This window comes from Ranitomeya variabilis, chromosome 5 (genome assembly GCF_051348905.1).
Source record: "Ranitomeya variabilis isolate aRanVar5 chromosome 5, aRanVar5.hap1, whole genome shotgun sequence".
Classification (NCBI taxonomy): domain Eukaryota; kingdom Metazoa; phylum Chordata; class Amphibia; order Anura; family Dendrobatidae; genus Ranitomeya; species Ranitomeya variabilis.
Genome location: NC_135236.1, coordinates 28,785,018 through 29,073,375, shown reverse-complemented (window position 1 = coordinate 29,073,375; position 288,358 = coordinate 28,785,018). Strand labels below are relative to the sequence as shown.

General features: G+C 45.8%; 4 protein-coding genes across 4 annotated transcripts; all 4 read right to left on the bottom strand.

Moving 5' to 3' along the window:
* Nucleotides 1-14,031: 14,031 nt before the first annotated feature.
* Nucleotides 14,032-27,347, bottom strand: LOC143773256 (vitelline membrane outer layer protein 1-like). The gene is made up of 3 exons (XM_077260748.1): nucleotides 27,040-27,347; nucleotides 25,321-25,445; nucleotides 14,032-14,932 (listed from the first exon to the last, which is right to left on the bottom strand). Exons 1-3 carry the CDS (start codon nucleotides 27,316-27,318, stop codon nucleotides 14,638-14,640), a joined length of 699 nt encoding a protein of 232 aa, XP_077116863.1. The 5' UTR covers nucleotides 27,319-27,347; the 3' UTR covers nucleotides 14,032-14,637.
* A 27,096-nt stretch (nucleotides 27,348-54,443) lies between these two features.
* On the bottom strand, nucleotides 54,444-85,942 carry LOC143773255 (vitelline membrane outer layer protein 1 homolog). The gene is made up of 4 exons (XM_077260747.1): nucleotides 85,892-85,942; nucleotides 67,996-68,196; nucleotides 59,200-59,312; nucleotides 54,444-58,082 (listed from the first exon to the last, which is right to left on the bottom strand). The coding sequence occupies exons 2-4, from the start codon at nucleotides 68,146-68,148 to the stop codon at nucleotides 57,785-57,787; spliced, it is 564 nt and encodes a 187-aa protein (XP_077116862.1). The 5' UTR covers nucleotides 68,149-68,196; nucleotides 85,892-85,942; the 3' UTR covers nucleotides 54,444-57,784.
* Nucleotides 85,943-108,802: 22,860 nt separating this feature from the next.
* TM4SF5 (transmembrane 4 L six family member 5) lies at nucleotides 108,803-171,499 on the bottom strand. Its single transcript, XM_077261597.1, has 5 exons — nucleotides 171,110-171,499; nucleotides 170,761-170,841; nucleotides 150,450-150,610; nucleotides 149,748-149,934; nucleotides 108,803-109,026 (listed from the first exon to the last, which is right to left on the bottom strand). The coding sequence occupies exons 1-5, from the start codon at nucleotides 171,278-171,280 to the stop codon at nucleotides 109,015-109,017; spliced, it is 612 nt and encodes a 203-aa protein (XP_077117712.1). The 5' UTR covers nucleotides 171,281-171,499; the 3' UTR covers nucleotides 108,803-109,014.
* A 12,631-nt stretch (nucleotides 171,500-184,130) lies between these two features.
* LOC143774215 (dnaJ homolog subfamily C member 3-like) lies at nucleotides 184,131-201,659 on the bottom strand. The gene is made up of 12 exons (XM_077261596.1): nucleotides 201,380-201,659; nucleotides 200,324-200,434; nucleotides 199,653-199,777; nucleotides 199,439-199,513; nucleotides 198,769-198,912; nucleotides 198,506-198,687; nucleotides 191,868-191,987; nucleotides 191,634-191,739; nucleotides 191,406-191,526; nucleotides 190,981-191,113; nucleotides 190,754-190,902; nucleotides 184,131-184,605 (listed from the first exon to the last, which is right to left on the bottom strand). Exons 1-12 carry the CDS (start codon nucleotides 201,459-201,461, stop codon nucleotides 184,466-184,468), a joined length of 1,488 nt encoding a protein of 495 aa, XP_077117711.1. The 5' UTR covers nucleotides 201,462-201,659; the 3' UTR covers nucleotides 184,131-184,465.
* Between the last annotated feature and the right edge of the window lie 86,699 nt (nucleotides 201,660-288,358).

Sequence of the window (288,358 nt, the reverse complement as noted above, 5' to 3'; positions counted from 1 at the left end):
ACGTTGGCACTGTTAAACTGATTAAAATGATAGCTGGACTGAAGAAATCTGTCTTGTGGTTCTTGTGTAATCAGTTTTCAGTTAATGGGATGCCCATGCTCTGGGGCGGATCTGTAGGCAGAGCCTTATCTTCCTGCTTTAAGCCAGAGAAACCAAGGAAAGACCTGCCCACAGGCTGCCCCGAAGCACAAACATGTTCCTCATCATAGACAGACTGTTTCTGTAGGTAATTTGAATATCTATGTAGAAGGCTCAATTCTAGAATAGCAGAAACTACCAAAGGGGAGAGTAACTTAATATTACTATAGACTCTAAAAATTCTTGCTGAATGGAAAGATATAATTACAGAATACATCTGACCAACTGCAGTTTGGCTCATAAATCCCCCATGCCAGAAGCTTGAGACTTATTGCAGTAAATACATTGCCCCAATGTGGCGCGTTGTAATTGTTGCTGCCAAGGATATTGTCTGTGTGTCAGTGAAGACCCCAAAGTTTTGTGTCCAAGTGACTGTAACTCAAAAATGGTATGTCTCTGAATTGTAACCACGATGCTGCCTGACATTCTCCTTGCACGATTTCATTATTTATCGTCACTGATACCCTTTGGTTTTCTAAGCCCTGAGGTCATCTTACAGTACTATTGTAACGCTGGTTGTTGTGAATTCTGTTTGTGGGCTCCCCCGGTGGTGTTTTATGGTATTGCCACTTATTTGCCTTCTTCTATCCTTGATCACCTGTTGACACCCATTAGGGGAGTTTCCTATTTAAGGCTGCTTGGCTGCTGGTCCGATGCCGGCCAACAATGTATCAGTAGCATTCTGTTGCATTCTCCTGCCTCAAGTTCCAGTTCAGCTAAGTTGAATTTTGTTCCTAGTTAATGTTATTTTTTGTCCAGCTATCTGCAATGTGACTCTCTGCAGCTGGAAGCTCTCGTGGACTGAAATTGCCACTCCAGTGGCATGAGTTGTCACTGGAGTTTTAAAGTAATTTCAGGATGGTGTTTTTGAGTAGTGTTTTGAAGTTGACCGTGAAGTAACTCTTTCCTGTACTTCTGCTATCTAGTAAGCGGACCTCACTGTGCTAAATCTGCTGTTCATCCTACGTATGTCTTTTCCTCTTGACTCACCGTCAATATTTGTGGGGGCCTGCTATCTCCTTTTGGGGTTCATCTCTGGAGGTAAGGCAGGCCTGTATATTCCTCTGATAGGGGTAGTTAGATCTCCGGCTGGCGCGTGGTGTCTAGGGCATCGTAGGAAACACTCCCCGGCTACTTCCAGTGTTGTGTCGGGTTCAGGTCACGGTCACTTTAGTTTCCATCACCCGAGAGCTAGTCCGTTTGTTATTTTTGATTTCCCTGCCATTGGGAAAATCATAACAGTTTGGCCGGCCCGTGTGTTAAAACTATGCACTAAAGCAGGAAAGGATATGAAAAGGTTTTTTTTTTTCCTTCTGTGTTTGGAAAGTGCACCTTAGTGCTTATTTGTACTCCTTGCTTAAACTGCAGTCTTCAGCCTTTTTTTTTTTTTTCCTCTCCTCTTAATCTTTGAATGGCTTTGGTTACACCTGTTTGAATCATGGATCCACAGAGTTTGGTTGCAGGTCTGAATAACCTGGCTTCAAAGGTCCAGAACTTACAAGATTTTGTTATACGTGCTCCAATGTCTGAACCTGAGATCCCTATGCCTGAATTTTTTACCGGAGACAGATCCCGTTTTTTGAATTTCAGAGAGAATTGTAAATTGTTTTTGTCTCTGAAATCTCACTCTGCTGGTGATCCTGCGCAACAGGTTAAAATTGTTATTTCTCTGTTGCGGGGTGACCCACAAAGTTGGGCATTTGCATTGTCGCCAGGGGATCCTGCGTTATTAAATGTAGATGCGTTTTTTCTGGCTTTGGGGTTGCTTTATGAAGAACCTAATTTAGAGATTTTGGCTGAGAAAGCCTTGATAGCTCTTTCCCAAGGGCAAGATGAAGCTGAGATATACTGCCAGAAATTTCGTAAATGGTCGGTACTTACTAAATGGAATGAGTACGCTCTAGCAGCTAATTTCAGAGAAGGTCTCTCTGATGCCGTGAAGGATGTCATGGTGGGGTTCCCTGTGCCTACAGGTCTGAATGATGCCATGAAATTGGCTATCCAGATTGATCGGCGTTTACGGGAGCGCAAATCTGTGCACCATATGGCGGTATCTTCTGAGCAAAAATCTGTGCACCATATGGCGGTATCTTTTGAGCAAAAACCTGTGCACCATATGGCGGTATCTTCTGAGCAAAAACCTGTGCACCATATGGCGGTATCTTCTGAGCAAAAACCTGTGCATTATTTGGCGGTGACCTCTGAAAAGGCACCAGAGCATATGCAATGCGATAGTGTATTGTCTAGAGGCGAACGACAGAATTACAGGCGCAAAAATGGGTTGTGCTTCTATTGTGGAGATCCAGCTCATGTTATATCAGCATGCTCTAAACGCATAAAGAAGGTTGATAAAAAGGTTGATAAATCTTTTTCTATGGGTACCTTGCAGTCTAAATTTCTTTTGTCCGTGACATTGATTTGTACTTTATCATCTGTTACTGTGGATGCTTATGTGGATTCTGGCGCCGCTCTGAGTCTCATGGATTGGTCCTTTGCCAAGCGTTGTGGGTTTGATTTAGAGCCTCTGGAGGTTTCTATTCCCTTAAAGGGTATTGATTCTACACCTTTGGCTAGCAATAAACCACAATATTGGACACAAGTGACTATGCATCTTTCCCCAGACCATCAGGAGATTATTCGTTTCCTTGTGTTATATAATCTACATGACGTATTAGTACTTGGATTACCATGGTTACAAATTCATAATCCAGTCTTGGACTGGAGATCAATGTCTGTGCTGAGCTGGGGATGTCGGGGGATTCATGGGGATGCACCTTTGGTTCCCATTTCTTCATCTACTCCCTCTGAGATCCCAGCATTTCTGTCAGATTTTTATGATGTCTTTCAGGAGCCTAAAACTGATTCTCTCCCCCCTCACAGAGAGTGTGACTGCGCTATTGAGTTGATTCCCGGTAGTAAATTTCCTAAGGGTCGCTTGTTTAATTTGTCTGTACCTGAACATACTGCTATGCGGGAGTATATCAGAGAATCTTTAGAAAAGGGTCATATTCGCCCCTCTTTGTCTCCATTGGGGGCAGGGTTTTTCTTTGTGGGTAAAAAGGATGGTTCATTGAGACCTTGTATCGACTATCGACTTCTGAATAAGATTACTGTTAAATACCAGTACCCGTTACCTTTACTGACTGATCTTTTTGCTCGCATAAAGGGGGCGAAGTGGTTCACTAAGATCGATCTACGTGGTGCGTATAATTTGGTGCGGATTAAGCAGGGGGATGAGTGGAAGACCGCATTTAATACGCCTGAAGGCCATTTTGAGTATTTGGTAATGCCTTTCGGTCTCGCGAATGCCCCTTCCGTTTTTCAGTCCTTTATGCACGATATTTTCCGTGAATATCTGGATAAATTTATGATTGTGTATTTGGATGATATTTTGATTTTTTCGGAGGACTGGGAATCTCATGTTCAACAGGTCAGGAGAGTTTTTCAGGTTTTACGAGCTAATTCTCTATTTGTGAAGGGCTCAAAGTGTATTTTTGGGGTTCAGAGAATTTCCTTTCTGGGATATATTTTTTCCCCTTCATCTATGGAGATGGACCCTGTTAAGGTTCAGGCTATTTGTGATTGGATACAACCTACTTCTCTAAAGAGTCTTCAGAAATTCTTGGGATTTGCTAATTTCTATCGCCGATTCATAGCGGGTTTTTCTGCCATTGCTAAACCTTTGACTGATTTGACCAAGAAGGGTGCTGATGTTGCTAATTGGTCCTCTGCGGCTGTGGAGGCCTTTCGGGAGCTTAAGCGCCGCTTTTCTTCTGCTCCTGTGTTGCGCCAGCCTGATGTTTCGCTCCCGTTCCAGGTTGAAGTAGATGCTTCCGAGATCGGAGCAGGTGCAGTTTTGTCGCAGAAAGGTCCTGACTGCTCAGTGATGAGACCATGTGCGTTTTTCTCTCGAAAGTTTTCGCCCGCTGAGCGAAATTATGATGTTGGAAATCGGGAGCTCTTGGCCATGAAGTGGGCATTTGAGGAGTGGCGTCATTGGCTTGAGGGTGCTAGACACCAGGTGGTGGTCTTGACTGACCACAAAAATCTAATTTATCTTGAGTCAGCCAGGCGTCTGAATCCTAGACAGGCGCGCTGGTCGTTGTTTTTCTCTCGATTTAACTTTGTGGTCTCATATCTGCCTGGGTCTAAGAATGTGAGGGCGGATGCCCTCTCTAGGAGTTTTGAGCCTGACTCGCCTGGTGATTCCGAACCTACTGGCATCCTGAAGGATGGGGTGATATTGTCAGCTGTCTCCCCAGACCTGCGGCGCTCTTTGCAGGAGTTTCAGGTGGATAGGCCTGATCGCTGTCCGCCTGGTAGACTGTTTGTCCCTGATGACTGGACCAGTAGAGTTATTTCGGAGGTTCACTCTTCCGCGTTGGCAGGTCATCCTGGAATTTTTGGCACCAGGGATCTGGTGTCTAGGTCCTTCTGGTGGCCTTCCTTGTCTCGAGATGTACGTATTTTTGTGCAGTCTTGTGATGTTTGTGCTCGGGCTAAGCCCTGCTGTTCCCGGGCCAGCGGGTTGTTGTTGCCCTTGCCTATTCCTAAGAGGCCTTGGACGCACATCTCTATGGACTTTATTTCTGACCTTCCTGTTTCTCGTAGGATGTCCGTCATCTGGGTGGTGTGTGACCGTTTTTCCAAGATGGTTCACTTGGTACCTTTGCCCAAATTGCCCTCCTCCTCTGAGCTGGTCCCTCTATTTTTTCAGAATGTTGTGCGTTTGCATGGTATTCCTGAGAATATAGTGTCTGACAGGGGTACTCAGTTTGTGTCTAGATTTTGGCGGGCGTTCTGTGCCAGGATGGGCATCGACTTGTCTTTTTCGTCTGCATTCCATCCTCAGACTAATGGCCAGACTGAGCGTACTAATCAGACCTTGGAGACTTACTTGAGGTGTTTTGTGTCCGCTAATCAGGACGATTGGCTTGATTTTTTGCCATTGGCAGAGTTTGCCCTTAACAATCGGGCCAGTTCTGCCACTTTGGTTTCTCCATTTTTTTGTAATTCAGGGTTTCACCCTTGCTTTTCGTCCGGTCAATTGGAGTCTTCGGATTGTCCTGGAGTAGATGCTGTGGTTGATAGAATGCATCAGATTTGGGGACAGGTTGTGGACAATCTGAAGTTGTCCCAGGAGAAGACTCAACAGTTCACTAATCGTCATCGGCGTGTCGGTCCTCGTCTTTGTGTTGGGGACCTGGTTTGGTTGTCTTCTCGATTTGTTCCTATGAAGGTCTCGTCTCCTAAGTTTAAGCCTCGGTTTATCGGCCCTTATAGGATTCTGGAGGTTCTCAATCCTGTGTCCTTTCGTTTGGACCTCCCAGCATCTTTTACTATTCATAATGTTTTTCATCGGTCATTATTGCGGAGGTATGAGGTGCCGGTTGTTCCGTCTGCTGATCCTCCTGCTCCTGTGCTGGTTGAGGGTGAGTTGGAGTATGTGGTAGAAAAGATCTTGGACTCCCGTGTTTCCAGACGGAAACTTCAGTATCTGGTTAAGTGGAAAGGCTATGGTCAGGAGGATAATTCTTGGGTGACAGCATCTGATGTTCATGCTCCTGATTTGGTTCGTGCATTCCATAGTGCTCATCCAGATCGCCCTGGTGGTTCTGGTGAGGGTTCGGTGCCCCCTCCTTAAGGGGGGGGTACTGTTGTGAATTCTGTTTGTGGGCTCCCCCGGTGGTGTTTTATGGTATTGCCACTTATTTGCCTTCTTCTATCCTTGATCACCTGTTGACACCCATTAGGGGAGTTTCCTATTTAAGGCTGCTTGGCTGCTGGTCCGATGCCGGCCAACAATGTATCAGTAGCATTCTGTTGCATTCTCCTGCCTCAAGTTCCAGTTCAGCTAAGTTGAATTTTGTTCCTAGTTAATGTTATTTTTTGTCCAGCTATCTGCAATGTGACTCTCTGCAGCTGGAAGCTCTCGTGGACTGAAATTGCCACTCCAGTGGCATGAGTTGTCACTGGAGTTTTAAAGTAATTTCAGGATGGTGTTTTAGAGTAGTGTTTTGAAGTTGACCGTGAAGTAACTCTTTCCTGTACTTCTGCTATCTAGTAAGCGGACCTCACTGTGCTAAATCTGCTGTTCATCCTACGTATGTCTTTTCCTCTTGACTCACCGTCAATATTTGTGGGGGCCTGCTATCTCCTTTTGGGGTTCATCTCTGGAGGTAAGGCAGGCCTGTATATTCCTCTGATAGGGGTAGTTAGATCTCCGGCTGGCGCGTGGTGTCTAGGGCATCGTAGGAAACACTCCCCGGCTACTTCCAGTGTTGTGTCAGGTTCAGGTCACGGTCACTTTAGTTTCCATCACCCGAGAGCTAGTCCGTTTGTTATTTTTGATTTCCCTGCCATTGGGAAAATCATAACAGCTGGTGTCTCTGCACTGTCTTCCCCCGGCAGAGATGCCGATGCTCTCACCGCCACAGCCCTGCACCTCCCCGTCCTTCTCTGCTGTCCCTGTCATGTCTCTGGCGTTTCTACTCTCTGACTCCCCTCCCCAGCAGAAACGCCGACATACTCACCATCGCTGTCCCGCGCCCTGTCCTTGTCCTTCTGCAGCTGCGAAGGTTCTGCGCACTGCTCGCAGATCCTCGGGCACTGTTCTTAGGGCACGCTCATGGTCCCAGCATCTTAAAGGGACAGGGCACACCATCCTAAATGTACCCAGACCTATTATTTAAGGCACCTTCACCCTGTGGGAGGTGCCTGTGCAACATTGTAAGTTTGTTACTAACACTCTTGTTAGTTCTCAGGTCCCAGTGCTCATATTCCTGTATACCTCCTGTCTATTAGCCGTGCCCACATGCCTGTCTATCAGCCGTGTCCACTGTTGTGAATTCCGTTCTCGAACTCCCTCCTGTGGTCATGAATGGTACTTCGGCGAGTTCTGTCCGTAGACTCCCTCTGGTGGCTGTGAGTGGAACTGCTGGTTCTGAGGTTGCTTCCTCAGCTGCCCTCGTTTGCGGCTAGGCTGGCTTCTCTATTTAACTCCACTCAGATCGTTACTCCATGCCAGCTGTCAATGTATCAGTACTGGTTCAGATCTCTCTTGGATCTTTCTGATGACCTGTCTACTCCAGCAGAAGCTAAGTCCCTGCTAGTTCATTTGTTGTTAATTTTGTACTGAATATATTTGTTAGTACTTGCTAAGTTCTAGTCCAGCTAGCTTATATGATATTGCCTTGCTAGCTGGAAGCTCTGGGGTGCAGAGTGGCACCTCCGCACCGTGAGTCGGTGCGGGGGTCTTTTTGCACACTCTGCGTGGCTTTTTGTAGTTTTTTGTGCTGACCGCATAGATCCCTTTCCTATCCTCAGTCTATTTAGTAAGTCTGGCCTCCTTTGCCGAAACCTGTTTCATCCCTGTGTTTGTGACTTTCCTCTTAACTCACAGTTAATATATGTGGGGGGCTGCCTTTACCTTTGGGGGAATTTCTCTGAGGCAAGGTAAGGCTTTATTTCCTATCTTTAGGGGTAGTTAGCTCTTAGGCTGTGAAGAGGCGTCTAGGGAGAGTTAGGTACGCTCCACAGCTATTTCTAGTTTGTGTGTTATAGGATTAGGGTTTGCGGTCAGCAGAGTTCCCACTTCCCAGAGCTTGTGCTGTCATCTAGTTTAACCATCAGGTCATTCCAGGTGCACCTAACCACCAGGTCCATAACAGTACAGCTGGCCAACAAAGTGTTAATGCATCTCAATAGAGGGATAAGAGAAGTTCTGAGACCATTTTTTTTTCTCTGCAGTGTGTTTTGTCTTTCTTTTCCCCTTAACCTCTGGGTGGTTCAGGACTCAGGTGTAGATATGAACATTCAAGGTCTGTCCTCTTGTGTTGATCACCTCACTGCGAGGGTACAAAGCATTCAAGATTATGTAGTTCAGAATCCTATGTTAGAGCCTAGAATTCCAATTCCTGATTTGTTTTTTGGAGATAGATCTAAATTTCTGAATTTCAAAAATAATTGTAGACTGTTTCTTGCTTTGAAACCCCGCTCCTCTGGTGACCCCATTCAGCAAGTAAAAATCATTATTTCTTTGTTACGTGGCGACCCTCAAGACTGGGCATTCTCCCTTGCGCCAGGAGATCCTGCATTGCTTAATGTTGATGCGTTTTTTCTGGCGCTTGGATTGCTTTATGACGAACCTAACTCTGTGGATCAGGCAGAGAAAATCTTGCTGGCTTTGTGTCAGGGTCAGGATGAAGCGGAGGTATATTGCCAGAAGTTTAGAAAGTGGTCTGTGCTTACTCAATGGAATGAGTGTGCCCTTGCAGCAATTTTCAGAAAAGGTCTTTCTGATGCCCTTAAGGATGTTATGGTGGTCTGCTGGTCTGAATGAATCAATGTCCTTGGCCATTCAGATCGATCGGCGCTTGCGTGAGCGCAAGGTTGTGCATCATTTGGCGGTATCCTCTGAGCAGAGGCCTGAGCCTATGCAATGTGATAGGACTTTGACCAGAGCTGAACGGCAGGAACACAGACATCAGAATGGGCTGTGTTTTTACTGTGGTGACTCCACTCGTGCTATCTCTGATTGTCCTAAGCGCACTAAGCGGTTCGCTAGGTCTGTCCACCATTGGTACTGTACAGCCTAAATTTCTTTTGTCCGTTACTCTGATTTGCTCTTTGTCGTCCTACTCTGTTATGGCATTTGTGGACTCAGGCGCTGCCCTGAATTTAATGGACTTGGAGTTTGCCAGGCGCTGTGGTTTTTTCTTGGAGCCCTTGCAGTATCCTATTCCATTAAGGGGAATTGATGCTACGCCTTTGGCCAAGAATAAGCCTCAGTACTGGACTCAGTTGACCATGTGCATGGCTCCTGCACACCAGGAGGATATTCGCTTTTTGGTGTTGCATAATTTGCATGATGTGGTCGTGTTGGGTTTGCCATGGCTACAGGTCCATAATCCAGTATTGGATTGGAAATCAATATCTGTGTCCAGTTGGGGTTGTCAAGGGGTACATGGTGATGTTCCGTTGTTGTCAATTTCTCCTTCTACTCCTTCTGAAGTCCCTGAGTTTTTGTCAGATTACCGAGATGTATTTGATGAGCCCAAATCCAGTGCCCTACCTCCTCATAGGGATTGTGATTGTGCTATTAATTTGATTCCTGGTAGTAAATTTCCTAAGGGACGACTTTTTAATTTATCTGTGCCAGAACACGCCGCTATGCGGAGTTATATAAAAGAGTCCTTGGAGAAAGGGCATATTCGCCCGTCGTCGTCACCGTTGGAAGCAGGGTTCTTTTTTGTGGCCAAGAAGGATGGTTCTCTGAGACCTTGTATAGATTACCGCCTTCTCAATAAAATCACGGTCAAATTTATGTACCCTTTGGCTCTACTGTCTGATTTGTTTGCTCGGATTAAGGGGGCTAGTTTGTTCACCAAGATAGATCTTCGAGCGGCGTATAATCTTGTGCGTATTAAACAGGGTGATGAATGGAAAACAGCATTTAATACGCCCGAGGGCCATTTTGAGCACCTGGTGATGCCATTTGGGCTTTCTAATGCTCCATCTGTGTTTCAGTCCTTTATGCATGACATCTTCCGAAAGTATTTGGATAGATTCATGATTGTATATTTGGATGATATTTTGGTCTTTTCAGATGATTGGGAGTCTCATGTGAAGCAGGTCAGAATGGTGTTCCAGGTCCTTCGTGCTAATTCTTTGTTTGTGAAGGGGTCTAAATGTCTCTTCGGAGTTCAGAAGGTTTCCTGTTTGGGCTTCATTTTTTCCCCTTCTACTATCGAGATGGATCCTGTTAAAGTTCAGGCCATTTATGATTGGACTCAGCCTACATCTGTGAAGAGCCTTCAGAAATTCCTGGGCTTTGCTAATTTTTACCGTCGCTTCATCGCTAATTTTTCTAGTGTTGTTAAACCGTTGACTGATTTGACCAAGAAAGGTGCTGATGTGGTGAATTGGTCCTCTGCGGCCGTTGAGGCTTTTCGGGAGTTGAAACGTCGTTTCTCTTCGGCTCCTGTGTTGTGTCAGCCAGATGTTTCGCTCCCTTTTCAGGTCGAGGTTGATGCTTCTGAGATTGGAGCAGGGGCTGTTTTGTCTCAAAGAAGTTCTGATGGCTCTGTGATGAAGCCATGTGCTTTCTTTTCTAGAAAGTTTTCGCCTGCTGAGCGTAATTATGATGTTGGCAATCGGGAGTTGTTGGCTATGAAGTGGGCGTTCGAGGAGTGGCGACATTGGCTTGAGGGAGCCAAGCATCGCGTGGTGGTCTTAACGGATCACAAGAATCTGACTTATCTCGAGTCTGCCAAGCAGTTGAATCCTAGACAGGCTCGATGGTCGCTGTTTTTCTCCCGTTTCAATTTTGTGGTTTCTTACCTTCCGGGTTCTAAGAATGTGAAGGCTGATGCCCTTTCAAGGAGTTTTGTGCCTGATTCTCCGGGAGTTCCTGAGCCGGCTGGTATTCTCAAAGAGGGGGTAATTCTGTCTGCCATCTCACCTGATTTGCGGCGGGCGCTGCAGGAGTTTCAGGCTGATAGACCTGACCGTTGTCCAGCGGAGAAACTGTTTGTCCCTGATAGATGGACTAGTAGAGTTATCTCTGAGGTTCATTGTTCGGTATTGGCTGGTCATCCTGGGATTTTTGGTACCAGAGATTTGGTGGCTAGGTCCTTTTGGTGGCCTTCCTTGTCACGGGATGTGCGTTCTTTTGTGCAGTCCTGTGGGACTTGTGCTCGGGCCAAGCCCTGCTGTTCTCGTGCCAGTGGGTTACTTTTGCCCTTGCCAGTCCCGAAAAGGCCTTGGACGCATGTTTCCATGGATTTTATTTCAGATCTCCCTGTCTCTCAAAGGATGTCAGTCATCTGGGTGGTTTGTGATCGCTTCTCTAAGATGGTCCATTTGGTACCCTTGCCTAAATTACCTTCCTCCTCTGATTTGGTTCCATTATTTTTCCAGCATGTGGTTCGTTTGCATGGCATTCCGGAGAACATCGTGTCGGACAGAGGTTCCCAGTTTGTTTCAAGGTTTTGGCGGTCCTTTTTTGCTAAGATGGGCATTGATTTGTCTTTTTCTTCGGCTTTCCATCCTCAGACAAATGGCCAAACCGAACGAACTAATCAGACTTTGGAGACCTATCTGAGATGCTTTGTTTCTGCTGATCAGGATGATTGGGTGACCTTCTTGCCATTGGCTGAGTTCGCCCTTAATAATCGGGCCAGTTCGGCTACTTTGGTTTCGCCTTTTTTTTGTAATTCTGGTTTTCATCCTCGTTTTTCTTCAGGGCAGGTTGAGCCTTCGGACTGTCCTGGTGTAGATTCTGTGGTGGACAGGTTGCAGCAAATTTGGACTCATGTAGTGGACAATTTGACATTCTCCCAGGAGAAGGCTCAACGTTTCGCCAACCGCCGTCGCTGTGTGGGTCCCCGACTTCGTGTGGGGGATTTGGTTTGGTTGTCGTCTCGTCATGTCCCTATGAAGGTTTCTTCTCCTAAGTTTAAGCCTCGGTTCATTGGTCCTTATAAGATTTCTGAAATTCTTAATCCTGTGTCATTTCGTTTGGCCCTTCCAGCTTCTTTTGCCATCCATAATGTGTTCCATAGGTCGTTGTTGCGGAGATATGTGGCGCCTATGGTTCCCTCCGTTGACCCTCCTGCTCCGGTGTTGGTCGAGGGGGAGTTGGAGTATGTGGTGGAGAAGATTTTAGATTCTCGTATTTCGAGACGGAAACTTCAGTACCTGGTCAAATGGAAGGGCTATGGTCAGGAGGATAATTCCTGGGTTGTTGCCTCCGATGTCCATGCTGCCGATTTGGTTCGTGCCTTTCATTTGGCTCGTCCTGATCGGCCTGGGGGCTCTGGTGAGGGTTCGGTGACCCCTCCTCAAGGGGGGGGTACTGTTGTGAATTCCGTTCTCGAACTCCCTCCTGTGGTCATGAATGGTACTTCGGCGAGTTCTGTCCGTAGACTCCCTCTGGTGGCTGTGAGTGGAACTGCTGGTTCTGAGGTTGATTCCTCAGCTGCCCTCGTTTGCGGCTAGGCTGGCTTCTCTATTTAACTCCACTCGTTACTCCATGCCAGCTGTCAATGTATCAGTACTGGTTCAGATCTCTCTTGGATATTTCTGATGACCTGTCTACTCCAGCAGAAGCTAAGTCCCTGCTAGTTCATTTGTTGTTAATTTTGTACTGAATATATTTCTTAGTACTTGCTAAGTTCTAGTCCAGCTTGCTTATATGATATTGCCTTGCTAGCTGGAAGCTCTGGGGTGCAGAGTGGCACCTCCGCACCGTGAGTCGGTGCGGGGGTCTTTTTGCACACTCTGCGTGGCTTTTTGTAGTTTTTTGTGCTGACCGCATAGATCCCTTTTCTATCCTCAGTCTATTTAGTAAGTCTGGCCTCCTTTGCTGAAACCTGTTTCATCCTTGTGTTTGTGACTTTCCTCTTAACTCACAGTTAATATATGTGGGGGCTGCCTTTACCTTTGGGGGAATTTCTCTGAGGCAAGGTAAGGCTTTATTTCCTATCTTTAGGGGTAGTTAGCTCTTAGGCTGTGAAGAGGCGTCTAGGGAGAGTTAGGTACGCTCCACAGCTATTTCTAGTTTGTGTGTTATAGGATTAGGGTTTGCGGTCAGCAGAGTTCCCACTTCCCAGAGCTTGTGCTGTCATCTAGTTTAACCATCAGGTCATTCCAGGTGCACCTAACCACCAGGTCCATAACAGTCCACCTGCCTAACAGCCATGCCCACCAGCCTATCAGCCATGCCCACCTGCTTGTCTATCAACTGTTCCAGCCTGCCCCTGCCAGTACCCATCTTTACATCAGCCAGTACTGTCTGTACCCGTGGTTCCCGTGTTCTCACAGCACCTGCCTGCATCTACTGGACCTTCCTTCGGGCCACCCCAGCTACCCTTTCCTAGGGGGTCAGCCGCCATCTACCCAAGATCTGTCCTGGGGTAGCACATGCTCCACTTCCTTTGTCTCTCCTCGGATTGCGGTATCGTATGCTGCTGCATATCTGAGGTTGGTTTGGGTGAGGCCACTATTTATGCCCCTTCAGGCTTTCCTTGGGCCCCGAAACACAGTGGTTCCACCACCCAGCCCCTTACAACTATAATGAATGAGAAGGCCAAATGTGAGAGTTGTGAGGGTTTATATAAGTAACTAGATGGTGGCCCGATTCTAACGTATCGGGTATTCTAGAATATGCATGTCCACGTAGTATATTGCACAGCCCACGTAGTATATTGCCCAGTCCACGTAGTATATTGCCCAGTTACGTAGTATATTGCCCAGCGATGTAATATATTGCCCAGTGACTTAGTATATTGCCCAGTGACGTAGTATATTGCCCAGTGACGTAGTATATTGCCCAGTGACGTAGTAGATTGCCCAGCCACGTAGTATATTGCCCAGTGACGTAGTATATTGCCCAGCTAAGTAGTATATTGCCCAGTGACGTAGTATATTGCCCAGTGACGTAGTATATTGCCCAGTGACATAGTATATTGCACAGCGACGTAGTATACAGCACAGAGCCACGTAGTATATTGCCCAGCCACGTAGTATATTGGCCAGTCACGTAGTATATTGCCCAGCTACGTAGTATATTGCCCAGCCACATATGTGACAAGTTAAAAAATAAAAAATAAACATATACTCACCTTCCGAGGGTACCCTTGTAGTTCTGTCGCCTCCTTCTCGCGCAGGCGCGCAGGACCTGTGATGACGTCGCGGTCACATGACCGTGTCGCGGTCACATGACCGTGACGTCACGGCAGGTCCTTCTCGTGCAGGCGCGCAGGACCTGCGATGACGTCACGGTCACATGACCGTGTCGCGGTCACATAACCGTGACGTCATGGCAGGTCCTTTTCGCAGACCATCCTTCCTCCGGAAACCTGCCTGGAGCGTCACGAGGAGCGGGAAAGGTGAGTATATAATGATTTTTTATTTTTTTAAATTATTTTTACCATTAGATGTTTTTACAATTGATGCTGCATAGGCAGCATCAATAGTAAAAACTTGGTCACACAGGGTTAATAGCGGCGGTAACGGAGTGAGTTACCCGCGGCATAACGCAGTCCGTTACCGCCGGCATTAACCCTGTGTGAGCAGTGACTGCGGGGAGTATGGAACGGGCGCCGGCACTGACTGCAGGGGAGTAGGGAGGGACTAATCGGACTGTGGCCGTCGATGGATATCCGTGACAGACAGAAGGACAGACAGATGGAAGTAACCCTTAGACAATTATAAAGTAGATTCACTCTTTTAAAATTTGTTGCACCTATAAGTAATATTCACATAGATTTCCAGTGGCCGCCCATCAATCTAGAATCCAATGAGGTCCAGTTAATGCTGCATAAAAGTCATTTTACTTTGTCATCGTGGGCTACGATTGACTTATCTATTACAATTCAATCCTTAAACAAATAATTACAAGTAGAAACAGACTGAAGACTGTTGAAAAAATACTTGATTCCAAAAAATGTAGCACAAAATTTACTTCCACAGTTAGTCCTTGCTCTCTGGTGTCATCTATTTCTTACAGCAGATAAACTGGACGTCATTGAGAGCCGTGTCATCTCCACTGCCTTGTGGGCGCTCCACCTTGGCCTTCATGCCACAAATTCCATCCATGCATTTTCCGCTCCACCGGCCATAATCTCCCCAACTATGGCCAGCTCCCAACATGATCTCATAATCCGTGCACTGAAACATTACATTATTAGCTGCTGTATCATCGACGCCTCTTCTTGGTGGCTCCACTTGCATGCTGAAGCTAATTAGATGTCCTACCGGACACCATAAGGTGGGACTCCACTCACCCCAGCTGCGAATAAAAGCAGAAATGTTAAGACAAGATTTAATGGATATGTTTTGAAATAATACCACCTTTATGGACAAAAATAAAACAGGTATTACACTGAAGACTATGTACAAAAATATGACCACACTATCACTACACCTATGTATAAGACTTGTAGCTTGGCTAAAGGGTGTCTAATCGACGGGAGATATGTGTCGCATAGATGGCTTGCAGCTGTGATGTAACCATAGCTACCTATATGTCTGTCAGGACCTGTGGTGATGTCAGACCACATGGCTAATCATGTGATGGGTTACTGGGTGTGGTTAGCTCTATATAAGACAGGCTAATGCTTAACACAAGAGATATGTGTGGAGCTGCTAGCCTCCAGAGTGTGTTAAAGTTCCAGGTCTGAGCCTGGTGGACTGGACACTTTGTTTTTCCTATTTGGCTATTTGTTTGCTGTTATTTTGCCACGTGGTTTATGATGTAATAAACCTATGAACTTTTAAAGGAACGTGCCTCCTGAAGTGTCAGCCATCGCACCTGAGTGAGTGAAATCCCTACAATTGGTGGTAGAAGTGCGGACAGCGTTCCCAGCGGAGACGAAAAGTCTGTTATTGAATGTCCTGGGTCAAGTCTGTTGTAAGCTAGCCGGGGAAAATGGAGGAACTGCTGAAACACTTGGTCCAGTTGCAGTCACAGCAGCAAGAGACTAACAGGCTGTTGGTGCAGCAGATACAACAGAGCCAGCAGGAGCAACGGCAGCAGATGCAACAGAACCAGCAGGAGCAATGGCAGCAGATGCAGCTTCTGGCAACCGCCATCCAGGGCAAGATGAGTGCCCCAACCCCAGGTTTGGCTGATGACACCCACGTCCGGAAGACGGTAAGACGCGCATTGCAGAAAATTACCCCCGGGGATGATGTTGAGGCCTTCCTGACGGTGTTTGAGAGGGTCACTGAGAGGGAAAAACTCCCGCCAGAGCAGTGGGCAGAGGTACTGGCGCCATACCTGACGGGAGAACCCCAGAAGGCGTACTATGATTTGACCTTGCAGGATGCCAAAGAGTATCACAAATTGAAAGCCGAGGTTCTAGCACGTTTGGGGGTGACACTGACTGTTAGGGCACAGCGAGTTTACTCCTGGGCTTATCACCGGGACAAACCGCCTCGCTCCCAAATGTTTGACGTGTTGCACCTGGTCCAGAAATGGCTGCAGCCAGAGTCCTCTACGCCTGCACAGATGGTAGAATGAGTGATGATGGATCGGTTTGTGCATTCCCTCCCGAGGTCCATACAGACTTGGGTTGCCCAGGGTGATCCCCAGAATGCCGACGAACTGATCGGACTGGTCGAGAGATACCAAGGGTTGGAAGGCTCCTCCGGGAGACAACACATGCCGTACTGGGGGTCCCAGAAGGGAGCGGAGTCCCAAAAAGGGGTGGTGCGTCCAAGGTCACAAAGGGTGGGGGAGGTGGTGCCCAAGGTCCCTACGGGTGATATTATTTGTTGGAGGTGCCACAGGCCAGGACATATAGCTGCCCGTTGTTCCCAGACCACTGAGCAGATGGACTGCAGCATGGGACGCAGTTGTTCATACTATGCGTATCCAGCCTGCAATGTGAACTCTCCGCCCAACGAGGGACCTCAAGCGTGTCCCGTAAAGGTGAACGGTCGAGCAGTAACGGCACTGTTAGACTCGGGGAGCCTAGTGACCCTGGTGAGGACCACTTTTCCTCTCCACCTGCTCCCGGGAAAGAAGGTCGGAGTGCGGTGCATCCATGGTGATGCAAAGGATTCCCTGTGGCTAGGGTGGACATTGAAACGTCATGTGGCACTGAGTCCCACATAGTCGGCGTCGTGCAGGACTTGTTGCACCCTATAATTATTGGCCGGGATTTCTGTTTGTTTTGGGATTTGTGGGGAAAAGGTTCTGAGCTCCCTAGCAAGAGTAGGGAACCAGTGAACCCTGGAAGGGTGTCACCACACCCAGAGACAGACAGGTTTCCTTTTTGTGTGCTGGGTGGGAATGAGGAGGAAGTGTCCCCTGCATCTGACACTATGGAGTTAGAGGTAACCGGTGAAAATTTTGGGACTGCCCAACATAGGGACCCCACTCTGAGGGAAGCCTTTAAAGGGAACCTGTCACCACGTTTTTGGAAGATGGGATAAAAATAGCGTTAAATAGGGGCAGAGGTGGGCGTTACATTAGTGTGTGTGTTATGCGTTTATTACCCACCTAAGTTGCCGAAATAACTTTGCAAAGTCTCCGTTTTCGCCTGTCAATCAGGCTGGTCAGGTCGCATGGGCGTTGTCTTCCCCCAGATTTGGCGTAGTTTTCCGTTGGTGGCGTAGTGGTGTGCGCATGCCCAAAGTCCGGAATCCTCTTCCAGGGGATTTAAAATAGCGCGGTGTTCGTTATTGCATTGGTGATCGGTGGGCGCAGCCATCTTCCTTTGGCCGCGCGTGCGCAGAAGCGGCGCTCTGCTGGCCGCGGCTTCAGGAAAATGGCCGCCGCGATATCCATCTGCGCACGCGCGGCATCCCGCGGCCATTTTCCTGAAGCCGCGGCCAGCAGAGCGCCGCTTCTGCGCACGCGCGGCCAAAGGAAGATGGCCGCGCCCACCGATCACCAATGCAATAACGAACACCGCGCTATTTTAAATCCCCTGGAAGAGGATTCCGGACTTTGGGCATGCGCACACCACTACGCCACCAACGGAAAACTACGCCAAATCTGGGTGAAGACACCACGCCCATGTGACCTGACCAGCCTGATTGACAGGCGAAAACGGAGACTTTGCAAAGTTATTTCGGCAACTTAGGTGGGTAATAAACGCATAACACACACACTAATGTAACGCCCACCTCTGCCCCTATTTAACGCTATTTTTATCCCATCTTCCAAAAACATGGTGACAGGTTCCCTTTAATAATGTCACAGTTATTGACGGTGTGGTACAGGAGCCGGGGGCAGACACAAGGTTTCCCCATTTTCTGATGAGTGGGGAGTTGTTGTACTGTGTCACGAAAGTAAGGGAGGAGTTGGTAGAGCAGTTGGTAGTGCCGGGTCCATATAGACGGAAGGTGTTGGACATGGCCCATTCACACATCTTGGGTGGACACCTAGGGGTGGAAAAAACGCAGGAACGGGTTGTGCAGAGGTTCTATTGGCCTGGGTGTCACCGGGAAATAGTGAACTATTGCAGGTCCTGCCCTACATGTCAGCTAACTGCTCCCACTCCTCATTTCCGGAACCCCCTTGTGCCACTGCCCATTATTGAGGTACCGTTCGAGAGAATTGCCATGGACTTGGTTGGTCCCTTAGTTAAATCAGCCCGGGGCCATCAGTATATATTAGTCATCCTGGACTATGCCACACGCTATCCTGAGGCAATTCCCTTGAGAAATTCTTCCTCGAAGAGTATAGCCCGCGAGTTGGTCCATGTCTTTTCCCGGACAGGTCTGCCGAAGGAGATCCTGACTGACCAGGGAACACCTTTCATGAGCAAGGTGATGAGGGAGTTATGCAAAGCCCTGAAAATCTCCCAGTTGAGGACCTCGGTGTACCATCCCCAGTCAGATGGTCTTGTTGAGAGATTTAACAATACACTGAAGAGCATGCTGAGAAAAGCTATAGAGAAAGACGGTAGAGACTGGGATTGTCTCTTACCCTATCTGATGTTTTCCATTCGTGAAGTTCCACAGGCCTCCACAGGGTTCTCACCGTTTGAGCTTCTATATGGCCGACATCCGCGAGGACTCCTGGATGTAGCCAAGGAAACCTGGGAAGCCGAAGCCATGCCCCACAGAAGCGTCATTGAGCATGTGGCCCTGATGCAGCAGAGGATTGCAAAGGTGATGCCTATCGTGAAAGAACACCTCCTCCAGGCACAAGAAGCTAAGGCCAGAATCTATAACCGGTCTGCAAGAGTGAGGCAGTTCAATCCGGGAGACCGAGTTCTTGTGTTAGTTCTGACGGTGGAAAGCAAGTTCTTGGCCAAATGGCAAGGGCCATATGAGGTTGTCGAGAAACTTGGTGAAGTAAATTATAAAATTCACCAACCAGGAAGACGGAAACCATTCCAAGTATACCATGTCAACCTCATCAAGCCGTGGCAAGATAGAGAGCCGACAGTAACTCCATCGTTGTTAAGCAACCCAGAAGGTGAGGTTGGAGCGGTTACTATAGCGGAGACGCTATCGAAGACCCAGAAACAACAGTGCCGGGAGTTACTCCAGAAAAACAGGGACCTGTTTTCAGAGTTGCCAGGACACACGAAGGTCATAGCGCACGAGGTCCTAACAGAGCCACATGTGCGGGTGAACGTGAAGCCCTATCGTATTCCTGAGGCTCGTCGAGAAGTTATCTCCAAGGAAGTGGAGCGTATGCTGAAGCTTGGAGTCATTGAGGAATCCAAGAGCGGTTGGTCGAGCCCAATTGTCCTGGTCCCAAAACCTGATGGAGAGTAGAGGTTTTGCAATGACTATCGGAAGTTGAATGAGGTCTCCAAGTTTGATGCTTATCCCATGCCCCGCGTTGATGAGCTCATCAAAAGGCTTGGACCTGCCAGGCAGGGCCGGCGTTAGGGCCAGGCAGACTAGGCAGCTGCCTGGGGCCCCCACTCCCTTGGGGGCCCCCAGCATCTACAGCAGAAGCTTCACTGATAATAGCATTATCAGTGAAGCTTCCGAGTAGAGACTGGTTAAGGACCTGTAGTGACATCACGATCAGGTGACCTGCCATGTGACCGTGATGTCACCACAGGCCATGTACTCTGGGAATGTTTGTAGCAGTAAAATAGGAGCCTGCAGTGAAGCACAGGAGCAGCGGCCACTGAACCTCCCCCATCAGCGTGATAGAAGTGCTCATTGGCCAGCGCCCTGTCCTGCTGCACGGAGCCTCTGAGGGGAAGGGAGAGAGACCCAGCACCAGTAACAACCTGAGCCGGCAGATAAGTAAAGAGCACCCGTCCCACTGTGTGTGTGCTGCTCCTGGTGATGATGGCTCCTGTCCTGCTGTCAGCAACTCCTGCTCTTGTCGGCAGTCCCAGCAGAGGAGAGGGCAGGAAGGTGTCTGCTGAGAGCAGGAGGAGCTGCAGCTGATAGTGTGGAACATCTCATTCCCTCCAGCATAAAGGTGTGTGTGTGTGTGTGTGTGTGTGTGGTGTGTATAGCGTGTGTCATGTGTAGTGTGTGCTTATGTGAATCACATGTATCAAATGAGCATTTGTTGTGCTGCATGTGTGTGCCGTGTATGTGTGCATGTATAAGTGTGTCTTTGCTTGCCGTGTGTGTGTGTGTGTGTATGTGTATATATATATATATATATATATATATATATATATATATATTGTATGTGTGTATATATATGTGTGTGTATGTATGTGTGTATAAATGCGTGCCATGTATGTGTATAAATGCATGCCATGTATATATTTGTGTGTATAAGTGCATGCCATGTGTGTGTTTATGTGTGTGTAAAATATATATATATATATATATATATATATATATACGCTATGTATGTGTGTATGTATAAGAATGCTATGTATGTGTCTGTGTATAAGTGCATGCCATATATATGTGTGTGTATATAAGTGTGTGCCGTGTATGTGTGTATACGTGCGTGCCATGTACATGTATGAATGTGTGTATAAGTGTGTGTGTATAAGCATGTGTCATGTGCGTGTGTGTTTAATTGTGTGTATATATATATATATATATACTTTTTTGCATTATTCTATATAAACATACAGTGATAGTGTGTGTGTGTGTTCCATGCACATTTTAAAATAATGGTTGAACAGACTAGAGTGTATATATATATATATATATATATATATATATATATATATATATATATATATATATGACACACACACACACAGCCCTGCTGCTTATAGCATGATACTATATGGGGACAGATTGACCTACTAGTGTTCTGTCCCCATCATTCGATGTAAAGAGGCCGAGAAACAAGAGCCAAACGACTTCAATGTTGTCAATCGCACGCATCGAACGGTCTGAACTCAACGCATGTAAATGCAACCAAAATGTTTGAGCGTCATGGTGCAATATGTATGTGAGCATTGGGGGCCTCATTTTAAACTTTTGCCTAGGGCCCCACTTTGTCTAAAACCGGCCCTGCTGCCAGGTACATAACCACCTTAGATTTGACGAAGGGGTATTGGCAGATCCCCATGGCACAGGAAGCCAAGGAGAAGATGGCGTTTTCTACACCAGATGGATGTTTCCAGTATGTCCGGATGCCGTTTGGCCTACAGGGAGCTCCGGCGACCTTCCAGAGGGCTATGGATAGAATCCTTGCACCCCATAAGGCATACGCTGCTGCGTACCTGGATGATATCGTCATCTTTAGCCCGGACTGGGAGAGTCATCTGGAAAAGGTCCAAGCGGTGTTTGATGCTATAAGAGAGGCCGGATTTACAATAAACCCGAAGAAGTGTGCCTTGGGTAAAGAAGAAGCTAAGTACCTTGGATACATAGTGGGTCGTGGAGAAATAAAACCCCAAATCAGTAAAGTGGAGGCAATTCAAACATGGCCAAAACCAGTTTCCAAGAAGCAAGTTAAAGCCTTCCTGGGAATCGTGGGATATTACAGGAGGTTCATCCCAAACTTCGCCACGATGGCTGCGCCTCTGACTGAGCTGCTAAAAGGGACAAAATCAGTTAAGATAAGTGGTCCGAAGAAACAGAGTCAGCCTTCCAAGAAATGAAAGAGGCCTTGTGTAAGCAACCGGTTCTGATGGCCCCAAACTTCAAAAAAGAGTTTATTCTTCAGACGGCCTCAGATGTTGGGGTGGGAGCAGTCCTTTCCCAGGAGCTACATGGGGAGGAGCATCCTGTCCTCTATCTGAGTAGGAAGTTGTCCTCGTCTGAAAAGAACTACTCAGTCGTTGAGAAGGAGTGCTTGGCCATAAAATGGGCGGTGGACACATTACGGTACTATCTGCTGGGACGTAAATTTAGATTGATATCCGACCATGCCCCACTTAGGTGGATGAGGGAAACGAAGGGTAGAAATGCTAGGGTCACACGTTGGTTCTTAGCCCTGCAGGACTTCTGTTTCCATGTGGAACATAGGGCCGGAAAGCTGCATGGTAATGCTGATGCCCTGTCAAGAATCCCTTGTCTAGTGGGGGAAAGTGCCAAGCCCCACGGCTTTAGGCAGAGGGGGGAGGTATGTAGCGTGGCTAAAGGGTGTCTAATCGACGGGAGATATGTGTCGCATAGATGGCTTGCCGCTGTGATGTAACCATAGCTACCTATATGTCTGTCAGGACCTGTGGTGATGTCAGACCACATGTGATGGGTTACTGGGTGTGGTTAGTTCTGTATAAGACAGGCTAACGCTTAACACAGGAGATATGTGTGGAGCTGCTAGCCTCCAGAGTGTGTTAAAGTTCCAGGTATGAGCCTGAAAGACTGGACACTTTGTTTTTCCTTTTCCTGAACTAAAGGCTATTTGTTTGCTGTTATTTTGCCACGTGGTTTATGATGTAATAAACCTATGAACTTTTAAAGGAACGTGCCTCCTGAAGTGTCAGCCATCGCACCTGAGTGAGTGAAATCCCTACAGACTATAACTACAGTAATACTGCCCCTATATACAAGAATATAACTACTATAATACTGCCCCTATGTACAAGAATATAACTGCTATAATACTGCTCCTATGTACAAGAATATAACTACTATAATACTGCCGCTATGTACAAGAAAATAACTACTATAATACTGCTCCTATGTAGAAGAATATAACTACTATAATACTGCTCCTATGTACAAGAATATAACTACTATAATACTGCCCCTATGTACAAGAATATAACTACTATAATACAGCCCCTATGTACAAGAATGTAACTAATATAATACTGCCCCTATGTACAAGAATATGACTACTATTACACTGCCGCTATGTACAAGAAAATAACTACAATACTGCTCCTATGTATAAGAATATAATTACTATAATACTGCTCCTATGTACAAGAATATAACTACTATAATACTGCTCCTCATGTACAAGAATATAACTACCATAATACTGCTCCTATGTACAAGAATATAACTACTATGATACTACTCCTATGTACAAGAATATAACTACCATAATACTGCTCCAATGCATAATAATATAACTACTATAATACTGCTCCTATGTATAATAATATAACTACTATAATACTGCTCCTATGTAAAATAATATAACTACTATAATACTGCTCCTATATACAAGAATAGAACTACTATAATACTGCTCCCTATGTATAAGAATATAACTACTATAATACTGCTCCTATGTACAAGAATATAACTACTATAATACTGCTCCTATGAATACAAATATAATTAATGTAATACTGCTCCTGTGTACAAGAATATAACCACCATAATACTTCCCCTATGTACAAGAATATAACTACTATAATACTGCCCATATGTACAAGAATATAACTACTATACTACTGCCCCTATGTACAAGAATATAACTACTATAATAATGCCCTCTATGTACAATAATATAACTACCGGTACTATAATACTGCTCCAATGCATAATAATATAACTACTATAATACTGCTCCTATGTATAATAATATAACTACTATAATACTGCTCCTATGTGTAATAATATAACTACTATAATACTGCTCCTATATATATAAGAATATAACTACTATAATACTGCCTCTATATACAAGAATAGAACTACTATAATACTGCTCCCTATGTACAAGAATATAACTATTATAATATTGCTCCTCATCTACAAGAATTTAACTACCATAATACTGCCCCAATGCATAATAATATAACTACTATAATACTGCTCCTATGTACAGGAATATTACTACTATAATACTGCTCCTATGTACAAGACTATAACTACTATAATACTGCCCCTATGTACAAGAATATAACTACTATAATACTGCCCCCTATGTACAAGAATATAACTACCATAATACTGCTCCTATGTACAAGAATGTAACTACTATAATACTGCCCCTATGTACAAGACTATAACTACTATAATACTGCCCCTATGTACAAGAATATAACTACTATAATACTGCCCCTATGTACAAGAATATAACTACTATAATACTGCTCCTATGTACAGGAATATAAGTACTATAATACTGCTCCCTATGTACAAGAATATAACTACTATAATATTGCCCCCTATGTACAAGAATATAACTACTATAATACTGATCCTATGTACAAGAATATAACTACTATAATACTGCTCCTATGTACAAGAATATAACCACTATAATACTGCTCTTATGTATAATAATATAACTACTATAATACTGCCCCCTATGTACAAGAATATAACTACTATAATACTGCCCCTATGTACAAGAATATAACTACTATAATACTGCCCCCTATGTACAAGAACATAACTACTATAATACTTCTCCTATGTACAAGAATATAACTATTATACTGCTCCTATATACAAGAATATATCTACTATAATACTGCCCCTATGTACAATAATATAACTACTATAATACTGCCTCCTACGTACAAGAATATAACTACTATAATACTGCTCCTATGTACAAGAATATAACTATTATAATACTGCTCCTATATACAAGAATATAACTACTATAATACTGCTCCTATGTACAAGAATATAACTACTATAATACTGCCCCCTATGTACAAGAATATAACTACTATAATACTGCTCCTATGTACAAGAATATAGCTACTAAAATATTGCTCCTATGTACAAGAATATAACTACTATAATACTGCCCCTATGTACAAGAATATAACTACTATAATACTGCTCCTATGTACAGGAATATAAGTACTATAATACTGCTCCCTATGTACAAGAATATAACTACTATAATATTGCCCCCTATGTACAAGAATATAACTACTATAATACTGATCCTATGTACAAGAATATAACTACTATAATACTGCTCCTATGTACAAGAATATAACTACTATAATACTGATCCTATGTACAAGAATATAACTACTATAATACTGCCCCCTATGTACAAGAATATAACTACTATAATACTGCCCCTATGTACAAGAATATAAGTACTATAATACTGCTCCTATGTACAATAATATAACTACTATAATACTGCCTCCTACGTACAAGAATATAACTACTATAATACTGCTCCTATGTACAAGAATATAACTATTATAATACTGCTCCTATATACAAGAATATAACCACTATAATACTGCTCTTATGTATAATAATATAACTACTATAATACTGCCCCCTATGTACAAGAGTATCTGGACATGTCCTGTCAGCCAGCCTCTACATGTAGCTATTCTCTGGAGCCTCACTGGTCCGTGGGATAATTTTATTTTCTCTACTCACGGTCCTTCCGCTGACTTGATGATATATTCATCTTTTACGTTCGGGTGGATGTCCGTTTTGTTTAAGCAGTGGAGACGTATCCCGTTTAGCCCTGTATCATCATCAGCTTTCTGCTTTATTTCCACCTAGGTCAAAAGATTACCATGGGTAAAATAATTTCCTTTATAGCTTTATAGTAAAATTTACAACATTTGCCATTATTCAAATGTCTTGACCACGGGTCGAGCTTAGAAAATCTCATTTCATGTGGTTGTGAGGATTATTCTTGTAAAACAGGTCCTGATCTCAGATCCAACAAGAGGCTAAATCTGAGTAGAGTGTTACTGAAAACTTAAAAAATGTATATTGGGTGGTAATTGACCAGCTCTAGGTCCATGCAGAGTCCATTTTGTGAAAATTGTTAGCAAACCTGCAATAACATCCATTGTGGCCAATCGATTCACAATGGCTGTTCGGGTACTGGCCCACAGCTTTTTTCTCATGTAGGATCTACAGTGAAGTTCAGATTTTTACTGACCTCAGTACACATTAGAACAATAGTTGGCCGAATTCGACAACATTGTCCCACAATCTGATGTGTATGATGGCCTCCTGACTCTTCACTGACAGATTGTGTTGTGGAGAGAAGGGTCCAGCATGTTGGATTTCCAACTGCCGATACATTTCACCCTCAGGGTCTAATCAAATGCCTAAAGAGTCTGGCAATGGTTCTCTCATAGAGAACCCAGAAATGCTTAGTCGAGCCGAGCATTCTTGAGTGTGTTGGGGTGGAGGGAGATGCCTGTCATTTGGTTGATGGGGGTCTTCAGGCTTCAGAAACTTTACAAAGATGCTACATTTTGGTTATAGTCCTGAAAAGGGCAAATCTGTTTTTTACTCTTGGTTGAAGATACCCAGAGATGACCAGCTTTGGAATAATTTTTTTTTTGTTTCACTCTCTTGGACCTTGTTGATGTTACATGTGTCTACGTAAGAATGTTTCAGCTTATGGGTATGTTGTAAGGCGCCTTCATCAAATTTGACTAGAGGTAAGGGCAGACACATCTGTGTATTTTTTCCACACCAGGAGGGTTTTGGGTGAGTCAAAGTACACACCCGAGTGAGGCAAGTACATCCACTACGTGTCTTGCTAATGTCCTCCCTCCACAGTCTACGATACCCATGTAGGATGAAGGTGAAAACTGCTATCTATACTTTTTATTGTAAAACAAATAATGTTATATCTAGATTTGCACAGTAGAGCAATTTTAGGCCGATACCAAGAGATTTTTAGAAATGCTAAACAACCCAGTCCCTCAACCAGAAGAAAAGGGATTGGAACAATGGAGAGTGGAAAATGGTGGCACAGCAGTTGTGTCTACCAGAGTCCAGGATAGAGAAGTATTGAAGAAGTCAATGTGAAAATGATACACAAATGTCAATGGCTGAGTAGTTGGAAATCTTGATATGGCAAAGCATCAAAATATATAGGAAATGTGTTAGCAAATAAATGGTTAATAAAGGGTTTGGAACAAGAACATCAATTACGTAGTGCCTCCGTTGGCGCAGAAATGCTCAATATGACTCCTGTGATAAGTCAAAGCAATATTGGACATATTCCAAAAAGGCATGAGATTTTAAAGGGAAAGTGAAAAAAAAAAGTACCCAAAATTCCTTTCTAAAAAAAAATGCTAAACACTTTTCAGGGTCATTATCTATAAATACATCCTGGTCTCTTACCTTTAGAGAAAATCCTTTTGCATAAAAACCACAGGGACACCACTCCGCGGGCCCCCATTCACCCCAAGATCCCCCGTTAGGTATACCTATAACAACATAATCTCTTTCCCCAAATGCTCCTGAGATGACAGAGAGCAGCAGGAATGAGCAGAGGATGGAAGACATTCTTAACAGATGTGTCACGAGAGGCTCTTCTAGTTCTGGCTCCACCAGCAGCTCTAGATGAACCAAAGTACCAGAGTCCAGGGCGGGAACATCAGGTAAAAGTTCCTCCAGCATGTAGCAATTCTTTTAAATATTAAAACTCTGATCTCCAGCCAAGACCCCAGTAAAAGGCAAACAGGGACTGTTCCCTGGCACAGAATTAAAGTCATTACCCTCACACATCTAGAAAATCCATACCGCTGTACAAGCTGTCTGCGGTCATCTCGGGTGACATGGCATTTCTGTTTTGTTAGGAAAAAATAACATACTATAACAAAAAAGTAAGACCTTGGACAAATGTGACAATCCTGTCAGAGTTTTATCATGAGATGTAACCTCTGTGGGAAGATCAGACACCCTCACAGGAACCGACCAGACGCCTGCCCCAATATCTGCAAGGACTTTTCTGATGAGGATTTGGTGGCTGGGGAAAAGGTTGTGGAGGAGGCAACTTTAATATTAGCGCTACTACTGACCATGTCAGTGGTCCACCACTCATGTGCTTATTTATCACCAGAGCAGCATCATTCTGAGGCTGGAGGTTGTACTTCTGGACCAGCAGCCATACAGTGGGTACGGAGAGTATTCAGACCCCTTTAAATTGTTCACTCTATTTCATTGCAGCAATTTGGTAAATTCAAAAAAGTTCATTTTTTTCTCATTAATGTACACTCTGCACCCCATCTTGACGTAACAAAGCAGAAATGTAGAAAGTTTTGCAAATTTAATAAAAAAGAAAAACTGAAATATTACATGGTCATAAGTATTCAGACCCTTTGCTCAGACACTCATATTTAAGTCACATGCTGTCCATTTCCTTGTGATCCTCCTTGAGATGGTTCTACTCCTTCATTGGAGTCCAGCTGTGTTTAATTAAACTGATAGGACTTGATTTGGAAAGGCTCACACCTGTCTATATAAGACCTCACAGCTCACTGTGCATGTCAGACCAAATGAGAATCATGAGGTCAAAGGAACTGGCCAAGAAGCTCAGAGACAGAATTGTGGCAAATCACAGATCTGGCCATGGTTACAAAAGAATTTCTGCAGTAATCAAGGTTCCTAAGAGCACAGTGGCCTCCATAATCCTTAAATGGAAGAAGTTTGTGACCACCAGAAGTCTTCCTAGACCTGGCCGTCCAGCCAAACTGAGCAATCAAGGGAAAAGAGCCTTGGTGAGAGAGGTAAAGAAGAACCCCAAGATCACTGTGGCTGAGCTCCCGAGATGCATTAGGGAGATGGGAGAAAGTTCCACAAAGTCAACTATCACTGCAGCCCTCCACCAGTCAGGCCTCTCCTAGGCCCGACGGAAGCCTCTCCTTAGTGCAAGACGAAAACCAGGCACTGCTCATCACCTGCCCAATACAATCCCATCAGTGAAACTGTTACGGGGAGCCTAGAAGGCTAAGGCAAATTTCCCGGGCCCCTGCAATATCCCTCAGACTAGGGAAAAACCCTGTCTGTCCCTCTCCCAGAATTTACACTAATGGTGTGCTTGTCTGGGCCACCAGGCCTGGCCCTGACTCCTGTTTCAGCCCTATGCTGGAACAACCACCCGCCACCCAATGAAAAGACCTAACACCAAACTCCAGAGACAATACAGACAGGGAAAACTTAAAACGCACCACTGTTGTGAACTCTGTTTCCGGGCTCCCTCCTGTGGTCGTGAGTGGTACTGTGTGAGTTCTCTCTTTGGGCTCCCCCTGGTGGCTCTTTTTGTTATTTTGCAGGTTTCTGGCTGGGATCACCTGTCTCGTCATCTGCTAGTCAGGTTTCCTATTTAATCCACCTGGTCCTTCATTCCTTGCCTGTTGTCGTTGTATTCAGTGCTTATTCTGATTGCTCCTGTCTACATCCGTTATCAGTCTCTCAAGAGAAGCTAAGTTTTGTTTGCTTATTTTTGCTCATCTGTGTTCAAGATGTTTCCTAGTATATGATGAGTTTTGTCCAGCTTGCTAATATGTGATTTCCTTGCTTGCTGGTGCTCTGGGGTGCTGAGTTGCTCCCCCCACATCGTTAGTTGGTGTGGGGGTTCTCGCATTCTCTGCGTGGATATTTTTGCATAGGGTTTTTTACTGACCGCACAGATCCCTTGCTATTTTCTGCTATCTAGCGTTAGCGGGCCTCATTTGCTCAACCTGTTTCATCTCTGCGTTTGTCTTTTCCTCTTAACTCACCGTTATTATTTGTGGGGGGCTTCTATATCTCTGGGGTTATTTCTCTGAGGCAAGTGAGGTCTTTACTTTCTCTTTAGGGGTAGTCAGTTTCTCAGGCCGTGAAGAGACGTCTAGGATTTCAGGAAACGTTCCACGGCTGCCTATAGTGTTTGCGGTTAGGATCAGGTTTGCGGTCAGTCCAGTTACCACATCCCCAGAGCTCGTCCATATTATCTTCTACTTAGCTGGTTAGATTTGTGATCCTAAGCCACTGAGGATCATAACAGTACAACAGGCCAAAAAGTGTTTAATGCATCGCAGAAGTGGGATAAGAGAAGTCCTGAGTACAATTTTTTTTTTTTTCCTCTCCCTTTGCTGCAGTCTGTCCAGCTTCTCTCATCCCCTTAATCTCTGGGTGGCTTTGAGTTCAGCTGCAGACATGGATATTCAGAGTCTGACTTCTAGTGTGGATCATCTTGCTGAAAGGGTGCAAAGCATTCAGGATTTTATTGTTCACAGTCCTATGTTTGAGCCAAATGTACCTATTCCTGAGTTGTTTTCTGGAGATAGATCTAGGTTTCTGAATTTTAAGAATAATTGTAAATTATTTCTTTCTTTGAGACCTCGTTCCTCTGGTGATTCCGCTCAGCAAGTTAGAATTGTTATCTCCCTGTTACGTGGCGACCCTCAAGATTGGGCTTTCTCCCTGGCGCCAGGAGATCCTGCATTGCTGAATGTGGATGCGTTTTTTCTGGCGCTTGGATTGCTTTATGAGGAACCTAATCTTGAGAACCAGGCAGAAAAGGCCTTGCTGGCTCTCTCTCAGGGTCAGGAGGAAGCTGAGGTGTATTGTCAAAAATTTCGGAAATGGTCGGTGCTTACTCAATGGAATGAGTGTGCCCTGGCTGCAAATTTCAGAGAAGGTCTTTCTGAAGCCATTAAGAATGTTATGGTGGGGTTCCCCACGCCTGTGAGTCTGAATGAGTCAATGGCTTTGGCCATTCAGATTGATCGACGTTTGCGGGAGCGCAAACCTGCGCACCATCTGGCAGTGTTTTCTGAACAGAAACTTGAGTCTATGCAATGTGATAGGACTCTGACCAGAATTGAACGGCAAAATCATAGACGTCAGAATGGGTTGTGCTTTTACTGTGGTGATTCAGCTCATGTTATCTCAGCATGCTCTAAGCGTACAAAAAACTTCGCTAAATCTGTCACCATTGGTACTGTACAGCCTAAATTCATTTTGTCTGTTACTTTGATTTGCTCTCTGTCATCCTACTCAGTTATGGCTTTTGTAGATTCAGGTGCCGCGCTGAATCTGATGGATTTGTCATTTGCCAAGCGCTGTGGTTTTATTCTTGAGCCATTACAGTTCCCTATTCCATTGAAGGGAATTGATGCTACACCATTGGCCAAGAATAAACCTCAATATTGGACTCAGGTGACCATGTGTATGACTCCTGCACATCAGGAGGTGATTCGCTTTCTTGTGTTATATAATTTGCATGACGTTGTCGTGTTGGGTCTGCCATGGTTGCAGGCTCATAATCCAGTCCTGGATTGGAAAGCAATGTCTGTGTTGAGTTGGGGTTGCCAGGGAATTCATGGCGATGCTCCATTGGTATCAATTGCTTCCTCTACTCCTTCTGAAGTCCCTGAGTTTTTGTCGGACTACCAGGATGTATTTGATGAGCCCAAATCCAGTGCCCTACCTCCTCATAGGGATTGTGATTGTGCTATAAATTTGATTCCTGGTAGTAAGTTCCCTAAGGGACGACTGTTTAATTTGTCTGTACCAGAGCATGCCGCTATGCAGAGCTATGTAAAAGAGTCTTTGGAGAAGGGACATATTCGCCCCTCCTCGTCCCCTCTCGGTGCGGGATTCTTTTTTTGTGGCCAAGAAGGATGGTTCGTTGAAACCCTGTATAGATTATCGCCTTCTAAATAAAATCACGGTCAAATTCCAGTATCCCTTACCATTGTTGTCTGATCTGTTTGCTCGGATTAGGGGGTCTAGTTGGTTCACCAAGATAGATCTTCACGGTGCGTATAATCTTGTGCGTATAAAACAGGGCGATGAATGGAAAACAGCATTTAATACGCCCGAAGGCCATTTTGAGTACTTGGTGATGCCTTTTGGACTTTCTAATGCCCCTTCTGTGTTTCAGTCCTTCATGCACGATATCTTCCGAGAATATCTGGATAAATTTATGATTGTGTATCTGGATGATATTTTGGTATTTTCAGATGATTGGGAATCCCATGTGAAGCAGGTCAGGATGGTATTTCAGGTCCTGCGTGCCAATGCCTTATTTGTGAAGGGTTCCAAATGTCTCTTCGGAGTCCAGAAAGTTTCCTTTTTGGGCTTTATTTTTTCTCCTTCTTCTATTGAGATGGACCCAGTCAAGGTCCAGGCTATTCATGTTTGGACTCAACCTACATCGGTTAAAGTCTTCAGAAGTTGTTGGGTTTTGCTAATTTTTACCGTCGCTTTATTGCTAATTTTTCTGGTGTGGTTAAACCTTTGACGGATTTGACCAAGAAGGGTTCTGATGTGACTAACTGGTCTCCTGCGGCCGTTGAGGCCTTTCAGGAGCTGAAGCGCCGGTTTTCTTCGGCTCCAGTTTTATGTCAGCCAGATGTCTCTCTTCCCTTCCAGGTCGAGGTTGATGCTTCTGAAATTGGAGCAGGGGCTGTTTTGTCACAGAGAAGCTCTGATTGCTCTGTGATGAAGCCATGTGCCTTCTTTTCAAGAAAATTTTCGCCGGCTGAGCGAAATTATGATGTTGGTAATCGGGAGTTGTTGGCAATGAAGTGGGCATTTGAGGAGTGGCGACACTGGCTAGAGGGAGCTAAGCATCGTGTGGTGGTCTTGACTGATCATAAAAATTTGATTTATCTTGAGTCGGCCAAGCGGTTGAATCCTAGACAGGCTCGTTGGTCATTGTTTTTCTCACGTTTCGATTCCGTGGTCTCGTACCTTCCTGGTTCGAAGAACGTGAAGGCTGATGCTCTTTCTAGGAGTTTTGTGCCTGACTCCCCTGGAGTTTCTGAGCCGGCTGGTATCCTCAAAGAGGGGGTAATTTTGTCTGCCATTTCCCCAGATTTGCGACGGGTGTTACAGGAATTTCAGGCGGATAGACCTGACCGTTGTCCATCAGAGAGACTGTTTGTCCCAGATAGATGGACCAGCAGAGTTATTTCCGAGGTCCATTCTTCAGTGTTGGCGGGCCATCCTGGGATTTTTGGTACCAGAGATTTGGTGGCTAGATCCTTCTGGTGGCCTTCCTTGTCGCGGTATGTGCGTTCCTTTGTGCAGTCCTGTGGGATTTGTGCTCGGGCTAAGCCTTACTGTTCTCGTGCCAGTGGTTTGCTTTTGCCTTTGCCGGTTCCTAAGAGGCCTTGGACGCATATTTCCATGGATTTTATTTCGGATCTTCCGGTCTCTCAGAGAATGTCTGTCATCTGGGTGGTTTGTGATCGTTTTTCTAAAATGGTCCATTTGGTGCCCTTGCCTAAGTTGCCTTCTTCCTCCAATTTGGTTCCGTTATTTTTTCAGAATGTGGTTCGTCTGCACGGCATCCCTGAAAACATTGTGTCTGACAGAGGATCCCAGTTTGTGTCCAGATTTTGGCGGTCCTTTTGTGCTAAGATGGGCATTGATTTGTCTTTTTCGTCGGCCTTCCATCCTCAGACGAATGGCCAAACCGAGCGAACTAACCAGACCTTGGAAACTTATTTGAGATGTTTTGTTTCTGCTGACCAGGATGATTGGGTGACTTTTTTGCCATCGGCCGAGTTTGCCCTTAATAATCGGGCTAATTCGGCTACTTTGGTTTCGCCTTTTTTTTGTAATTCTGGTTTTCATCCTCGTTTTTCCTCGGGTCAGGTTGAGTCTTCTGACTGTCCTGGGGTGGATTCTGTGGTGGATAGGTTGCAGCAGATTTGGAACCATGTGGTGGACAATTTGACGTTGTCACAAGAGAAGGCTCAGCGCTTTGCTAACCGTCGTCGCTGTGTGGGTCCCCGACTTCGTGTTGGGGATTTGGTGTGGTTGTCTTCTCGTTATGTTCCTGTGAAGGTTTCTTCTCCTAAGTTTAAACCTCGTTTTATCGGTCCTTATAAAATTTTGGAAATCCTCAACCCTGTGTCATTTTGTTTGGACCTCCCGGCATCGTTTACCATCCATAATGTGTTCCATAGGTCTTTGTTGCGGAGGTATGTGGTGCCTGTGGTTCCTTCTGTTGAGCCTCCTGCTCCGGTGCTGGTTGAGGGAGAATTGGAATACGTGGTGGAGAAGATCTTGGATTCTCGTATTTCAGGACGGAGGCTTCAGTATTTGGTTAAGTGGAAGGGCTATGGTCAGGAGGATAATTCCTGGGTTGTCGCCTCTGATGTTCATGCGGCCGATTTGGTTCGTGCCTTCCATGTGGCTCACCCTGATTGCCCTGGGGGTTCTGGTGAGGGTTCGGTGACCCCTCCTCAAGGGGGGGTACTGTTGTGAACTCTGTTTCCGGGCTCCCTCCTGTGGTCGTGAGTGGTACTGTGTGAGTTCTCTCTTTGGGCTCCCCCTGGTGGCTCTTTTTGTTATTTTGCAGGTTTCTGGCTGGGATCAGCTGTCTCATCATCTGCTAGTCAGGTTTCCTATTTAATCCACCTGGTCCTTCATTCCTTGCCTGTTGTCGTTGTATTGAGTGCTATTCTGATTGCTCCTGTCAACATCCGTTATCAGTCTCTCAAGAGAAGCTTAGTTTTGTTTGCTTATTTTTGCTCATCTGTGTTCAAGATGTTTCCTAGTATATGATGAGTTTTGTCCAGCTTGCTAATATGTGATTTCCTTGCTTGCTGGTGCTCTGGGGTGCTGAGTTGCTCCACCCACATCATTAGTTGGTGTGGGGGTTCTCGCATTCTCTGCGTGGATATTTTTGCATTGGGTTTTTTACTGACCGCACAGATCCCTTGCTATTTTCTGCTATCTAGCGTTAGCGGGCCTCATTTGCTCAACCTGTTTCATCTCTGCATTTGTCTTTTCCTCTTATCTCACCGTTATTATTTGTGAGGGGCTTCTATATCTCTGGGGTTATTTCTCTGAGGCAAGTGAGGTCTTTACTTTCTCTTTAGGGGTAGTCAGTTTCTCAGGCCGTGAAGAGACGTCTAGGATTTCAGGAAACGTTCCACGGCTGCCTATAGTATTTGCGGTTAGGATCAGGTTTGCGGTCAGTCCAGTTACCACATCCCCAGAGCTCGTCCTATTATCTTCTACTTAGCTGGTTAGATTTGTGATCCTAAGCCACTGAGGATCATAACACACCACGCCGTGAACGCACAGGAAAACACAATAATGTGCGCAGGGCAAAACCAAAATACAAATATAAGAAGGAGAAATATAAACAAAGGATAATACACCACCAGATAATATTTCTTCTCCAAGATCACCACTCCAGACCGGATTCACTAGGCACGAGGCACAAGCTATAATCCACGGAACCCACCACCTTTTTTAGTAAAGATCTGTGGAACACATTGTGTATCTTATATACCGTAGGAAGCTCAATCGGTAGGCTACTGGGTTAATGATGGCAGCGACCCTAAACGGACCAATTGTTGTGAATTCCGCTCTTGGGCTCCCTCCGGTGGTTGTAAGTAGCACTTTTGTGAGTTCTGCTCTTGGGCTCCCTCCTGTGGTTTTGAGTGGTATAGCTGCTTCTTGGATTTAGCATCAGCAGCTGCTTCCACTGATCATCTTTCTGGCTCGGCTATTTTAGTCTGGCCTTATTCCTCAATCAATGCCAGTTGTTAATTGTTCCTGCTTGGAGTCACTGCTCTTTTGGATTTCCCTGACACTCTGTCCAGTTCAGCAAAGATAAGTCCTTGCTTGTCCTTTTGCAGTCCACTTGTTGTGGACTTTATTGTTCAGCACATTTTATGTTTTGCTCATTTGTCCAGCTTATCAGTATGGATCTTGTTGTGAATTTGGATTCTGGGCTCCCCCGGTGGCCGCTTGTGGAATTGGACTTGTCATCCTCTTTCCTGTTTCACCTGTTTCCATCAGTAGTGGGTGTCGCTATTTAAGCTCATTTCTCTGGTGGTTTCTTGCCGGTCAACAATGTTATCTGATGCCTCTCAGTGCTTGTTCCTGCTTCTGACAACTACTAGATAAGTTGGACTTTTGTCCATGTTTCGTTTTGCCTATTTGTTCCAGTTCACAGCTGAAGTTTTGTTACTGTGTCTGGAAAGCTCTCGTTGATCAGGGATTGCTACTCTGGTGTTATGAGTTAATGCCAGAGTTTAAGGTAATCTCTGGATGGTGTTTTGTTAGTGTTTTTCTGCTGACCATGAAAGTATACTATCTGTCTTCTGCTATCTAGTAAGCGGACCTCAAATTTGCTAAAGACTATTTTCCTGCTGCGTTTGTTGTTTCATCTGAACTCACCGTCATTATATGTGGGGGGCTACGGTCTTCTTTGGAATATTTCTCTAGAGGTGAGCCAGGTCTTATATTTCCCTCTGCTAGCTATTTAGGTCTTAGGCCAGAGCTGGGCATCTAGCAATAAATAGGAAATGCTACCTGGCTATTTCTAGTTGCGCGGCAGGCTTAGTTCATGGTCAGTATAGTTCCATCTTCCGAGAGCTTGTCCCTCTATAGGCTTGCTATGATCTCTGCCTGCAGAGATCATGACAGTTTGACCGGACAGTAAAGTGTTAAAGACCCAGGTTGAGAAAGGAGAGTTATAAGAAGTCTGCTGGAATTTTTTTTTTTTTTTTTTTTTTCCTCCAGTTTGCCTTGCTGCAGTCTTTTTTCTCTCTCTCCTCCTAATCTCTGTATGGCTCTGTGTGCACCTGACAATAATGGATCTTCAGAGTGTAACTGCGGGTTTGAATAATCTCATCACGAAAGTACAAAATTTACAAGATTTTGTGGTACATGCTCCAGTATCTGAGCCGAGAATTCCTTTGCCGGAGTTCTTCACAGGGAATAGAGCTAGCTTCCAGAATTTCCGAAATAATTGTAAGCTTTATTTGTCCCTGAAGTCTCGTTCAGCTGGAGACCCTGCTCAGCAGGTTAGGATTGTGATTTCCTTGCTCAGGGGTGACCCTCAAGATTGGGCCTTCTCATTGCCAGCAGGGGATCCTGCGTTGCGCGATGTGGATGCGTTTTTTCTGGCCTTGGGCTTGCTTTATGAGGAACCTCATTTGGAACTTCAGGCAGAAAAAACTTTGATGGCACTATCTCAGGGGCAAGACGAAGCTGAGGGTTACTGCCAAAAATTCCGTAAATGGTCTGTGCTTACTCAGTGGAATGAGTGCGCCTTGGCGGCAACTTTCAGAGAAGGTCTCTCTGATGCCGTTAAGGATGTTATGGTGGGGTTCCCTGTGCCTGCAGGTCTGAATGAGTCCATGACAATGGCTATTCAGATTGATAGGCGTCTGCGGGAGCGCAAACCGGTGCACCATCTGGCGGTGTCTATGGAAAAGACGCCAGAAAGTATGCAGTGTGATAGTATTCTGTCCAGGAGCGAGCGACAGAATTTTAGACGGAAGAATGGATTGTGCTTCTATTGTGGGGATTCTACTCATGTTATATCAGCATGCTCTAGGCGTACAAAGAAGCTTGATAATTCTGTTTCCATTGGCACCATTCAGTCTAAGTTTATTTTGTCTGTAACCCTGATTTGCTCTTTGTCATCCATTGCCACGGACGCCTATGTTGACTCTGGCGCCGCTCTGAGTCTTATGGATTGGTCCTTTGCCAATCGTTGTGGTTTTGATTTAGAGCCTTTGGAGACTCTTATTCCTCTGAAGGGGATTGACTCCACCCCATTGGCTAATAATAAACCACAATACTGGACACAAGTAACCATGCGTATCAATCCGGATCACCAGGAGATTATTCGTTTCCTGGTGCTGTATAATTTACATGACGATTTGGTACTGGGATTGCCATGGTTGCAGTCTCACAATCCAGTCTTGGACTGGAGAGCAATGTCTGTGTTGAGCTGGGGATGTAAGGGTATTCATGGGGACTTACCTTTGGTTTCTATTTCGTCGTCCATTCCCTCTGAAGTCCCTGAGTTCCTCTCTGATTATCAAGACGTCTTTGACGAACCCAAGCTTGGGTCGTTACCTCCGCACCGTGAGTGCGATTGTGCCATAGATTTGATACCGGGTTGCAAATATCCAAAGGGTCGTTTGTTTAATCTGTCTGTGCCGGAACATGCTGCTATGCGGGAATATATAAAGGAGTCTTTGGAAAAGGGACATATTCGTCCATCTTCTTCTCCCTTGGGAGCTGGGTTTTTCTTTGTCTCAAAAAAGGACGGCTCTTTGAGACCATGTATTGATTATCGGCTTCTGAATAAGATCACTGTTAAGTACCAATACCCATTGCCATTGCTTACTGATTTGTTTGCTCGTATAGAGGGTGCTAAGTGGTTCTCTAAAATTGATCTTCGTGGGGCGTATAATTTGGTGCGGATCAGGCAGGGGGATGAGTGGAAGACCGCATTTAATACGCCCGAGGGCCACTTTGAGTATTTGGTCATGCCTTTTGGTCTTTCTAATGCCCCTTCAGTTTTCCAGTCTTTTATGCATGATATTTTCCGCGATTTTCTGGATAAATTTATGATAATATATCTGGATGATATTCTGATTTTTTCTGATGACTGGGACTCTCATGTCCAGCAGGTCAGGAGAGTTTTTCAGGTTCTGCGGTCTAATTCTTTATGTGTGAAGGGGTCTAAGTGCGTTTTTGGGGTCCAGAAAATTTCCTTTTTGGGGTATATTTTTTCTCCCTCTTCCATTGAGATGGATCCCGTCAAGGTGCAAGCTATTTGTGACTGGACTCAGCCCTCCTCTCTTAAGGGTCTTCAGAGATTTTTGGGCTTTGCCAACTTTTACCGCCGATTTATTGCTGGTTTTTCGGATGTCGTTAAACCACTGACTGATTTGACCAGACATGGCGCTGATGTTGCTAATTGGTCCCCTCATGCTGTAGAGGCCTTTCAGGAGCTTAAGCACCGTTTTGCCTCTGCCCCTGTGTTACGTCAGCCTGATGTGAATCTGCCTTTTCAGGTTGAGGTTGACGCTTCGGAGATCGGAGCTGGGGCAGTGTTGTCGCAGAAAGGTTCCGACTGCTCCGTCATTAGGCCTTGTGCCTTCTTTTCTCGCAAATTTTCGCCCGCAGAGCGGAATTATGATGTTGGGAATAGGGAGCTTTTGGCCATGAAGTGGGCGTTTGAGGAGTGGCGCCATTGGCTAGAGGGGGCTAAGCATCAGGTGGTGGTATTGACTGACCACAAAAATTTGATTTATCTTGAGACTGCCAGGCGCCTGAATCCTAGACAGGCGCGCTGGTCTTTATTTTTTTCTCGCTTTAATTTTGTGGTGTCATACCTACCGGGTTCTAAGAATGTTAAGGCAGATGCCCTTTCTAGGAGTTTTGACCCGGACTCTCCTGGTAATGCTGAACCCACAGGTATCCTTAGGGAGGGAGTAATTTTGTCGGCCGTTTCTCCTGATCTGCGGCGGTCCTTGCAAGAGTTTCAGGCGGATAGACCGGATCGTTGTCCGCCTGATAGACTGTTTGTTCCGGATGATTGGACCAGTAGAGTCATCTCTGAGGTACATTCTTCTGCATTGGCAGGTCATCCCGGAATTTTTGGTACCAGGGATTTGGTGGCAAGATCCTTCTGGTGGCCTTCCCTGTCACGAGATGTGCGAGTCTTTGTGCAGTCATGTGACATTTGTGCTCGGGCCAAGTCTTGTAGTTCTCGGGCTAGCGGACTGCTGTTGCCCTTGCCTATTCCTAAGAGGCCTTGGACACACATCTCGATGGATTTTATTTCAGATCTGCCTGTTTCCCAGAAGATGTCTGTCATCTGGGTGGTCTGTGACCGTTTCTCTAAAATGGTCCATTTGGTTCCTCTGCCCAAGTTGCCTTCTTCTTCTGAGTTGGTTCCTCTGTTTTTTCAGAATGTTGTCCGATTGCACGGTATTCCTGAGAATATTGTTTCTGACAGAGGTACCCAATTTGTGTCTAGATTTTGGCGGGCATTCTGTGCTAGGATGGGCATAGATTTGTCTTTTTCATCTGCTTTTCACCCTCAGACTAATGGCCAGACCGAGCGGACTAATCAGACCCTGGAGACATATCTGAGGTGTTTTGTCTCTGCTGACCAGGATGATTGGGTTGCTTTTTTGCCATTGGCAGAGTTCGCCCTCAATAATCGGGCCAGCTCTTCCACCTTGGTGTCCCCGTTTTTCTGTAATTCGGGGTTTCACCCTCGATTTTCCTCCGGTCAGGTGGAATCCTCGGATTGTCCTGGAGTGGATGCGGTGGTGGAGAGATTGCATCACATCTGGGGGCAGGTTATGGACAATTTGAAGTTGTCCCAGGAGAAGACTCAGCGTTTTGCCAACCGTCATCGTCGTGTTGGTTCTCGGCTTTGTGTTGGAGATTTGGTGTGGTTGTCTTCTCGTTTTGTCCCTATGAGGGTCTCTTCTCCTAAGTTTAAACCTCGGTTCATCGGCCCTTATAGAATATTGGAGATTCTTAATCCAGTTTCTTTCCGTTTGGACCTCCCTGCGTCCTTTTCCATTCATAACGTTTTTCATCGGTCGTTATTGCGCAGGTATGAGGTACCTGTTGTACCTTCAGTTGAGCCTCCTGCTCCGGTGTTGGTGGAGGGTGAGTTGGAGTACGTTGTGGAGAAAATTTTGGACTCTCGTGTTTCCAGACGGAGACTCCAGTATCTGGTCAATTGGAAGGGTTACGGCCAGGAGGATAATTCTTGGGTCAATGCATCTGATGTTCATGCTTCAGATCTTGTTCGTGCCTTCCATAGGGCTCATCCTGGTCGCCCTGGTGGATCTGGTGAGGGTTCGGTGCCCCCTCCTTGAGGGGGGGGTACTGTTGTGAATTTGGATTCTGGGCTCCCCCGGTGGCCGCTTGTGGAATTGGACTTGTCATCCTCTTTCCTGTTTCACCTGTTTCCATCAGTAGTGGGTGTCGCTATTTAAGCTCATTTCTCTGGTGGTTTCTTGCCGGTCAACAATGTTATCTGATGCCTCTCAGTGCTTGTTCCTGCTTCTGACAACTACTAGATAAGTTGGACTTTTGTCCATGTTTCGTTTTGCCTATTTGTTCCAGTTCACAGCTGAAGTTTTGTTACTGTGTCTGGAAAGCTCTCGTTGATCAGGGATTGCTACTCTGGTGTTATGAGTTAATGCCAGAGTTTAAGGTAATCTCTGGATGGTGTTTTGTTAGTGTTTTTCTGCTGACCATGAAAGTATACTATCTGTCTTCTGCTATCTAGTAAGCGGACCTCAAATTTGCTAAAGACTATTTTCCTGCTGCGTTTGTTGTTTCATCTGAACTCACCGTCATTATATGTGGGGGGCTACGGTCTTCTTTGGAATATTTCTCTAGAGGTGAGCCAGGTCTTATATTTCCCTCTGCTAGCTATTTAGGTCTTAGGCCAGAGCTGGGCATCTAGCAATAAATAGGAAATGCTACCTGGCTATTTCTAGTTGCGCGGCAGGCTTAGTTCATGGTCAGTATAGTTCCATCTTCCGAGAGCTTGTCCCTCTATAGGCTTGCTATGATCTCTGCCTGCAGAGATCATGACAGGATCTATTCAGCTAAGCTGGAAGCTCTGGGCTGCAGATTTTGCCCTCCACACCTTTAGTCAGGTGTGGAGATTTTTGCATATCTCTGCGGTGGACTTTTTCTAGTTTTTATTACTGACCGCACAGTGTTCTTTCCTGTACTATCTATCTAGCTAGAAGTGGCCTCCTTTGCTAAATCTTGTTTCATACTACGTATGTAATTTCCTTCTCCTCTCACAGTCATTATTTGTGGGGGGCTGTCCTATCCTTTGGGGATTTTCTCTGAGGCAAGATAGCTTTGCTATTTCTACCTTTAGGGGTAGCTAGTTCTCCAGCTGTGACGAGGTGTCCAGGGAGTGACAGGAACAACCCACGGCTACTGCTAGTGTTGTGTTAAGATCAGGAACTGCGGTCTGTATAGTTACCACCTGCTCAGAGCTCCTAAATTACCAGTCCATAACAGTACAACTGGCCACAAATGAGTTGAATGCATCTCAAAAGAAGGAAAAGAAAGAGTTCTGAGCCATTTTTTTTTTCTTTAGTCTGTTTTGTCTTTTTCCTTCCTCTTAATCTCTGGGTGGATTTGGGCGCGGACATGGATGTTCAGGGTTTGTTTTCTCGTGTGGATCAACTTGCTGCAAGAGTTCAGAGTATCCAAGATTATGTTGTTCAGACTCCAGCCTTAGAGCCTAGAATTCCTATTCCAGATTTGTTTTACGGGGATAGATCTAAGTTTTTGAACTTTAAAAATAACTGCAAATTGTTTTTTGCTCTGAAACCCGTTCCTCTGGTGACCCCACTCAGCAAGTTAAAATAGTTATTTCTCTGCTGCGTGGTGACCCTCAGGACTGGGCATTCTCCCTTGAGTCAGGGGATCCGGCATTGCTTAATGTAGATGCATTTTTTCAATCGCTCGGATTATTGTATGACGAACCTAACTCTGTGGATCATGCGGAAAAAACCTTGTTGGCCTTGTGCCAGGGTCAGGAAGCGGCAGAATTATACTGCCAGAAATTTAGAAAATGGTCTGTGCTCACTAAATGGAATGAGGACGCTCTGGCAGCAGTTTTCAGAAAGGGTCTTTCTGAAGCCCTTAAAGATGTTATGGTGGGGTTCCCCACGCCTGTTGGTCTGAGCGAATCTATGTCTCTAGCCATTCAGATTGATCGGCGCCTGCGCGAGCGCAAAGTGGTGCACCATATGGCAGCATCCTCTGAGCGGAGTCCTGAGCCTATGCAATGTGATAGGATTCTGACTAGAGTGGAACAGAGGGGATACAGACGTCAGAATGGGCTGTGTTTTTACTGTGGTGATTCAGCTCATCTCTGATTGCCCTAAGCGTATTAAGAGGGTCGCTAGATCTGTTACCATTAGTACTGTACAGCCTAAGTTTCTCCTGTCTGTGACCCTGATTTGCTCATTGTCATCTTTCTCTGTCATGGCATTTGTGGATTCAGGTGCTGCCCTGAACTTAATGGACTTAGAATTCGCCAGGCACTGTGGTTTTTCTTTGCAGCCTTTGCAGAGCCCTATTCCATTGAGGGGTATTGATGCTACACCGTTGGCCAAGAATAAACCTCAGTATTGGACTCAGCTGACTATGTGCATGGCTCCAGTACATCAGGAAGATTGTCGTTTTCTGGTGTTGCATAATTTACATGATGTTGTTGTACTGGGTTTTCCATGGTTACAAGTACACAATCCAGTGTTGGATTGGAAATCGATGTCTGTGACTAGTTGGGGTTGTCAAGGGGTACATAGTGACGTTCCTTTAATGTCAATTTCCTCTTCCCCCTCTTCTGATGTTCCTGAATTTTTGTCAGATTTCCAGGATGTATTCGATGAGCCCAAGTCCAGTTCCCTTCCTCCACATAGGGACTGTGATTGTGCTATTGACTTAATTCCAGGCTCTAAGTTCCCTAAGGGCCGACTTTTCAACCTGTCTGTGCCAGAACATACCGCTATGCGGAGCTTTGTTAAGGAGTCCTTGGAGAAGGGGCATATTCGGCCGTCTTCGTCACCATTGGGAGCGGGATTCTTTTTTGTTGCCAAGAAGGATGGCTCCTTGAGACCCTGTATTGATTATCGCCTCCTTAATAAGATCACGGTCAAATTCCAATACCCTTTACCTTTGCTCTCTGATTTGTTTGCTCGGATTAAGGGGGCTAGTTGGTTTACCAAGATTGACCTTCGAGGGGCATATAATCTTGTTCGTATTAAACAGGGTGACGAATGGAAAACTGCATTTAATACGCCCGAAGGCCATTTTGAATACCTGGTGATGCCTTTCGGGCTTTATAATGCTCCTTCTGTATTTCAGTCCTTCATGCATGACATTTTCCGCAATTATCTTGATAAATTCTTGATTCTGTATTTGGATGATATTTTGATTTTTTCTCATGATTGGGAGTCTCATGTGAAGCAGGTCAGGATGGTATTCCAGATCCTTCGTGATAATGCTCTATTTGTGAAGGGGTCTAAGTGCCTATTTGGAGTTCAGAAGGTCTCTTTTTTGGGGTTTATTTTTTCTCCTTCGTCTATAGAAATGGATCCTGTTAAGGTCCAAGCCATTCATGACTGGATTCAACCCACATCTGTGAAGAGCCTTCAGAAATTTTTGGGCTTTGCTAATTTTTATCACCGTTTCATTGCCAACTTCTCTAGTGTGGTTAAGCCCCTGACCGATTTGACGAAGAAAGGCGCTGATGTGACAAATTGGTCCTCTGAGGCTATTGAGGCCTTTCAGGAACTTAAGCGCCGATTTACTTCTGCCCCTGTCTTGCGTCAGCCGGATGTGTCTCTTCCTTTTCAGGTTGAGGTTGACGCTTCTGAGATTGGGGCAGGGGCCGTTTTGTCACAGAGGAATTCTGATGGTTCCTTGATGAAACCATGTGCCTTCTTTTCCCGAAAGTTTTCGCCTGCGGAACGCAATTATGATGTCGGCAATCGGGAGTTGTTGGCTATGAAGTGGGCATTTGAGGAGTGGCGACATTGGCTTGAGGGTGCCAAGCACCGCGTTGTGGTCTTGACCGATCATAAGAATTTGATTTACCTCGAGTCGGCCAAGCGGCTGAACCCTAGACAGGCTCGATGGTCCCTGTTTTTCTCCCGTTTCGATTTTGTGGTTTCATATCTTCCGGGATCTAAGAATATTAAAGCGGATGCCCTCTCTAGGAGTTTTTTGCCTGATTCTCCTGGAGTTCTTGAGCCGGTTGGCATTCTTAGGGAAGGGGTGATTCTTTCTGCCATCTCCCCTGATTTACGGCGGGTGCTTCAGGAATTTCAGGCTGATAAACCTGACCGCTGTCCTGTGGGGAAGCTGATTGTTCCTGATAGATGGACAAGTAAGGTAATTTCTGAGGTCCATTGTTCGGTGTTGGCCGGTCATCCTGGGATTTTTGGTACCAGAGATTTGGTGGCTAGGTCCTTTTGGTGGCCTTCCTTGTCGCGGGATGTGCGTTCTTTTGTGCAGTCCTGTGGGACTTGTGCCCGGGCTAAGCCTTGCTGTTCCCGCGCTAGTGGGTTGCTTTTGCCTTTGCCTGTCCCTGAGAGGCCCTGGACGCATATTTCCATGGATTTTATTTCGGATCTTCCTGTGTCCCAGAGGATGTCTGTTATCTGGGTGGTTTGTGACCGGTTCTCTAAAATGGTCAATTTGGTACCTTTGCCTAAATTGCCTTCCTCTTCTGATTTGGTTCCATTGTTTTTTCAGTATGTGGTTCGTTTGCATGGCATTCCGGAAAATATTGTGTCTGACAGAGGTTCCCAGTTTGTTTCCAGGTTTTGGCGGGCCTTTTGTGCTAGGATGGGCATTAATTTGTCTTTTTCTTCGGCGTTCCATCCTCAGACAAATGGCCAATCTGAGCGATCTAATCAAACCTTGGAAACCTATTTGAGATGCTTTGTGTCTGCTGATCAGGATGATTGGGTGGCTTTCTTGCCGTTGGCCGAGTTTGCCCTTAATAATCGGGCCAGTTCGGCTACTTTGGTTTCGCCTTTTTTTTTTTATTTTGGTTTCCATCCTCGTTTTTCTTCAGGGCAGGTTGAGCCTTCTGATTGTCCTGGTGTAGATTCTGTGATGGACAGGTTACAGCAGATTTGGACTCATGTGGTAGACAATTTGATGTTGTCTCAGGAAAAGGCTCAGCGTTTTGCTAACCGTCGTCGGTGTGTTGGTCCTCGGCTTCGTGTGAGGGATTTAGTCTGGTTATCTTCTCTTCATGTTCCTATGAAGGTTTCTTCCCCTAAGTTCAAGCCTCGGTTTATTGGTCCTTATAAGATTTCTGAGATTATCAATCCAGTGTCTTTTCGTTTGGCCCTTCCAGCCTCTTTTGCCATCCACAATGTTTTCCATAGATCTTTGTTGTGGAGATATGTGGTACCTGTTGTTCCCTCTGTTGATCCTCCTGCCCCGGTGTTGGTTGAGGGGGAGTTGGAATATGTGGTTGAGAAAATTTTGGATTCTCGTTTTTCGAGGCGGAGGCTTCAGTATCTTGTCAAGTGGAAGGGTTATGGCCAGGAGGATAATTCTTGGGTGGTTGCCTCCGATGTCCATGCTGCCGATTTGGTTCGTGCTTTTCACTTGGCTCGTCCTGATCGGCCTGGGGGCTCTGGTGAGGGTTCGGTGACCCCTCCTCAAGGGGGGGGTACTGTTGTGAATTCCGCTCTTGGGCTCCCTCCGGTGGTTGTAAGTAGCACTTTTGTGAATTCTGCTCTTGGGCTCCCTCCTGTGGTTTTGAGTGGTATAGCTGCTTCTTGGATTTAGCATCAGCAGCTGCTTCCACTGATCGTCTTTCTAGCTCGGCTATTTTAGTCTGGCCTTATCCCTCAATCAATGCCAGTTGTCAATTGTTCCTGCTTGGAGTCACTGCTCTTTTGGATTTCTCTGACACTCTGTCCAGTTCAGCAAAGATAAGTCCTTGCTTGTCCTTTTGCAGTCCACTTGTTGTGGACTTTATTGTTCAGCACATTTTATGTTTTGCTCATTTGTCCAGCTTATCAGTATGGATCTATTCAGCTAAGCTGGAAGCTCTGGGCTGCAGATTTTGCCCTCCACACCTTTAGTCAGGTGTGGAGATTTTTGCATATCTCTGCGGTGGACTTTTTCTAGTTTTTACTACTGACCGCACAGTGTTCTTTCCTGTACTATCTATCTAGCTAGAAGTGGCCTCCTTTGCTAAATCTTGTTTCATACTACGTATGTCATTTCCTTCTCCTCTCACAGTCATTATTTGTGGGGGGCTGTCCTATCCTTTGGGGATTTTCTCTGAGGCAAGATAGCTTTCCTGTTTCTACCTTTAGGGGTAGCTAGTTCTCCGGCTGTGACGAGGTGTCCAGGGAGTGACAGGAACATCCCACGGCTACTGCTAGTGTTGTGTTAAGATCAGGAACTGCGGTCTGTATAGTTACCACCTGCTCAGAGCTAGTTGCATGTTGCTCCTAAATTACCAGTCCATAACACCAATAAATCTTGGACCCAATTTCAGGGATGGAATTTTGAGTCTTATGTTTTTAGTGGACAACCACACCCAATCACCTACACTCAGGTCCGGACCTGGCACACGTCTACTGTCAGCCACTCGTTTGTACCTTGCACCCACGCTCAAGAAGCTCTGTTTCACTCTCCTCCAGACGGATGACAGTTGTGCTCCTAGTTGGTCCTCCTCCGGGACTCCGGCAGATCCCCCCTGACGTAGAGTACAAAATTGAGGATGGAGCCCGTAAACACAAAAGAACGGGGACTCCCCAGACGATTCCTGGTGGTGATTATTTATAGCAAACTCAGCCAAAGGAAGGAACGTCGACCATTCCTCCTGGTTGTCAGAAACAAAGCAGCGTAAGTACTGCTCCAAATTCTGGTTCATACGCTCGGTCTGACCATTAGACTGAGGATGAAATGCTGATGAATGCGACAACTTAATCCCTAGCCGTGAGCAAAAAGCTTTCCAAAATTTAGCCACTAAGTACCCCTATCAGACACGATGTCAGACGGAACCCTGTGAAGTCTGACCACCTCCTGCACAAATACCTGAGCCAGAGTCTTCGCGTTAGGCAGCGAAGGCAAAGATACAAAATGTGACATCTTTGAGAACCGATTGACAACCACCAGAATGACCGTGTTCCCAGCTGAGGAAGGCAAGTCTATGATAAAATCCATGGAGATCTCCATCCATGGCCTACTGGGTACCCCGAGAGGATGCAGTGTGCCAGCAGGACGAGAGCGGGACGTCTTAGCCCTGGCGCACGTGGTGCATGCTGACACATATGAGAACACGTCCTGTCGAATTTTGGGCCACCAAAATCGACGCGACACCAACTCCAAGGTACCCCTGACCCCTGGGTGACCAGCCAGGACAGCATCATGATGCTCACCCAACACCTTTAGGCAAGATGGAGCGGTACAAACGATTTGTTAATGGGAAGCTCTGGTGGTACCTCCTCCTGTGCCTCGGCAATCTCAGCCTCAACCTCAGTCATGAGAGCCGAGACCACTACACCCTTTTAGGGGATGGGTACTGGATCTTCCCGAGGTTCTCCCCCCGGAAAACACCTAGACAAAGCGTCCGCCTTAGTATTCTTAGACCCAGGTCAGTAAGTAACAAAAAAGTTGAATCGCGTGAAAATCAATGCCCAGCGAGCCTGCCTAGGGGACAGACGCTTGGCTGACTCCAAATAAAGCAGATTCTTATGGTCAGTGATAACCGTTACCTGATGTACCGACCCCTCCAAAAAGTGTTGCCATTCCTCAAAAGCCAACTTGATAGCCAACAACTCCCTATTGCCAATATCGTAATTACGTTCGGCGGGCGACAGCTTCTTGGAGAAGAAGGTGCATGGACGCAACTCGCCCAAGGATGAGCCTTGTGACAGCACCGCCCCCACACCAACCTCAGACGCATCAACTTCCATAGTAAATGGTTTTGAAATGTCTGGTTGCACCAGAATGGGGGCCGAAGCAAAACTGTTCTTCAGGAACTCGAATGCGCGCACAGCAGCCTCAGGCCAGGCGGAAAAATTGATACCCTTTTTCGTCATGTCAGTAAGCGGTTTAGCAATGGTAGAAAAATCTTTGATAAACTTTCTATGATAGTTAGAAAACCCAAGGAACCGCTGGAGTGCTTTAAGGTTATCAGGCCGTTCCCAACGCAGCACTGCTTGCACCTTAGCGGCGTCCATTTTAAACCCTGAAGCGGACACAATATAACCCAAGAAAGGCAACTCCTGAACCATAAATACACATTTCTCCAGTTTTGCATACAGCTTATTTTCTCTGAGTAGCTGTAACACCTGCCTAAGATGCTCTAAATGAGAATCACGGTTGCATGAATAAATGAGAATGTCATCTAGGTACACAATAACGAATTTCCCCAGGACATGAGAGAATACATCATTTATGAAATGTTGAAATACAGCAGGCGTGTTTGCCAAACCAAATGGCATCACCAGATTTTCAAAATGACCCTCAGGAGTATTAAAAGCCGTCTTCCACTCATCCCCTTGACGGACTCTTATGAGGTTGTACGCCCCCCTGAGGTCAAGCTTAGAGAACCACTTAGCACCAGCCACCTGGTTCAACAAATCAGGTATCAGTGGCATCGGGTATGGATCACGAACGGTAATCTGGTTTAACTCCCTGAAATCCAGACACGGGCGTAATCCGCCATCTTTCTTCTTAATGAAGAAAAACCCCGCTGCCACCGGCGAGGACAAAGGCCTGATGTGCCCTTTGCTCAGACTCTCAGCAATGTAGTCTTTTAGGGCTTGCCTTTCAGTACCAGAAATGTTAAACATCCTAGCTTTCGGCAATTTGGCCCCTGGTTTCAACCTAATAGTACAGTCATAAGGTCAATGTGGTGGCAATTCTGAGCAACCTTTCTCAGAGAACACATCCGTGAAATCCAGCAGTGACTCCGTAATGCCGGGAGTAACAGCGGACACACAAGTGGCCAGGCAATTCTCCTGGCAGAATCCGCTCCACTGAATTATGTCCTGGGTTTTCCAATCAATCACCGGGTTGTGCATAGACAACCATGGAAAACCCAGAACCATTTGTGCAGGAAGGTTACTGAGCACCCTACACGTAACCAGTTCAAAATGTAGGACCCCAATGTGAAGTTTAACCTCAGCTACAAACTCAGTAATCTCCCCCTGTGGGAGAGGAGCAGCATTGATGGTGACCACCCGGATAGGATGAGGCAGTTTTTCAATCCTGAAACCGGCTGTGCGCGCAAACTCCTCATCAATGAGATTAGTGGCGGAACCACTATCCACAAAAACAGTGATTGGCAACTCTCTGCCAGTGACCATTACTTTGGCAGGAAGCATACATTGAGAGACCACCATGGAAGATATGCATAAGCTCAGATTGGCCTCCTCCAGATCCTCTGAGCTTAGTATTCCGCCGTTACGCTTTTCTTAGATAGCTGAGGACAAACGTTAACATAATGACCAACTTTACCACAGCAAAAACAGGCTCCCTGCTTTCTGAGCAAAGGAGCTCAACGCTTATCATGTGACACCCCTGCGATTTGCATAGGCTCTGTGGGGTCGCCTGCTGCAACCTCACGTGCACCTACGACCTCCCCCAAAAGCGGCATCTCTTGCGCCCCCTGACGCAAACGGCGATCAATACGGACAACAAGACTCATAGCAGACTCTAGAGAAGTAGGAGTCTCATACATCAGAAGCGCTTGTTTAACCCTTCCTGAAGCCCCATGAACGAACTAACCCCGCAACGCGGGGTCATTCCATTGTGTGTCCACTGCCCAGCGGCGAAATTCACAACAGTAATCCTCTGCCATTCGCTCTCCCTGGTGGAGAGCGCGTATTTTAGAGCCATTCTGTCAGGATCATCATAAATGAGGCCAAGAGCAGAAAAAAAAATCACTGAGTTAAATGCAGCTGAATCAGATGGTAATGAAAATGCCCATGCTTGGGGATTCCCGCTCAGTAATGACAACACCAGGCCCACACGCTGAGCCTCATTACCTGAGGAGATAGGACGCATACAAAAATATAACTTGCAAGCTTCCCGAAAAATAACAAATTTACTGCGTTCCCCAGCAAACTTTTCAGGTAAAGGGATCTTTGGCTCTGCAACTCTACCTGCAGTCTCAGTTTGCACATTAGATACTACTAGGCCCTGTTGCTGAACCACCCCCTTTAACTCAGTGACCTGTAAGGACAGCGCCTCCAACTGGCGGGTTATGGAAGTCATGGGGTCCATTGAAAAACAAGATTTGGGCCGATTATAATGTTACGGGGAGCCTAGAAGGCTAAGGCAAATTTCCCGGGCCCCTGCAATATCCCTCAGACTAGGGAAAACCTCTGTCTGTCCCTCTCCCAGAATTTACACTAATGGTGTGCTTGTCTGGGCCACCAGGCCTGGCCCTGACTCCTGTTTCAACCCTATGCTGAAACCACCACCCGCCACCCAATGAAAAGACCTAACACCAAACTCCAGAGACAACACAGACAGGGAAAGCTTAAAACGCACCTGCCGTGAATGCACAGGAAAACACAATAATGTGCGCAGGGCAAAACCAAAATACAAATATAAGAAGGAGAAATATAAACAAAGGATAATACACCACCAGATAATATTTCTTCTCCAAGATCACCACTCCAGACCGGATTCACTAGGCACGAGGCACAAGCTATAATCGTCGACGCCCAAAGTCCAGGACGACTATTTAAAGGCCGTGGGTGTGACCCAGCCTCCAACCCGAGTACCAGCTAGATTAACCCCGGACAACCTAAAACAAGTCTAGCCGACGCCACTGAGCATATAGTGGCGGTAAATGGAATTACCGCTGACTGTCGGACGCCCTGGTGTGAATATCGTCCGACATGACAGAAACATGGAGGTGGCAGCATCATGCTATGGGGGTGTTTTCCAGCTGCAGCGACAGGATGGCTGGATGAAGGAAACATGAATGCGGCCAAGTACAGAGATATCCTGGATGAAAACCTCTTCCAGAGTGCTCTGGACCTCAGACTTGGCCGAAGGTTCACCTTCCAACAAGACAATGACCCTAAGCACACAGCTAAAATATCAAAAGAGTGGTTTCAGAACAACTCTGTGACCATGGATACTAGGTCACACTGGCGCTCACCACTTAGTGACTGAATGGCCAGAAGTGTATAAGCGAAGACTGTCCCCCAGCTGCTGGAATCTAGAACAGAATATGTGCCAATTCTGTACAAATATACACAATGACCTAAAAATCTGATGCCGCACTTAGAAGGTATGGCCAGAAATGCCGAACACAAAGGTAATCAGCAGATAAAAACAGTCACCAAATATCTTAGGAAATGCAATTAGGCTAAATGTTATAATCTACATATTCCACAAAGTGCCAGATACATGCACAAACAATTGGGGGTACAACGTGGCTGAAAAGTACAATAATTATTGTAGAATCACTTAATAGCTAACACAGCACCCTAGCTGGGAGATTCCTATGGCCGCATGAATATAAACATGAATAGTACGGCACTTACCCTAGTACTGGTGGATTACCGACAGCTACGTGGTGCAGGTGCAGCGCCTCCTCTTGGAGGGTACTGTAGTGGCTGGTTCCATCTTCTGACGGCAGTGGTCGGTCTCCGGTACCTTCCACTGGGCCTAGTCCATATACTAATGTGGCTATTAAAGGCAGGGGCCACAGTCCGGTGCGAGCCCAACGTGGCTCATTAACTATCTCAAATGGGGGGTAGTCAGGTAACAGACGGTCAGGACAACTGTTCTCTCCTCACGTCAGGGTGCAAGTGTCAATCCCGTGTGTGATCTCTCTTGGGGCAGCGTGTGTGCGGTAATCACGCTCACGTCGTGTACAGCACCTGGTACTCTCTGGCTATCACTGGGCACACACCGCACGTCCTCGCTGTTGGCGGCAGGCAATGCCGGTCTCTTTGACGCTGGTGCTCCCGACCAGAGCACTCCTCTCTAAGTCTGCTGTGGCACCCGGCTCTGCTCTGCTCTGTGTGCATGGCTCTACACACCTCTGTTCTGCACGGCTCTGCTCCACTCTTCACGGCTCTGCAGCGGTCTCTCTCTCTTGCGTGCTGCTGTGCACACCTGTCTCTGCATGTGACGGGGCCCCCTTAATGCGGCCTGCTACAGCGCCAGTCCTCTCCAGCTTTTGTCTCTACAGATGCACATTGAATAAATAACTATCCACGCTACAGTATTTTTGAGTGCCAAGTTTCTCTATTGTCTGTATTGCTTTGGGCTGGATGCCCTACTTGAGCACCTAACTCACATGATAGTACGAGTGCTGTGTTGTACCACTATAAATGTGATCTTCTCAGGTAGAGTCTGACATGGAGACCGGTAGTAAACAAAGCAACTCTGATTCAGACTTATGATGACAGCCTTTACTTATCTGCTCCTCTTATACTGTACTGTGATTGTGGGTTATGCATTAAAAATGACATCTAGTAATGTGAACAGCATTAAGGTGAGGAGGATGAGATCACAGTAAGGCTCGGCGCACGTTTATCCTGTGCTCTGCGCTGAGCACTTACACCGTGGTTTCCATGTAAATCTCTGAAATACATAATTCAGACAGAACCCCCGGCGGAAGATAAGATTCCTAATAATGAGGCAGATGGTGTCTGTCTTTTTAGCCGTGCATAAAAGTGCCGTCGGCCACAGTTTTGTGCACTTCTGAAAAGAAGGACACCGCTGAACAGAGGCCAGACGGAGTCCAGAGGAACTCTGTTGCTTCATTATAGTGATTCTATCCCTCGGGGGTTTCATGTGAATCCCGTCATTCGGAGCCTGCCTATGTTCCTGAAAAGTATTTCCTGCTTCCATGTAGGGCATTGGCGCACTCATGATAAATGTTTACAGCTAACTGAAGTCTAGTTTTTCCTATTAGCCCTTAGATAAATTACAAACTTGGGGCTAAAACAACATTTTAGTGGTAAAAATGTAATTTATTCTTTCTCCATCGTCCAATGGAATAAAATTCTGTGAGGCACATGTGGTGTCAACATGCTCACAGCACCCCTAGGTGAATTCATTGGGGGTGTAGTTTGTAAAATTAGGTCAGTTATGGAGGGATTCTGCTTTTCTGGCACCTCAGGGGCTCTGCCAATGTGACATGGCACCCTCAAGCCATTCCACAAAAATCTGAACTCCAATTCGTGCTTATTCACTTATGAGCTTTCAATGTGCCTCAAAGTAATTTTCAACCACATATGGGGTATCGCAGAGGTGTAGCTAGGGTTTTGGTTCAGGGGGGGGCGAAACTTCTGAGTGGGCCCCTAAACAGGTAACCTTGATCACAACTGGGTGATGCATCAACCAACATTGATATTACCGCCATATGGTCAGTGGTAGAAACCAGTCCTATGGAACATATAAGAGATCATAGCACAGTTATGGATGGTGTCTTACAGAGGAAGTTCTTTCTGATGTAATTGTTCACTTTTCCCGCCTTTTCCATCTGGCCCAGACCGACATGACAACTTCTCCAACCAGGACTCGGCTGCAGAGATTGCAGCACAGATACATTTCACTTCTAATATTTCCAGCACTGTCCTCAATGGGACTATCCCCAACCTGCACATACTCTTCATCCTGCTGATATCGCAATACTGAGCCCATGCTGCCGTATGTGACCCTATACTGCACCTGCTGTGTGTTACTGTGCGCCTCTAGATGGTAAAACAAACCTCTAGAAAATAGTAATGCCGGGTGCAAGTGCCCTAGAAAACAGTGCCCATATTTTAAGAAAGTCAGATCACCATTGGTAGGAATACAGATGATGGAGCAAGGCAAAATCTTCAGCATTCAATATGTAAGGGATTGGAAATCCAGTGAGGCATATGTGGTAAAATTCACAAAAAACTTTATTATCAAAAATGAATAAAATTCAAAAACAGAAATGAAATCACCAGTGGCACACTGACCAATGTGTTTCAGCCTTATTCTCTGATTATTATCAAAAATGAATAAAATTCATAAAGTTTTTTCTGAATTTTACCGCATATGCCTCACTGGATTTCCAATCCCTTTCATATTGAATGCTAAAAAGTAATAATACCTTCTGTGTGGCCCTCTGACAGTCACAATATCCTACAGCTCCCCTATGCACAGTATGATATCCCCTCACTGTATAGTACAACCCACACAGTATTCTGACTCCTTAGAAGCCCCCAAACTGTTTAATGGATCCAATACTGTATGATGGCCCCCTCACTGTAATCTCCACACTGTATGATGGCCCCCTAGATAGCCTCCATATAGTATAATGCACTCTCCATAGGCCTCCATATAGCATAATGAACTCCTCATAGACCTTCATATAGTATACTGCACTCCTCAAAGGTATACTTTGTATAATATAATGTTTTCCCCATAGGCAGACTCTTGTGAATATAATAAAAAATAAGAAAAAAAACTTGGTACTCAAGAAAAATTTTGGTGTAAAGAAGATCCTTTAATGTGCATCCACAAAGATATAAGTTTGAACGTTTTCGGTTCAGATCCGGGCCTTCATCAGAAAAACATTACTGGTATAGTAGGTAAAGCATGTATAGGGTCTGTGTTGGTTCCATCTGGATTATTCAACAGGCCTGGATGCAACTGGAGATCCTGTGGATGTAAGCGCACGTGGAGTACGGCAGAAGCCGCTCAGAGAGCCGTGTTGCTTCTTTTTCATCTTGTGAATATAATGCTTTCCCCGTAGGCTGCTGTTATATAGTAAAATGCATTCCCCACAGGCAGACTCTACATAGTGTAATGCACTCCCCACAGTTAGACTCTATATAGTGTAATGCACTCCACACAGGCAGACTCTATATAGTATAATGCACTCCCCACATGCAGACTCTATATAGTGTAATGCACTCCCCACAGGCAGACTCTATAAAGAGTAATGCACTCCTCACATGCAGACGATATATAATGTAATGCACTACCCACATGCAGACTCTATATAATATAATGCATTCCACATAGACTCTATATAGTATAATGCATTCCTCATATGCAGACTCTATATAGTATAATGCATTTCCCATAGGCAGACTCTATATAGAATAATGCCCCCCACAAGCAGACTCTATATAGTATAATGAGCAACCCATATTCTGATTCTATATTGTATAATACACTCTCCATATGCAGACTCTATATAGTATAATGAACAACCTATATTCTGACTCTATATTGTATAATACACTCTCCATATGCAGACTCTATTTAGCATAATGCACCCCCATAGGTAGACTATATAATATAATGCATTCCCCATAGGCAGACTGTATATAGTATAATGCACCCCTCATAAGTATACGCTATAGTATAATGCACTCCTCTTAGGCAGACTCTATACTATATTGCACCCCATAAAATAAATAAATAAATGCAACACTCACTTCTTCTCCTCGTTACCCCGCTGCTCTCAGCGCTGCACATCTCCGGACAGCGGGGGCCAGGTAATGATGTCATCATGCCCACTGTCAGTGTCTGCTTCAGTGACATGCGATGTTGAGAGGGGGAATGATGGTCAATGTAGTCAACTGTATCGGCATGTAGCCTATACAGTTGAACTTGCAATGATGGGTGGGGGCCCACTGCTCTACTGCAGAGTGTAACTGTGCACGCCGATAAAGTTACAGTTTATAGCTCTGAGTGGGCGACCGGACCCTCTGCTCTCCAGTGGCTAATGGTGTATCGGTGTACTTGTCTTGTCACAGATTCTCAATTTACTATTTAGGCCTGGACTGTGACTGTGTCATTCACATACATGGATATACTCTGCTTTAAATCATCCATTGTAGCTCTGGCACGAGGTTTATGGTTGTTTTCCTGATGGAAGATTAACCTCCTCCCCAGTCTCAAGTCTTTTGTAATCTCTAACAGGTTTTCCTTCAGGATTACCCTGCATTTCGCTCCATCTATCTTCCCATCAACTCTGACCAGCTTCCCTGCCCCTGCTGAAGAAAAGCATCTCCACAGCATGATGCTGCCACCAACATGTGTGACTGTGAGGATGGTGTTTTCAGGGTGATATGCAGTGCTGGTTTTCCACCTCACCTAGCGTTTTGCATTTAGACCAAAGTTCTGCTTTGGTTTCATCTGTCCAGAGCACCTTCTTCCACATGGCAAGTAGGGGACACAACTAGCATGTGGAAGAAAGTTCTCTGGTCAGATGAGAGCATAGTAGAACTTTTTGGGCTAAATGCAAAGTGCTATGTGTGGTGGAAAACTAATACTAAGCTAGAGCTATTTTACAAAGAACAAAATGGGCAAAACTTTCAGCCTCTAGATGTGCACAGCTGGTAGAGACAGATCCCAAATGACTGAAGCAGTAATTGCAGTGAAACGTGGGCTTAATATAAATGCATGTCACAATTTTCAGATTTATATTTTTAAAATAATTAGAAACACGTATGGGGATTGCTTAACAAATAGGCAATCCCCAGAAGTGCTGTAGCTAACAGCTGCAAATCATGCAGCAGCAGGGACTCGAACATAATATACGAGCACGCCCAGATGCTCGGATGACACCCGAGCATGCTCGAATAAGACGTTATCCGAGCACGTTCACTCATCAGTCACTAGTCCAGATCTGTCCCTAGTAAGGCATATGATTTGAGGTAGTCTTCATAACCAAGCCTTTATTCCCCTGGTTTTGCAGCCATTTTTCAATTTGTAGTTTTTGTTATTTCATTCCTGCTATAACTTTTCTTATTTATCTATTGTCATAGCAGTTTGAGGGCTTGTTAATATTATTTTTTTTTATTTTTTACTGGGGGATAGATGTTTTTTTTAATGACACAAGTTAATTCACCAAATCATATACTGAAAAATGAAGGAAAAATTCTTGTACTGTGGAATGGGAGCCTTGTGACCCGCCTCCTCCCTGCCGGAATCGCCAGCGCCTCCTCTGGTTTGCAGACGTAACGCACATATGACGTAGCGTCAACATGACTTATCAAAGGAGAAGTCAGGCATTCTGGTTGGTACCAGGCGGTTTCCAAGGCTCCCGATGGTCCTGGCTCCTGCAGATTGATTTGCGCCTCTCCTGATGGAAGTCATACAGGACAAGATATTGGTGCAAATTTTGCCATAACAGATAAGAAAATCACCGGTCCAAGGTCAGGTCCTGGCCTGTCGTCTTCCACTTGACCAATGATTAAGCCACTGGAACTGGTAATGAGCATTATAAAAGGGCTCTGTCCCTTGTACAAAGCTGCTTGATGACTGTTTATTACAGTTCCCTTTAAATCAGTAACGAGACCACCCCTACCATGCGCCACTTATAACACCAATGTTTCTTTCGTGGCACCAGCGTCTTGCTGCATACGACTTCGCAAAAATAACTTTTATATTTTTTAATAACATTTTTTTTAGTATTTTGGCAAAATGAAGCCACTTTTTAAGAAAATGCTTCTTCTTTCTTTAATTATTTTTTTAGTCTTTATTTGACTTGATAATGTGCTCTGTAATGCTTTGTGTACTCAGTATGATACAGCATTATTTCCCTCCTATGGCAGATGGTCTCATTTTGGGCAAAAATGGGATGACTTCCGAAGAAGCCCCCTCATTATGTCTAACTGCCTAGATGCCGTGGTAGATACTGAGCGCAGCATCTAGGGGGTTGACTGATGTGAGATCTTCCCTGGGACTGATACAGTCTAGTAACAGTATAGACGTTCACCAACTAATGGACCTTTACGTGACATTTCATAGAAGCATTTTCAGTTACTCTGAAGTCATTTTATTGATTATTTTCAGACATCTCAGGTTTTCCGACTTAGCTACAGCACAAGAACTGGACATCGTTGAGAGCAGTATTATCTTTACAAGGAACTTTATCATTTCCCTGAACTTTAGTTTTGAGGCCGCAGATTCCATTTGTGCAGGTCTCGCTCCATCCTCCATAATCGCCCCAGTAGAGCCCTCTGCCTTCCAGTTGACCCTTGTCGGTGCATTGAAACTTGAGGTTGTTGACGGCCGTGTCATCTCCATCTTCCTGATTTGGCTCTACCCTCATAGAGAATTTTGCAAGGATCCCATAGTTACACCATTTAGTTTCCTTCCAATCTCCCCATCTGTAAAAGAAAAAACACAAAACCATGAATTTTGGAGACAATTTTGGTACCTTAATCTGCCAACCACTAACAAGACCCTCATTACACTTAGCACAAAAAGCCAAGATTTCTCCCGATGTAGGAAAATTAATAGTAAAGCATTTTTTTTAGCAAGGGGACAAATAAAATTAAGCTCTATTTTTTGCAGGGGGCTCCTTTTTAGCAAGGTTGAATCAACTGGTTTTTTTTTTATTATTCAGGGGTGGATGCATTTTGAGCAGGGGTGAATCTATATTCAGCATGGGAAGATCAATTAGGAGGGGTTGACTTTCAGAAGGGCAAAATCAGTTTCTTTTATTAGTGGTGGATGAATTTTCAGCAGGGGTGGTTCCATTTTTAGCAGTGGTGGATCAATTTGCAGTTAGGGATAATTTTAAGGTGGAGTGGAACAATAATTATTAGAAGGTGACGGTGTAAATCAATTTTTTTTTATCAGGGGAGGATATGTTTGGAAAGAGGGATTAATTATCAGTAAGTATAGATCTATATTCAGTAAGGGTTCATCCATTGTCATGGGAGGGTTCATTTTTATTAGGGCTGTTGAATTTATTTTTTTAGGAGTGGATGACATTTCTGCAGGGGTTGATCAATTTACAATTGGGGCTAAGCTTAAATAGAAATTGATCATTTTTTACCAAAAGTATATCTATTTTTAACACAAATATATCCATCTTTAACAGATGCTATTTCAGCAGGGGTGAGCCTATGTTCAGACGGGAAGGATCCATTTTCAGCAGGGGTGAGCCTATTGTCAGAAGGGGCAGATCCATTTTCAGCAGGGGTGAGCCTATATTCAGAAGTGGCGGATCCATTTTCAGCAGGGGTGAACCTATGTTCAGCAGGGGCGGATACATTTTTTCAGCAGGGGTGAGCCTATATTCAGAAGGAGAGTATCCATTTTAAGCAATGGTGAGCCTATTTTTCACAGGGGCGGATTCATTTTCAGCAAAAGTTCATCTACAAGTGGGCTACATCATAGTGAGGGCCAGCTTCTACTGTCAAACATTCCGATCATTCAGAACAGGATGAACATGAAGATCAATAGAGGATATGGTGATAGAGCGCTATTTAGACTCACGGTGCCACTTCTGAGGTAATTGTCTTCTCATCATGAGGAGGTTTACATTTAACACAATGTAATCTGATTCCGTTCACAGCTGTGTCATCTCCTCTTACATGCTGACTGTCCACCTAAAATGAATGATTAGAAATATTAGTTTTTAGTACTTGGGATAACTAGCAGGATTATAATTTATCCAATTTTATAAGCACCAGCAGAGCTAACTGGTAGCCTCTTATCTCTAGCTTTTACTTAATTTTTCTTAAAGTAACTATCTAAGATAGCGATATTAATGACTTATACTTAGGGCTGCCACCAGGTATATCAGGAACCAATACTGGCAAAATTTTCAGGCCCTCTTGAGACTCTGCCCAGGCTCCACCCCAGCTCCGCCTCCACCCCTCGAACCTTCCACAGTCGTATCGGCCACTCTTGGAAAAACTCCAGTTCTGCACCACATCCTTACCAATCACACATTATCAGTTCCCATCAAACACCAGATCACATGTATAGCCAGCAGCTTTTGTTTAGGCCAAAAGATTTTTTTAAGCCGCCACCACAACAAGGTAGACTCTACTATAACCTATTAAACATTATTTAAAATATCCTGTACTCTTTTTAGGTATATTTTTATTTATTTTTCTTTAAGGGAATGTATCACTTACTTTTTTTAAATGAACAGTAATACCATATACAAGGGAAAAATACCGTCATACCATGACCAGACCATACATTACCACCACATAGTGACCAAATAATACCACATACAAGGGAAAAATATAACATAAGAAGTTGAAAGAATTGGAGCACTCACATAGATCCTTATTCCTGTGCAATTTTATTCCATGGTGAAAAGTGACATCAAATCATATCAAAGTGCGTAATGCAGGTAGCTGTGGAGCTATGCAGATAAGAGAACCTGATGGACTACGGACGTTTCACGCTTGCTTATCACTTCTACGGGTCCAACTGGACCTGCAGAAGCACCAAGGAAGCACGAAACAGAATTGCAAAATGGCCGTAGTCTGTCAGGCTCTCTTATCTGCATAGCTCCCCTGCTTCCTGCACTTTGATATGATTTGATGTCACGTTTCACCATGGAAAAAAAAGGAACATCGAGAAGGATCTGGGTAAGTGCTCCAATTAATATCAATTTCTTATGTTTTACCTAGATGCATCACCCTACACAGATCCTAAGGAGGCGTATTGAGGTGTTGTGAAGGAAACTGGTTCCTCCCACATCACCAATCCGTGACGTCACTACACAGGTCCAGCTCTCCGGCGCCCCCTTTGTCTTTCAGGTCAATAAGGGAACTGCACCTAGAGCAAATGGCCACCGGGGAGACTGCCCTGTTACCCACGCTGGGTATTCTAAGATTTGCAATCAGAATAAAAGGATCAGCCCAAAATTAATTTATGGTTTAATTGCCTTAAAGGGCGCACTAGATAATTACAAGAAATATACAGTAAAAATATACCAATAGTTACAGTCAGAGTAAAATATAACAATAATAGTGCAAGGCTTAGTGGTATAAAGCTGGAGGTCAATTTACCAGGTTGAAGGTCACTTGTGGAAGCTAGGGAGCTCTGCGTTTCACAGGTACAAGACTTATAGTTGCCGGACAGCCCCCAAAAAGCATGTGCTTGCTCCCCTCTGGCTGGCATATGCCCTGTTCCTTATTTCATCATCATCATCATCATCTTCTTCTGTTGTGTCTGACTGTCCATATGTCCTCAGCTCTTAATCCTTCTGTGTCCCTCCCACCTGTACCTGGGTGGGCTAACAATCTCCAGCCTTCAGCTTCCCTGCAGAATCTATTCCCAATACCTAATAAATGGAATAACTTCTCTCAGGATGATCGGATCAGTACATGGGCGGTACCAGCGCATGAGGTTTGTTCTGCCAGTCGTACAGGGATCAAACCTGGACCCATTCGATTGCTGTGGGAGGCTGATCTCTATATCTCAGGTTCCAGAACTCTCACTGACCCGGGAGTTGCACTGTCAGATGCGCAATTTCTTCAGGGCTATGAGGATATTTTTTATGATCATGTACCTCGGACAAAATGGAGTCAGGTTAATCTCTGATAGGAGGCCAGCATTATGCCCCATATCCAAGATGGCGGCTGCTCCCTCATCACAGGTGTGAACCAGAGAACATTGCTTGATTCCAACAACTGGTGCCTAATTCTTTTTTTTTTCAAGAGACAAATATCGCCACACCATATATCACCACCACAGTGACCGAATTATACCACATACAAAAAATAAATACCGCCACACCATGACAGACCACATATCACCACCACATAGTGACAGAATAATACCACATATAAGAGAAAAAGCTGCTACACCATGGCAGGACCACATATTACCCCCACATAGTGACCGAATACTACAATACTGATGAATAATGAAAAAAAACCAATACGAATATTACCATCACTTCAAGTATACACAGGAGCTCTGTACGTAGTATACAGTATATAGTGTCCGCATACAGGTAAAAATGTGATCACCGGTGACATTATACACAGGTGTTCTATATATAGTGTACAGGTAATACTGTGATCACCGGTGACATTATACACAGGAGCTCTATATATAGTATCATTGTACAGGTAATACAGGGACCACCGGTCACATTATACACAGAAGCTCTGTACATAGTATACAGTGTATAGTGTCAGTGTACAGGTAATACAGTGATCACTAGTGACATACACAAGAGCTCTGTATATAGTGTCAGTGTACTGGTAATACAGTGATCACTGGTGACATACACAGGAGCTTTGTATATAGTGTATAGTGTACAGGTAATACAATCATCACCAGTGACATTATGCAGAGGAGCTCTGTAAATAGTGTATAGTGTACAGGTAATACAGGGATCACTAGTGACATTATACACAGGAGCTCTGTGTATAGTGTATAGCATACAGGCAATACAGGGATTACTGGTGACATTATGCACAGGAGCTCTGTATATAGTGTTAATGTAAGTATACACAGGAGCTCTGTACGTAGTATACAGTATATAGTGTCCGCATACAGGTAATAATGTGATCACCGGTGACATTATACACAGGTGTTCTATATATAGCATATAGTGTACAGGTAATACTGTGATCACTGGTGACATTATACATAGGAGCTCTATATATAGTGTCATTGTACAGGTAATACAGGGACCACAGGTCACATTATACAAAGAAGCTCTGTACATAGTATACAGTGTATATTGTCAGTGTACAGGTAATACAGTGATCACTAGTGACATACACAAGAGCTCTGTATATAGTGTCAGTGTACTGGTAATACAGTGATCACTGGTGACATACACAGGAGCTTTGTATATAGTGTATAGTGTACAGGTAATACAATCATCACCAGTGACATTATGCAGAGGAGCTCTGTAAATAGTGTATAGTGTACAGGTAATACAGGGATCACTAGTGACATTATACACAGGAGCTCTGTGTATAGTGTATAGCATACAGGCAATACAGGGATTACTGGTGACATTATGCACAGGAGCTCTGTATATAGTGTTAATGTAAGTATACACAGGAGCTCTGTACGTAGTATACAGTATATAGTGTCCGCATACAGGTAATAATGTGATCACCGGTGACATTATACACAGGTGTTCTATATATAGCATATAGTGTACAGGTAATACTGTGATCACTGGTGACATTATACATAGGAGCTCTATATATAGTGTCATTGTACAGGTAATACAGGGACCACAGGTCACATTATACAAAGAAGCTCTGTACATAGTATACAGTGTATATTGTCAGTGTACAGGTAATACAGTGATCACTAGTGACATACACAAGAGCTCTGTATATAGTGTCAGTGTACTGGTAATACAGTGATCACTGGTGACATACACAGGAGCTTTGTATATAGTGTATAGTGTACAGGTAATACAATCATCACCAGTGACATTATGCAGAGGAGCTCTGTAAATAGTGTATAGTGTACAGGTAATACAGGGATCACTAGTGACATTATACACAGGAGCTCTGTGTATAGTGTATAGCGTACAGGTAATACAGTGATCACTAGTGACATTATGCACAGGAGCTCTGTATATAGTGTTGATGTAAAGGTAATACAGTGATCACCGGTGACATTATACACAGGAGCTTTGTATATAGTGTATAGTGTACAGGTAATACAATCATCACCAGTGACATTATACAGAGGAGCTCTGTAAATAGTGTATAGTGTACAGGTAATACAGGGATCACTAGTGACATTATACACAGGAGCTCTGTGTATAGTGTATAGCATACAGGCAATACAGGGTTCACTAGTGACATTATGCACAGGAGCTCTGTATATAGTGTTAATGTAAAGGTAATACAGTAATCACGAGTGACATTATACACAGGAGCTTTGTACATAGTGGCAGTGTATAGATAATACAGTGACCACTGTTGACATTATACACAGGAGCTCTGTATATAGTATATAGTGTACAGGTAATACAGTGATCACCAGTGAAGTTATACACAAGAGCTCTGTATATAGTGTATAGTGTACAGGTAATACAGTGATCACCAGTGATATTATACACAGAAGCTCTGTATACAGTATATAGTGTTGAGGTAATACAGTGAGCACCAGTGACATTATACACAATAGCTCTGTATATAGTGTCAGTGTACAGATAATACAGTGATCACCATTGACATTATACACAAAAGCTCTGTATATAGTGTACAGGTAATACAGTGATCAGCAGTGACATTATACACAGGAGCTCTGTATATAGTGTCAGTGTACAGTTAATACAGGGATACCCAGTGTCATACACAGGATCTCTGTAAATAGTGTATAGTGTACAGGTAATACAGGGATCACTAGTGACATTATACACAGGAGCTCTGTGTATAGTGTATAGCATACAGGCAATACAGGGTTCACTAGTGACATTATGCACAGGAGCTCTGTATATAGTGTTAATGTAAAGGTAATACAGTAATCACGAGTGACATTATACACAGGAGCTTTGTACATAGTGGCAGTGTATAGATAATACAGTGACCACTGTTGACATTATACACAGGAGCTCTGTATATAGTATATAGTGTACAGGTAATACAGTGATCACCAGTGAAGTTATACACAAGAGCTCTGTATATAGTGTATAGTGTACAGGTAATACAGTGATCACCAGTGATATTATACACAGAAGCTCTGTATACAGTATATAGTGTTGAGGTAATACAGTGAGCACCAGTGACATTATACACAATAGCTCTGTATATAGTGTCAGTGTACAGATAATACAGTGATCACCATTGACATTATACACAAAAGCTCTGTATATAGTGTACAGGTAATACAGTGATCAGCAGTGACATTATACACAGGAGCTCTGTATATAGTGTCAGTGTACAGTTAATACAGGGATACCCAGTGTCATACACAGGATCTCTGTAAATAGTGTATAGTGTACAGGTAATACAGTGATGACCAGTGACATTATACACAAGAGCTCTGTATATAGTGCATAGGTAATAGAGTGACCACTGGTGACATTATACACAATAGCTCTGTATATAGTGTCAGTGTATAGATAATACAGTGATCACCAGTGATATACACAGGAGCTCTTTATATATTGTCAGTGTACAGGTAATACAGGGATCACCACTGACATACACGAGCTCTGTATATATTGTATAGTGTACAGGTAATACAGTGATCACTAGTGACATTATGCACAAGAGCTCTGTATATAGTGTACAGGTAATACAGTGATCACCAGTGACATTATACACAGGAACACTTTATATAGTGTCAGTGTACAGGTAATACAGGGATCACCACTGACATACACAAGAGCTCTGTATATATTGTATAGTGTACAGGTAATACAGTGATCACTGGTGACATTATGCACAAGAGCTCTGTATATAGTGTACAGGTAATACAGGGATCACCACTGACATTATACACAGGAACTCTGTATATAGTATATAGTGTACAGGTAATACAGTTATCACCAGTGACATTATACACAAGAGCTCTGTATATAGTGTACATGTAATACAGTGATCACTCATGACATTATACATAGGAGCTTTGTATACAGTGTCAGTGTACAGGTAATACAGGGATCACCGGTGACATTATACACAGGAGTTCTGTATATATTGTACAGGTAATAAAGGGATGACTGGTGACATTACACACAGGTGATCTGTATATAGTATACAGTGTATAGTGTCAGTGTACAAGTAATACAGGGATCACCAGTGACTTTACACACAGGAGCTCTGTATATAGTGTCAGTGTACCCAGGGCCTGCATTACTGCCCTTACTGTTGTATGGGGCCCAGTGAACAGAAGTAAAGAGCAGTTCTGGGTCCCCCTCTTGTGTTTCTGCTCACTGGACCCCAGGGTATCATGTGTCAGCCTGCTGTCACCAGCGATGTACGGTATATCTCGGCACTGGGAGGTTTGGAGCTCTTATGGCTCCCAGAACGTCCATTCAGCTTTAAGGGAGTCCCTCCGTCTCCTCTGTGATGTGCTGGTGATGGCGCGAATGCGATGACAGCATCGCGTATGCTCCATCAAGTAAGAGCGCCAGGATGCCAGTCCAGAAGTAGAGCTGCAGGGGATCGTATGAGAGGTAAGTATATAAAACTTTTTTTAATAGAATTATTTAAAAGGTCTTTGGGGACAGCAACTGACAAATTTGGAGTGGGGGGAGAGGAAATGATGAATTTGGAGTGTGGGAGGAGAGCAAATGACAAATTGGGGTTTGGGGGAGAGCAAATGATGAGTTAGTATTGAGGAGAAACAAATGATAAATTGAGAGTGAGGGGTGAGGAGAGCAAATGACGAATTGGGAGTGGGGGTGGAGAAAGCAAATGATGACTGGGGAGTGGGGAGATAACTGTTGCCATGCTGGAAGCCTCCCCGTACAACAATATAGATTTTTAGATTTTAACTGAACATGCGTCTAAGGACGCACGTTCAGTTACTGAACTGCCAAAATCCTACCGCTGTGAGCGGAAGAGATGGAGCCCTGGGCAGTAATACCCAGATGGTAGCCCTGTCTATATTAACAATATTTATGACCTAGACTTTGTATAAGTCATCTCATCAGTACTAGATTGGTGGAGGTCCAACAAGCAGTACCCCCATGATCGACTGTTACCAGTTTCCACTGTCACTATAAATAAATAGGTTCGGGGCCAGAACACCACAGCTCCGGACACTCTATAGTGGGCATTCCAGGGTACTGAAGCGCAAATGACATTCACTTCAAAAGAGGCAGAGCTGAAAGAGCCATAAATGGCCACTATACATTGTGCTGTGGTGTCCTGGCTCTGTAAGCCGTGTACCTCCAACAGCTATAAGCCCTGAAAACAGTGGATTGGTGGGGTTTGGGGAGTCAGACAGCCACCGATTTAATATTGATGAGATGGCCTATCCTGAGGATCAGTCATCAATATTATAGATAAGGACAACCCCTTTAAGTGACTACAAGCATCTGAGTTGTCAGGCCACTGAGATTAAGGCACCAAGACACATTAACCACATTTCTCTCCTCCATATATTATTCTATCAATTAAGTTTTGAAAAACTAATATGGTTTTTAGAAAATAAATGTTTCTACCCTTTTAATTAATCCATACTCTGCAATATAAATATTTAATGAGACATCAATCATACATGTAAATTAGTAAATAATATTGTTATGAGCTGAGAGGGGAAGTAACCTACTTCTTCACTCTCACATACATAACATAAGGTTAAGGAGATTAAAACCAAGACATCAGAAGAACATCAGTGTATTGAGTTTATGGCATTTGGTCAGAAAGGTTGCTGTCTTAAGGCGGTGGATGGATAGATTCTTATAATTGACTCCCCCATGGAGAAGTCTAATTAGGTAAGGCAGAAGATTACATAGGGTAAGGGCAGCTGCAGCAAAAAGTTGTCATACATAGAGAAGATGAAAGGATGTCCATAGAAGATCAGAGGTGGAACACATGGAAGCTTGAGGAGCCTTTGTGAATAGGGTCATGTTAGAAGGGACAGGCTCGTTAAGTTGAAGACAAATTACAAGGATCTGGTAGTAGATAAGATGTGTTTCTAGAGATTCATTTTTTCCAGAGAGAAAAAGTGGAGATGTTCTAAATGTGAGACATAAAGGAAGAAGAGATAGAATGTCACGTCACCACTAAACACCTCACTCTCCCATAAATAACGCAAGGTATGCTGACTGAAACCCATCTCTCAGAAGAACAATAGCTTATTGAGATCATGAGATTTGGTCAAAAAGGTTAAGATCTTAGGGGTGTAGATAGATGTAGTCTTATAACTGCCTCCCCCATAGAGAAATCTAATTAGGTAACGCAGAAGATGACAGAGAATAGGGCAGCTATAGAGAGGAGATGTCATGAATAAGGAAGAAGAAAGGACATCCATAAAAGATCAGAGGTGGAGCGTTTGGAAGCTTGAGAAGCATTTGTAGATAAGTAGAACAGACAGTCTCGTTAGTTGAAGGCAAACCAAGTGGACCTGGTAGTAGACAAGATGTGTTTTCAAGAGTTTTAGTTTTCACCTAAGAGAAGAATTTGGGATGTTCTAGATGTGAGGCACAAATGAAGAAGAGGAGACATGGTGTCATATACAACACCTCAAAACACCTAAGTAAACTGTGACTATTAAATAAAATGGGAGATTGCGAAATTGTATGCAAGTTTATTATCATCCCATAAATTTGTCACGAGTCTTAAGTTCAATGGGTTCCCTCATCTCTATTTATAATCTAAAACTTACCTTCAAACTGAAGCCTTTCGCCACCGACCCGTTGGGACATTTGGCCCATTCTCCCCATCTTCCCCACTGTGCCCCATTACTGACCGAGATGACATTAGATAAGACCTGACTGGTCTGCACGATCAGCAGAAGGACCAGGACCTTGGACAGCATCTTGCCTCGAGGACGATAGATGGAAGGTGACTGGTATTTATACACCCCCTATATTTATAGCGAAGGGAGAACCAAGAATTGTATTTAGTGAAGAGCCATCTCCTTGGTGATGGATAATAATTAGCTCGGGCTGAGCTGCGTGATTTACGATATTAAACAACATTATCAATGGGTCAGTCCGGCCCTGGGTCACAGTGACCAAAGGTTCTCAGTGGTAAAACATGTTGGATAATTATTCGGTTTAGATATATACAAAGGTGTATGAATTACTGCTTCAAGCAATAGATTGGAACATTATTATATGGATCCCAACAACTTTTTCTTTTAAACACAAAATCATAGTTGCAGCCTATGCCGCTGTTATGGGGCATCTGAAGGTGGGTACAGCAACTTTAGGTTGTTTTCACACAGCCAACATCCGTTTTGCCTCTGTTGGTTTCGAGTTAGGAGAATGATGGCCGATCCCAACATCGCTTTCTGTACTCAGGCTTTGAATGTCAGACATTGTTATTATTATTATTATTATTATTATTATTTATTTACAGTATATAGCACCATTAATTCCATGGTGCTGTACATGAGAAGGGGTTACATTAAAATACAAATATCACTTACAGTAAACAAGACTAACAATGACAGACTGATACAGAGGGGCGAGGACCCTGCCCTTGCGGGCTTACATTCTACAGGATTATGGGGAAGGAGACAGTAGGTCGGGGGTTGCGGTAGCTCCGATGGTGTTGAGGTGGCCGTGTGGTCATTACAGGCTGTAAGCTTCTTTGAAGAGATGGGTTTTCAGGTTTCTTTTGAAGGATCCAAATGTGGTGGATAACCGGATGTGTTGGGGCACAGAATTCCAGAGGATGGCGGATATTCGGGAAAAGTCTTGGAGGCGATTGGGTGAGGAGCGAACATGAGTGGAGGAGAGAAGGAGTTCTTGGGAGAACCGTAAAAGGACCAGGAGGACATGTAAAATCGGCCCTAGTTGTACCCAATGTACAGTATACCTGCCAACATTTTATTGCCACATATTTCCATCAAAGCCTTAATGCCTCTTTTTTTGGTGGTGCTTTCATTAATCCTTTATTGATTTGGTTCTCAGGTTTGTCTAACAAAATGCACATGGAGCAGTATTATAGTAGTTATATTCTTGTACATAGGGGCAGTATTAGAGTAGTTATATTCTTGTACATAGGAGCAGTATTATAGTAGTTATATTCTTGTACATAGGAGCAGTATTATAGCAGTTATATTCTTGTACATAGGAGCAGTATTATAGTAGTTATATTCTTGTACATAGGAGCAGTATTATAGCAGTTATATTCTTGTACATAGGAGCAGTTTTATAGTAGTTATATTCTTGTACATATTGGCAGTATTATAGTAGTTATATTCTTGTACAAAGGGGCCATATTATAGTAGTTATATTCTTGTACAAAGGGGCCATATTATAGTAGCTATATTCTTGTACTTAGAGGGCAGTATTATAGTAGTTATATTCTTGTACATAGGGGTAGTATTATAGTAGTTATATTCTTGTACATAGGAGGCAGTATTATAGTAGTTATATTCTTATACATGGGGGCTGTATTATAGTAGTTATATTCTTGTACATAGGAGCAGTATTATAGTAGTTATATTCTTGTACATAGGGGTAGTATTATAGTAGTTATATTCTTGTACATAGGAGGCAGTATTATAGTAGTTATATTCTTATACATGGGGGCTGTATTATAGTAGTTATATTCTTGTACATAGGAGCAGTATTATAGTAGTTATATTCTTGTACATAGGGGCAGTATTATAGTAGTTATATTCTTGTACATAGGAGCAGTATTATAGTAGTTATATTCTTGTACATAGGAGCAGTATTATAGCAGTTATATTCTTGTACATAGGAGCAGTTTTATAGTAGTTATATTCTTGTACATATTGGCAGTATTATAGTAGTTATATTCTTGTACAAAGGGGCCATATTATAGTAGTTATATTCTTGTACAAAGGGGCCATATTATAGTAGCTATATTCTTGTACTTAGAGGGCAGTATTATAGTAGTTATATTCTTGTACATAGGGGTAGTATTATAGTAGTTATATTCTTGTACATAGGAGGCAGTATTATAGTAGTTATATTCTTATACATGGGGGCTGTATTATAGTAGTTATATTCTTGTACATAGGAGCAGTATTATAGTAGTTATATTCTTGTACATAGAGGCAGTATTATAGTAGATACATTCTTGTACATAGAGGGCAGTATTATAGTAGTAATATTCTTGTACATAGGAGCAGTATTATAGTAGTTATATTCTTGTACATAGGGGCAGTATTATAGTAGTTATATTCTTGTACATAGGAGCAGTATTATAGTAGTTATATTCTTGTACATAGGAGCAGTATTATAGTTGTTATATTCTTGTACATAGGAGCAGTATTATAGCAGTTATATTCTTGTACATAGGAGCAGTATTATAGTAGTTATATTCTTGTACATATTGGCAGTATTATAGTAGTTATATTCTTGTACAAAGGGGCCATTGTTATGGTTCTCAATGGCAAGAGAACATAGCCCAGCATACATAGGAACTAGCTCTTGGAAGGATGGAAACTTAAACTGACCATGAACTAAACCTGCCGCACAACTAACAGTAGCCGGGTAGCGTAGCCTGCGTTTTATCCCTAGACGCCCAGCGCCGGCCGGAGGACTAACTAATCCTGGCAGAGGAAAATATAGTCCTGGCTCACCTCTAGAGAAATTTCCCCGAAAGGCAGACAGAGGCCCCCACATATATTGGCGGTGATTTAAGATGAAAATGACAAACGTAGTATGAAAATAGGTTTAGCAAAATCGAGGTCCGCTTACTAGATAGCAGGAAGACAGAAAGGGTACTTTCATGGTCAGCTGAAAACCCTATCAATACACCATCCTGAAATTACTTTAAGACTCCAGTATTAACTCATAACATCAGAGTGGCAATTTCAGATCACAAGAGCTTTCCAGACACAGAAACGAAACTGCAGCTGTGAACTGGAACAAAATGCAAAAAACAAACAAGGACAAAAGTCCGACTTAGCTGGAAGTTGTCTGGTAGCAGGAACATGCACAGAAAGGCTTCTGATTACAATGTTGACCGGCATGGAAGTGACAGAGGAGCAAGGTTAAATAGCGACTCCCACATCCTGATGGGAACAGGTGAACAGAGGGGATGATGCACACAAGTTCAATTCCACCAGTGGCCACCGGGGGAGCCCAAAATCCAATTTCACAACAGTACCCCCCCTCAAGGAGGGGGCACCGAACCCTCACCAGAACCACCAGGGCGATCAGGATGAGCCCTATGAAAGGCACGGACCAGATCGGAGGCATGAACATCAGAGGCAGTCACCCAAGAATTATCCTCCTGACCGTATCCCTTCCATTTGACCAGATACTGGAGTTTCCGTCTGGAAACACGGGAGTCCAAGATTTTTTCCACAACGTACTCCAACTCGCCCTCAACCAACACCGGAGCAGGAGGCTCAACGGAAGGCACAACCGGTACCTCATACCTGCGCAACAATGACCGATGAAAAACATTATGAATAGAAAAAGATGCAGGGAGGTCCAAACGGAAGGACACAGGGTTAAGAATCTCCAATATCTTGTACGGGCCGATGAACCGAGGCTTAAACTTAGGAGAAGAAACCCTCATAGGGACAAAACGAGAAGACAACCACACCAAGTCCCCGACACAAAGCCGAGGACCAACCCGACGCCGGCGGTTGGCAAAAAGCTGAGTCTTCTCCTGGGACAACTTCAAATTGTCCACCACCTGCCCCCAAATCTGATGCAACCTCTCCACCACAGCATCCACTCCAGGACAATCCGAAGATTCCACCTGACCGGAGGAAAATCGAGGATGAAACCCCGAATTACAGAAAAAAGGAGACACCAAGGTGGCAGAGCTGGCCCGATTATTGAGGGCAAACTCCGCTAAAGGCAAAAAAGCAACCCAATCATCCTGATCTGCAGACACAAAACACCTCAAATATGTCTCCAAAGTCTGATTCGTCCGCTCGGTCTGGCCATTAGTCTGAGGATGGAAAGCAGACGAGAAAGACAAATCTATGCCCATCCTAGCACAGAATGCCCGCCAAAATCTAGACACGAATTGGGTTCCTCTGTCAGAAACGATATTCTCCGGAATACCATGCAAACGAACCACATTTTGAAAAAACAGAGGAACCAACTCGGAAGAAGAAGGCAACTTAGGCAGGGGAACCAAATGGACCATCTTAGAGAAACGGTCACACACCACCCAGATGACAGACATCTTCTGAGAAACAGGAAGATCCGAAATAAAATCCATCGAGATGTGCGTCCAAGGCCTCTTCGGGATAGGCAAGGGCAACAACAATCCACTAGCCCGAGAACAACAAGGCTTGGCCCGAGCACAAACGTCACAAGACTGCACAAAGCCTCGTACATCTCGTGACAGGGAAGGCCACCAGAAGGACCTTGCCACCAAATCCCTGGTACCAAAGATTCCAGGATGACCTGCCAACGCAGAAGAATGAACCTCAGAAATGACTTTACTGGTCCAATCATCAGGAACAAACAGTCTACCAGGTGGGCAACGATCAGGTCTATCCGCCTGAAAATCCTGCAAGGCCCGCCGCAGGTCTGGAGAAACGGCAGACAATATCACTCCATCCTTAAGGATACCTGTAGGTTCAGAATTACCAGGGGAGTCAGGCTCAAAACTCCTAGAAAGGGCATCCGCCTTAACATTCTTAGAACCCGGTAGGTATGACACCACAAAATTAAACCGAGAGAAAAACAACGACCAGCGCGCCTGTCTAGGATTCAGGCGTCTGGCGGACTCAAGATAAATTAAATTTTTGTGGTCGGTCAATACCACCACCTGATGTCTAGCCCCCTCAAGCCAATGACGCCACTCCTCAAAAGCCCACTTCATGGCCAAAAGCTCTCGATTCCCAATATCATAATTCCGCTCGGCGGGCGAAAATTTACGAGAAAAAAAAGCACAAGGTTTCATCACGGAGCAGTCGGAACTTCTTTGCGACAAAACCGCCCCAGCTCCGATTTCAGAAGCATCGACCTCAACCTGAAAAGGAAGAGCAACATCAGGCTGACGCAACACAGGGGCGGAAGAAAAGCGGCGCTTAAGCTCCCGAAAGGCCTCCACAGCAGCAGGGGACCAATCAGCAACATCAGCACCCTTCTTAGTCAAATCAGTCAATGGTTTAACAACATCAGAAAAACCAGCAATAAATCGACGATAAAAGTTAGCAAAGCCCAAAAATTTCTGAAGACTCTTAAGAGAAGAGGGTTGCGTCCAATCACAAATAGCCCGAACCTTGACAGGATCCATCTCGATGGAAGAGGGGGAAAAAATGTATCCCAAGAAGGAAATCTTTTGAACCCCAAAAACGCACTTAGAACCCTTCACACACAAGGAATTAGACCGCAAAACCTGAAAAACCCTCCTGACCTGCTGGACATGAGAGTCCCAGTCATCCGAAAAAATCAGAATATCATCCAGATACACGATCATAAATTTATCCAAATAATCACGGAAAATGTCATGCATAAAGGACTGAAAGACTGAAGGGGCATTTGAAAGGCCAAAAGGCATCACCAAATACTCAAAGTGGCCCTCGGGCGTATTAAATGCGGTTTTCCACTCATCCCCCTGCTTAATTCGCACCAAATTATACGCCCCACGGAGATCTATCTTAGAGAACCACTTGGCCCCCTTTATGCGAGCAAACAAATCAGTCAGCAGTGGCAACGGATATTGATATTTAACCGTGATTTTATTCAAAAGCCGATAATCAATACACGGCCTCAAAGAGCCATCTTTCTTAGACACAAAGAAAAAACCGGCTCCTAAGGGAGATGACGAAGGACGAATATGTCCCTTTTCCAAGGACTCCTTTATATATTCTCACATAGCAGCATGTTCAGGCACAGACAGATTAAATAAACGACCCTTAGGGTATTTACTACCCGGAATCAAATCTATGGCACAATCGCACTCCCGGTGCGGAGGTAATGAACCAAGCTTAGGTTCTTCAAAAACGTCACGATAGTCAGACAAGAATTCAGGAATCTCAGAGGGAATAGATGACGAAATGGAAACCAAAGGTACGTCCCCATGCATCCCCCTACATCCCCAGCTTAACACAGACATAGCGTTCCAGTCGAGGACTGGGTTATGAGATTGCAGCCATGGCAATCCAAGCACCAACACATCATGTAGATTATACAGCACAAGAAAGCGAATAATCTCCTGATGATCCGGATTAATTCGCATAGTTACTTGTGTCCAGTATTGTGGTTTATTACTAGCCAATGGGGTGGAGTCTATCCCCTTCAGAGGTATAGGAGTTTCAAGAGGCTCTAAATCATACCCACAGCGTTTGGCAAAGGACCAATCCATAAGACTCAAAGCGGCGCCAGAGTCGACATAGGCATCCGCGGTAATAGATGATAAAGAACAAATCAGGGTCACAGATAGAATAAACTTAGACTGAAACGTGCCAATTGAAACTGACTTATCAAGCTTCTTAGTACGCTTAGAGCATGCTGATATAACATGAGTTGAATCACCACAATAAAAGCACAACCCATTTTTTCGTCTAAAATTCTGCCGTTCGCTTCTGGACAGAATTCTATTACATTGCATATTCTCTGGCGTCTTCTCAGTAGACACCGCCAAATGGTGCACAGGTTTGCGCTCCCGCAGACGTCTATCGATCTGGATAGCCATTGTCATGGACTCATTCAGACCCGCAGGCACAGGGAACCCCACCATAACATCCTTAACGGCATCAGAGAGACCCTCTCTGAAATTCGCCGCCAGGGCGCACTCATTCCACTGAGTAAGCACAGACCATTTACGGAATTTTTGGCAGTATATTTCAACTTCATCTTGCCCCTGAGATAGGGACATCAAGGCTTTTTCCGCCTGAAGCTCTAAATGAGGTTCCTCATAAAGCAACCCCAAGGCCAGAAAAAACGCATCCACATTGAGCAACGCAGGATCCCCTGGAGCCAATGCAAAAGCCCAATCTTGAGGGTCGCCCCGGAGCAAGGAAATCACAATCCTGACCTGCTGAGCAGGATCTCCAGCAGAGCGAGATTTCAGGGACAAAAACAACTTGCAATTATTTTTGAAATTTTGAAAGCAAGATCTATTCCCCGAGAAAAATTCAGGCAAAGGAATTCTAGGTTCAGATATAGGAACATGAACAACAAAATCTTGTAAATTTTGAACTTTCGTGGTGAGATTATTCAAACCTGCAGCTAAACTCTGAATATCCATTTTAAACAGGTGAACACAGAGCCATTCCAGGATTAGAAGGAGAGAGAGAGAGGAAGGCTGCAATATAGGCAGACTTGCAAGTGATTCAATTGAAAGCACACTCAGAACTGAAGGAAAAAAAAAAAAAAAAATTTTCTGCAGACTTCTTTTTTTTTCTCCTTTCTCTGCCAATTAATTTAACCCTTTGTGGGCCGGTCAAACTGTTATGGTTCTCGATGGCAAGAGAACATAGCCCAGCATACATAGGAACTAGCTCTTGGAAGGATGGAAACTTAAACTGACCATGAACTAAACCTGCCGCACAACTAACAGTAGCCGGGTAGCGTAGCCTGCGTTTTATCCCTAGACGCCCAGCGCCGGCCGGAGGACTAACTAATCCTGGCAGAGGAAAATATAGTCCTGGCTCACCTCTAGAGAAATTTCCCCGAAAGGCAGACAGAGGCCCCCACATATATTGGCGGTGATTTAAGATGAAAATGACAAACGTAGTATGAAAATAGGTTTAGCAAAATCGAGGTCCGCTTACTAGATAGCAGGAAGACAGAAAGGGTACTTTCATGGTCAGCTGAAAACCCTATCAATACACCATCCTGAAATTACTTTAAGACTCCAGTATTAACTCATAACATCAGAGTGGCAATTTCAGATCACAAGAGCTTTCCAGACACAGAAACGAAACTGCAGCTGTGAACTGGAACAAAATGCAAAAAACAAACAAGGACAAAAGTCCGACTTAGCTGGAAGTTGTCTGGTAGCAGGAACATGCACAGAAAGGCTTCTGATTACAATGTTGACCGGCATGGAAGTGACAGAGGAGCAAGGTTAAATAGCGACTCCCACATCCTGATGGGAACAGGTGAACAGAGGGGATGATGCACACAAGTTCAATTCCACCAGTGGCCACCGGGGGAGCCCAAAATCCAATTTCACAACAGGCCATATTGGGCCATATTATAGTAGTTATATTCTTGTATATAGGAGCAGTATTATAGTAGTTATATTCTTGTACATAGAAGCAGTATTATAGTAGTTATATTCTTGTTCATAGGAGCAGTATTATAGTAGTTATATTCTTGTACATAGGAGCAGTATTATAGTAGTTATATTCTTGTATATAGGGGGCAGTATTATAGTAGCTATATTCTTGTACATAGGATCAGTATTATAGTAGTTATATTCTTGTACATAGGAGCAGTATTATAGTAGTTATATTCTTGTACATAGAAGCAGTATTATAGTAGTTATATTCTTGTACATAGGAGCAGTATTATAGTAGTTATATTCTTGTACATAGGGGCAGTATTATAGTAGTTATATTCTTGTACATAGGGGCAGTATTATAGTAGTTATATTCTTGTACATAGGAGCAGTATTATAGTAGTTATATTCTTGTACATAGGGGCAGTATTATAGTAGTTATATTCTTGTTCATAGGAGCAGTATTATAGTAGTTATATTCTTGTACATAGGAGCAGTATTATAGTAGTTATATTCTTGTATATAGGGGGCAGTATTATAGTAGCTATATTCTTGTACTTAGAGGGCAGTATTATAGTAGTTATATTCTTGTACATAGGGGTAGTATTATAGTAGTTATATTCTTGTACATAGGAGGCAGTATTATAGTAGTTATATTCTTATACATGGGGGCTGCATTATAGTAGTTATATTCTTGTACATAGGAGCAGTATTATAGTAGTTATATTCTTGTACATAGGAGCAGTATTATAGTAGTTATATTCTTGTATATAGGGGGCAGTATTATAGTAGCTATATTCTTGTACTTAGAGGGCAGTATTATAGTAGTTATATTCTTGTACATAGGAGCAGTATTATAGTAGTTATATTCTTATGCATAGGGGCAGTATTATAGTAGTTATATTCCTGTACATAGGGGCGGTATTATAGTAGTTATATTCTTATACATGGGGGCTGTATTATAGTAGTTATATTCTTGGACATGGGAACAGTATTATAGTAGCTACATTCTTGTACACGGGGCAGTATTATAGTAGTTATATTCTTCCACATAGGGAAAGTATTATAGTAGTTATATTCTTGTACAAAGTGGGCAGTATTATAGTAGTTATATTCTTGTACATAGGGGGCAGTATTATAGTAGTTATATTCTTGTACCTAGGAACAGCATTATAGTAGTTATATTCGTTTATGTAGGAGCAGTATTATAGAAGTTATATTCTTGTACATAGGAGCAGTATTATAGTAGTTATATTCTTGTACATAAGGGGCAGTATTATAGTAGTTATATTCTTGTACATAGGGGGCAGTATTATAGTTGTTATATTCTTGTACCTAGGAACAGCATTATAGTAGTTATATTCTTTTATGTAGGAGCAGTATTATAGAAGTTATATTCTTGTACATAGGAGCAGTATTATAGTAGTTATATTCTTGTACATAGGGGCAGTATTATAGTAGTTATATTCTTGTACATAGGAGCAGTATTATAGTAGTTATAGTCTTGTACATAGGGGGCAGTATTATAGTAGTTATATTCTTGTACATAGGAGCAGTATTATAGTAGTTATATTCTTGTACATAGGGGCAGTATTATAGTAGTTATATTCTTGTACATAGGAGCAGTATTATAGTAGTTATATTCTTGTACATAAGAGCAGTATTATAGTAGTTATATTCTTATACATAGGGGGCAGTATTATAGTAGTTATATTCTTGTACATAGGAGCAGTATTATAGTAGTTATATTCTTGTACATAGGAGCAGTATTATAGTAGTTATATTCTTGTACATAAGAGCAGTATTATAGTAGTTATATTCTTATACATAGGGGGCAGTATTATAGCAGTTATATTCTTGTACATAGGGGCAGTATTATAGTAGTTATATTCTTGTACATAGGGGGCAGTATTATAGCAGTTATATTCTTGTACATAGGGGCAGTATTATAGTAGTTATATTCCTGTACACAGAGGGTAGTATTATAGTAGGTATATTCTTGGCCAGGAAAAGCTGGTCAGCAGTATAGCCAGGAAAGGCGAAAAACAGCTGCACGCCTGAGGGCCCTATGGTGTATGTGAACTTGGTACGTATGGATTTTTAATTGCATTACTGCTATATAGACTATACTTATAAAAGTGAGGTAGTTCATGCACAGGTTGTCCAAAATTCCTTAGCGTGCTCGGTGTGGTTTCATATGTCTGCTTCTTATAGCAAAACAGTCACCACAAACGTGTTAATTGCAATTGGTTCTCAGGTTGTTGTTATTTATGTTCAAGGCTGTTTTCAAAGAGAGCTGGTTCCTATTTGCCATTGACATTTGTAGTCCTCGGCCCTTGAGAGGTAAGTCTGAGACTGTAGGTTTCCATCTATAGAAATTGTCGCCTGCACATGGACTTCAATATTTGGCTCAATCTGTGCACCCAGTATAGTCTATACACCACATTCCACATTATTTGTCAGATTGGATTTAAGATGTAATTTTTATTTTTCACATAAATTTATGGATGGTTTGTGTCTTTGGATCACTGAGATCAATCTCAAACACCTGTAATAATTAGTTGCCAGGTGCACAACTACAGGAAAACTACATAGGAAGAATGTTCCACATTACTAAGCAACCAAGGGTGTCATGATCTCTGCAGGCAGAGATCATAGCAAGCCTATAGAGGGACAAGCTCTCGGAAGATGGAACTATACTGACCATGAACTAAGCCTGCCGCGCAACTAGAAATAGCCAGGTAGCATTTCCTATTTATTGCTAGATGCCCAGCTCTGGCCAAAGACCTAAATAGCTAGCAGAGGGAAATATAAGACCTGGCTCACCTCTAGAGAAATATTCCAAAGAAGACCGTAGCCCCCCACATATAATGACGGTGAGTTCAGATGAAACAACAAACGCAGCAGGAAAATAGTCTTAGCAAATTTGAGGTCCGCTTACTAGATAGCAGAAGACAGATAGTATACTTTCATGGTCAGCAGAAAAACACTAACAAAACACCATCCAGAGATTACCTTAAACTCTGGCATTAACTCATAACACCAGAGTAGCAATCCCTGATCAACGAGAGCTTTCCAGACACAGTAACAAAACTTCAGCTGTGAACTGGAACAAATAGGCAAAACGAAACATGGACAAAAGTCCAACTTATCTAGTAGTTGTCAGAAGCAGGAACAAGCACTGAGAGGCATCAGATAACATTGTTGACCGGCAAGAAACCACCAGAGAAATGAGCTTAAATAGCGACACCCACTACTGATGGAAACAGGTGAAACAGGAAAGAGGATGACAAGTCCAATTCCACAAGCGGCCACCGGGGGAGCCCAGAATCCAAATTCACAACAGTACCCCCCCCTCAAGGAGGGGGCACCGAACCCTCACCAGATCCACCAGGGCGACCAGGATGAGCCCTATGGAAGGCACGAACAAGATCAGAAGCATGAACATCAGATGCATTGACCCAAGAATTATCCTCCTGGCCGTAACCCTTCCACTTGACCAGATACTGGAGTCTCCGTCTGGAAACACGAGAGTCCAAAATTTTCTCCACAACGTACTCCAACTCACCCTCAACCAACACCGGAGCAGGAGGCTCAACTGAAGGTACAACAGGTACCTCATACCTGCGCAATAACGACCGATGAAAAACGTTATGAATGGAAAAGGACGCAGGGAGGTCCAAACGGAAAGAAACAGGATTAAGAATCTCCAATATTCTATAAGGGCCGATGAACCGAGGTTTAAACTTAGGAGAAGAGACCCTCATAGGGACAAAACGAGAAGACAACCAGACCAAATCTCCAACACAAAGCCGAGAACCAACACGACGATGACGGTTGGCAAAACGCTGAGTCTTCTCCTGGGACAACTTCAAATTGTCCATAACCTGCCCCCAGATGTGATGCAATCTCTCCACCACCGCATCCACTCCAGGACAATCCGAGGATTCCACCTGACCGGAGGAAAATCGAGGGTGAAACCCCGAATTACAGAAAAACGGGGACACCAAGGTGGAAGAGCTGGCCCGATTATTGAGGGCGAACTCTGCCAATGGCAAAAAAGCAACCCAATCATCCTGGTCAGCAGAGACAAAACACCTCAGATATGTCTCCAGGGTCTGATTAGTCCGCTCGGTCTGGCCATTAGTCTGAGGGTGAAAAGCAGATGAAAAAGACAAATCTATGCCCATCCTAGCACAGAATGCCCGCCAAAATCTAGACACAAATTGGGTACCTCTGTCAGAAACAATATTCTCAGGAATACCGTGCAATCGGACAACATTCTGAAAAAACAGAGGAACCAACTCAGAAGAAGAAGGCAACTTGGGCAGAGGAACCAAATGGACCATTTTAGAGAAACGGTCACAGACCACCCAGATGACAGACATCTTCTGGGAAACAGGCAGATCCGAAATAAAATCCATCGAGATGTGTGTCCAAGGCCTCTTAGGAACAGGCAAGGGCAACAGCAGTCCGCTAGCCCGAGAACTACAAGACTTGGCCCGAGCACAAATGTCACATGACTGCACAAAGACTCGCACATCTCGTGACAGGGAAGGCCACCAGAAGGATCTTGCCACCAAATCCCTGGTACCAAAAATTCCGGGATGACCTGCCAATGCAGAAGAATGTACCTCAGAGATGACTCTACTGGTCCAATCATCCGGAACAAACAGTCTATCAGGCGGACAACGATCCGGTCTATCCGCCTGAAACTCTTGCAAGGACCGCCGCAGATCAGGAGAAACGGCCGACAAAATTACTCCCTCCCTAAGGATACCTGTGGGTTCAGTATTACCAGGAGAGTCCGGGTCAAAACTCCTAGAAAGGGCATCTGCCTTAACATTCTTAGAACCCGGTAGGTATGACACCACAAAATTAAAGCGAGAAAAAAATAAAGACCAGCGCGCCTGTCTAGGATTCAGGCGCCTGGCAGTCTCAAGATAAATCAAATTTTTGTGGTCAGTCAATACCACCACCTGATGCTTAGCCCCCTCTAGCCAATGGCGCCACTCCTCAAACGCCCACTTCATGGCCAAAAGCTCCCTATTCCCAACATCATAATTCCGCTCTGCGGGCGAAAATTTGCGAGAAAAGAAGGCACAAGGCCTAATGACGGAGCAGTCGGAACCTTTCTGCGACAACACTGCCCCAGCTCCGATCTCCGAAGCGTCAACCTCAACCTGAAAAGGCAGATTCACATCAGGCTGACGTAACACAGGGGCAGAGGCAAAACGGTGCTTAAGCTCCTGAAAGGCCTCTACAGCATGAGGGGACCAATTAGCAACATCAGCGCCATGTCTGGTCAAATCAGTCAGTGGTTTAACGACATCCGAAAAACCAGCAATAAATCGGCGGTAAAAGTTGGCAAAGCCCAAAAATCTCTGAAGACCCTTAAGAGAGGAGGGCTGAGTCCAGTCACAAATAGCTTGCACCTTGACGGGATCCATCTCAATGGAAGAGGGAGAAAAAATATACCCCAAAAAGGAAATTTTCTGGACCCCAAAAACGCACTTAGACCCCTTCACACATAAAGAATTAGACCGCAGAACCTGAAAAACTCTCCTGACCTGCTGGACATGAGAGTCCCAGTCATCAGAAAAAATCAGAATATCATCCAGATATATTATCATAAATTTATCCAGAAAATCGCGGAAAATATCATGCATAAAAGACTGGAAAACTGAAGGGGCATTAGAAAGACCAAAAGGCATGACCAAATACTCAAAGTGGCCCTCGGGCGTATTAAATGCGGTCTTCCACTCATCCCCCTGCCTGATCCGCACCAAATTATACGCCCCACGAAGATCAATTTTAGAGAACCACTTAGCACCCTCTATACGAGCAAACAAATCAGTAAGCAATGGCAATGGGTATTGGTACTTAACAGTGATCTTATTCAGAAGCCGATAATCAATACATGGTCTCAAAGAGCCGTCCTTTTTTGAGACAAAGAAAAACCCAGCTCCCAAAGGAGAAGAAGATGGACGAATATGTCCCTTTTCCAAAGACTCTTTTATATATTCCCGCATAGCAGCATGTTCCGGCACGGACAGATTAAACAAACGACCCTTTGGATATTTGCAACCCGGTATCAAATCTATGGCACAATCGCACTCACGGTGCGGAGGTAACGACCCAAGCTTGGGTTCGTCAAAGACGTCTTGATAATCTGAGAGGAACTCAGGGACTTCAGAGGGAATGGACGACGAAATAGAAACCAAAGGTAAGTCCCCATGAATACCCTTACATCCCCAGCTCAACACAGACATTTCTCTCCAGTCCAAGACTGGATTGTGAGACTGCAACCATGGCAATCCCAGTACCAACTCGTCATGTAAATTATACAGCACCAGGAAACGAATAATCTCCTGGTGATCCGGATTGATACGCATGGTTACTTGTGTCCAGTATTGTGGTTTATTATTAGCCAATGGGGTGGAGTCAATCCCCTTCAGAGGAATAAGAGTCTCCAAAGGCTCTAAATCAAAACCACAACGATTGGCAAAGGACCAATCCATAAGACTCAGAGCGGCGCCAGAGTCAACATAGGCGTCCGTGGCAATGGATGACAAAGAGCAAATCAGGGTTACAGACAAAATAAACTTAGACTGAATGGTGCCAATGGAAACAGACTTATCAAGCTTCTTTGTACGCCTAGAGCATGCTGATATAACATGAGTAGAATCCCCACAATAGAAGCACAATCCATTCTTCCGTCTAAAATTCTGTCGCTCGCTCCTGGACAGAATTCTATCACACTGCATACTTTCTGGCGTCTTTTCCATAGACACCGCCAGATGGTGCACCGGTTTGCGCTCCCGCAGACGCCTATCAATCTGAATAGCCATTGTCATGGACTCATTCAGACCTGCAGGCACAGGGAACCCCACCATAACATCCTTAACGGCATCAGAGAGACCTTCTCTGAAAGTTGCCGCCAAGGCGCACTCATTCCACTGAGTAAGCACAGACCATTTACGGAATTTTTGGCAGTAAACCTCAGCTTCGTCTTGCCCCTGAGATAGTGCCATCAAAGTTTTTTCTGCCTGAAGTTCCAAATGAGGTTCCTCATAAAGCAAGCCCAAGGCCAGAAAAAACGCATCCACATCGCGCAACGCAGGATCCCCTGCTGGCAATGAGAAGGCCCAATCTTGAGGGTCACCCCTGAGCAAGGAAATCACAATCCTAACCTGCTGAGCAGGGTCTCCAGCTGAACGAGACTTCAGGGACAAATAAAGCTTACAATTATTTCGGAAATTCTGGAAGCTAGCTCTATTCCCTGTGAAGAACTCCGGCAAAGGAATTCTCGGCTCAGATACTGGAGCATGTACCACAAAATCTTGTAAATTTTGTACTTTCGTGATGAGATTATTCAAACCCGCAGTTACACTCTGAAGATCCATTATTGTCAGGTGCACACAGAGCCATACAGAGATTAGGAGGAGAGAGAGAAAAAAGACTGCAGCAAGGCAAACTGGAGGGAAAAAAAAAAAAAAAAAAAAAATTCCAGCAGACTTCTTATAACTCTCCTTTCTCAACCTGGGTCTTTAACACTTTACTGGCCGGTCAAACTGTCATGATCTCTGCAGGCAGAGATCATAGCAAGCCTATAGAGGGACAAGCTCTCGGAAGATGGAACTATACTGACCATGAACTAAGCCTGCCGCGCAACTAGAAATAGCCAGGTAGCATTTCCTATTTATTGCTAGATGCCCAGCTCTGGCCAAAGACCTAAATAGCTAGCAGAGGGAAATATAAGACCTGGCTCACCTCTAGAGAAATATTCCAAAGAAGACCGTAGCCCCCCACATATAATGACGGTGAGTTCAGATGAAACAACAAACGCAGCAGGAAAATAGTCTTAGCAAATTTGAGGTCCGCTTACTAGATAGCAGAAGACAGATAGTATACTTTCATGGTCAGCAGAAAAACACTAACAAAACACCATCCAGAGATTACCTTAAACTCTGGCATTAACTCATAACACCAGAGTAGCAATCCCTGATCAACGAGAGCTTTCCAGACACAGTAACAAAACTTCAGCTGTGAACTGGAACAAATAGGCAAAACGAAACATGGACAAAAGTCCAACTTATCTAGTAGTTGTCAGAAGCAGGAACAAGCACTGAGAGGCATCAGATAACATTGTTGACCGGCAAGAAACCACCAGAGAAATGAGCTTAAATAGCGACACCCACTACTGATGGAATCAGGTGAAACAGGAAAGAGGATGACAAGTCCAATTCCACAAGCGGCCACCGGGGGAGCCCAGAATCCAAATTCACAACACAAGGGTTTCCAGCAATATGGAAGAGAATGAATCTCTCTGCTGCCAAAAAGCTTAAAATAGTTCAATGCCTTGTACAAGGTATGAAAACATTAGATATTTCATGAAAACTTCAGCGTGATCATGGTACTGAGAAGAGATTTGTGGCTGATGCACAGCACAGATGTTTTTGTGCAGATAAAGACATAATGAGGAAGGTTTCTGCCAGACATATTTACAAATTCATCGAAATAAGAGAGCAGCTGCTTAAGTACCATTAGAAGCTAAAAACAAGTATTTGAACCTGCTGGTGCACCTGTAGTCCCGCAAATCTCAAGGTGTAGGATCAGCCATAGGCTGCAAGTTTATAATTTATTTTTACTCTTAGCTGTTCATTTGAATTTTTTGTCACTTTTATAAAAATTGGGCTAGATTTTTATTTTTGTCTTTTGGTTTATTATTGCTTTCAAGTTATTTGTCTCCTTAAGTTTTCTTTTTCATAATGGAAGTAGCTGATAAAATACATTTCTATAGTCTGCTGTTCATTGATTTTCAGCAACTTTTATTTGTCTATTTTTGGGTGGTCAGATCAAACTTAGTGCTGCATTTAATATTGGATTTGGTATTTTTAATTATTTTTTATTCTTTTTTTAATTGTTTTTCATTGTTATTTTATTGTTATTTATTTATCTCGCAAGTCTAAAAAAAAGACGGTTGTTCCTAATTTTGGTTGACAATAAACATATTTTAATTTCCCTCCCCTAGTATGTAAAAATGCTGAAAATCAATTAGGAAATTATATCTTTTCATTGTAAATGGGCAGAAAAATTATTTCTGCAAACAACTAGCAATAGGTGATAAAGTTATTTGTAAAACAGAGACCTTTGATCTGCACCAACACACGATGTTACACAATGAGCACAGATTTGGCTGCGGAAAACAAGACAGAAGTAAAGCAGCGTCTTCGCCAAAACCAGTAGTCACGTGTCTGCTGGATACAAATTCGGAGCTAAAGCTTCTTTTGCTTTATCCATTATATTGAGAAAATGGGGAAACGGGGAAACAGAGAAACAGGTTTGTCTTGTTCTCTCATCTTCTATTTTAATCAAGGGAGGTGTGACTGTATGAAGCCCAACAGTCACAAAAAGTGAACCCAATCCTACACCTTCTCCAATGTTGCACAATCTCACCAACGAGGAATGTCAATGGAGTGATTGTCCCACCTCAAAAAGAAAATAGACTGTATATATATACTTCCAGTGGTCACATCTCCTAATAGTCACAAAATATTGTAAATCGTGAACGGATTATGGAAGGGATCAAGGGTGATGACTAGGCTTGGCCAAAACTTTCTCCTGCATCTTTCCTTCCTTCTCTTCCCGCAATTGGCCTTGTGTCTAAGGAGTCACTCTTCTCTGTAACCCTCTCCCTTTCCGGAGATCTTGTGCATTATTCCGAGGGGTGGTGCTTATGTAGATCAATAGTCCGGCTCTTGCAAAATTAAGAGGACCTTACTTCCCATGTACCATCCCCGGGAATGAAGGTGCTTGTGCGACATAGACTTTGGAGGACATGGATTGATTTCATTTGCCCAAATATTTCAACTAGATGGAACATCACATATAAATGGGAGCATTTCATGCATGTTTCACAATCTTCATTTGGACCTTAAGATGGGAGAATGACGCTATCATATATGGCATCTGTCTCTATGAGTTCACTAGACTGAAACGAAAAGACTAAAAGGAGACACAACTCAACTCATACGTAGAATGTGGAGTCAAAAGCAACCTTATTAAGTTTCTGTAGACATCTCCAAAGCTTTCCCTACTTATCCACAGCAAAGGAGCTGTCATATTTATCTTTCCTCTGAGCCTTAGATTCGGCCCTCACGTTCCCATTTTCACAAGTCTCGTTTGAATCTCCCTTTTTGCTTAAAAGAATCCGTCACCATCTCATTGTCACTGATGTCATTGATAACCGTCTCATCTCTACTTCAATTTTTCTCCAGCTGAAATGAGAATTTTCTTAGAATTTCTTAGCTGCACACAGAACTTATCGTCCAGTTTCCCCACCTGAAAATAAAAAATTAAAGGCTTTTAGAGACAATTTCCTTTTCTTAAAGAGGATGTGTCTTCAGGTCAAAAGTGGCCATTTTTTGCTCTTATGTTATTGCCGCTAAGTATTCCAGTTTTTTGTTTAATTTCGAAATATGATTTCAGAGATATGAGCCTTTTTATTTTTTACCAATTTTTTATACATATATATACATGGGGTGCAGCTCACATAATTCTTTGGGGGCGTGTCTTTATGCTGCTGTGCATTATCGCTGTGTGTGGACTGCCCACTTGGTAAAGACCATGCTCCCCTGATGAAAATTGTTCTCCCTTCTGAAAATACTCTGTCTACATAATTGGTACCTATTATTATTATTATTATTTGGAATGACACCTAAAGTGTCACTGGCGCTGCCCAGGAGGCGCTATCAGGGGGCATGTGAATGAGCACAGGGAGTGCAGGCAGAAGGATCGCAGTGCACAAGGACCTTAGACTAGTGTAGTGAGCACAGGACCTGGCACTGAGTGATCACATGACTGGGAGGGGCGGAGCCACTGCACGTGAGTGCAGGGAAGGACACTGAGCATGCAGAGCACAGGGCAGACAGTAAACGTGGTCAAGGAGAGCCGAGAGTCAGAAGCCAGATGAACGCGCAGTACCTAGGGACAAGACAAAGAGTAAACGGGGATAAGCCAAGGAGGTCAGATAACCAGGAGAGACAGAGCAGTACAAAAGCAAGATGCAGAGGCAGAAGTCAGGGGACGTACCGGGTCATACACAGGAAGGCACACATTTAAGGACAAGTCACCTGGGTCAGCAACCACTAACCGAGTATACGGAAGTATCACCGACACTAAATGCTGGTACTGCCAACATTAAATAGCCGCCCCAAAACCAAAGAGAGGCGGACTGAATTGACCCTGACCTGACCTGGTGGAGGCGGAACAGAGTCATGACATTATTATTATACTCTTCATCTCTCTTTTGCAAGAGAACCTGCCACCAGATGAAAAGTGGACCGTTTTTGCTCTTGTTTTATTTCCAATGCTCCCCTGAGTATTTCATTTTTATAATCCTCCATATGGTTCCAGAGATATCAGATATTAGTGCTGTATTTTATGGTCTTTAACAAGCGGGTGGTGCTCACAAGATAATAATGCAAAGCAGCCTAATGACACGCCCCCGAGGATCCTAGGAGCCATGCCCACTTTTTGAATTCTGTAAATATTGGAATCTCTGGAACTATATGTCGGATTAAAAATAAACCAGCAGAATACTCGGGAATAGTAGGAGTAAACTTAAGGACAAACTGACTACTTTTGAGTTCATGACATGTCCTCCTGCAAGAGAGAGATGGAGAGTATAATACTTACAGGGACCCAGTATGTAGACCCATTTTCAGTGGGAGTAAATTAATTTTAGCAGAGGAGGAACATTTTTTTAACATGGGTGGACACATTTTAAGCAGGGGTGGTTCAATTTGTAGAAAAAGTGATTCCATTTTCAACAGTGGTAAACCAATTTTCATCAGGGAGCCTAATTTTTAAGTGGGAAGTGGGAGTGGATCCATTTTAAGCAGGGGCAGATCAATTTTAGCAGAGGCTGCACTATACATAGAGAGAATTCTCCCAGTTATATGCCATGGACTATGTAGAGTCTGGGGACAGTATGAGAGTTTGCTGTGGACCGTCTGGCACTGAATCCTGCACTATTTGACCTTTCCTATAGGTCAGGTAACCTGACTACTGACTTCCCATATAGAAAGGTGTAGATTTTCTTCATTGCTCTGAAGTGACTGTAGATCAGTACTGACCTGTTTTGCTTGGACTTAATAAACATAGTGTGGACTTTTACCTGCAGAGTCTCGGCATTGCCAATCATCGTCCTCCCCCCACATGTACAGATGATGATGACATATACAATGAGACATACTGGACATCACAAATCTAACGTAAATCCTCATTAGGTATGTCCACCCAAAGAACGAGATCTGAGTTTGGAAATCTCCTTACTCTCACATATAAGACAATGTGAACAGACTCAAGCCCCCATATTAAAAGAACATCAGCTCATTGAGGTTATGGGATTTCTTTCTTTATACTGTGGTCTTAAGGTAGATGGTTTTGAAGTGGTATGTTTTGAGTATTTTTGGGGATGTTGTTGAGGGTGTAGAGGAGTTTACTCAGGCAAGGTAGGGAAAACCAGAGAATAAGGGCAGCTGTAGAGAAGTGTTGGCACATGTATAGGAGATTACATAGAAAAGAGATCCATGGATGATCAGAGGTGGAGCATAACGATGCTTGAGGAGCACTGGAGGATAAGGTCACTGTAGAAGAGATAGTCTCGCTAGTGAAGCAACATTTTCAGAATTGGCACTGGGTATTAATACTCAGTTCAGGCCACAAAAGAAACATCCACTGAATATGCAGTGCCAGTCACAAAAGTAAGTGGGTAATATTTCTGTGGCTGTCTCTGTAAGGTGGGTATTACTTCTGTGGCTGGCACTGTATATAAGGTGAGTATTATTTCTGTGGCTTGCACTGTAAGGTTGGCATTACATTTGTGGTTGGAACTGTATATTAGGTGGGTATTACTTCTGTGGCTGAAACTGTAAGGTGATGGTGTCAAGAAGGGGTCCCCGGGGGGTTCACTCAGAATCGCATTGCTACCATCAACTTGTCAAGATATCGCAGCCTGGGAAGGTCCTGTAGAACCACTCACTGTGATCTGCTGCCCTCTATTGTCTGGACAATTACATGCTGACCGACGATTAACTAAGGAGACAGCAGGCTGTTTCCACTAATAAGCCACTTATCAGTAAGTCAACTGTGAGGGTACAGTATATACACTTCTGATTTCGATGCATGGAATATATGTACACTGCTCAAAAAAATAAAGGGAACACTAAAATCCCACATCCTAGATATCACTGAATGAAATATTTCAGTTGCAAATCTTTATTCATTACATAGTGGAATGTGTTGAGAACAATAAAACATTAAAATGATCAATGTAAATAAAACTAATATCCCACGGACTTCTGGATTTGGAATGATACTCAAAATGAAAGTGGAAAATCAAATTACAGGCTTATCTAACTTCAGTGGAAATGCTTCAAGACAAGGAAATGATGCTCAGTAGTGTGTGTGGCCTCCACGTGCCTGTGTGACCTCCCTACAATGCCTGGGCATGTTCCTGATGAGGCGGCAGATGGTCTCCTGAGGGATCTCCTCCCAGACCTGAACCAAAGCAACTCCTGGATAGTCTGTGGTGCAATGTGACGTTGGTGGATGGAGCGAGACACGATGTCCCAGATGTGTTCAATCGGATTCCGATCTGGGGAACGGGCGGGCCAGTCCATAGCTTCAATGCCTTCATCTTGCAGGAACTGCTGATACACTCCAGCCACATGAGGTCTGGCATTGTCCTGCATTGGGAGTAACCCAGGGCCAACCGCACCAGCATGTGGTCTCTCTGATCTGAGGATCTAGTGACCCACTGCAAAACTGGTCATGCTGAAGGATGTTGCAGGCAGCAGATCACCCTCCATGGAGTCTCCAGACTCTGTCACATTTGTCACATGTGCTCAGTGTGAACCTGCTTTCATCTGTGAAGAGCGCAGGGCACCAGTGGCGAATTTGCCAATCCTGGTGTTCTGTGGCAAATGCCAATCGTCCTGCATGGTGTTGGGCTGTGAGCACAACCCCATCTGTAGATGTTGGGCACTCTGACTGACAGAAACTGACTCCATGAGGATGGTCTGTCAGTTTGTGCTGACACATGCACATTTGAGGCCTGCTGGAGGTCATTTTGCAGCGCTCTGGCAGTGCTCCTCCTGTTCCTCCTTGCACAAAGGCTGAGGTAGCGGTCCTGCTGCTGGGTTGTTGCCCTCCTATGGCCCCCTCCATGTCTCCTGGTGTACTGGCCTGTCTCTTCATAGCGCCTCCAGCCTCTGGACACTACGCTGACAGACACAGCAAACCTTCTTGCCACAGCTCGCATTGATGTGCCATCCTGGATGAGCTGCACTACCTGAGCCACTTGTGTGGGTTGTAGAGTCCGTCTTATGCTACCATGAGTATGAAAGCACAACCAACACTCAAAAGTGACCAAAACATCAGCCAGAAAGCATTGGTACTGAGATGTGGTCTGTGGTCCCCACCTGCAGAACCACTCCTTTATTGATAACTGCCAATAATTTCCATCTGTTTTCTATTCCATTTGCACAACAGCATGTGAAATTGATTGTCAAACAGTGTTGCTTCCTAAGAAGTTTGATTTACTCAGAATTATAGTCTGTTGTTTAAGTGTTCCCTTTATTTTTTTGAGCAGTGTATATACCCCCGTTACAGTCACTGTGAATTCCTCAATAACTCAGAATACTCACTGCTACCACCAGTCAGTTTTTATATTCAGGCTGAATGGAGACCTGGTTCTGGTAGCATATGGCTTTCATGGGTGTGGTTTGCAGAACAAAAGGAACAAAACTATTACATTTTATATTTACGGTAATCCAAAATGAGGCAGTGTATATAAAATATATGCAAAAGATTTTACAAAGGGGACAAAACAATGCAGCATAAACAGTACATAAAATAAAGAGGAATAGCGGAAGAAAATTACTACTTCACTCACAGATGAGTCAACTTAGCTGAAGGAGAGCACTTTGATTTGGAGGAAGCTCAGCGAATGGGAATCATGCATGCACGACGTGTGCCTCTCTACAGGATCCAATATCAAAATTCGGCTTGACCATTTATCAGTACCTGAGTTACACCACCACCACCCCCCATGATGACCTCAGGTGGGCCGGGTTGTGGGATGTCCTCACCCCTTCAGGATTTTACAAAATCACAACTTATACAATACACGCAATATTTTCCAACAGGATTTTACCTTTCCCCAGAGATCAAACATAACATGATTGTTGTCAGTTTTCTGGCCACTATGGATTTGTGGCTTATAGGCAGGAGTTATAGTTATGAGAAAACATGCATATTCCACCAACGTTCACCATCCAACCTGACGGAACTGGAGAGGATCTACAAGGAAGAATGGCCGAGGATCCCCAAATCCAGGTGTGAAAAACTTGCTGCATCATTCCCAAGAAGACTCATGGCTGTACTAGGTCAAAAGGATGTTTCTACTCAATAGTGAGCAAAGGGTCTGAATACTTATGACTTTAATAAATTTGCAAAAAATTACTACAATTATGTTTTTTCAGTCAAGATGGGGTGCAGAGTGTACATTAATGTTAAAAAAATGAACTTTTTTTGAATTTACCAAATGGCTGCAATGAAACAAAGAGTGAAAAATTTAAAGGGGTCTGAATACTTTCCGTACCCACTGTACACAACACTGAAGACCTACGTATGCCGTTGTCAAGAGTGTGTCAGAGGCTGCAGACAGTCACACTTCGGATTCTTTGACCAAGTGGCAAACTTTCTCTGGCTCTAATTGACACACCTCCTTTCCCCTCATCCGTTCGTGTTCCACTTAGTCTTTCCTACGCTGTGTGTGACATTATTGTAACAAAGTGGCACGGGGTGGTAGTTATAGCCGAGTCCACTAGGTCACAGACAGTGAGCACCCTGGCCCCTTGCACATGAAAAGACAGATCTGTTCCCAGTCCCAGGTAACAGTTGGTTACCTCTGTCACGCTGCGGCTCTCCATGCTGGAACGGCGTCCTCTGGATGTACCACAAGTCACACTTTGTAAGGCCCAACAGTGGCAACTTGTTTAATAAAGATGAAGAATAGAGGAAGGCATTCCTGAATTGTCCCTATTCACAGCAACAGAGGCAATGGCCCCCAGTTGGCTCTCAGGAGCTAAAAGTCTCTTGTGGGGCATGCACACAGTCCTTGTGCACCCTGCCCAATAGTCCACTTTGTTCCCCTCCAAGGGTATGGCCAGCTCCCAGCATGGGAGCATGTCCTGAAACTGGTAAGCCTGCCCAGACACTGATCCAGAAGCAGGCACTTCCTACCTCTTTTGGGCTGCTAACCTAGCCCACCAGTTTAACTCCTGCTATGCCTAACTCTAACATACAGTATACACAATATAGAAACATGAAATACAGGAACATCATAGATGGGATTAATAACACATTAATACAATAGCAGACATAAAACATTACAAGACAATATGAGAACATACAGGTAAACCATCCAGGCACCACATGATGCAAAGGAGAGAGGGGAGGCAAATGAGGGTCTCCGCCACCTCCTTACACCATCACTGCTCGTGCATATTTAAGGAGAAAAAAAAGAAAACTGACACCTGTTTTTTTGGGGTATGTTTTTTTCGGATGTGTTTTTTGTGTTTAAGGAACCTGCAATTCCTGGTTTGTCCTGACAGCAGAGGTGGCACTGCACTGGAGAGCAAAACCAAGAAAATTTCTGTTTGTTGACAGTTGAGCTGGAGTAAGCACGGTGGATGCTGGTTTGCTGTACTTTAGCTAAGCCCATTGCCATCTTCACCATTGACTCAGCGCCACTTGCACAGAAAGCTCTAACTCAGATTGTACATAATTCCTTGCTATTTCCTGGACAGTCTTCCCGCCACAATTGTATTGGGTCTTCCCTGGTTGGTGAACCATAATCCGATGGTGGATTGGTAAGCTAGAGAGGTCACTGAGTGGAGGGATTACTGCCAGGAGAACTGTTTAGATATTTCCCTTTCTACAGTCTCTGCAGAAACCTTACCTGCATTTTTGTCGGGGTTTGAGGACCTTTTCTCTGAATGTTTTATGACTGTCCTATTAATCTTTTCCCCGGAGCTAAGCTGCCAAAGTCCAGACTGTATAATCTTTCTGGTAGCGAGAGACAAGCCATGAAGGATTTCATTGCGGAAAGTCTGGAAAAGGGACACATCAGACCCTCATCTTTGCACGTGGTGGCAGGGTTCTTCTTCGTGAAGAAAAAAGATGTTGGTCTATGTCCCTGTTTAGATTTCCAGGAATTAAATCAGATCACCATCTGAGATCCACCCTCTTCCTCCGATTCCTGATCTGGTCAGCCAGGTCGTGGGAGCTAAGGTCTTCTCCAAGTTGGATTTAAGGGGGGCCTACAACCTGATTATAATCAGAGAAGGGGATGAATGGAAAGCAGCATTCAATACCCCTGAGGGTCATTTTGAGAGTCTGGTCATGCCTTTCGGTCTGACCAATGCGCCTGTGGTATTTCAGCATTTCATCAATGATATGATGTTTGTGGTGTTCTATCTTGATATTTTGGTTTACTCTCCTGAGTTGGAGACACATCAGGGGCACGTTAAACAGGTCCTGCAAATAGATAATAAATTATATGCCAAACTAGAAACGTGTTTTCGCCATCCTGTAGGTGCAGTTCTTGAGGTACTTGTTGTTATCTTCAGGTTTTCGGATGGATCCAGAGAAAATCTGTGCTGTCCTTGATTGGGACCATCCCAAGAACTTGAAGGCTCTATAACGTTTTCTAGGCTTTACTAATTTTTACCGAAAGTTCATCTGGAATTATTCAGTGATTGTGAAACCCCTTACTGACATGACAAGAAAGGGGTCAGACGTTTCCAAATAGTTGGACGATGCCCTGAGGGCTTTTTCATCCCTTAAGAGCTGTTTTGCCACAGCTCCTATACTTAGTGAACCTGATGTTTACCAGCCCTTTGTTGTTGAGGCAAATGGCATCAATGCGCCTTCTTTTCTAAAAAAAATTTATTCAGCTGAGAGAAATTATGACGTGGGTAATAGGGAGCTTTTGGCATTTAAATTGACATTTGAAGAATGTTGACATTAGTTGGAGGAGGCTGTCCATCCTATTACTGCTATCACTGACCATATGAACTTGTCATATCTTCAATTGGCTAAACGTCTCAACTCTAGGCAGGCTAGATGGTCCCTGTTTTTTACTAGGTTCAATTTTGTGGTCACTTTCTATCCAGGGGTCAAAAATGTCAAAGCTGATGTTTGTTCTGAAGCTTCCCTGGTGGTGGTGACCATGAGGACCCTGTCCTGATTTTGCAGAAGAGGGTAGTCATTTCAGCATTGTACCCTGAGTTGGAGGGTGAGGTGTTCGAGGCCCAGGGGACGCCCGGCCTCCTGCCCTGCAGGAAGGTTATTTGTGCCACCAAATCTGCACCGCAAAGTAAATGGGGAGCATCACAACTCTGTGCTGGCTTATCATCCAGGTGGCAAGGCAACCGCAGACCTCCTTTCTCTTCGTTTTTGGTGACTGGGGTTGTATTGGGATGTGGTTAAACAGGTATCTGCTTGTAGTGACTGCGCACGTTCTAAGGTATCACATACCCATCCATTTGGTACTCTTATTCTGCTGCCTATACGCAGCAGACCATGGACACACTTGTCCATGGATTTTATTACTGACCTACCAGTATCTGCAGGCAAGACTGTGTTTTTAGTGGTTGTAGATAGGTTCAGCAAAATGGTTCATTTAATTGCATTACCGGTGTAACAGGCCAAAGTAACCCCGTCCCAGATTAACCCCGGGTATAATTTGGCCTAGGCCAGAGTATACCCCGGGGTATAAACTGGCCTAGGCCAAACTATACCCAGGCATAAAATGGCCTAGGCCAAACTATACCCCGGGGTGTAAAATAGCCTAGGCCAAACTATACCCCTCCAGGCCACATTATACCCCCCAGGGTTAAAGTGGCCTAGGCTACATTTAACCCTGGGTATATTTTGGCCTAGGCCAAACTATACCTAAGGATGTAAAACAGCCTAGGCCAAACTATAACAGGCCACACTATACCCTCAGGCCAGACTATAGCCTTTTACTGGTTGCTATGGGATTTTACATGGCCACTTTATCCTAGCAACGCCCTGGATACGGTTGGAAAAGGGGTTTATCTACCTTGGGGGCACCCTCACAGCACTGCGGGGAAGCCGGGGAACCCTTTTACTGGTTGCTATGGGATTTTACATGACCAATTTATCCTAGCAACGCCTTGTATACGCTTGGAAAAGGGGTTAATCTACCTTGGAGGACACCCTCACAGCACTGCGGGGTGGGTGGGGATCCCTTTTACTGGTTGCTATGGGATTTTACATGGCCACTTTATCCTAGCAACGCCCTGGATACGGTTGGAAAAGGGGTTTATCTACCTTGGGGGCACCCTCACAGCACTGCGGGGAAGCCGGGGAACCCTTTTACTGGTTGCTATGGGATTTTACATGGCCACTTTATCCTAGCAACGCCTTGGATACGCTTGGAAAAGGGGCTTATCTACCTTGGGGGCACTGTCGCAGCATTGCATGGAGGCTGGGGAACTCTTTTCCTGGTTGCTAAGCGATTTCAAATGATCAATCTAAGGTACTTACACCATGTAAAACCCTATAGCAAGCAGGGTGCCCCCAAGGTAGATAAACCCCTTTTCCAAGCATATACAAGGCATTGCTAGGATAAAGTGGTCATGTAAAATCCCATAGCAACCAGTAAAAGGGTTCCCCACCCACCCCGCAGTGCTGTGAGGGTGCCCCCAAGGTAGATTAACCCCTTTTCCAAGCGTATACAAGGCGTTGCTAGGATAAATTGGTCATGTAAAATCCCATAGCAACCAGTAAAAGGGTTCCCCGGCTTCCCCACAGTGCTGCAAGGGTGCCCCCAAGGTAGATAAACCCCTTTTCCAAGCGTATACAAGCCGTTGCTAGGATAAAGTGGTCATGTAAAATCCCATAGCAACCACCTAAGGGGTTAACCACCTATCCTTAAGTGCTGCGAGAGTGCCCCCAAGGTAGATAAACCCCTTTTTCAAGCGTATTCAAGGCGTTGCTAGGATAGAGTGATCATGTAAAATCCCATAGCAACCAGTAAAAGGTTTCCCCACCCACCCGCAGTGCTGCAATGGTGCCCCCAAGATAGATAAACCCCTTTTCCAAGCGTATCCAAGGTGTTGCTAGGATAGAGTGATCATGCTATATCCCATAGCAACCAGTAAAGGGGTTCCCCACCCACCCCTCAGTGCTCGTCAGTGCCCCCTAGGTATACAAAGCCCTTTTCCAAGCATATCCAAGGCGCCAAGACAACGAGCTGGCACGAGCAGGGCTGAAGATTTAATGTCACATGTGACTATAGGGAGGGGGTGGGGCTTAGAAAGGGAGATCCCTGGCGTCACCAGAGGTGGAGGAGCTTGAAAAGGAGCAGTGCCCGATGGGAGGGGGAGCTGTGACCTAGAAGAATGAGCAGCTTTCCCTCAGCTTACCCTGGGGGGTATAATCTGGCCTGGAGGGGTATACTTTGGCCTAGGCTATTTTATACCCCGGGGTATAGTTTGGCCTAGGCCAAAGTATACCCGGGGTATAATCTAGCCTAGGCCACTTTAACCCCGGGTATAGTCTGGCCTGGGGGTATAATCTGGCCTGTTACACCGGCACTTACGAATGCCAAAAGTTCAGGTGTTTATGAATGAGATTGTGATGTGGTGTCAGATCGGGGGTCCCAATTTGTCTCCAAGTTCTAGAGGGCATTCTGTTCTTAACTGGGGTGTAGCTGTCCTTTTCCTCTGCCTTCCATCCCCAGTCGAATGGACAGACCAAGGGCGTTAACCAGAATTTAGAGACTTACCTCAGGTGTTTTGTCTCCAAAAATCAGGAGGATTGGGCATCCTACTTACCGCTGGCAGAATTTGCTATCAATAATCACCGTCAAAAATCTACCGGCAGGTCACATTTCCTTGGTGCATACGGTTACCATTCGCAGCTTGGTACTTTTAGCGGGGGAGGGGCTTCAGGAGTTCCTGAAGAGGAACGTTTTGCTTTGTCGCTTTCCTCAGTGTGGGTTCTGAGTCATTTGAAGATTATGGGGTACAGGTACAAACACATGGCTGACAGAAAACCCTTGCCAGGTTCGAACCCGAATGTGAATGACTTTGTGTGATTGTTTACCAGGAATATCAGGTTGAAGGTTCCTTCCTGGAAGATGGGACCTAGATTTATTGGTCCTTATAAAATAACCGCCGTCATTAATCCAGCAGCATTTCATCTAGAGCTACCTCAGGCTCTTAAGATCCACAATGTCTTCCATACGTATTTGCTCAAGAAGTATGTAGAACCTCTTGAGCCCTTACCCCTACCGCCGCCCCCAATAATGGTTGATGGAAATCTCAAGTTTCAGATTTCGAGGATTGTAGATTATCACCTCCAATGTCGTTACCTACAATACAGTTCACTGGAAGGGTTACGGTCCAGATGAAAGGATCTGGGTCTCGGCATCAAAAGTGAATGCACCCAGGCTGGTTATTCATTTCACACCTCTTATCCCGAGAAACCTGGTCTTGAGTGTCCGAAGGCCACTTATAGAAGGGGGGGTACTGTCACAGGTGTGTCAGAGGCTGCAGACAGTCGCACTGCATCTAGCTGCAGAAGGTCTCTCTTTGGCCTTTTAGACACCTTCTTAACCCTTCTGACTGTTTCACCCAGTGGCAACCTTTCTCTGGCTCTAATTGACAACCTGGACCTGGGTGTTCATAGACTCCCAGCCTGCTGCTGGGAGTTGGCGGTGATGTTTCCATTTCCCTATGTTGAGGCTTGGAGCTATAGCAGTCAGCTCTCTTCCTCTTTGGTGTTGCTGGAGGACATCTGTGCTACATCTCTGAGTCTACCCAAGATAAGGTTCCCCTTGTTCATCTATCCCAGCTTGTCTTTAGTGGTAGTGGAGATCGACTAGTGCAGACCCCATCATTCCCTAAGCAGGGCTTATTGCCAGGGTTAGGCAGGGATTAGGTTCCTGCTCAGCGATAGGTGCAGAACCTATATAATAATGCTTAGGGCAGACCGAGTAACTATAGATCTGCTTAGGGGTCGCCACTCCCTCCTTCCCTAGTGCTGGGCTTCCTTCCCCTCATCCCTTCATGTTGCACTTAGTCTTTCCCACAATGTGCATGACAGCCATCATATAGGTACAAAATAGTAAATGGGTTTGAGGGGAATGTAAATCACCTTGAAATTTAGGCTGTGTGATGAATTGTCCACTGATGTCACGACAAGCGTCGCCCAAAATGAATACGATTTTACTGGGCAAAATCAAATGAACTTACAAAATCTGGACAGTTTATTTAATCGTTTATTAGCCACGATGTGCCCCCAAAATGACCATAAATCTAAAACGTGTTGAGAGCATACAGCCCACCGTCAACCTGAAGCCTCTGGTCATTGAAGCATTTGGTGCAATTGGTCCTTCCAACCCATAATCCCCATTGCTTCCCATTACCGACTACAATAATATTAATAATATTAGAGACAACCTGAGTGGTCCGCACCATGAGCAGCGGGGTCAGGACCTTGGACAGCATCTAAGGCACTGCTCTCCCCTATTATCTATGGAAATGGAAGAGCTAAATACTGTATTTAATGAAAGGCAAGTTCCATGGTGATCGGTAATTATTATTCCAGGCCGAGCTGCGTGATTTAGTATATTAGGCAATGTTATCATTTGGTCACTCCGGCCCTAGGTCACAGCGACCCAAAGATTCATCATTGATACGACGGCCAAAATATACTGGATAATTATTCAATTTGTATGTTCAGAAGGGTTGCAGATGGTGAGTCACATCAAAAGGTAGAGAGGCGGCACATATCAGCGCCAAAAGGGGGCCGACTGGTGGGGCTTGTTTCTAATCTCATGATATAAACCAGGATCGAAAGTCTTATGGTCAAGGTCTACTATAAAGGATGATAAAAGGGATAAAAGTGGATCCAGTAACTGATAAGTAACCTATAAGACCATCCCTTTAAGAAAGCTAACAGTGTAAAATATTTCTAACCTATGCAGCTTTTATTCTGCCTCTGAAGGTAAGGGGGCAGCTCAGGTTGGTCCCATCAACCTTCCCTACAGAAGGTATAGAATTAGAGAAAAAGTGCCAGGTTTTTAAAGAAATATGCTCACTTGTAGACTTTGGTGGCTATGGCCTGGAAAGTATCTGAACCGTTCTTACAATGTGAAGCATGTCCTCCTGGCTTTGCTAAAACAGAACAGTCTGCCGAGCCGCATGATTAGAGGTAAAGAAAAATGATTGAATGTAATGCTGAATATGTTGGAGCATCTGTGCGAGCTGCATAAAGCGGTGACTGATTACTTTATGCACCAGGTAAACTCGAGCATGGCCGATGCATTTTCATTTATCTTTTTATATATATTTAGGACTTTGTACACATTTTTCATTATTTTCCTAATCATTATTCTTTATTTATTTTTCACTCCCTATTTTTTTATTTTTCATATTTTTTAATTCCTGTTTCGTCATTTTCACTTCATTTTTTCTCCCTTTTTTTTAATTATTTTTTCATCTCTCTTTTTTTTTTTTTTTTTTCATTTTTACCATACTTACCTAGAGAGTTTGCCATTCTATAGAACATGGGTGGTTGGAGAGGGCCTTGTTGTGGTTATGGGGACATAACTTCCCTTGATTGGCAAGGATTAGGACTTTTCAGTAGCGTTATACTATTTTGTCCCTGCTTAATTTATCATTAATATTATTTTTATTTACATGGTGCAATAATGCTTTACTCTTTTGATTTGGTCTTGGTGCATATTAATATGCCTTTTCTTCTCAATGTGCCCAGTTGTTCTGTAATATAATTGTACTTCCATAAAACGTTGCTTTTCTTCTATGTTGCATTCAATGCCCCACTCCTTCATTGTTGATATACATGGCCCTTGGCTCCGTTGCATATTCTGCTTCTTCTGCGCGGGCTTATCCTTTACCTCTCTTAGCGCCTGCTGTGTCGGTACATTTTGCATTTTGCTTGCGCCAGCCACTTCTGGTTTAGGTGGCACGCACTATACGTATACTAGTGCGCATGGGCCCTGACTTTGACTGCACCGGCAAATGTCCAGTGAACGCATGGTTGCACATGAGAGTTTTTGATTTAACATACATACTCCATTCACATCTCATACTCTTTCATTTAAGTTGGAGTCCTTTGTGATAGTGACATCCATGGGTTCCTTGTTCTGCCCGTCCACTACTGTTCATATCTTAGAATCTTTTCATGTTTGTGTTTTTAATGCTTTTAATGTGTTTTGGCACTGTTTGTTCCTAATAAAGCCTTTTTCATTTTGATATTTCCTTGGTGTGTGCACTATTTATTTGGGCTGTCTTTTCTCTTGTTAAACGCGAGCACGGGTTACTTTGAACTCCACAATTTGGCAGCAGATCAGCAACATGTGTCACCTACTGTAGCTCTTCAAAGAGGGTAGTAACACCTTCATTTTTATATAGGAAAAAAACACAACAATGCAACAAGAGATGGAGGAAGAACAACCACTTCTGCATGTTTACCACTGCTGTGGTGCTGCTGGGGACCCTCGAGAGCAATGTCACGTGCAGCAGAATACAGAAGAAGAACAGTGACAGCGGCACATGAGAAGGACAGTTACTTAGCGCAGGCAGGTGACAAGGCTGACAATCAAAAACAAAAAAACTGACTATATAGAATAAAGTGTGAACAGGTGCAAGCTGCCATGATTGCATAACAAACAGATTCCTGTCTAGGCTGCATGCAAACATGAAATATATGAAATGTGAATTGCATTACTGCTGGATAGAATAGACTTATTAAAATGAAGGTACTTAGTGCATAAATTGGCCAGTTCGTGAGAGCCCATAAGCCATGACAAGGCGACAGTTTGAAGACCACAATGCTAGCATTGATGACCTACGATCACAACAGGGTGCAGAAAGTGAACCCTCGAAGACCTCAGTTGTGTTGGTCAGCATATTGTTAGCATCAAGTAAAGAAATGATTAATGGATAACCATGCTTTTAGACACCCACTATAAAATTAAACCAGGGGATTTTTTTTCCACCTTCCAAAATGGAGAAAAAAGTGCTGCATTACCGACTTACCTTGAATTCCAAGCGCTCTTTTACCTGTGCCAATGCTAAGGATACAAGTAGCTGCAGAGTCAGCAGAAATGACATGTATGACATCATGGAACATCTTTTTTCCACTGCGGCACAAACCTGGTTCTTCCATACAGACCATCTGTGACAACAACAACAGCCCAACATCTCCTTCTCTGCTCCCCTCTTATCTCCTTTTTCCACAATTGCATACAAGATTTCTCCTGTGCATCCCCCTACCCTGAAATTCTCTACCTCAACATATCAGACTCTCGCCTGCCATAGAAACCTTTGAAAGGAACCTGAAGACCCATGTCTTTCGATAAGCCTACAAGCTACAGTAACCACCGATCGACCAAACCGGCACAAGTTCTGCCCCCACCTACTGTAAATTCACCCACCCTTGCATATTGTGAGCCCTTGTGGGCAGGGTCCTCTCTCCGCCAGTACCAGTCAGTGAAGTGTATTGTCTAAGTTTATTGTACCTGTATTTTAATATACAAAATCTACAAGAAACAGAATGAGCTAAACCCTGCTGTAACTAAATAAGAAAAAAGCAAAAGTGCATTTAAATAACACAGAGTTCTTAGAAATACTGTTTTTGATAAAAAATAGCATAAAAGTCATCGCATTCTTGTACATAGGAGCAGTATTATAGTAGTTATATTCTTGTACATAGGGGCAGTATTATAGTAGTTATATTCTTGTACATAGGAGCAGTATTATAGTAGTTATACTCTTGTACATAGGAGCAGTATTATAGTAATTATATTCTTGTACATAGGAGCAGTATTATAGTAGTTATATTCTTGTACATAGGGGCAGTATTATAGTGGTTATATTCTTGTACATAGGGGCAGTATTATAGTAGTTATATTCTTGTACATAGGGGGCAGTATTATAGTGGTTATATTCTTGTATATAGTGGCAGTATTATAGTAGTTATATTCTTGTACTTAGAGGGCAGTATTATAGTAGTTATATTCTTGTACATAGGAGCAGTATTATAGTAGTTATACTCTTGTACATAGGGGCAGTAGTATAGTAGTTATATTCTTGTACATAGGGGCAGTATTATAGTGGTTATATTCTTGTACATAGGGGCAGTATTATAGTAGTTATATTCTTGTACATAGGGGCAGTATTATAGTGGTTATATTCTTGTATATAGTGGCAGTATTATAGTAGTTATATTCTTGTACTTAGAGGGCAGTATTATAGTAGTTATATTCTTGTACATAGGGGGCAGTATTACAGTAGTTATATTCTTGTACATAGGGACAGTATTATAGTAGTTATATTCTTGTACATAGGGGGCAGTATTATAGTAGTTATATTCTTGTACATAGGAGCAATATTATAGTAGTTATATTCTTGTACATAGGAGCAGTATTATAGTAGTTATACTCTTGTACATAGGGGCAGTAGTATAGTAGTTATATTCTTGTACATAGGGGCAGTATTATAGTGGTTATATTCTTGTACATAGGGGCAGTATTATAGTAGTTATATTCTTGTACATAGGGGGCAGTATTATAGTGGTTATATTCTTGTACATAGGAGCAGTATTATAGTAGTTATACTCTTGTACATAGGGGCAGTAGTATAGTAGTTATATTCTTGTACATAGGGGCAGTATTATAGTGGTTATATTCTTGTACATAGGGGCAGTATTATAGTAGTTATATTCTTGTACATAGGGGGCAGTATTATAGTGGTTATATTCTTGTACATAGGAGCAGTATTATAGTAGTTATACTCTTGTACATAGGGGCAGTAGTATAGTAGTTATATTCTTGTACATAGGGGCAGTATTATAGTAGTTATATTCTTGTACATAGGGGGCAGTATTATAGTGGTTATATTCTTGTACATAGGAGCAGTATTATAGTAGTTATACTCTTGTACATAGGGGCAGTAGTATAGTAGTTATATTCTTGTACATAGGGGCAGTATTATAGTGGTTATATTTTTGTACATAGGGGCAGTATTATAGTAGTTATATTCTTGCACATAGGGGGCAGTATTATAGTGGTTATATTCTTGTACATAGGGGCAGTATTATAGTAGTTATATTCTTGTATATAGGGGCAGTATTATAGTAGTTAGATTCTTGTATATAGGGGCAGTATTATAGTAGCTATATTCTTGTACATAGGGGGCACTATTATAGTAGTTATATTCTTGTACATAGGGACAGTATTATAGTAGTTATATTCTTGTACATAGGGGGCAGTATTATAGTAGTTATATTCTTGTACATAGGAGCAGTATTATAGTAGTTATACTCTTGTACATAGGGGCAGTAGTATAGTAGTTATATTCTTGTACATAGGGGCAGTATTATAGTGGTTATATTCTTGTACATAGGGGCAGTATTATAGTGGTTATATTCTTGTACATAGGGGCAGTATTATAGTAGTTATATTCTTGTACATAGGGGGCAGTATTATAGTGGTTATATTCTTGTACATAGGAGCAGTATTATAGTAGTTATACTCTTGTACATAGGGGCAGTAGTATAGTAGTTATATTCTTGTACATAGGGGCAGTATTATAGTAGTTATATTCTTGTACATAGGGGGCAGTATTATAGTGGTTATATTCTTGTACATAGGAGCAGTATTATAGTAGTTATACTCTTGTACATAGGGGCAGTAGTATAGTAGTTATATTCTTGTACATAGGGGCAGTATTATAGTGGTTATATTTTTGTACATAGGGGCAGTATTATAGTAGTTATATTCTTGTACATAGGGGGCAGTATTATAGTGGTTATATTATTGTACATAGGGGCAGTATTATAGTAGTTATATTCTTGTATATAGGGGCAGTATTATAGTAGTTAGATTCTTGTATATAGGGGCAGTATTATAGTAGCTATATTCTTGTACATAGGGGGCAGTATTATAGTAGTAATATTCTTGTACATAGGGGCAGTATTATAGTAGTTATATTCCTGTATATAGGGGGCAGTATATAGTAGATATATTCTTGTACATAGGGGCAGTATTATAGTAGTTATATTCTTGTACATAGGGGGTAGTATATAGTAGTTATATTCTTGTATATTATAGTAGTTATATTCTTCTACACTTCTACATAGGGAGCAGTATTATAGTAGTTATATTCTTGTACATAGGGAGCAGTATTATAGTAGTTATATTCTTGTACATAGGGGCAGTATTATAGTAGTTTTATTCTTGTACATAGCGGCAGTATTATAGTAGTTATATTCTTGTACATAGGGGCAGTATTATAGTTTTGATAATCTTGTACATAGGAGCAGTATTGTAGTAGTTATATTCTTGTACATAGGAGCAGTATTATAGTAGTTATATTCTTGTACATAGGAGCAGTATTATAGTAGTTATATTCTTGAACATGGGAGCGGTATTATAGTAGTTATATTCTTGTACATAGGAGCAGTATTATAGTAGTTATATTCTTGTACATAGGGGCAGTATTATAGTAGTTATATTCTTGTACATAGGAGCGGTATTATAGTAGTTATATTCTTGTACATAGGAGCAGTATTATAGTAGTTATATTCTTGTACATAGGGGCAGTATTATAGTAGTTATATTCTTGTACATAGGAGCGGTATTATAGTAGTTATATTTTTGTACATAGGAGCAGTATTATAGTAGTTATATTCCTGTACATAGGAGCAGTATTATAGTAGTTATATTCTTGTACATAGGAGCAGTATTATAGTAGTTATGTTCTTGTACATAGGGGCAGTATTATAGTTTTGATAATCTTGTACATAGGAGCAGTATTGTAGTAGTAGCCAAACAATGCAGAAATGGTCAGTATATATACAGTTGTTCTTCTGATAGTTGAAAATTACATGCAGTGAACTAAGATGTTTTAACCTATGGTCACCCAGAAAGCCTTTTGGTAAACACTAAAAGGATGAATGTATTTTTATTTTATTTTTATTTAAAGTATTTTATCCTTTCTGTTTTTCTATGACTTTAGAACAGGCTGACCGCTATCACTGTCCCGGAGTCACCTCTCCTTGTTTACACAGTAAAACATTTTGATCCGTCCTTTGCAAGTAAATATCTATTTATTAATCTGCTCCAAGTACAATAACAATCAAGTTGGTGACAAAAATTTTGTTGAAAATAGCAGTAAATTTTATAAGAACTAGTGTATTTGTTGTCAGTATTATAAGTCTTCATGATAGTTTTTATATGTTTTAATATTTTCAGTATTCATGTAATTTTTCCACTTCGTTCCTCTGAAATCTTTTTTTGCTTTTACGCTTTTTTTCTTTTTTTAGGTTTGATATTTTATTTTTATTTTATATTTTCAATTTTTTTGAAGATTCAATTTCTTCCTCTAATCTATGGATCCTGGAGCAGAACAATGTTTACTGCAGGAAACAGAGGAGTCTGAATGGGACAAATGTGTCTGTAGGGGATAGCCTCATGATATCTGTATTGCACATCGTGGTCTGAAGGAAAGAGAAGCATCCCAAAAGGACGGTGTGGTTGGAGTGGCCCAGAGTTCTCAAATGGGACAGTGTTGTTGGAGGTGCCAGAGTTCTCCAGAAGGGACAGTAGTGTTGGAGGATCCAGAGTTCTCCAGAAGAGACAGTGATGTTGGAGGTCCCAGAGTTCTCCAGAAGGGACAACGGTGTTGGAGGGTCCAGAGTTCTCCAGAAGGGACAGTGTTGTTGGAGGGCCCAGAGATCTCCAGAAGAGACAGTGGTGTTGGAGGTACCAGAGTTCTCCAGAAGGGACAGTAGTGTTGGAGGTCCCAGAGTTCTCCAGAAGGGACAGTGGTATTGGACTGGCCCAGAGTTCTCCAGAAGGGACAGTGGTGTGGGACTGGCCCAAAGTTATCCAGAAGGGACAGTGGTATTGGAGGGTCCAGAGTTCTCCAGAAGGGACAGTGTTGTTGGAGGGCCCAGAGATCTCCAAAAGAGACAGTGCTGTTGGAGGTACCAGAGTTCTCCAGAAGGAACAGTAGTGTTGGAGTGGCCCAAGTTCTCCAGAAGAGACAGTGGTGTTGGACTGGCCCAAAGTTATCCAGAAGGAACAGTGGTATTGGAGGGTCCAGAGTCCTCCAGAAGGGACAGTGGTGTTGGAGGGTCCAGAGTCCACCAGAAGGGACAGTGGTGTTGGAGTGGCCCAGAGATCTCCAGAAGAGACAGTGGTATTGGAGGTCCCAGAGTTCTCCAGAAGGGACAGTGGTGTTGGAGGGCCCAGAGTTCTCCAGAAGGGACAGTGGTGTTGGAGGGCCCAGAGTATTCCAGAAGGGACAGTGGTATTGGAGGGCCCAGAGTTCTCCAAAAGGGACAGTGGTGTTGGAGGGCCCAGAGATCTCCAGAAGGGACAGTGGTATTGGAGGGCCCAGAGTTCTCCAGAAGGGACAGTGGTGTTGGAGGATCCTGAGTTCTCCAGAAGGGACAGTGGTATTGGAGGGCCCAGAGTTCTCCAGAAGGGACAGTGATGTTGGAGGGCCCAGAGATCTCCAGAAGAGACAGTGATGTTGGAGGATCCAGAGTTCTCCAGAAGGGACAGTGGTATTGGAGGGCCCAGAGTTCTCCAGAAGGGACAGTGATGTTGGAGGGCCCAGAGCTCTCCAGAAGGGACAGTAGTGTTGGAGGTCCCAGAGTTCTCCAGAATGACAGTAGTGTTGGAGGGGACAGAGTTATCCAGAAGGGTCAGTGGTGTTGTAGGGGCCAGAGTTGTTTAGAAAGCACATGTTGTTGTACGCAATAGTGGGGACTTCAAGAGGACAGGGAAGTCTGGAGGAGATAGAGATGTTGAGAAGATGACATAGGGGCCTGGAGGAAAGAGTTGAGTCTGGTGGGGACAGAAAAGTTTGAAGATGAGAAATGCGTCTATAGAGGACAGAGGAGTCTGGAAGGAAAAGAAGTGTCTGAAGGATTAAATACGTTTTAGGGGGGACAGAGGGTTCTAGACCGGACATGGGTTTATGAAAGGGAGAGAAATTTGCAGGGGACAGAAGAGTCTAGAAAACTCTGGAACTTTTGCATGTAGACAAACGTGTCTAGAGATAACAGAGGAATTTGGGAAGAGCAGGTTATTCAGAAGTAGGGAAATGATTCCGGTGAGGACAAAGGTCTCAAGATTACAGAAGATACTGGAGAAGGAAGAGGCATCTGTGGAATACAGAAGTGTCTTGAGAGGGCAGTGGAATCTGGAGCGGGCCAGAAGAAATTAGAAAGAACAAATGGATCTGTGGAAGATGGGAGGGTCTGGAGTGGACATAAAAATCTAGAGGTGAGACAGAGGTGTACAGAACATTCTTGAGAGTAACCAAGGATCTGGATGGGACCAGGGCACCCTCTGACGATATATGCATGCTCAGCTAAAGTAGCATACATGTGTATTAGTGTGAGTCAAGAGCAATTAACTCTGTATGGCCCGGTAGAGGCACAGTGAGAATTATAGCAGCAATGTCCTCCTGTTCCTGGCTCACCTGGTTACGTCCTGGAGAGTTTTTTCACTGTTGATAACAAATTATGGAACCTATACATGGCACCAAAATTAGAATGAAAGGAATCAACCCCGCATCACTGCCTTTTATTTTTTAGCAGAGGAGCGGGCTGATTATTTTAGAGATCCAATCCTAAAATTACATCATGGTTATGACCATGATGGACAACAGTCGCACAGATAGACGTTTGCATGGAGAAATGTGCTCGCCTCATTGGATGTTAGAGACTGAGATTTACTTGATAGAATGCATCAGTGCAGGATTCCTCAGGGGCGGGTCTTCTGCCTGATCTGCATAATTATCCTAGAAACACTCCGCCCCCTTTGTAAAGACCATAAAGATTAGCGGTAAAATGCAAAGTCACGTTACTCTGGAATCTTCTGGCAGATTTAAAAGGAAAAAAAGCAGGAATAAAAAAAGCAAAAAGTGGGATCTTTAAAGAATCCTTCTAAAGAATTTGTTAGTTTAGGATTTGTTCTCAGTCTGGATGTTCACGATAAATGTTAATTTTCTCTAACAGCAAGAAATTGGGACCAGTGTGATAAAAGTGGATGGAAACCATGGCAGCATATCCCGACATGACTTATCCTGAGCAGGGGAGGAGCTTATGAGCGGGGGTGGGTACCATGTATACTAAATATGTACAAAGGGGCGTGGTTTTGATACTTTATAATATACACAGCCTCATTCAATCGATTCCTTTCTCCACAATTACAAATGTTTATTTACAATTTCCCTGTAAACGCTGCGGGGGATCTCCTGCGATCACCGCCATTTATAACAAACAATATATTGAGTTTCTCTCTTGAAAAGTTCCTGTTTTTACAAATTTATTGGAGTTATTAACATCGATTCAGTCTCCAGTCCACGGGGTCCGAGCACTGAGAACACGAGGAGCCTCGTCTCCATCAGCCTTCATTCTGTGGAAAGAAGAAAAAGAACAAGTAAGAGAAGCGTGAACTATAATATTATTTATCCCGGTCCTGCAATTATCTGGCTGCTAACAGTCCTGACAGCTGGTGAAATGAGAGACCGCTGCTATTCTGTAATATTAGGGGGCGCTACAACAGATGTCATAGGCATATTATAACTCTAGGGGGTGCTATAGGTCCTCCCATGAGAGGGAGAATAAATCAGTACTTATATTAGCACGCTAGGGGGCGCTGATAAAAAAAAAAGGGTTGGTAGATATGGCACTAAAGGAGAGCTAATGTGAAGCTAGGAATATGAAGAAATGATTAGAAGGCAATTCTCTATGGAACGCTAAGATCATGAAGATCCATAAAGAGTGAGTACACATGGTAGAGCACTAGAGGGAGCTGAAGATCCAGAGTCTCAGTACTTATGGTAGAACACTAGAGGGCGCTGAAGATCCAGAGTCTCCGTACTTATGGTAGAACACTAGAGGGCGCTGAAGATCCAGAAAGTCTCAGTACTTATGGTGGAACACTAGAGGGCGCAGAAGATCCAGAAAGTCTCAGTACTTATGGTAGAACACTAGAGGGCGCTGAAGATCCAGAGACTCCGTACTTATGGTGGAACACTAGAGGGCGCTGAAGATCCAGAGTCTCCGTACTTATGGTAGAAAACTAGAGGGCGCTGAAGAGCCAGAGTCTCAGTACTTATGGTAGAACACTAGAGGGCGCAGAAGATCCAGAGACTCTGTACTTATGGTGGAACACTAGAGGGCGCTGAAGATCCAGAGTCTCCGTACTTATGGTAGAAAACTAGAGGGCGCTGAAGAGCCAGAGTCTCAGTACTTATGGTAGAACACTAGAGGGCGCAGAAGATCCAGAGTCTCAGTACTTATGGTAGAACACTAGAGGGCGCAGAAGATCCAGAAAGACTCAGTACTTATGGTAGAACACTAGAGGGCGCTGAAGAGCCAGAAAGTCTCAGTACTTATGGTAGAACACTAGAGGGCGCTGAAGATCCAGAGTCTCCGTACTTATGGTGGAACACTAGAGGGCGCTGAAGATCCAGAGTCTCCGTACTTATGGTAGAAAACTAGAGGGCGCTGAAGAGCCAGAGTCTCAGTACTTATGGTAGAACACTAGAGGGCGCAGAAGATCCAGAGACTCTGTACTTATGGTGGAACACTAGAGGGCGCTGAAGATCCAGAGTCTCCGTACTTATGGTAGAAAACTAGAGGGCGCTGAAGAGCCAGAGTCTCAGTACTTATGGTAGAACACTAGAGGGCGCAGAAGATCCAGAGTCTCAGTACTTATGGTAGAACACTAGAGGGCGCAGAAGATCCAGAAAGACTCAGTACTTATGGTAGAACACTAGAGGGCGCTGAAGAGCCAGAAAGTCTCAGTACTTATGGTAGAACACTAGAGGGCGCTGAAGATCCAGAGTCTCCGTACTTATGGTAGAACACTAGAGGGCGCAGAAGATCCAGAGACTCCGTACTTATGGTGGAACACTAGAGGACGCTGAAGATCCAGAGACTCAGTACTTATGGTAGAACACTAGAGGACGCTGAAGATCCAGAGTCTCGGTACTTATGGTGGAACACTAGAGGGCGCTGAAGATCCAGAGTCTCAGTACTTATGGTGGAACACTAGAGGGCGCTGAAGATCCAGAAAGTCTCAGTACTTATGGTAGAACACTAGAGGGCGCTGAAGAGCCAGAGTCTCAGTACTTATGGTGGAACACTAGAGGACGCTGAAGATCCAGAGACTCCGTACTTATGGTAGAACACTAGAGGGCGCTGAAGATCCAGAGACTCCGTACTTATGGTGGAACACTAAAGGACGCTGAAGATCCAGAGACTCAGTACTTATGGTAGAACACTAGAGGACGCTGAAGATCCAGAGACTCAGTACTTATGGTAGAACACTAGAGGACGCTGAAGATCCAGAGACTCAGTACTTATGGTGGAACACTAGAGGACGCTGAAGATCCAGAGACTCAGTACTTATGGTAGAACACTAGAGGAAGCTGAAGATCCAGAGACTCAGTACTTATGGTAGAACACTAGAGGAAGCTGAAGATCCAGAGACTCAGTACTTATGGTAGAACACTAGAGGACGCTGAAGATCCAGAGACTCAGTACTTATGGTAGAACACTAGAGGACGCTGAAGATCCAGAGACTCAGTACTTATGGTGGAACACTAGAGGACGCTGAAGATCCAGAGACTCAGTACTTATGGTAGAACACTAGAGGACGCTGAAGATCCAGAGACTCTGTACTTAAGGTAGAACACTAGAGAGCGCTGAAGATCCAGAGTTTTAGTACTTATGGTAGAACACTAGAGGACGCTGAAGATCCAGAGACTCTGTACTTAAGGTAGAACACTAGAGAGCGCTGAAGATCCAGAGTCTCAGTACTTATGGTAGAACACTAGAGGACGCTGAAGATCCAGAGACTCTGTACTTAAGGTAGAACACTAGAGAGCGCTGAAGATCCAGAGTCTCAGTACTTATGGTAGAACACTAGAGGACGCTGAAGATCCAGAGACTCTGTACTTAAGGTAGAACACTAGAGAGCGCTGAAGATCCAGAGTTTTAGTACTTATGGTAGAAAACTAGAGGGCGCTGAAGATCCAGTGTCTCAGTACTTATGGTAGAACACTAGAGGGCGCTGAAGATCCAGAGTCTCAGTACTCATGGTGGAACACTAGAGGACGCTGAAGATCCAGAGTCTCAGTACTCATGGTGGAACACTAGAGGGCGCTGAAGATCCAGATACTCAGTACTCATGGTGGAACACTAGAGGGCGCTGAAGATCCAGATACTCAGTACTCATGGTGGAACACTAGAGGGCGCTGAAGATCCAGAGTCTCAGTACTTATGGTAGAACACTAGAGGGCACTGAAGATCTAAAGTCTCAGTACTTATGGTAGAACACTAGAGGGCGCTGAAGATCTAAAGTCTCAGTACTTATGGTAGAACACTAGAGGGCACTGAAGATCCAGAGACTTAGTACTTATGGTAGAACACTAGAGGACGCTGAAGATCCAGAGACTCTGTACTTATGGTAGAACACTAGAGGACGCTGAAGATCCAGAGACTCAGTACTTATGGTGGAACACTAGAGGACGCTGAAGATCCAGAGACTTAGTACTTATGGTGGAACACTAGAGGACGCTGAAGATCCAGAGTCTCAGTACTTATGGTGGAACACTAGAGGCCGCTGAAGATCTAAAGTCTCAGTACTTATGGTAGAACACTAGAGGGCACTGAAGATCCAGAGACTCAGTACTTATGGTGGAACACTAGAGGGCGCTGAAGATCTAAAGTCTCAGTACTTATGGTAGAACACTAGAGGGCACTGAAGATCCAGAGTCTCAGTACTTATGGTGGAACACTAGAGGCCGCTGAAGATCTAAAGTCTCAGTACTTATGGTAGAACACTAGAGGGCACTGAAGATCCAGAGACTCAGTACTTATGGTGGAACACTAGAGGACGCTGAAGATCCAGAGACTTAGTACTTATGGTAGAACACTAGAGGGCGCTGAAGATCCAGAGTCTCAGTACTTATGGTGGAACACTAGAGGCCGCTGAAGATCTAAAGTCTCAGTACTTATGGTAGAACACTAGAGGGCACTGAAGATCCAGAGACTCAGTACTTATGGTAGAACACTAGAGGGCACTGAAGATCCAGAGACTTAGTACTTATGGTAGAACACTAGAGGGCACTGAAGATCCAGAGACTTAGTACTTATGGTAGAACACTAGAGGGCACTGAAGATCCAGAGACTCTGTACTTAAGGTAGAACACTAGAGAGCGCTGAAGATCCAGAGTCTCAGTACTTATGGTAGAACACTAGAGGGCACTGAAGATCCAGAGTCTCAGTACTTATGGTAGAACACTAGAGGGCACTGAAGATCCAGAGTCTCAGTACTCATGGTGGAACACTAGAGGGCGCTGAAGATCAAGAGACTCAGTACTCATGGTGGAACACTAGAGGGCGCTGAAGATCCAGAGTCTCCGTACTTATGGTAGAACACTAGAGGGCGCTGAAGATCCAGAGTCTCAGTACTCATGGTGGAACACTAGAGGGCGCTGAAGATCAAGAGACTCAGTACTCATGGTGGAACACTAGAGGGCGCTGAAGATCCAGATACTCAGTACTCATGGTGGAACACTAGAGGGCGCTGAAGATCCAGATACTCAGTACTCATGGTGGAACACTAGAGGGCGCTGAAGATCCAGATACTCAGTACTCATGGTGGAACACTAGAGGACGCTGAAGATCCAGATACTCAGTACTCATGGTGGAACACTAGAGGGCGCTGAATATCCAGATACTCAGTACTCATGGTGGAACACTAGAGGGCGCTGAAGATCCAGATACTCAGTACTCATGGTGGAACACTAGAGGGTGCTGAAGATTCAGAGACTCAGTACTCATGGTGGAACACTAGAGGGCGCTGAAGATCCAGATACTCAGTACTCATGGTGGAACACTAGAGGACGCTGAAGATCCAGATACTCAGTACTCATGGTGGAACACTAGAGGGCGCTGAATATCCAGATACTCAGTACTCATGGTGGAACACTAGAGGGCGCTGAAGATCCAGATACTCAGTACTCATGGTGGAACACTAGAGGGTGCTGAAGATTCAGAGACTCAGTACTCATGGTGGAACACTAGAGGACGCTGAAGATCCAGATACTCAGTACTCATGGTGGAACACTAGAGGGCGCTGAATATCCAGATACTCAGTACTCATGGTGGAACACTAGAGGGCGCTGAAGATCCAGATACTCAGTACTCATGGTGGAACACTAGAGGGTGCTGAAGATTCAGAGACTCAGTACTCATGGTGGAACACTAGAAGACGCTGAAGATCCAGAATCTCAGTACTTCTTGTAGAACAGTAGAGGACACTGAAGATCCAGAGACTTAGTACTTATGATATAACGCATTCGGGCGCTGCAGATCCAGAGTCTCAGTACTTATGGTGGAACACTAAAGGATGCTGAAGATCCAGAGTCTCAGTACTTATAGGAAACCTGTCACCCCCAAAATCGATGGTGAGGTTAGCTCACCGTTATCAGGGGCTTATCTACAGCATTCTGGTATACTGTAGATAAGCCCCCGATGTATCCTGAAAGAGGAGAAAAAGACATTAGATTATACTCACCCAGGGGCGGTCCCGCTGCGGTCCGGTCCAATGGGTGTCTCAGGTCCGCTCCGGCGCCTCCCATCTTCATTCCATGACATCCTCTTCTGGTCTCTTCACGCCGCGGCTCCAGCGCACTGCAGTACTTTGCTCTGCCCTCAACAGGACAGACAAAGTGCGCCTGTGCCGGAGCCGCAGCGTGAAGACCAGAAGAGGGCATAATGGAATGAAGGTAGGAAGCGCCGGAGTGGACCTGAGACACCCATCGGACCGGACCGCAGCGGGACCGCCCCTGGGTGAGTATATTATAACCTCTTTTTCTCTTCTTTTAGGTAACATCAAGGGCTTATCTACAGTATTACAGAATGCTGTAGATAAGCCCCTGATGATGGTGAGCTTACCTCACCAGCCATTTTGGGGGTGACAGGTTCCCTTTAAGGTAGAACACTACTGGGAGCTGAAGATCCAGAGACTCAGTACTTAAGGTGGAACACTAGAGGGCGCTGAAGATCCAGAGTCTCAGTACTTATGGTAGAACACTAGAGGGCGCTGAAGATCCAGAGTCTCAGTACTTATGGTAGAACACTAGAGGGCGCTGAAGATCCAGAGTCTTAGTACTTATGGTAGAACACTAGAGGGCGCTGAAGATCCAGAGTCTTAGTACTTATGGTAGAACACTAGAGGGCGCTGAAGATCAAGGGTCTCAGAATTTATGGTGGAACACTAGAGGGCGCAGAGCCACAGTCTCAGTACTTATTGTAGAACCCTAGTGTCACCACCTCGCGGCCCGGGGCACCTACTTTCTCTTCCCCACCTGTTCTTACCTCCTCCGGTCCTGTCCTGAGCCAGCAGGGTCACGCTCCGGTCGTCCGCCGGCGCTCCGGGGTCCATCCCTGCAGACATGCTGCCCGGGTCCTTGCTCCCATGTCTGCTGCACTTCCTCGTTCCTCTCCCTCTCCAAGGGAGTGCATAGGGGGCGGGCAGGCCAGCTCTCAGGCTTCTTAACGGGCCAGCCCGTTCCTACTCACTGCCCCTCCTCCCGGCCTATCACCTGCAGGCTGGAGGGATAAAAGGATCTCAGTCACTCCTGGACTCCGCCTGGGCAACTTCTATTATCCTGAAGTTGCTGCTCCAGGTCTGCTCCTGCTATGCTTACCAATCCAGTTTGCCTGCCTTACTCTGTGTTCCTTTTTCCCTAGGATCGTGTCTGGCCTTCTCGGCATCCTGAATCCTGGATCCTGTACGGTTCCCTGCAGTCTTCAGCCTGCTTCCTAGTTCCACGTTCTTCTCTGTTTTGTCAGTTCATTTCTTCCCAGCCTCCTAGGTCGGTTTAACACAGGTGTCTGCTTCATCGGACCCTCTATTGGTGGTCAAGGGGAAATCCCTGTATAGGGGTCACTCCAAGCCTTGGACTCCTTAGAGGCACCCTGGTGTTGTGGTCCTGTGGCCCTCCTTTGGGGTGTCTCCCCTAGTATTTGTATTACTTTACAATAAAGCGTTTGAACCTGCTCTCTTGGTCTGGCTCTCCCTTCCTGGTATCAGCAACCGCTGTATTTGCGGTCCAGAGGGTCCACCCGATAGACCCATCTGTAGGGCGTGACACCTAGAACACTAAGTCTATGGATCTTCAGCGCCCTCTGGTGTTCTAGCATAAGTACTGAGATTCTGGATCTTCAGCGCCATCTAGTGTCCTACAATAAGTACGGAGATTCTGGATCTTCAGCTCTCTCTAGTGTTCTAACATTATGCTGACGCTCTCTGGATCTTCAGCTTCCTCTAGTCTTCAACCATAAGTACTGAGGCTCTCTGGATCTGCAGTATCCTCTAGTGTTCTACCATAAGTACTGAGGCTCTCTGGATCTTCAGCGTCCTCTAGTGTTCTACCATAAGTACTGAGACTCTGGATCTTCAGTGTCCTCTTGTGTTCTACCATAAGTAGTGAGACTCTGGATCTTCAGCGTGCTCTTGTGTTCTACCATAAGTAGTGAGACTCTGGATCTTCAGTGTCCTCTTGTGTTCTACCATAAGTAGTGAGACTCTGGATCTTCAGCGCCCTCTAGTATTCTTCCATAAGTACTGAGACTCTGGATCTTCAGCGCCCTCTAGTGTTCTACCATAAGTACTGAGACTCTGGATCTTCAGCGCCCTCTAGTGTTCTACCATAAGTAGTGAGACTCTGGATCTTCAGCGCCCTCTAGTATTCTTCCATAAGTACTGAGACTCTGGATCTTCAGCGCCCTCTAGTGTTCTACCATAAGTACTGAGACTCTGGATCTTCAGCGCCCTCTAGTGTTCTACCATAAGTAGTGAGACTCTGGATCTTCAGCGCCCTCTAGTATTCTACCATAAGTACTGAGACTCTGGATCTTCAGCGCCCTCTAGTGTTCTACCATAGTACTAAGACTCTGGATCTTCAGTGTCCTCTAGTATTCTACCATAAGTACTGAGACTCTGGATCTGGGATAGAACACTAGAGGGCAGTGACGTCCAGAGTCTCTGTATTTGGGGTAGAACACTAGAGGGCAGTGATGTCCAGAGTCTATGTATTTGGGGTAGAACACTAGAGGGCGGTGAAGTCAGAGTCTCTGTATTTGGGATAGAACACTAGAGGGCAGTGATGTCCAGAGTCTCTGTATTTGGATTAGAACACCAGAAGGCGGTGATGTCCTGAGTGTGAGTACTTATGCTAGAACACTCGAGGGCGCTGATTTCCAGAATCTCTGTATTTGGGATATAGCACTAGAGGGCGGTGATGTCCTGAGACTCAGAACTTTTGGTAGAACACTAGAGGGCGGTGATGTCCAGAGTCTCTGTATTTGGGGTAAAACACTAGAGGGCAGTGATGTCCAGAGTCTCTGTATTTGGGGTAGAACACTAGAGGGCGGTGATGTCCAAAATATCTACATTTGGGATAGAACACTAGAGGGTGGTGATATCCTGAGTCTCTGTATTTGGGGTAGAACACTAAAGGACAGTGATGTCCAGAGTCTCTGTATTTGGGGTAAAACACTAAAGGGCAGTGATGTCCAGAGTCTCTGTATTTGGGGTAAAACACTAGAGAACGGTGATGTTCTGAGTCTCTGCATTTGGGATAGAACACTAGAGGGCAGTGATGTTCTGAGTCTCTGTATTTGGGTTAGAACATTAGAGGGCGGTGATGTCCAGAGTCTCTTTATTTGGGGTAGAACACTAGAGGGCGGTGATGCCCAGAGTCTCTGTATTTGGGGTAGAACACTAGAGGGCGGTGATGTCCAGAGTATCTACATTTGGGATAGAACACTAGAGGGTGGTGATATCCTGAGTCTCTGTATTTGGGGTAGAACACTAGAGAGCGATGATGTTGATTCTCTGTATTTGGGATAGAACACTAGAGGGCAGTGATGTTCTGAGTCTCTGTATTTGGGATAGAACACTAGAGGGCAGTGATGTTCTGAGTCTCTGTATTTGGGATAGAACACTAGAGGGCAGTGATGTTCTGAGTCTCTGTATTTGGGATAGAACACTAGAGCACGGTGATGTCCAGAGTCTCTGTATTTGGGATAGAACACTAGAGGGCAGTGATGTTCTGAGTCTCTGTATTTGGGATAGAACACTAGAGGGCAGTGATGTCCAGAGTCTCTGTTTTTGTGGTAGAACACTAGAGGGCTGTGATGTCCAGAGTCTCTGTATTTGGGGTAGAACACTAAAGGGCAGTGTTTTCCAGAGTCTCTGTATTTGGTGTATAACACTAGAGGTCAGTGATGTTCTGAGTCTCTGTATTTGGGATAGAACACTAGAGGTCAGTGATATTCTGAGTCTCTGTATTTGGCATTGAACACTAGAGGGCAGTGATGTCCAGAGTCTCTGTATTTTGGGTAGAACACTAGAGGTCAGTGATGTTCTGAGTCTCTGTATTTGGGATAGAACACTAGAGGTCAGTGATGTCCAGAGTCTCTATATGGGTAAAAACACTAGAGAGCGGTGATGTCCAGAGTCTCTGTATTTGGGATAGAACACTAGTGGTCAGTGATGTCCAGAGTCTCTGTATTTGGGATAGAACACTAGAGGGCAGTGATGTCCAGAGTCTCTGTATTTGGGATAGAACACTAGAGGGCGGTGATGTCCAGAGTCTGTTTTTGGGATCGAACACTAGAGGTCAGTGATGTTCTGAGTCTCTATATGGGTAAAAACACTAGAGAGCGGTGATGTCCAGAGTCTCTGTATTTGGGATAGAACACTAGAGGGCAGTGATGTCCAGAGTCTCTGTATTTGGGGTAGAACACTAGGGGGCAGTGTTTCCAGAGTCTCTGTATTTGGCATTGAACACTAGAGGGCAGTGATGTCCAGAGTCTCTGTATTTGGGATAGAACACTAGAGGGCGGTGATGTCCAGAGTCTCTGTATTTGGGATCGAACACTAGAGTACAGTGATGTTCTGAGACTCTGTATTTGGGTAAAAACACTAGAGGGCGGTGATGTCCAGAGTCTCTGCATTTGGGGTAGAACACTAGAGGGCGGAGAAGTCAGAGTCTGTGTATTTGGGATAGAACACTAGAGGGCGGTGATGTCCAGAGTATCTGTATTTGGGATAGAACACTAGAGGGCAGTGATGTCCAGAGTCTCTGTATTTGGATTAGAAGAACAGAGGGCGGTGATGTCCTGAGTCTGAGTACTTATGGTAGAACACTCGAGGGCGCTGATTTCCAGAATCTCTGTATATGGGATATAGCACTAGAGGGAGGCGATGTCCTGAGCCTCAGAACATTTGGTAGAACACTATAGGGCGGAGATGTCCAGAGTCTCTGTATTTGGGGTAAAACACTAAAGGGCAGTGATGTCCAGAGTCTCTGTATTTGGGGTAGAACATTAGAGGGCAGTGTTTTCCAGAGTCTCTGTATTTGGGGTAGAACACTAGAGGTCAGTGATATTCTGAGTCTCTGTTTTTGGCATTGAACACTAGAGGGCAGTGATGTCCAGAGTCTCTGTATTTGGGGTAGAACACTAGAGGTCAGTGATGTTCTGAGTCTCTGTATTTGGGATAGAACACTAGAGGTCAGTGATGTCCAGAGTCTCTGTATTTAGGATAGAACACTAGAGGTCAGTGATATTCTGAGTCTCTGTATTTGGCATTGAACACTAGAGGGCAGTGATGTCCAGAGTCTCTGTATTTTGGGTAGAACACTAGAGGTCAGTGATGTTCTAAGTCTCTGTATTTGGGATAGAACACTAGAGGTCAGTGATGTCCAGAGTCTCTGTATTTGGGATAGAACACTAGAGGGCAGTGATGTCCAGAGTCTCTGTATTTGGGATAGAACACTAGAGGGCGCTGATGTCCAGAGTCTGTTTTTGGGATCGAACACTAGAGTACAGTGATGTTCTGAGTCTCTATATGGGTAAAAACACTAGAGAGCGGTGATGTCCAGAGTCTCTGTATTTGGGATAGAACACTAGAGGGCAGTGATGTCCAGAGTCTCTGTTTTTGGGATCGGACACTAGAGTACAGTGATGTCCTGAGTCTCTATTTGGGTAAAAACACTAGAGGGCGGTGATGTCCAGAGTCTCTGCATTTGGGGTAGAACACTAGAGGGCGGTGAAGTCAGAGTCTCTGTATTTGGATTAGAACACCAGAGGGCGGTGATGTCTTGAGTGTGAGTACTTATGGTAGAACACTCGAGGGCGCTGATTTCCAGAATCTCTGTATTTGGGATATAGCACTAGAGGGCGGTGATGTCCTGAGACTCAGAACTTTTGGTAGAACACTATAGGGTGGTGATGTCCTGAGTCTCTGTATTTGGGGTAAAACACTAGAGGGCGGTAATGCCCAGAGTCTCTGTATTTGGGGTAGAACACTAGAGGGCGATGATGTTGATTCTCTGTATTTGGGATAGAACACTAGAGGTCAGTGATGTCCAGATTCTCTGCATTTGGTGTAGAACATTAGAGGGCGGTGTTTTCCAGAGTCTCTGTATTTGGCATTGAACACTAGAGGGCAGTGATGTCCAGAGTCTCTGTATTTGGCATTGAACACTAGAGGGCAGTGATATCCAGAGTCTCTGTATTTGGGATAGAACACTAGAGGTCAGTGATGTTCTGAGTCTCTGTATTTGGCATTGAACACTAGAGGGCAGTGATATCCAGAGTCTCTGTTTTTGGGATCGAACACTAGAGTACAGTAATGTTCTGAGACTCTGTATTTGTGTAAAAACACTAGAGGGCGGTGATGTCCAGAGTCTCTGCATTTGGGGTAGAACACTAGAGGGCGGTGAAGTCAGAGTCTGTGTATTTGGGATAGAACACTAGAGGGCGGTGATGTCCAGAGTATCTGTATTTGGGATAGAACACTAGAGGGCAGTGATGTCCAGAGTCTCTGTATTTGGATTAGAAGAACAGAGGGCGGTGATGTCCTGAGTCTGAGTACTTATGGTAGAACACTCGAGGGCGCTGATTTCCAGAATCTCTGTATTTGGGATATAGCACTAGAGGGCGGCGATGTCCTGAGCCTCAGAACTTTTGGTAGAACACTATAGGGCGGAGATGTCCAGAGGCTCTGTATTTGGGGTAAAACACTAAAGGGCAGTGATGTCCAGAGTCTCTGTATTTGGGGTAAAACACTAGAGAACGGTGATGTTCTGAGTCTCTGTATTTGGGTTAGAACACTAGAGGGTGGTGATGCCCAGAGTCTCTGTATTTGGGTTAGAACACTAGAGGGTGGTAATGTCCAGAGTCTCTGTATTTGGGGTAGAACACTAGAGGGCGGTGATGTCCAGAGTCTCTGTATTTGGGGAGGAACACTAGAGGGTGGTGTTTTCCAGAGTCTCTGTATTTGGTGTAGAACACTAGAGGTCAGTGATGTTCTGAGTCTCTGTATTTGGCATTGAACACTAGATGGTGGTGTTTTCCAGAGTCTCTGTATTTGGGGTAGAATACTAGAGGTCAGTGATGTTCTGAGTCTCTGTATTTGGGACAGAACACTAGAGGGCAGTGATGTCCAGAGTCTCTGTTTTTGGGATCGAACACTAGAGTACAGTGATGTTCTGAGTCTCTGTATTTGGGTAAAAACACTAGAGGGCGGTGAGGTCCAGAGTCTCTGCATTTGGGGTAGAACACTAGAGGGCGGTGATGTCCAGAGTCTCTGTATTTGGGATAGAACACTAGAGGGCAGTGACGTCCAGAGTCTCTGTATTTGGATTAGAACACCAGAGGGAGGTGATGTCCTGAGTCTGAGTACTTATGGTAGAACACTCGAGGGCGCTGATTTCCAGAATCTGTATTTGGGATATAGCACTAGAGGGCGGTGATGTCCTGAGACTCAGAACTTTTGGTAGAACACTATAGGGCGGTGATGTCCTGAGTCTCTGTATTTGGGGCAAAACACTAGAGGGAAGTGATGTCCAGAGTCTCTGTATTTGGGGTAGAACACTAGAGGGCGGTGATGTCCAGAGTATCTACATTTGGGATAGAACATTAGAGGGTGGTCATATCCTGAGTCTCTGTATTTGGGTTAGAACACTAGAGGGCGATGATGTTGATTCTCTGTATTTCGGTTAGAACACTAGAGGGCAGTGATGTCCAGATTCTCTTCATTTGGGGTAGAACCTTAGAGGGCGGTGATGTCCAGAGTCTCTTTATTTGGGGTAGAACAGTAGAGGGCGGTGATGTCCAGAGTCTCTGCATTTGGGGTAGAACACTAGAGGGCGGTGAAGTCAGAGTCACTGTATTTGGATTAGAACACCAGAGGGCGGTGATGTCCTGAGTGTGAGTACTTATGGTAGAACACTCGAGGGCGCTGATTTCCAGAATCTCTGTATTTGGGATATAGCACTAGAGGGCGGTGATGTCCTGAGACTCAGAACTTTTGGTAGAACACTATAGGGTGGTGATGTCCTGAGTCTCTGTATTTGGGGTAAAACACTAGAGGGCGGTAATGTCCAGAGTCTCTGTATTTGGGGTACAACACTAGAGGGCGGTAATGTCCAGAGTCTCTGTATTTGGGGAGGAACACTAGAGGGTGGTGTTTTCCAGAGTCTCTGTATTTGGTGTAGAACACTAGAAGTCAGTGATGTTCTGAGTCTCTGTATTTGGGACAGAACACTAGAGGGCAGTGATGTCCAGAGTCTCTGTATTTGGCATTGAACACTAGATGGTGGTGTTTTCCAGAGTCTCTGTATTTGGGGTAGAACACTAGAGGTCAGTGATGTTCTGAGTCTCTGTATTTGGGACAGAACACTAGAGGGCAGTGATGTCCAGAGTCTCTGTTTTTGGGATCGAACACTAGAGTACAGTGATGTTCTGATTCTCTGTATTTGGGTAAAAACACTAGAGGGCGGTGATGTCCAGAGTCTCTGCATTTGGGGTAGAACACTAGAGGGCGGTGAAGTCAGAGTCTCTGTATTTGGGATAGAACACTAGAGGGCAGTGATGTCCAGAGTCTCTGTATTTGGGATAGAACACTAGAGGGCAGTGACGTCCAGAGTCTCTGTATTTGGATTAGAACACCAGAGGGAGGTGATGTCCTGAGTCTGAGTACTTATGGTAGAACACTCGAGGGCGCTGATTTCCAGAATCTGTATTTGGGATATAGCACTAGAGGGCGGTGATGTCCTGAGCCTCAGAACTTTTGGTAGAACACTATAGGGCGGAGATGTCCAGAGGCTCTGTATTTGGGGTAAAACACTAAAGGGCAGTGATGTCCAGAGTCTCTGTATTTTGGGTAAAACACTAGAGAACGGTGATGTTCTGAGTCTCTGTATTTGGGTTAGAACACTAGAGGGTGGTGATGCCCAGAGTCTCTGTATTTGGGTTAGAACACTAGAGGGCGGTAATGTCCAGATTCTCTGTATTTGGGGTAGAACACTAGAGGGCGGTGATGTCCAGAGTCTCTGTATTTGGGGAGGAACACTAGAGGGTGGTGTTTTCCAGAGTCTCTGTATTTGGTGTAGAACACTAGAGGTCAGTGATGTTCTGAGTCTCTGTATTTGGCATTGAACACTAGATGGTGGTGTTTTCCAGAGTCTCTGTATTTGGGGTAGAATACTAGAGGTCAGTGATGTTCTGAGTCTCTGTATTTGGGACAGAACACTAGAGGGCAGTGATGTCCAGAGTCTCTGTTTTTGGGATCGAACACTAGAGTACAGTGATGTTCTGAGTCTCTGTATTTGGGTAAAAACACTAGAGGGCGGTGAGGTCCAGAGTCTCTGCATTTGGGGTAGAACACTAGAGGGCGGTGATGTCCAGAGTCTCTGTATTTGGGATAGAACACTAGAGGGCAGTGACGTCCAGAGTCTCTGTATTTGGATTAGAACACCAGAGGGAGGTGATGTCCTGAGTCTGAGTACTTATGGTAGAACACTCGAGGGCGCTGATTTCCAGAATCTGTATTTGGGATATAGCACTAGAGGGCGGTGATGTCCTGAGACTCAGAACTTTTGGTAGAACACTATAGGGCGGTGATGTCCTGAGTCTCTGTATTTGGGGCAAAACACTAGAGGGAAGTGATGTCCAGAGTCTCTGTATTTGGGGTAGAACACTAGAGGGCGGTGATGTCCAGAGTATCTACATTTGGGATAGAACATTAGAGGGTGGTCATATCCTGAGTCTCTGTATTTGGGTTAGAACACTAGAGGGCGATGATGTTGATTCTCTGTATTTCGGTTAGAACACTAGAGGGCAGTGATGTCCAGATTCTCTTCATTTGGGGTAGAACCTTAGAGGGCGGTGATGTCCAGAGTCTCTTTATTTGGGGTAGAACAGTAGAGGGTGGTGATGTCCAGAGTCTCTGCATTTGGGGTAGAACACTAGAGGGCGGTGAAGTCAGAGTCACTGTATTTGGATTAGAACACCAGAGGGCGGTGATGTCCTGAGTGTGAGTACTTATGGTAGAACACTCGAGGGCGCTGATTTCCAGAATCTCTGTATTTGGGATATAGCACTAGAGGGCGGTGATGTCCTGAGACTCAGAACTTTTGGTAGAACACTATAGGGTGGTGATGTCCTGAGTCTCTGTATTTGGGGTAAAACACTAGAGGGCGGTAATGTCCAGAGTCTCTGTATTTGGGGTACAACACTAGAGGGCGGTAATGTCCAGAGTCTCTGTATTTGGGGAGGAACACTAGAGGGTGGTGTTTTCCAGAGTCTCTGTATTTGGTGTAGAACACTAGAAGTCAGTGATGTTCTGAGTCTCTGTATTTGGGACAGAACACTAGAGGGCAGTGATGTCCAGAGTCTCTGTATTTGGCATTGAACACTAGATGGTGGTGTTTTCCAGAGTCTCTGTATTTGGGGTAGAACACTAGAGGTCAGTGATGTTCTGAGTCTCTGTATTTGGGACAGAACACTAGAGGGCAGTGATGTCCAGAGTCTCTGTTTTTGGGATCGAACACTAGAGTACAGTGATGTTCTGATTCTCTGTATTTGGGTAAAAACACTAGAGGGCGGTGATGTCCAGAGTCTCTGCATTTGGGGTAGAACACTAGAGGGCGGTGAAGTCAGAGTCTCTGTATTTGGGATAGAACACTAGAGGGCAGTGATGTCCAGAGTCTCTGTATTTGGGATAGAACACTAGAGGGCAGTGATGTCCAGAGTCTCTGTATTTGGATTAGAACACCAGAGGGAGGTGATGTCCTGAGTCTGAGTACTTATGGTAGAACACTCGAGGGCGCTGATTTCCAGAATCTGTATTTGGGATATAGCACTAGAGGGCGGTGATGTCCTGAGACTCAGAACTTTTGGTAGAACACTATAAGGCGGTGATGTCCTGAGTCTCTGTATTTAGGGTAAAACACTATAGGGAAGTGATGTCCAGAGTCTCTGTATTTGGGGTAGAACACTAGAGGGCGGTGATGTCCAGAGTATCTACATTTGGGATAGAACATTAGAGGGTGGTCATATCCTGAGTCTCTGTATTGGGGTTAGAACACTAGAGGGCGATGATGTTGATTCTCTGTATTTCGGTTAGAACACTAGAGGGCAGTGATGTCCAGATTCTCTGCATTTGGGGTAGAACATTAGAGGGCAGTGATGTTTAGAGTCTCTATTTGGGGTAGAACAGTAGAGGGTGGTGATGTCCAGAGTCTCTGCATTTGGGGTAGAACACTAGAAGGCGGTAAAGTCAGAGTCTCTGTATTTGGATTAGAACACCAGAGGGCGGTGATGTCCTGAGTGTGAGTACTTATGGTAGAACACTCGAGGGTGCTGATTTCCAGAATCTCTGTATTTGGGATATAGCACTAGAGGGCGGTGATGTCCTGAGACTCAGAACTTTTGGTAGAACACTATAGGGTGGTGATGTCCTGAGTCTCTGTATTTGGGGTAAAACACTAGAGGGCGGTGATGTTCTGAGTCTCTGTATTTGGGGTAGAACACTAGAGGGCAGTAATGCCCAGAGTCTCTGTATTTGGGGTAGAACACTAGAGGGCGATGATGTTGATTCTCTGTATTTGGGATAGAACACTAGAGGGCAGTGATGTTCTGAGTCTCTGTATTTGGGTTAGAACACTAGAGGGCAGTGATGTCCAGATTCTCTGCATTTGGTGTAGAACATTAGAGGGCGGTGATGCCCAGAGTCTCTGTATTTGGGGTAGAACACTAGAGGGCGGTGTTTTCCAGAGTCTCTGTATTTGGGATAGAACACTAGAGGGCGGTGATGTGCAGAGTCTCTGTATTTGGGGTAGAACACTAGAGGGCAGTGTTTTCCAGAGTCTCTGTATTTGGCATTGAACACTAGAGGGCAGTGATGTCCAGAGTCTCTGTATTTGGCATTGAACACTAGAGGGCAGTGATGTCCAGAGTCTCTGTATTTGGGATAAAACCCTAGAGGGCAGTGATGTCCAGAGTCTCTGTATTTGGTGTAGAACATTAGAGGGCAGTGATGTCCAGAGTCTCTGTTTTTGGGATCGAACACTAGAGTACAGTGATGTTCTGAGACTCTGTATTCGGGTAAAAACACTAGAGGGCGGTGATGTCCAGAGTCTCTGCATTTGGGGTAGAACACTAGAGGGCGGTGAAGTCAGAGTCTGTGTATTTGGGATAGAACACTAGAGGGCGGTGATGTCCAGAGTCTCTGTATTTGGGGTAGAACACTAGAGGGCGGTGAAGTCAGAGTCTGTGTATTTGGGATAGAACACTAGAGGGCAGTGATATCCAGAGTCTCTGTATTTGGATTAGAAGAACAGAGGGCGGTGATGTCCTGAGTCTGAGTACTTATGGTAGAACACTCGAGGGCGCTGATTTCCAGAATCTCTGTATTTTGGATATAGCACTAGAGGGCGATGTCCTGAGCCTCAGAACTTTTGGTAGAACACTATAGGGCGGAGATGTCCAGAGTCTCTGTATTTGGGGTAAAACACTAAAGGGCAGTGATGTCCAGAGTCTCTGTATTTGGGGTAAAACACCAGAGAACGGTGATGTTCTGAGTCTCTGTATTTGGGTTAGAACACTAGAGGGCGGTAATGTCCAGAGTCTCTGTATTTGGGGTAGAACACTAGAGGGCGGTGATGTCCAGAGTCTCTGTATTTGGGGAGGAACACTAGAGGGTGGTGTTTTCCAGAGTCTCTGTATTTGGTGTAGAACACTAGAGGTCAGTGATGTTCTGAGTCTCTGTATTTGGCATTGAACTCTAGATGGTGGTGTTTTCCAGAGTCTATGTATTTGGGGTAGAACACTAGAGGTCAGTGATATCCTGAGTCTCTGTATTTGGGACAGAACACTAGAGGGCAGTGATGTCCAGAGTCTCTGTATTTGGGATAGAACACTAGAGGGCAGTGACGTCCAGAGTCTCTGTATTTGGATTAGAACACCAGAGGGAGGTGATGTCCAGAGTATCTACATTTGGGATAGAACATTAGAGGGTGGTCATATCCTGAGTCTCTGTATTTGGGTTAGAACACTAGAGGGCGATGATGTTGATTCTCTGTATTTCGGTTAGAACACTAGAGGGCAGTGATGTCCAGATTCTCTGCATTTGGGGTAGAACATTAGAGGGCGGTGATGTCCAAAGTCTCTTTATTTGGGGTAGAAGAGTAGAGGGCGGTGATGCCCAGAGTCTCTGTATTTGGGGTAGAACACTAGAGGGCGATGTTTTCCAGAGTCTCTGTATTTGGGATAGAACACTAGAGGGCGGTGATGTCCAGAGTCTCTGTATTTGGGGTAGAACACTAGAGGGCAGTGATGTCCAGAGTCTCTGTATTTGGGATAGAACACTAGAGGGCGGTGATGTCCAGAGTCTCTGTATTTGGGATAGAACACTAGAGGGTGGTGATGTCCAGAGTCTCTGTATTTGGGGTAGAACACTAGAGGGCGGTGATGTCCAGATTATCTGTAATTGGGGTAGACCACTAGAGGGCAGTGATGTCCACAGTATCTGTATTTGGGGTAGAACACTAGAGGGCGTTGATGTCCTGAGTCTCTGCATTTGGGGTAGAACACTAGAGGGCAGTGATGTCCAGAGTCTCTGTATTTGGGGTAGAACACTAGAGGGCGGTGATGTCCTGAGTCTCTGTATTTGGGGTAGAACACTAGAGGGCGGGGATGTCCTAAGTCTCTGTATTTGGAAAAGAACACTAAAGGGCGGCGATGTCCAGAGTCTCTAGTGTTGTATCCCAAATACAGAGTGCGGTGATGTCCAGAGTCTCTGTATTTGGGGTAGAACACTAGAGGGCAGTAATGTCTAGAGTCTCTGTATTTGGGTAAAAACACTAGAGGGCGGTGATCTCCAGAGTCTCTGCATTTGGGGTAGAACACTAGAGGGCGGTGAAGTCAGAGTCTCTGTATTTGGGATAGAACACTAGAGGGCAGTGATGTCCAGAGTCTCTGTATTTGGGATAGAACACTAGAGGGCAGTGACGTCCAGAGTCTCTGTATTTGGATTAGAACACCAGAGGGAGGTGATGTCCTGAGTCTGAGTACTTATGGTAGAACACTCGAGGGCGCTGATTTCCAGAATCTCTGTATTTTGGATATAGCACTAGAGGGCGGCGATGTCCTGAGCCTCAGAACTTTTGGTAGAACACTATAGGGCGGAGATGTCCAGAGTCTCTGTATTTGGGGTAAAACACTAAAGGGCAGTGATGTCCAGAGTCTCTGTATTTGGGGTAAAACACCAGAGAACGGTGATGTTCTGAGTCTCTGTATTTGGGTTAGAACACTAGAGGGCGGTAATGTCCAGAGTCTCTGTATTTGGGGTAGAACACTAGAGGGCGGTGATGTCCAGAGTCTCTGTATTTGGGGAGGAACACTAGAGGGTGGTGTTTTCCAGAGTCTCTGTATTTGGTGTAGAACACTAGAGGTCAGTGATGTTCTGAGTCTCTGTATTTCGGACAGAACACTAGAGGGCAGTGATGTCCAGAGTCTCTGTATTTGGCATTGAACTCTAGATGGTGGTGTTTTCCAGAGTCTATGTATTTGGGGTAGAACACTAGAGGTCAGTGACATCCTGAGTCTCTGTATTTGGGACAGAACACTAGAGGGCAGTGATGTCCAGAGTCTCTGTTTTTGGGATCGAACACTAGAGTACAGTGATGTTCTGAGTCTCTGTATTTGGGTAAAAACACTAGAGGGCGGTGATGTCCAGAGTCTCTGCATTTGGGGTAGAACACTAGAGGGCGGTGAAGTCAGAGTCTCTGTATTTGGGATAGAACACTAGAGGGCAGTGATGTCCAGAGTCTCTGTATTTGGGATAGAACACTAGAGGGCAGTGACGTCCAGAGTCTCTGTATTTGGATTAGAACACCAGAGGGATGTGATGTCCAGAGTATCTACATTTGGGATAGAACATTAGAGGGTGGTCATATCCTGAGTCTCTGTATTTGGGTTAGAACACTAGAGGGCGATGATGTTGATTCTCTGTATTTCGGTTAGAACACTAGAGGGCAGTGATGTCCAGATTCTCTGCATTTGGGGTAGAACATTAGAGGGCGGTGATGTCCAAAGTCTCTTTATTTGGGGTAGAAGAGTAGAGGGCGGTGATGCCCAGAGTCTCTGTATTTGGGGTAGAACACTAGAGGGCGATGTTTTCCAGAGTCTCTGTATTTGGGATAGAACACTAGAGGGCGGTGATGTCCAGAGTCTCTGTATTTGGGGTAGAACACTAGAGGGCAGTGATGTCCAGAGTCTCTGTATTTGGGATAGAACACTAGAGGGCGGTGATGTCCAGAGTCTCTGTATTTGGGATAGAACACTAGAGGGTGGTGATGTCCAGAGTCTCTGTATTTGGGGTAGAACACTAGAGGGCGGTGATGTCCAGAGTATCTGTAATTGGGGTAGACCACTAGAGGGCAGTGATGTCCACAGTATCTGTATTTGGGGTAGAACACTAGACGGCGTTGATGTCCTGAGTCTCTGCATTTGGGGTAGAACACTAGAGGGCAGTGATGTCCAGAGTCTCTGTATTTGGGGTAGAACACTAGAGGGCGGTGATGTCCTGAGTCTCTGTATTTGGGGTAGAACACTAGAGGGCGGGGATGTCCTAAGTCTCTGTATTTGGAAAAGAACACTAAAGGGCGGCGATGTCCAGAGTCTCTAGTGTTGTATCCCAAATACAGAGTGCGGTGATGTCCAGAGTCTCTGTATTTGGGGTAGAACACTAGAGGGCAGTGATGTCCAGAGTCTCTGTATTTGGCGTAGAACACTAGAGGGCAGTAATGTCTAGAGTCTCTGTATTTGGGTAAAAACACTAGAGGGCGGTGATCTCCAGAGTCTCTGCATTTGGGGTAGAACACTAGAGGGCGGTGAAGTCAGAGTCTCTGTATTTGGGATAGAACACTAGAGGGCAGTGATGTCCAGAGTCTCTGTATTTGGGATAGAACACTAGAGGGCAGTGACGTCCAGAGTCTCTGTATTTGGATTAGAACACCAGAGGGAGGTGATGTCCTGAGTCTGAGTACTTATGGTAGAACACTAGAGGGCGGTGATGTGAAGAGTATCTACATTTGGGATAGAACATTAGAGGGTGGTCATATCCTGAGTCTCTGTATTTGGGTTAGAACACTAGAGGGCAGTGATGTCCAGATTCTCTGCATTTGGGGTAGAACATTAGAGGGCGGTGATGTCCAGAGTCTCTTTATTTGGGGTAGAACAGTAGAGGGCGGTGATGCCCAGAGTCTCTGTATTTGGGGTAGAACACTAGAGGGCGGTGTTTTCCAGAGTCTCTGTATTTGGTATAGAACACTAGAGGGCAGCGATGTCCAGAGTCTCTGTATTTGGGGTAGAACACTAGAGGGCAGTGATGTCCAGAGTCTCTGTATTTGGAATAGAACACTAGAGGGCGGTGATGTCCAGAGTCTCTGTATTTGGGATAGAACACTAGAGGGTGGTGATGTCCAGAGTCTCTGTATTTGGGGTAGAACACTAGAGGGCGGTGATGTCCAGAGTATCTGTAATTGGGGTAGACCACTAGAGGGCAGTGATGTCCACAGTCTCTGTATTTGGGGTAGAACACTAGAGGGCGTTGATGTCCTGAGTCTCTGCATTTGGGGTAAAACACTAGAGGGCGGTGATGTCCAGAGTCTCTGTATTTGGGGTAGAACACTAGAGGGCGGTGATGTCCTGAGTCTCTGTATTTGGGGTAGAACACTAGAGGGCGGGGATATCCTAAGTCTCTGTATTTGTAAAAGAACACTAAAGGGCGGCGATGTCCAGAGTCTCTGTATTTGGGATACAACACTAGAGTGCGGTGATGTCCAGAGTCTCTGTATTTGGGGTAGAACACTAGAGGGCAGTGATGTCCAGAGTCTCTGTATTTGGCGTAGAACACTAGAGGGCAGTGATGTCCAGAGTCTCTGTATTTGGCGTAGAACACTAGAGGGCGGTGATATCCAGAGTCTCTGTATTTGAGGTAGAACACCAGAGGGCAGTGATGTCCAGAGTCTCTGTATTTGGGATAGAACACTAGAGGGCAGTGATGTCCAGAGTCTCTGTATTTGGGTTAGAATACTAGAAGGCAGTGATGTCCAGAGTCTCTGTACTTGGGATCAAACACTTTAGGGAGGTGATGACCAGAGTCTCTGTATTTGGGGTAGAACACTAGAGGGCGATGATGTTGATTCTCTGTATTTGGGATAGAACACTAGAGGGCAGTGATGTTCTGAGTCTCTGTATTTGGGATAGAACACTAGAGGAAGGTGATGTCCAGAGTCTCTGTATTTGGGGTAGAACACTAGAGGGCAGTGATGTCCAGAGTCTCTGTTTTTGTGGTAGAACACTAGAGGGCAGTGATGTCCAGAGTCTCTGTATTTGGGGTAGAACACTAGAGGGCAGTGTTTTCCAGAGTCTCTGTATTTGGTGTAGAACACTAGAGGTCAGTGATGTTCTGAGTCTCTGCATTTGGGATAGAACACTAGAGGTCAGTGATATTCTGAGTCTCTGTATTTGGCATTGAACACTAGAGGTCAGTGATGTCCAGAGTCTCTGTATTTGGGATAGAACACTAGAGGGCGCTGATGTCCAGAGTCTGTTTTTGGGATCGAACACTAGAGTACAGTGATGTTCTGAGTCTCTATATGGGTAAAAACACTAGAGAGCGGTGATGTCCAGAGTCTCTGTATTTGGGATAGAACACTAGAGGGCAGTGATGTCCAGAGTCTCTGTTTTTGGGATAGAACACTAGAGGGCAGTGATGTCCAGAGTCTCTGTTTTTGGGATCGGACACTAGAGTACAGTGATGTCCTGAGTCTCTATTTGGGTAAAAACACTAGAGGGCGGTGATGTCCAGAGTCTCTGCATTTGGGGTAGAACACTAGAGGGCGGTGAAGTCAGAGTCTCTGTATTTGGATTAGAACACCAGAGGGGGTGATGTCCTGAGTGTGAGTACTTATGGTAGAACACTCGAGGGCGCTGATTTCCAGAATCTCTGTATTTGGGATATAGCACTAGAGGGCGATGATGTCCTGAGACTCAGAACTTTTGGTAGCACACTATAGGGTTGTGATGTCCTGAGTCTCTGTATTTGGGGTAAAACACTAGAGGGCGGTGATGTTCTGAGTCTCTGTATTTGGGGTAGAACACTGGAGGGCGGTGATGCCCAGAGTCTCTGTATTTGGAGTAGAACACTAGAGGGCGGTGTTTTCCAGAGTCTCTGTATTTGGCATTGAACACTAGAGGGCAGTGATGTCCAGAGTCTCTGTATTTGGCATTGAACACTAGAGGGCGGTGATGCCCAGAGTCTCTGTATTTGGGGTAGAACACTAGAGGGCGGTGTTTTCCATAGTCTCTGTATTTGGCATTGAACACTAGAGGGCAGTGATGTCCAGAGTCTCTGTATTTGGCATTGAACACTAGAGGGCAGTGATGTCCAGAGTCTCTGTTTTTGGTATCGAACACTAGAGTACAGTGATGTTCTGAGACTCTGTATTTGGGATAGAACACTAGAGGGCGGTGATGTCCAGAGTCTCTGTATTTGGGGTAGAACACTAGAGGGCGGTGAAGTCAGAGTCTGTGTATTTGGGATAGAACACTAGAGGGCAGTGATGTCCAGAATCTCTGTATTTGGGATATAGCACTAGAGGGCGGTGATGTCCTGAGACTCAGAACTTTTGGTAGAACACTATAGGGTGGTGATGTCCTGAGTCTCTGTATTTGGGGTAAAACACTAGAGGGCGGTGATGTTCTGAGTCTCTGTATTTGGGGTAGAACACTAGAGGGCAGTAATGCCCAGAGTCTCTGTATTTGGGGTAGAACACTAGAGGGCGATGATGTTGATTCTCTGTATTTGGGATAGAACACTAGAGGGCAGTGATGTTCTGAGTCTCTGTATTTGGGTTAGAACACTAGAGGGCAGTGATGTCCAGATTCTCTGCATTTGGTGTAGAACATTAGAGGGCGGTGATGCCCAGAGTCTCTGTATTTGGGGTAGAACACTAGAGGGCGGTGTTTTCCAGAGTCTCTGTATTTGGGATAGAACACTAGAGGACGGTGATGTCCAGAGTCTCTGTATTTGGGGTAGAACACTAGAGGGCAGTGTTTTCCAGAGTCTCTGTATTTGGCATTGAACACTAGAGGGCAGTGATGTCCAGAGTCTCTGTATTTGGCATTGAACACTAGAGGGCAGTGATGTCCAGAGTCTCTGTATTTGGGATAGAACACTAGAGGTCAGTGATGTTCTGAGTCTCTGTATTTGGGATAAAACCCTAGAGGGCAGTGATGTCCAGAGTCTCTGTATTTGGGTAAAAACACTAGAGGGCGGTGATGTCCAGAGTCTCTGTATTTGGGGTAGAACACTAGAGGGCGGTGAAGTCAGAGTCTGTGTATTTGGGATAGAACACTAGAGGGCAGTGATGTTCTGAGTCTCTGTATTTCGGACAGAACACTAGAGGGCAGTGATGTCCAGAGTCTCTGTATTTGGCATTGAACTCTAGATGGTGGTGTTTTCCAGAGTCTATGTATTTGGGGTAGAACACTAGAGGTCAGTGATATCCTGAGTCTCTGTATTTGGGACAGAACACTAGAGGGCAGTGATGTCCAGAGTCTCTGTTTTTGGGATCGAACACTAGAGTACAGTGATGTTCTGAGTCTCTGTATTTGGGTAAAAACACTAGAGGGCGGTGATGTCCAGAGTCTCTGCATTTGGGGTAGAACACTAGAGGGAGGTGATGTCCAGAGTATCTACATTTGGGATAGAACATTAGAGGGTGGTCATATCCTGAGTCTCTGTATTTGGGTTAGAACACTAGAGGGCGATGATGTTGATTCTCTGTATTTCGGTTAGAACACTAGAGGGCAGTGATGTCCAGATTCTCTGCATTTGGGGTAGAACATTAGAGGGCGGTGATGTCCAAAGTCTCTTTATTTGGGGTAGAAGAGTAGAGGGCGGTGATGCCCAGAGTCTCTGTATTTGGGGTAGAACACTAGAGGGCGATGTTTTCCAGAGTCTCTGTATTTGGGATAGAACACTAGAGGGCGGTGATGTCCAGAGTCTCTGTATTTGGTGTAGAACACTAGTGGGCAGTGATGTCCAAAGTCTCTGTATTTGGGATAGAACACTAGAGGGCGGTGATGTCCAGAGTCTCTGTATTTGGGATAGAACACTAGAGGGCGGTGATGTCCAGAGTCTCTGTATTTGGGGTAGAACACTAGAGGGCGGTGATGTCCAGAGTATCTGTAATTGGGGTAGAACACTAGAGGGCGTTGATGTCCTGAGTCTCTGCATTTGGGGTAGAACACTAGAGGGCAGTGATGTCCAGAGTCTCTGCATTTGGGGTAGAGCACTAGAGGGCGGTGATGTCCTGAGTCTCTGTATTTGGGGTAGAACACTAGAGGGCGGGGATGTCCTAAGTCTCTGTATTTGGAAAAGAACACTAAAGGGCGGCGATGTCCAGAGTCTCTAGTGTTGTATCCCAAATACAGAGTGCGGTGATGTCCAGAGTCTCTGTATTTGGGGTAGAACACTAGAGGGCAGTGATGTCCAGAGTCTCTGTATTTGGCGTAGAACACTAGAGGGCAGTAATGTCTAGAGTCTCTGTATTTGGGTAAAAACACTAGAGGGCGGTGATCTCCAGAGTCTCTGCATTTGGGGTAGAACACTAGAGGGCGGTGAAGTCAGAGTCTCTGTATTTGGGATAGAACACTAGAGGGCAGTGATGTCCAGAGTCTCTGTATTTGGGATAGAACACTAGAGGGCAGTGACGTCCAGAGTCTCTGTATTTGGATTAGAACACCAGAGGGAGGTGATGTCCTGAGTCTGAGTACTTATGGTAGAACACTAGAGGGCGGTGATGTCCAGAGTATCTACATTTGGGATAGAACATTAGAGGGTGGTCATATCCTGAGTCTCTGTATTTGGGTTAGAACACTAGAGGGCAGTGATGTCCAGATTCTCTGCATTTGGGGTAGAACATTAGAGGGCGGTGATGTCCAGAGTCTCTTTATTTGGGGTAGAACAGTAGAGGGCGGTGATGCCCAGAGTCTCTGTATTTGGAATAGAACACTAGAGGGCGGTGATGTCCAGAGTCTCTGTATTTGGGGTAGAACACTAGAGGGCGGTGATGTCCAGAGTATCTGTAATTGGGGTAGACCACTAGAGGGCAGTGATGTCCACAGTCTCTGCATTTGGGGTAAAACACTAGAGGGCGGTGATGTCCAGAGTCTCTGTATTTGGGGTAGAACACTAGAGGGCGGTGATGTCCTGAGTCTCTGTATTTGGGGTAGAACACTAGAGGGCGGGGATATCCTAAGTCTCTGTATTTGTAAAAGAACACTAAAGGGCGGCGATGTCCAGAGTCTCTGTATTTGGGATACAACACTAGAGTGCGGTGATGTCCAGAGTCTCTGTATTTGGGGTAGAACACTAGAGGGCAGTGATGTCCAGAGTCTCTGTATTTGGCGTAGAACACTAGAGGGCAGTGATGTCCAGAGTCTCTGTATTTGGCGTAGAACACTAGAGGGCGGTGATATCCAGCGTCTCTATATTTGAGGTAGAACACCAGAGGGCAATGATGTCCAGAGTCTCTGTATTTGGGATAGAACACTAGAGGGCAGTGATGTCCAGAGTCTCTGTATTTGGGTTAGAATACTAGAAGGCAGTGATGTCCAGAGTCTCTGTACTTGGGATCAAACACTTTAGGGAGGTGATGACCAGAGTCTCTGTATTTGGGGTAGAACACTAGAGGGCGATGATGTTGATTCTCTGTATTTGGGATAGAACACTAGAGGGCAGTGACGTTCTGAGTCTCTGTATTTGGGATAGAACACTAGAGGGCAGTGATGTTCTGAGTCTCTGTATTTGGGATAGAACACTAGAGGAAGGTGATGTCCAGAGTCTCTGTATTTGGGGTAGAACACTAGAGGGCAGTGATGTCCAGAGTCTCTGTTTTTGTGGTAGAACACTAGAGGGCAGTGATGTCCAGAGTCTCTGTATTTGGGGTAGAACACTAGAGGGCAGTGTTTTCCAGAGTCTCTGTATTTGGTGTAGAACACTAGAGGTCAGTGATGTTCTGAGTCTCTGCATTTGGGATAAAACACTAGAGGTCAGTGATATTCTGAGTCTCTGTATTTGGCATTGAACACTAGAGGTCAGTGATGTCCAGAGTCTCTGTATTTGGGATAGAACACTAGAGGGCAGTGATGTCCAGAGTCTCTGTATTTGGGATAGAACACTAGAGGGCGCTGATGTCCAGAGTCTGTTTTTGGGATCAAACACTAGAGTACAGTGATGTTCTGAGTCTCTATATGGGTAAAAACACTAGAGAGCGGTGATGTCCAGAGTCTCTGTATTTGGGATAGAACACTAGAGGGCAGTGATGTCCAGAGTCTCTGTTTTTGGGATCGAACACTAGAGTACAGTGATGTTCTGAGTCTCTATTTGGGTAAAAACACTAGAGGGCGGTGATGTCCAGAGTCTCTGCATTTGGGGTAGAACACTAGAGGGCGGTGAAGTCAGAGTCTCTGTATTTGGATTAGAACACCAGAGGGGGTGATGTCCTGAGTGTGAGTACTTATGGTAGAACACTCGAGGGCGCTGATTTCCAGAATCTCTGTATTTGGGATATAGCACTAGAGGGCGATGATGTCCTGAGACTCAGAACTTTTGGTAGCACACTATAGGGCTGTGATGTCCTGAGTCTCTGTATTTGGGGTAAAACACTAGAGGGCGGTGATGTTCTGAGTCTCTGTATTTGGGGTAGAACACTAGAGGGCGGTGATGCCCAGAGTCTCTGTATTTGGAGTAGAACACTAGAGGGCGGTGTTTTCCAGAGTCTCTGTATTTGGCTTTGAACACTAGAGGGCAGTGATGTCCAGAGTCTCTGTATTTGGCATTGAACACTAGAGGGCGGTGATGCCCAGAGTCTCTGTATTTGGGGTAGAACACTAGAGGGCGGTGTTTTCCATAGTCTCTGTATTTGGCATTGAACACTAGAGGGCAGTGATGTCCAGAGTCTCTGTTTTTGGGATCGAACACTAGAGTACAGTGATGTTCTGAGACTCTGTATTTGGGATAGAACACTAGAGGGCGGTGATGTCCAGAGTCTCTGTATTTGGGGTAGAACACTAGAGGGCGGTGAAGTCAGAGTCTGTGTATTTCGGATAGAACACTAGAGGGCAGTGATGTCCAGAGTCTCTGTATTTGGATTAGAAGAACAGAGGGCAGTGATGTCCTGAGTCTGAGTACTTATGGTAGAACACTCGAGGGCGCTGATTTCCAGAATCTCTGTATTTTGGATATAGCACTAGAGGGCGGCGATGTCCTGAGCCTCAGAACTTTTGGTAGAACACTATAGGGCGGAGATGTCCAGAGTCTCTGTATTTGGGGTAAAACACTAAAGGGCAGTGATGTCCAGAGTCTCTGTATTTGGGGTAAAACACCAGAGAACGGTGATGTTCTGAGTCTCTGTATTTGGGTTAGAACACTAGAGGGCGGTAATGTCCAGAGTCTCTGTATTTGGTGTAGAACACTAGAGGGCGGTGATGTCCAGAGTCTCTGTATTTGGGGAGGAACACTAGAGGGTGGTGTTTTCCAGAGTCTCTGTATTTGGTGTAGAACACTAGAGGTCAGTGATGTCCAGAGTCTCTGTATTTGGCGTAGAACACTAGAGGGCGGTGATATCCAGCGTCTCTGTATTTGAGGTAGAACACCAGAGGGCAGTGATGTCCAGAGTCTCTGTATTTGGGATAGAACACTAGAGGGCAGTGATGTCCAGAGTCTCTGTATTTGGGTTAGAATACTAGAAGGCAGTGATGTCCAGAGTCTCTGTACTTGAGATCAAACACTTTAGGGAGGTGATGACCAGAGTCTCTGTATTTGGGGTAGAACACTAGAGGGCGATGATGTTGATTCTCTGTATTTGGGATAGAACACTAGAGGGCAGTGACGTTCTGAGTCTCTGTATTTGGGATAGAACACTAGAGGGCAGTGATGTTCTGAGTCTCTGTATTTGGGATAGAACACTAGAGGAAGGTGATGTCCAGAGTCTCTGTATTTGGTGTAGAACACTAGAGGGCAGTGATGTCCAGAGTCTCTGTTTTTGTGGTAGAACACTAGAGGGCAGTGGTGTCCAGAGTCTCTGTATTTGGGGTAGAACACTAGAGGGCAGTGTTTTCCAGAGTCTCTGTATTTGGTGTAGAACACTAGAGGTCAGTGATGTTCTGAGTCTCTGCATTTGGGATAGAACACTAGAGGTCAGTGATATTCTGAGTCTCTGTATTTGGCATTGAACACTAGAGGTCAGTGATGTCCAGAGTCTCTGTATTTGGGATAGAACACTAGAGGGCAGTGATGTCCAGAGTCTCTGTATTTGGGATAGAACACTAGAGGGCGCTGATGTCCAGAGTCTGTTTTTGGGATCAAACACTAGAGTACAGTGATGTTCTGAGTCTCTATATGGGTAAAAACACTAGAGAGCGGTGATGTCCAGAGTCTCTGTATTTGGGATAGAACACTAGAGGGCAGTGATGTCCAGAGTCTCTGTTTTTGGGATCGAACACTAGAGTACAGTGATGTTCTGAGTCTCTATTTGGGTAAAAACACTAGAGGGCGGTGATGTCCAGAGTCTCTGCATTTGGGGTAGAACACTAGAGGGCGGTGAAGTCAGAGTCTCTGTATTTGGATTAGAACACCAGAGGGGGTGATGTCCTGAGTGTGAGTACTTATGGTAGAACACTCGAGGGCGCTGATTTCCAGAATCTCTGTATGTGGGATATAGCACTAGAGGGCGATGATGTCCTGAGACTCAGAACTTTTGGTAGCACACTATAGGGCTGTGATGTCCTGAGTCTCTGTATTTGGGGTAAAACACTAGAGGGCGGTGATGTTCTGAGTCTCTGTATTTGGAGTAGAACACTAGAGGGCGGTGATGCCCAGAGTCTCTGTATTTGGAGTAGAACACTAGAGGGCGGTGTTTTCCAGAGTCTCTGTATTTGGCTTTGAACACTAGAGGGCAGTGATGTCCAGAGTCTCTGTATTTGGCATTGAACACTAGAGGGCGGTGATGCCCAGAGTCTCTGTATTTGGGGTAGAACACTAGAGGGCGGTGTTTTCCATAGTCTCTGTATTTGGCATTGAACACTAGAGGGCAGTGATGTCCAGAGTCTCTGTATTTGGCATTGAACACTAGAGGGCAGTGATGTCCAGAGTCTCTGTTTTTGGGATCGAACACTAGAGTACAGTGATGTTCTGAGACTCTGTATTTGGGGTAGAACACTAGAGGGCGGTGATGTCCAGAGTCTCTGTATTTGGGGTAGAACACTAGAGGGCGGTGAAGTCAGAGTCTGTGTATTTGGGATAGAACACTAGAGGGCAGTGATGTCCAGAGTCTCTGTATTTGGATTAGAAGAACAGAGGGCGGTGATGTCCTGAGTGTGAGTACTTATGGTAGAACACTCGAGGGCGCTGATTTCCAGAATCTCTGTATTTTGGATATAGCACTAGAGGGCGGCGATGTCCTGAGCCTCAGAACTTTTGGTAGAACACTATAGGGCGGAGATGTCCAGAGTCTCTGTATTTGGGGTAAAACACTAAAGGGCAGTGATGTCCAGAGTCTCTGTATTTGGGGTAAAACACCAGAGAACGGTGATGTTCTGAGTCTCTGTATTTGGGTTAGAACACTAGAGGGCGGTAATGTCCAGAGTCTCTGTATTTGGTGTAGAACACTAGAGGGCGGTGATGTCCAGAGTCTCTGTATTTGGGGAGGAACACTAGAGGGTGGTGTTTTCCAGAGTCTCTGTATTTGGTGTAGAACACTAGAGGTCAGTGATGTTCTGAGTCTCTGTATTTGGGACAGAACACTAGAGGGCAGTGATGTCCAGAGTCTCTGTATTTGGCATTGAACTCTAGATGGTGGTGTTTTCCAGAGTCTCTGTATTTGAGGTAGAACACTAGAGGGCAGTGATGTCCAGAGTCTCTGTTTTTGGGATCGAACACTAGAGTACAGTGATGTTCTGAGTCTCTGTATTTGGCGTAGAACACTAGAGGGCAGTAATGTCTAGAGTCTCTGTATTTGGGTAAAAACACTAGAGGGCGGTGATGTCCAGAGTCTCTGCATTTGGGGTAGAACACTAGAGGGCAGTGATGTCCACAGTCTCTGTATTTGGGGTAGAACACTAGAGGGCGGTGAAGTCAGAGTCTCTGTATTTGGGATAGAACACTAGAGGGCAGTGATGTTCAGAGTCTCTGTATTTGGATTAGAACACCAGAGGGAGGTGATATCCTGAGTCTGAGTACTTATGGTAGAACACTAGAGGGCGGTGATGTCCAGAGTATCTACATTTGGGATAGAACATTAGAGGGTGGTCATATCCTGAGTCTCTGTATTTGGGTTAGAACACTAGAGGGCGATGATGTTGATTCTCTGTATTTCGGTTAGAACACTAGAGGGCAGTGATGTCCAGATTCTCTGCATTTGGGGTAGAACATTAGAGGGCGGTGATGTCCAGAGTCTCTTTATTTGGGGTAGAACAGTAGAGGGCGGTGATGCCCAGAGTCTTTGTATTTGGGGTAGAACACTAGAGGGCGGTGTTTTCCAGAGTCTCTGTATTTGGGATAGAACACTAGAGGGCGGTGATGTCCAGAGTCTCTGTATTTGGGGTAGAACACTAGAGGGCAGTGATGTCCAGAGTCTCTGTATTTGGGATAGAACACTAGAGGGCGGTGATGTCCAGAGTCTCTGTATTTGGGATAGAACACTAGAGGGTGGTGATGTCCAGAGTCTCTGTATTTGGGGTAGAACACTAGAGGGCGGTGATGTCCAGAGTATCTGTAATTGGGGTAGACCACTAGAGGGCAGTGATGTCCACAGTCTCTGTATTTGGGGTAGAACACTAGAGGGCGTTGATTTCCTGAGTCTCTGCATTTGGGGTAGAACACTAGAGGGCGGTGATGTCCAGAGTCTCTGTATTTGGGGTAGAACACTAGAGGGCGGTGATGTCCTGAGTCTCTGTATTTGGGGTAGAACACTAGAGGGCGGCGATGTCCAGAGTCTCTAGTGTTGTATCCCAAATACAGAGTGCGGTGATGTCCAGAGTCTCTGTATTTGGGGTAGAACACTAGAGGGCAGTGATGTCCAGAGTCTCTGTATTTGGCGTAGAACACTAGAGGGCAGTAATGTCTAGAGTCTCTGTATTTGGGTAAAAACACTAGAGGGCGGTGATGTCCAGAATCTCTGCATTTGGGGTAGAACACTAGAGGGCGGTGATGTCCAGAGTCTCTGTATTTGGGATAGAACACTAGAGGGCAGTGACATCCAGAGTCTCTGTATTTGGGATAGAACACTAGAGGGCAGTGACATCCAGAGTCTCTGTATTTGGATTAGAACACCAGAGGGAGGTGATGTCCTGAGTCTGAGTACTTATGGTAGAACACTAGAGGGCGGTGATGTCCAGAGTCTCTGTATTTGGGATAGAACACTAGAGAGTGGTGATGTCCTGAGTGTGAGTACTTATGGTAGAACACTCGAGGGCGCTGATTTCCAGAATCTCTGTATTTGGGATATAGCACTAGAGGGCGATGATGTCCTGAGACTCAGAACTTTTGGTAGCACACTATAGGGTTGTGATGTCCTGAGTCTCTGTATTTGGGGTAAAACACTAGAGGGCGGTGATGTTCTGAGTCTCTGTATTTGGGGTAGAACACTAGAGGGCGGTGATGCCCAGAGTCTCTGTATTTGGAGTAGAACACTAGAGGGCGGTGTTTTCCAGAGTCTCTGTATTTGGCATTGAACACTAGAGGGCAGTGATGTCCAGAGTCTCTGTATTTGGGGTAGAACACTAGAGGGCGTTGATGTCCTGAGTCTCTGCATTTGGGGTAAAACACTAGAGGGCGGTGATGTCCAGAGTCTCTGTATTTGGGGTAGAACACTAGAGGGTGGTGATGTCCTGAGTCTCTGTATTTGGGGTAGAACACTAGAGGTCGGGGATGTCCTAAGTCTCTGTATTTGTAAAAGAACACTAAAGGGCGGCGATGTCCAGAGTCTCTGTATTTGGGATACAACACTAGAGTGCGGTGATGTCCAGAGTCTCTGTATTTGGCATAGAACACTAGAGGGCAGTGATGTCCAGAGTCTCTGTATTTGGCGTAGAACACTAGAGGGCAGTAATGTCCAGAGTCTCTGTATTTGGGATAAAACACTAGAGGGCGGTGATATCCAGAGTCTCTGTATTTGAGGTAGAACACCAGAGGGCAGTGATGTCCAGAGTCTCTGTATTTGGGATAGAACACTTTAGGGAGGTGATGACCAGAGTCTCTGTATTTGGGATCAAACACTTTAGGGAGGTGATGACCAGAGTCTCTGTATTTGGGGTAGAACACTAGAGGGCGATGATGTTGATTCTCTGTATTTGGGATAGAACACTAGAGGGCAGTGATGTCCAGAGTCTCTGTATTTGGGGTAGAACACTAGAGGGCAGTGATGTCCAGAGTCTCTGTATTTGGGGTAGAACACTAGAGGGCAGTGTTTTCCAGAGTCTCTGTATTTGGTGTAGAACTCTAGAGGTCAGTGATGTTCTGAGTCTCTGCATTTGGGATAGAACACTAGAGGTCAGTGATATTCTGAGTCTCTGTATTTGGCATTGAACACTAGAGGTCAGTGATGTCCAGAGTCTCTGTATTTGGGATAGAACACTAGAGGGCAGTGATGTCCAGAGTCTCTGTTTTTGGGATCGAACACTAGAGTACAGTGATGTTCTGAGTCTCTATTTGGGTAAAAACACTAGAGGGCGGTGATGTCCAGAGTCTCTGCATTTGGGGTAGAACATTAGAGGGCGGTGAAGTCAGAGTCTCTGTATTTGGATTAGAACACCAGAGGGGGGTGATGTCCTGAGTGTGAGTACTTATGGTAGAACACTCGAGGGCGCTGATTTCCAGAATCTCTGTATTTGGGATATAGCACTAGAGGGCGATGATGTCCTGAGACTCAGAACTTTTGGTAGCACACTATAGGGTTGTGATGTCCTGAGTCTCTGTATTTGGGGTAAAACACTAGAGGGCGGTGATGTTCTGAGTCTCTGTATTTGGGGTAGAATACTAGAGGGCGGTAATGCCCAGAGTCTCTGTATTTGGGGTAGAACACTATAGGGCGATGATGTTGATTCTCTGTATTTGGGATAGAACACTAGAGGGCAGTGATGTTCTGAGTCTCTGTATTTGGGTTAGAACACTAGAGGGCAGTGATGTCCAGATTCTCTGCATTTGGTGTAGAACATTAGAGGGCGGTGATGCCCAGAGTCTCTGTATTTGGGGTAGAACACTAGAGGGCGGTGTTTTCCAGAGTCTCTGTATTTGGGATAGAACACTAGAGGGCAGTGATGTCCAGAGTCTCTGTATTTGGCATTGAACACTAGAGGGCAGTGATGTCCAGAGTCTCTGTATTTGGGATAGAACACTAGAGGTCAGTGATGTTCTGAGTCTCTGTATTTGCGATAGAACCCTAGAGGGCAGTGATGTCCAGAGTCTCTGTTTTTGGGATCGAACACTAGAGTACAGTGATGTTCTGAGACTCTGTATTTGGGTAAAAACACTAGAGGGCGGTGATGTCCAGAGTCTCTGCATTTGGGGTAGAACACTGGAGGGCGGTGAAGTCAGAGTCTATGTATTTGGGATAGAACACTAGAGGGCGGTGATGTCCAGAGTCTCTGTATTTGAGGTAGAACACTAGAGGGCGGTGAAGTCAGAGTCTGTGTATTTGGGATAGAACACTAGAGGGCAGTGATGTCCAGAGTCTCTGTATTTGGATTAGAAGAACAGAGGGCGGTGATGTCTTGAGTCTGAGTACTTATGGTAGAACACTCGAGGGCGCTGATTTCCAGAATCTCTGTATTTGGGATATAGCACTAGAGGGCGGCGATGTCCTGAGCCTCAGAACTTTTGGTAGAACACTATAGGGCGGAGATGTCCAGAGTCTCTGTATTTGGGGTAAAACACTAAAGGGCAGTGATGTCCAGAGTCTCTGTATTTGGGGTAAAACACCAGAGAACGGTGATGTTCTGAGTCTCTGTATTTGGGTTAGAACACTAGAGGGCGGTAATGTCCAGAGTCTCTGTATTTGGGGTAGAACACTAGAGGGCGGTGATGTCCAGAGTCTCTGTATTTGGGGAGGAACACTAGAGGGTGGTGTTTTCCAGAGTCTCTGTATTTGGTGTAGAACACTAGAGGTCAGTGATGTTCTGAGTCTCTGTATTTGGGACAGAACACTAGAGGGCAGTGATGTCCAGAGTCTCTGTATTTGGCATTGAACACTAGATGGTGGTGTTTTCCAGAGTCTCTGTATTTGGGGTAGAACACTAGAGGTCAGTGATGTTCTGAGTCTCTGTATTTGGGTAAAAACACTAGAGGGCAGTGATGTCCACAGTCTCTGTATTTGGGGTAGAACACTAGAGGGCAGTGATGTCCAGAGTCTCTGTATTTGGGATAGAACACTAGAGGGCGGTGATGTCCAGAGTCTCTGTATTTGGGATAGAACACTAGAGGGTGGTGATGTCTAGAGTCTCTGTATTTGGGGTAGAACACTAGAGGGCGGTGATGTCCAGAGTATCTGTAATTGGGGTAGACCACTAGAGGGTAGTGATGTCCACAGTCTCTGTATTTGTGGTAGAACACTAGAGGACGGTGATGTCCTGAGTCTCTGCATTTGGGGTAGAACACTAGAGGGCGTTGATGTGCAGAGTCTCTGTATTTGGGGTAGAACACTAGAGGGCGGTGATGTCCTGAGTCTCTGTATTTGGGGTAGAACACTAGAGGGCGGGGAAGTCCTAAGTCTCTGTATTTGTAAAAGAACAGTAAAGGGCGGCGATGTCCAGAGTCTCTGTATTTGGGATACAACACTAGAGTGCGGTGATGTCCAGAGTCTCTGTATTTGGCATAGAACACTAGAGGGCAGTAATGTCCTGAGTCTCTGTATTTGGGATAAAACACTAGATGGCGGTGATATCCAGAGTCTCTGTATTTGAGGTAGAACACCAGAGGGCAGTGATGTCCAGTCTCTGTATTTGGGATAGAACACTAGAGGGCAGTGATGTCCAGAGTCTCTGTATTTGGGTTAGAATACTAGAAGGCAGTGATGTCCAGAGTCTCTGTACTTGGGATCAAACACTTTAGGGAGGTGATGACCAGAGTCTCTGTTTTTGGGGTAGAACACTAGAGGGCGGTGATGTCCAAAGTCTCTGTATTTGGGGTAGAACACTAGAGGACAGTGATGTGCAGTCTTTGTACTTGGTGTAGAACACTAGAGGGTGGTGATGTCCCGAGTCTCAGTACTTGGTGTAGAACACTAGAGGGTGGTGATGTCCCGAGTCTCAGTACTTGGGGTAGAGCACTAGAGGGCAGTGATGTCCAGAGTCTCTGTATTTGGCGTAGAACAATAGAGGGCGGTGATGTCCAGAGTCTCAGTACTTGTTTTAGAACACTAGAAGGTGGTGATGTCCTGAGTCTCTGTATTTGGCGTAGAACACTAAAGGGCAGTGATGTCCAGAGTCTATGTATTTGGTGTAGAACACTAGAGGGCAGTGATGTCCAGAGTCTCAGTACTTATGGTACTAGAGGGCGGTGATGTCCATTGTCTCTGTATTTGGGGTAGAACACTAGAGGGCATTGATGTCCAGAGTCTCAGTACTTATGGTAGAACACTAGAGGGTGGTGTTTTCCAGAGTCTCTGTATGTGGGATAGAACACTAGAGGGCGGTGATGTCCAGAGTCTCTGTATTTGGGGTAGAACACTAGAGGGCAGTGATGTCCAGAGTCTCTGTATTTGGGGTAGAACACTAGAGGGCAGTGTTTTCCAGAGTCTCTGTATTTGGCATTGAACACTAGAGGGCAGTGATGTCCAGAGTCCCAGTACTTATGGTAGAACACTAGAGGGCAGTGTTTTCCAGAGTCTCTGTATTTGGCATTGAACACTAGAGGGCAGTGATGTTCTGAGTCTCTGTATTTGGGATAGAACACTAGAGGTCAGTGATATTCATAGTCTCTGTATTTGGGGTAGAACACTAGAGGGCAGTGATGTTCTGAGTCTCTGTGTTTTGGGTAGAACACTAGAGGGTGGTGTTTTCCAGAGTCTCTGTATTTGGGGTAGGACAGTAGAGGGCAGTGATGTCCAGAGTCTCTGTATTTGGGATTTAGCACTAGAGGGTGGTGATGTCCTGAGTCTCAGAAATTTTGGTAGAACACTATAGGGCGGTGATGTCCAGAGTCTCTGTATTTGGGGTAGAACACTAGAGGGCGGTGATGTCCAGAGTCTCAGTACTTATGGTACTAGAGGGCGGTGATGTCCACTGTCTCTGTATTTGTGATAGAACACTAGAGGGCAGTGATGTCCTAAGTCTCTGCATTTGGGGTAGAACACTAGAGGGCGGTGATGTCCTGAGTCTCTGTATTTGGAATAGAACACTAGAGGGCGTTGATGTCCACAGTCTCTGTATTTGGGGTAGAACACTAGAGGGCAGTGATGTCCAGAGTCTCTGTATTTGGCATAGAACACTAGAGGGCAGTAATGTCCAGTGTCTCTGTATTTGGGATAAAACACTAGAGGGCGGTGATATCCAGAGTCTCTGTATTTGGGGTAGAACACTAGAGGGCAGTGATGTCGAGAGTCTCTGTATTTGGGATAGAACACTAGAGGGCAGTGATGTTCTGAGTCTCTGTATTTGGCATAGAACACTAGAGGGCAGTGATGTCCAGTGTCTCTGTATTTGGGTTAGAATACTAGAGGGCAGTGATGTCCAGAGTCTCTGTATTTGGGGTAGAACACTAGAGGGCAGTGATGTCCAGAGTCTCTGTATTTGGGATAGAACACTAGAGGGCAGTGATGTCCAGAGTCTCTGTACTTGGGATCAAACACTTTAGGGAGGTGATGACCAGAGTCTCTATTTGGGGTAGAACACTAGAGGGCAGTGATGTTCAGAGTCTCTGTATTTTGGATAGATCACTAGAGGGCAGTGATGTCCAGAGTCTCTGTATTTTGGATAGAACACTAGAGGGCTGTGATGTCCAGAGTCTCAGTATTTGGGATCGCGCACTAGAGGGCAGTGATGTCCAGAGTCTCTGTATTTGGGGTAGAACACTAGAGGGCAGTGATGTCCAGAGTCTCTGTTTTTGGGGTAGAACACTAGAGGGCGGTGATGTCCAGAGTCTCTGTATTTGGGGTAGAACACTAGAGGGCAGTGATAACCTGAGTCTCTGTACTTATGGTAGAACAATAGAGGGCGGTGATGTCCAGAGTCTCTGTATTTGGGGTAGAACACTAGAGGGCGGTGATGTCCTGAGTCTCTGAACTTGGCGTAGAACACTAGATGGCAGTGATGTCCAGAGTCTTTGTACTTGGTGTAGAACACTAGAGGGTGGTGATGTCCAGAGTCTCAGTACTTATGGTAGAACACTAGAGGGTGGTGTTTTCCAGAGTCTCTGTATGTGGGATAGAACACTAGAGGGCGGTGATGTCCATTGTCTCTGTATTTGGGGTAGAACACTAGAGGGCATTGATGTCCAGAGTCTCAGTACTTATGGTAGAACACTAGAGGGTGGTGTTTTCCAGAGTCTCTGTATGTGGGATAGAACACTAGAGGGCGGTGATGTCCAGAGTCTCTGTATTTGGGGTAGAACACTAGAGGGCAGTGATGTCCAGAGTCTCTGTATTTGGCGTAGAACAATAGAGGGCGGTGATGTCCAGAGTCTATGTACTTGGGGTAGAACACTAGAGCGGGGTGATGTCCAGAGTCTCAGTACTTGTTTTAGAACACTAGAAGGCGGTGATGTCCTGAGTCTCTGTATTTGGCGTAGAATACTAGAGGGCGGTGATGTCCAGAGTCTCTTTATTTGGGGTACAACACTAGAGGGCGGTGATATCCAGGGTCTCAGTACTTATGGTAGAACACTAGAGAGCGGTGATGTCCAGAGTCTCAGTACTTATCGTATAGCTGGCTTTAGTAAAATCTTGACACTGTCAGTAGTCACACTACACAGTAGGGTGATCTGCAGGAAGAACAACATGACGATCTTAAAGGGAACCTGTCACCTCGTTTTTTCCGTATGAGATAAAAATACTGTTAAATAGGGCCTGAGCTGTGCATTGCAATAGTGTATTTTGTGGACCCCGATTCCCCACCTATGCTGCCGAAATACGTTACCAAAGTAGTCGTTTTCGCCTGTCAATCAGGCTGGTATGGTCAGATGGGCGTGGTGTCTTCCCCCAGATCTTGCTTAGTTTTCCGTTGGTGGCGTAGTGGTGTGCGCATGCCCAAGGTCCCGAATCCACTGCACAGGGGAGTGAAAAGAGCGCGATGTGCGCTATTTCCCTGGTGATCGGTTGGGGCGGCCATCTTCCTTTGGCTGCGCGTGCGCAGAAGCAAGGCTCTGCTGGCCGCGGCTTCGGGAAAATGGCCGCGGGATGCCGCGCGTGCGCAGATGGAGATCGCGGCGGCCATTTTCCTGAAGCCTAGATGCAAACTCTGCTTCAGGAAAATGGCCGCCGCGATCTCCATCTGCGCACGCGCGGCATCCCGCGGCCATTTTCCTGAAGCCGCGGCCAGCAGAGCGCCGCTTCTGCGCACGCGCGGCCAAAGGAAGATGGCCGCCACCACCGATCACCAGGGAAATAGCGCACATCGCGCTCTTTTCACTCCCCTGTGCAGTGGATTCGGGACCTTGGGCATGCGCACACCACTACGCCACCAACGGAAAACTAAGCAAGATCTGGGGGAAGACACCACGCCCATCTGACCAGACCAGCCTGATTGACAGGCGAAAACGACTACTTTGGTAACGTATTTCGGCAGCATAGGTGGGGAATCGGGGTCCACAAACTACACTATTGCAATGCACAGCTCAGGCCCTATTTAACAGTATTTTTATCTCATACGGAAAAAACGGGGTGACAGGTTCCCTTTAAATTATTGCATGATGAGTAGAGCTAAGTGAAAAAATTAGCAGGATCTTAGTGCAGTTGTGTCGTTGGTTGTCCGTGGACGCTGGGTCAGAGTCCTGTAAACCTCCTACCACGTGAGGCTTCCCCACCACCAACAGCTTGCATGCATCATAGTGTACAAATATCCCGGAGATTATTAATCAGATGAGGAGCTGAAGGTGACTCAGTTGGTAGGAAATATGCAGGGTTTAAAGAAGGTACAATCCTGTGCATACACTGCTGTGCTTACCTAGACATTAAAAAAAAAAGTATTTTGACATCTAAAGGACAGTATTTTGGCCACTGTCTGGTGGATGACACCCTGTGGATGTTTTTCGCACGCTCTGGAATTATCAGTTGGCCCGTGCACAGAGCCTCAGGCTAGGGTTACACACCCAATTTCTCTGATCCCCAAAAAATCCATCCAATTATCCAGAGTTTGATTAAAGAGTGATCAGCATGTGATCCAATTTACTCGTAAGTGGATGGAAAATAAAAATTCTCCACCTTGTTCATTCAGTCAGTCCATGACAATATTGGATGTCATCTGAGTGCAGTCCGATGTCTTCTACTGACTCATACACTTTAATGGCCAAATGTGATCCGAATATTTAAGGCAAATCATGCATGCTGCAATTCTATCCATCAAACTACTCGGTACAAGTAAAAAAAAAATCAGACATATGCACAGCCTCATTGAATAACATGGGGACGAGTTCTAACCACCCTAATGATGGATAGCTCTCATCCGAGCCCTTGCGCTATTGGAGGTGCTCACCTTTCCTTTCTTCCTGCAGTCTCCGCACATCACTCCCATGAGACTGTTAATGAGCTGGGTTGCGCAGAGAACTAACTGTATAGCTCCGATCCCCAGCAGAATGGAGAACAGTACGATGTGCCAGAGGACGATGTTGGGGGGCTGGATGCAAAGCTTCCATGATGACTCACTGGTCAGGTAACTCCCACTAGGGAGAAAACAAAGAGGAGTCCATGTAATGATGAGTGAACCATTAAGCTACTGCTTCAAATTCATGGTGACAACACAGTCAGAGGTTGATCTTCTTAATATAATCCTACCTGGCCTTCAATTATGCACTTTCAAGTACCCTTCAACCCTTCATCTTCTGGTGCCCCTCTTTTCTCTACCTTTGAACCTAGTGGAGATGAACATCTAATAATCTGTGACCATTTTTTCATAGGCTAGATGTAAATATGGAAGCTCCAATTTTCCATACTACTCTTTCTAAAAGTTTAAAGTGACCATCCTTCTTCCTGTTTGGCCTAAACATGTGGCTTCCCTTCCCTATCCATAGTGCCTACATTACCTACTATTTACATTGCCCTCTTCCCTACTTTATATAACCAACACTCTAAGAAGACGTCAAGCATATGTGGACTTGGTATAGATGTCACATTCTCCAGATAATTGTCCGTAAGAGAATTTAAATGCTGCGGCCGTTATATAGACGACGTTTCTTACTTTATTTTTAGGTCCTTCATGTGGTAGCCCCAATTAGCATCTTTGCCAGTGAGATCATTCAGGTTACACATCGGTCCATCTGCCAATGCCGTTCCTGACACAGCCACACAGTAGAAGCTTCCGAGTCCTCCCAATATCGAAGAAAAGGCCGACCGTAACATCTGAAACAGGAAAGAAAAGCCATGAAACCAAGAAGTGGCAGAGTCACCGGATGCATTATTTTACTGGTGAAATACAACACTAGTGAGAGGAATAAGAAACAAACACTTATACAGACCCAGAAGGTCTTAAACCAGTGGTCTCCAACCTTTCTTACTTTGAAAGCCACATTTTACTATCTGTGCTTGCAAGATAACAATGCTCCGAGTGTACATGTAGGGAGAGGTCTATGTTTATTCTACCTGACATTGCAACAAAAAAAATCTCAATATTTTAATCCCTTGTCAATTTTGGCTATTTTTCAAATTTTTTTTTTTCCCCTCTTCTTATACCAACAGCCATAAGCTTTTTATTTTTCCGTCTACACTTATTTATTGTGGGACAAGTTGTACTTTGGAATGTCTGTATTCCTTTTATAATCTGATTTACTAGAAAGCGGGGGGGATTCAGAGTGCGGCAAAAATTGCTGAAGAAGCACAATTGCACAATCATTTTTTGGTTACTGTGTTCACTATATGGTGTAAGGTGGCTGTTAGACACAGTGGATGGGAGATATACCTGGACTAATGCTTTAGTGTATATAGGACTAAAAGGGGTTAATCAGCCATGACAGATTGATTGTGAGCAGCTGATGAGTTGGGAGTGATGGTTGCTCACCAGGTCTCCACCCCTGGGTGTGGTCCACTTCGTAAAATGAGATCTGTTTGTCCATATGTGGATGTATGCCTGGAGGTGTGTAGATCTCCTGGACTGAGTGCCTGAGGAATAAGAAGATGGACTCTAGGCCAGGTGGGTTAACCAGCACTATTGTATGGACTTGTTACTTTATGTTTTATTTTATGCCAGACAAGGTCTGAATTTGAGCTTCCTGTGATGTGGTTTATGAGGACTGAAATAACTGACTTTAAATAGAAATAGTTCCTGTGATATCTCAGATCGCTGTCAAGTGAATGCTACAAATGCAAAAATTACTTAGTAGCCCTCTGTCCTACTCTGCCCTTTTCACATTGAAGTTGGCTGTCACATGGTAAGGTTTTAATACTAGAGATATGACTGTCCCAATTGGGTACACCTTGCCGTGATGCAGGGGCGGATTATCAGAGGGTCAATATGGGCGGTAGCCCACGGCCCAGTGGTGTGGGGGGGCCCTGGGCTACCGCACAGATTGACCCTCTGATAATCCGCCTCAGTGTGACTGTGAATGCCCGCCGCATCGGGCCCCTTCTCATCTGCTCACCGGACCCCTTCCGGCGCTGCGGCGGTTTCCTATTGACGTGCGGGCGCGCGCCCGCACGTCAATAGTTAACAACAGCCACCAGCCAATTGGAGGCTGGCAGCTGAAGTCGGCCGCAGCGCACACATTGCCGGCGTCTGACGTCTTTGTCAGTCGCCGGCGAATGTGCGCTGCTGGAGGGAGCTCGCCGCCTGGAGCGCTGGTCAGGTGAGGAGACTCTGTTTGGTTTTTTTTTGTTTTGTTTTGTTTTTGGCTAAGCTAACAGTGGACACACTGGGGGCAATGCTGGAGGACACACTGGGGCAATGCTGGAGACACTGGGGCAGATTGCTGGACACACTGGGGCAATGCTGGAGGACACACTGGGGCAGATTGCTGGACACACTGGGGCAATGCTGGAGGACACACTGGGGCGGATTTCTGGAGACACTGGGGCAATGCTGGAGACACTGGGGCAGATTGCTGGACATACTGGGGGCAATGCTGGAGGACACACTGGGACAATGCTGGAGACACTGGGGCAATGCTGGAGACACTGGGGCAATGCTGGACACACTGGGGGCAATGCTGGAGGACACACTGGGTCAATGCTGGACACACTGGGGGCAATGCTGGATACACTGGGGCAGATTGCTGGAGACACTGGGGCAATGCTGGAGACACTGGGGCAGATTGCTGGAGACACTGGGGCAGATTGCTGGACACACTGGGGCAATGCTGGAGGACACACTGGGGCAATGCTGGAGACACTGGGGCAATGCTGGAGACACTGGGGCAATGCTGGAGACACTGGGGCAGATTGCTGGACACACTGGGGCAATGCTGGAGGACACACAGGGGCAGATTGCTGGAGACACTGGGGCAATGCTGGACATACTGGGGCAGATTGTTGAACACACTGTCTGGGGGCAATGCTGGATACACTGGGGCAATGCTGGATACACTGGGGCAATGCTGGAGACACTGGGGCAATGCTGGACACACTGTGGGCAATGCTGGACAACTGGACATACTGGGGCAGATTGCTGGACACACTGGTGGTAATATGCTGGACACACTGGAGCAATGCTGGACATACTGGGGCAGATTGCTGGACACACTGGTGGTAATATGCTGGACACACTGGGGCAGATTGCTGGACACACTGTCTGGGGGCAATGCTGGACACACTGGGGGCAATATGCTGGAGTCAGACACTGGGGCAGATTGCTGGACACACTGGTGGTAATATGCTGGACACACTGGGGCAGATTGCTGGACACACTGGGGCAGATTGCTGGACACACTGGGGGCAATATGCTGGAGTCAGACACTGGGGCAGATTGCTGGAGACACTGTCTGGGGGCAATGCTGAACACACTGGGGCAGATTGCTGGACACTGGGGCAATATGCTGGACATACTGGGGCAGATTGCTGGACACACTGGGGCTAATATGCTGGACACACTGGGGCAGATTGCTGGACACACTGGGGGCAGGACTGGAGGCATGGGCAGAATGTAGATACGGGGCATGATTGGAGACACGGGGCAGAATGAAAGACATGGGGCAGGATTGGATCATGGGGCAGGATGGATACGATGGAGACAGATGGGGCAGGATGGGTAGATCATATGGGGTAGAATGGATACTCATGAGTGCAGGGTGGGAGAACATATGGCTGGAGCCAGGAATGAGACACACGGGGCCAGGGTGGGGAATATTATTACCATAGGGGCTAATTAAGGGATATTATTACTGCAGTGATGTATTTATTTTATTTTTTGAGTACACTGTTTTAAATGGGGGGGGGGGTGGTCCTGTTACTGTGCAGAGTGACACTATGTCGCCTTTTTTTCTACATGTGGTATAATGTAGAAGTTGTGAAAAATTAAGCAATGTGTTCTGCAAGCGGAGCTCGAGATAACTGTTATTTCCTGCAGAAACGAGTCCTGGCTGGAAAAAATGATGGCGGTCTGTGCTGGATGAAAGATGAAGGACTTCACCTAGAGACGTCACTGGTGAGTCAGTGTTACCTATACACTGACACTATACACTGTATACTATATACACCGGTCCTGTGTATAATGTCACCGGTGATCTCTGTATTACCTATACACTATATACAGAGGTCCTGTGTATAATACCACCAGTGATCTCTGTATTACCTCTACACAGACACTGCATACTAAGTACAGATCTCCTGTGAATACTGGCACTTATGGTGATAGTTATTGTGGTTTTTTTTTTATTACTGATCAGTATTGTAGTATTCAGTCACTATGTGGTGGTAATATGTGGTCTGGAAATGGTGTTGTGGTATTTGCCCCTTGAATGTGCTATTTGGTCACCAAGTGGTGGTAATATGTGGTCTTGACATGGTGCAGTGGTATTTATTCCTTGTATATGATATTATTCGATCACTGTGGTTGTAATTTGTGGTCTGGTCATGGCGCGGTGGTATTTGTTCCGTGTATGTGATATTATTGGTCAAAATATACCTAAATTGTATTGCAGATTTTAACACATATTTAATAGGTTACAGTAGAGTAGGGCCCGGCCATTTTTCTGGAATAATCTGGTTCGGGTATAACATGACCCCCGTCACATGACGGGGGGGGCACAGTGTCTGAACAGCCCGGGGCCCTGGCTACCCTTAATCCACCCCTGCTGTGATGGGATGGCTTTAACGCTTTTTGATCAAAGTAGTTTAAGCCAAGTCCCTATGTTAATTATATGTACAGTGGCATATAAAAGTTTGGGCACCCTTTGTCAAAATTACTGTTATAGTGAACAGTTAAGCAAGTTGAAGATGAAATGATCTCTAAAAGGCCTAAAGTTAAAGAAGACACATTAACTTTCTAATTTAGGAAAAAAATATACATATGTTTTTACATTTTAAAAATTACATAAAGGAAAATGGGACAGTGCAAACGTTTGGGCACCCTTGGAGATTGATGTGCTCAGATAACTTTGACAAAAGTTTTAGACCTTAATTAGCCTGTTAGGGTTATCGCTTGTTCACTATCATTTTTACGAAATGCCAGGTGATGCGAATTTCCAAGCTTTATAAAAACCAAACCTCTAACCTTGTGCCAAAAACAGCAGCCATAGGTTCTTCTAAGCAGCTGCCTAGCACTCTCAAAATGAAAATGGTGAAGGACCACAAAGCTATAGGAGAAGGCTATAAGAAGATACCAAAGCGTTTTCAAGTTGCTCTTTCCTCACTTCGAAATGTAATTCAGAAATGGTAGTTACCAGGAACAGTGGAGGTCAAGATAAGGTGTGGAAGACCAAGCAAAATTTCAGTGAAAGCTGCTGGTAGGATTGCTAGAGAGGCAAATCAGAACCCCTGCTTGACTGCAAAAGACCTTCAGAAAGATTTAGCAGACTCTCAAGCTGTAGTACATTGTTCTACTGTTCAGAGACACCTGCACAAATATGACCTTTATGGAAGAGTCATCAGAAGAAAACCTCTCCTGCATCTTCACCATAAAATTCATGATCAGAAGTCTTCAAAAGAACATCCAAACAAGCCTGATGCATTTTTAAAACAAGTCCTGTGGACCGATGAGGTTAAAATAAAACTCAAATGTATATGTGGAGAAAAAAGGGCACAGAACTTCAGGAAAAGAATATCTCACCAACCGTTACGCATGGGGGTGGATCACTCATGCTTTAGGTTGTGTTTCACCCAATGTCACAGGAAACATTTCACAGATAGAGGAAAGAATGGATTCAGTGAATTTTCAACCAATACTTGATGCAAGCATAGCACCATTTGTAAAAAGTTGAAGATAAAAAGAGGATGGCTTCTACAAATGGATAATGATCCTAAACACACATCAAAAGCCACAAAAGACGACCTCAAAAGGCGCAAGCTGAAAGATTTACCATAGCCCTCACAGTCCCCTGATCCCAACATCATTGAAAATCTGTGGCTAGACCTGAAAAGAGCAGAGGATGCAAGACGACTCAGGAATCTCACAGACCTGGAGGAATTCTCCAAGGAAGAATTGAGGAAAATCCCTCAAACTAAAAATGAAAGACTCTTGGCTGGCTACAAAAAGCATTTATGGAAAAGGAGGAGCTACTAGGGAATGTAGTCATTATATGTAGATGACTATATATATATATATATATATAAACATATATATAAACATATTTTTTTTTACTAAAATACAAATGAAATGTGTCATCTGTAACTTTGGGCCTCTTGGAGATCATTTAATCTTCAACTTTCTTAACTGTTCACGATAACTAACTTTGACCAGGGGTGCCCAAACCTTTACATGCCACTGTACTATTACTATCTCCTTATTGCAGGGTAAATGCTCATTTTGTCTTTTTCTTGGGTTTTGTCTGAAATGGCCACAGTGTGAACAGGCTCCTACACATTGCACGTATGCCAACTTATGCTCATTTCTTTGGTTTTGCTATGTTCACTAATTAGGTAAAATCACTTAGCAGTTTGTTTCTCCAGGTTAGTATGATTACGGAGAGATCAACTATGTAAAGTTTTTTCTTTTTACTTAAGTGGCCAAAATTTTTTAGGAAATTTGTAAAAAAAATGTTTATTGTTTCACCATTTTCTATCAATGGGGCTGTGCGAGGGCTTGTTTCATGTGCCCTGAGACGATGTTTTTATTAATATAATTTTGGGGTAGATATAATGTTTTGATCGCCTCTTATTCGATTTTCTTTTGCAGTTTTGCAGCAGCTGGAAATTTAGTGAATTTTATATTTTGATGGATCGGAATTTTCCTGACGTAATAATACCACGTGTATTTTTTATTTAATTTTTAATGAGGGAAAAAGAGGGCAATTTGAGCTTTATCCTTTCTTTTTCATACTTTTAAAAATATTTATTTTTATTTTTCATTGTATTTTTAGTCCCCAAAGGGGACCAGAACATACGATGATACAAGCGCTTGTGCTGTATACAGAAATACCACGGTACTGCTGTATATAGCAAAAATTACAGTCTCCTATGAACATCAGTCACAAGCTGGCATTCACAGGGGAAGCATCATGACAGGCATGGAGGTCTTCAGCAGGCCGCTGGCCATCATGGCAGCTCATCGACGCTCCACAATCAGTGGGATGATCCCCCTTTGATGCCAGGTTGAAAATACTTTGGGGTTATGTAAGTTTACAAATTTGTGTTGGTCCGCATTCATAGCCACCTTGGGCCGCATGAGGCCTTTAGGACATAGGTTGGAGATCCTGTTAGACACTCTGTCTAGTCTGTAAAAGTATCTACATGATAAGCAGATGTCTGGGTTGGGGAGAAGAAAGATAAGATGCCCAAAGAGTTTCGCCACTAAATGCACAGCTTCCTCAGGGGTGACATGATCAGGATGCAGCAGATCTTAAGTAACACAGATAACAGGGATTCATTAGGGTTCCCTGAAGAAGGTGGGATGAAGACTCGATGTGACACTGTATGCAGCAGCACATGATCTGCACCACGCATGTCAAATATTCTAGAAAGGAAAGGTGCTGTGAAGCATGTACGTAGGTCAGCAGCACCTATGATGGGACACCTGTTATGATCCTTAGTGGCTTAGGATCACAAATCTGACCAGCTAAGTAAATAAACATAGGACGAGCTCTGGGGATGTGGTAACTGGACTGACCGCAATCCTGAACCTATCCAACACACACTAAAGGTAGCAATGGAACGTGCCTAGAAAAATCCTAGACGTCTCTTCACAGCCTGAGAAACTAGCTAAACCTAAATAGAAAGCAAAGACCTCACTTGCCTCAGAGAAATAACCCCAAAGATATAGGAAGCCCCCCACAAATAATAACAGTGAGTTAAGGGGAAAATACAAACGTAGAAATGAAACAGGTTTAGCAAAATGAGGCCCGCTAACACTAGATAGGAGAAGATAGCGAGGAAGCTGTGCGGTCAGTAAAAAACCCTATACAAAAATATCCATGCAGAGAATGCAAGAACCCCCACACCAACTAACGATGTGAGGGGAGAAACTCTGCTCCCCCAGAGCTACCAGCAAGCGAGGAAATCACATATTAGCAAGCTGGACAGAACTCATCATATACTAAGAAACATATTGAACACTGATGAGCAAAAAATGAACAAACAGAAACTTAGCTTCTCTTGGAGAGACTGATAACGAATGTAGTCAGGAAAAATCAGAACAGCACTGAATACATCGACAGCAGGCAACAAATGAAGGTCCAGGTGAGTTAAATAGGAAACCTAACTAGCAGGTGACGAGGCAGCTGATCCCAGCCACAGACCCGCAGAATGACAAAAGAGCCACCAGAGGGAGCCCAAAGATACAACTCACACAGTACCACTTGTGACCACAAGAGGGAGCCCGAGAACAGAGTTCACAACAGTAACCCCTTGAGGAGGGGTCACCGAACCCTCATCAGAGCCCCCAGGGCGGTCAGGACGAGCCACATGGAAGGCACGAACCAAATCGGCCGCATGGACATCGGAGGCGACAACCCAGGAATTATCCTCCTGACCATAGCCCTTCCACTTAACCAAGTACTGAAGCCTCCGTCTTGAAATACGAGAATCCAAGATCTTCTCTGTTATGATCCCAATGGAAGAGGATCTCAGGGTTTTCAGCAAAGTCTGCAAACATAAAAAACCAGCTCATAGGGAGGTGGTAACTGAGCTGACCGCATACCTGATCCTAACCCACAACTAATAGCAGCTGGGGAACGTACCTACGTTGGTTCTAGACGTCTCGCGCCAGCCGGAGAACTAACTAACCCTTTCAGAGAAAATCAGACCTCACTTGCCTCAAGAGAAAGGTACCCCAAAGTAAAGACACGCCCCCAACAAATAATAACGGTGAGGTAAGAAGAAAGGACAAACGTAAGTATGAACTAGATTCAGCAAAGAGAGGCCCACTATATAATAGCAGAAATATAGAAAGCGGACTTATGCGGTCAGCGAAAAACCCTACAAAAATATCCACGCTGAATATCCAAGAACCCCCGCACCGACTAACAGTGTGGGGGGAGAATATCAGCCCCCTTAGAGCTTCCAGCAAAATCAGGAATCACATTATGAACAAGCTGGACAAAAAACAAAACAATACAAATGATCAAAAGTAAGAAAGCAGGACTTAGCTTATCTTGCAAAAATCAGGACCAGAAGACAGGAGCAACCAGACAAGGGACTGATTACATTGATGCCAGGCAATGGACTAAGAATCCAGGAAGTTTAAATAGGAACACCCAGGGTCTAACGAACCAGGTGACTACCAACCTGGGGAAAGACAATTCAAGGCCATACCGCTAGTGACCACAAGAGGGAGCCAAAAAGTATAGTTCACAACAGTACCCCCCCTTTAAGGAGGGGTCACCGAACCCTCACTACGACCACCAGGGCGATCAGGATGGGCAGCGTGAAAGGCACGAACCAAATCGGCCGCATGAACATCAGAAGCGACCACCCAGGAATTATCCTCCTGACCATAGCCCTTCCATTTGACCAGATACTGAAGCCTCCGTCTAGAGAGATGAGAATCTAAGATCTTCTCCACCATGTACTCCAACTCGCCCTCAACCAAGACCGGAGCAGGAGGGTCAACAGCAGGAACCACAGGCACAATGTACCGCCGCAACAAAGACCTATGGAACACATTGTGAATGGCAAACGACACAGGAAGATCCAAACGAAAAGACACCGGATTAAGGACCTCCAATATTCTATAAGGACCAATAAAGCGAGGCTTAAACTTAGGAGAGGAAACCTTCAGAGGGACATACCGAGAAGACAACCAAACCAAATCCCCAACACGAAGTCGGGGACCCACACCGCGGCGGCGGTTGGCAAAACGCTGAGCCTTCTCCTGTGACAACTTCAAGTTGTCCACCACATGATTCCAAGTCCGCTGCAACCTATCAACCACGGAATCCACCCCAGGACAGTCAGAAGGCTCAACATGACCTGAGGAGAAACGAGGATGAAAACCAGAGTTGCAGAAAAATGGAGAAACCAAAGTAGCGGAACTAGCCCGATTATTGAGGGCAAACTCAGCCAATGGCAAAAAGGTTACCCAATCATCCTGATCCACAGAAACAAAACATCTCAAATAAGCCTCCAGCGTCTGATTAGTTCGCTCCGTTTGGCCATTAGTCTGAGGATGAAAGGCAGACGAGAACGACAGATCAATGCCCATCTTAGCACAAAAAGATCGCCAGAATCTGGACACAAACTGGGATCCTCTGTCAGACACGATATTCTCAGGAATGCCGTGCAAACGAACCACATTCTGAAAAAACAAAGGAACCAGATCGGAAGAGGATGACAACTTAGGCAAGGGCACCAAATGGACCATCTTGGAAAAACGATCACACACCACCCAGATGACAGACATTCCTGTTATGAACTATACTTTTGGGCTCCCTCTTGTGGTCACTCACGGTATGGCTCTTGTATACTCTTTCCCCAGGTTGGTAGTCACCTGGTTCGTTAAGACTCTGGGTGTTTCTATTTAAACTTCCTGGAGTCTTAGTCCATTGCCTGGCATCCATGTAATCAGTCCTTGTCTGGTTGCTCTTGTCTACTGGTCCTGATTTTTGCAACATAAGCTAAGTCCTGCTTTCTTGTTTTTTGTTTATTTGTATTATTCTGTTTTTTGTCCAGCTTGTCCATAATGTGATTCCTGATTTTGCTGGAAGCTCTAAGGGGGCTGATATTCTCCCCCCATACCGTTAGTCGGTACGGGGGTTCTTGGATATTCAGCGTGGATATTTTTGTAGGGTTTTTCGCTGACCACATAAGTCCGCTTTCTATATTTCTGCTATTATTTAGTGGGCCTCTCTTTGCTGAATCTAGTTCATACTTACGTTGTTCCTTTCCTCTTACCTCACCGTTATTATTTGTTGGGGGCCTGTATCTACTTTGGGGTACCTTTCTCTGGAGGCAAGTGAGGTCTGTATTTTCTCTGAAAGGGTTAGTTAGATCTCCGGCTGGCGCGAGATGTCTAGAACCAACGTAGGTACGTTCCCCGGCTGCTATTAGTTGTGGGCTAGGATCAGGTATGTGGTCAGCTCAGTTACCACCTCCCTAAGAGCTAGTTTTTATGTTTGCAGACTTTGCTAAAGATCCTGAGATCCTCTGCCATTAGGATCACAACACATTCCCTGAGACACCGGAAGATCTGAAATGAAATCCATGGAAATGTGTGTCCAAGGCCTCTTCGGGACGGGCAAGGGCAAAAGCAACCCGCTGGCACGAGAACAGCAAGGCTTAGCCCGAGCACAAGTCCCACAGGACTGCACAAAATAACGCACATCCCGTGACAAGGAAGGCCACCAAAAGGACCTAGCCACCAAATCTCTGGTACCAAAAATCCCAGGATGCCCTGCCAACACCGAGGAATGAACCTCGGAAATAACTCTGCTGGTCCATTTATCAGGAACAGTCTGTCAGGTGGACAAGGGTCAGGTCTACCAGCCTGAAATCTCTGCAACACACGTCGCAAATCAGGAGAAATGGCCGACAAGATTACTCCCTCTTTAAGAATACCAGCCGGCTCTGAGACTCCAGGAGAGTCAGGCACAAAGCTCCTAGAGAGAGCATCAGCCTTCACATTTTTCGAACCAGGCAGGTATGAGACCACAAAGTCAAAACGGGAGAAAAACAATGACCAACGAGCCTGTCTAGGGTTCAGGCGTTTAGCAGACTCGAGATACATCAGATTTTTGTGATCAGTCAAGACCACCACACGATGCTTAGCTCCCTCGAGCCAATGATGCCACTCCTCAAATGCCCACTTCATGGCCAACAACTCCCGATTACCAACATCATAGTTCCGCTCAGCAGGCGAAAACTTCCTGGAAAAGAAAGCACATGGTCTCATCACAGAGCAACCAGAGCCTCTCTGCGACAAAACAGCCCCTGCACCGATCTCAGAAGCGTCTACTTCAACCTGAAAGGGAAGTGAGACATCAGGCTGGCACAAAACAGGCGCCGAAGTAAACCGGCGCTTCAGCTCCCGGAAGGCCTCCACGGCCGCAGGAGCCCAATTAGCAACATCAGAACCTTTCTTGGTCATATCCGTCAGAGGCTTAACAACGCTAGAAAAGTTAGCAATAAAACGACGGTAGAAATTAGCAAAACCCAAAAACTTCTGAAGACTCTTAACAGACGTGGGTTGAGTCCAATCATGAATAGCTCGGACCTTGACTGGGTCCATCTCCACAGCAGAAGGGGAAAAAATAAAACCCAAAAAGGAAACCTTCTGCACTTCAAAGAGACACTTTGAGCCCTTCACAAACAAAGCATTATCGCGCAAAACCTGAAACACCATCCTGACCTGCTTTACATGAGAATCCCAATCATCAGAAAAAACTAAAATGTCATCCAGATAAACAATCACAAATTTATCTAGATACTTCCGAAAGATGTCATGCATAAAGGACTGAAACACTGAAGGGGCATTAGAGAGCCCAAAAGGCATCACCAAGTACTCAAAATGACCTTCGGGCGTATTAAATGCAGTTTTCCATTCATCTCCCTGCTTAATGCGCACAAGGTTGTACGCACCACGAAGATCTATCTTGGTGAACCAACAGGCACCCTTAATCCGAGCAAACAAGTCCGACAATAGTGGCAAAGGATATTGAAATTTAACCGTGATTTTATTCAGAAGCCGATAGTCTATACAAGGTCTCAAAGACCCGTCTTTCTTGGCCACAAAAAAGAATCCCGCACCAAGAGGGGAAGAGGAGGGATGAATATGTCCTTTCTCCAAAGACTCCTTTATATAAGAACGCATCGCGGCATGCTCAGGTACCGACAGATTAAATAATCGTCCCTTAGGAAACTTACTACCAGGAATCAAATCTATAGCGCAGTCACAGTCCCTGTGAGGAGGAAGAGCACTGGACCTGGACTCACTGAATACATCCTGATAGTCAAACAAATACTCAGGAACTTCTGAAGGAGTGGAGGAAGCAATAGACACCGACGGGGAATCGCAATGAATTCCCTGACAACCCCAACTTGACACAGACATAGCCCTCCAATCCAAAACTGGATTATGGGCCTGTAACCATGGCAGACCCAAAACGACCAAATCATGCATCTTATGCAGAACAAGAAAACGAATCACCTCCCGATGTTCAGGAGTCATGCACATGGTCACTTGTGTCCAATACTGCGGTTTATTCTCCGACAACGGCGTAGCATCAATTCCTCTAAGAGGAATAGGATTTTCTAAAGGCTCCAGGACAAAACCACAGCGCTTGGCAAACAACAAGTCCATAAGACTCAGGGCAGCACCTGAATCCACAAACGCCATAACAGGGTAGGAAGACAATGAACAAATTAAAGTCACAGACAAAATAAATTTAGGCTGCAAGTTACCAATGGCGACAGGACTAACAAACTTTGTTAGGCATTTAGAGCATGCTGATATAACATGTGTAGAATCACCACAGTAAAAACACAACCCATTCTGACGTCTATGATTTTGCCGTTCAGTTCTAGTCTGAATTCTATCACATTGCATTAAGTCCGGTGTCTGTTCAGACAACACCGCCAAAGGATTAGCGGATTTGCGCTCCCGCAAACGCCGATCAATCTGAATGGCCAGCGTCATAGAATCATTCAGACTTGTAGGAATGGGGAAGCCCACCATCACATTCTTAATGGTTTCAGAAAGGCCATTTCTGAAATTTGCGGCCAGAGCGCACTCATTCCACTGAGTAAGCACGGACCATTTCCGAAATTTTTGGCAATACACTTCAGCTTCATCCTGGCCCTGAGAGATAGCCAGCAAAGCCTTCTCTGCCTGAATTTCAAGATTGGGCTCCTCATAAAGCAACCCGAGCGCCAGAAAAAACGCATCAATATTTGCCAATGCCGGATCTCCTGGCGCCAATGAGAAAGCCCAATCCTGAGGGTCGCCCCGCAAGAAGGAGATAACAATTTTAACTTGCTGAGCTGAGTCTCCAGACGAACGAGGTCTCAAAGATAGAAACAATTTACAATTATTCCTAAAATTCCTAAATTTAAATCGATCTCCAGAGAACAGCTCAGGAATAGGTATTTTAGGCTCTGACATAGGACTGCTAATAACAAAATCCTGAATGCCCTGCACACGTGCAGCAAGCTGATCCACACTAGTAATCAGAGTCTGAACATTCATGTCTGCAGCAGAGCTTCAAGCCACTCAGAGATAAAGGGGAGGAAGAAAAAAAAAAACTCAGAACTTCTTTTCTTTTAATCCCACTTCTGCAATGCATTAACTATTCACTCGGCCTGGCATTCTGTTATGATCCCAATGGAAGAGGATCTCACGGTTTTCAGCAAAGTCTGCAAACATAAAAAACCAGCTCATAGGGAGGTGGTAACTGAGCTGACCGCATACCTGATCCTAACCCACAACTAATAGCAGCCGGGGAACGTACCTACGTTGGTTCTAGACGTCTCGCACCAGCCGGAGAACTAACTAACCCTTTCAGAGAAAATCAGACCTCACTTGCCTCAAGAGAAAGGTACCCCAAAGTAAAGACACGCCCCCAACAAATAATAACGGTGAGGTAAGAAGAAAGGACAAACGTAAGTATGAACTAGATTCAGCAAAGAGAGGCCCACTATATAATAGCAGAAATATAGAAAGCGGACTTATGCGGTCAGCGAAAATCCTTACAAAAATGTCCACGCTGAATATCCAAGAACCCCCGCACCGACTAACGGTGTGGGGGGAGAATATCAGCCCCCTTAGAGCTTCCAGCAAAATCAGGAATCACATTATGAACAAGCTGGACAAAAAACAAAACAATACAAATGATCAAAAGTAAGAAAGCAGGACTTAGCTTATCTTGCAAAAATCAGGACCAGAAGACAGGAGCAACCAGACAAGGGACTGATTACATTGATGCCAGGCAATGGACTAAGAATCCAGGAAGTTTAAATAGGAACACCCAGGGTCTAACGAACCAGGTGACTACCAACCTGGGGAAAGACAATCCAAGGCCATACCGCTAGTAACCACAAGAGGGAGCCAAAAAGTATAGTTCACAACACTTCTCCACCACGTACTCCAATTCTCCGTCAACAAACACCGGAGCAGGAGGATCCACAGAAGGAACCACAGGCACCACATACCTCCGCAACAATGACCGATGGAACACATTATGAATGACAAACGATGCTGGGAGGTCCAAATGAAATGACACAGGGTTGAGGATTTCCAAAATCTTATAAGGACCGATGAAACGAGGCTTGAACTTAGGAGAGGAGACCTTCATAGGAACATAACGAGAAGACAACCATACCAAATCCCCAACACGGAGTCGGGGACCCACACAGCGACGGCGGTTGGCAAAGCGCTGAGCCTTCTCTTGTGACAACTTCAAATTGTCCACCACATGGTTCCAAATCTGCTGCAACCTATCCACCACAGAATCCACCCCAGGACAGTCAGAAGGCTCCACCTGACCCAAGGAAAAACGAGGATGAAAACCAGAATTACAAAAAAAAGGCGAAACCAAAGTAGCAGAACTAGCCCGATTATTAAGGGCAAACTCGGCCAATGGTAAAAAAGTCACCCAGTCATCCTGATCAGCAGAAACAAAACATCTTAAATAAGTTTCCAAGGTCTGATTAGTTCGCTCGGTTTGGCCATTCGTCTGAGGATGGAAGGCCGACGAAAAAGACAAATCAATGCCCATCTTAGCACAAAAGGACCGCCAAAATCTGGACACAAACTGGGATCCTCTGTCAGACACAATGTTTTCAGGGATGCCGTGCAAATGAACCACATTCTGAAAAAAGAGCGGAACCAAATCGGAGGAAGAAGGCAACTTAGGCAAGGGCACCAAATGGACCATCTTAGAAAAACGATCACACACCACCCAGATGACAGACATTCTCTGAGAGACTGGAAGATCCAAAATAAAATCCATGGAAATGTGCGTCCAAGGTCTCTTCGGAACCGGCAAAGGCAAAAGCAATCCACTGGCACGAGAACAGCAAGGCTTAGCCGAGCACAAATCCCACAGGACTGCACAAAGGAACGCACATCCCGCGACAAGGAAGGCCACCAGAAGGACCTAGCCACAAAATCTCTGGTACCAAAAATCCCAGGATGACCCGCCAACACCGAAGAATGAACCTCGGAAATAACTCTGCTGGTCCATCTATCTGGGACAAACAGTCTCTCTGGTGGACAACGGTCAGGTCTATCCGCCTGAAATTCCTGTAACACCCGTCGCAAATCTGGGGAAATGGCAGACAAAATCACCCCCTCTCTAAGGACACCAGCCGGCTCTGAAACTCCTGGAGAGTCAGGCACAAAACTCCTAGAAAGAGCATCAACCTTCACGTTCTTCGAACCAGGAAGGTACGAGACCACGAAATCGAAACGGGAGAAAAACAACGACCAACGAGCCTGTCTAGGATTTAACCGTTTGGCCGACTCGAGATAAATCAGATTTTTGTGATCAGTCAAGACCACCACACGATGCTTAGCTCCCTCTAGCCAATGTCGCCACTCCTCAAATGCCCACTTCATAGCCAACAACTCCCGACGATAAAAATTAGCAAAACCCAAGAACTTCTGAAGACTCTTAACCGATGTAGGTTGAGTCCAATCATGAATAGCCTGGACCTTGACTGGGTCCATCTCAATATTAGAAGGAGAAAAAATAAAGCCCAAAAAGGAAACCTTCTGGACTCCGAAGAGACATTTAGAACCCTTCACAAATAAGGCATTGGCACACAGTACCTGAAATACCATCCTGACCTGTTTTACATGGGACTCCCAATCATCAGAAAAGACCAAAATATCATCCAGATACACAATCATAAATTTATCCAGATATTCTCGGAAGATGTCGTGCATGAAGAACTGAAACACAGAAGGGGCATTAGAAAGTCCAAAAGGCATCACCAAGTACTCAAAATGGCCTTCGGGCGTATTAAATGCTGTTTTCCATTCATCGCCCTGCTTAATACGCACAAGATTATACGCACCACGAAGATCTATCTTGGTGAACCAACTAGACCCCCTAATCCGAGCAAACAGATCAGACAACAATGGCAAAGGGTACTGAAATTTGACCGTGATTTTATTTAGAAGGCGATAATCTATACAGGGTCTCAAAGAATCATCCTTCTTGGCCACAAAAAAGAATCCAGCACCAAGAGGGGACGAGGACGGGTGAATATGTCCCTTCTCCAAAGACTCCTTTACATAACTCTGCATAGCGGCATGTTCGGGCACAGACAAGTTAAACAGTCGTCCCTTAGGGAACTTACTACCAGGAATCAAATTTATAGCACAATCACAATCCCTATGAGGAGGTAGGGCACTGGACTTGGGCTCATCAAATACATCCTGGTAGTCCGACAAAAACTCAGGGACTTCAGAGGGCGTAGAGGAAGCAATTGATACCAAAGGAGCATCGCCATGACTTCCCTGGCAACCCCAGCTTAGCACAGACATTGCTTTCCAATCCAAGACTGGATTATGAGCCTGCAGCCATGGCAGACCCAACACGACCACATCATGTAAATTATGCAGCACAAGAAAGCGAATCACCTCCTGATGTGCAGGAGTCATACACATGGTCACCTGAGTCCAGTATTGAGGTTTATTCCTAGCCAATGGCGTAGCGTCAATTCCCTTCAATGGAATAGGGAACTGCAAAGGCTCTAAAACAAAACCACAGCGCCTGGCAAATGATAAATCCATCAGATTCAGGGCGGCACCTGAGTCTACAAAAGCCATAACAGAGTAGGATGACAGAGAGCAAATCAAAGTAACAGACAAAATGAATTTAGGCTGTACAGTACAAATGGTGACAGATTTAGCGATCTTTTTTGTGCGCTTAGAGCTTGCTGAGATAACATGAGCAGAATCACCACAGTAAAAGCACAACCCATTCTGACGTCTATGATTTTGCCGTTCAATTCTGGTCAGAATCCTGTCACATTGCATAGACTCAGGTTTCTGTTCAGAAAACACCGCCAGATGGTGCGCAGGTTTGCGCTCCCGCAAACGCCGATCAATTTGAATGTCCAAAGCCATTGACTCATTCAGACTCGCAGGCGTGGGGAACCCCACCATAACATTCTTAAGGGCTTCGGAAAGACCCTTTCTGAAAATTGCTGCCAGCGCACACTCATTCCATTGAGTAAGCACTGACCATTTCCTGAATTTCTGACAATAAACCTCTGCTTCATCCTGACCCTGAGAAAGGGTCAGCAAAGCCTTTTCTGCCTGGTCCTCAAGATTAGGTTCCTCATAAAGCAATCCAAGCGCCAGAAAAAACGCATCCACATTCAGCAATGCGGGGTCTCCTGGCGCCAGGGAGAATGCCCAATCCTGAGGGTCACCACGTAACAAAGAAATAATAATTTTAACTTGCAGAGCAGGATTACCAGAGGAACGAGGTCTCAAAGAAAGGAGTAACTTGCAATTATTCTTAAAATTCAAAAACCTAAATCTATCTCCAGAAAACAACTCAGGAATAGGTATTTTAGGCTCTGACATAGGATTGTGAATAACATAATCCTGAATGCTTTGTACTCTTGCAGTAAGCTGATCCACACTAGAAGTCAAACTCTGAATATCCATGTCTGCAGCTGAATTCTGAGCCACCCAGAGATCAAGGGGAGGAGAGAAGCTAGACAAACTGCAGCAGAGAAAAAAAAATGCACTCAGGACTTCTCTTATCCCGCTTCTGCGATGCATTTAACACTTTGCGGCCTGCTGTACTGTTATGATCCTTAGTGGCTTAGGATCACAAATCTGACCAGCTAAGTAAATAAACATAGGACGAGCTCTGGGGATGTGGTAACTGGACTGACCGCAATCCTGAACCGATCCAACACACACTAAAGGTAGCAATGGAACGTGCCTAGAAAAATCCTAGACGTCTTCACAGCCTGAGAAACTAGCTAACCCTAAAGAGAAAGCAAAGACCTCACTTGCCTCAGAGAAATAACCCCAAAGATATAGGAAGCCCCCCACAAATAATAACGGTGAGTTAGGGGGAAAATACAAACGTAGAAATGAAACAGGTTTAGCAAAATGAGGCCCTCTAACACTAGATAGGAGAAGATAGCGAGGAAGCTGTGCGGTCAGTAAAAAACTGTATACAAAAATATCCATGCAGAGAATGCAAGAACCCCCACACCAACTAACGATGTGAGGGGAGAAACTCTGCTCCCCCAGAGCTACCAGCAAGCAAAAAAATCACATATTAGCAAGCTGGACAGAACTCATCATATACTAAGAAACATATTGAACACTGATGAGCAAAAAATGAACAAACAGAAACTTAGCTTCTCTTGGAGAGACTGATAACGAATGTAGTCAGGAGAAAACAGAACAGCACTGAATACATCAACAGCAGGCAACAAATGAAGGTCCAGGTGAGTTAAATAGGAAACCTAACTAGCAGGTGACGAGGCAGCTGATCCCAGCCACAGACCCGCAGAATGACAAAAGAGCCACCAGAGGGAGCCCAAAGATACAACTCACACAGTACCACTTGTGACCACAAGAGGGAGCCCGAGAACAGAGTTCACAACAGACACCGCGGCATATTCAGTGGGAAGGTCCGACAGTCAAAAATGTTATCACAGTAAAAGTGCCCTTGAAGGGCTGTTCTCATCGTCTATAAGCAATAGCTGGTCTCTTAGGCAAGGAGAGCAATGCTTACAAGCAGTGTCCTAGAGAAATGGTAGGCTCTGATCTAAAGCTGGCTGGACTGCTGAATCCAGCAAACTTCAGTGCCCAGGTGCTTCCCTGATGTTACAGAGACAAAGCTGCCCCATACTGCAGTATAAAACAGCGCCCAGTTCAGGCTAATAGCCCTACTATGCCATTGGTCCGGACAGTCAATCATCAGGAAGGCACCGTCCCTCCGGAAAGCAGGAAGCTTAGTAAAACTATAAGAATACTACTCAGACGACTGACAAAGGACTGGATCAATGATCCAAAATATGCCTTGGCCCAAAATATATTTGTAGTACTAAATTATCCCAATAACACCAGCTCGTAAGTTATCACTGGTATAGGAAGAGGCAAACTAATATCATCGGCACAGATAGAATTGACAAATATGCTTCCTCCACGGCTCTTCTTTTAGTTAGTTGGCCTAGCCCAACACCATTGTGGTGGCATGACACACATGACATCACATTAGGCCAGCTAACCAAAAGAAGACCAATGGAGGAGGTTCTCATAACTCCTTCCCTGCAGCTAGATTACTCTCGAGACTGATGGACCTGATTGTGCACCAACACACCATCTCCAGTTCATTCCTTCTGTACTTTATACCGTGTAGTGTGTAGCTTGAGGCATGATTGTTTTTGCTGTGCTCACTCATTTTGTTTTGACCCGTTTGTAGACACAAAATAATAGGGATCAAACCGTTTTTACATCTGGTCGAACATTTAAATTTTGTTCTTCAAAAAAGTGCTTCTTTAGATTGTGCCATCTGTCACCCAAGTGCCAATACAAAATTACACATTAGCATGCCATCTGCGTACATCATCTCCGATAGGAGAAGGGCCCACAAACGATTCCTTCAGACTTGACAAGAACATAAAAAAATGTAAAGACAAGTGGCTTTCCCTAAAAAAAGTTTAGGAAGTTTGACTTTTCCATAGGGAAGACAAGCCTAGGAAATCCGTAAAGCAGCAAAACCTCTGCCAAATACATATGCAACATGTCTTATATTATGGTTTACAGCCAGAGAAGTCATAGTTCAGAAAGCAATCAGCTAAGCAGCTGGCGACTTTCTGGAGCAGCTTTGGTTGTAACTAGAGAATATACCATGGCACAATTCAACATTCGTACAGTACTTGGATGGAACTCAAGGACCCTGCAGTGAGTATCAAAATGTAGCTTACTAGGGGTCTTGTCTGATCCAGTGGATCACAATTTTGTTATGTTTATATATAGGGTCAACAAAACTTACCCGGCATCTATTGCCACAGCAACCTTCACCACAACAGCCCTTGCCGCCAGCACGGATAGCATTGCAGGATGGGCACAGCATCTAAAGGGAGAGAAGACCGAAAACATAAACATTGGCAAAGCCAAATAATAGTTATCTGCCATGCCTCAGTTCCATGGAGCCACCTGTGGCCACTTGGGTCAGACTTGTCAATGTGTGTTTCTGTCCTGGTCTCATAAAGGAGGACGATCCACCCATCATTGCTTGAAGACAAAGAACCGAGACATGACCCAGCTATATTTCACCCTAGAAGGCTAGAGGCAAACCCAAAACACCCATCCGGCATCCCCATTTCTCGAGAAATACTCACAAAAAGCCCACTACCCAATACACCAGCCATCAGCCAGACTTGGAGTGCAATATGATCGACCCATTTGGTTTCGCCATTAGGAAACATCAGTAAGAGGTTGGCAATAATACAAATAAAAGCCATGGGGAGAAGAGCAAACCCCACAAAGCGGGACCATTTTCCTGTACACATCCTGGCACCTCCAGGATGGGAGATCCGATGTGGTTTCTACGAGAGCCCGGTGAGTATGCTCTGATTAATTCTAGCTGTTGGTTTAGTGATAAGCTGATGTACAAAGTCCATTGAAAGCTATTGGTGACAGCCTGGTGATGGGACCAGGGAAGTGCGTGAGGAAGGAAGAAGGGAAGGGAGGGAGAAATACATGAGTTAAACATCAAACGGCCCAATGCCACAAGGTGCAAAGACGCAATGGCTAAACCCTTGTTGTGGGCTTATCGCTGATGTCACCTCTGAGCCCATGACCAGGTGATATTGACGTATAGTGTAACCATGGAACTTATCTACATATACACTATCTATGGGAAACCTCATTCCTTACCGATGATTTATTGCCACAATTCCATACAAAGTCATCTAAAAACTCACGCACCCCACAAACTCCAAAAATGAAGTATTATCTTACAAAAAATTGGACATGTGCATAGGATGATGACCATAGCTTCATTTTGGAACTTTAGCATTGCCAATCAGTGTCATCCTATTGGTGGCTTTTCAGCATTATACTTTAGGATCAGCTATGATCAGTGACTGCAGCTTAGCGGCGTTGCCCCTTGGAGTCTGAGGCGGCGTCAAATCTATTATCTGTGTTTGTATCCCTTCATGTCAGCCTTTATGGGAAAGGCCATTATATGCAGAAGCTTCTATATCATGCCCTTATTCATACGTGCAAACTTTTGAGAGCTGCCTTTGAGACTAAGCCAGGTGTTGGCTGCAACAACATTTTGAGGCTAGACCATGCCCCATTTTACAGCTCAAACCCCTTTTACAGGCCATTACCATTTATATGCCCCTTTTTCACCCTTAAAAATAAAAGCAATGGTGACTAAAAGTAAAAGCTACATTACTTGGGTCCTGAGTAACACCGCATACAACACCGTCATAACAGAGCAGTCCCATGCAACACTTATCTCTACAGAGAAGGAAGTTAGAATGACGATGTAATGGCCGCACAGTGGTAGATACTATATAGTGCTATATCTATCCACAGTGTCCTAGAAAGTAATAATGTCTGCATCCTCTCTATGCCTCCACATGGTAAAAGTGCATGGTTTGTGTCTCCATGCAGTAATAGCACCTCCTCTGTGCCTCTACATAGTAAAAGAGCTTACTCTCTGCATCCACACTAATAGTGCTCCCTCTGTGTGCCCCATCTCAGTAATAATGCCCCCTTTGTGCATCTACACTGTAATAGTACTCCCTCTTGGTGCCCCCACTGTGTAATAATGCCCCCTCTCTGCATCTACCCTAATATTGCTCCCTGTCTGTGCCCCAACTCTGTAATAATGCCCCCTCTGTGCATCTACACTAATATTGCTCCCTCTCTGTGCCCCCACTTTGTAATAATGCTCCCTCTGTGTGCCCCAACTCCGTAATAATGCCCCCTCTGTGTGCCCCAACTGTGTAATAATGCCCCTTCTGTGCATCTACACTTATATTGCTCCCTCTCTGTGCTCCACTCAGTAATAATGCCCTCTCTGTGCATCTACACTAATATTGCTCCCTCTGTGTGCCCCCACTCTGTAATAATGCCCCCTCTGTGCATCTACACTGTAATAATGCTCCCTCTGTGTGCCCCCACTCTGTAATAATGCCCCCTCTGTGCATCTACACGAAGATTGCTCCCTCTGTGCCCCCACTGTGTAATAATGCCCTCTCTGTGCATCTACACTAATAATGCTCCCTCTGTGTGCCCCCACTCTGTAATAATGCCCCCTCTGTGCATCTACACTGTAATAATGCTCCCTCTGTGTGCCCCCACTCTGTAATAATGTCCCCTCTCTGCATCTACACTAATAGTGCTCCGTCTTTGTGCCCCCACTCTCTAATAATTCCCTCTCTTTGCTTCCATATTGCATTAGTGTAGCTCTGTCCCCTCACACTGTAGTGGTCCCTCATCTTTGCCCCAATATTACAGTAGCGACCTACAGAGTAATAGTTCCTCTCTGTGTCCCCACTCTGTAATAATGCCCCCTCTGTGCCTCCATGTTGCAATAGTGTAACTTTGTGCCCCCATCACTGTACTGGTCCCTCATCTTTGCCCCAATATTACAGTAGCGCCCTACAGAGTAATAGTTCCTCTCGGTGTCCCCACTCTGTAATAATGCCCCCTCTGTGCCTCCATATTGCAATAGTGTAACTCTGTGCCCCCATCACTGTACTGGTACCTCACTTTTGCCCCAATATTATAGTAGTGCCCACATAGTAATAGTTCTTCTCTGTGCCCTCAAGGGGTAACGGTGCCCCTTCTGTACCACCACACAGTGATTGAGCCTTTCTGTTCCCACATATGGTAATGGTTCTCCTTCTGTGCCCCAACACTGTGTTAGTGCCCCTCTCTGCCTACCAACAGCAAAACTGCAACAGTTCTTCTCTGCCATAGTTTTCACCTGTAGCCACATTCACATAAAGGACTAGGATACAGTTGAAGGTGTTCACTGTCCAAGAGAAAAAAAATCCACATCCTTTCTAATTGTGTGGCAGAACCTGTTTCTACACTTACATGGTCCCTGATGGTCTCTGCTTTCTGGTTCAATCTCAGAATATCGTAAGCACCTTCTCAGCCAATCAGTGGCTAGGGTGGGTCACTGCATCACCGCGTGATTGGTTGAGTAGGCATTTACTACCATTTTCTGCGTGTTAACGAAGGACAGGAAGTACAGACCAATGGATGGAGTTAATGTCGGGACAGGAGCTTCTGGAGATCAGTCAGGGAGAGTAATGATTCTGAGGGTGCTTATCGACTAGTCTTATCTGTTTTAAAAAATTTGTTATCTTCTGGACAGAACCTTTAAGGGTATTTCTAGTGAAAAAATAGTGTGATGGAAATGAATTGTTACCTCAACAGAATATGTGATCTACTGGGATTTTCCACAAGATGTAGATCAATAGTTGGGTTTCCACCACCATTCACTTCCAGAGATTCTCCATCTAACCATGACCTATGCATTTCAGACCCATCTCTATCATTTTATTTTTATAAAATAAAGCTGTGGAGAAAATAAAGGCCCCAGGACGGATTATACAGTTGGAACATAAGCCGGTGTTTCCTGTGATGTAATAGTGGTTGTTCCTCAATGTGATAAGGTACTGTTATCACGTTAGAGCTTGGACTAATGAAGCCATAAGACTATAAATACCCCAAATTATCTGATCAGGAAAAAGCCGATGAGAACTCTGCCCTCCGTGACATTTTACAAGACGGAGCAAACCAACAGTGTAAGTAATGGCGGAGAAGACGCAATATCTCAATCCCAGGGACTGTAGCTGTTACTAGGACCATTATGGGTGGTCTTTTCAGTGATATAGACGCTATAAGAAGCATACTCCACATCATGAGCTTTGATTCTCCCCCAATGAGTGTGAGTTAAAGAGGTTTTGAAATTTTTGTGTACTATTTTTTTCCTGTTCTCAAGAAGGAAATTGGGCAACTCCTAAAAGAGCTTGTTACACCTAAGGGCAACTCACCACTATTTTTTAACATTACCACATTGAATTTACTGTCAAATGATTTTTCTAAATTTATTTTAGTAACACGTGGTCTCACTTGTCGTCATACCCAATGGTTTCTCCTCCTGTCCTCCATCTTCAAAATGAATCAGTGAGGGGGCGTGGCTATGGAGTGAGAAGAGAAGGACGCATACTAAGAGAGCTCCTAGAATCCTGCAAGTATCCTGCATGTATCCTGCATATAGGACCCCCTTCTAAATGCACAATTTGCTTCTGCTGGGACCCCCTAGAGACCTGGAAACGGCTGGCCCTTGGAGAAGACTGCAGCGGTGACTGGAGGGAGCCGGTGAGGAGAGAAACACTGCGGAGCGGTGAGCTCCACGTGTAGCGGCGGCCATCTTCCAGGAGGACGCTTCATTGACAGACAGCCCGGCGCTGTCTGTGGCTGGAGCCCCCCTCCTGACCTCCGGAAGGTACCGGATGCCTGCGGGTGGACACTGCGGGACCCGGGTCCGACGGAGAGGAGAGACCTGCATAGGCGGCGGCGGCTGTGTGGGCAGCGGCCATTACTAAAGCGCGCGCTCCCGCGGTAGGAGACGCGACACGGCCCATCAGTACCGCAGCGCGGCTGGGAGGTGAGCATATGCTTTACACATTACGGGGAAACGCGGTGAGCGCCCTGGAAAATTGGGCCCCACGTCCCCCTATTATTATAGCTCAGCCGGCTGCACGTCAGACTGGAGATCTATTGGGCCCCCCCTCTCTGCTGCTGCTGAAGAAGTCTCCCTGTAACAGGGATCATCATTATACCTCCAGCCTATACCTCCTGACTATATATAAGTGCACCTCCTGATTATAGTGGTGCCCAACCGTGCTATACGTTATATACAATAACCCTGGTGTGGCTGCATGACACCTCTGACAGACCAGATCTAGATTACCTTGCTGTGCTATATAACTCTGACCTTGCTAATCATGCAGCGTACCAAGGGCTCGGGGGCAGCAGATAAATTAAAGGAGTTTGCCAGAATTGATCCTTCTGATAACACACGCAACCTCAGAAATAACTCTTCTCAAGTGCAATGTAAAAATCGTCCCTCTGATGGTGCTGAGGGAGGCGAACAGGATGAATTGACGCTTAAACAAGCGTCTGACCAATTAATGCAAGCTATTTCCTTAACCAGAACATCACTCACCGAAAAAATAGAGGATGTACATACTGAGGTGGGGCGCCTCCGTCAGGATATGCAGACTATGAAGGGACGCATTGTAGAGGTGGAAACAAGGGTGTCCCAAGTAGAAGATACCATTACACCTATGGAGGCCAAGTTGACAAAAGTAGCTGGCTCTATAAATGCCTGGAAACAAAAGGCAGATGACCTAGAGAACAGACTGCACCGGAATAATATTCGTATTATTGGTCTACCAGAACGCACAGAGGGTCAACAACCTGAGGTATTCTTGGAGGGGTGGCTCAGATCTTCTTTGGGAGATGAATTTTCTTCAACGTTCGCTGTGGAAAGAGCCCACCGAGTACCCACAAAACCTCTCCCCCCTGGGGCCCCACCTAGACCTTTTCTGTCACGGATCCTTAATTGCAAGGACAGAGATACCATCTTGCGGTTGGCACAGCAAAAAAGCCCCATTATATTCAATATTGCTGTAATCTCGATCTTTCCGGATTTTTCCGTGGAACTTCAAAAGCAAAGGGCCAGGTTCATGGAGATCAAGAAGCAACTCAGAGACAGGAACATCATCTATTCAATGATCTACCCAGCCCGACTCCGGGTTGTCCACAAAGGTTCTTCTGTGTTCTTCACGGATCCAGCAGAAGTGACCGAATGGCTACGATCCCATGGGGTGTCTTGCGCAAAGGAACCCTAAATGCATCTAGTCGAGCAAATTCTTCTGATTTCTGAATAAGGAGCTCTCTCTGGGGATGTCCAGATTACCAACTATACCGGACGCTGAATCCAGCGAGGGTATCCCCTTATTTCTTCGATAATGGGAGCACAGGACGTTGCTCCTATACTGTTTGGTTCTTGTTTGATTTTTTCCTTCTTATTGGTTTTCTCTGTTATTTAAGAAAAAACTGCCGCTGACAATGCTCTTGTTTTCTACGCGCTACCTTTGACCTTTGCTTGAGTAATAGTATATATCATATTTGGATGAGCAAACATGGGATCTGAAATAGTATGTATGACATGGAATGTACGAGGTATTAAATCCCCCCGAAAGAAAATTAAGGTTTTCTCGCAGATCAGACACCACCGCCCATTTGGTAGAGACACACCTGACCAGAGATACAGCCCGGTGTGTACAGAAACCATGGGTACAATGGTATATCCACGCTTTCCACACCAGTTACTCGAGAGGAGTCTCATTGCTAATACATAGAGACGTTAGATGGGAAGCTAAGGAGGCCTGAAGAGACTCTGAGGGTCGGTTTGTTTTTGTGCACGCACTAATTAATTCTAGTGAATATGTAATTTTATGCGTTTACAACCCTCCCCCGGCTAATATGTCAATTCTCCAGATGGCAATGAGCTTTGCTCTAAACTACCCAGACGCACAAGTCATTTGTATGGGAGACTTTAATCTGGTAATGGATAATGGCCTTGATAAATTGAGATTGGATGATGAGAGATCTGGGGAACCCCCCTCTTCAGCCCCGACCCAGTTGGCATCGTTTATAGAGGGTAGTGGATGGCTGGACCTATGGCGGATGCGTCACCCTGGAGTGAAGGGGTATACCTGTCACTCGTCTACTAAACGGTCTCTGTCCCGCATAGATTATATATTTGGTTCCAGCGGGTTGGCAACGTGGGTGGATAGTGTGGAACATGGTAATAGAGGGATATCGGACCATAGTCCGATTATACTTAAACTTAAATATGGGCAACCAAAGAGTGGCATGGTCTGGAAACTGAACCCCTTTTGGCTGAAACTAATGGATAATAACGACAGAACAGAGGATCAGTTGAATTGTTTTATTTCATCTCACCCAGAGCCCCAGAATAATAATTTATTTTGGGACACCCTCAAAGCATACTTGAGAGGATGTCTGTCTTCCACAATTTCATATATAAAGAGAGTGACATCGAGAGAGGATGATGAGGTGGAACAGACACAAAGATGCAGAGGCCGCATATATATCTAACCAAACTAGCGGTAATAGAATTGAGTGGTTGACCTCACAGAGACTGTATACTCAGCATATAGACACCAAATCTAAGCGTAAGCTGTTTTTTGCACGTCAGTCATATTTTGAATTGGGGAATCAAACCGGTAAATTTCTAGCCTATCTGGTGCACCAACATAATACACCTAATACAATATTACAGGTTTGCGCACCAAGTGGCCTATTGGTATCCACAACGGAGATACTTCACTGCTTTTATGATTACTATGAGTCATTATATAGCTCCAAGAGTGGTCTGGGTGTTTCGCAATGTCTGGATTATTTATCAGATGTAGTATTCCCCACTTTGAATCCCACTCAGCGGGACTTTATGGATGCCAAATTCACACTAGAGGAGGTAGAATATGCAATAATGGACATGTCCTCTGGGAAAGCTCCTGGGCCAGACGGGTTTCCCGTTGAGTTATACAAGAGATATCGAAGTACGCTAGCACCACTCCTATTGAAAGTATTCCAGGGTGTATGGGAGGGAGGATGTATGCCCGAAACTTTCTATGAGGCGAACATTGTTATACTTAAAAAGGAGGGAAAGGATCTTCTGGAATGTGGCTCCTATCGGCCCATATCGTTGGTCAATGTCGATTATAAAATCTTCACTAAAATCCTGGCCATTAGACTGAATTCCATCATACTGGACTTTATTCACCCAGATCAGACTGGCTTCATGCCTGGCAAAAATACCTCTATTAACATTAGACGAGTTCAATCCATAATTCAATATAGTTCTTTGGTGTCAGATAACAACTGGGCATTAGCATCCTTGGATGCGGCCAAAGCCTTCGATTCTCTTGAATGGCCCTTCCTGATAGCATGCTTACAGAGATATGGCTTTGGAGATAAGTTTTTAAAGTGGATCAATGTATTATATAAGAATCCTAAGGCGTGCATAATTATAAATAATTCCATCTCTAAGCCCCTCTCATTGTTTAGGGGAACCGGTCAGGGGTGCCCTCTCTCGCCGGCGCTTTTTGCTCTTGCAATAGAGGCACTGGCAATACGTATGAGATCCTCCTCTGGTATCAGGGGCATAGATATATCAGGGTGGACACCATCGGCTTATATGCCGACGATATGGTGATATTTATGGATAAGACAGAGGAAACACTGCCAAAAGTGATTACTATTATAGATGTCTTTAGTAAATACTCCGGCTTGTATATAAACTGGGACAAATCTGCTCTATTACCTCTCTCTTGTGCCCCAATGCCAAATCTCGAAACCCTGTCCTTGCTACCTGTTGTATCCAATTTCAAGTACTTGGGTATCTATATGTCCCAAAGCAGCAACTCTGATCTACAACTTAATGCGTACCCATTGTTAGAATTAGTCAAATCTAAATTTGCATCTTGGAGCAAACTCCCACTATCTGTTGTAGGCCGTATTAACCTAATTAAAATGATTCTGCTTCCTAAGCTTAGTTACTGCCTTCAGCATAGCGCAGTACCGATACCTAAGTCCCTCTCTACTAGTTTAAACTCCCAAATTGCTTCCTTTATATGGGAGAAGTCTAGGCCTAAACTTAGACTATTTGTTTTTCAGAGACCTAAGCGGGGGGGGGGGGGGGGGGGGATTGCCGGATTTTTTTCTACATTACCTGGCCGGGCAGGCTAAGGCATTGGACACGTGGATGCCTGGTGGTTATCTCCCTAACTCTGAAGATCATCTGCTTCATTCTGCTCGGGTGGAGTGTCCATTGAGCTTTTTAGAATCAGAAAAGATGACCGCCCCTCATCCGCTGCCCATGCTTCGACTGGCAAGATTGGTTTGGAGACAAATAAAAAAGGTTGTGGGATATACAGATATTATAGCTGAAATGCCCCTTTGGAAAAATAACTACTTTCCGGTACTGCTAAACCACCCATCCATTGATTTCTGGGTGATGCATGGTGTTACCACGGTGGGGGATTTATATGACCAGGGTACCTTTATGTCATTTGAACAGTTGCAGACTAAATATGATATTCCGAGATCCCAATTTTTTCGTTTCTTACAATTGAGATCAGCTTTCCAGTCATATATGAGAGGGGTGGCTACAGGCCGCACAATTTCGTCTTTGCCTTTGATAGGGATCCTCAAATCCCAGGGACCCCAGGGCCTCATCTCTTCTTTATGTACTTATATGCTGTCAGCGGGAGCGGGATCAGCCATAGGACTCATCAGGGGGAAGTGGGAGAGACTCATCCCTGACACACAAGACGAAGAATGGGAGGAAATCTTAGAGTCCCCACTGAAGGTATCCCCATCGGTTAATAATAGAATGACACAACTATATATAATGTACCAGTCATATCTGACTCCCGTACGGCTTTTTAAGATGGGTCGACTCCACTCCTCGGAATGTCCGCGCTGTCATTCACCAGATGCGGATTTTATTCACATGATGTGGAGCTGTCCTATCATTCTTCAATATTGGAAATAAGTGACATCACTACTTTCATCCATAGTATTACCTTCTGTTCCTCTTGAGCCGTTAATTTGTTTATTTGGGGTGTGGGATGAGGAGACCTGGGGTCATCATGTTGCGATTTTCTTGCGGGAGTCCCTTTTCATGGCAAGGAAGGTGGTGGCAATGCGGTGGATGGAGGGGTCGTGCCCCTCCCTCAGAGCCTGGATTGAGTTAGTAAATTCGGTTATCCCATATGAGCGTACACTATATCAAAATAGAGGATGCCTGGGTAAATTTGAGAAAATTTGGAGCGACTGGAACTCCTCTCATCTCACTCTATAAACTTATAGTTGGTTATGTTGATGCAAAGTGTCAAATTTCTCTAGATGTTACGCAAGAGAAGGTGCGAATTTATTGTTCGGTGGCAGAAAGGTAGTTAGTAAGATATAGTTGTAGTTCAATGACTGTAAATTTTCATGACTCCATGTTAGATTTGTATTGTTCGAATGGAGTACAAGATATGTCGAATGCACATTATGATATTCAGTCATGCATACAGTGTACATATCCCATATTGAATGTAATACTAATGAATATAAATGTGTATATTGTATGTTTTACTTTATGGTTGATAAACGAATTAAAAAAAAAAAAAAATGAATCAGTGAAGGAACATTACTACAGAGGCTCTCATCGAGGCTGTGTAAGTTCATTGATGAAGCCTCTACCATAATGTGTCCATCTGAGGCAGAAGGCCAGAAGGAAAAACCATCAGATCTAACATCGCACGACCATAAGTCAAGACCAAATGATGCTACATGCAAAGCAAAAAATACATTTAGAAAAGGCTTTCCTTTACAAGTGATGGTTTGGTGGGCCAATGCTAAAAAGTAGATTGGATTCTCCTGCTGAAGCCATGTTGCACTTACTAGACCGCAAAAGGCCGAGGTTCTTATACTGCGAAGTTGCTTTTACCATTTCTGAATTTGCTCATGACAAGAAAGGGCAGAGAGGACATCAGGGACCGTCATGTTTTCTCATTGACAGTGACACCAATAGGGTCTCTCCAGGGTCAGGACTGTACTGGATAGCTTCTTTGATCTGAGATGGTTGGACAGTTGGTATTATCTGAAATCTAACCTTAATTTTTTTAGAATTTGGGTCAAGCTATAAAATGCTCCTTCATCAGACAGAGATTTCTCCCAACGCCTCCACATACATGAATACTCAACTTGTCCTTGTGACTTCAATATAGGATAGGAATAAACAGTAGACAGACCATTCCTAAAAAAAAAAAGTCCCGAAAAGGGTAAAGACTAATCACTGGTGTAATACCTGAAAGCTGTAGCTGGATCAAGTGGATAGGGATCACAAAGTACAATGTCTACATATGGCTGAAGAGTAGTTACAGCGGGTGAACACGTATTGAATACGTCACCAATTTTCTGAGTAAATCTATTACTAAAGGTGCTATTGACATAAAATTCCCACCAGATGTTAGTAACAACCCATCCATTCCACTCAGGCAAAGAGCTCACCATAGATGTCCATGAATGAAGTTATGTGTTATAATGAGAAATGACACAGGGAAAAAGTATTGAACACGCTTACTGAAATTGAATTACTATTTTTGTACAAAAGCCTTTGTTTTTTTATAACAGATTCAAGATGTCTTCTATATGGAGAAACTAGTCACAGGCATTGCTCAAGTGTGATTTTGGCCCGTTCATCTACACAAACACACTTCAAACCCTTAAGTGTCAGTGGGCTCCTTCTATAAACTCTGAGCTTTAGTTCCTTCCTTACGTTTTCTATTTGATTCATGACTGGTGATCAGCTCGGCCATTCTAGCAGCTTTATTTTCTTTCTCTAAAACCAAATGAGTTTTCTTGACTGTGTGACTGGGATCATTGTCTTGCTGAAGTGTCCACTCTCATTTCATAGTCATCGTCCTGAAATTGCAGATTTTTATCATGAACGGACAAATGTATCGAGACATTCATACTTCCTTCAATTATATGAAATTTGCTAGTGCCGTATGCTGAAAAACAGCTCCACTTCATGATGTTCCCACCTCCAAACTTCACTGTTGGTATGGTGTTTTTGGGGTGATATACAGTCCATTTTGGCCTCCAAACATTGTGTTATGGCATCCAGAGAGTTCAATTTTGCTCTCATCTGAACAGATCTTCTCTCAGTAATTCACAGACTTGTCTATATGTTGTTAGGCAAACTTTAAATGTCCTTGACCATGCTTTTTGTTTAGCAATAAAGTATTGCATGGGGAGCATGCATACAGGTCATGGAGGATGGAGGTTGTGTGGTGAGCATGCATAGAGGCCATGGAGGTTGTGTGGTGAGCGTGTATACAGGCTATAGAGTCATGCATGGTGAGTGTGCATGCAGGCCATGGAGGTTGAGTGCACTAATTATAGTTTTCTTTGAAACAATTTTACCTGCTGATTTCAGATCTGTCTATAGCTCTTCACAGGTGGTCATTGGGGCTCTTAGACAACCCTTCTAATTATTTTACTCCTCTGTCTGAAATCTTGGGGGGGAAGCAGCTGGCCCCCGCCGATATATGGTGAAATGATGTTCTTTCCATTTCCGGATTATGGTCTCAACAGTGCTCACTGGAACATTCAGCAGTTTAGAAAATTTTCTGTTGCCAATGTCATTATGTAATGCAACAATTACGGATCTACAAGCCTCTAAACATCATGGGTTCTATGTACATTGTAGATCTAAACGCTCATCCTTATTCTCCGCAGTAGATGGTTGACCTTCATATACATAAGATTAAGTACACATCTGAGAAGAACCTCTACGTCTCCATCTTCCATCAGAACTGAAGTCTAGCATGATGTCCTGTTACGCTGATGAAACATCGTGGTGCTCTTTACTCGGATTCTTCTTAATACACTGCTGCCATAAACTTATATGCTGTTAGCAGTTGACTTTTGCATAGGCCACAATCCTTACTTTTAGTTTTGCTTTTTTCCTAGACCTGTCCCATAATACATATAAAGAAACAGTATTACAAAAGTGAACAAAAGCTTGTAACTCCTCCACAATCCAGAGCAGGAACTGCTAGGTGGGGCAGATTCTTCCACAGGAACTCTGGGCTGGATGATGTCCTCCATGGCCACACCAGGATGCCAGTTCTGAGGGTGCGTCTACAACCCTCCATCTGTAGCTTTTGAGCGCCAGCACAAAACCATTCTGATCCCCCACCTGGAAGTGATCTCTGATGCTTAGCATCAGGTCATCTCCGCGCTCTGTAGCGACCGCGCCAAACTAGTCCGCACTTCCGAGAAGATACGCCCTGAAACTGATCACGAGAGGTGGCAAGTTCTCCTTCAATTGAAGTCTTCAAACAGAGGGTGGACAGACATCTGTCTGAGATGGTTTAGCAACTCCTGCATTTTGAGCACGGGCCGGACACGAGGACCCTGGAGGTCAAGTCCATCACTAACATTCTATGAAGCTCAATATTGGGTCAGTGTCCTCTCAGTCAGCGCATGCTCATCTCAAAGTAAGCAGATACTCACCATCCAATATTAGACCGAGAGACTCCCCAAGCCCATGCCTCTTTCCTTGCAGGGCATCAACACCCCACCATAAAGGAGCCCGCTTCCAACTCCAGCCTCGGTGATAGCTCTCGTTCTTACGGGAGCACCTGACCCAGGTTAATACTCTCCACGCCAGTCTTGAAATACTCTGTGCTGCTGAGAATAAATGAAAGGAAGTAGAAACCCAGTAGAACATTCCTATTAAAATCATAGATATTTTAATATACATCTGAACCCCGACCCAAACCCAGAGTCTCTCATCCTCTAAATATCCACTTTCCAGAGGATGTGTGCAGCTCTCCTTCCTACACATAGGGTGAATCCTGTCCATGAACGGCTGATGTGCTGAAGGTTCCAGAAATACACCCGCCACAAAAAGAAGCCAAGAACTGACCATGATCAAGTATGGAGGGAAGAAAACCCCCTCCTCCACCGCTGTAAACGGTACAAGAGGAACGAGGTCCTTACAGGACAACCACGGATGGAGTGTTCTCCGGTCTCCGATCGGCCACTACAAGGGCGCGGGAGACTCAGTTAAAGTTAAATTTGAAATGAAAGTTTCCTGAACTGAATGGGTTAAACTCAAAAGGCCATTGTTGGTGGTGTCCGGAGCCCTGCTGATTTTCAGGATCTAGTGGATCTTCTCCAGCATCGACCTTCTGACGCATTTCTGAAAATGTAATAGTGATTATATAAGGTTATATTCTCGTCCGAAAAGGCGCAATATTATAGTAGTTATATTCTTTTACATAGGAGCAGTATTATAGTAGTTATATTCTTGTACATAGGAGCAGTATTATAGTAGTTATATTCTTGTACATAGGGGCAGTATTATAGTAGTTATATTCTTTTACATAGGAGCAGTATTATAGTAGTTATATTCTTGTACATAGGGGCAGTATTATAGTAGTTATATTCTTGTACATAGGGGCAGTATTATAGTAGTTATATTCTTGTACATAGGGGCAGTATTATAGTAGTTATATTCTTGTACATAGGGGCAGTATTATAGTAGTTATATTCTTGTACATAGGGGCAGTATTATAGTAGTTATATTCTTGTACATAGGGGGCAGTATTATAGTAGTTATATTCTTGTACATAGGGGGCAGTATTATAGTAGTTATATTCTTGTACATAGGGGGCAGTATTATAGTAGTTATATTCTTGTACATAGGAGCAGTATTATAGTAGTTATATTCTTGTACATAGGGGCAGTATTATAGTAGTTATATTCTTGTACATAGGGGGCAGTATTATAGTAGTTATATTCTTGTACATAGGGGGCAGTATTATAGTAGTTATATTCTTGTACATAGGGGCAGTATTATAGTAGTTATAATCTTGTACATAGGAGCAGTATTATAGTAGTTATATTCTTGTACATAGGGGCAGTATTATAGTAGTTATAATCTTGTACATAGGAGTAGTATTATAGTAGTTATATTCTTGTACATAGGGGCAGTATTATAGTAGTTATAATCTTGTACATAGGAGTAGTATTATAGTAGTTATATTCTTGTACATAGGGAGCAGTATTATAGTAGTTATATTCTTGTACATAGGGGCAGTATTATAGTAGTTATAATCTTGTACAAAGGAGTAGTATTATAGTAGTTATATTCTTGTACATAGGGAGCAGTATTATAGTAGTTATATTCTTGTACATAGGGGCACTATTATAGTAGTTATATTCTTGTACATAGGGGCAGTATTATAGTAGTTATATTCTTGTACATAGGGGCAGTATTATAGTAGTTATATTCTTGTACATAGGGGGCAGTATTATAGTAGTTATATTCTTGTACATAGGGGCAGTATTATAGTAGTTATAATCTTGTACAAAGGAGTAGTATTATAGTAGTTATATTCTTGTACATAGGGAGCAGTATTATAGTAGTTATATTCTTGTACATAGGGGCACTATTATAGTAGTTATATTCTTGTACATAGGGGCACTATTATAGTAGTTATATTCTTGTACATAGGGGCAGTATTATAGTAGTTATATTCTTGTACATAGGGGGCAGTATTATAGTAGTTATATTCTTGTACATAGGGGCAGTATTATAGTAGTTATAATCTTGTACAAAGGAGTAGTATTATAGTAGTTATATTCTTGTACATAGGGGCAGTATTATAGTAGTTATATTCTTGTACATAGGGGGCAGTATTATAGTAGTTATATTCTTGTACATAGGGGCAGTATTATAGTAGTTATAATCTTGTACAAAGGAGTAGTATTATAGTAGTTATATTCTTGTACATAGGGAGCAGTATTATAGTAGTTATATTCTTGTACATAGGGGCACTATTATAGTAGTTATATTCTTGTACATAGGGGCAGTATTATAGTAGATATATTCTTGTACATAGGGGCAGTATTATAGTAGTTATATTCTTGTACATAGGGGCAGTATTATAGTAGTTATATTCTTGTACATAGGGGCAGTATTATAGTAGATATATTCTTGTACATAGAAGCAGTATTATAGTAGTTATATTCTTGTACATAGGGGCAGTATTATAGTAGTTATATTCTTGTACATAGGGGCAGTATTATAGTAGTTATATTCTTGTACATAGGAGCAGTATTATAGTAGTTATATTCTTGTACATAGGGACAGTATTATAGTAGTTATATTCTTTTACATAGGAGCAGTATTATAGTAGTTATATTCTTGTACATAGAGGCAGTATTATAGTAGTTATAGTCTTGTACATAGGGGCAGTATTATAGTAGTTATATTCTTGTATACAGGGGCAGTATTATAGTAGTTATATTCTTGTACATAGGAGCCGTATTATAGTAGTTATAGGCCATGTTCACACGTTCCTGATTTCCCTGCTGTTTTTTCTGCACTAAAAACCGCAGCTCTTGGAAGAAAACGCAGGTGCGGTTTTTGGTGCGTTTTTGGGTGCGTTTTTTTATGCGGTTTTTTGATGCGGTTTTTTATGCAGATTGTCTGTGTTTGACACAAATAAAGCTTTAACTTTAAGTGGGGAAAAAAAAAAAAAGAAATGATGTCATTTCCTTGTCCAACCCTTTTCTTCTTCCATCCTCCATTTTGGGACTAAACAATGAGTGGACGTGTTTTGAATGACAGCGCTCCACAGAGTGCTGAGCGTAGGCCAGATCACAGCCCGCGGATCCAGCTCTATCCAGCTATTTAAGTGCCACGTATTTAAGTGCCACGTATCACGTATTTTCACGTATTTAAGTGCAACGTAGTGCCACGTATCACGTATTTCAGTGCCACGTATTTCAGTGCCACGTATTCCAGTGCCACGTATCACGTATTTAAGTGCCACGTATTACAGTGCCACGTATTACAGTGCCACGTATTTCAGTGCCACGTATTTCAGTGCCACGTATTTCAGTGCCACGTATTTCAGTGCCACGTATCACGTATTTAAGGAGGCCCCGAAAAAAAAAGTGTTGGGGTCCCCCTATATTTTTAGGCCAGAAAGGCTACGCAGACAGCCGTGGGCTTATATTCATAGACTAGGAAAGGGGCCATGGATATTTGCCCCCCCGGCTACAAATATAAGCCCGCAGACGCCCTGGAAAAGGCGCATCAAAAAGATGCGCCAATTCCGGCACTTAGCCCCTCTCTTCCCACTCCCGTGTAGCGGTGGGATATGGGGTAATGAGGGGTTAATGCCACCTTGCTATTGTAAGGTGGCATTAAGCCCGGTTAATAATGGAGAGGCGTCAATAAGACGCCTATCCATTATTAATCCAATGAAAGGGTTAAAAAAACACCACAAACAATTATTTAAGCGCCACGTATCACGTATTTAAGTGCCACGTATCACGTATTTCAGTGCCACGTATTTCAGTGCCACGTATTTCAGTGCCACGTATTCCAGTGCCACGTATTCCAGTGCCACGTATCACGTATTTCAGTGCCACGTATTTAAGTGCAACGTATCACGTATTTCAGTGCCACGTATTTCAGTGCCACGTATTTCAGTGCCACGTATTTCAGTGCCACGTATTTCAGTGCCACGTATCACGTATTTCAGTGCCACGTATTTAAGTGCCACGTATCACGTATTTAAGGAGGCCCCGAAAAAAAAAGTGTTGGGGTCCCCCTATATTTTTTGGCCAGAAAGGCTACGCAGACAGCCGTGGGCTTATATTCATAGACTAGGAAAGGGGCCATGGATATTTGCCCCCCCGGCTACAAATATAAGCCCGCAGACGCCCCGGAAAAGGCGCATCAAAAAGATGCGCCAATTCCGGCACTTAGCCCCTCTCTTCCCACTCCCGTGTAGCGGTGGGATATGGGGTAATGAGGGGTTAATGCCACCTTGCTATTGTAAGGTGGCATTAAGCCCGGTTAATAATGGAGAGGCGTCAATAAGACGCCTATCCATTATTAAGCCAATGAAAGGGTTAAAAAAAACACCACAAACACTCGAAAAAAAATATTTTTATGAAATAAAGACACCCACTTTTTGACCATATTTTATTGTACGCTCAATCCGTCCTGAAGACCCTCGACCTGAAAAAGACGCAAAATAAAAAAACAAATTCATACTCCCTGGCCCTGTCCGCAGAAATCCATCGAGGGTCCCACGAAGATCTGCCATGGAGAACAGACACATCCAGAGATATGTCTGCTCTCCACGGCTGCAGCAACACACTGACAGGAGCCATAGTTCCTGTCGGTGTGTCACTGCGCATGCGTGAGCGAGTTTACCGGCGGTCATTGACCCCGGCACTCTCGCTTAACGGCAGTGCTGCGTGGGAAAGTTCAACGCAGCTGTACTGCCGTTAACCGAGACGCCGGAGTCATTGAACTCCGGAACAGTACGCGATACACTGCTAGGAGCTTCGCTCCTGGCAGTGTATCGCCGGAGAGCAGCCGATCGGCGTGGGACACTCGTTTTATGGATTCTGCGGACAGGGAGTATGAATTAGATTTTTTATTTTGGGATTTTTTCTAGGGGATCGAGGGCTTCGCCTACAAGTGTGCTGTTGGTGAGTATATACTGTGTTATATGTTGTATGTACTGTGTGTCATGTATGTGTATTGTGTGTGTTTTGTGTAACTTTACAACTGTGCTAAGTCGCCGGACACATGGACAACTCTCCCATCCTAATACCGGATGGGAGTAGTAGTCCCATACGGCGACTTAGCACAATGGTGGCACTAGCGTCGCATGGGGACACACACACACACACACACACACATACACCAAATCTATCAAACGGCCGACATCGATCCCCATGCGACGGTATGCCTCCATGTCTCTTCGGAACACACTTCCGCCCAAGCACTTCCGCCCGCTTCCCCGCACTTCCTGCTGCAGCGGTTTCTCCACCCATAACCGCAATAAAACCCGCAGATATATTTTTGATCTGCGGGTTTTACTGCGGGTTTGACCTCACAATGGAGGTCTATGGGTGCAGAACCGCTGCAGTTCCGCACAAAGAAGTGACATGGTCCTTCTTTTTTACCGCAGCTATTCAGCGCGGCTTTTTTAGTGAATTTCAGCATCATGTGCACAGCGGTTCCTGTTTTCCATAGGGTTACATTGTACTGTACCCTGCATGGAAAACAGCTGCGGACCCGCGGTAAAAAACGCATTGTGTGAACATGGCCATATTCTTGTACATGGGACAGTATTATAGTAGTTATATTCTCGTACATAGGAGCAGTATTACAGTAGTTATATTCTCGTACATAGGAGCAGTATTATAGGAGTTATATTCTTGTACATAGGGGCAGTATTATAGTAGATATATTCTTGTACATGGGACAGTATTATAGTAGTTATATTCTTGTACATAGGAGCAGTATTACAGTAGTTATATTCTCGTACATAGGAGCAGTATTATAGGAGTTATATTCTTGTACATAGGGGCAGTATTATAGTAGATATATTCTTGTACATGGGACAGTATTATAGTAGTTATATTCTTGCACATAGGGGACAGTATTATAGTAGATATATTCTTGCACATAGGGGCAGTATTATAGTAGTTATATTCTTGTACATAGGGGCAGTATTATAGTAGTTATATTCTTGTACATAGGGGCAGTATTATAGGGGCAGTATTATAGTAGTTATATTCTTGTACATAGGGGCAGTATTATAGTAGTTATATTATTGTACATAGGAGCAGTATTATAGTAGTTATATTCTTGTACATAGGGGCAGTATTATAGTAGTTATATTCTTGTACATAGGGGCAGTATTATAGTAGTTATATTCTTGTACATAGGAGCAGTATTATAGTAGTTATATTCTTGTACATAGGAGCAGTATTATAGTAGTTATATTCTTGTACATAGGGGCGGTATTATAGTAGTTATATTCTTGTACATATGAGCAGTATTATAGTAGTTATATTCTTGTACATAGGAGCAGTATTATAGTAGTTATATTCTTGTACATAGGGGCGGTATTATAGTAGTTATATTCTTGTACATATGAGCAGTATTATAGTAGATATATTCTTGTACATAGGGGCAGTATTATAGTAGTTATATTCTTGTACATAGGGGCAGTATTATAGGGGCAGTATTATAGTAGTTATATTCTTGTACATAGGGGCAGTATTATAGGGGCAGTATTATAGTAGTTATATTCTTGCACATAGGGGCAGTATTATAGTAGTTATATTCTTGTACATAGGAGCAGTATTATAGTAGTTATATTCTTGTACATAGGGGCAGTATTATAGTAGTTATATTCTTCTACATAGGGGCAGTATTATAGCAGTATAGCAGTTATATCCTTTTACATGGGAGGAGGCAGGATTATAGATTGTTAAAAAAAAACACAAAAAAACAAAACACTTACCCGGGTCTGTTAACACTTCTTTGGCTGCAGCAATATCAATGAATTTCTTTTCTGCTTCTTTTTTGTCCTCTTCTGACTGGAAGTTGTCTGGGTGCCATTGCTGTGCCAGCTTCCTGTAGGCTTTGATGACTTCCTGCTTGTTGGCATTTCTGTGAGGAGGTGGCCATACTGTCATTACCCCTCCCCCTGTATTGTTTAGGTCACCATTTATAGCATTCACCATTTACCTCTTGACACCTAAGATTTTATAGTAATCTCGCTTCCGGGATTGTTTCAGCAACTTCTGTGCCCTCTCCAGACCCTGATTTATCCCTTCATTTTCTCCATCCAGGTCCTTCGCTTGCTGAAAATCTTCCACCGCTGCGGAAACAGAAGGAGAGATGAGGTGACCAACAGACAAGTTGAGATGGGGCACTGGAAGAGACAAGGATATGAAGGGGAGAGGGGCAGAGCGAGCGAGGAGAGGGGCCGACGCAAAAGGGCATAAACATGAGATTGGCCAAAAAAAAAAAGGCGGGGGTGGCAAGTAAAGAGCAACAGAGGAAGAAGGAGATAGGTGGAGGGAGACAGGTTAACAGATATCAGAGAGGGAAGTATTAAGAATAGAAGTAGAGGACATCCTCTCCTGAGATCATCACGGCTCTGGACAGACCTTTCTCGTACTCCTCGTTCAGGATGTAAACCTCCGCCCGATCCTTCAGCACCTGAGAATTGTGGGGGTCTCTTTGCAGAGCTTCTGTACACACTTTGATGGCTGCGTCTATGTGCTGACTCTGGGGTATAAGGAGAACACAGAATTAGATCTTCTCATGGCCGCTTTGAGGAGGTGGATCATGGAGAGTGAGGCGTCTGTAGGACATGAGACGTGTGGTGGCCGCACCTTGGATAAGCAGTGACAGATCCGCTCCTTCGCTCTTTTCCTGTAAATTTCGACTTCCTGCTCTGTCTTTATTGCAGCTTCGAACTTCTCGATGGCGGCTTCATATCTGCAGACGAACATCCACCCTGATTATATATATAAAATGCAGAGTCCCAGTATATGGCGAGGGAGTGCGGGGACATGAGGTCAGCGGCACCATCAATCCTTCCCACCAGGAACTGGGCTGACACCCACCTCTGGTCGCGGACCATCTCCTCGGCTGCCTCCAGCTGTCGGGACAGCTTCTTCACATGTTTATAATGGGTGTGACAATCCTTATCGTCCTGGTCCAGCTTTAGACACTCGCGGACATGACTGCAGAGGACGAGCACACAGTGAGACGGCGGAGAGCGACGCTCAACATCCACCTCTAGGACAATACAAACAAATCAACAGACAGCCCTGGCACACCAGCCTGACCAAAGAACTGAGGCGAGCTTCCAGGGCTGCTGAGCGGAGATGTTAAAGATCCCACTCCAACGAGCACTTCATCGCATTCAAACAGTCCCTCACTACTTTCAAGGCCACACTCACCACAGCTAAACAAACCTACTTCTCATCTCTCATATCCTCCCTGTCTCACAACCCTAATCAGTTATTCAACACCTTCAACTCTCTCCTCCGTCCCCCAGCACCTCCTCCCTCCCCACTTATCTCTGCTGAAGACTTTGCCTCATTTATCAAGCAGAAGATTGATAACATCAGAGACAGTTTTAGTCAACAACCCCCAGAGCCCTTCCTCCCGACTTCCCAGCCCTCCACCTCCAAAACCAACTTCTCCACCAATATAGATCGACTCTCCAGATCGCATCTCACCACCTGTGCACTTGACCCGATCCCTTCCCACTTCATCCCAAACCTCACCACAGTCTTCATCCCAACCCTAACCCATCTCTTCAACCTATCACTAGCAACTGGTGTTTTTCCCTCAGCTTTAAACTTGCCTCAATCAACACCTACCCTCAAAAAGCCCTCTCTTGACCCATCCTCTGTATCTAGCTATCACCCTATATCACTTCTCCCTTATGCCTCAAAACTACTGGAACAACACGTCTACCTTGAACTGTCCTCCCATTTCTCTTCTTGCTCCCAATCTGGCTTCCGGTCACACCACTCTACTGAAACTGCCCTAACTAAAGTCACTAATGACCTATTAACCGCCAAGAGCAAGCGACACTACTCTATCCTCCTCGTCCTGGACCTGTCGGCTGCCTTTGACACAGTGGACCATTCCCTATTATTACAGACCCTCTCATCCCTTGACATCACAGACTTGGCCCTATCCTGGATGTCATCATACCTAACTGACCGGACATTCAGCGTCTCCCACTCACACACGACCTCCTCACCTCGCCCCCTATCTGTCGGAGTCCCGCAAGGTTCAGTCCTTGGGCCCCTGCTCTTCTCCATTTACACCTTCGGCCTCGGACAGCTCATAGAATCTCACGGCTTTCAGTATCACCTCTATGCTGATCTACATCTCTGTACCAGATATCACCTCCCTACTAACCAGAATCCCTCAATGTCTGTCCACTATTTCATCATCCTAAAACTTAACATGGACAAAACAGAATTCATCATCTTTCCCCCATCTCACGCGACCCCCCCAATGAACCTAACCATTACAGTAAACGGCTGCCCACTCTCCCCAGTCCCACAAGCTCGCTGCCTCGGGGTTATCCTTGACACTGATCTCTCCTTCAAACCACATATCCAAGCCCTTTCCACTTCCTGCTGACTTCAACTTAAAAATATTTCATGAATCTGTTCATTCCTCAACCAAGAATCTGCAAAAACCCTAGTCCATGCCCTCATCATCTCCCGCCTCGACTACTGTAACCTCCTGCTCTGTGGCCTCCCCTCTAACACTCTCGCACCCCTCCAATCTATTCTAAACTCTGCTGCCTGACTAATCCACCTGTCCTCCCGCTATTCACCGGCCTCTCCCCTCTGTCAATCCCTTCACTGGCTCCCCATTACCCAGAGACTCCAGTACAAAAGCCTAACCATGACGTACAAAGCCATCGACAACCTGTCTCCTCCATACATCTGTGACCTCGTCTCCCGGTACTTACCTACACGCAACCTCCGATCCTCACAAGATCTCCTTCTCTACTCCCCTCTTATCTCCTCTTCCCACAATCGCATACAATATTTCTCTCTCACATCACCCCTACTCTGGAACTCTCTACCACAACACATCAGACTCTCGCCTACCATCGAAATCTTCAAAAAGAACCTGAAGACCCACCTCTTCCGACAAGCCTACAACCGGCAGTAACCACCGATAAACCAACCGCTGCACGACCAGCTCTATCCTCACCTACTGTATCCTCACCCATCCCTTGTAGATTGTGAGCCCTCGCGGGCAGGGTCCTCTCTCCTCCTGTACCAGTTATGACTTGTATTGTTTAAGATTATTGTACTTGTTTTTATTATGTATACCCCTCCTCACTTGTAAAGCGCCATGGAAGAAGTGGCACTACAATAATAAATAATAATAATATGAGGGTGTCCGAGAGGGGAGACGTCACAGAAAAAACAGCAAATGGGGATATATGGAGATAAGTGACATCACACACAAACGTACGTGACACCATCAGGGCATCTGCCAGGTAAAGGGTAGGTTTCAGAAGAAGATCAGCTAGCAAAGCCTCTCACCCCGAGACAGCCGTCTACAAATGGAGAAGATTCTGGCTTCACTTTACATCCTAAATCTCTATAAAAGGGTCAACAGTAAGTTCTAGAAGTTACACCTCCAGTAAGGGGCACCGAGGACTCTGTTCTCTAACCTCACACCTGTGGAGAGGTGACATCACCCTACAGTAAACACACGACCTCACACCTGTGGAGAGGAGACATCACCCTACAGCAAACACAGGACCTCACACCTGTGGAGAGAAGACATCACCCTACAGCAAACACACGACCTCACACCTGTGGAGAGGTGACATCACCCTACAGTAAACACACGACCTCACACCTGTGGAGAGGAGACATCACCCTACAGCAAACACACCACGTCACACCTGTGGAGAGAAGACATCACCCTACAGCAAACACACGACCTCACACCTGTGGAGAGGAGACATCACCCTACTGTAAACACACGGCCTCACACCTGTGGAGAGGAGACATCACCCTACAGTAAGCACACGACCTCACACCTGTGGAGAGGGGACATCACCCTACAGTAAGCACACCACGTCACACCTGTGGAGAGAAGACATCACCCTACAGCAAACACACGACCTCACACCTGTGGAGAGGAGACATCACCCTACAGTAAACACAGGACCTCACACCTGTGGAGAGGAGACATCACCCTACAGTAAGCACACCACGTCACACCTGTGGAGAGAAGACATCACCCTACAGCAAACACGACCTCACACCTGTGGAGAGGAGACATCACCCTACAGTAAACACAGGACCTCACACCTGTGGAGAGGAGACATCACCCTACAGTAAACACACGACCTCACACCTGTGGAGAGGAGACATCACCCTACAGTAAACACACGACCTCACACCTGTGGAGGGGAGACATCACCCTACAGTAAACACACGACCTCACACCTGTGGAGAGGAGACATCACCCTACAGCAAACACACGGCCTCACACCTGTGGAGAGGTGACATCACCCTACAGCAAACACACGGCCTCACACCTGTGGAGAGGTGACATCACCCTACAGCAAACACACGGCCTCACACCTGTGGAGAGGAGACATCATCCTACAGCAAACACACCACCTCACACCTGTGGAGAGGAGACATCACCCTACAGTAAGCACACGGCCTCACACCTGTGGAGAGGAGACATCACCCTACAGCAAACACACGACCTCACACCTGTGGAGAGGTGACATCACCCTACAGTAAACACACGGCCTCACACCTGTGGAGAGGACACATCACCCTACAGTAAACACAGGACCTCACACCTGTGGAGAGAAGACATCACCCTACAGTAAGCACACGACCTCACACCTGTGGAGAGGAGACATCACCCTACAGCAACACACACGACCTCACACCTGTGGAGAGGAGACATCACCCTACAGTAAACACACGGCCTCACACCTGTGGAGAGGAGACATCACCCTACAGTAAGCACACGACCTCACACCTGTGGAGAGGAGACATCACCCTACAGCAAACACACGACCTCACACCTGTGGAGAGGTGACATCACCCTACAGTAAACACACGGCCTCACACCTGTGGAGAGGACACATCACCCTACAGTAAACACAGGACCTCACACCTGTGGAGAGAAGACATCACCCTACAGTAAGCACACGGCCTCACACCTGTGGAGAGGAGACATCACCCTACAGCAAACACACCACCTCACACCTGTGGAGAGGAGACATCACCCTACAGCAAACACACGATCTCACATCTGTGGAGAGGAGACATCACCCTACAGTAAACACACGGCCTCACACCTGTGGAGAGGAGACATCACCCTACAGTAAGCACACGACCTCACACCTGTGGAGAGGAGACATCACCCTACAGTAAACACACGGCCTCACACCTGTGGAGAGGAGACATCACCCTACAGTAAGCACACGACCTCACACCTGTGGAGAGGGGACATCACCCTACAGTAAACACACGACCTCACACCTGTGGAGGGGAGACATCACCCTACAGCAAACACACGACCTCACACCTGTGGAGAGGAGACCTCACCCTACAGTAAACACACGACCTCACACCTGTGGAGAGGAGACATCACCCTACAGTAAGCACACGACCTCACACCTGTGGAGAGGGGACATCACCCTACAGTAAACACACGACCTCACACCTGTGGAGGGGAGACATCACCCTACAGCAAACACACGACCTCACACCTGTGGAGAGGAGACATCACCCTACTGTAAACACACGACCTCACACCTGTGGAGAGGAGACATCACCCTACAGCAAACACACGACCTCACACCTGTGGAGAGGAGACATCACCCTACAGTAAACACAGGACCTCACACCTGTGGAGAGGAGACATCACCCTACAGTAAGCACACGACCTCACACCTGTGGAGAGGAGACATCACCCTACAGCAAACACACGACCTCACACCTGTGGAGAGGAGACATCACCCTACAGTAAACACACGACCTCACACCTGTGGAGAGGAGACCTCACCCTACAGTAAACACACGACCTCACACCTGTGGAGAGGAGACATCACCCTACAGCAAACACACGACCTCACACCTGTGGAGAGGAGACATCACCCTACAGTGAACACACGGCCTCACACCTGTGGAGAGGAGACATCACCCTACAGCAAACACAGGGCCTCACACCTGTGGAGAGGAGACATCACCCTACAGTAAACACACCACCTCACACCTGTGGAGAGGAGACATCACCCTACAGTAAACACAGGACCTCACACCTGTGGAGAGGGGACATCACCCTACAGCAAACACACGACCTCACACCTGTGGAGGGGAGACATCACCCTACAGCAAACACACGACCTCACACCTGTGGAGAGGAGACATCACCCTACTGTAAACACACGGCCTCACACCTGTGGAGGGGAGACATCACCCTACAGTAAACACACGACCTCACACCTGTGGAGAGGGGACATCACCCTACAGTAAGCACACGACCTCACACCTGTGGAGAGACATCACCCTACAGTAAACACACGACCTCACACCTGTGGAGAGGAGACATCACCCTACAGTAAGCACACGACCTCACACCTGTGGAGAGGGGACATCACCCTACAGCAAACACACGACCTCACACCTGTGGAGAGGAGACATCACCCTACAGTAAACACACGACCTCACACCTGTGGAGAGGAGACATCACCCTACTGTAAACACACGGCCTCACACCTGTGGAGAGGGGACATCACCCTACAGTAAGCACACGACCTCACACCTGTGGAGAGACATCACCCTACAGTAAACACACGACCTCACACCTGTGGAGAGGAGACATCACCCTACAGTAAGCACACGACCTCACACCTGTGGAGAGGGGACATCACCCTACAGTAAACACACGACCTCACACCTGTGGAGAGGAGACATCACCCTACAGTAAACACACGACCTCACACCTGTGGAGAGGGGACATCACCCTACAGTAAGCACACGACCTCACACCTGTGGAGAGACATCACCCTACAGTAAACACACGACCTCACACCTGTGGAGAGGAGACATCACCCTACAGTAAGCACACGACCTCACACCTGTGGAGAGGGGACATCACCCTACAGTAAACACACGACCTCACACCTGTGGAGGGGAGACATCACCCTACAGCAAACACACGACCTCACACCTGTGGAGAGGAGACATCACCCTACTGTAAACACACGACCTCACACCTGTGGAGAGGAGACATCACCCTACAGTAAACACACGACCTCACACCTGTGGAGAGGAGACATCACCCTACAGTAAACACACGACCTCACACCTGTGGAGAGGAGACATCACCCTACAGTAAACACACGACCTCACACCTGTGGAGGGGAGACATCACCCTACAGCAAACACAGGACCTCACACCTGTGGAGAGGGGACATCACCCTACAGTAAACACACGGCCTCACACCTGTGGAGAGGAGACATCACCCTACAGTAAACACACGACCTCACACCTGTGGAGAGGAGACCTCACCCTACAGTAAGCACACGGCCTCACACCTGTGGAGAGGGGACATCACCCTACAGTAAGCACACGACCTCACACCTGTGGAGAGGAGACATCACCCTACAGTAAACACACGACATCACGACACTCAGGGTCACATGATATCACCCCCTTCTCCCTTCCCCACCTCAGGCTCTCCTCGTGGTCGCCCATGATGAAGTAGAGCGTGCTGAGCTTCAGGTAGGCAGCTCGGTTGTCGTTGCGGAGCTTGGTGGTGGGCTTCAGGTCCTGGATGGCCTTCATCACCTCACCATTGTGCAGGTAACACTCGGAGCGCAGCTCCCGCATACTGGGATCCCAGGGGGAATACTGGAAGACCAAGGACAGTTACCAGTAAGGCACGGAGGACCCCCCTGAGTCATAGATGTGTGGACCCCACAGATGCGTTACCTCGACCACCCTGTCCAGCCAGCTGACAGCCCCCACGTAATCCTCCTGGTTATAGGTCCCCCAGGCCGCGTCCCGGAGAATCTCCACCTCCTGGGCTCGCTCCAGCTGACTCTTGGCTTCTTCATTGGAGGGGCTGCTCGCCAGCTACCGGGAAGAGGCAATATGGCATCAGAACCCTAACAGGGTGGTCCGGGACATCTGTGCCATCATACACGCCAGCCACTGCTGCAAGAGCTGAAACCAGACGGCATCCATCTACAGCAGGTTCATATAGGGGGCATGGTGGGCACACTAGGCACGGCGCAGTCATCTCATGTACAGAAATATAACCAACGACTGCAGCTCTAGATGTGAACGGAGCCGAGCTGAGGAAGCGCTTTGCACAGCAGAATTGTGACCGCAGCGCTGACTATAAAGGCATAGCTTACACAGCAGAATAGTGATTACAGCTCTGGGAGAGATTATTACGATCTAAAAGCCGAATTTAGACAGCAGCTCCAGGTGTATAAAATGCTGCACACAGATATTGTGTCAATGTAACAGAATTGGGATTTCAGCTCTGGGAGTGATACGAGTCTCAGTGCTGCTGTAGATGTAGCACGTGCACCAGGATAACGCCACATCTCCCACAATGCAATGCACATGACTGAACACAGGAGGGCGCACTCACCACGGCCTGGAAATCTTCTTTGGCTTCGTTTGTGTCCCCCTGCTTCAGGAAGATGTTCCCACGCTGCAGTCTGGCCTGCAGGACAAGAGTCGAGGGGTCAGACATCAAGTAGCCGCCTCTGCAGCGCTGCTATAGGCAGGGAGAGGTACAGCAGCCCTGGAGGACTAACCCCTTAATATAGGGAAGAGGGCCCCAGCAGCGAGGAGACACTTACGGTCAGGAAGTCCGGCTTCAGCTCAATGGCTTTGCTGAGATCTGGCAGCGCCAACTTAAACTTCCCCATGGCCAGGTAAACCGTGGCTCGCTTGTAATAGGTCAGGTAGTTTTTGGGGTCCCCATCTGCAACAGAAAGATATAGTCATGGGACAACAGGTCACCGAGGAGGACAGACCCCTGGGGGGGGGGGGGGGGGGGACGAACAGCAGGTCACCGAGGAGGACAGACCCCCGGGGGACGGACAGCAGAATTTATGGTGAATGCAGCTTGTGATGCGACTCCAGTACAAAACATAAAAGAGGCTTAAATGTGACTGCAGCTCTGGATGTGACTAAAGTATATAATATATAAAGGCAGAATTGTGATTGCAGCTCTAGATGTGATCAGACATGAGACATGACAACAGAACTGTGTCCGCAGCTTTGGGTGTGAGTGTAGTCTTAGTACAATGCTGCGCTCCCATCACCGGGGATGTTAGGAGTGATTGTCCCTGTAGTTTCCTTCCCCGTGTCAGCACAGAGCTCTCCCCTGCAGGGAGCGGAGCTCTGCCGCCATCACCTGTCACTGCACCATCAGTGTGAGATGTGCTGCCCTCTGGTGTGCAGTCCGTGCCCTGCAGCAGCCTCAGTCACAACCTGTGAATACATATATACACGCCCGTACACTCACCTACAGCAGCGTGGTAATGAGACAGCGCCTCTGCCAGTTGTCCTGCAGCCAAGAGCTTCCGGCCCGTCTCCAGGTGACTCTCCACCTCCGCCAGCCCGGCAGCCAGTGACCCTGTGGTGATCAGGACAGGCAGTGTCACCACTGGGGACGCCGAAAACCCACACTGACCCCGGGGGACGCTGCAGCCAGGAGAAGCCCACACTGACCCCGGGGGGACGCTGCAGCCAGGAGAGGCCCACACTGACCCCGGGGGGACGCTGCAACCAGGAGAGGCCCACACTGACCCCGGGGGGACGCTGCAGCCAGGAGAGGCCCACACTGACCCCGGGGGGACGCTGCAACCAGGAGAGGCCCACACTGACCCCGGGGGACGCTGCAGCCAGGAGAAGCCCACACTGACCCCGGGGGGACGCTGCAGCCAGGAGAGGCCCACACTGACCCCGGGGAGACGCTGCAGCCAGGAGAGGCCCACACTGACCCCGGGGGGACGCTGCAGCCAGGAGAGGCCCACACTGACCCCGGGGGGACGCTGCAGCCAGGAGAGGCCCACACTGACCCCGGGGGACGCTGCAGCCAGGAGAAGCCCACACTGACCCCGGGGGGACGCTGCACCCAGGAGAAGCCCACACTGACCCCGGGGGGACGCTGCAGCCAGGAGAAGCCCACACTGACCCCGGGGGGACGCTGCACCCAGGAGAAGCCCACACTGACCCCGGGGGGACGCTGCAGCCAGGAGAGGCCCACACTGACCCCGGGGGGACGCTGCAGCCAGGAGAGGCCCACACTGACCCCGGGGGGACGCTGCAGCCAGGAGAAGCCCACACTGACCCCGGGGGGACGCTGCAGCCAGGAGAGGCCGGCACTGACCCCGGGGGGACGCTGCAGCCAGGAGAGGCCCACACTGACCCCGGGGGGACGCTGCAGCCAGGAGAGGCCCACACTGACCCCGGGGACTATGGGGCCGTCGTCCATCTATCACGGGTCCCTATGACAACTCTGCAGGCACCGCAGCCTTATGGCGGTCCAGGAGGAGTTGTCAGGGGGCCCAGAACTCACCGTCCAGCCGCAGGTCCAGGAAGACGCAGAGGAGGGACAGGGAGGACAGGACCCCGCTCACACCGCGCCGCGCTCTCTCCATGGCCGCGCTCTGCTGCACCTGCGGGGACACAGACGTCACCGACCGCGGAGCCCGGGCTGCGGAGTGCAGCTCTGGAGGAGACGCCGCACTCTGCCTGCAGCTCCGCCGTCACCCCGCAGCGCTGCACATCCCCTGCACACACCGACACTGCGGCACTTCCGCTTCCGGCTGTCACACAGCCGCATCTGACAACCACTCCAGGAGCCGCATCCGGGAGCGCAGCGCGGACCAATCACTGGCAAGTATGAGATAGCGTGGGGGGCGCTAATTGGTCCGAAGCTGTGAAGCCGCATGACGTCATCACCGCGCCTCCTTTCCTTTACTCCCACTTTCACTTCTCTTGTATCCTTGGTGATGATTAGCAGCGCCCTGTGATTGGTGGATCGGTATTTAAGACTCCACCTCTCCTCATTTTTATTGGATATTGACGCTTCGCATGGATGAGCGTCTTTGCCACCTGCTGGATTGTTATTGGTCACTTTTTTTTATGTAAATCAATCTCACCGCCCACTTTTTCAAACTCTTGCTTTGATTGGTCCAATTGACAGCGGCGTATAGCATCACGTGATTGCGTCTGAGTAATAACACAGCGCCACCTGGAGGACAGTGGAAATAATACAAGCGTACGTTTGAATACACTGATAATGCAGTAGTATGATGATTCTGCGCCGCCTGGTGGACGATGCAGACAATACAAGTGTATGGATGACGCCGCGCCTCCTGGTGGACGATGCAGACGATACAAGTGTATGGATGACGCCGCGCCTCCTGGTGGACGATGCAGACGATACAAGTGTATGGTTGACGCTGCGCCTCCCCCTGGTGGACAATGCAGATAATACAAGTGTATGGTTGACGCTGCGCCTCCCCCTGGTGGACAATGCAGATAATACAAGTGTATGGTTGACGCTGCGCCTCCTGGTGGACACTGTAGACAATACAAGTGTATGGATGACGCTGCGCCTCCTGGTGGACACTGTAGACAATACAAGTGTATGGATGACGCTGCGCCTCCTGGTGGACAGTGCAGGTAATACAGCTGTAAAATATAATGTATTGATTGTGCAGCTGTATGATGACACAGCGCCTCCTGGAGGATGATGGTGGTAATACACAATAATGCATTATTTGTAGGAATCAGAGAAATTGATTTATTGCTAGCAAAATAAAAAAAAGGCGAATTGTGCAGCGTATTTATCGCAGGGCGGGGAGGCTTAACCCTTTAACTACACTGCTAATTTTAATTCTTGTGCTTTCATTTTTTTCTTCCTACGTTCATAACTTGCTTCTTGTTCCGTGCACGTAATACACTACCGCGACGCGCGTTTTGCGGGACCAGTTGCGGCTTTGGAGGTCATCATTCACTTTACCTTGTAATGTGCTGAAAAAAGGGAAATAATGGGGAAACAGTAAAAATAATCACAATTTCTCTTGTTTTTATGATGTTGATTTCTGGTAAAAATGACCCAGAAACGTGATAATTCAGGTCAGTGCGATCACAGCGATAACAAACTTGTGCAGGTTTTTTTTTTCTTTTAACTTTAATGATGAAAAAAAATTCAATTTTTCTTTTATTTTGTTTATTTCGTCATTTTTTTCCCCGAGAAACGGTAAATATGGCATTTCCATTTTTTTCTTTTTATGGGGTTACACGGATACGACAATACCAAATAAACTTATTTTTTTATTTTTCCTATCCTTTTATTTTCATGGGTGGGATATTTAAATTTTATTTTTTTGTAATTTAGTATTTTTTTAAAAACGTTTTTTTTTTGTTTGTTTCCGTACCATATGCTGCAATAGTACAGTAATGCTGGGTGTCTGTTAGGGCTTACCGGGTGAGTCAGGATGGACACACGGACACAGGTGAAATGGCGAGGGCTTGGACTATAAGTTATGCTGGACGACTGACAAACAAGCCAAAAAGGAGACAGTGCAAGCTACTGAGCCAGGGGGGCAGATGAAGAGGAAAATGGCAGCTCTGCAGTAGGAATCAGATGTAGTTAGCAGAATCCACAGCAGATTGGAACATAATATAAACCATCTCTTATAACATTTTGTGATGCTTATAGCAAACGATGGGTTAACTTGCAGGTCACAGAAGCAGCAGATGCAAGTTATAGAATCCACAGCAGACTGCAATGTAATGTAAACTGTCTCTAATGACATTTTGTGATGCTTACAGCAAACAATGGGTTACCAGCCAGATATGTGGAACACATGGACAGCAGATTGCAAATTAATGTGAACAGACGCCAGTAACTGTTGGTGATGCTTGTAGCAAAAGATGGGTTACCCAGCAGATCACAGAAGCAGCAGATGCAATTCATAGAATTCACAACAGATTGCACTGTAATGTAAACATTATCTAATAACATTTTGTGATTCTTATAGCAAACGATGGGTTAGCCAGCTGGCCTTGTGTAACAGTAGGTGCGTTATAAAATAGAAAGCAGATTGAAATGTAATATGATCAGTGTCTAATAACAGTTCATAATGCTTAGAGCAAACAATAAATTGATCAGCAGGTCACAGGAACTGGGCTCTGAGAAGAATGCTTGGCCTCCACTCCATTCATAGTCTATGGGATGGATAGAGCTAGCCGAGCATGCGCACCTCCTCTCCATTCATTGTCTATGGGATGGATAGAGCTAGCCGAGCATGCGCACCTCCTCTCCATTCCTGATGAGGCTGCAGAGTGCAGTTCTCGGGATCCCTGGGGGGTTCCCAGCGGTCTGATTCCCAGCAGTCAGCAAGTTATTCCCTATCCCTTAGTTGGAACATAGCTTGATTTTTTTGGGCACTGATGGGAGCGATTCATTCAGTATAGTACTACAATTCAGTCTTTCTCTGAGGTAATTGTTGTGAATTTGCCACATTCTGCTGGGACCTGTGGTACATCTGAGATTAGAAGATTGCGGCCATTAGCTGAGCACAGGTTTTAGTTAAATCCTCACTTTCCTGAGTTAACAGGTTTCTTGTGGCATGGAAGGTTTAGAGTTCAATGGAGTTCTCTTTACCAGGTAAGGCACACACATGCAATACATTCTGAATCCAGGCCAGGAGGGGGAGCTCAAGACCCGGATTCAGGGGAGATTCCCTGAGCTATATGTATCCTGACCTGGAGGAGGAGCTAGTCAGTTGGTCCAGGGAGACCAAAGGGACAGGACAGTGGTTCAGAGACAATGAAGTAGAAGGAAGTCTGGAACTGAGAGCAGACAGAGAGGCCCGGCAGCCACGAGGGAGCTGCAGCCTCTGGAAGGAGAAAGACCTGAGGGGTTGAATGTGGAGGAGCCAGAAGGGAAGGAGCAAAGGAGAGGAACAGGGCTCAGAGGGGAACTGTGACTGGGCACCCTCAGAGCCATAGCCCAGAAGCCGGGTACCAGGAGCCCGAGGCCTTAGTGGAACTGTACGACACTTGGCAGAACCGGAGGGCATAAGATCATACAGACATTGCCCACACCACACCTGAGACACAGCGGCAGCTGAGGAGCCCGGGGCATGATAGAGTCCCTGTAAAAAGGCTCAAGCTGCCCGTCATGCAGGTACGTGTCTCAGGACAGGGGGAATAGAGGACTCTGCAGGAAGCTTCAGGCAGCAGGTACCTCACATACAGCAAGCGCTAGTTGGAAAGGATCATGGACCTCTACTGGAACAAGGGAACCCTCCATTGCCTCTGGGCCGGCCGGGCCATACCATCATCCGTGCCTGGTACCCTGGACTGTAGCCGGCTAACTACATTAAACCAGGTAAAGACTTTACAACTTGTTTCCTCCGCTTATTCGCCGGCATTCACCACCTTGCTGAAGCGATGGCCGGGGGACCACCACGGTGCAGGAAGACTACTGTACACAAGATGAGGTGCAAACCACAAGGGATAGATTTATTGGGAGACAGAAAATGGAAAGGACAAGGAAGGTGCACACAGGGGTTTACAATAACAAAAGGTAATGCACATGAGTCAATTTGTCTGTAAAATAGCACAGTGCTTAAGCAATTGCAAAACTCAGAATCTATCTCACAAGCAACTTTACACAATAAAAACATATATCGTTGCTACTCTGCATATAATCTCCCTGGCCTTTACTACACAGGCCACACGGCTACCGTGTTATAACTACTGAAGCCTGCACTAGGCCCTAACTGGTGCACCAGACAGGAACAGACTCACGGTGATGTTGGGGACACAGGTCCAGTCCCAGGGGGCCCCCAAAGTCCAGAACGGTGGTGCGCACGGATGCCTGTCGGCTCTGTAAAGCGTGGCCTTCTCTTTGCTCCTGGAAACCGCAAGTCCCCTTCTCCGTATCTTCGTGGCTCCACAAACCAGCACAGAGCAGCCACCCTTCGCTGCAACCGGGAAAGTCTATTTAACAATCGCAGTTTGTGTCAAGCTGTGTAATCTTTCTTGCAACCAACAACTCTTCCTTGCAGACAGAACAGCTCACAGTTCACTCAGTTCCCTCTCGAAACTTCTTCTGTCATGGTTCCCAATGGCAAGGGAACGTAAGAAACATATAAATAACGAACGAGCTCTCGGGTGATGGAAACTCGAGTTGACCGTGAGCTAAATCTACCACACAACTAATAGTAGCCAGGGAGCATACCTACGGCTTCCTATATGCCACGCGCCAGCCGGAGGACTAACTACGCCTGGTAGAGGAAGAAACAGACCTGGCTTACCTCTAGGGAAATACCCAAAAAGATGATAGCAGCCCCCCACATGTAATAACGGTGAATTAAGAGGAAAAGACATACACAGTATGAAAGTAGATTTAGCAAAGAGAGGTCCACTTACTAGATAGCAGAAGGATACAAAAGAGGACTTCACGGTCAACTGAAAACCCTTTCAAAAACCATCCTGAAATTACTTTAAGACTCCTGTGTCAACTCATGACACAGGAGTGGCAATTTCAGCCCGCAAGAGCTTCCAGCTACAGAGAAATACAAAAACTGCAAACTGGACAAAAGATACAAAACAAAAGGACAAAGTCCACTTAGCTGATCAGCAGACTAGTAGCAGGAACATGCAACCGAAGGCTCTGGTTACAATGATGACCGGCAAGGAAATGACTGGAGAGCAAGGCTAAATAGGAAACTCCCAAACGCTGATGGAAGCAGGTGAACAGAAGCAGCAAAGTGCAAACAAGTCACCAATACCACCAGCAACCACCAGGGGAGCCCAAAAAGCGGATACACAACAGTACCCTCCCCTTAAGGAGGGGGCACCGAACCCTCACAAGAACCGCCAGGGCGATCTGGATGAGCCCTATGAAAGGCACGAACCAAATCCGAGGCATGAACATCAGAGGCAGTTACCCAAGAATTATCTTCCTGACCATAGCCCTTCCATTTAACCAGATATTGAAGTCCCCGTCTGGAAATACGGGAGTCCAAGATCTTTTCTACCACGTACTCCAATTCACCCTCCACCAGCACAGGAGCAGGAGGTTCAGTAGAAGGAACCACCGGTACCTCATATCTCCGCAACAGCGACCGATGGAACACATTATGGATAGCGAAAGATGCCGGGAGGTCCAAACGAAAGGAGACAGGGTTAAGAATCTCCAAAATCCTATAAGGACCGATGAACCGAGGCTTAAATTTAGGAGAAGAAACCCTCATAGGGACAAAACGGGAAGACAACCACACCAAGTCCCCAACATGAAGGTGGGGGCCAACACGACGACAGCGGTTAGCAAACTGCTGAGTCCTCTCCTGGGACCATTCCAAATTATCCACCACTTGTCCCCAAATCTGATGCAACCGATCCACTACCGCATCCACTCCAGGACAATCCGAAGATTCAACCTGACCAGAAGAAAAACGCGGATGAAACCCTGAATTGCAAAAGAAAGGAGAAACCAAAGTGGCAGAACTAGCCCGATTATTAAGCGCAAACTCTGCCAACGGCAGAAAGGCAACCCAATCATCCTGATCCGCAGACACAAAACACCTCAAATAAGTCTCCAAAGTTTGATTAGTTCGTTCCGTCTGGCCATTGGTCTGAGGATGGAATGCAGACGAAAAAGACAAATCAATGCCCAACCTGGCACAGACTGCACGCCAAAATCTAGACACGAACTGGGTACCCCTGTCAGAAACGATGTTTTCCGGAATACCATGCAAGCGAACCACATTTTGAAAAAACAGAGGGACCAACTCAGATGAGGAAGGCAACTTAGGCAATGGCACCAAATGAACCATTTTAGAAAAACGGTCACACACCACCCAGATGACCGACATCTTCTGAGAAACAGGGAGGTCCGAGATAAAGTCCATAGAGATGTGCGTCCAAGGCCTCTTCGGAATAGGCAAGGGCAACAACAACCCACTAGCCCTAGAACAACAAGGCTTGGCCCGAGCACACACATCGCAAGACTGCACAAAAACACGCACATCTCGAGACAGGGAAGGCCACCAGAAGGATCTAGCCACCAAATCACTGGTGCCAAAAATTCCCGGATGACCTGCCAGAGTAGAAGAATGAACTTCCGAGATGACTCTAGTGGTCCACTCGTCAGGAACAAACAATCTACCAGACGGACAACGATCAGGTCTATCCGCCTGAAATTCTTGCAAAGCACGTCGCAAATCTGGAGAGACAGCAGACAAAACCACTCCATCCTTAGGGACACCAGCAGGTTCCGAATTCCCAGGAGAGTCAGGCTCAAAACTCCTAGAAAGAGCATCTGCCTTCACATTCCTAGAACCCGGTAAGTACGAGACCACAAAATTAAACCGGGAAAAGAACAACGACCAACGTGCCTGTCTAGGATTCAGGCGCCTGGCAGACTCCAAATAAATTAAATTCTTGTGATCAGTCAAAACTACCACCTGATGTTTGGCACCCTCAAGCCAATGACGCCACTCCTCAAATGCCCACTTCATGGCCAAAAGCTCCCGATTACCAACATCATAGTTTCGCTCGGCGGCCGAAAATTTTCGCGAAAAGAACGCACAAGGTCTCATCACTGAGCAGTCGGAACTTTTCTGCGACAAAACCGCCCCCGCTCCGATCTCGGAAGCATCGACCTCAACCTGAAAGGGAAGAGAAACATCAGGCTGGCGCAACACAGGGGCAGACAAAAAGCGGCGCTTAAGCTCCCGAAAGGCCTCCACGGCAGCAGGGGACCAATTGGCAACATCAGCACCCTTTTTAGTCAAATCCGTCAGAGGTTTAGCAACGCCAGAAAAACCAGCTATAAACCAACGATAAAAATTAGCAAAGCCCAAGAATTTCTGGAGACTCTTCAGAGAAGTAGGCTGCGTCCAGTCGTAAATAGCCCGAACCTTGACAGGGTCCATCTCAATAGAAGAAGGGGAAAAAATGTACCCCAAAAAGGAAATCTTTTGAACCCCAAAAACACACTTTGAACCCTTTACACACAAAGAATTCTCCCGCAAAACCTGAAAAACCCTCCTGACCTGCTGAACATGAGACTCCCAGTCATCAGAAAAAATCAAAATATCATCCAAGTACACTATCATAAATTTATCCAAATATTCCCGGAAAATATCATGCATTAAGGACTGAAAGACAGAAGGTGCATTAGAAAGGCCGAAAGGCATTACTAAATACTCAAAGTGGCCCTCAGGCGTATTAAATGCGGTTTTCCACTCATCCCCCTGCTTAATTCGCACCAAATTATACGCCCCACGAAGATCAATCTTAGAGAACCACTTAGCCCCCCTTATGCGAGCAAACAAATCAGTCAGCAAAGGCAACGGATACTGATATTTGACTGTAATTTTATTCAGGAGTCGATAATCAATACAAGGCCTCAGAGAGCCATCCTTTTTAGAGACAAAGAAAAAACCGGCTCCTAAAGGTGATGAAGAAGGACGAATATGTCCCTTTTCCAGGGACTCCTTAATATACTCGCGCATAGCAGCATGTTCAGGTACAGATAGGTTAAACAAACGACCCTTTGGAAATTTACTGCCAGGAATCAGATCTATGGCGCAATCACAATCCCTGTGAGGAGGGAGTGAACCAATTTTAGGCTCTTCAAAAATATCACGATAATCAGACAAAAATGCCGGAATCTCAGATGGAATAGATGACGAAATGGACACCAAAGGAGTGTCCCCATGAGCCCCCCGACATCCCCAGCTTAACACAGACATAGCTTTCCAGTCAAGGACTGGGTTATGAGACTGTAACCATGGTAATCCAAGCACCAAAACATCATGTAAATTGTACAACACAAGGAAGCGAATCACCTCCTGATGGTCTGGAGTCATACGCATAATCACTTGTGTCCAGAACTGTGGTTTATTACAAGCCAAAGGTGTAGAATCAATACCCTTCAGAGGTATAGGGACTTCCAGAGGCTCTAAATCAAACCCACAGCGCCTGGCAAAGGACCAGTCCATAAGACTCAGAGCGGCGCCAGAGTCCACATAGGCATCCACGGTAATAACTGATAATGAACAAATCAAGGTTACAGACAAAATAAATTTGGACTGTAAAGTGCCAATTGAAATAGACTTGTCAGCCTTCCTAGTACGTTTAGAGCATGCCGATATAACATGAGCAGAATCACCACAATAGAAGCATAACCCATATTTACGCCTATAATTCTGCCGCTCGCTTCTGGACAGAATTCTGTCACATTGCATTTTCTCTGGCGTCTCTTCAGAAGATACCGCCAAATGGTGCACGGGTTTGCGCTCCCGCAACCGCCGATCAATCTGAATTGCCATTGTCATGGACTCATTCAGACCTGTAGGCGCAGGGAACCCGACCATAACATCCTTAACGGCATCAGAAAGGCCCTCTCTGAAATTTGCCGCTAAAGCGCACTCATTCCACTGAGTAAGCACAGACCATTTACGAAATTTTTGGCAGTATATCTCAGCTTCATCTTGCCCTTGAGATAGGGCTATCAAAGCTTTTTCAGCTTGAATCTCCAAATTAGGTTCCTCATAAAGCAACCCTAAAGCCAGGAAAAACGCATCCACATTGAGCAACGCAGGATCCCCTGGTGCCAATGAAAATGCCCAATTTTGAGGGTCACCTCGCAGCAAAGAAATTACAATCTTCACCTGCTGGACAGGATCTCCTGAGGAGTGAGGTCTGAGAGAAAGGAACAATTTACAATTATATTTGAAATTCAGAAACCGAGATCTATCTCCGGAAAATACCTCTGGTGTAGGGATTTTAGGTTCAGAAATAGGAGTATGCATAACAAAATCTTGTAAATTTTGAACCTTCGTAGCAAGATTATTTAAACCTGCAGCCAAACTCTGAGGATCCATCTTTAAACAGGTGAGCTCAGAGCCATTCAAGGATTATAAGGAGAGAAAGGCAAAGGCAGTAATTAGAGCTGAAATACAACTGATCCAACTATGGAGCAAGCATAGGGAAAAAGAAAAAAAAAAAAAAAATTACAGACTTCTTTTTTCTCTCCTTTCTTCTGCCAATAAGTTTAACACTGGCCGGTCATACTTGCATGGTTCCCAATGGCAAGGGAACGTAAGAAACATATAAATAACGAACGAGCTCTCGGGTGATGGAAACTCGAGTTGACCGTGAGCTAAATCTACCACACAACTAACAGTAGCCAGGGAGCATACCTACGGCTTCCTATATGCCACGCGCCAGCCGGAGGACTAACTACGCCTGGTAGAGGAAGGAACAGACCTGGCTTACCTCTAGGGAAATACCCAAAAAGATGATAGCAGCCCCCCACATGTAATAACGGTGAATTAAGAGGAAAAGACATACACAGTATGAAAGTAGATTTAGCAAAGAGAGGTCCACTTACTAGATAGCAGAAGGATACAAAAGAGGACTTCACGGTCAACTGAAAACCCTTTCAAAAACCATCCTGAAATTACTTTAAGACTCCTGTGTCAACTCATGACACAGGAGTGGCAATTTCAGCCCGCAAGAGCTTCCAGCTACAGAGAAATACAAAAACTGCAAACTGGACAAAAGATACAAAACAAAAGGACAAAGTCCACTTAGCTGATCAGCAGACTAGTAGCAGGAACATGCAACCGAAGGCTCTGGTTACAATGATGACCGGCAAGGAAATGACTGGAGAGCAAGGCTAAATAGGAAACTCCCAAACGCTGATGGAAGCAGGTGAACAGAAGCAGCAAAGTGCAAACAAGTCACCAATACCACCAGCAACCACCAGGGGAGCCCAAAAAGCGGATACACAACATTCTTCTTCCTCGTTGCTCAACTCCACCTCCTCCACACAGCCCCGACCAGTCCATAGCAACAACAAGAGTAGGGGAGAACAGCAGAACATACCATCACATAAGACAAGGGGATGCAGCCTCTTAAAGTGACAGCGTGTTTCTTATTATCCATAACAGCACCACCCTCTTACATGCCTCCCTTCTTAATGATGGTCGTCCTCGGCCATCACAGCTTCAGGGTAAAAGTGTAATGGAGGAGGCAACAAAGGTGTACAAACAGACAGAGCACACTGTTCTACATATCGGACTGGTGGAACCCCTGCATTAGACCTCTGGGATCTCCGAAGCTCTTGGCTGTCAGGCAAGGCTGGACTATCTTCCAGAGTAACACTTGTTGCAGGGGACATTGTGCGCTCTTGTCTGGTCTCATCCTCACATGGCGGTACTGGTACATCCATGAGATTACCGCCTCGGGGTGGCTGAGGACCCCCTACTGTGTCAGGGACGGTCCACCACTCGTCATCGATTTGGACATCAGGCATGACAGATTCAGGAAGTGGAGTGGCACCTCCAGGCAACAATGGCATAGAACAGACCTCAGAACGGCAAGACCGCAGCATATTTCTGTGAAGTACTCTAGGGGTGGATGTCCCATCTTCAATCTGTACCTTGTAGACAGGGCCGTTAACATACACTCGCTCGATAACCTTGTACGGCTGTACTTCCCATCTCTCACTTAGTTTTCCCTTAGGGCGTCTCTCTCTGACCAATACCCGGTCTCCAGGTTGAAGCGGTAACTCTTGAGTCGGTTTGCGGGCCGTATGTTCTTTTCCTTGCAGTTGCTGACCCGCCAACCGCCGTATCGTTTGCAAACGTTGCCGGTGCTCTTTCACCCATGAGGTGACATTCCGCTCCATCAGCTCCTCTGGCTGTTCCAGGTTCAGCTCAATGATCTCTCGTCCATCTCTTCCAAACAACAGTAGATAGGGGGTATAACCCGTGGTGGAGTGGACCCGATTGTTGTAGGTCCAGACCAATTCTGGCAGATAGTCTGGCCAACACACCTTCTTGTCCTCCTCCAATGTTCTCAGCATCTGAAGCAAGGTTCTGTTAAAGCGTTCGCAAGCTCCATTGCCTTGAGGATGATAAGGGGTGGTCCGGGACCGCTCGATGCCATACATGCGATACAATTCTTCCATCACCTTGCCTTGAAAACACGCGCCTTGGTCGGAGTGGATGCGCTTTGGGCACCCATACACCCGGATGAAGTCCTGACAGATGGCTCGCGCCGCCGATTCCGCAGTTTGGTCTCTAGTCGGAGTTACCACTGCAAATTTAGAAAAATGATCGGTCATCACCAAACAATATTGCAGCCCCCGGGCCGAGTGTCCCACGAGGAGATAGTCGATCATCAAGACTTCCAACGGCTCCTTAGTTTGTATGGTCTGGATGGGTGCTCTCTGCTCAGTACTCTTAATGAGGTCACATACTCGACACTGCCGGCAAACCTCTTCCACCACAAGCTCCAACCGAGGACAATAGACATGCCGCTGCAACCATTGGTAGGTCTTTGTGGAGCCGAAGTGCGCTCCGAATTCATGGGCTTCTTTAGCTATTTCTTGAGCCATTCTTCCTGGGATGACCACTTGCCACCTTACTTCCATATCTTTTGGCTGTTGCTTCTTACGATATAGTACTGACTCTCGCACTTCCAGTCTATCCCACTGGTGCAACACACTCCTCGTTTCAGAGTCCAAATCATCTCTCTCTTGTTTGCCAGGCTTCCGCTTTTGCGTTACCCACCTTTTCATCTGCCTCAGCCCTTCGTCTTCATCCTGAACGTGTCCCCATTCTTCATTGGTTCTTCCCAGGGACTGAGGTAATGTGCAGGCCTCCCTTCTTGACTGGGCCACGACCATCGGGAGCTTGAACTTATTAAAGTCTGGGGTTTCCTCCTCTTCGAGTTGCTCATCAAGATCCCCCACTGGAGTCTCCACAGGCACTCTGGACAGCCCATCCGCATTTGCGTTTTCGGTAGCAGAGCGATAGCGAATAGTAAAGTCGAACTTGGCCAGGCGAGCCATCCACCGTTGTTCTAAGGCCCCCAGTTTAGCATTCTCAAGGTGGGCCAGGGGATTATTGTCTGTTCAAACTTGAATTTTTGTACCTGTCAGGAAGCCTGCAAATTTTTCTGTCATGGCCCACACCAGAGCCAGGAGCTCTAACCGGAAGGAGCTGTAATTGTGAGGGTTTCTTTCGCTGTCTCGCAGGGACCTGCTAGCATACCCGATAACTCTCTCATGTCCATCCTGTATCTGAGAAAGTACTGCACCGAGTCCATGTAGGCTACCATCGGTGTACAACAGGAACGGTTGGTCGAAGTCTGCGTAGGCCAAAATCGGGGCCGAAGTAAGGGCATCCTTAATAGCCTGGAAGGCCTCGTGTTGTCCCTGTGCCCAGGGGATGCGCTGGGTCTTCGGCACTCCAGCGGTCCCCCTCAGCAACTCGTTGAGAGGACCGGCCATCTTCGCGAAGTCTTTAACGAATCGACGGTAGTACCTCACGAGTCCCAGGAAGGCCTGGAGTTCTCTCACTGTTTGAGGGACTGGCCACTTCTGGATAGCAGCCACTTTTTCTGGCGAGGGTAGAACTCCATCTTGTGACACTATGTGTCCTAGGTACTCGATCTCCCTCTTGAAGAGGTGGCATTTCTTTGGCTTCAACTTCAGGTTATGAGCACGCAATCTTCCGAGTACCTGTCCAAGCCGGGCAAGGTGGTCTTCGAAAGAGGATGAGAACACAATGATGTCATACAGATAGATCAGGGTAGCCTCGAAATTTAAATCTCCCAAACACTTTTCCATCAGCCGTTGAAAGGTGCCTGGAGCATTGGAGAGCCCGAAGGGCATCCGGTTAAACTCGAACAGTCCCATAGGGAGGATGAAGGCAGTTTTTTCTCTGTCTTTCTCTGCCACGGCTACTTGCCAATATCCGCTTGCTAGGTCCAGGGTGGAGAAGTACTTGGCTTTCCCCAACGCTGTCAAGGATTCCTCGATGCGGGGCAACGGATACGAGTCTCGAACAGTGCAGGCATTGAGTTTCCTGTAATCTACACAGAACCGGATGGTCCCGTCCTTTTTCTTGACGAGCACCACCGGGGCTGCCCAAGGGCTCTGACTACTCTGTACCACTCCTGAATCCAGCATCTGCCTAAGTAATGTTTTCACCTCTTGGTACATTTTGGGCGGAATCTGCCGATATCGTTCTCGAATTGGACGAGCTTCCCCAGTCGGGATCTCATGCGTGATGGCTTCAGTACAGCCAAAATCTTCGGCGTGACGGGCGAATGCGGCCTGATTTTTCCACAGCATAGTTTCTATTGCTTGCGCACGCTCAGGGCCCATAGCCTTCACATCCACTTCCATCTGCTCAAGGATGACCCGTCCACTCCACTCTGGGGATGGTGTCTCTTCGTCTCCCGCAGCAACTGCTAGGGTCCACCCCACGCCTTCTTTCGGTGATAAAGACATCTCCTTCTGGCTCACCACTTCACCCTTATGTAGGTACACCAGGGCCAGATCTGTCCCTCGTGGCAAGGCGACCTCCCTGGGGCTCACATTCAAAGCTCTGATGGGGACATGTCCTCACTGGACCACAGCTATCGTACGAGCTATCATGACTTCTTGATCCACTCCTCCGCCTACCACAGGCTGAACAACCACTTCCAACCCATCAAGGTTGCGGTGAGTCCCCACTGGAAGGTACACTATAGTTTCTTGCTCGGGAGGTAGGATTACAGGTTCTTTCCCAGGAGCCCGGATGACCCCTACCGTCTGATAAGATGGCACACTCTTCTGCGTCCCACAGACGCGGATCAGTCGTTGAAGGGCTTCTTGAGTAGGTTTATGTGGGGTAGCCTTCTTCCAATATCCAGGTCCCCGTTTGGTAAACATAATCTGATCGAGTTCACGTAGGATATTCATTCCCAGTACTACAGGCACATCTTTCTTGACAGGTTCAGGGACTAGTAGGATCCCTTTTCTTCCAACTGCTTGTCCACAAATTCGAATATTCATCCACATGACCCCTGTGACCGGAATCGGTTGTTGGTTGGCAGCAAACAAGCGAATCAATGTCTCTTTCTCTGGCTTAGCCAGGTTCTGGAAATGCTGCTTGAAGTACGCTTCTGACATCGTTGTCACTTGTGACCCGGTATCTACCAGGCAATCCACCAGAACTCCTTCAAATTCAGCACGTAGGATGGGGCTCCCAGCAATCAAGTGTTCGTTATGATATGGAGCGGCCTCTCTTCTCGCCTCCCCCGCAGAGTGCCGCACTACCGCGGGGGTTGGTAGTTTAACGGCGGCTTCCACTTGCCTTGAGTATAGTTCCGACAATCTCTGGCAAGGTGCCCCTGTCCTCCACACTCCCAGCATTGAATGCCTCCTCCTCGCCGAGGAGTACTTCGAGTCTGTCCTCGTGCCGCCGGTGCCTGACGGGAGGGGGCTTGTTCCCACTGATCCCTTGTCGATCGAGCCGAAGGATGGTTGCATGAGTATGGTGGGCCAGTCTCTTGTAGTTCCCCCACTCTCCACTCCATCTGGGTCAGTTTCTCTTGCACGTTAACAAGGGACCGCTGCAAGTCTTGTACTACCTGAACCAGCACTTCTTGATGGTTTGAGTCCCCTCTGAAATTGGTGCCCTGGACACGCATCACTCCAGACGCATAGCTTTCTTCTTTACTTCGGGCCACTGTTTCCGCCAGGACTTGGCGAAACGTAAGGGCTGGATCTGCCCGGACTCGTTCTGACAGTGCTTGCCTCAAGGATGTGCTGTGTAGTCCCAAAATGAATTGCTCCTGGAGTATCCGGTCTTTAGAGCCCATGCTGCCAAATCCATCCGCCTCCTTTCTCTGCACCTCTTCGAACACTTCTTGCAGTGCTGTTGCATACTGAGAGATTCCTTCTTCTTCCCGCTGCAGCCTAGAGAAAAATTTGGCGCGAAGATGTCCCGCGCTAGCCGTCTCGCCGTAGATCTCTTCCAGGAACTTCACTAGCTCCTTCAGGGTACTGCGGGTGAGTTCTGGTTGTAGGCAGACGTTTCTGTGGGCTTCCCCCTCTAGGGCAGTTAAAGCAATGTCCACTTCAAGGTCTGGGCTTATGTTATAAATCTTCAGGGTGCATTGCAGCCGGGACACCCAGTCGGACAGTGGCATATTCTTGCCGTCAAACTTTGGGAGCACACTAAATATGGTGCCCATAGGGAGTGTCCTTGCAGGGGTTCCACCAATGCCCACAGCATCCCCAATAATGTTAACATTCCCGCCATTGTTGTCTGCTGCCTCCATCTTGATGACAGTACCCTGCTCGCAGCGCCACTTGAAGCGATGGCCGGGGGACCACCACGGTGCAGGAAGACTACTGTACACAAGATGAGGTGCAAACCACAAGGGATAGATTTATTGGGAGACAGAAAATGGAAAGGACAAGGAAGGTGCACACAGGGGTTTACAATAACAAAAGGTAATGCATATGAGTCAATTTGTCTGTAAAATAGCACAGTGCTTAAGCAATTGCAAAACTCAGAATCTATCTCACAAGCAACTTTACACAATAAAAACATATATCGTTGCTACTCTGCATATAACCTCCCTGGCCTTTACTACACAGGCCACACGGCTACCGTGTTATAACTACTGAAGCCTGCACTAGGCCCTAACTGGTGCACCAGACAGGAACAGACTCACGGTGATGTTGGGGACACAGGTCCAGTCCCAGGGGGCCCCCAAAGTCCAGAACGGTGGTGCGCATGGATGCCTGTCGGCTCTGTAAAGCGTGGCCTTCTCTTTGCTCCTGGAAACCGTAAGTCCCCTTCTCCGTATCTTCGTGGCTCCACAAACCAGCACACAGCAGCCACCCTTCGCTGCAACCGGGAAAGTCTATTTAACAATCGCAGTTTGTCTCAAGCTGTGTAATCTTTCTTGCAACCAACGACTCTTCCTTGCAGACAGAACAGCTCACAGTTCACTCAGTTCCCTCTCGAAACTTCTTCTTCCTCGTTGCTCAGCTCCACCTCCTCCACACAGCCCCGACCAGTCCATAGCAACAACAAGAGTAGGGGAGAACAGCAGAACATACCATCACATAAGACAAGGGGATGCAGCCTCTTAAAGTGACAGCGTGTTTCTTATTATCCATAACAGCACCACCCTCTTACATTGCCACACACCTTAGAACCCCCTGGGGACCCCGCTTCACCTGTGGGAAGTGTACCATCAGTGCTGCAATAACATCCCCCAGAGGACCCCTTTAATGCAGTGTCGGTCCCACTATTAACCGAACACCACAGGTGGCGTCATGACAGACTTTACCACAATTCCCCTTTAAAGACCTTTCCCCTTTAATTGGACGCCCAGGGCCACAAACTGAGTCGCAGCCACCATTACATCCCCTTTAAGACCGGACACGGTACCGAGTACCCCGCTGCCCTGGTTGGGGCGCTCCACAGTCTGGTCACAGGGGAGGAGCACTTCGTTATATACCTGAGCTGGAAGCTGTTCCTCTGACAGAAATTACTCGATTGCTGAGAGAGTGCTTGGTCATTAAATGGGCACTGGGTCTCGTAAGGTACTTTTTGTTGGCACTGTATGCTATGTTGGTATAAGACCATGCTTCACTGAGATGGGGGAGCGAGAAAAAAGGGAACAATGTCCGGGTATATAGGTGATTTTTGGCCTTGCGGGAATTTAGCTTCCTTGTTCAGCACAGGCTGGGAACGCAGATGTCTTGTCAAGGGTGCATTGTATGTTGGCAGAAAGTGCCAAGTCCTCTGGTTTTGGGCAGAGGTGGGGGGAATGTAAGGTGGGATCCGTTCAGACTGTTTAAGGCAGCTGAGCTGCTTTATTCATGGTCTGGGAGTAGAGGTGGAAATGAGTCGCCGGCCAGGGCTTGGGGTACTTGGTACTGGGTCCGGTCGCACTTAAAGGGGATGTCACGGTGGCTGTGACACGGTCCGTGCCCTGGGCACTCAAGCTAAAAGGGAATAGTCTCTTAAGGGTTTGGTGAATAAAGTCTGTATTCGTGATGCCACCTGTGGTTCTTGGTCAGAGGGGACCGACGCTGCTTAAAGGGGTCCTCTGGGGTGATTTTACTGCAGCATAGATGGTGACGCTTCCCACAGGTGAAGCAGGGTCCCCAGGGCTCTCAGTGTAGTGGGCAATGATGGTGGGTTGCCTGTAAATAAACAAAGGACACAGGGTTGCAGTCTTTACCTGGCTTACAGATGGTAGCAGGCCACAGTCGAGGGTACCAGCAACAGGTATAGATGGAATCCAGGCAGCCTGAAGACAGGTGGAAACTCCCTTGGCAGGTCAGTTTAGGAGCCTTCCACTTTGCGCTGGTCTATTAGTGCCTTGCTGTCTGTGGTGTCCTAACACGGTCCTCGTTCTCTCCTGTCCTGTAACAGTGCCTGCATGGTAGGCAGCGTGAGCCATTCCTCTGGGGTCTCTTTGCTCGGTGACTCCAGGCTCTAGAATGCTGCTGCATCTCAGGTGTGGTGTGGGCAATTTACGTATAGTCCTATGCCCTCCGGTTCTGCTGTGGGACTTGCAGTTCCACACAGCCTCGGGCTCCCAGTGCTCTTCAGCTCTGAGGGGCTCAATCACAGCCCTCCTCAAGCTTCTAATCACTCCTTTCTGCTCCCTCACTCTCTTGTGTCTCTGCCAGACTTCCTTCTCTCTTGGTCTCCCTGGACCAACTGAAGTGATGGATGGGGGACCACCACGGTACAGGAAGACTACCGTACACAAGATGAGGTGCAAACAACAAAGGGTAGATTTATTGGAAGGCAAGGAATGAAATGGATGAGGAAGATGCAAACAGGGGTATGCAATGGCAAAAGATAATTCACAAGAGTTATATTCTTTAGCTTGTCCGTAACATAGCACGGTGCTCCAACTGTTACAGACTCAATATATGTCACACAAGTAAATGCAAACAAATAAGCAAATGATGATGCTACTCTACGTATAACCTCCTTGGCCTCTACTAAGCAGGCCACACGGCTCCTGTGTACTGACTATTGAAGCCTATACTAGGCCATGACGTGCACAAAACAGGAACAAACTCACGATGATGTTGGGGAATCAGATCCAGTCTCGGGGGGCCCCCAACAGTCTAGTACGGTGGTGTGCACGGCTTTCTGCCAGCTCCTTGGAACGTGGTCTTCTCCTTGCTTCGGGGTCCTGGAGGTGCTCCTGGAAACTGTAAATCCCTTTCTCGGTATCTTCGTGGCTTCTCAAACTCACACAGGACAGCCACTCTCGCTGCACCTGGAAAAGTCTGTCAAATTTCACAAGTTCACTCCGTTACAGGCTGGAAGTCCTCTCTTGCAGCTATAAGCACAAAGTTCTCTCTGCAGCAGCTCCAGCTCACACACCCTGTCCAGGCTCCACCCCCACCCTCTGCTCAGTCCAGTTCATTCACACAGCCTATTGCAGGGGAGAAGCAGAACATTCCATCATGCCAGACAAGGGGGTGCACTCTCTTAAAGTGACAGTGTGTTCCTTACTGTCCATAACAGCACCACCCTCTTACACAACTAACTCTTCCTCCAGACCAGGATGTAAATTGTAGGAAGCTCCCCTAAAACCAAATTTAGAGCTCCCCCTTCTGGCCTGGAGTCAGAATGTGTTGCATGTACAGCTTACCTGCCAAACAGATCCCTCCTGTCTCCAGGCATGACATTACCCTCCCCAAGAGGAGGGCAACATCACTGTGGTACCTGAACTCCTGGGGCGCCACAGAAACACCTGTTGTATTTGGCTTGGTCTGCTAGAGGCTGATTAGATCTATGAGTGAGAGGTGAAAAAGCTCTTGTTACTGGTCTCCCTGACAGGACTTGCTGGATGTTTAAATTGTTTGTTTTCTCTTTTCTTGTTTCTTATGTCAGAGAAAGGCTGTTTGCTTTCCTTGTTTTTGAAGATTTATGGACTGTAATATAGCTACCTGTTTTGCATCAAGAAACTTCATGCCTGCGCCTATATCAACCATTGCCAGAGTGAGTCAATCCTTACAATGAGTAGCGTAGCTACCAGGGGGCAGAGAGGGTGGTTTGCCCCGGACCCCGGGCACTGAGGGGCCCACATGTAGCTACGATAACTTCAACTATATTGGTGAGTGCAGAGTGCCAATACAGTTCAGCCCTCCAGTAGAGGGGGGAGACACGATCTCCCTGCACTGCCTTTCTCCGTTCTGTAGACCGCATGTCACTTTAATCCTGCGGTGCACAGGATGGCTGAGATACTGACTCAACCACAGGACATCAGAGTCCCTACGCAGTGATGTCATCACACAGTGCCAGGACTCTGACATTTGGTGTGAGCGCCAGCACCAAGAGAGTGCTTTGGTCCGTCCGGTGAGTATATGATGTTTTTATTCCAATTAAAACTTGTGGAGGCATCATCAACAATATGGGACCCAAAACAGTGTGGGAGTTAATGTGAGGGACCCTGTAACAATGTGGGGGCACTTATAAAGTGTGGAGGCCATTACACAGTTTGGGGGCTAATGCAGGGGACATTATTGTCATGGTTCCCAATGGCAAGGGAACGTCAGAGAACTTAAATAACAGACTAGCTCTTGGGTGATGGAATCTCGAGCTGACCGTGAGCTAAACCTACCACACAACTAACAGTGGCCGGGTGACGTACCTACGTTTTATCCCTAGACGCCCAGCGCCAGCCGGAGAACTAACTAACCCTAATAGAGGAAAAAACAGACCTGGCTTACCTCTAGGGAAATTCCCCCAAAAAGGAGACAGAAGCCCCCCACATATATTGACGGTGAGTTCAGAGGAAAAGACATACGCAGTATGAAGGTAGGTTCAGCAAAGCGAGGTCCGCTTACTAGATAGTAAGAAGATACAATAGGGAACTTCACGGTCAGCTGAAAACCCTATTAAAATACCATCCAGAAATTACTTTAAGGGTACCGTCACACATTGAAATTTTCATCTCTGCGACGGCACGATTCGTGACGTCGCAGCGTCGTATAATCATCGCTCCAGCGTCGTAGACTGCGGTCACACGTTGCAATCACGGCGCTGGAGCGATGCCGAAGTCCCCGGGTAACCAGGGTAAACATCGGGTAACTAAGCGCAGGGCCGCGCTTAGTAACCCGATGTTTACCCTGGTTACCAGCGTAAATGTAAAAAAACAAACAGTACATACTCACCCGTCGGTGTCCTTCAGGTCCCTTGCCGTCTGCTTCCTGCTCTGAGTGCAGCCGTACAGTGAGAGCAGAGCGCAGCACCGCTGTGATCTGCTCTCACTTTCCGGCCGGCACTCAGAGCAGGAAGCAGACGGCAAGGGACCTGAAGGACACCGACGGGTGAGTATGTACGGTTTGTTTTTTTACGTTTACGCTTGTAACCAGGGTAAACATCGGGTTACTAAGCGCGGCCCTGCGCTTAGTTACCCGATGTTTACCCTGGTTACAAGCGAAGACATCGCTGGATCGCTGTCACACACAACGATCCAGCGATGTCAGCGGGTGATCAAGCGACGAAAGAAAGTTCCAAACGATCTGCTACGACGTACGATTCTCAGCAGGGTGTCTGATCGCAGTAGCGTGTCAGACACAGCGATATCGTAACGATATCGCTAGAACGTCACGAATCGTAACGTCGTAGCGATGGAAATTTCAATGTGTGACGGTACCCTAAGACTCATGTGTCAACTCATGACACCGGAGTGGTAATTTCGGCCCACAAGAGCTTCCAGCTACAGAAACATAACATAACTGTGAACTGGAACAAAAATGCAAACAAACTTAGGACTAAGAGTCCAACTTAGCTGATAGTAGTCTAGAAGCAGGAACATGCAACAGAAAGGCTCTGGTTACATTGATGGCCGGCACTAGAATAACTGAGCAGCAAGGCTAAATAGGATACTCCCACATCCTGATGGAAACAGGTGAACAGAGAAAGTGAAGCACACAAGTCCAGTACCACCAGCGACCACCGGGGGAGCCCAAAAACCAAATTCACAACAGTACCCCCCCCTCAAGGAGGGGGCACCGAACCCTCACAAGAACCACCAGGGCGATCAGGATGAGCCCTATGAAAGGCACGGACCAAATCAGAGGCATGAACATCAGAGGCTGTCACCCAAGAATTATCCTCCTGACCGTAGCCCTTCCACTTGACCAGATACTGAAGTTTCCGTCTGGAAACACGGGAGTCCAAGATCTTCTCCACAACGTACTCCAATTCACCCTCAACCAACACCGGAGCGGGAGGCTCAACGGAAGGCACAACCGGTACCTCATACCTGCGCAATAATGACCGATGGAAGACATTATGGATAGAAAAAGATGCCGGGAGGTCCAATCGAAAGGACACAGGGTTAAGAATCTCCAAAATCTTATACGGGCCGATGAACCGAGGCTTAAACTTAGGAGAAGAAACCCTCATAGGGACAAAACGAGAAGACAACCACACCAAGTCCCCAACACGAAGACGAGGACCAACACGACGACGGCGGTTAGCAAAATGCCGAGTCTTCTCCTGGGACAACTCCAAATTGTCCACCACCTGTCCCCAAATCCGATGCAACCTATCCACCACAGTATCCACTCCAGGACAATCCGAAGACTCCACCTGACCAGAAGAAAAGCGAGGATGAAACCCCGAATTGCAAAAGAAAGGAGAAACCAAAGTGGCAGAACTAGCCCGATTATTGAGGGCAAACTCCGCCAACGGCAAAAAGGCAACCCAGTCATCCTGATCCGCAGACACAAAACACCTCAAATAAGTCTCCAAGGTCTGATTAGTTCGCTCAGTCTGGCCATTAGTCTGAGGATGGAACGCAGACGAAAAAGACAAATCAATGCCCATCCTAGCACAGAACGCCCGCCAAAATCTAGACACGAACTGGGTCCCCCTGTCAGAAACGATATTCTCCGGAATACCATGCAAGCGAACCACATTTTGAAAAAACAGAGCAACCAACTCGGAAGAGGACGGCAACTTAGGCAAGGGCACCAAATGAACCATCTTTGAAAAACGGTCACACACCACCCAGATGACAGACATTTTCTGAGAAACAGGGAGATCAGAAACAAAATCCATAGAGATGTGAGTCCAAGGCCTCTTTGGAATAGGCAAAGATAACAACAATCCGCTAGCCCGAGAACAACAAGGTTTGGCCCGAGCACAAACATCACAAGACTGCACAAAAACTCGTACATCTCGAGACAGAGAAGGCCACCAGAAGGACCTAGCCACCAAATCCCTGGTACCAAAGATCCCGGGATGACCTGCCAACGCAGAAGAATGAACCTCCGATGTTGTGAAATTGGATTCTGGGCTCCCCCGGTGGCCACTTGTGGAATTGTACTTGTGTGCATCATCCCCTCTGTTCACCTGCTCCTATCAGGATGTGGGAGTCGCTATATAACCTTGCTCCTCTGTCAGTTTCATGCCGGTCAACAATGTAATCAGAAGCCTTCTGTGCATGTTCCTGCTACTAGACAACTCCTAGCTAAGTTGGACTTTTGTCCTTGTGTGTTTTTGCATTTTGTTCCTGTTCACAGCTGCTGTTTCGTTACTGTGTCTGGAAAGCTCTTGTGAGCGGAAATTGCCACTCTGGTGTTATGAGTTAATGCTAGAGTCTTAAAGTAATTTCTGGATGGTGTTTTGATAGGGTTTTCTGCTGACCATGAAAGTGCCCTTTCTGTCTTCATGCTATCTAGTAAGCGGACCTCGATTTTGCTAAACCTATTTTCATACTTCGTTTGTCATTTCATCTGAAATCACCGCCAATATATGTGGGGGCCTCTGTCTGCCTTTTGGGAAAATTTCTCTAGAGGTGAGCCAGGACTGTCTTTTCCTCTGCTAGCAGGGCCGGACTGGCCATAGGGCACTTCTGGCAAATGCCAGAAGGGCCGGTGCCAGTAGTGGGCCGCTCAATCTGCCGCCCCCGCCGTCGCATTCAACTATACCGGCGTATAGACGCCGGTACAGTTGAATGCAATGATGGAGGAGAGAGCGTCTACACAGACGCTCCTCTCCCATCATTCCCCGCTCTGCCTCTGACACTGCGGTGCGCGATGATATCATCGCGCACCTGCTGTGTCCCGGGCAGACTGCAGCTGCTGAGACAGGAGCAGGAACCAGGAAGCAACGCTGGGCACGAGGAGAGGTGAGGAGAGTTTTTTTTTTTTCTGGACTGTGGGGCCATTCTCGGAGGAGGTGAGGGGAGGAAGAGAAGAGATGTGGGCTGTATATAGTTCTCTGTGGGCTGTGCTCTGTGCTGTATACTACTGTGGGCTGTATATAGTTCTCTGTGGGCTGTGCTCTGTGCTGTATACTGCTGTGGGCTGTATATAGTTCTCTGTGGGCTGTGCTCTGTGCTGTATACTGCTGTGGGCTGTATATAGTTCTCTGTGGGCTGTGCTCTGTGCTGTATACTGCTGTGGGCTGTATATAGTTCTCTGTGGGCTGTGCTCTGTGCTGTATACTGCTGTGGGCTGTATATAGTTCTCTGTGGGCTGTGCTCTGTGCTGTATACTACTGTGGGCTGTATATAGTTCTCTGTGGGCTGTGCTCTGTGCTGTATACTGCTGTGGGCTGTATATAGCTCTCTGTGGGCTGTGCTCTGTGCTGTATACTACTGTGTGCTCTGTGCTATATATAGTTCTCTGTGGGCTGTGCTCTGTGCTGTATACTACTGTGTGCTCTGTGCTATATATAGTTCTCTGTGGGCTGTGCTCTGTGCTGTATACTGCTGTGGGCTGTATATAGTTCTCTGTGGGCTGTGCTCTGTGCTGTATACTACTGTGGGCTGTATATAGTTCTCTGTGGGCTGTGCTCTGTGCTGTATACTACTGTGGGCTGTATATAGCTCTCTGTGGGCTGTGCTCTGTGCTGTATACTACTGTGGGCTGTATATAGTTATCTGTGGGCTGTGCTCTGTGCTGTATGCTACTGTGGGCTGTATATAGTTCTCTGTGGGCTGTGCTCTGTGCTGTATATAGTTCTCTGTGGGCTGTGCTCTGTGCTGTATACTACTGTGGGCTGTATATAGTTCTCTGTGGGCTGTGCTCTGTGCTGGATATAGTTCTCTGTGGGCTGTGCTCTGTGCTGTATACTACTGTGGGCTGTATATAGTTATCTGTGGGCTGTGCTCTGTGCTGTATGCTACTGTGGGCTGTATATAGTTCTCTGTGGGCTGTGCTCTGTGCTGGATATAGTTCTCTGTGGGCTGTGCTCTGTGCTGTATACTACTGTGGGCTGTATATAGTTATCTGTGGGCTGTGCTCTGTGCTGTATGCTACTGTGGGCTGTATATAGTTCTCTGTGGGCTGTGCTCTATATAGTACTCTGTGGGCTGTGCTGTATATAGTACTCTGTGGGCTGTGCTGTATATAGTACTCTGTGGGCTGTGCTGTATATAGTACTCTGTGGGCTGTGCTGTGTATAGTACTCTGTGGGCTGTGCTGTATATAGTACTCTGTGGGCTGTGCTGTATATAGTACTCTCTGGGCTGTGCTGTATATAGTACTCTCTGGGCTGTGCTGTATATAGTACTCTCTGGGCTGTGCTTTATATAGTACTCTGGGCTGTGCTGTATATAGTACTCTGGGCTGTGCTTTATATAGTTCTCTGTGGGCTGTGCTGTATATAGTTCTCTGTGGGCTGTGCTGTATATAGTTCTCTGTGGGCTGTGCTGTATATATTACTTTGTGGGCTGTGCTGTATATATTACTTTGTGGGCTGTGCTGTATATATTACTCTGTGGGCTGTGCTGTATACTACTGTGTGGACTGTGCTGTATACTTCTACGTGGGCTGTGCTGTATACTACTGTGTGGTCTGTGCTGTATACTACTGTGTGGTCTGTGCTGAATACTGCTGTGTGGGCTGTGTTATCTACGCGAGCTGTGCTATAGTATGCAGGCTGTGCTGTATACTATGCGGTTTGTGCTATATAATATGCGGGCTTTGCTATATACTATGGGGAGTATATTATATTCTATGGGGGAGGCCATGTTATGTACTATGTGGCTGTGTTATATACTATTGTGGGGGTATATTATATTCTATGGGGGAGGCTGCGTTATATACTATGGGGGGCTGCATTATATTCTATGGGGGCTACATTATATATTATGGGGAGGTGGGCTGTATTATATTCTATGGGGGTTACATACTCTGGGGTGGCTGCATTATACTCTGTGGGGTGGCTGCATTATACTCTGGGGTGGCTGCATTATACTCTGGGGTGGCTGCATTATACTCTGGGGTGGCTGCATTATACTATATGTGGGCTGCATTATACTGTATCGAGGACTATGGGGAATACGTTATACTATATGAAGAACTATGGGGTGCATTATACTATGGGAAGTGAATTGTACTACATGGATGACTGTGGCAGTGCATTATACTATATGGAGCACTATGAGGATTGTATTATGCTATATGGAGGACTATGAGGATTGTATTATGCTATATGGAGGACTATGAGGAGTGTATTATACTATGTGGAGGACTGAGCAGTGTATTTTAATATATGGAGGACTATAGGGAGTGTATTATACTATATGGAGGACTATGGAGCACATTATAATATATGGAGGACTATGGGGTGTATTTTACTAAACAAGTAAAATGCTGCATATTCGGATTGTTTTTGCTGGAACAAAAAGCCTTGTTGTCAGCAGCACATTGCCAGTGTAAACTGTAGATGTGCTGCTGAAAACATGATACTGTATGGTGATCTATTAGTGATCGTTCTGTCTCATCATTATTCCTCAGCTGGTGGAAAGAGGCCGGGAAACAAGCGTTGAACAACTTCAGTATTGTCGATCAAACTCGTTTAGCGGCCTGAACTCAGCGCACGTAAATACAACAGAAAGGCTTCTGTGTGATGTGCAATATGTTAGCATTTGGGGCCCCATTTTAAACTTTGCCTAGGGCCCCACTTTGCCTAAAACCGGCCCTGCCTACAAGTGTACAAAGATATTATACAGTCACCATGTGACAAGTGGGCCTGTGTAACTTCAAATGCCAGGGCTGAATTTTAGTCCCAGTCCGGCCCTGTCTGCTAGGATTAGGTAGTTCTCCGGCTGGCGCTGGGCATCTAGGGATAAAGAACGTAGGCATGCTACCCGGCCACTTCTAGTTGTGCGGCAGGTTTAGTTCATGGTCAGTATAGTTTCCATCTTCCAAGAGCTAGTTCTCATATATGCTGGGCTATGTTCTCTCGCCATTGAGAATCATGACAGTTTGACCGGCCCAAAAAAAGGGTTAAATTACTGGCTGAGAAAGGAGAGAAAAAAGAAGTCTGCTACAATTTTTTTTTTTTTTTTTTTTCCCTCTAGTTCTGAGTGTGCTCTTAATTGAATCATTTGCTAGTCTGCCTATACTGCAGCCTTCCTCTCTTTCTCTCCTTCTAATCCTTGAATGGCTCTGTGTTCACCTGTTTCAAATGGATCTTCAGAGTGTAGCTACAGGTTTGAATAATCTCGCCACTAAGGTACAAAATTTGCAAGATTTTGTTGTTCATGCACCTATGTCTGAGCCTAGAATTCCTTTGCCTGAGTTCTTCTCGGGGAATAGATCTCACTTTCAAAATTTTAAAAATAATTGCAAATTGTTTTTGTCCCTGAGGTCTCGCTCTGCCGGAGACCCTGCACAGCAGGTCAGGATTGTAATTTCCTTGCTCCGGGGCGACCCTCAGGACTGGGCTTTTGCATTGGCACCAGGGGATCCTGCGTTGCTCAATGTGGATGCGTTTTTTCTGGCCTTGGGGTTGCTTTATGAGGAACCTCATTTAGAGCTTCAGGCGGAAAAGGCCTTGATGTCCTTGTCTCAGGGGCAAGATGAAGCTGAAATATACTGCCAAAAATTCCGCAAATGGTCTGTGCTTACTCAGTGGAATGAGTGCGCCCTGGCGGCGATTTTCAGAGAAGGTCTCTCTGATGCCATTAAGGATGTTATGGTGGGGTTCCCTGTGCCTGCGAGTCTGAATGAGTCCATGACGATGGCTATTCAGATCGATAGGCGTCTGCGGGAGCGCAAACCTGTGCACCATTTGGCGGTGTCTACTGAGAAAACGCCAGAAAATATGCAATGTGATAGAATTCTGTCCAGAAGCGAGCGGCAGAATTTTAGACGAAAAAATGGGTTGTGCTTCTATTGTGGTGATTCAACTCATGTTATATCAGCATGCTTTAAGCGTACTAAGAAGCCTGACAAGTCTGTTTCAATTAGCACTTTACAGTCTAAGTTTATTCTATCTGTGACCCTGATTTGTTCTTTGTCATCTATTACCGCGGACGCCTATGTCGACTCTGGCGCTGCTTTGAGTCTTATGGATTGGTCCTTTGCCAAACGCTGTGGGTATGATTTGGAGCCATTGGAGGCTCCGATACCTCTGAAAGGGATTGACTCCACCCCATTGGCTAGTAATAAACCACAATACTGGACACAAGTGACTATGCGTGTTAATCCGGATCACCAGGAGGTTATTCGCTTTCTGGTGCTGTATAATCTACATGATGTTTTGGTGCTGGGATTGCCATGGCTGCAATCTCATAACCCAGTCCTCGACTGGAGAGCTATGTCTGTGTTAAGCTGGGGATGTAAAGGAACTCATGGGGACGTACCTTTGGTTTCCATTTCATCATCTATTCCCTCTGAGATTCCTGAATTCTTGTCTGACTTTCGTGACGTTTTTGAAGAACCCAAGGTTGGTTCACTACCTCCGCACCGGGAGTGCGATTGTGCCATAGACTTGATCCCGGGTAGTAAATACCCTAAGGGTCGTTTATTTAATCTGTCTGTGCCTGAACACGCGGCTATGCGAGAATATATAAAGGAGTCCTTGGAAAAGGGACATATTCGTCCTTCGTCATCTCCCTTAGGAGCCGGTTTTTTCTTTGTGTCTAAGAAAGACGGCTCTTTGAGGCCGTGTATTGATTATCGACTTTTGAATAAAATCACGGTTAAATATCAATATCCGTTACCACTGCTTACTGATTTGTTTGCTCGTATAAAGGGGGCCAAGTGGTTCTCTAAGATTGATCTCCGTGGGGCGTATAATTTGGTGCGAATCAAGCAGGGGGATGAGTGGAAAACCGCATTTAATACGCCCGAGGGCCATTTTGAGTATTTGGTGATGCCTTTTGGTCTTTCAAATGCCCCTTCAGTCTTCCAGTCCTTTATGCATGACATTTTCCGCGATTATTTGGATAAATTTATGATTGTGTATCTGGATGATATTCTGATTTTTTCGGATGACTGGGACTCTCATGTCCAGCAGGTCAGGAGGGTTTTTCAGGTTTTGCGGTCTAATTCCTTGTGTGTGAAGGGTTCTAAGTGTGTTTTTGGGGTTCAAAAGATTTCCTTCTTGGGATACATTTTTTCCCCCTCTTCCATCGAGATGGATCCTGTCAAGGTTCAGGCTATTGGTGATTGGACGCAACCCTCTTCTCTTAAGAGTCTTCAGAAATTTTTGGGCTTTGCTAACTTTTATCGTCGATTTATTGCTGGTTTTTCTGATGTTGTAAAACCATTGACTGATTTGACTAAGAAGGGTGCTGATGTTGCTGATTGGTCCCCTGATGCTGTGGAGGCCTTTCGGGAGCTCAAGCGCCGCTTTTCTTCCGCCCCAGTGTTGCGTCAGCCTGATGTTGCTCTTCCTTTTCAGGTTGAGGTCGACGCTTCTGAAATCGGAGCTGGGGCGGTGTTGTCGCAGAGAAGTTCCGACTGCTCCGTGATGAGACCTTGTGCCTTTTTTTCCCGTAAATTTTCGCCCGCCGAGCGGAATTATGATATTGGGAATCGGGAGCTTTTGGCCATGAAGTGGGCTTTTGAGGAGTGGCGTCACTGGCTTGAGGGGGCCAGACATCAGGTGGTGGTATTGACTGACCACAAAAATTTAATTTACCTTGAGTCTGCCAGGCGCCTGAATCCTAGACAGGCGCGCTGGTCGTTGTTTTTCTCTCGGTTTAATTTTGTGGTGTCTTACCTACCGGGTTCTAAGAATGTTAAGGCGGATGCCCTTTCTAGGAGTTTTGAGCCTGACTCCCCTGGTAATTCTGAGCCCACAGGTATCCTTAAAGATGGAGTGATATTGTCTGCCGTTTCTCCAGACCTGCGGCGGGCCTTGCAGGAGTTTCAGGCGGATAGACCTGATCGTTGCCCACCTGGTAGACTGTTTGTTCCTGATGATTGGACCAGTAGAGTCATCTCTGAGGTTCATTCTTCTGCGTTGGCAGGTCATCCTGGAATCTTTGGTACCAGGGATTTGGTGGCAAGGTCCTTCTGGTGGCCTTCCCTGTCACGAGATGTGCGAGGCTTTGTGCAGTCTTGTGACGTTTGTGCTCGGGCCAAGCCTTGTTGTTCTCGGGCTAGTGGATTGTTGTTACCCTTGCCTATCCCGAAGAGGCCTTGGACGCACATCTCGATGGATTTTATTTCGGATCTGCCTGTTTCTCAGAAGATGTCTGTCATCTGGGTGGTGTGTGACCGTTTCTCTAAGATGGTCCATCTGGTTCCCTTGCCTAAGTTGCCTTCTTCTTCCGAGTTGGTTCCTCTGTTTTTTCAAAATGTTGTTCGTTTGCATGGTATTCCGGAGAATATCGTTTCTGACAGAGGGACCCAATTCGTGTCTAGATTTTGGCGGGCATTCTGTGCTAGGATGGGCATAGATTTGTCTTTTTCGTCTGCTTTCCATCCTCAGACTAATGGCCAGACCGAGCGGACTAATCAGACCTTGGAGACATATTTGAGGTGTTTTGTGTCTGCGGATCAGGATGATTGGGTTGCTTTTTTGCCTTTGGCGGAGTTCGCCCTCAATAATCGGGCCAGCTCTGCCACCTTGGTGTCCCCGTTTTTCTGTAATTCGGGGTTTCATCCTCGATTTTTCTCCGGTCAAGTGGAATCTTCGGATTGTCCTGGAGTGGATGCTGTGGTGGAGAGGTTGCATCAGATTTGCGGGCAGGTGGTGGACAATTTGAAGTTGTCCCAGGAGAAGACTCAGCTTTTTGCCAACCGCCGTCGTCGTGTTGGTCCTCGGCTTTGTGTTGGGGACTTGGTGTGGTTGTCTTCTCGTTTTGTCCCTATGAGGGTTTCTTCTCCTAAGTTTAAGCCTCGGTTCATCGGCCCGTACAAGATATTGGAGATTCTTAACCCTGTGTCCTTCCGTTTGGACCTCCCTGCATCCTTTTCGATTCATAATGTTTTTCATCGGTCATTGTTGCGCAGGTATGAGGTACCGGCTGTGCCTTCCGTTGAGCCTCCTGCTCCGGTGTTGGTTGAGGGTGAGTTGGAGTACGTTGTGGAAAAGATCTTGGACTCTCGTGTTTCCAGACGGAAACTCCAGTATCTGGTCAAATGGAAGGGATACGGTCAGGAGGATAATTCTTGGGTCACTGCCTCTGATGTTCATGCCTCCGATCTTGTCCGTGCCTTTCATAGGGCTCATCCTGATCGCCCTGGTGGTTCTGGTGAGGGTTCGGTGCCCCCTCCTTGAGGGGGGGGTACTGTTGTGAAATTGGATTCTGGGCTCCCACGGTGGCCACTTGTGGAATTGTACTTGTGTGCATCATCCCCTCTGTTCACCTGCTCCTATCAGGATGTGGGAGTCGCTATATAACCTTGCTCCTCTGTCAGTTTCATGCCGGTCAACAATGTAATCAGAAGCCTTCTGTGCATGTTCCTGCTACTAGACAACTCCTAGCTAAGTTGGACTTTTGTCCTTGTGTGTTTTTGCATTTTGTTCCTGTTCACAGCTGCTGTTTCGTTACTGTGTCTGGAAAGCTCTTGTGAGCGGAAATTGCCACTCTGGTGTTATGAGTTAATGCTAGAGTCTTAAAGTAATTTCTGGATGGTGTTTTGATAGGGTTTTCTGCTGACCATGAAAGTGCCCTTTCTGTCTTCATGCTATCTAGTAAGCGGACCTCGATTTTGCTAAACCTATTTTCATACTTCGTTTGTCATTTCATCTGAAATCACCGCCAATATATGTGGGGGCCTCTGTCTGCCTTTTGGGAAAATTTCTCTAGAGGTGAGCCAGGACTGTCTTTTCCTCTGCTAGGATTAGGTAGTTCTCCGGCTGGCGCTGGGCATCTAGGGATAAAGAACGTAGGCATGCTACCCGGCCACTTCTAGTTGTGCGGCAGGTTTTGTTCATGGTCAGTATAGTTTCCATCTTCCAAGAGCTAGTTCTCATATATGCTGGGCTATGTTCTCTCGCCATTGAGAATCATGACACTCCGAGATGACTCTACTGGTCCAATCATCAGGAACAAACAGTCTACCAGGCGGGCAACGATCAGGTCTATCTGCCTGAAACTCCTGCAAAGCCCGTCGCAGGTCTGGGGAAACAGCAGATAATATCACCCCATCCTTAAGGATACCTGTAGGTTCAGAATCACCAGGGAAATCAGGCTCAAAACTCCTAGAAAGGGCATCCGCCTTCACATTTTTAGAACCTGGTAAGTATGAGACCACAAAATTAAACCGAGAGAAAAACAACGACCAGCGCGCCTGTCTAGGATTCAGGCGCCTGGCAGACTCAAGATAAATCAAATTCTTGTGATCAGTCAATACCACCACCTGATGTCTAGCCCCCTCAAGCCAATGACGCCACTCCTCAAAAGCCCACTTCATAGCCAAAAGCTCCCGATTACCAATATCATAATTTCGCTCGGCGGGCGAAAATTTTCGAGAAAAGAACGCACCAGGTCTCATCACGGAGCAATCGGAACTTTTCTGCGACAAGACCGCCCCAGCTCCGATCTCGGAAGCATCGACCTCAACCTGAAAAGGAAGAGTAACATCAGGCTGACGCAACACAGGGGCGGAAGAAAAGCGGCGCTTAAGCTCCCGAAAGGCCTCCACAGCAGCAGGGGACCAATCAGCAACATCAGCACCCTTTTTGGTCAAATCAGTCAAAGGTTTAGCAACATCAGAAAAACCAGTTATAAATCGACGATAAAAATTAGCAAAGCCCAAAAATTTCTGAAGGCTCTTAAGCGAAGAAGGTTGCGTCCAATCACAAATAGCCCGAACCTTGACAGGATCCATCTCAATGGAAGAGGGGGAAAAAATGTACCCCAAAAAAGAAATCTTTTGAACCCCAAAAATACACTTAGAACCCTTCACACACAAGGAATTAGCCCGCAAAACCTGAAAAACCCTCCTGACCTGTTGGACATGAGAATCCCAGTCATCCGAAAAAATCAAAATATCATCCAGATACACGATCATGAATTTATCCAAATATTCCCGGAAAATGTCATGCATAAAGGACTGAAAGACTGAAGGGGCATTTGAAAGACCAAAAGGCATTACTAAATACTCAAAATGGCCCTCGGGCGTATTAAATGCGGTTTTCCACTCATCCCCCTGCTTAATTCGCACCAAATTATACGCCCCACGGAGATCAATCTTAGAGAACCACTTAGCCCCTTTTATTCGAGCAAACAAATCAGTCAGCAGTGGCAGAGGATACTGATATCTGACTGTAATTTTATTCAAGAGTCGATAATCAATACACGGCCTCAAAGAGCCATCTTTTTTAGATACAAAGAAAAAACCGGCTCCTAAGGGAGATGAAGAAGGACGAATATGTCCCTTTTCCAGGGACTCCTTAATATATTCTCGCATAGCAGCATGTTCAGGTACAGATAGATTAAATAAACGACCCTTTGGAAATTTACTGCCCGGAATCAGATCTATGGTACAATCGCAATCTCTGTGAGGAGGTAGTGAACCAAGCTTAGGCTCCTCAAAAACATCACGATAATCAGATAAAAATTCTGGAATCTCAGAGGGAATAGATGACGAAATGGAAACCAAAGGTACGTCCCCATGAGCCCCCTGACATCCCCAGCTTAACACAGACATTGCTTTCCAGTCAAGAACTGGGTTATGAGATTGTAACCATGGCAATCTGAGCACCAAAACATCATGTAGATTGTACAACACAAGGAAGCGAATCGTCTCCTGATGGTCTGGATTCATACGCATAGTCACTTGTGTCCAGTATTGTGGTTTATTACTAGCCAATGGTGTAGAGTCAATACCCTTCAGAGGTATAGGAACTTCCAGAGGCTCTAGATCAAACCCACAGCACCTGGCAAAGGACCAATCCATGAGACTCAAAGCGGCGCCAGAGTCGACATAGGCATCCGCGGTAATTGACGATAATGAACAAATCAAGGTCACAGACAAAATAAACTTAGACTGTAAAGTGCCAATTGAAATAGACTTATCAACCTTTTTTGTACGTTTAGAGCATGCTGATATAACATGAGTTGAATCACCACAATAGAAGCACAACCCATTTTTTCGCCTAAAATTCTGCCGTTCGCTTCTGGACAGAATTCTATCACATTGCATATTTTCTGGAGCCTTCTCAGAAGACACCGCCAAATGGTGCACAGGTTTGCGCTCCCGCAAACGCCGATCAATCTGAATAGCCATTGTCATGGACTCATTCAGACCTGTAGGTGCAGGGAACCCCACCATAACATCTTTAATGGCATCAGAGAGACCCTCTCTGAAATTCGCCGCCAGGGCGCACTCATTCCACTGAGTAAGCACAGACCATTTACGAAATTTTTGGCAGTATATTTCAGCTTCATCTTGCCCTTGAGATAGGGCCATCAAGGTTTTTTCAGCCTGAATCTCTAAATTAGGTTCCTCATAAAGCAACCCCAAAGCCAGAAAAAACGCATCCACATTGAGCAACGCAGGATCCCCGGGTGCCAATGCAAATGCCCAGTCTTGAGGGTCACCCCGCAGCAAGGAAATTACTATCCTAACCTGCTGTGCGGGATCTCCAGCGGAGCGAGATCTCAGGGAAAGAAATAATTTACAATTATATTTGAAATTCAGGAAACGAGATCTATCCCCGGAGAAAAATTCTGGTATAGGAATTCTAGGTTCAGATTTAGGAGCATGAATAACAAAATCCTGTAAATTTTGAACCTTCGTAGCAAGATTATTCAAACCTGTAGCCAAACTCTGAGGATCCATTTTAATCAGGTGAGATCAGAGCCATTCAAGGATTAGAAGGAGAGAGAGAGGCAAAGGCTGCAATTAGAACAGAAATGCAACTGAGTCAACTATAGAGCAAGCTCAGAAGAAAAAAAAAAAAAAAAAAAATCTGCAGACTTCTTTTTCTCTCCTTTCTTCTGCCAACGGTTTTAACCCTTGGCCGGCCATACTGTCATGGTTCCCAATGGCAAGGGAACGTCAGAGAACTTAAATAACAGACTAGCTCTTGGGTGATGGAATCTCGAGCTGACCGTGAGCTAAACCTACCACACAACTAACAGTGGCCGGGTGACGTACCTACGTTTTATCCCTAGACGCCCAGCGCCAGCCAGAGAACTAACTAACCCTAATAGAGGAAAAAACAGACCTGGCTTACCTCTAGGGAAATTCCCCCAAAAAGGAGACAGAAGCCCCCCACATATATTGACGGTGAGTTCAGAGGAAAAGACATACGCAGTATGAAGGTAGGTTCAGCAAAGCGAGGTCCGCTTACTAGATAGTAAGAAGATACAATAGGGAACTTCACGGTCAGCTGAAAACCCTATTAAAATACCATCCAGAAATTACTTTAAGACTCATGTGTCAACTCATGACACCGGAGTGGTAATTTCGGCCCACAAGAGCTTCCAGCTACAGAAACATAACATAACTGTGAACTGGAACAAAAATGCAAACAAACTTAGGACTAAGAGTCCAACTTAGCTGATAGTAGTCTAGAAGCAGGAACATGCAACAGAAAGGCTCTGGTTACATTGATGGCCGGCACTAGAATAACTGAGCAGCAAGGCTAAATAGGATACTCCCACATCCTGATGGAAACAGGTGAACAGAGAAAGTGAAGCACACAAGTCCAGTACCACCAGCGACCACCGGGGGAGCCCAAAAACCAAATTCACAACACATTATACAGTTTGGCGGCTAATGTGGGGGCCTGTTGTGAACTCTATTTCTGGGCTCCCTCTTGTGGTCACAAGTGGTACTGTGTGAGTGCTGTCTTTCTGCAGGTTTGTGACTGGCATCAGCTGTCTCGTTATCTGTGGGCTGGTTTTCTATTTAAGCTCACTTGGACTCTCAGTCTATGCCTGCTGTCAATGTATTCAGTGCTATTCTGATTCCTTCTGACTACCTTGCTCCCAGTCTCTTCAAGAGAAGCTAAGTTTCCGTTTTGTTCATTTTCTGATCATCAGTGTTCTATATGTTTCTTGTCCAGCTTGCTAATAAGTGATTTCCCAGCTTGCTGGTAGCTCTGGGGGGCTGAGTTTCTCCCCCCACACCGTTAGTTGGTGTGGGGGTTCTTGAATTCTCAGCGTGGATATTTTGGTAGGGTTTTTTACTGACCGCACAGCTCGCTATCTGTCTTCTGCTATCTAGTATTAGCGGGCCTCATTTGCTGAATCTGTTTTCATTCCTACGTGTGTCTTTTCTCCTTACCTCACCGTTATTATTTGTTGGGGGCTTCCTATATCTTTGGGGTTATTTCTCTTGAGGAAAGTGAGGTCTTGCTTTCTCTTTAGGGGTAGTCAGTTTCTCAGGCTGCGTCGAGACGTCCAGGATTTTAGGCACGTTCACCGGCTACCTTTATTGTGTTTGGATAGGATCAGGTTTTGCGGTCAGTCCAGTTACCACCTCCCTAGAGCTCGTGTCTATGTTTAGTTACTTAGCTAGTATTTCCTGTGATCCCCAGCCACTGGGATCATAACAGGGGCCCTTATAAAGTGTGGAGGCCATAATGCAGTTTTAGGGCTAATGTAGAGGCCCTTATAAAGTGTGGAGGACATTATACAGTTTGGGGGCTAATGTGGGGGTCATTATACAGTTTGGAGGCTAATAAGAGGGCCATTATACAGTTGGGGAATAATGCAGGGGCAATTATACTGTTTGGAGGCTAATGCAGGGGCCATTATACAGTTTGAGGTCTAATGCGGGGCCATTATACAGTTTGGAGGCTAATGCGAAGGACATTTTACAGTTTGGGGCTAATGCGAGGGCCATTATACAGATTGGGGGCTAATACGGGGCTATTATACAGTTTGGGGGCTAATGCAGAGGCCATTATACTGTTTGGAGGCTAATGCGGGGCCATTATACAGTTTGGGGCTAATGTAGAGGCCATTATACAGTTTGGAGGCTAATGTGGAGGCCACTATACAGTTTGGGGGCTAATGAGGGGGCCATTATACAGCTTGGGGCTAATGTGGAGGCCATTTTAAAGTTTGGAGGCTAATGTGAAGGCCATTATACGGTTTGGGGGGCTAATGCGAGGACCATTATACTGTTTGGAGGCAAATGAGGGGACAAATATACAGTTTGGGGGCTAATACGGGGGCTATTATACAGTTTGGAGGCTAATGCGGAGGCCATTATACAGTTTGGTGGCTAGCGTGGGGGCCATTATACTGTTTGGATGCTAATGCGGGGGCCATTATACAGTTTGGGGGCTAATGCGGGTTCCATTATACAGTTTGGAGACTAATACGGAGGCCATTATACAGTTTGGGGGCTAATGCGGGGGCCATTACACAGTTTGGAGGCTAATGCAGGGGCCATTATACAGTTTGGGGGCTAATGTGGGGGCCATTATACAGTTTGGAGACTAATACGGAGGCTATTATACAGTTTGGGGCTAATGCGGGGGCCATTATACAGTTTGGAAGCTAATGCAGAGGCCATGATACTGTTTGGAGGATAATGTGGGAACCATTATACAGTTTGGGGGCTAATGCAGGAGCTATTATACAGTTTGGAGGCTAATGCAGAGGCCATTATACAGATTGGGGGCTAATGCGAAGGACATTATACAGTTTGGGGCTAATGCGAGGGCCATTATACAGATTGGGGGCTAATACGGGGCTATTATACAGTTTGGGGGCTAATGCAGGGCCATTATACAGTTTGGGGCTAATGCAGAGGCCATGATACTGTTTGGAGGATAATGTGGGAACCATTATACAGTTTGGGGGCTAATGCAGGGGCTATTATACAGTTTGGAGGCTAATGCGGAGGCCATTATACAGATTGGGGGCTAATGCGAAGGACATTATACAGTTTGGGGCTAATGCGAGGGCCATTATACAGATTGGGGGCTAATACGGGGCTATTATACAGTTTGGGGGCTAATGCAGAGGCCATTATACTGTTTGGAGGCTGATGCAGGGCCATTATACAGTTTGGAGGCTAATGTGGAGGCCACTATACGGTTTGGGGGCTAATGCGGGGGCCATTATACAGTTTGGGGCTAATGTGGAGGCCATTCTAAAGTTTGGAGGCTAATGTGAAGGCCATTATACGGTTTTGGGGGCTAATGTGAGGACCATTATAATGTTTGGAGGCAAATGAGGGAACAATTATACAGTTTGGGGGCTAATACGGAGGCTATTATACAGTTTGGAGGCTAATGCGGAGGCCATTATACAGTTTGGTGGCTAGCGTGGGGGCCATTATACTGTTTGGATGCTAATGCGGGGCCATTATACAGTTTGGGGGCTAATGCGGGTCCCAGTATACAGTTTGGAGACTAATACGGAGGCCATTATACAGCTTGGGGGCTAATGCGGGGGCCATTACACAGTTTGGAGGCTAATGCAGGGGCCATTATACAGTTTGGGGGCTTATGTGGGGGCCATTATACAGTTTGGAGACTAATACGGAGGCTATTATACAGTTTAGGGGCTAATGCGGGGGCCATTATACAGTTTGGAAGCTAATGCGGAGGCCATGATATTGTTTGGAGGCTAATGTGGGAACCATTATACAGTTTGGGGGCTAATGCAGGGTCTATTATACAGTTTGGAGGCTAATGCAGAGGCTATTATACAGTTTGGGGCTAATGCGAAGGACATTATACAGTTTGGGGGCTAATGCAGGGGCCATTATACTGTTTGGAGGCTAATGTGGGGGTCATTATACAGTTTGGGTCCTAATGCGGGGGCCAATATACTGTTTGTAGGCTAATGTGGGGGCCATTATACAGTATGTAGGCTAATGCGGGGGCTAATATACAGTTTGGAGGCTAATGCGGGGCCATTATATAGTTTGGGGGCTAATGCCGGGGCCATTATACTGTTTGGAGGCTAATGCGGGAGCCATTTTAGAGTTTGGGGTCTAATGAGGGTGCCATTATACAGTTTAAAGGCTAATGCGGGGGCCATTATACCGTTTGGGACTAATGCAGGGGCCATTATACAGTTTGGAGGCTAATGCGGGGGCCGTTATATAGTTTGGGGGCTAATGCAGGGGCCATTATACTGTCTGGAAGCTAATGTGGGGGCCATTATACAGTCTGGGGGCTAATGCGGGGGTCATTATACTGTTTGGAGGCTTATGCAGGGGCCGTTATACAGTTTTGGGGCTAATGCGGGGCCCATTATACTGTTTGGTGGCTACTGTTGGAGCAGACATACAGTGTTGGGATTACTGTGGGGGGCTCTCATACAGTGTATGTACATCTGTGGGAGTCCTCATAAAGTGTGGGGGCTGTTATACGGGGGGGATCATCTAGTGTGGGAGCTAATACAGGCTGCATGATATAAGGGCTAAGGTGAGGGCCATCATAAAGTGTGGGGAGTAAGATTGAGGCCATTATATAGGGTGCGTTCTACTGTGTGGGCCATTATATAGTGTGAGGACTACCGTGGATGTTATTATACTGTGTTTTGGGGGAGCAGTGGGGACATCATAGCATGTGTTGATGACCTGTTGGGGCATCGTGTATAGGGTATATGTGGCCCGATCATACTATGTATCCCATATCTGTGACCAATCATACTGTATGTAGTGGAGCTGTAGTCACACCATACTGTGTATAAGTGAGATGTTGTCCAACTGGAATGCCCGCCAGTGTCTTGGGGTACTCGGTACCGGGTCTGGTGCTTAAAGGGATGTGTCACGGCGGCGGCTACCTGGTCCGTGGTCCTGGGCGCCCATGTAAAAGGGAAGGTCTTTAAAGGGGCATTATGAATAAAGATTGTTTGTGACGCCACCTGTGGTATTCGGTCAGGAGTGACCAACGCTGCTTAAAGGGGTCCTCTGGGGTGATGTGGCAGCAGTGATGGTATGGGTTTCCTCAGGTGGAGCTGGGTCCCCAGGGCTCCCGATGTAGTGGGGACAGGTGGGAGGTGGTGTAGAAAGAAACGGAGGACACAGGGTTGCAGTCTCTTTACCTCTTTAGTTGGTTTCAGGCAGCCACAGTCCAGGATACCGGATCACAGGTGCTGGTGTTGTTTTGCCGGCTTGGAAGCAAATCTAGAATCCCCCTTACCAGGTGGGGTTGGAAGCCTTCCCTCTAGCGCTGTGTTGTAGTCCCTTGCTGCCTTAGGCCTCTCACAAGGTCCTCACATTTTCTCTCTGTCCCCCTTTAGGTAGGACACTGCCCGTACAACAGGTGGCTCAAGCCTTTTTACGGGATCTCTATCATGACCCAGATTCTATCTGTTACTGTGTCCTCAGGTGTCAATGGTGGACAGGTGACTTGCAATACAGCTGTCCCGCCGGTTTCTGCTGTGAGAGAGTTACCACAACCTCGGTCTTCCAGCTACCGGTATCTGCGCTCAGCATGGAGGAAGCCCAGTCACAGCGTCTCTCTCCAGCTCCTCACTCTGCGCTCCACTTCCCCTTCACTATCTCTACAAACTGTTGTGTTCTCGTACTTTCTAGGAGCTGCAGCACCTCTCATGGCTGCACGGCCCCCTCCTTCTGTTTCAGACTCTTACCGTCCTGTTGTGAAATTGGATTCTGGGCTCCCCCGGTGGCCACTTGTGGAATTTAACTTGTGTGCATCATCCCCTCTGTTCACCTGCTCCTATCAGGATGTGGGAGTCGCTATATAACCTTGCTCCTCTGTCAGTTTCTTGCCGGTCAACAATGTAATCAGTAGCCTTTCTGTGCATGTTCCTGCTACTAGACAACTCCCAGCTAAGTTGGACTTTTGTCCTTGTGTGTTTTTGCATTTTGTTCCTGTTCACAGCTGCTGTTTCGTTACTGTGTCTGGAAAGCTCTTGTGAGCGGAAATTGCCACTCTGGTGTTATGAGTTAATGCTAGAGTCTTAAAGTAATTTCTGGATGGTGTTTTTGATAGGGTTTTCTGCTGACCATGAAAGTGCCCTTTCTGTCTTCATGCTATCTAGTAAGCGGACCTCGATTTTGCTAAACCTATTTTCATACTACGTTTGTCATTTCATCTAAAATCACCGCCAATATATGTGGGGGCCTCTGTCTGCCTTTTGGGAAAATTTCTCTAGAGGTGAGCCAGGACTGTCTTTTCCTCTGCTAGGATTAGGTAGTTCTCCGGCTGGCGCTGGGCATCTAGGGATAAAAAAAACGTAGGCATGCTACCCGGCCACTTCTAGTTGTGCGGCAGGTTTAGTTCATGGTCAGTATAGTTTCCATCTTCCAAGAGCTAGTTCTCATATATGCTGGGCTATGTTCTCTCGCCATTGAGAATCATGACAGTTTGACCGGCCCAAAAAAGGGTTAAATTACTGGCTGAGAAAGGAGAGAAAAAAGAAGTCTGCTACAATTTTTTTTTTTTTTTTTTTCCCTCTAGTTCTGAGTGTGCTCTTAATTGAATCACTTGCTAGTCTGCCTATACTGCAGCCTTCCTCTCTTCCTCTCCTTCTAATCCTTGAATGGCTCTGTGTTCACCTGTTTCAAATGGATCTTCAGAGTGTAGCTACAGGTTTGAATAATCTCGCCACAAAGGTACAAAATTTGCAAGATTTTGTTGTTCATGCACCTATGTCTGAGCCTAGAATTCCTTTGCCTGAATTCTTCTCGGGGAATAGATCTCACTTTCAAAATTTTAAAAATAATTGCAAATTGTTTTTGTCCCTGAAGTCTCGCTCTGCCGGAGACCCTGCACAGCAGGTCAGGATTGTAATTTCCTTGCTCCGGGGCGACCCTCAAGACTGGGCTTTTGCATTGGCACCAGGGGATCCTGCGTTGCTCAATGTGGATGCGTTTTTTCTGGCCTTGGGGTTGCTTTATGAGGAACCTCATTTAGAGCTTCAGGCGGAAAAGGCCTTGATGTCCTTGTCTCAGGGGCAAGATGAAGCTGAAATATACTGCCAAAAATTCCGCAAATGGTCTGTGCTTACTCAGTGGAATGAGTGCGCCCTGGCGGCGATTTTCAGAGAAGGTCTCTCTGATGCCATTAAGGATGTTATGGTGGGGTTCCCTGTGCCTGCGAGTCTGAATGAGTCCATGACGATGGCTATTCAGATCGATAGGCGTCTGCGGGAGCGCAAACCTGTGCACCATTTGGCGGTGTCTACTGAGAAAACGCCAGAAAATATGCAATGTGATAGAATTCTGTCCAGAAGCGAGCGGCAGAATTTTAGACGAAAAAAATGGGTTGTGCTTCTATTGTGGTGATTAAACTCATGTTATATCAGCATGCTTTAAGCGTACTAAGAAGCCTGACAAGTCTGTTTCAATTAGCACTTTACAGTCTAAGTTTATTCTATCTGTGACCCTGATTTGTTCTTTGTCATCTATTACCGCGGACGCCTATGTCGACTCTGGCGCTGCCTTGAGTCTTATGGATTGGTCCTTTGCCAAACGCTGTGGGTATGATTTGGAGCCATTGGAGGCTCCGATACCTCTGAAAGGGATTGACTCCACCCCATTGGCTAGTAATAAACCACAATACTGGACACAAGTGACTATGCGTGTTAATCCGGATCACCAGGAGGTTATTCGCTTTCTGGTGCTGTATAATCTACATGATGTTTTGGTGCTGGGATTGCCATGGCTGCAATCTCATAACCCAGTCCTCGACTGGAGAGCTATGTCTGTGTTAAGCTGGGGATGTAAAGGAACTCATGGGGACGTACCTTTGGTTTCCATTTCATCATCTATTCCCTCTGAGATTCCTGAATTCTTGTCTGACTTTCGTGACGTTTTTGAAGAACCCAAGGTTGGTTCACTACCTCCGCACCGGGAGTGCGATTGTGCCATAGACTTGATCCCGGGTAGTAAATACCCTAAGGGTCGTTTATTTAATCTGTCTGTGCCTGAACACGCTGCTATGCGAGAATATATAAAGGAGTCCTTGGAAAAGGGACATATTCGTCCTTCGTCATCTCCCTTAGGAGCCGGTTTTTTCTTTGTGTCTAAGAAAGACGGCTCTTTGAGGCCGTGTATTGATTATCGACTTTTGAATAAAATCACGGTTAAATATCAATATCCGTTACCACTGCTTACTGATTTGTTTGCTCGTATAAAGGGGGCCAAGTGGTTCTCTAAGATTGATCTCCGTGGGGCGTATAATTTGGTGCGAATCAAGCAGGGGGATGAGTGGAAAACCGCATTTAATACGCCCGAGGGCCATTTTGAGTATTTGGTGATGCCTTTTGGTCTTTCAAATGCCCCTTCAGTCTTCCAGTCCTTTATGCATGACATTTTCCGCGATTATTTGGATAAATTTATGATTGTGTATCTGGATGATATTCTGATTTTTTCGGATGACTGGGACTCTCATGTCCAGCAGGTCAGGAGGGTTTTTCAGGTTTTGCGGTCTAATTCCTTGTGTGTGAAGGGTTCTAAGTGTGTTTTTGGGGTTCAGAAGATTTCCTTCTTGGGATACATTTTTTCCCCCTCTTCCATCGAGATGGATCCTGTCAAGGTTCAGGCTATTGGTGATTGGACGCAACCCTCTTCTCTTAAGAGTCTTCAGAAATTTTTGGGCTTTGCTAACTTTTATCGTCGATTTATTGCTGGTTTTTCTGATGTTGTAAAACCATTGACTGATTTGACTAAGAAGGGTGCTGATGTTGCTGATTGGTCCCCTGATGCTGTGGAGGCCTTTCGGGAGCTCAAGCGCCGCTTTTCTTCCGCCCCAGTGTTGCGTCAGCCTGATGTTGCTCTTCCTTTTCAGGTTGAGGTCGACGCTTCTGAAATCGGAGCTGGGGCGGTGTTGTCGCAGAGAAGTTCCGACTGCTCCGTGATGAGACCTTGTGCTTTTTTTTCCCGTAAATTTTCGCCCGCCGAGCGGAATTATGATATTGGGAATCGGGAGCTTTTGGCCATGAAGTGGGCTTTTGAGGAGTGGCGTCACTGGCTTGAGGGGGCCAGACATCAGGTGGTGGTATTGACTGACCACAAAAATTTAATTTACCTTGAGTCTGCCAGGCGCCTGAATCCTAGACAAGCGCGCTGGTCGTTGTTTTTCTCTCGGTTTAATTTTGTGGTGTCTTACCTACCGGGTTCTAAGAATGTTAAGGCGGATGCCCTTTCTAGGAGTTTTGAGCCTGACTCCCCTGGTAATTCTGAGCCCACAGGTATCCTTAAAGATGGAGTGATATTGTCTGCCGTTTCTCCAGACCTGCGGCGGGCCTTGCAGGAGTTTCAGGCGGATAGACCTGATCGTTGCCCACCTGGTAGACTGTTTGTTCCTGATGATTGGACCAGTAGAGTCATCTCTGAGGTTCATTCTTCTGCGTTGGCAGGTCATCCTGGAATCTTTGGTACCAGGGATTTGGTGGCAAGGTCCTTCTGGTGGCCTTCCCTGTCACGAGATGTGCGAGGCTTTGTGCAGTCTTGTGACGTTTGTGCTCGGGCCAAGCCTTGTTGTTCTCGGGCTAGTGGATTGTTGTTACCCTTGCCTATCCCGAAGAGGCCTTGGACGCACATCTCGATGGATTTTATTTCGGATCTGCCTGTTTCTCAGAAGATGTCTGTCATCTGGGTGGTGTGTGACCGTTTCTCTAAGATGGTCCATCTGGTTCCCTTGCCTAAGTTGCCTTCTTCTTCCGAGTTGGTTCCTCTGTTTTTTCAAAATGTTGTTCGTTTGCATGGTATTCCGGAGAATATCGTTTCTGACAGAGGGACCCAATTCGTGTCTAGATTTTGGCGGGCATTCTGTGCTAGGATGGGCATAGATTTGTCTTTTTCGTCTGCTTTCCATCCTCAGACTAATGGCCAGACCGAGCGGACTAATCAGACCTTGGAGACATATTTGAGGTGTTTTGTGTCTGCGGATCAGGATGATTGGGTTGCTTTTTTGCCTTTGGCGGAGTTCGCCCTCAATAATCGGGCCAGCTCTGCCACCTTGGTGTCCCCGTTTTTCTGTAATTCGGGGTTTCATCCTCGATTTTCCTCCGGTCAAGTGGAATCTTCGGATTGTCCTGGAGTGGATGCTGTGGTGGAGAGGTTGCATCAGATTTGGGGGCAGGTGGTGGACAATTTGAAGTTGTCCCAGGAGAAGACTCAGCTTTTTGCCAACCGCCGTCGTCGTGTTGGTCCTCGGCTTTGTGTTGGGGACTTGGTGTGGTTGTCTTCTCGTTTTGTCCCTATGAGGGTTTCTTCTCCTAAGTTTAAGCCTCGGTTCATCGGCCCGTACAAGATATTGGAGATTCTTAACCCTGTGTCCTTCCGTTTGGACCTCCCTGCATCCTTTTCGATTCATAATGTTTTTCATCGGTCATTGTTGCGCAGGTATGAGGTACCAGCTGTGCCTTCCGTTGAGCCTCCTGCTCCGGTGTTGGTTGAGGGTGAGTTGGAGTACGTCGTGGAAAAGATCTTGGACTCTCGTGTTTCCAGACGGAAACTCCAGTATCTGGTCAAATGGAAGGGATACGGTCAGGAGGATAATTCTTGGGTCACTGCCTCTGATGTTCATGCCTCCGATCTTGTCCGTGCCTTTCATAGGGCTCATCCTGTTCGCCCTGGTGGTTCTGGTGAGGGTTCGGTGCCCCCTCCTTGAGGGGGGGGTACTGTTGTGAAATTGGATTCTGGGCTCCCCCGGTGGCCACTTGTGGAATTTAACTTGTGTGCATCATCCCCTCTGTTCACCTGCTCCTATCAGGATGTGGGAGTCGCTATATAACCTTGCTCCTCTGTCAGTTTCTTGCCGGTCAACAATGTAATCAGTAGCCTTTCTGTGCATGTTCCTGCTACTAGACAACTCCCAGCTAAGTTGGACTTTTGTCCTTGTGTGTTTTTGCATTTTGTTCCTGTTCACAGCTGCTGTTTCGTTACTGTGTCTGGAAAGCTCTTGTGAGCGGAAATTGCCACTCTGGTGTTATGAGTTAATGCTAGAGTCTTAAAGTAATTTCTGGATGGTGTTTTTGATAGGGTTTTCTGCTGACCATGAAAGTGCCCTTTCTGTCTTCATGCTATCTAGTAAGCGGACCTCGATTTTGCTAAACCTATTTTCATACTACGTTTGTCATTTCATCTAAAATCACCGCCAATATATGTGGGGGCCTCTGTCTGCCTTTTGGGAAAATTTCTCTAGAGGTGAGCCAGGACTGTCTTTTCCTCTGCTAGGATTAGGTAGTTCTCCGGCTGGCGCTGGGCATCTAGGGATAAAAAAAACGTAGGCATGCTACCCGGCCACTTCTAGTTGTGCGGCAGGTTTAGTTCATGGTCAGTATAGTTTCCATCTTCCAAGAGCTAGTTCTCATATATGCTGGGCTATGTTCTCTCGCCATTGAGAATCATGACAGTTTGACCGGCCCAAAAAAGGGTTAAATTACTGGCTGAGAAAGGAGAGAAAAAAGAAGTCTGCTACAATTTTTTTTTTTTTTTTTTTTCCCTCTAGTTCTGAGTGTGCTCTTAATTGAATCACTTGCTAGTCTGCCTATACTGCAGCCTTCCTCTCTTCCTCTCCTTCTAATCCTTGAATGGCTCTGTGTTCACCTGTTTCAAATGGATCTTCAGAGTGTAGCTACAGGTTTGAATAATCTCGCCACAAAGGTACAAAATTTGCAAGATTTTGTTGTTCATGCACCTATGTCTGAGCCTAGAATTCCTTTGCCTGAATTCTTCTCGGGGAATAGATCTCACTTTCAAAATTTTAAAAATAATTGCAAATTGTTTTTGTCCCTGAAGTCTCGCTCTGCCGGAGACCCTGCACAGCAGGTCAGGATTGTAATTTCCTTGCTCCGGGGCGACCCTCAAGACTGGGCTTTTGCATTGGCACCAGGGGATCCTGCGTTGCTCAATGTGGATGCGTTTTTTCTGGCCTTGGGGTTGCTTTATGAGGAACCTCATTTAGAGCTTCAGGCGGAAAAGGCCTTGATGTCCTTGTCTCAGGGGCAAGATGAAGCTGAAATATACTGCCAAAAATTCCGCAAATGGTCTGTGCTTACTCAGTGGAATGAGTGCGCCCTGGCGGCGATTTTCAGAGAAGGTCTCTCTGATGCCATTAAGGATGTTATGGTGGGGTTCCCTGTGCCTGCGAGTCTGAATGAGTCCATGACGATGGCTATTCAGATCGATAGGCGTCTGCGGGAGCGCAAACCTGTGCACCATTTGGCGGTGTCTACTGAGAAAACGCCAGAAAATATGCAATGTGATAGAATTCTGTCCAGAAGCGAGCGGCAGAATTTTAGACGAAAAAATGGGTTGTGCTTCTATTGTGGTGATTCAACTCATGTTATATCAGCATGCTTTAAGCGTACTAAGAAGCCTGACAAGTCTGTTTCAATTAGCACTTTACAGTCTAAGTTTATTCTATCTGTGACCCTGATTTGTTCTTTGTCATCTATTACCGCGGACGCCTATGTCGACTCTGGCGCTGCCTTGAGTCTTATGGATTGGTCCTTTGCCAAACGCTGTGGGTATGATTTGGAGCCATTGGAGGCTCCGATACCTCTGAAAGGGATTGACTCCACCCCATTGGCTAGTAATAAACCACAATACTGGACACAAGTGACTATGCGTGTTAATCCGGATCACCAGGAGGTTATTCGCTTTCTGGTGCTGTATAATCTACATGATGTTTTGGTGCTGGGATTGCCATGGCTGCAATCTCATAACCCAGTCCTCGACTGGAGAGCTATGTCTGTGTTAAGCTGGGGATGTAAAGGAACTCATGGGGACGTACCTTTGGTTTCCATTTCATCATCTATTCCCTCTGAGATTCCTGAATTCTTGTCTGACTTTCGTGACGTTTTTGAAGAACCCAAGGTTGGTTCACTACCTCCGCACCGGGAGTGCGATTGTGCCATAGACTTGATCCCGGGTAGTAAATACCCTAAGGGTCGTTTATTTAATCTGTCTGTGCCTGAACACGCTGCTATGCGAGAATATATAAAGGAGTCCTTGGAAAAGGGACATATTCGTCCTTCGTCATCTCCCTTAGGAGCCGGTTTTTTCTTTGTGTCTAAGAAAGACGGCTCTTTGAGGCCGTGTATTGATTATCGACTTTTGAATAAAATCACGGTTAAATATCAATATCCGTTACCACTGCTTACTGATTTGTTTGCTCGTATAAAGGGGGCCAAGTGGTTCTCTAAGATTGATCTCCGTGGGGCGTATAATTTGGTGCGAATCAAGCAGGGGGATGAGTGGAAAACCGCATTTAATACGCCCGAGGGCCATTTTGAGTATTTGGTGATGCCTTTTGGTCTTTCAAATGCCCCTTCAGTCTTCCAGTCCTTTATGCATGACATTTTCCGCGATTATTTGGATAAATTTATGATTGTGTATCTGGATGATATTCTGATTTTTTCGGATGACTGGGACTCTCATGTCCAGCAGGTCAGGAGGGTTTTTCAGGTTTTGCGGTCTAATTCCTTGTGTGTGAAGGGTTCTAAGTGTGTTTTTGGGGTTCAGAAGATTTCCTTCTTGGGATACATTTTTTCCCCCTCTTCCATCGAGATGGATCCTGTCAAGGTTCAGGCTATTGGTGATTGGACGCAACCCTCTTCTCTTAAGAGTCTTCAGAAATTTTTGGGCTTTGCTAACTTTTATCGTCGATTTATTGCTGGTTTTTCTGATGTTGTAAAACCATTGACTGATTTGACTAAGAAGGGTGCTGATGTTGCTGATTGGTCCCCTGATGCTGTGGAGGCCTTTCGGGAGCTCAAGCGCCGCTTTTCTTCCGCCCCAGTGTTGCGTCAGCCTGATGTTGCTCTTCCTTTTCAGGTTGAGGTCGACGCTTCTGAAATCGGAGCTGGGGCGGTGTTGTCGCAGAGAAGTTCCGACTGCTCCGTGATGAGACCTTGTGCTTTTTTTTCCCGTAAATTTTCGCCCGCCGAGCGGAATTATGATATTGGGAATCGGGAGCTTTTGGCCATGAAGTGGGCTTTTGAGGAGTGGCGTCACTGGCTTGAGGGGGCCAGACATCAGGTGGTGGTATTGACTGACCACAAAAATTTAATTTACCTTGAGTCTGCCAGGCGCCTGAATCCTAGACAAGCGCGCTGGTCGTTGTTTTTCTCTCGGTTTAATTTTGTGGTGTCTTACCTACCGGGTTCTAAGAATGTTAAGGCGGATGCCCTTTCTAGGAGTTTTGAGCCTGACTCCCCTGGTAATTCTGAGCCCACAGGTATCCTTAAAGATGGAGTGATATTGTCTGCCGTTTCTCCAGACCTGCGGCGGGCCTTGCAGGAGTTTCAGGCGGATAGACCTGATCGTTGCCCACCTGGTAGACTGTTTGTTCCTGATGATTGGACCAGTAGAGTCATCTCTGAGGTTCATTCTTCTGCGTTGGCAGGTCATCCTGGAATCTTTGGTACCAGGGATTTGGTGGCAAGGTCCTTCTGGTGGCCTTCCCTGTCACGAGATGTGCGAGGCTTTGTGCAGTCTTGTGACGTTTGTGCTCGGGCCAAGCCTTGTTGTTCTCGGGCTAGTGGATTGTTGTTACCCTTGCCTATCCCGAAGAGGCCTTGGACGCACATCTCGATGGATTTTATTTCGGATCTGCCTGTTTCTCAGAAGATGTCTGTCATCTGGGTGGTGTGTGACCGTTTCTCTAAGATGGTCCATCTGGTTCCCTTGCCTAAGTTGCCTTCTTCTTCCGAGTTGGTTCCTCTGTTTTTTCAAAATGTTGTTCGTTTGCATGGTATTCCGGAGAATATCGTTTCTGACAGAGGGACCCAATTCGTGTCTAGATTTTGGCGGGCATTCTGTGCTAGGATGGGCATAGATTTGTCTTTTTCGTCTGCTTTCCATCCTCAGACTAATGGCCAGACCGAGCGGACTAATCAGACCTTGGAGACATATTTGAGGTGTTTTGTGTCTGCGGATCAGGATGATTGGGTTGCTTTTTTGCCTTTGGCGGAGTTCGCCCTCAATAATCGGGCCAGCTCTGCCACCTTGGTGTCCCCGTTTTTCTGTAATTCGGGGTTTCATCCTCGATTTTCCTCCGGTCAAGTGGAATCTTCGGATTGTCCTGGAGTGGATGCTGTGGTGGAGAGGTTGCATCAGATTTGGGGGCAGGTGGTGGACAATTTGAAGTTGTCCCAGGAGAAGACTCAGCTTTTTGCCAACCGCCGTCGTCGTGTTGGTCCTCGGCTTTGTGTTGGGGACTTGGTGTGGTTGTCTTCTCGTTTTGTCCCTATGAGGGTTTCTTCTCCTAAGTTTAAGCCTCGGTTCATCGGCCCGTACAAGATATTGGAGATTCTTAACCCTGTGTCCTTCCGTTTGGACCTCCCTGCATCCTTTTCGATTCATAATGTTTTTCATCGGTCATTGTTGCGCAGGTATGAGGTACCAGCTGTGCCTTCCGTTGAGCCTCCTGCTCCGGTGTTGGTTGAGGGTGAGTTGGAGTACGTCGTGGAAAAGATCTTGGACTCTCGTGTTTCCAGACGGAAACTCCAGTATCTGGTCAAATGGAAGGGATACGGTCAGGAGGATAATTCTTGGGTCACTGCCTCTGATGTTCATGCCTCCGATCTTGTCCGTGCCTTTCATAGGGCTCATCCTGATCGCCCTGGTGGTTCTGGTGAGGGTTTGGTGCCCCCTCCTTGAGGGGGGGGTACTGTTGTGAAATTGGATTCTGGGCTCCCCCGGTGGCCACTTGTGGAATTTAACTTGTGTGCATCATCCCCTCTGTTCACCTGCTCCTATCAGGATGTGGGAGTCGCTATATAACCTTGCTCCTCTGTCAGTTTCTTGCCGGTCAACAATGTAATCAGTAGCCTTTCTGTGCATGTTCCTGCTACTAGACAACTCCCAGCTAAGTTGGACTTTTGTCCTTGTGTGTTTTTGCATTTTGTTCCTGTTCACAGCTGCTGTTTCGTTACTGTGTCTGGAAAGCTCTTGTGAGCGGAAATTGCCACTCTGGTGTTATGAGTTAATGCTAGAGTCTTAAAGTAATTTCTGGATGGTGTTTTTGATAGGGTTTTCTGCTGACCATGAAAGTGCCCTTTCTGTCTTCATGCTATCTAGTAAGCGGACCTCGATTTTGCTAAACCTATTTTCATACTACGTTTGTCATTTCATCTAAAATCACCGCCAATATATGTGGGGGCCTCTGTCTGCCTTTTGGGAAAATTTCTCTAGAGGTGAGCCAGGACTGTCTTTTCCTCTGCTAGGATTAGGTAGTTCTCCGGCTGGCGCTGGGCATCTAGGGATAAAAAAAACGTAGGCATGCTACCCGGCCACTTCTAGTTGTGCGGCAGGTTTAGTTCATGGTCAGTATAGTTTCCATCTTCCAAGAGCTAGTTCTCATATATGCTGGGCTATGTTCTCTCGCCATTGAGAATCATGACAGTTTGACCGGCCCAAAAAAGGGTTAAATTACTGGCTGAGAAAGGAGAGAAAAAAGAAGTCTGCTACAATTTTTTTTTTTTTTTTTTCCCTCTAGTTCTGAGTGTGCTCTTAATTGAATCACTTGCTAGTCTGCCTATACTGCAGCCTTCCTCTCTTCCTCTCCTTCTAATCCTTGAATGGCTCTGTGTTCACCTGTTTCAAATGGATCTTCAGAGTGTAGCTACAGGTTTGAATAATCTCGCCACAAAGGTACAAAATTTGCAAGATTTTGTTGTTCATGCACCTATGTCTGAGCCTAGAATTCCTTTGCCTGAATTCTTCTCGGGGAATAGATCTCACTTTCAAAATTTTAAAAATAATTGCAAATTGTTTTTGTCCCTGAAGTCTCGCTCTGCCGGAGACCCTGCACAGCAGGTCAGGATTGTAATTTCCTTGCTCCGGGGCGACCCTCAAGACTGGGCTTTTGCATTGGCACCAGGGGATCCTGCGTTGCTCAATGTGGATGCGTTTTTTCTGGCCTTGGGGTTGCTTTATGAGGAACCTCATTTAGAGCTTCAGGCGGAAAAGGCCTTGATGTCCTTGTCTCAGGGGCAAGATGAAGCTGAAATATACTGCCAAAAATTCCGCAAATGGTCTGTGCTTACTCAGTGGAATGAGTGCGCCCTGGCGGCGATTTTCAGAGAAGGTCTCTCTGATGCCATTAAGGATGTTATGGTGGGGTTCCCTGTGCCTGCGAGTCTGAATGAGTCCATGACGATGGCTATTCAGATCGATAGGCGTCTGCGGGAGCGCAAACCTGTGCACCATTTGGCGGTGTCTACTGAGAAAACGCCAGAAAATATGCAATGTGATAGAATTCTGTCCAGAAGCGAGCGGCAGAATTTTAGACGAAAAAATGGGTTGTGCTTCTATTGTGGTGATTCAACTCATGTTATATCAGCATGCTTTAAGCGTACTAAGAAGCCTGACAAGTCTGTTTCAATTAGCACTTTACAGTCTAAGTTTATTCTATCTGTGACCCTGATTTGTTCTTTGTCATCTATTACCGCGGACGCCTATGTCGACTCTGGCGCTGCCTTGAGTCTTATGGATTGGTCCTTTGCCAAACGCTGTGGGTATGATTTGGAGCCATTGGAGGCTCCGATACCTCTGAAAGGGATTGACTCCACCCCATTGGCTAGTAATAAACCACAATACTGGACACAAGTGACTATGCGTGTTAATCCGGATCACCAGGAGGTTATTCGCTTTCTGGTGCTGTATAATCTACATGATGTTTTGGTGCTGGGATTGCCATGGCTGCAATCTCATAACCCAGTCCTCGACTGGAGAGCTATGTCTGTGTTAAGCTGGGGATGTAAAGGAACTCATGGGGACGTACCTTTGGTTTCCATTTCATCATCTATTCCCTCTGAGATTCCTGAATTCTTGTCTGACTTTCGTGACGTTTTTGAAGAACCCAAGGTTGGTTCACTACCTCCGCACCGGGAGTGCGATTGTGCCATAGACTTGATCCCGGGTAGTAAATACCCTAAGGGTCGTTTATTTAATCTGTCTGTGCCTGAACACGCTGCTATGCGAGAATATATAAAGGAGTCCTTGGAAAAGGGACATATTCGTCCTTCGTCATCTCCCTTAGGAGCCGGTTTTTTCTTTGTGTCTAAGAAAGACGGCTCTTTGAGGCCGTGTATTGATTATCGACTTTTGAATAAAATCACGGTTAAATATCAATATCCGTTACCACTGCTTACTGATTTGTTTGCTCGTATAAAGGGGGCCAAGTGGTTCTCTAAGATTGATCTCCGTGGGGCGTATAATTTGGTGCGAATCAAGCAGGGGGATGAGTGGAAAACCGCATTTAATACGCCCGAGGGCCATTTTGAGTATTTGGTGATGCCTTTTGGTCTTTCAAATGCCCCTTCAGTCTTCCAGTCCTTTATGCATGACATTTTCCGCGATTATTTGGATAAATTTATGATTGTGTATCTGGATGATATTCTGATTTTTTCGGATGACTGGGACTCTCATGTCCAGCAGGTCAGGAGGGTTTTTCAGGTTTTGCGGTCTAATTCCTTGTGTGTGAAGGGTTCTAAGTGTGTTTTTGGGGTTCAGAAGATTTCCTTCTTGGGATACATTTTTTCCCCCTCTTCCATCGAGATGGATCCTGTCAAGGTTCAGGCTATTGGTGATTGGACGCAACCCTCTTCTCTTAAGAGTCTTCAGAAATTTTTGGGCTTTGCTAACTTTTATCGTCGATTTATTGCTGGTTTTTCTGATGTTGTAAAACCATTGACTGATTTGACTAAGAAGGGTGCTGATGTTGCTGATTGGTCCCCTGATGCTGTGGAGGCCTTTCGGGAGCTCAAGCGCCGCTTTTCTTCCGCCCCAGTGTTGCGTCAGCCTGATGTTGCTCTTCCTTTTCAGGTTGAGGTCGACGCTTCTGAAATCGGAGCTGGGGCGGTGTTGTCGCAGAGAAGTTCCGACTGCTCCGTGATGAGACCTTGTGCTTTTTTTTCCCGTAAATTTTCGCCCGCCGAGCGGAATTATGATATTGGGAATCGGGAGCTTTTGGCCATGAAGTGGGCTTTTGAGGAGTGGCGTCACTGGCTTGAGGGGGCCAGACATCAGGTGGTGGTATTGACTGACCACAAAAATTTAATTTACCTTGAGTCTGCCAGGCGCCTGAATCCTAGACAAGCGCGCTGGTCGTTGTTTTTCTCTCGGTTTAATTTTGTGGTGTCTTACCTACCGGGTTCTAAGAATGTTAAGGCGGATGCCCTTTCTAGGAGTTTTGAGCCTGACTCCCCTGGTAATTCTGAGCCCACAGGTATCCTTAAAGATGGAGTGATATTGTCTGCCGTTTCTCCAGACCTGCGGCGGGCCTTGCAGGAGTTTCAGGCGGATAGACCTGATCGTTGCCCACCTGGTAGACTGTTTGTTCCTGATGATTGGACCAGTAGAGTCATCTCTGAGGTTCATTCTTCTGCGTTGGCAGGTCATCCTGGAATCTTTGGTACCAGGGATTTGGTGGCAAGGTCCTTCTGGTGGCCTTCCCTGTCACGAGATGTGCGAGGCTTTGTGCAGTCTTGTGACGTTTGTGCTCGGGCCAAGCCTTGTTGTTCTCGGGCTAGTGGATTGTTGTTACCCTTGCCTATCCCGAAGAGGCCTTGGACGCACATCTCGATGGATTTTATTTCGGATCTGCCTGTTTCTCAGAAGATGTCTGTCATCTGGGTGGTGTGTGACCGTTTCTCTAAGATGGTCCATCTGGTTCCCTTGCCTAAGTTGCCTTCTTCTTCCGAGTTGGTTCCTCTGTTTTTTCAAAATGTTGTTCGTTTGCATGGTATTCCGGAGAATATCGTTTCTGACAGAGGGACCCAATTCGTGTCTAGATTTTGGCGGGCATTCTGTGCTAGGATGGGCATAGATTTGTCTTTTTCGTCTGCTTTCCATCCTCAGACTAATGGCCAGACCGAGCGGACTAATCAGACCTTGGAGACATATTTGAGGTGTTTTGTGTCTGCGGATCAGGATGATTGGGTTGCTTTTTTGCCTTTGGCGGAGTTCGCCCTCAATAATCGGGCCAGCTCTGCCACCTTGGTGTCCCCGTTTTTCTGTAATTCGGGGTTTCATCCTCGATTTTCCTCCGGTCAAGTGGAATCTTCGGATTGTCCTGGAGTGGATGCTGTGGTGGAGAGGTTGCATCAGATTTGGGGGCAGGTGGTGGACAATTTGAAGTTGTCCCAGGAGAAGACTCAGCTTTTTGCCAACCGCCGTCGTCGTGTTGGTCCTCGGCTTTGTGTTGGGGACTTGGTGTGGTTGTCTTCTCGTTTTGTCCCTATGAGGGTTTCTTCTCCTAAGTTTAAGCCTCGGTTCATCGGCCCGTACAAGATATTGGAGATTCTTAACCCTGTGTCCTTCCGTTTGGACCTCCCTGCATCCTTTTCGATTCATAATGTTTTTCATCGGTCATTGTTGCGCAGGTATGAGGTACCAGCTGTGCCTTCCGTTGAGCCTCCTGCTCCGGTGTTGGTTGAGGGTGAGTTGGAGTACGTCGTGGAAAAGATCTTGGACTCTCGTGTTTCCAGACGGAAACTCCAGTATCTGGTCAAATGGAAGGGATACGGTCAGGAGGATAATTCTTGGGTCACTGCCTCTGATGTTCATGCCTCCGATCTTGTCCGTGCCTTTCATAGGGCTCATCCTGTTCGCCCTGGTGGTTCTGGTGAGGGTTCGGTGCCCCCTCCTTGAGGGGGGGGTACTGTTGTGAAATTGGATTCTGGGCTCCCCCGGTGGCCACTTGTGGAATTTAACTTGTGTGCATCATCCCCTCTGTTCACCTGCTCCTATCAGGATGTGGGAGTCGCTATATAACCTTGCTCCTCTGTCAGTTTCTTGCCGGTCAACAATGTAATCAGTAGCCTTTCTGTGCATGTTCCTGCTACTAGACAACTCCCAGCTAAGTTGGACTTTTGTCCTTGTGTGTTTTTGCATTTTGTTCCTGTTCACAGCTGCTGTTTCGTTACTGTGTCTGGAAAGCTCTTGTGAGCGGAAATTGCCACTCTGGTGTTATGAGTTAATGCTAGAGTCTTAAAGTAATTTCTGGATGGTGTTTTTGATAGGGTTTTCTGCTGACCATGAAAGTGCCCTTTCTGTCTTCATGCTATCTAGTAAGCGGACCTCGATTTTGCTAAACCTATTTTCATACTACGTTTGTCATTTCATCTAAAATCACCGCCAATATATGTGGGGGCCTCTGTCTGCCTTTTGGGAAAATTTCTCTAGAGGTGAGCCAGGACTGTCTTTTCCTCTGCTAGGATTAGGTAGTTCTCCGGCTGGCGCTGGGCATCTAGGGATAAAAAAAACGTAGGCATGCTACCCGGCCACTTCTAGTTGTGCGGCAGGTTTAGTTCATGGTCAGTATAGTTTCCATCTTCCAAGAGCTAGTTCTCATATATGCTGGGCTATGTTCTCTCGCCATTGAGAATCATGACAGTTTGACCGGCCCAAAAAAGGGTTAAATTACTGGCTGAGAAAGGAGAGAAAAAAGAAGTCTGCTACAATTTTTTTTTTTTTTTTTTTTCCCTCTAGTTCTGAGTGTGCTCTTAATTGAATCACTTGCTAGTCTGCCTATACTGCAGCCTTCCTCTCTTCCTCTCCTTCTAATCCTTGAATGGCTCTGTGTTCACCTGTTTCAAATGGATCTTCAGAGTGTAGCTACAGGTTTGAATAATCTCGCCACAAAGGTACAAAATTTGCAAGATTTTGTTGTTCATGCACCTATGTCTGAGCCTAGAATTCCTTTGCCTGAATTCTTCTCGGGGAATAGATCTCACTTTCAAAATTTTAAAAATAATTGCAAATTGTTTTTGTCCCTGAAGTCTCGCTCTGCCGGAGACCCTGCACAGCAGGTCAGGATTGTAATTTCCTTGCTCCGGGGCGACCCTCAAGACTGGGCTTTTGCATTGGCACCAGGGGATCCTGCGTTGCTCAATGTGGATGCGTTTTTTCTGGCCTTGGGGTTGCTTTATGAGGAACCTCATTTAGAGCTTCAGGCGGAAAAGGCCTTGATGTCCTTGTCTCAGGGGCAAGATGAAGCTGAAATATACTGCCAAAAATTCCGCAAATGGTCTGTGCTTACTCAGTGGAATGAGTGCGCCCTGGCGGCGATTTTCAGAGAAGGTCTCTCTGATGCCATTAAGGATGTTATGGTGGGGTTCCCTGTGCCTGCGAGTCTGAATGAGTCCATGACGATGGCTATTCAGATCGATAGGCGTCTGCGGGAGCGCAAACCTGTGCACCATTTGGCGGTGTCTACTGAGAAAACGCCAGAAAATATGCAATGTGATAGAATTCTGTCCAGAAGCGAGCGGCAGAATTTTAGACGAAAAAATGGGTTGTGCTTCTATTGTGGTGATTCAACTCATGTTATATCAGCATGCTTTAAGCGTACTAAGAAGCCTGACAAGTCTGTTTCAATTAGCACTTTACAGTCTAAGTTTATTCTATCTGTGACCCTGATTTGTTCTTTGTCATCTATTACCGCGGACGCCTATGTCGACTCTGGCGCTGCCTTGAGTCTTATGGATTGGTCCTTTGCCAAACGCTGTGGGTATGATTTGGAGCCATTGGAGGCTCCGATACCTCTGAAAGGGATTGACTCCACCCCATTGGCTAGTAATAAACCACAATACTGGACACAAGTGACTATGCGTGTTAATCCGGATCACCAGGAGGTTATTCGCTTTCTGGTGCTGTATAATCTACATGATGTTTTGGTGCTGGGATTGCCATGGCTGCAATCTCATAACCCAGTCCTCGACTGGAGAGCTATGTCTGTGTTAAGCTGGGGATGTAAAGGAACTCATGGGGACGTACCTTTGGTTTCCATTTCATCATCTATTCCCTCTGAGATTCCTGAATTCTTGTCTGACTTTCGTGACGTTTTTGAAGAACCCAAGGTTGGTTCACTACCTCCGCACCGGGAGTGCGATTGTGCCATAGACTTGATCCCGGGTAGTAAATACCCTAAGGGTCGTTTATTTAATCTGTCTGTGCCTGAACACGCTGCTATGCGAGAATATATAAAGGAGTCCTTGGAAAAGGGACATATTCGTCCTTCGTCATCTCCCTTAGGAGCCGGTTTTTTCTTTGTGTCTAAGAAAGACGGCTCTTTGAGGCCGTGTATTGATTATCGACTTTTGAATAAAATCACGGTTAAATATCAATATCCGTTACCACTGCTTACTGATTTGTTTGCTCGTATAAAGGGGGCCAAGTGGTTCTCTAAGATTGATCTCCGTGGGGCGTATAATTTGGTGCGAATCAAGCAGGGGGATGAGTGGAAAACCGCATTTAATACGCCCGAGGGCCATTTTGAGTATTTGGTGATGCCTTTTGGTCTTTCAAATGCCCCTTCAGTCTTCCAGTCCTTTATGCATGACATTTTCCGCGATTATTTGGATAAATTTATGATTGTGTATCTGGATGATATTCTGATTTTTTCGGATGACTGGGACTCTCATGTCCAGCAGGTCAGGAGGGTTTTTCAGGTTTTGCGGTCTAATTCCTTGTGTGTGAAGGGTTCTAAGTGTGTTTTTGGGGTTCAGAAGATTTCCTTCTTGGGATACATTTTTTCCCCCTCTTCCATCGAGATGGATCCTGTCAAGGTTCAGGCTATTGGTGATTGGACGCAACCCTCTTCTCTTAAGAGTCTTCAGAAATTTTTGGGCTTTGCTAACTTTTATCGTCGATTTATTGCTGGTTTTTCTGATGTTGTAAAACCATTGACTGATTTGACTAAGAAGGGTGCTGATGTTGCTGATTGGTCCCCTGATGCTGTGGAGGCCTTTCGGGAGCTCAAGCGCCGCTTTTCTTCCGCCCCAGTGTTGCGTCAGCCTGATGTTGCTCTTCCTTTTCAGGTTGAGGTCGACGCTTCTGAAATCGGAGCTGGGGCGGTGTTGTCGCAGAGAAGTTCCGACTGCTCCGTGATGAGACCTTGTGCTTTTTTTTCCCGTAAATTTTCGCCCGCCGAGCGGAATTATGATATTGGGAATCGGGAGCTTTTGGCCATGAAGTGGGCTTTTGAGGAGTGGCGTCACTGGCTTGAGGGGGCCAGACATCAGGTGGTGGTATTGACTGACCACAAAAATTTAATTTACCTTGAGTCTGCCAGGCGCCTGAATCCTAGACAAGCGCGCTGGTCGTTGTTTTTCTCTCGGTTTAATTTTGTGGTGTCTTACCTACCGGGTTCTAAGAATGTTAAGGCGGATGCCCTTTCTAGGAGTTTTGAGCCTGACTCCCCTGGTAATTCTGAGCCCACAGGTATCCTTAAAGATGGAGTGATATTGTCTGCCGTTTCTCCAGACCTGCGGCGGGCCTTGCAGGAGTTTCAGGCGGATAGACCTGATCGTTGCCCACCTGGTAGACTGTTTGTTCCTGATGATTGGACCAGTAGAGTCATCTCTGAGGTTCATTCTTCTGCGTTGGCAGGTCATCCTGGAATCTTTGGTACCAGGGATTTGGTGGCAAGGTCCTTCTGGTGGCCTTCCCTGTCACGAGATGTGCGAGGCTTTGTGCAGTCTTGTGACGTTTGTGCTCGGGCCAAGCCTTGTTGTTCTCGGGCTAGTGGATTGTTGTTACCCTTGCCTATCCCGAAGAGGCCTTGGACGCACATCTCGATGGATTTTATTTCGGATCTGCCTGTTTCTCAGAAGATGTCTGTCATCTGGGTGGTGTGTGACCGTTTCTCTAAGATGGTCCATCTGGTTCCCTTGCCTAAGTTGCCTTCTTCTTCCGAGTTGGTTCCTCTGTTTTTTCAAAATGTTGTTCGTTTGCATGGTATTCCGGAGAATATCGTTTCTGACAGAGGGACCCAATTCGTGTCTAGATTTTGGCGGGCATTCTGTGCTAGGATGGGCATAGATTTGTCTTTTTCGTCTGCTTTCCATCCTCAGACTAATGGCCAGACCGAGCGGACTAATCAGACCTTGGAGACATATTTGAGGTGTTTTGTGTCTGCGGATCAGGATGATTGGGTTGCTTTTTTGCCTTTGGCGGAGTTCGCCCTCAATAATCGGGCCAGCTCTGCCACCTTGGTGTCCCCGTTTTTCTGTAATTCGGGGTTTCATCCTCGATTTTCCTCCGGTCAAGTGGAATCTTCGGATTGTCCTGGAGTGGATGCTGTGGTGGAGAGGTTGCATCAGATTTGGGGGCAGGTGGTGGACAATTTGAAGTTGTCCCAGGAGAAGACTCAGCTTTTTGCCAACCGCCGTCGTCGTGTTGGTCCTCGGCTTTGTGTTGGGGACTTGGTGTGGTTGTCTTCTCGTTTTGTCCCTATGAGGGTTTCTTCTCCTAAGTTTAAGCCTCGGTTCATCGGCCCGTACAAGATATTGGAGATTCTTAACCCTGTGTCCTTCCGTTTGGACCTCCCTGCATCCTTTTCGATTCATAATGTTTTTCATCGGTCATTGTTGCGCAGGTATGAGGTACCAGCTGTGCCTTCCGTTGAGCCTCCTGCTCCGGTGTTGGTTGAGGGTGAGTTGGAGTACGTCGTGGAAAAGATCTTGGACTCTCGTGTTTCCAGACGGAAACTCCAGTATCTGGTCAAATGGAAGGGATACGGTCAGGAGGATAATTCTTGGGTCACTGCCTCTGATGTTCATGCCTCCGATCTTGTCCGTGCCTTTCATAGGGCTCATCCTGTTCGCCCTGGTGGTTCTGGTGAGGGTTCGGTGCCCCCTCCTTGAGGGGGGGGTACTGTTGTGAAATTGGATTCTGGGCTCCCCCGGTGGCCACTTGTGGAATTTAACTTGTGTGCATTATCCCCTCTGTTCACCTGCTCCTATCAGGATGTGGGAGTCGCTATATAACCTTGCTCCTCTGTCAGTTTCTTGCCGGTCAACAATGTAATCAGTAGCCTTTCTGTGCATGTTCCTGCTACTAGACAACTCCCAGCTAAGTTGGACTTTTGTCCTTGTGTGTTTTTGCATTTTGTTCCTGTTCACAGCTGCTGTTTCGTTACTGTGTCTGGAAAGCTCTTGTGAGCGGAAATTGCCACTCTGGTGTTATGAGTTAATGCTAGAGTCTTAAAGTAATTTCTGGATGGTGTTTTTGATAGGGTTTTCTGCTGACCATGAAAGTGCCCTTTCTGTCTTCATGCTATCTAGTAAGCGGACCTCGATTTTGCTAAACCTATTTTCATACTACGTTTGTCATTTCATCTAAAATCACCGCCAATATATGTGGGGGCCTCTGTCTGCCTTTTGGGAAAATTTCTCTAGAGGTGAGCCAGGACTGTCTTTTCCTCTGCTAGGATTAGGTAGTTCTCCGGCTGGCGCTGGGCATCTAGGGATAAAAAAAACGTAGGCATGCTACCCGGCCACTTCTAGTTGTGCGGCAGGTTTAGTTCATGGTCAGTATAGTTTCCATCTTCCAAGAGCTAGTTCTCATATATGCTGGGCTATGTTCTCTCGCCATTGAGAATCATGACAGTTTGACCGGCCCAAAAAAGGGTTAAATTACTGGCTGAGAAAGGAGAGAAAAAAGAAGTCTGCTACAATTTTTTTTTTTTTTTTTTTTCCCTCTAGTTCTGAGTGTGCTCTTAATTGAATCACTTGCTAGTCTGCCTATACTGCAGCCTTCCTCTCTTCCTCTCCTTCTAATCCTTGAATGGCTCTGTGTTCACCTGTTTCAAATGGATCTTCAGAGTGTAGCTACAGGTTTGAATAATCTCGCCACAAAGGTACAAAATTTGCAAGATTTTGTTGTTCATGCACCTATGTCTGAGCCTAGAATTCCTTTGCCTGAATTCTTCTCGGGGAATAGATCTCACTTTCAAAATTTTAAAAATAATTGCAAATTGTTTTTGTCCCTGAAGTCTCGCTCTGCCGGAGACCCTGCACAGCAGGTCAGGATTGTAATTTCCTTGCTCCGGGGCGACCCTCAAGACTGGGCTTTTGCATTGGCACCAGGGGATCCTGCGTTGCTCAATGTGGATGCGTTTTTTCTGGCCTTGGGGTTGCTTTATGAGGAACCTCATTTAGAGCTTCAGGCGGAAAAGGCCTTGATGTCCTTGTCTCAGGGGCAAGATGAAGCTGAAATATACTGCCAAAAATTCCGCAAATGGTCTGTGCTTACTCAGTGGAATGAGTGCGCCCTGGCGGCGATTTTCAGAGAAGGTCTCTCTGATGCCATTAAGGATGTTATGGTGGGGTTCCCTGTGCCTGCGAGTCTGAATGAGTCCATGACGATGGCTATTCAGATCGATAGGCGTCTGCGGGAGCGCAAACCTGTGCACCATTTGGCGGTGTCTACTGAGAAAACGCCAGAAAATATGCAATGTGATAGAATTCTGTCCAGAAGCGAGCGGCAGAATTTTAGACGAAAAAATGGGTTGTGCTTCTATTGTGGTGATTCAACTCATGTTATATCAGCATGCTTTAAGCGTACTAAGAAGCCTGACAAGTCTGTTTCAATTAGCACTTTACAGTCTAAGTTTATTCTATCTGTGACCCTGATTTGTTCTTTGTCATCTATTACCGCGGACGCCTATGTCGACTCTGGCGCTGCCTTGAGTCTTATGGATTGGTCCTTTGCCAAACGCTGTGGGTATGATTTGGAGCCATTGGAGGCTCCGATACCTCTGAAAGGGATTGACTCCACCCCATTGGCTAGTAATAAACCACAATACTGGACACAAGTGACTATGCGTGTTAATCCGGATCACCAGGAGGTTATTCGCTTTCTGGTGCTGTATAATCTACATGATGTTTTGGTGCTGGGATTGCCATGGCTGCAATCTCATAACCCAGTCTGTTGTGAATTTGGATTCTGGGCTCCCCCAGTGGCCGCTTGTGGAATTGGACTTGTCATCCTCTTTCCTGTTTCACCTGATTCCATCAGTAGTGGGTGTCGCTATTTAAGCTCATTTCTCTGGTGGTTTCTTGCCGGTCAACAATGTTATCTGATGCCTCTCAGTGCTTGTTCCTGCTTCTAGACAACTACTGATAAGTTGGACTTTTGTCCATGTTTTGTTTTGCCTATTTGTTCCAGTTCGCAGCTGAAGTTTTGTTACTGTGTCTGGAAAGCTCTCGTCGATCAGGGATTGCTACTCTGGCGTTATGAGTTAATGCCAGAGTTTAAGGTAATCTCTGGATGGTGTTTTGTTAGTACTTTTCTGCTGACCATGAAAGTATACTATCTGTCTTCTGCTATCTAGTAAGCGGACCTCAAATTTGCTAAAACTATTTTCCTGCTGCGTTTGTTGTTTCATCTGAACTCACCGTCATTATATGTGGGGGGCTACTGTCTTCTTTGGAATATTTCTCTAGAGGTGAGCCAGGTCTTATATTTCCCTCTGCTAGCTATTTAGGTCTTAGGCCAGAGCTGGGCATCTAGCGATAAATAGGAAATGCTACCTGGCTATTTCTAGTTGCGCGGCAGGCTTAGTTCATGGTCAGTATAGTTCCATCTTCCGAGAGCTTGTCCCTCTATAGGCTTGCTATGATCTCTGCCTGCAGAGATCATGACAGTTTGACCGGCCAATAAAGTGTTAAAGACCCAGGTTGAGAAAGGAGAGTTATAAGAAGTCTGCTGGAATTTTTTTTTTTTTTTTTTTTCCTCCAGTCTGCCTTGCTGCAGTCTTTTTTCTCTCTCTCCTCCTAATCTCTGTATGCTCTGTGTGCACCTGACAATAATGGATCTCCAGAGTGTAACTGCGGGTTTGAATAATCTCATCACGAAAGTACAAAATTTACAAGATTTTGTGGTACATGCTCCGGTATCTGAGCCGAGAATTCCTTTGCCGGAGTTCTTCACAGGGAATAGAGCTAGCTTCCAGAATTTCCGAAATAATTGTAAGCTTTATTTGTCCCTGAAGTCTCGTTCAGCTGGAGACCCTGCTCAGCAGGTTAGGATTGTGATTTCCTTGCTCAGGGGTGACCCTCAAGATTGGGCCTTCTCATTGCCAGCAGGGGATCCTGCGTTACGCGATGTGGATGCGTTTTTTCTGGCCTTGGGCTTGCTTTATGAGGAACCTCATTTGGAACTTCAGGCAGAAAAAACTTTGATGGCACTATCTCAGGGGCAAGACGAAGCTGAAGTTTTCTGCCAAAAATTCCGTAAATGGTCTGTGCTTACTCAGTGGAATGAGTGCGCCTTGGCGGCAACTTTCAGAGAAGGTCTCTCTGATGCCGTTAAGGATGTTATGGTGGGGTTCCCTTTGCCTGCAGGTCTGAATGAGTCCATGACAATGGCTATTCAGATTGATAGGCGTCTGCGGGAGCGCAAACCGATGCACCATCTGGCGGTGTCTATGGAAAAGACGCCAGAAAGTATGCAGTGTGATAGAATTCTGTCCAGGAGCGAGCGACAGAATTTTAGACGGAAGAATGGATTGTGTTTCTATTGTGGGGATTCTACTCATGTTATATCGGCATGCTCTAGGCGTACAAAGAAGCTTGATAAGTCTGTTTCCATTGGCACCATTCAGTCTAAGTTTATTTTGTCTGTGACCCTGATTTGCTCTTTGTCATCCATTGCCACGGACGCCTATGTTGACTCTGGCGCCGCTCTGAGTCTTATGGATTGGTCCTTTGCCAATCGTTGTGGTTTTGATTTAGAGCCTTTGGAGACTCTTATTCCTCTGAAGGGGATTGACTCCACCCCATTGGCTAATAATAAACCACAATACTGGACACAAGTAACCATGCGTATCAATCCGGATCACCAGGAGATTATTCGTTTCCTGGTGCTGTATAATTTACATGACGATTTGGTACTGGGATTGCCATGGTTGCAGTCTCACAACCCAGTCTTGGACTGGAGAGCTATGTCTGTGTTGAGCTGGGGATGTAAGGGTATTCATGGGGACGTACCTTTGGTTTCTATTTCGTCGTCCATTCCCTCTGAAGTCCCTGAGTTCCTCTCTGATTATCAAGACGTCTTTGACGAACCCAAGCTTGGGTCGTTACCTCCGCACCGTGAGTGTGATTGTGCCATAGATTTGATACCGGGTTGTAAATATCCAAAGGGTCGTTTGTTTAATTTGTCTGTGCCGGAACATGCTGCTATGCGGGAATATATAAAGGAGTCTTTGGAAAAGGGACTTATTCGTCCATCTTCTTCTCCCTTGGGAGCTGGGTTTTTCTTTGTCTCAAAAAAAGACGGCTCTTTGAGACCATGTATTGATTATCGGCTTCTGAATAAGATCACTGTTAAGTATCAATACCCATTGCCATTGCTTACTGATTTGTTTGCTCGTATAGAGGGTGCTAAGTGGTTCTCTAAAATTGATCTTCGTGGGGCGTATAATTTGGTGCGGATCAGGCAGGGGGATGAGTGGAAGACCGCATTTAATACGCCCGAGGGCCACTTTGAGTATTTGGTCATGCCTTTTGGTCTTTCTAATGCCCCTTCAGTTTTCCAGTCTTTTATGCATGATATTTTCCGCGATTTTCTGGATAAATTTATGATAATATATCTGGATGATATTCTGATTTTTTCTGATGACTGGGACTCTCATGTCCAGCAGGTCAGGAGAGTTTTTCAGGTTCTGCGGTCTAATTCTTTATGTGTGAAGGGGTCTAAGTGCGTTTTTGGGGTCCAGAAAATTTCCTTTTTGGGGTATATTTTTTCTCCCTCTTCCATTGAGATGGATCCCGTCAAGGTGCAAGCTATTTGTGACTGGACTCAGCCCTCCTCTCTTAAGGGTCTTCAGAGATTTTTGGGCTTTGCCAACTTTTACCGCCGATTTATTGCTGGTTTTTCGGATGTCGTTAAACCACTGACTGATTTGACCAGACAAGGCGCTGATGTTGCTAATTGGTCCCCTCATGCTGTAGAGGCCTTTCAGGAGCTTAAGCGCCGTTTTGCCTCTGCCCCTGTGTTGCGTCAGCCTGATGTGAATCTGCCTTTTCAGGTTGAGGTTGACGCTTCGGAGATCGGAGCTGGGGCAGTGTTGTCGCAGAAAGGTTCCGACTGCTCCGTCATTAGGCCTTGTGCCTTCTTTTCTCGCAAATTTTCGCCCGCAGAGCGGAATTATGATGTTGGGAATCGGGAGCTTTTGGCCATGAAGTGGGCGTTTGAGGAGTGGCGCCATTGGCTCGAGGGGGCTAGGCATCAGGTGGTGGTATTGACTGACCACAAAAATTTGATTTATCTTGAGACTGCCAGACGCCTGAATCCTAGACAGGCGCGCTGGTCTTTATTTTTTTCTCGCTTTAATTTTGTGGTGTCATACCTACCGGGTTCTAAGAATGTTAAGGCAGATGCCCTTTCTAGGAGTTTTGACCCGGACTCTCCTGGTAATTCTGAACCCACAGGTATCCTTAGGGAGGGAGTAATTTTGTCGGCCGTTTCTCCTGATCTGCGGCGGTCCTTGCAAGAGTTTCAGGCGGATAGACCGGATCGTTGTCCGCCTGATAGACTGTTTGTTCCGGATGATTGGACCAGCAGAGTCATCTCTGAGGTACATTCTTCTGCATTGGCAGGTCATCCCGGAATTTTTGGTACCAGGGATTTGGTGGCAAGATCCTTCTGGTGGCCTTCTCTGTCACGAGATGTGCGAGTCTTTGTGCAGTCATGTGACGTTTGTGCTCGGGCCAAGTCTTGTAGTTCTCGGGCTAGCGGACTGCTGTTGCCCTTGCCTATTCCTAAGAGGCCTTGGACACACATCTCGATGGATTTTATTTCAGATCTGCCTGTTTCCCAGAAGATGTCTGTCATCTGGGTGGTCTGTGACCGTTTCTCTAAAATGGTCCATTTGGTTCCTCTGCCCAAGTTGCCTTCTTCTTCTGAGTTGGTTCCTCTGTTTTTTCAGAATGTTGTCCGATTGCACGGTATTCCTGAGAATATTGTTTCTGACAGAGGTACCCAATTTGTGTCTAGATTTTGGCGGGCATTCTGTGCTAGGATGGGCATAGATTTGTCTTTTTCATCTGCTTTTCACCCTCAGACTAATGGCCAGACCGAGCGGACTAATCAGACCCTTGAGACATATCTGAGGTGTTTTGTCTCTGCTGACCAGGATGATTGGGTTGCTTTTTTGCCATTGGCAGAGTTCGCCCTCAATAATCGGGCCAGTTCTTCCACCTTGGTGTCCCCGTTTTTCTGTAATTCGGGGTTTCACCCTCGATTTTCCTCCGGTCAGGTGGAATCCTCGGATTGTCCTGGAGTGGATGCGGTGGTGGAGAGATTGCATCACATCTGGGGGCAGGTTATGGACAATTTGAAGTTGTCCCAGGAGAAGACTCAGCGTTTTGCCAACCGTCATCGTCGTGTTGGTTCTCGGCTTTGTGTTGGAGATTTAGTGTGGTTGTCTTCTCGTTTTGTCCCTATGAGGGTCTCTTCTCCTAAGTTTAAACCTCGGTTCATCGGCCCTTATAGAATATTGGAGATTCTTAATCCTGTTTCTTTCCGTTTGGACCTCCCTGCGTCCTTTTCCATTCATAACGTTTTTCATCGGTCGTTATTGCGCAGGTATGAGGTACCTGTTGTACCTTCTGTTGAGCCTCCTGCTCCGGTGTTGGTTGAGGGTGAGTTGGAGTACGTTGTGGAGAAAATTTTGGACTCTCGTGTTTCCAGACGGAAACTCCAGTATCTGGTCAACTGGAAGGGTTACGGCCAGGAGGATAATTCTTGGGTCAATGCATCTGATGTTCATGCTTCTGATCTTGTTCGTGCCTTCCATAGGGCTCATCCTGGTCGCCCTGGTGGATCTGGTGAGGGTTCGGTGCCCCCTCCTTGAGGGGGGGGTACTGTTGTGAATTTGGATTCTGGGCTCCCCCAGTGGCCGCTTGTGGAATTGGACTTGTCATCCTCTTTCCTGTTTCACCTGATTCCATCAGTAGTGGGTGTCGCTATTTAAGCTCATTTCTCTGGTGGTTTCTTGCCGGTCAACAATGTTATCTGATGCCTCTCAGTGCTTGTTCCTGCTTCTAGACAACTACTGATAAGTTGGACTTTTGTCCATGTTTTGTTTTGCCTATTTGTTCCAGTTCGCAGCTGAAGTTTTGTTACTGTGTCTGGAAAGCTCTCGTCGATCAGGGATTGCTACTCTGGCGTTATGAGTTAATGCCAGAGTTTAAGGTAATCTCTGGATGGTGTTTTGTTAGTACTTTTCTGCTGACCATGAAAGTATACTATCTGTCTTCTGCTATCTAGTAAGCGGACCTCAAATTTGCTAAAACTATTTTCCTGCTGCGTTTGTTGTTTCATCTGAACTCACCGTCATTATATGTGGGGGGCTACTGTCTTCTTTGGAATATTTCTCTAGAGGTGAGCCAGGTCTTATATTTCCCTCTGCTAGCTATTTAGGTCTTAGGCCAGAGCTGGGCATCTAGCGATAAATAGGAAATGCTACCTGGCTATTTCTAGTTGCGCGGCAGGCTTAGTTCATGGTCAGTATAGTTCCATCTTCCGAGAGCTTGTCCCTCTATAGGCTTGCTATGATCTCTGCCTGCAGAGATCATGACACCAGTCCTCGACTGGAGAGCTATGTCTGTGTTAAGCTGGGGATGTAAAGGAACTCATGGGGACGTACCTTTGGTTTCCATTTCATCATCTATTCCCTCTGAGATTCCTGAATTCTTGTCTGACTTTCGTGACGTTTTTGAAGAACCCAAGGTTGGTTCACTACCTCCGCACCGGGAGTGCGATTGTGCCATAGACTTGATCCCGGGTAGTAAATACCCTAAGGGTCGTTTATTTAATCTGTCTGTGCCTGAACACGCTGCTATGCGAGAATATATAAAGGAGTCCTTGGAAAAGGGACATATTCGTCCTTCGTCATCTCCCTTAGGAGCCGGTTTTTTCTTTGTGTCTAAGAAAGACGGCTCTTTGAGGCCGTGTATTGATTATCGACTTTTGAATAAAATCACGGTTAAATATCAATATCCGTTACCACTGCTTACTGATTTGTTTGCTCGTATAAAGGGGGCCAAGTGGTTCTCTAAGATTGATCTCCGTGGGGCGTATAATTTGGTGCGAATCAAGCAGGGGGATGAGTGGAAAACCGCATTTAATACGCCCGAGGGCCATTTTGAGTATTTGGTGATGCCTTTTGGTCTTTCAAATGCCCCTTCAGTCTTCCAGTCCTTTATGCATGACATTTTCCGCGATTATTTGGATAAATTTATGATTGTGTATCTGGATGATATTCTGATTTTTTCGGATGACTGGGACTCTCATGTCCAGCAGGTCAGGAGGGTTTTTCAGGTTTTGCGGTCTAATTCCTTGTGTGTGAAGGGTTCTAAGTGTGTTTTTGGGGTTCAGAAGATTTCCTTCTTGGGATACATTTTTTCCCCCTCTTCCATCGAGATGGATCCTGTCAAGGTTCAGGCTATTGGTGATTGGACGCAACCCTCTTCTCTTAAGAGTCTTCAGAAATTTTTGGGCTTTGCTAACTTTTATCGTCGATTTATTGCTGGTTTTTCTGATGTTGTAAAACCATTGACTGATTTGACTAAGAAGGGTGCTGATGTTGCTGATTGGTCCCCTGATGCTGTGGAGGCCTTTCGGGAGCTCAAGCGCCGCTTTTCTTCCGCCCCAGTGTTGCGTCAGCCTGATGTTGCTCTTCCTTTTCAGGTTGAGGTCGACGCTTCTGAAATCGGAGCTGGGGCGGTGTTGTCGCAGAGAAGTTCCGACTGCTCCGTGATGAGACCTTGTGCTTTTTTTTCCCGTAAATTTTCGCCCGCCGAGCGGAATTATGATATTGGGAATCGGGAGCTTTTGGCCATGAAGTGGGCTTTTGAGGAGTGGCGTCACTGGCTTGAGGGGGCCAGACATCAGGTGGTGGTATTGACTGACCACAAAAATTTAATTTACCTTGAGTCTGCCAGGCGCCTGAATCCTAGACAAGCGCGCTGGTCGTTGTTTTTCTCTCGGTTTAATTTTGTGGTGTCTTACCTACCGGGTTCTAAGAATGTTAAGGCGGATGCCCTTTCTAGGAGTTTTGAGCCTGACTCCCCTGGTAATTCTGAGCCCACAGGTATCCTTAAAGATGGAGTGATATTGTCTGCCGTTTCTCCAGACCTGCGGCGGGCCTTGCAGGAGTTTCAGGCGGATAGACCTGATCGTTGCCCACCTGGTAGACTGTTTGTTCCTGATGATTGGACCAGTAGAGTCATCTCTGAGGTTCATTCTTCTGCGTTGGCAGGTCATCCTGGAATCTTTGGTACCAGGGATTTGGTGGCAAGGTCCTTCTGGTGGCCTTCCCTGTCACGAGATGTGCGAGGCTTTGTGCAGTCTTGTGACGTTTGTGCTCGGGCCAAGCCTTGTTGTTCTCGGGCTAGTGGATTGTTGTTACCCTTGCCTATCCCGAAGAGGCCTTGGACGCACATCTCGATGGATTTTATTTCGGATCTGCCTGTTTCTCAGAAGATGTCTGTCATCTGGGTGGTGTGTGACCGTTTCTCTAAGATGGTCCATCTGGTTCCCTTGCCTAAGTTGCCTTCTTCTTCCGAGTTGGTTCCTCTGTTTTTTCAAAATGTTGTTCGTTTGCATGGTATTCCGGAGAATATCGTTTCTGACAGAGGGACCCAATTCGTGTCTAGATTTTGGCGGGCATTCTGTGCTAGGATGGGCATAGATTTGTCTTTTTCGTCTGCTTTCCATCCTCAGACTAATGGCCAGACCGAGCGGACTAATCAGACCTTGGAGACATATTTGAGGTGTTTTGTGTCTGCGGATCAGGATGATTGGGTTGCTTTTTTGCCTTTGGCGGAGTTCGCCCTCAATAATCGGGCCAGCTCTGCCACCTTGGTGTCCCCGTTTTTCTGTAATTCGGGGTTTCATCCTCGATTTTCCTCCGGTCAAGTGGAATCTTCGGATTGTCCTGGAGTGGATGCTGTGGTGGAGAGGTTGCATCAGATTTGGGGGCAGGTGGTGGACAATTTGAAGTTGTCCCAGGAGAAGACTCAGCTTTTTGCCAACCGCCGTCGTCGTGTTGGTCCTCGGCTTTGTGTTGGGGACTTGGTGTGGTTGTCTTCTCGTTTTGTCCCTATGAGGGTTTCTTCTCCTAAGTTTAAGCCTCGGTTCATCGGCCCGTACAAGATATTGGAGATTCTTAACCCTGTGTCCTTCCGTTTGGACCTCCCTGCATCCTTTTCGATTCATAATGTTTTTCATCGGTCATTGTTGCGCAGGTATGAGGTACCAGCTGTGCCTTCCGTTGAGCCTCCTGCTCCGGTGTTGGTTGAGGGTGAGTTGGAGTACGTCGTGGAAAAGATCTTGGACTCTCGTGTTTCCAGACGGAAACTCCAGTATCTGGTCAAATGGAAGGGATACGGTCAGGAGGATAATTCTTGGGTCACTGCCTCTGATGTTCATGCCTCCGATCTTGTCCGTGCCTTTCATAGGGCTCATCCTGTTCGCCCTGGTGGTTCTGGTGAGGGTTCGGTGCCCCCTCCTTGAGGGGGGGGTACTGTTGTGAAATTGGATTCTGGGCTCCCCCGGTGGCCACTTGTGGAATTTAACTTGTGTGCATCATCCCCTCTGTTCACCTGCTCCTATCAGGATGTGGGAGTCGCTATATAACCTTGCTCCTCTGTCAGTTTCTTGCCGGTCAACAATGTAATCAGTAGCCTTTCTGTGCATGTTCCTGCTACTAGACAACTCCCAGCTAAGTTGGACTTTTGTCCTTGTGTGTTTTTGCATTTTGTTCCTGTTCACAGCTGCTGTTTCGTTACTGTGTCTGGAAAGCTCTTGTGAGCGGAAATTGCCACTCTGGTGTTATGAGTTAATGCTAGAGTCTTAAAGTAATTTCTGGATGGTGTTTTTGATAGGGTTTTCTGCTGACCATGAAAGTGCCCTTTCTGTCTTCATGCTATCTAGTAAGCGGACCTCGATTTTGCTAAACCTATTTTCATACTACGTTTGTCATTTCATCTAAAATCACCGCCAATATATGTGGGGGCCTCTGTCTGCCTTTTGGGAAAATTTCTCTAGAGGTGAGCCAGGACTGTCTTTTCCTCTGCTAGGATTAGGTAGTTCTCCGGCTGGCGCTGGGCATCTAGGGATAAAAAAAACGTAGGCATGCTACCCGGCCACTTCTAGTTGTGCGGCAGGTTTAGTTCATGGTCAGTATAGTTTCCATCTTCCAAGAGCTAGTTCTCATATATGCTGGGCTATGTTCTCTCGCCATTGAGAATCATGACAGTTTGACCAGCCCAAAAAAGGGTTAAATTACTGGCTGAGAAAGGAGAGAAAAAAGAAGTCTGCTACAATTTTTTTTTTTTTTTTTTTTCCCTCTAGTTCTGAGTGTGCTCTTAATTGAATCACTTGCTAGTCTGCCTATACTGCAGCCTTCCTCTCTTCCTCTCCTTCTAATCCTTGAATGGCTCTGTGTTCACCTGTTTCAAATGGATCTTCAGAGTGTAGCTACAGGTTTGAATAATCTCGCCACAAAGGTACAAAATTTGCAAGATTTTGTTGTTCATGCACCTATGTCTGAGCCTAGAATTCCTTTGCCTGAATTCTTCTCGGGGAATAGATCTCACTTTCAAAATTTTAAAAATAATTGCAAATTGTTTTTGTCCCTGAAGTCTCGCTCTGCCGGAGACCCTGCACAGCAGGTCAGGATTGTAATTTCCTTGCTCCGGGGCGACCCTCAAGACTGGGCTTTTGCATTGGCACCAGGGGATCCTGCGTTGCTCAATGTGGATGCGTTTTTTCTGGCCTTGGGGTTGCTTTATGAGGAACCTCATTTAGAGCTTCAGGCGGAAAAGGCCTTGATGTCCTTGTCTCAGGGGCAAGATGAAGCTGAAATATACTGCCAAAAATTCCGCAAATGGTCTGTGCTTACTCAGTGGAATGAGTGCGCCCTGGCGGCGATTTTCAGAGAAGGTCTCTCTGATGCCATTAAGGATGTTATGGTGGGGTTCCCTGTGCCTGCGAGTCTGAATGAGTCCATGACGATGGCTATTCAGATCGATAGGCGTCTGCGGGAGCGCAAACCTGTGCACCATTTGGCGGTGTCTACTGAGAAAACGCCAGAAAATATGCAATGTGATAGAATTCTGTCCAGAAGCGAGCGGCAGAATTTTAGACGAAAAAATGGGTTGTGCTTCTATTGTGGTGATTCAACTCATGTTATATCAGCATGCTTTAAGCGTACTAAGAAGCCTGACAAGTCTGTTTCAATTAGCACTTTACAGTCTAAGTTTATTCTATCTGTGACCCTGATTTGTTCTTTGTCATCTATTACCGCGGACGCCTATGTCGACTCTGGCGCTGCCTTGAGTCTTATGGATTGGTCCTTTGCCAAACGCTGTGGGTATGATTTGGAGCCATTGGAGGCTCCGATACCTCTGAAAGGGATTGACTCCACCCCATTGGCTAGTAATAAACCACAATACTGGACACAAGTGACTATGCGTGTTAATCCGGATCACCAGGAGGTTATTCGCTTTCTGGTGCTGTATAATCTACATGATGTTTTGGTGCTGGGATTGCCATGGCTGCAATCTCATAACCCAGTCCTCGACTGGAGAGCTATGTCTGTGTTAAGCTGGGGATGTAAAGGAACTCATGGGGACGTACCTTTGGTTTCCATTTCATCATCTATTCCCTCTGAGATTCCTGAATTCTTGTCTGACTTTCGTGACGTTTTTGAAGAACCCAAGGTTGGTTCACTACCTCCGCACCGGGAGTGCGATTGTGCCATAGACTTGATCCCGGGTAGTAAATACCCTAAGGGTCGTTTATTTAATCTGTCTGTGCCTGAACACGCTGCTATGCGAGAATATATAAAGGAGTCCTTGGAAAAGGGACATATTCGTCCTTCGTCATCTCCCTTAGGAGCCGGTTTTTTCTTTGTGTCTAAGAAAGACGGCTCTTTGAGGCCGTGTATTGATTATCGACTTTTGAATAAAATCACGGTTAAATATCAATATCCGTTACCACTGCTTACTGATTTGTTTGCTCGTATAAAGGGGGCCAAGTGGTTCTCTAAGATTGATCTCCGTGGGGCGTATAATTTGGTGCGAATCAAGCAGGGGGATGAGTGGAAAACCGCATTTAATACGCCCGAGGGCCATTTTGAGTATTTGGTGATGCCTTTTGGTCTTTCAAATGCCCCTTCAGTCTTCCAGTCCTTTATGCATGACATTTTCCGCGATTATTTGGATAAATTTATGATTGTGTATCTGGATGATATTCTGATTTTTTCGGATGACTGGGACTCTCATGTCCAGCAGGTCAGGAGGGTTTTTCAGGTTTTGCGGTCTAATTCCTTGTGTGTGAAGGGTTCTAAGTGTGTTTTTGGGGTTCAGAAGATTTCCTTCTTGGGATACATTTTTTCCCCCTCTTCCATCGAGATGGATCCTGTCAAGGTTCAGGCTATTGGTGATTGGACGCAACCCTCTTCTCTTAAGAGTCTTCAGAAATTTTTGGGCTTTGCTAACTTTTATCGTCGATTTATTGCTGGTTTTTCTGATGTTGTAAAACCATTGACTGATTTGACTAAGAAGGGTGCTGATGTTGCTGATTGGTCCCCTGATGCTGTGGAGGCCTTTCGGGAGCTCAAGCGCCGCTTTTCTTCCGCCCCAGTGTTGCGTCAGCCTGATGTTGCTCTTCCTTTTCAGGTTGAGGTCGACGCTTCTGAAATCGGAGCTGGGGCGGTGTTGTCGCAGAGAAGTTCCGACTGCTCCGTGATGAGACCTTGTGCTTTTTTTTCCCGTAAATTTTCGCCCGCCGAGCGGAATTATGATATTGGGAATCGGGAGCTTTTGGCCATGAAGTGGGCTTTTGAGGAGTGGCGTCACTGGCTTGAGGGGGCCAGACATCAGGTGGTGGTATTGACTGACCACAAAAATTTAATTTACCTTGAGTCTGCCAGGCGCCTGAATCCTAGACAAGCGCGCTGGTCGTTGTTTTTCTCTCGGTTTAATTTTGTGGTGTCTTACCTACCGGGTTCTAAGAATGTTAAGGCGGATGCCCTTTCTAGGAGTTTTGAGCCTGACTCCCCTGGTAATTCTGAGCCCACAGGTATCCTTAAAGATGGAGTGATATTGTCTGCCGTTTCTCCAGACCTGCGGCGGGCCTTGCAGGAGTTTCAGGCGGATAGACCTGATCGTTGCCCACCTGGTAGACTGTTTGTTCCTGATGATTGGACCAGTAGAGTCATCTCTGAGGTTCATTCTTCTGCGTTGGCAGGTCATCCTGGAATCTTTGGTACCAGGGATTTGGTGGCAAGGTCCTTCTGGTGGCCTTCCCTGTCACGAGATGTGCGAGGCTTTGTGCAGTCTTGTGACGTTTGTGCTCGGGCCAAGCCTTGTTGTTCTCGGGCTAGTGGATTGTTGTTACCCTTGCCTATCCCGAAGAGGCCTTGGACGCACATCTCGATGGATTTTATTTCGGATCTGCCTGTTTCTCAGAAGATGTCTGTCATCTGGGTGGTGTGTGACCGTTTCTCTAAGATGGTCCATCTGGTTCCCTTGCCTAAGTTGCCTTCTTCTTCCGAGTTGGTTCCTCTGTTTTTTCAAAATGTTGTTCGTTTGCATGGTATTCCGGAGAATATCGTTTCTGACAGAGGGACCCAATTCGTGTCTAGATTTTGGCGGGCATTCTGTGCTAGGATGGGCATAGATTTGTCTTTTTCGTCTGCTTTCCATCCTCAGACTAATGGCCAGACCGAGCGGACTAATCAGACCTTGGAGACATATTTGAGGTGTTTTGTGTCTGCGGATCAGGATGATTGGGTTGCTTTTTTGCCTTTGGCGGAGTTCGCCCTCAATAATCGGGCCAGCTCTGCCACCTTGGTGTCCCCGTTTTTCTGTAATTCGGGGTTTCATCCTCGATTTTCCTCCGGTCAAGTGGAATCTTCGGATTGTCCTGGAGTGGATGCTGTGGTGGAGAGGTTGCATCAGATTTGGGGGCAGGTGGTGGACAATTTGAAGTTGTCCCAGGAGAAGACTCAGCTTTTTGCCAACCGCCGTCGTCGTGTTGGTCCTCGGCTTTGTGTTGGGGACTTGGTGTGGTTGTCTTCTCGTTTTGTCCCTATGAGGGTTTCTTCTCCTAAGTTTAAGCCTCGGTTCATCGGCCCGTACAAGATATTGGAGATTCTTAACCCTGTGTCCTTCCGTTTGGACCTCCCTGCATCCTTTTCGATTCATAATGTTTTTCATCGGTCATTGTTGCGCAGGTATGAGGTACCAGCTGTGCCTTCCGTTGAGCCTCCTGCTCCGGTGTTGGTTGAGGGTGAGTTGGAGTACGTCGTGGAAAAGATCTTGGACTCTCGTGTTTCCAGACGGAAACTCCAGTATCTGGTCAAATGGAAGGGATACGGTCAGGAGGATAATTCTTGGGTCACTGCCTCTGATGTTCATGCCTCCGATCTTGTCCGTGCCTTTCATAGGGCTCATCCTGTTCGCCCTGGTGGTTCTGGTGAGGGTTTGGTGCCCCCTCCTTGAGGGGGGGGTACTGTTGTGAAATTGGATTCTGGGCTCCCCCGGTGGCCACTTGTGGAATTTAACTTGTGTGCATCATCCCCTCTGTTCACCTGCTCCTATCAGGATGTGGGAGTCGCTATATAACCTTGCTCCTCTGTCAGTTTCTTGCCGGTCAACAATGTAATCAGTAGCCTTTCTGTGCATGTTCCTGCTACTAGACAACTCCCAGCTAAGTTGGACTTTTGTCCTTGTGTGTTTTTGCATTTTGTTCCTGTTCACAGCTGCTGTTTCGTTACTGTGTCTGGAAAGCTCTTGTGAGCGGAAATTGCCACTCTGGTGTTATGAGTTAATGCTAGAGTCTTAAAGTAATTTCTGGATGGTGTTTTTGATAGGGTTTTCTGCTGACCATGAAAGTGCCCTTTCTGTCTTCATGCTATCTAGTAAGCGGACCTCGATTTTGCTAAACCTATTTTCATACTACGTTTGTCATTTCATCTAAAATCACCGCCAATATATGTGGGGGCCTCTGTCTGCCTTTTGGGAAAATTTCTCTAGAGGTGAGCCAGGACTGTCTTTTCCTCTGCTAGGATTAGGTAGTTCTCCGGCTGGCGCTGGGCATCTAGGGATAAAAAAAACGTAGGCATGCTACCCGGCCACTTCTAGTTGTGCGGCAGGTTTAGTTCATGGTCAGTATAGTTTCCATCTTCCAAGAGCTAGTTCTCATATATGCTGGGCTATGTTCTCTCGCCATTGAGAATCATGACAGTTTGACCGGCCCAAAAAAGGGTTAAATTACTGGCTGAGAAAGGAGAGAAAAAAGAAGTCTGCTACAATTTTTTTTTTTTTTTTTTTTTCCCTCTAGTTCTGAGTGTGCTCTTAATTGAATCACTTGCTAGTCTGCCTATACTGCAGCCTTCCTCTCTTCCTCTCCTTCTAATCCTTGAATGGCTCTGTGTTCACCTGTTTCAAATGGATCTTCAGAGTGTAGCTACAGGTTTGAATAATCTCGCCACAAAGGTACAAAATTTGCAAGATTTTGTTGTTCATGCACCTATGTCTGAGCCTAGAATTCCTTTGCCTGAATTCTTCTCGGGGAATAGATCTCACTTTCAAAATTTTAAAAATAATTGCAAATTGTTTTTGTCCCTGAAGTCTCGCTCTGCCGGAGACCCTGCACAGCAGGTCAGGATTGTAATTTCCTTGCTCCGGGGCGACCCTCAAGACTGGGCTTTTGCATTGGCACCAGGGGATCCTGCGTTGCTCAATGTGGATGCGTTTTTTCTGGCCTTGGGGTTGCTTTATGAGGAACCTCATTTAGAGCTTCAGGCGGAAAAGGCCTTGATGTCCTTGTCTCAGGGGCAAGATGAAGCTGAAATATACTGCCAAAAATTCCGCAAATGGTCTGTGCTTACTCAGTGGAATGAGTGCGCCCTGGCGGCGATTTTCAGAGAAGGTCTCTCTGATGCCATTAAGGATGTTATGGTGGGGTTCCCTGTGCCTGCGAGTCTGAATGAGTCCATGACGATGGCTATTCAGATCGATAGGCGTCTGCGGGAGCGCAAACCTGTGCACCATTTGGCGGTGTCTACTGAGAAAACGCCAGAAAATATGCAATGTGATAGAATTCTGTCCAGAAGCGAGCGGCAGAATTTTAGACGAAAAAATGGGTTGTGCTTCTATTGTGGTGATTCAACTCATGTTATATCAGCATGCTTTAAGCGTACTAAGAAGCCTGACAAGTCTGTTTCAATTAGCACTTTACAGTCTAAGTTTATTCTATCTGTGACCCTGATTTGTTCTTTGTCATCTATTACCGCGGACGCCTATGTCGACTCTGGCGCTGCCTTGAGTCTTATGGATTGGTCCTTTGCCAAACGCTGTGGGTATGATTTGGAGCCATTGGAGGCTCCGATACCTCTGAAAGGGATTGACTCCACCCCATTGGCTAGTAATAAACCACAATACTGGACACAAGTGACTATGCGTGTTAATCCGGATCACCAGGAGGTTATTCGCTTTCTGGTGCTGTATAATCTACATGATGTTTTGGTGCTGGGATTGCCATGGCTGCAATCTCATAACCCAGTCCTCGACTGGAGAGCTATGTCTGTGTTAAGCTGGGGATGTAAAGGAACTCATGGGGACGTACCTTTGGTTTCCATTTCATCATCTATTCCCTCTGAGATTCCTGAATTCTTGTCTGACTTTCGTGACGTTTTTGAAGAACCCAAGGTTGGTTCACTACCTCCGCACCGGGAGTGCGATTGTGCCATAGACTTGATCCCGGGTAGTAAATACCCTAAGGGTCGTTTATTTAATCTGTCTGTGCCTGAACACGCTGCTATGCGAGAATATATAAAGGAGTCCTTGGAAAAGGGACATATTCGTCCTTCGTCATCTCCCTTAGGAGCCGGTTTTTTCTTTGTGTCTAAGAAAGACGGCTCTTTGAGGCCGTGTATTGATTATCGACTTTTGAATAAAATCACGGTTAAATATCAATATCCGTTACCACTGCTTACTGATTTGTTTGCTCGTATAAAGGGGGCCAAGTGGTTCTCTAAGATTGATCTCCGTGGGGCGTATAATTTGGTGCGAATCAAGCAGGGGGATGAGTGGAAAACCGCATTTAATACGCCCGAGGGCCATTTTGAGTATTTGGTGATGCCTTTTGGTCTTTCAAATGCCCCTTCAGTCTTCCAGTCCTTTATGCATGACATTTTCCGCGATTATTTGGATAAATTTATGATTGTGTATCTGGATGATATTCTGATTTTTTCGGATGACTGGGACTCTCATGTCCAGCAGGTCAGGAGGGTTTTTCAGGTTTTGCGGTCTAATTCCTTGTGTGTGAAGGGTTCTAAGTGTGTTTTTGGGGTTCAGAAGATTTCCTTCTTGGGATACATTTTTTCCCCCTCTTCCATCGAGATGGATCCTGTCAAGGTTCAGGCTATTGGTGATTGGACGCAACCCTCTTCTCTTAAGAGTCTTCAGAAATTTTTGGGCTTTGCTAACTTTTATCGTCGATTTATTGCTGGTTTTTCTGATGTTGTAAAACCATTGACTGATTTGACTAAGAAGGGTGCTGATGTTGCTGATTGGTCCCCTGATGCTGTGGAGGCCTTTCGGGAGCTCAAGCGCCGCTTTTCTTCCGCCCCAGTGTTGCGTCAGCCTGATGTTGCTCTTCCTTTTCAGGTTGAGGTCGACGCTTCTGAAATCGGAGCTGGGGCGGTGTTGTCGCAGAGAAGTTCCGACTGCTCCGTGATGAGACCTTGTGCTTTTTTTTCCCGTAAATTTTCGCCCGCCGAGCGGAATTATGATATTGGGAATCGGGAGCTTTTGGCCATGAAGTGGGCTTTTGAGGAGTGGCGTCACTGGCTTGAGGGGGCCAGACATCAGGTGGTGGTATTGACTGACCACAAAAATTTAATTTACCTTGAGTCTGCCAGGCGCCTGAATCCTAGACAAGCGCGCTGGTCGTTGTTTTTCTCTCGGTTTAATTTTGTGGTGTCTTACCTACCGGGTTCTAAGAATGTTAAGGCGGATGCCCTTTCTAGGAGTTTTGAGCCTGACTCCCCTGGTAATTCTGAGCCCACAGGTATCCTTAAAGATGGAGTGATATTGTCTGCCGTTTCTCCAGACCTGCGGCGGGCCTTGCAGGAGTTTCAGGCGGATAGACCTGATCGTTGCCCACCTGGTAGACTGTTTGTTCCTGATGATTGGACCAGTAGAGTCATCTCTGAGGTTCATTCTTCTGCGTTGGCAGGTCATCCTGGAATCTTTGGTACCAGGGATTTGGTGGCAAGGTCCTTCTGGTGGCCTTCCCTGTCACGAGATGTGCGAGGCTTTGTGCAGTCTTGTGACGTTTGTGCTCGGGCCAAGCCTTGTTGTTCTCGGGCTAGTGGATTGTTGTTACCCTTGCCTATCCCGAAGAGGCCTTGGACGCACATCTCGATGGATTTTATTTCGGATCTGCCTGTTTCTCAGAAGATGTCTGTCATCTGGGTGGTGTGTGACCGTTTCTCTAAGATGGTCCATCTGGTTCCCTTGCCTAAGTTGCCTTCTTCTTCCGAGTTGGTTCCTCTGTTTTTTCAAAATGTTGTTCGTTTGCATGGTATTCCGGAGAATATCGTTTCTGACAGAGGGACCCAATTCGTGTCTAGATTTTGGCGGGCATTCTGTGCTAGGATGGGCATAGATTTGTCTTTTTCGTCTGCTTTCCATCCTCAGACTAATGGCCAGACCGAGCGGACTAATCAGACCTTGGAGACATATTTGAGGTGTTTTGTGTCTGCGGATCAGGATGATTGGGTTGCTTTTTTGCCTTTGGCGGAGTTCGCCCTCAATAATCGGGCCAGCTCTGCCACCTTGGTGTCCCCGTTTTTCTGTAATTCGGGGTTTCATCCTCGATTTTCCTCCGGTCAAGTGGAATCTTCGGATTGTCCTGGAGTGGATGCTGTGGTGGAGAGGTTGCATCAGATTTGGGGGCAGGTGGTGGACAATTTGAAGTTGTCCCAGGAGAAGACTCAGCTTTTTGCCAACCGCCGTCGTCGTGTTGGTCCTCGGCTTTGTGTTGGGGACTTGGTGTGGTTGTCTTCTCGTTTTGTCCCTATGAGGGTTTCTTCTCCTAAGTTTAAGCCTCGGTTCATCGGCCCGTACAAGATATTGGAGATTCTTAACCCTGTGTCCTTCCGTTTGGACCTCCCTGCATCCTTTTCGATTCATAATGTTTTTCATCGGTCATTGTTGCGCAGGTATGAGGTACCAGCTGTGCCTTCCGTTGAGCCTCCTGCTCCGGTGTTGGTTGAGGGTGAGTTGGAGTACGTCGTGGAAAAGATCTTGGACTCTCGTGTTTCCAGACGGAAACTCCAGTATCTGGTCAAATGGAAGGGATACGGTCAGGAGGATAATTCTTGGGTCACTGCCTCTGATGTTCATGCCTCCGATCTTGTCCGTGCCTTTCATAGGGCTCATCCTGTTCGCCCTGGTGGTTCTGGTGAGGGTTCGGTGCCCCCTCCTTGAGGGGGGGGTACTGTTGTGAAATTGGATTCTGGGCTCCCCCGGTGGCCACTTGTGGAATTTAACTTGTGTGCATCATCCCCTCTGTTCACCTGCTCCTATCAGGATGTGGGAGTCGCTATATAACCTTGCTCCTCTGTCAGTTTCTTGCCGGTCAACAATGTAATCAGTAGCCTTTCTGTGCATGTTCCTGCTACTAGACAACTCCCAGCTAAGTTGGACTTTTGTCCTTGTGTGTTTTTGCATTTTGTTCCTGTTCACAGCTGCTGTTTCGTTACTGTGTCTGGAAAGCTCTTGTGAGCGGAAATTGCCACTCTGGTGTTATGAGTTAATGCTAGAGTCTTAAAGTAATTTCTGGATGGTGTTTTTGATAGGGTTTTCTGCTGACCATGAAAGTGCCCTTTCTGTCTTCATGCTATCTAGTAAGTGGACCTCGATTTTGCTAAACCTATTTTCATACTACGTTTGTCATTTCATCTAAAATCACCGCCAATATATGTGGGGGCCTCTGTCTGCCTTTTGGGAAAATTTCTCTAGAGGTGAGCCAGGACTGTCTTTTCCTCTGCTAGGATTAGGTAGTTCTCCGGCTGGCGCTGGGCATCTAGGGATAAAAAAAACGTAGGCATGCTACCCGGCCACTTCTAGTTGTGCGGCAGGTTTAGTTCATGGTCAGTATAGTTTCCATCTTCCAAGAGCTAGTTCTCATATATGCTGGGCTATGTTCTCTCGCCATTGAGAATCATGACACCGTCCGCTCCCTCTCCGTTCTATTCCTCTGACAGACTGCCTGACTCCTCTCCCAGACCTGAATATATATATCTATATACAGGGAAGATTCCCTGAAATCGGGTTCAGAGCTCCCCCTTCTGGCCTGGAGTCAGAACTGTGTTGCATGTATGTGAATACCTGATAAAGAGATCCTTCATCGCTTCCAAGCGCGACATCACTCTTCCCGTGAGGAAAGCAATGCCACTGTAACAACCAGGAACCTGGAGTGTTACACAACTATACCACTATATCAGAGACATATCCGGGACAGAAGGAGCACCTCCTCCAGATGCAGCCAGCAGAAGAGCACAGTCGGGATGTCTACTGCAGCGGTCTGAGGTGTTTCCCCCAACAGCTGCATATTTCTGCCCCTCGGACTGGTAGTCGTCAGCTCTCTGAGCCAGCTGTCAGGTTGACAGCCGGCTCACAGAAGGTGCAGCGCATCGGCTAACAGTGAACAATTGTACTTGCGTCTTTCAGATGTGAGTAGAATTGTAGCTCTGAACGCTGGGTCAGAGTGACATCAACAGCGTCATCAGGTCATGTGATCATGCTGCTGACATCACTCGCCGGCACGCAGAAGCACGAAGAACATCTGTAGTAAGTGATCCTGTGGAGCTGAAGACAGCGAAGATTAAATGTAATGGGGGAGATTTAGGGTGCGGAGATTTACTGTTTGGGGGGAGATTTACTCTGTGTGGGGGGGGGGATTTGGTGTGGGAGATATTTTCTGTAATGGGGGAAGTTTTGAGGACATAAGTTTGGGAAGCAAGGAAGGGACGGGTGCAGACACAATATGGGGAGTGGGAGAAATTTGAAGACACAGTATGAGGAGCAAGGAGGGCGATGGGGCCTATGAGTAGTGCGGGGAAAACTATATGTGGACACAGTATGGGGAGCAAGGGTGATGGGATGCAGGGTTGGACTGACCCACCAGAGAACCGGAGAATCCTCCAGTGGGCCCTGGCTTCTCCTTCAGGAGAGTTCATAGTGCAAGCATTGCAGTTGCTAAGGGGCTGTTCTTCAGTCTGACACTGATGGGATGTGTGGGGAGCCAGAGGATGTGTGAGGAGGCAGCATGGAAAGTGAGAGGGTAAGTGAATGAGGAGGGAGTGGGAAACGTGTGAGAAGACTATTGAGGGGAATAGTGTGAGGAGACAGCATCGAAGGAGAAAAGTGTGAGTGGGCACAGAATAGAGACAGAGTAGTGTGGGGGTAGCCCGAGGGAACAGTGTAAGGTCACAGCCACGAGAGTACAGTATACCAAGGAGAGGTAAAGTAATGAAGGGACACAGTATAGGGGGTACACAGTGTGAAAGGATAGTGTGAAGATGGGATTCAGTATGGAAAGGAGAGGTCAGTGTGGAGGAGATATACCATAAGAGGGTCAGTGTGGGGGTCATATTTTGTGCAGGGAATATAGTGAAATATATTATTATTCAGGGGCTCAGTGTAAGGCAGATATGTTTATTCAGGAGCTTTATAAACACCATGCTATCTTTAAGGGCATTGTGTCTGGGATGTGCTGCAGAAGACCAGAGAAGGGTATGTGCACACGTTGCAGATTTGCCTGTGGAATTTTCTGTGCAGATTTTCCCTCTCTTCCCAGAAAAAGCAGGTGCGGATTTCCTGTGTTTTTGATGCGTTTTTTTTCATGCAGATATGTATGCGTTTTTGAAAGCTAAATAAAGATCTATTATTATTGAACAATAAAAGATTTGTGATGTCATTTCTTGTCCAACCTCCTCTTTAACATTTGTCCAACCCACACTCCATTACACACACAGATAGATAGATAGATAGATAGATAGATAGAAGGAATGAGATAGATAGATAGATAGATAGATAGATAGATAGATAGATAGATAGAAGGAATGAGATACATGGATAGATAGATAGATAGATAGATAGATAGATAGATAGATAGATAGATAGATAGATAGAAGGAATGAAATAGATAGATAGATAGAAGGAATGAGATAGATAGACAGATATATATCTATAGATCTTTCTATCTATCTATCTGTCACAATTCACACCATGCTGCCAACGATATGTCACGGATCCCAACAATATGTCAGGGATCCCAGGGAGGATATCTTTATCGTCCCCACTACTCACACCAATTTGTCACGAACCGGGGTGGTTTGGATGCCCCCTGGTTCCTTCTGAAGGGGATTTATCTATATTCCACTTCCCAGTTCTGGTTTGGAACTCGCAGCTCTCTGGCGCCCCCTTACCCTCAGGTCAGATTAAGTACTGCACCTAGGGTAACTAGTCGCCAGAAAGGCTGCCTGCTATGTACTGGCTATTGGGCTCACTGCAGCAAGGGCGATTTAACTACTCCCACTCAGGTGGGAACAATAATATGCCGTTGTCTCTACAAAGCTTCCCAAACGCACAGAACAAAGTATGCTGTCACCAGCTCCGATTAACGGGTCCGGAGCCAACCCAAATCAGTAGCGTAATTCACTTCAGAGGAAGCAACAGTTCGTTCATAGAGCAGGAAGAGACAAGCTAGTAGATTATATATTTTACTCCATAAAAAGTTAGGCAGTGTTTACAAGGTATAAAAAGATATTATAAAAGAGACAATCATATGTGCATTACAGATTACAAAATAAAATATGATTAACGTTGAAAAGAGAACACTTACAGGTCGCTATGTCACGGTATCATCTTGGCTGGACTGTGGCTTAGAAGGATAAATACATCCAGGTGCATAGAACAGCTTTGCTGAGCTGATGTTAGCTCACTTCCTGGGCCAGGACTAACTCCCAACTCAGCAGGGGTTAAGATATGCCCTCTGTTGTGACATCACTAAGTGGGCTGAGTAATGATATGCACTGCTCCTCTACTTATTTACATTTTTAGAGTCCCAGACAAAGACATTCTTTTGCCAAGGGGAGAAGGGAAGGAGTGGCTTTACAGGATTGGTCATCTGCAGTTTAAAAGCCACACCCTGCTCACACATTAGTATCAAGTTGCACAGTGTCTCTGCCATAGGGCTTTGATTGTGGTAAGAGCCAGTGCAGAGGGGGAAGAAAGGGGGGTCAAAGCTGCAGTGTGTGTGTAGAAAGCCATGTAACCTTCTGAAACTAAACTCACAATATGACATTTTTGGCATTATCATGACACTATCTATCTATAGATCTATCTATCTATCTATCATTTGAGCTATTTATTTATAGATCTATTTATCTATAGATCTATCTACCTGTAGATATATCTATCTATCGATAGATATATCTATTGAGAGATCTATCGATAGATAGATAGGTCTATCGATAGATAGATAGATCTATAGATAGATAGATCTATCTATAGATAGAAAAAAATCTGCATTAGGCCGGGGTCACAATTTACAAGAAACTTGCACGAGTCTCGCACCTCAATACCCGGAACTGCCGCCAGCACTCGGACTCGGTCAGCTGCATAGAAATTCATGTAGCCGCACACTCCGGTCCCAGTATCGGCGGCAGTGACGGGTATTGAGGTGCGAGACTCTTGCAAGTTTCTCGCAAGTGTGACCCCGGCCTTAAACGCAATATCTGTTTAATTAAAAAAAAATTAAAAAAAAATTGGCGTGGGCAATTTTCAAGTCCAGAGTGGGAAAGCCAGTGACTGGGGGACGGTGTTTATAGCCTGGGAAGCGGGTAATACCCATGGATCTTTCCAGGCTATGAATATCAGCCCACAGCTGTCTGCGTAGCCTTTACTGGCTATTAAAATAGGGGGACCCCAAAAAAATGACGTGGGGTCCCCCTATATTTCATAGCCAGAAAGGCTACGCAGACAGCTGCAGGCTGATATTCATAGCCAAAGAAGGGACCATGGATATTGGCCCCACCCTGGCTACAAATACCAGCTCCCAGCCACCCTAGAAATGGCACATCTGTAAGATGCGCCAATTCCGGCACTTAGCCTCTCACTTCCCACTGTCCTGTAGCAGTGGCATATGGGGTAATAAGGGGTTAATGTCACCTTTGTATTGTAAGGTGACACTAAGCCCAGTTAGTAATGGAGAGGTGTCAATAAGACACCTATCCATTATTAATCCTATCGTAGTGAAAAAGTAAAAAAAAAACACATCCAGAAAAAAGTATGTTAATATTAATTTCACCATACTTACAACTACCCTAATTTCTGGGATGCCCTCGATCGCCTGCAAAAAATTAAAGATAATAAACCAACCGTATACTCCCTGTCCGACGCAGTCCAATTAATAACGAGTGTCCCACAACAATCTCCACTATAGAACAGTGACATCGGGTGATGTCACTGCTTTGTAGGGCCTCCAATGACACACTGACAGGATGCAATGGCTCCTGCAGTGCATCACTGAAGAGGTTACTTTAGTTCATTGGGAATTTTCCCACGCAGCAGTGCTGCAAGTGACAGTATGAACTATACTGTACTCACAGCGGCGTTTGGATACAGTGCGGAAGGATACCTTACGTTATTGTATCCTGGAGCCCCTGGAGAGTGGTCACATCAGCTGATGTGACAGCTCTCCACGGGAGATCGTCGTGGGACAATCGTTATTACATGGATTACTGCCGATCAGGGAGTATGTTGTTGGTTTATTATTTTAATAATTTTACAGGTGATCAATGGCTTCGGGGACAAGGTGATTGGTGAGTATATACTCTATGTTGTATGTACTGTATGTCTATATGTGTGTACTGTATGTTCTGTATCTGTGTGTATGTGTTATTTTTTTTTACACATGAACACAGTAGCCGAATGATGGGACTATACTGTTCCATCATCCAGCTACCTGTCACTGTAGCAGGCATAGCTGGATGGGATGCCTGCCTACACACAGACCCGCACACACACAGCCCCGCAATCCCCGCACAAGCCTGCGACCCCCGCACAGCCCAGCGATCCCCGCACAGCCCAGCGACCCCCGCACAGCCCAGCGATCCCCGCACAGCCCAGCGATCCCCGCACAGCCCCGCGATCCCCACACAGCCCCGTGATCCCCGCACAGCCCGCGATCCCCACACAGCCCCACGATCCCCGCACAGCCCGCGATCCCCGCACAGCCCCGCGATCCCCGCACAGCCTGCGATCCCTGCACAGCCTGCAATCCACGCACAGCCCACAATCCCCACACAGCCCCGCGATCCCCGCACAGCCCATGATCCCCACACAGCCCGCGATCCCTGCACAGCCTGCAATCCACGCACAGCCCCACAATCCCCGCATAGCCCCGCAGACCTCCGCACACAGACACACAGCCTCGCAGACCACCACAGACATACACAGCCCGCAGACACACACATCTCTGCGCACACAGACTCCGCCCACACGCATAGTCCCCACCCACACACTCTTCCCCCTCCCGTTCTGCAGCGTTTCTTGCTGATCCCGTGGTTTTGCTGCAGATTTGACTGAATCAATGGAAGTCAATGGGTGCAGAAAGGCTGCAGATCCGCAAAAAGAATTGACATGGTCCTTTTTTGAATGGAGTGAAATCAAATAGTAGAAAGCAGCAATGTACAAAAAAGGGCTGGACGATTTCCTTGATACATATAACATTGCGGGTTAT

What these genes read in the sequence shown, in the direction of transcription:
- LOC143773256 (XM_077260748.1), bottom strand. Translation starts at nt 27,318, where the DNA reads ATGCTGGAGGAACTTTTACCTGATGTTCCCGCCCTGGACTCTGGTACT. An exon ending in CAAAAGGATTTTCTCTAAAG is followed by an intron (nt 25,446 to 27,039) that starts GTAAGAGACCAG and finishes CTTTTGACCTAG; the next exon opens with GTGGAAATAAAGCAGAAAGC. An exon ending in ATCAAGTCAGCGGAAGGACC is followed by an intron (nt 14,933 to 25,320) that starts GTGAGTAGAGAA and finishes TTTTATTCGCAG; the next exon opens with CTGGGGTGAGTGGAGTCCCA.
- LOC143773255 (XM_077260747.1), bottom strand. Translation starts at nt 68,148, where the DNA reads ATGCTGTCCAAGGTCCTGGTCCTTCTGCTGATCGTGCAGACCAGTCAG. An exon ending in CGAAAGGCTTCAGTTTGAAG is followed by an intron (nt 59,313 to 67,995) that starts GTAAGTTTTAGA and finishes CATTCATTTTAG; the next exon opens with GTGGACAGTCAGCATGTAAG. An exon ending in ATTACCTCAGAAGTGGCACC is followed by an intron (nt 58,083 to 59,199) that starts GTGAGTCTAAAT and finishes TTTCTTTTACAG; the next exon opens with ATGGGGAGATTGGAAGGAAA.
- TM4SF5 (XM_077261597.1), bottom strand. Translation starts at nt 171,280, where the DNA reads ATGTGTACAGGAAAATGGTCCCGCTTTGTGGGGTTTGCTCTTCTCCCC. An exon ending in TATTGGGTAGTGGGCTTTTT is followed by an intron (nt 170,842 to 171,109) that starts GTGAGTATTTCT and finishes CTCTCCCTTTAG; the next exon opens with ATGCTGTGCCCATCCTGCAA. An exon ending in ATGAAGGACCTAAAAATAAA is followed by an intron (nt 149,935 to 150,449) that starts GTAAGAAACGTC and finishes TTTTCTCCCTAG; the next exon opens with TGGGAGTTACCTGACCAGTG.
- LOC143774215 (XM_077261596.1), bottom strand. Translation starts at nt 201,461, where the DNA reads ATGGAGAGAGCGCGGCGCGGTGTGAGCGGGGTCCTGTCCTCCCTGTCC. An exon ending in GAGATGGTCCGCGACCAGAG is followed by an intron (nt 191,740 to 191,867) that starts GTGGGTGTCAGC and finishes GTTCGTCTGCAG; the next exon opens with ATATGAAGCCGCCATCGAGA. An exon ending in GAACGAGGAGTACGAGAAAG is followed by an intron (nt 191,114 to 191,405) that starts GTCTGTCCAGAG and finishes CTGTTTCCGCAG; the next exon opens with CGGTGGAAGATTTTCAGCAA.